At 40.5% G+C, this 239,359-nt stretch overlaps 2 protein-coding genes across 3 annotated transcripts; both read right to left on the reverse strand.

Annotated features, from left to right (window-relative positions):
• Window positions 1–16,518: 16,518 nt before the first annotated feature.
• Window positions 16,519–50,569, reverse strand: NOSTRIN (nitric oxide synthase trafficking). Its single transcript, XM_075178666.1, has 16 exons — window positions 50,467–50,569; window positions 49,186–49,271; window positions 44,059–44,142; window positions 38,092–38,154; window positions 35,712–35,793; window positions 34,085–34,147; window positions 32,254–32,358; window positions 30,174–30,299; window positions 28,475–28,573; window positions 26,629–26,754; window positions 25,716–25,824; window positions 24,014–24,102; window positions 22,025–22,150; window positions 20,109–20,346; window positions 19,774–19,857; window positions 16,519–18,331 (listed from the first exon to the last, which is right to left on the reverse strand). Exons 1-16 carry the CDS (start codon window positions 50,515–50,517, stop codon window positions 18,213–18,215), a joined length of 1,650 nt encoding a protein of 549 aa, XP_075034767.1. The 5' UTR covers window positions 50,518–50,569; the 3' UTR covers window positions 16,519–18,212.
• Window positions 50,570–67,663: 17,094 nt separating this feature from the next.
• On the reverse strand, window positions 67,664–238,716 carry CERS6 (ceramide synthase 6). Of its 2 annotated transcripts, XM_075180709.1 has the most exons (11): window positions 238,345–238,716; window positions 176,353–176,458; window positions 174,216–174,346; window positions 147,669–147,726; window positions 117,858–117,908; window positions 107,884–107,976; window positions 94,348–94,476; window positions 90,831–90,937; window positions 76,166–76,322; window positions 71,325–71,348; window positions 67,664–68,851 (listed from the first exon to the last, which is right to left on the reverse strand). In XM_075180709.1, exons 1-11 carry the CDS (start codon window positions 238,512–238,514, stop codon window positions 68,696–68,698), a joined length of 1,182 nt encoding a protein of 393 aa, XP_075036810.1. In that variant the 5' UTR covers window positions 238,515–238,716; the 3' UTR covers window positions 67,664–68,695. The 2 variants fall into 2 exon arrangements, with proteins under 2 accessions (XP_075036810.1, XP_075036811.1); XM_075180710.1 differs by lacking the exon at window positions 71,325–71,348.
• Between the last annotated feature and the right edge of the window lie 643 nt (window positions 238,717–239,359).

Consider the following 239,359-nt stretch of genomic DNA (forward strand, 5'->3'; position numbering starts at 1 on the left):
TCAACCTAGGTACTCACAATTTCTCTGACCTGGGTCCACCCAACTACACCTCCCGAGGTCCACAGGAGGTTTCCTGCACAAATCAAAGGGCATTGAGTCACCTAAGAGTATTTATTGCTGTGCCAAAGCCATTTTCACATTACAAAATTAGGCCCACTCACAGAATCAAAATATATCCCATCAATTGCACTACCAAGATCTAATTTCTAATTTTAAACTTGCCCCTTGGTTTAATGTAGGCATCCTTCATTAAACCAGTATCCTCCCCAGAATCCTTCAATTATTTTACCCACAGGCTACAGGTCTATAATATCCTGGTTCTAATTTTGTTCCCTTTTTAGAGATTGGTACTAGATAGATAGATAGATAGATAGATAGATAGATAGATAGATAGATAGATAGCATAATGTTGGCACTGTATAATAACAATAAATAAATGTTAATGAATAATAATAAATAGAGGGAGGGAGCGAACTAATATATGCTGTTTAATATATATGCAAAATATTTATAGCAACTTGTGATATGTTTTTATTGACCAATATATTTCCCTTTTTTCTGTAGCTAAAACTTTAATTTTTAATTAGCCCATATTAATGCCTAATAAATAAGTGGTGAATTAGTATTTTTCAGAAACAGGAGACAAAAAATTTGAGGAACCCAAACTGGAGAAGGTTCAGTCTTTCAGCAGAGGCAGTTATCAGTCAAGCTTGCGGTATGCTTATCACAACCATAATTAATTTTGTAAAGTTCACACACTGCTTGAATAATAGACACTGGTACATGAAACATAACTTAATTATATGCACAAATACTGTAATTATTGTGTTTATGAGTTGATGAATGACTCTTTGCTTTTGCGTTAGTTTATTAATATATACTTAGTCTCTTGTTGCTTACCATGTATTTGAAGACTGACACTTAATACCTTGCCAATAATTTCTAGGAAAAAGAAGGATTGTGTTAGATTTCTATATGTAGAAAGGTCATATAAGATAGGTACAATTATACAGTATGGAATCTTATACAATATAATCCATATATACGTCAGGCAGGTCGTAACAACCATTATTATGTTAGCAGACCTTTACTAAAATCACAAAAACTCATGAAAACTAAATCTTTTAAAAGTTTCCTTACCAATCTTCGCTGTTTGCTTTAAACAGATTTCAGAAATAATTGTTCCCTTTCTGAAATATTCCTCCACAAATTTAGTTCCTATTTGACAAATAAAACAGTATAATGTGATTATACTACAAAACAATTGTTTCCTTCAGCACATTTTAAAAAATAGACATACATTAAATACTGAAATTAAAATATAGAATAAAATGAACTGTAATGTGTTTTTTTTTCTATAACTATTTTGATAACAAACATATAATCATTATTTATTTTAAATGTAGAAATATAGTTATTATACATAGAGAACTGTTACAGTATTTTGGCTCTAAAAGTATCTATTAATTATGTTAATAATGTTAAGTAAATATATGTTTCCAAAACATATCAATGGGAATATTGAGAACATAGCAATGAGAAACCGTATGAGCTTGTACTGTACAGAATGTCTTATTATAAAATCTCATAGTTATAACAGGGCACATAGGGGGGAATTCAGTTCCCCCCGAATTAGCGCAGCGCATGTGACTATTATCATTATTACGGTAAATTGAACCTGACTTTCTGCTCACAGCTCAGGGAGCTGCAAGCAGAAAACTGGCGTTGAATCTACCGTAAAAACAGTATTTAAGCGCTCTATTACCGTAATAGCAGTAATAGTGTGCAAGCCTTACTTTTTACAGTAACGTGGCAAATTGAATTCACCCCATATTGATCAAGAGTTGAATTATTCCATAATATTTACAGGAACATGTATTATTATTGTTATTATTATTATTATTATTATTATTGTTTATTATTACAATCTAAAGTTTCTCAGTTTAAGGAGATGGACAAATCTATAATGGTGAGACACATCAATTTAACCATTTGTTATGTAAAAAGGTAATCCAGTTAGCAACGATCGAAGCTAAGAAACAAAAAATTTAATCCCAAAGTTTTTTTCCCAAATACATAAACAGCAAACAAAATAAAACTGATAACATTGGGCTAATAATCCCTTCAATTAATTTACCCACAGGTCACAAGTCTATAATTTCCTGATTCTGATTTTGTTCCCTTTTTATTTTCAATAATAATTTTCAATTTACAAAGTATGAAAGAAAACAAAACAGTAAAATGAAGGGAAAAGGAGGAGGAGAGGAGTAAGGGTAAGGGAGAGGAATTGGAAATACACACATAACACACTGGAATTTATATTGTACATTTCAAAGACCCAATCACCATAAACACGTTCATAGCTCACTTGCTTATGTTAAGGAGTTTTTGAGGAGAGTGCAGTAAGGCGTTTGCAGTATCTTGAGGGATAGGGTACTTAGTTATATAATCATTCCATGTGAACCAGATCATATGGAGAGAGGATGCAGAGGAAGAATATGGGACACTTAATGTTTCCATATCACAGCTTAGCTGAGGTTTGGAGATTACCTTAGTGACAGGGGGGAGGGTAGGAGTTCTCCACGCTTGGTCAATCACCGCCCTGGTTGCTATAAATATGTGACCAACTACATATCGGTCTCCATAGGACAACTGTGAGGGGAAGAGCTGTAGAAGTGCCACTTCTGGAGTAAAAGGGATAGGCGTCTTAATAACCTGGGATACCATAGCATACACTGCGGACAACAGTCTATTGGCAACAGGGCATCTCCATAAAGTGTGCATAATGTCTCTTATTTCTCCACAATTCCGCCAACAAGTGTTAGACTGTGCCGGCCACATCTTGTGGAGCTTATCAGGGGTCAAGTAAAGTCTATAAAGTAGTTTGTAGTACATCTCAGAGTGATTCAGACATTTTGACATTCGATATGCTTTTTGGAAGACTAAATCCCATTGATCCTCGCCTAGAACTAGGCCTAGATCTCTCACCCAAGCACGTTGGGAGGAGAGCTTCACCTGCTCACTTTCAGAATTGAGAAATGTGTACCAAAAAGATATAGCAGCCCCGTTGGCCCCTTTTGTTAGTCTAGCATAAAGATGTGGAGGTGGCTGTTGTAGGGTAAGGTGTTGAGATTGTAAAGAAGTCAGCCAGTGGCGGTATTTGTAAAAGTCCTGATTTACTATATGGAACTGATCCTGTAGCTGCGAGAAAGATAAAATAGTTTGGTCTAAAAATAAGGCTTTAATAGTGGTAACACCTTTAGCAAACAATATGTTAAGATTATGGTCTGGGATGAGTTCGCTAGGGCGAGTATAGAGAGGTTAGATGTAGGAAGAGTCATGATTCCTGCGGACTTCAATGTCTTATCCGACACTTGCAGCGCATCTTTCGTAAGCCTAGGGAGTTCGGAAGGTGGTGAGCACCAGAGTTTAGGAATCCACAGGAGATCCGCCAGCGGGAAGGCCTGAACTAAATCTCTCTCTAAGTCTACCCATGGTTTATGGAAGGCTGGGGAAGACCAATCCTGGAGCTGTGCCAGAATGGACGCTTCCTGGTATATGACTATGTCAGGGAGGGCTAAACCACCCAGCTTTTAGGAACGAGTCATAACTGTATGAGATAGCTTTGGGGGCTTGCCCCTCCACACATAGGAGGTAAGGATGTGGCGTAGCTTATCTATATAAAATTTGGGTAGAATGAAAGTAAGTGTGCGAAACAGGTACATCATTTTGGCTAACATAGATATTTTGAATGCAGCAATTCTGCCCAGCCAGGAGACCTCATGGCACTGCCACGACCTCACCAAATTGGCCAACTGTGACAATAGTGGAACATAATTTGCTTCAATCAGGGAATCTATTTGAGGCGTAATCAATATTCCTAGATATGGTATCGATGAGGTTTGCAAAGAGTATGGGAAGGACACCTTCAAACGAATCAAGAGAGGTCTCGACACATTAATAGGTAGAGCATCAGTTTTTGATGTGTTCAATTTATAATATGAGGCATTACCATAATTGAGTAGCAAGTCATGTAGAATCGGTAACGAGGTCTCCGGGCTGGTAATAAATAACAAAATATCATCAGCGAATAGGCATAGCTTATGTGAGGTTGAAGCCGGGGTAATACCAGGGAGGCGGGGATGTTGACTGATATTTTCAGCTAGGGGTTCTATAGCTAACAAAATTATGAAGCGCGAAAGAGGGCACCCCTGTCTAGTACCGTTTGTAATTAGGAATTTGTCTGAGGTGAAACCGTTACTCTATTGAGTTTAAAATTTTGTGACTGAGTCTGAACCAGACAAGGACCTCTTGCATGTATCCCCAATGGAGCCTGTTGAAGGCTTTTTCTGCATCCAAGGAGAGATTTAACAACTCGTCAAAGGTTTTGTCAACTTATTCCAGGATGTTAATTGTTCTGTGTGTGTTATCAGATGCCTGACGCCCCATAACAATACCCACTTAATCTGAGTGTATTAGTGTTGGGATTAGGGGGCTAAAACGATTTGAAATTAATTTGGCATAGATCTTTATATCTGAATTAAGTAGGGCAACTGGTCTATAATTTTGACACAGGGTCGGGTCCTTGCCCGGTTAGTAGGGTATCGTCACTATTCGAGACTCAAGTATATCCGCTGGGAAGTATCCCTGTCTGGTGCATTCATTATACAGTTGTTCTAGATAAGGGCTAAGTTCAGTCTGGAACGTAGAATATACGTTCATCAGGTCCAGGGGCTTTATCCTTGGGTAGTGATTTAATTACTGACATAATCTCCAATTGAGTCCAAAGAGCATTAAGGGCCTCTTTTAAGTCAGAGTCTAAAGATGGGAGCTTGAGTTCACTTAAAATACTTTCAATCAGAGTCTGAGTTGGCTGGGGAGTGCTGGTGCAATCAGACAGGTTGTATAGTCTGGAGCAATAAGCCGCAGAGGCATCCGCAATGGCTTTGGGGTTGGATATTCGAGCATCTGCATCCTCTACCAAATGTTTAATACAGTTTTGTGCCCTTTGTCCTCTTAGTTTCCTAGCAAGCATTCTACCTGCCCTATTGCCTGAGACATAATATTTTTGACGTAGTCTGCTCTTTGATTGTTGAGTACGAGTAAGGAAAAGTTTTTGAAGTTCAGACTTAATAGGAGCAATACGTGTCTTAAGGTCACCTGAGGGGTGCACCTTGTTTATGGACTCAAGAGAAGAGAGCTCCATCTCTAAGTTCGTTTGATGATATAGGGATGTGCGTTTGAGTCTCACACCCATCTGAATAGCTGTACCCCGTACAACCGCTTTGAGTTTACACCAGAAGTTGAAGACAGAGGTGTCTCTCAGGGAATTAGTTACAAAATATCTAGGTAAAGTCTCTCTAAATGCTTCTTTGGCTTATAAAAGTGTAAGTAAGTGAGGGGCCATGTGCCAAGATCCAGGGGGAATCAAGGAACTAGAGAATCGCCAAGTCCATACCACTGGGGCATGGTCGGACCACGATATCAAGAGGATTTTAATTGATTTCATATTTTGGAGTGCCCATTTATCCTTAAGAATTAAATTCATACGAGAGTAGGAGCTATGGACTGATGAGTAATAAGTGTAGTCCCGCTCCGATGGAGCTTGAATCCTCCAAACATTGTAAAGCCCAAACTCCGCCAACAGCCTAAAGAAGGCAGCAGTGGCACCCACCATAGTATCAAAAGGGGTGGAAGCAGTGGATCTGTCCAGCTTGGGGTGAGTAACTATATTGAAGACTCCCATAAGAATGAGAGTGCCTCTTTTGTATTTGTCAATTTCACGGAATGCTCTGAGAAAGGTAACTTGTCGTGAATTAGGAGCTTATAGAGAGACTATAGTAACCAAGTGACCATCTAGACATCCTATCACTATCAAATAACGACCGTTTTTATGCTCGAGTGGAAGAGTGGAAAGTAAAGTTGGCTTTGATACTGAACAGTAGAGCCAATCCATTCTTTTTAAAGGGGGCATTGGCTATGTAGCATAAGGGGAATTTGTTATCTCGGAAGACAGGCGGAGCCTTGGCCAGAAAGTGAGTTTCTTGGACAAAAATATGAGAGAACCAACCAGCGCTTGGTGGGGGAGTTCAACCCCCGTACATTTAATGACAGATATTTAACCATTCACGTATGTTTTGGGTAGTAGAAACCATAGCAGAGACAATTATAGAAGTATAAAGCATAAGTGTACTTTCCCAGGGGGGAGGGGAGGGTAGCATGAGGGATGGTGTGAGGAGAAGGGAAGGTATAGAGGTAGAAATAACCAACAGAAATAACCTCAGTCCTGGGGTTAAAGTAGTTGCCGGGAGGGAAGTTTACCTGCAAAATCAGTACTTGTGGGGACATGGCCCTAACCATAGAAGTTCCCACCCATACCAGTAACTAAACAGTATAACCAACATTCATGAATTCAACAATATAACATTTGCATAAAGTAATAACGGTATCAGTCCTGAGAGTAACTGGAATCCGTTTGACAAAAGTTAAACGCGAGATACAGTTCTGCTTACCAATGGGTGATTTTTGCTACAGGACCATAACATACAAAGGGATTTTATGATCAATTTTAGCTGTACATTCGTTCACATATACGATAAGTTATTTCTGATAAAAGTCATTGGTGGTCAGTGGTCAGCAACAGGCAGCCAATCACTAGGCTGTCTGTTGCTGTATGGGCACCCACAATACTGTGCAGCAGACAGGAAGCAGGAAGTATTCACTTCCTGGCTGCTGATCTGAGGAGAGGAGCGACGCTGGCCAGCACAACTACAGGTAAGTGACGGGGCTGTCAGGAAGGGAGGGTGGGATCTGCCATAGAAAGCTATAGGGAGGGAATCTGCCATAAAAATCTATAGGGAGGGAGAGGGGGGGATCTGCCATTCACATCTATAGGGAGGGAGAGGGGGGGTTCTGCCACACAAATCTATAGGGAGGGAGAGGGGGTGGTATCTGCCATACAAATCTATAGGGAGGGAGAGGAGGTGGGATCTGCCATACAAATCTGCAGGGAGGGAGAGGGGGGGATCTCCCATACAAATCTATAGGGAGGAAGAGGGGGGGGGGGGGAATCTGCCATACAAATCTATAAGGAAGGAGAGGGAGGGGGGTTCTGCCATACAAATCTATAGGGAGGAGGAAGGGGCTGCTATACAAATCTATAGGGAGGGAGATGGGAGGATCTGACAGACAAATCTATGGAGAGGGAGGGGGAGGGGTAATCTGCCATAAAAATCTATAGGCAGGGAGAGGGGGGGATCTGCCATACAAATCTATAGGGAGGGAGAGGGGGGTCTGCCATACAAATCTATAGGGAAGGAGAGGGGGGTGCTGACATAAAAATCTATAGGGAGGGGCAGGGGGGGCTGCCATACAAACCTATAGGGAGGGAGAGGGGAGGGCTGCCATACAAATCTATAGGGAGGAAGAAGGGGGCTGCTATACAAATCTATAGGGTGGGAGAGGGGGGCTGCAATACAAATCTATAGGGAGGGAGAGAGGTTGATATGTGTGAAGGAGGACAGAGGAGGGGTGCTGATATATGTGGCTAGGGGGGTTTTGAATTTGACTAAGGAGAGGAATATCTGCAGGGTAGAGGTAAGGAAAATGGCTGCAGAGGTGGGAGGTGAGGAAAATAGCTGCATGGGGGAGGTAAGGAAAATGGCTGTGGGGGGGATGGATGCAGGGTGGGAGGTGTCAAAGTCGTATAATTGGATGAAAGAAATTATATTGATTAATATTGTTTTACCGTGCGATTGCGATCAGTACGCACGCATACACTCGCACTTTCACATTCATTTATTTATATATTTCATATTTATAATGCTTCCATTCCACAGTCGTTTATGAGCAGATGTTATTTGGTTTATAGTTATATATTATAAGGTTATATGTACACTTTAGTGATATTTTAAGTTCAGGTCACGGGAAGTATGTCATGTTTAGTATCATTCTAATCCCCAATTTATTCGCAGACACCGGTGCAATCGCTAAACAGAACGCACATTGCGTATGGTAGTTATAGATTGTAGGGAATAAATTATTAGAATGATATTGTCTGTGTAGTGTAAATAGACTGGTTTAAACTGGTTTCTGGGCGGGAAAATCGGACTGCATCCCCTGGAGAGCTGACCCCACCTTTGGATAGTTTCGTTTGAACTGGCCTATGACCTGCATTACACTGGACCCTACTGAAGTCTGGACCTATAGAAGCAAGCCACATCACCTATATTGTTTTCTCTGTATCACTGAGTGTATATATACAGCTCCCTGGGACCAGCTAAGTCAGTCATCACTGACCACAGTTTTCTGGACTGAAGGACTGTCTAGCTGGATCAAGCAGAGAGCGCAGCGAATGTATGTATTTGGTATCAGCTGTATTGTACTTGTTTATTGAACTGCTAAAATTTTGCTAAATAAATTGCTTGTGCTTTGGAACCACATATATTGCTTAGACGATGCTTATTGAAAAATGATAAAATTACTTTAATAAAGGTAAGGAAAATGGCTGCAGGGGGGTTAAGGAAAATGGTTGCGGGGGGGGGGGGTAAGGAAAATGGCTGTAGGAGGGGGTAAGGAAAATGGCGGCAAGGGGAGCAATGGCTGCAGTGGGGGTAGTGAAAATGGCTGCAGGGGGTATTTAAAAAATAGAGCAGCTTTGGGGGGCATAATCTCATGATTGTGTGGCGGTTACATGGATGCTCTCTGTGGTCTCAGCAATCACTAGAGGCCTGATTCACTAAGGATCTTAAACGAAGAGGATTCTTATTTCAGTCTCCTGGACAAAACCATGTTACATTGCAAGGGGTGAAAATGAGTTAAATACTGACTGTTTTTTCATGTAGCTAACTGAATCCTCTGCAAGTAAACCCAGGCATCTGTGTGACTACATTGTACATGTACCTTCCATTCTTACAATGTATGGATAGAGTAGACATTGTTATGTATGTTTTTCCTAACTTATTCCACTTCTCACAAAGGTTTATTCACTAACATGGGTCAATGTTGTATACCCGAATTTGTAAGCAGGCCACATAGGCTCAGACTTAAGGCATCCTGTACAGCACTTTGCAAAGGAGTTTTTTATTTTTATCAATAAACTGGTGTGAATGCTCATTCTACCACCCACCCATAACTGCTATGTCAGTTGAGCAATACTTACCATAGAATGCAACCACCCTTACCAGTGCACATCCACCCTATGGTACATGCTGCTGAGCATCCTGATAGCCATAAGATCACTGGTCAGTTTTGTGCCAATAGTACGTATGGGGGGAAGTTGGGAGCAGCACAAAACAAGGGGTCTAGGGGAGAAAAATTGATATAAAGGTTAATATGAACGCTAAACCAAAGTAACCAATCACGCATTTACTTTCATTGTCAAAATTACTTTAGACAAAAAGGCTAATTGATGATTGGTTTCTATGGTTAAGGTGCATATTTGCACCTTTGAGAAGTTTTAGTAAAAACCATTATAGAATGTCACAATAATATGTTTAAGCTGTATATAAATGTGTGGATGATGTATGGTCTGTGGAGTTTGGATAATCTCCCTCTGCAATAGATTATATAAACTCCAGGCCATGATTCCTGGAGGATCATGGGAATTCAGCTACCAGCAGATTTTCTTCCGAATTTGCTGTCTCCAAATAATTTATCCATGTTCTTTAAAATGTAAATTGATTGACTGTCACTTTCTATTTATTATTATTATATTTTCCCATTGTTACTAATAATCAAGCTTCCACTGTATGTTCTATCTGCTGACATTTCTTCCTTGTCTTACAGATCTTCTCCCTACCAGATGAACAAGAGCAAAGAGATCAAATTGACGTCATCTGTGTTATTTTTGTTCTTATTAGAGCCGTAACACAATTCTTGCAGGTAGTTATCTTTAAAATTTTGGATGCAAAGCAGTTATTAACCGTTGTCTGAGCTCTTACTGCATTCTTTTTCCAGGGATACACGTTTGCAAAGTCTGGAGAGCTGCTGACAAGGAGGTTGCGTAAGATCGGATTTCAAGCCATGATGGGTCAGGAAGTCGGATGGTTTGATGATCCTAGAAACAGCCCAGGAGCACTAACAACACGGCTTGCAACGGATGCATCACAAGTGCAAGGGTAGGATGTCTAGAATTTAACAATGATACAGAGTACGCCCACAATTATGAGTTAAGTGAAATGTCTCCACAAAGCTGCAACAATAAGTAAGAGAGAAGCTTGCAGAGAGCAGGAGTAGAAGGACATGTTGTAAATTGTGAGAAGGTTGACCATAAACAGAGGAGAAACATAATACAAAAGTAATCCGTAAATTGAATCTCTATGTGGTTCATCGATATGTACTGCATCCTACAGATTCCTTTTAATGGATTAGAACACCCCCCCCCCTCCCCGCCAAGTAAAAAAATACCACGTAAGAGTGTAATAACATAATTATGAACACACGTGTATGACATCATCCATGAACCACATCTTCTGCTCCAAGAACAATGCTAATGTTTTGCAGTTTTTGCATTTCTTATCTGTTTACACTTGGCCACGAGCAATAAGATTTGGTCCTATCAACAAATGGCTGGAACTTTGCTCAATGTAGCAACACACATAGAGGGACAGACTAAACTGATCCAGCCATTAAAATGCACAGATCCTATTGTACCTGGTCTGCAGATAATCACACACAGTTAATGATGGTGGGAACTAGCCCACTGGATTTTTACATAAACACTAATAAAATCTAGATATAAAATGCAGGCAGAACTCTATTTTATTGGTAATATTCTTACACACTTTATACAGATTTGCACTCTGAACAGTCCAGCTGGTCTTGTTTGCGTGCAATAGTTTTTATATAAGCTCAAATGTGGGCCAGATAACTGCACAGTAAAGATGTTACTCCCAGTCTGTCAAATTAATAGTGATAAATGTCACCCATCCTTCTGTAAAAACAGTCTTTCCAAGTCCTCTGTTCATAGAACAGAATCTTTGTGACATTTGTGTGAATAATTTGCCTTTGTGCATTTAGCATTTACATAAACAGTAAATGAATACTCAATTTCCTTTGGAAACGACTAGAGTGGCTTTTAAGCAATCAGAAAATCTATTTCATAATCAGCAAGAAGTGTCACATTTCCAGGAAACTGAAGCGGTCAACTGAAGTGATGTATTGTCAATGTGTAGATGCACAATTGATCCCAAACATTAAAGGGCTACGACCCGTAAAATATAACTTAACCTGATATTAAAAGAAATCTTGCAACATTCATAAATACATTTGTAAAAAAATTTATAACGTTTCAGGAGTTTAACCCTTTATGACCTACACAATCACTACAAATGTCAGCTCAGAATACCTTAATCATATTCGTATCAAAAGTGGATTTTATAGCTAAAGGCTGACTTTGAAGCCTCAGCCAGTTTTATTTAGTAAGAAAACAAAAATAAAACTACAAAATAAACACCTTACCGTCCAGCTCTAACTAAATACTTGTCATTTCTGACTAAACTAAAACAAAACAAAAAGAGATTTCAGCACAGTTCACCTACAGACAGATAACGGGCTTTCTCTCACAGAGACTCTTTAGCCCCTGTTCCCAGGCAATAAGAGACTGACTGAGCTGCCTTACAGTCTTTCACCTGCACCACACAGTTGCAACTCCTGATGATCCGCAGAATCACTGGTAACTTGGAAGACCCGTTTAATGGGCCTAATAGATGGAGCCCTCCCTCACTCTCCATCCATATCCCCAGGATCCTTTTCTGGTTTTTCAACATATTACAGATAAATCCTAAGCCAGTTCTACAGATCCCACACTTGTATATATTCCCAGGGAGGGAGCTGCTATAGATTGTGATGGGGTTAGCTTTAAAAGTTACAACAGAAGCTCTCTGGGAACCCTACGCCCCTCGGGTGAGATGAAACTACCCCGCTGCTTTTTATATTAGCAGGTGGGAGATGGGACAGCATCTTATGCTCCTCAGATTGGGAGTGTGGTGCTGGGTGGTGACATTATAGCCCTGTGCCACATTTCGAGGGTATGTGGGCATGATAAATCATTCCTCCATTCCTAACAACAATTTATGTGCTCTAGATTTCCAGTGAGGCTCTAGGGAACATCATTTTATTGCATAACTTTTTGAGTATCAGAATCAAAGATAACTGATAACTTTTGAGAATGCTCAATAAACACTTAGCATAAGCCTATGTATACAAGGCCTTAGAATGTATGGGTTTGGCACCTAGGATCCGTTTTGTCCTTTGGTGCAGTGCTGACATTTATTAAATCTTCTTCTGGCCTTCTATGTCTTATGGGAACACATACTCTACATATACCAAATAGATTTAGGGAAAGAATTATTCATGGGGCAACAGAAAAAAAATGCTCCTAGTTTTAATATTTCTTTCTACGCTAAAAAAATAAGGCAGTAAGAATTCACAAAAAATTATTATTTATATGTAAAGGTAGATTCTAATCCATGATTATATTTTTACCAGTCTGTGTTTCTGAAGAGTAGAGCAGTGGGTATCATTTCCCTGGCCCACCTAAGCTTGAAATAGCTGGGCTTGCTTATGGTAAAATTCACAACTGTGTCAGAACCATCTAATGGGATAGCAAACCCATTTAATATGATGTCATTTTTTTCTTAAAGAAGGATCAGTGTGCATGCAGCAGCCTCCGCGCATGCTAGGAAGAGCAGATCGGGGGCCTATGAAGGGTGGACCCGTATTGTAGGGGCTCCTGCAGTGGCTGTAGTTCCGCTGCTTTATTGAACATGCCAAGATCCCCAGGAATGCACAGAAGAGCAGAGTGTGGGTCTCAAAGAGTGGTCCAGCAACATCCGGCCCTCCCCCAAATTTTGCTATTGAGCCTAATGCTGCCGTGTTCCGCTATTCGTTAGGACACATGTGTTAACACAAAGTTTCCATACCAGGTAATATTATGGAAATTGAATATATCAACTAATATAAATACACATCCAAAGTGATTATATCTTGCAATTTACTCTAGAGTGATATCTGCCATTGTGACAAGTGGAACGGCTCTGGGAAGGGCATCATCATATAATCCAGATTATGCCAAAGCTAAAATATCTGCTGCACGCTTCTTTAAACTGGAGGATCATGTTCCAAAGATTTGTGTGTATAAAGAAGAAGAGAAATGGGTAAATTACATATTTACACTTTTGTATGGAATAACAAAAACAATGGGAAAACTGATGACAAATGCAAAACCGGTCACTTCATAAAAGGTGCTGTAACCTATAGCAACCAATCAGCTCGTAATTTAAAGAACAAGTAAAGCCACTATTTCACATGTGAAAAGCTGTGTATTACTGAGCTGAAAAATATACATAAAATAGAGTGTTTATACTTAACTAAGTGTCATGTCAAGTTAAGAGGGAGGTGATTCTGTAACAGACACATAGGGATTGACAGCTTGGCAGACTTGTTTTGCTGAAATGCACTGTGTTGATTAATTTATTCATACAGAGGGGTGAGGCCAATGATGTCACAGTAGCTTAAGTAAGTGCATCCTCAGCTTTTGGACTTGTATGAGAAACCTCAAGGATACTTCCTTGATGTTGTGGGAGGAGCAGTAGCCGTCTATAATAGAGTAATTAGATATTTCTTTACTTATTAATAGAGCTAAAGTGGAAAATCAGGTCAACACTGAACAATGTTTTTACCTAGCTCACATCTAAACATTTCAATTTTGAGGTCTAAAGGCCCTTTAAACACTCACAAAATGATAACCTTTATTTTTACCATATCCCCAGAATGACTTTAAAGGAGGGATTGACTTTATTGACTGCAAGTTCACATATCCCACTTGTCCTGATATCCAAGTGTTGAACGGTCTTAACGTTGCGGTGAAGCCAGGACAGACACTTGCATTTGTGGGGAGCAGTGGATGTGGCAAGAGTACCAGTGTTCAGCTTCTCGAGAGGTTTTATGACCCAGACCAGGGCAAGGTGGTACGTGGTCTCTCTTTAACTCAGATCTTAGGCCTTACGAATGTTAAAATTTATGGACCTCAAAATTTCATGTCAGGCTGATTGTCCTTTATTCTTATTTTATGTTGCTTGACTGATCTTTTATGTTGCTGGACTAATCATAGTCAGATCACACAACATTTTCAAACATGCCATAAACACCCACCTAAGTTGCATTATGTGTAATAAAAAGTCAATGAGAAATTACATGAAGGGGGTATCCGCAGCACAGTGGCCTAGTGGTTAGCACTTCTGCCTCACAGCACTGGGGTCATGAGTTCGATTTCCGACCATGGCCTTATCTGTGTGGAGCTTGTATGTTCTCCCTGTGTTTGCGTGGGTTTCCTCCGGGTGCTCCGGTTTCCTCCCACAATCCAAAAACATACTGCTAGGTTAATTGGCTGCTATCAAAAATTGACCCTAGTCTCTGTCTGTCTGTCTCCCTGTTTGTCTATCTCCCTCTTTGTCTGTCTGTGTGTGTGTCTATATTAGGGAATTTAGACTGTAAGCTCCAACGGGGCAGGGACTGATGTGAATGAGTTCTCTGTACAGCTCTGCGGAATTAGTGGCGCTATATAAATAAATGATGATGATGATGAATATATTTTGGCTGGGGTAAGGGTGGGTTACTGTGAGAGCAGCTCGAGAATAGAGGTATCCAAGCTCTTAAATAAATATGTCATAATATATATATATATATATATATATATATATATATATATATATACAGTGCTTTTTTGTCATAGAACTAACCGGAACTGATTTTCGGCACCTTTTTTCAACGGATTTTTCAAGTTTTAAAAGTAACTTTTGAACATTTGATGTTTGGTCCACGTGGAGTTGAATCGCCCTGTCGAGCGTAGCAGGTTGGCTGCAAAATCATTAAAATGGTGCATGTGACCTGTTTGTGCATCGAGTCCAATGCATGCGTACTTCATCCGCGCTGGTTGTGATGGCACTGCTCGGCTTGTGGCGCTGCTCAATTTGTGATTGGTCATGTGGTCACACGCTGAGAGCCTACCGCGGGTGGCGATTGTTATGTTTCGTTACACAACTGACGTGTGTGGCTGTGTGTACAGTGATTGACTATGTGATGTGGGTTCCGGAAAACAAAGCATTGTATCTATCCATCTATCTTATCTATCCATACATATATATTCCTGTAACTACTATATGTTTACCTGGTGGGTTCCAATGCTTATATTCGGTTAGTTGTGATGTCTTGATTAGGAAAAGTTGCCTTCATAAAAGAACACACCACCCCTTAATGACAATTATTACATAATACATAATAAACTCACCAGATTCCTCGGTGCTGTATAAAGGAGTCAGCCTGTGTCCTTCATATGATCACTGAACCGGACCTCCCAACTTCCCCCATTTCAGCGAGACAGTCCCGATTTTACGGCTGTGTCCATCTGTCCTGCCCGGGGACATGTTTGTCCAGCAGGTGGGATTGTTGGGGGAAGGGAGGTATGAAATGAGCGGCCTAGCACAGCCATCTGGGGGTGTGGCCAAGTCCCCATTTTGTTGTGTCCACACCCCCTGACCCGCTGGTGGGGACAGACATCTTTGGAGGTATGCTAAACTCACATGTTAGCAACATGGCAGTCCAGGAAAGGAAAAGATGGAGGAGATATTGACTTCCATGCGATGGAGACAGCTCCAATGTGGCAATAGCATCAGTTTGCAACCACAGAAAATGATAGGGTGAGGGGGCAATAATTGTGGTCAGTAATCCAGCTGGGTACTTTTAGAGATGAGCTAAGCTGTGGCAAAATTAAGCACAAACTGAATGTTGCAGCAGAGAGTTTTATCTCACACAGGTGTGAAGTTCCAGCTGTACAATCTTCGAGTTCCCCTTTTGTTTCACCTGTCTGAGGATTGGCCGCATAGCAGTGTGTTTATAAATTCACAGTCTATAAATAAAGCTGGGACTCAATTCATTCTGCTGTGTGGTGTGGATGAGGTAGAAAATGGTAATGGCAGAACAAAACACTTTGGGGTATATTTACTAAACTGCAGGTTTAAAAAAGGGAAGATGTTGCCTATAGCAACCAATCAGATTCTAGCTGTCATTTTGTAGAATGTACTAAATAAAAGATAACTAGAATCGGATTGGTTGCTATAGGCAACATCTCCACTTTTTCAAACTCTGAGTTTAGTATATCTAGCCCTTAATGACAAATATGAGACTATGCACACCCAAATGCAGAATGAGGTGAATAGTCCATGAAGCAGTTTTGAACATGTCACTCATCTCTAGTGACCTTGTCAGTGGGAAAGGAGGACAGCTAATAATGAATTAAGAAGCATAAACAGCATGAAAACATTGCGGCAGAAACACTAAACTCTTTGATTACCGTTATTATTAATCATCTCACTGATGTTTTTTATTGGTTGCAATAGCTTTTTGGCCTGTGGGGGGCACTGTAACTAGTTGCTGATGAAGAAGTTTAGCTAAAAGTTGTCCACAGAAATACAAAAGATAAGTAGCAACATGTCAATTACGATAATAAAAAAAAAGTAGTTTTTAATTAAATAACTGTTCAATTTTATTTACCCTTACATAGCAAGATGCTTCCATATAAACGAACATTTTACAATATTGTAGATTTGTATGTAAACATTTCCCACCATTATTTTGTAGAAAATTAGAACGATCTTAGGAAGTGAGACGTAGTGTATATTTCTAAGGTACAAGAAATGCTCTTTCTTAAATTGACCAGCAGCCTGTACACTTACAGGGCCTGATTCATCAAGGAACGCAAAACAAACATATAGGGCCTGATTCGTTAAGAAACTTAGGCAAGAATTTGAGTAAGTTTTCTTACTTAACTTTTCTGGACAAAAACCATGTTGCAATGCAAGGGGTGTCAATTAGTTTTTTATTTTGCACATAAGTTAAATACTGGCTGTTTTTTATGTAGCACATAGATATCTACTTTAAATTTCAGTGTACAAATAAGCTATCAAGTATTTGTGTGCTACATGAAAAAATAGCCAGTATTTAACTTATGTGCAAAATAATAAACTAATTGACACCCCTTGCATTGTAACATGGTTTTGTCCAGAAAAGTTAAGTAAGAAAGCTTACTGAATTTCTTGCCTAAGTTCCTTAATGAATCAGGCCTATAGTGCTTTTTTTTAAAAAAACAAAAACATATATAGACTTGGGGTATACGCACAACCATATTCAACAAGGAGCGGATCTGAAGATGCATCTGGTGATGAATACGGGTCTAAGTACACTCTGGATACATCCGATACATATGTGGAAAGTCACAAATGAACGTACAGAAAAACCTGTTCAATTAATGTCACCGTTTAATAATACTGGGCCTGATTCATTAAGGATCTTAACTTGAGAAACTTCTTATTTCAGTCTTCTGGACAAAACCATATTGCAATGCAAGGGGTGCAAATTAGTGTTCTGTTTTGCACATAAGTTAAATACTGACTGTTTTTTCATGTAGCACACAAATACTTGATAGCTTATTTGTACACTGCAATTAAAAGTTGATATTTGTGTGTTACATGAAAAAACAGTCAGTATTTAACTTATGTGCAAAACAGAAATTTAATTTGCACCCCTTGCATTGTAACATGGTTTTGTCCAGGAGACTGAAATAAGAAGTTTCTCAAGTTAAGATCCTTAATGAATCAGGGCCATAGTCATTAATGACAAAACATTAAAAAATAAAAAAGTGTTTTTTTCAGTTTTTCCCCCCATAAAAAACATTTATTAGGATGTTATTAATGTCTACTGTACATAAAATAATCTTTACAGTTGCTCCTGATTGCCAACACATGTTCTAGCTGTATACACAGCCGTCATCACTACTAATCGGCACTTACAGCAGACTTGAAAACCATGTACCTTAGAGATGCCCAAAGCTTGAATCAGATGCTGCTTTGTGCGCTCGAAGTTGGCATGTCCTTACTGTATACTGACTATGTGCATAAGTCCATTCCCCTACCTGTTCCTCCCCTGAAATTGCAGGCTGAAGGAAATGTCCTTTCTGCTCGTAGATGAAGTGGACATTGCTGCATTCTCTGAGGTATGGTTCGTTTCTGGGCATACGCAGAGTGTTTTTACGGGAAATACGGCCCATATTGGCATTTACGTTCCTTAATGATTCAGGCCTACAATGTTTTTAAGGGAATTTTATGCAAACACTTTATCGAGGAGATAAATGCAGTACTATACTCTACATTTCCATCCTATGCATTGGAAAATTCATCCTCAGTGACATATGTAGCGGGGAAATAACCCTTTCTTCTATTAAGGGTCCCGTACCACCACTCGTCATCACTTTTTTGGTGAATGACAACTTGATCCCCTATGGAAACAAATTGTTATTATATTACATAAATTCACAGACAGCTACCAGAACAAAGGAATACTGACATATTGGGTGGACATTAATGAAATCCATTCCACTGGTAAATGTGAAGAGAAGGGGGTGTCACTCATAGTGACCAATCAGAGATTTGCATTTATTTTCCACCTTGTACTAGAAAAATAAAAGCTAGAATCTGATTGGGACATCACAATTTCTATAAAGTTACCTGTGGAAAACTAACTAACTACTATCAATAGTATTTCATACTGTGTACATGATGTCCATGCCTGGTCATGTCTTAGATTAATATTTGCAGTTAACTGTTCCAGAGTTGCTAATCAGTTTTACCTTGTATGTATGAACATCAGAGTCAAGCAATAAGTACTTTCGTCCACAGTTAGCTTTAGTATATTATGTCTTTCACTCAGATTACCATACCATAATCTTATTAGCAATTGATAGTCATTAAACATCAGCAAATTGAGCAGTGTTTAGCCCTTTTGTTCTCTCAAAGTCACTAGAGGCTCTTTCTCTGCCCACATTACACAAATATTGGCCCAATCTGCCCGCCCAGCATTTCTATGCACGACTCTAAGCATGATGGGATATTAATTGTAAATAACTCAGGAGTCGCCACTGTACACAATCACTTTTTTTCAAAATAGCCACCATTTACTCAAGTGTTACCTATATTTTGGCCGTTACCCGTAGTTGCCCGTGTAAGCATGAAGTAAGCTCAATGCCAGTTTTGACAGCATTCTCGCCAGCTACGCACAGTAAAGGCAGCCATTTTATGGGCTGAACCAAAATTCAGCCTATCAATTTGCTAAGAACTAGGCATTGCCTCAGGATTCAGTTATGTTACTAGTTTTCAGTAAATTGAAAGGCTACATCCTCATGAATATTGGTTCAGCTCACAGAATGGCTGCCTCCATGTTGTGTAGGTAATTTGTATACAATCAGCTTCACATATAACCAGCAGAATGTCTAACAACTAACAGAGAAAATCTAAATCACAATTGAGGCCATTTACAAATGTACCAATTTTGACATCATTGATCCCACTTGTACACACTTGGCGTCTTTGTAAGTAAAAGCATCAGAATATATGAACAGACAAAAATATTTCGGTACAATGGCGGTCTGGGGTGGTAGCTAGATGTTATTATTGCACTGGGTGCTTCACTACTGGAGCAAATTTGGATAAATGATATGTGAGGTTTAGAAGGTGAAAGAATATGTGATTCACTCCTTTGTGTGCAGCAGTTTTCATATCTAGCCATGTTTATTTTATAAATTACCCCTGTGTCTCTCTGAAGTTATATACACTTGTACTTGAATGACTAAGTCATGTATTATTTTGATCATCCTTTGATCACTATACACTTATGTAAGTTGTCTAATAAGTAGAATGTGACAGTTTAGGTTTTCATACAGACCTTTCATCAAGAACAGTTCATCATCTCTCTGAGGCTCATAAGGGTATAATACTCTGCATGAACCAATAATCTCCTCTTCCATTTCTGTAAAAGGAAACGATAGAAATACATAAGGCATTTTTTTCCCTTTAAAATAGGCCTCCGAGTCGAGTCTTGGCCCCCGGGCTACAAATTGCCAGCCCTCCCCTGGCAACCATGCATACATAATTATAACTTCCATGATATTTTGTTTTATAAATGCTTTATATTTAAGCCAAATGTTGGGTTCACCGTCTTCTGTCCCAAGTCCTGTTTATTACATGTATGCTTTAGATATTATATAAATGTAATCTTACCATTCTGAGAGTTGCCCTCATGATTCTTCATTGAACCACGCTTATTTTTAGAAGACCTTTTTGTTAATCCTCTTGGAGGTTTGTTGGGATAGTCAACGTAGTCATGATCTACATCATGGTCATAAGATGGTTGGTGGCTATACCTGGAGCTTCTGTTAGACACCCTCGTGCTCTGAGCACGCTTCAGTTTGGTGATATTTATAGACCGAGATATCCGTACTGAGCAGAGCTGGCTCCCCTGTGAGTTAGAAATGGAGAAACACTTTAACAGCACATTCTAGTCAATATTGTCTAAGCGAAGGAAAAGTAGAGGTGTTGCCCATGGCAACCAAATCGGATTCTAACTGTCATTTATCTAGCACATTCTATAAAATGATATCTTGAATCTCATTGGTTGCTATGAACAGATGAATGGTCAACAAGCACAGTAACAACACAATAAAACCACCAACAAAAGAAAAATATAATAATTGACAGTAAGAATAAATAGACTGTCTCGTTAGTGCATATTGAAAGACTTATCCCAACTATTGGTGCACAACTTGCAAATTCTGCATACAAGGGAGGGACATCAAACTGCATTTCCTTTGCTTGGTATAGCAAATCATAATTAGAAATAAATATATATTACCTATGAAGGGCCCAGAGTTTATTCTTCTTCTAATCTTTGGCTTTAGGCAGAGAAGCAATTTAAACGGTCATCCACACAAGCCTTTCGTAGATTGTGTGTGTGTTGTGTTTCAAATGGAAAGCGACATGAGTAAATCGCCAGTACAGCAAAGCTAGCTAGTCATGCATTGATATGCACAGAGGTGAAAAACAAACATATTGGACTGATTTCTTACAAATGTGCGTTTGCCATCATCATATTCCTGTATTAGTGTGATTGGGGCCCCACATCACTACAATGTGCTGTTGGGTGTTCCTGCTCCTTTCACTATTTAACTCTCAGTCTGTGGCTTCCCACTTGTTGTCACACCCCTCCAGACGTTATACTGTCTGTCACGTGCACTCTTGTTCTCACTAACACAATCACTCAGGTGATTCCCACAACAAGATCAGCACAATCATTTCATAATCTACAGTGTGATGATGTGTTTAGCTACAACAAGAAGTTATATCCTCTCTTCAAAAGTGGGGACATCCCAGAGGAGCAGGAGTTGAAGACTGAATACAATAAGGTGCTCCTAGTTATAATAGAGCAGACTCATAGGCAAACCAAGGGGGTTTTCCAAGTGCCTGTAAACCCCCCTCCAAGCCTGGGGCACTGTATAATTGAGGTGGCTGGATCCTGCTCGAAAAGAGAGAGTTGCATGCACCTAACAATAGTGCACGCAGCATAGCCCATGTATATTATGGGGATAGGGAGAGTTGGAGAGCAGCCAAGCACTCTCTAAAATTATAGCCACGCCCCCATGCATACTGGTCACGCCCACTGGCGGCGTGGTGTGGAAACCCTCCTCTGCAAATCCTGAGTTTGCCCCTGAGACTGATGGTGGATAGTGCTGCCCCAGATCTGCGCCTATTGTATTTGATGTTGTACATTCTTATAGCCTTCAGGAAATTACTTTATCTTGAAATATTTTCTTATTGTTTGCAGCCTGCCCAACCTGTGGTGGTGGAGGTGTTGGGAAGTGCGGTAGGTGCACATTGAGGCAATTAATTATTTGCACAAACTGTAAATAAAGCTAAAATATATAAAGCTGTTGAAAATATGGTCCCATAATAAAAAGCATAAAATAATCGATAAAGACTTAATGACAACTTCCAGATGGAGTGCACATAGTTTATAATACATGGCTTGGTGTTTGGTGAAAATAAAACAGCCACAGACCAGGAAAAGAAAAAAAAAACATTGAGTGTATTATGTTTAATATGATTATATATTGTATTCTGTAACTTTAGTGTCACTGTACCTTCTCCTTCCACTTTGTTATGCACTCACTGCAGGGGTGAGTTGGTGGAGGCTTCTGCTCCAGTTCGGCCAGTGCCAGGGAGAGCTTGAAGTAATTTGCTTCCAGAAGGTTAATTTTCAAATTTGTCTACAACATAGAAAACATGTAACTGAATATATCACCTGCTTAAGAGCCAATAATATATCATTTACAACAGCCAATCACAGGGCAAAATATACATGCGCATACTTTTCTGCACAGCTATAAGTTTGTGAACAGGCTGAAATTGGATTTAATTCCCTTCCTGTGCTCCTCCTGTGCATTCACTGGGACCCTTCTGTACCCAAAAATCACCATCACTTGTCCCAGGCACCAGCGACATCTGCCTCTGATTCACCATGGTACCTGCCTCTGATTCACCATGGTACCTGCCTCTGATTCACCATGGTACCTGCCTCTGATTCACCATGGTTCCTGTCTCTGATTCACCATGGTACCTGCCTCTGATTCACCGTGGTACCTGCCTCTGATTCACCATGGTACCTGCCTCTGATTCACCATGGTTCCTGCCTCTGATTCACCATGGTACCTGCCTCTGATTCACCGTAGTACCTTCCTCTGATTCACCGTGGTTCCTGTCTCTGATTCACCATGGTTCCTGTCTCTGATTCACCGTGGTACCTGCCTCTGATTCACCGTGGTACCTGCCTCTGATTCGCCGTGGTACCTGCCTCTGATTCACCATGGTTCCTGCCTCTGATTCACCATGGTTCCTGCCTCTGATTCACCATGGTTCCTGCCTCTGATTCACCATGGTACCTGCCTCTGATTCACCATGGTACCTGCCTCTGATTCACCATGGTACCTGCCTCTGATTCACCATGGTACCTGCCTCTGATTCACCATGGTACCTGCCTCTGATTCACCGTGGTACCTGCCTCTGATTCACCGTGGTACCTGCCTCTGATTCACCGTGGTACCTGCCTCTGATTCACCGTGGTACCTGCCTCTGATTCACAGTGGTACCTGCCTCTGATTCACCATGGTACCTGCCTCTGATTCACCATGGTACCTGCCTCTGATTCACCATGGTTCCTGCCTCTGATTCACCATGGTACCTGCCTCTGATTCACCATGGTACCTGCCTCTGATTCACCGTGGTACCTGCCTCTGATTCACCATGGTACCTGCCTCTGATTCACCATGGTTCCTGCCTCTGATTCACCGTGGTACCTGCCTCTGATTCACCATGGTTCCTGCCTCTGATTCACCATGGTTCCTGCCTCTGATTCACAGTGGTACCTGCCTCTGATTCACCATGGTACCTGACTCTGATTAACCATGGTTCCTGCCTCTGATTCACCATGGTTCCTGCCTCTGATTCACCATGGTACCTGTAGATTGGAGCTCTTATCGCACTAGTTTTTCTTGTTGCTAGGACTACAATTCTCTTGAAAATAATGTTCCTTATTTTTCTTTTATAGGAATCCTTACTGACCTCCCTTAATGATATCGGCCTGCGAGTGGCCATCCTCAGGCTGTTACTTCTATTTACAAAATTCACCCTTTAGATCTAATCTATATATTAAACATCCATAAGGCACATTTCTCCTTTAACACAAGTTTCAGCCTCAGATCCCTTAAAAACTGTAAATGTTAAGGAAGGGGGATGAAAGCCATAGTCACAGTCATAGAATTAATTTTTCTTTCTAAAAATTAGAAGACCTGCAAAAAACATTACACAATGTCTAGGAGCAGTCAGAATTGGCAATATTCTGCGTTGTAAACCAACAATCTGCCAATAAGCACCGAAAGGCGAAGCAAAAACTCTGTACACATGAATATTTAGGTTCTGAATGGTTAGTAGGTCACTGGTTAGTAAGAAGAAAGTAAGAAGCACCCTTGGGAAAATAAAAATGTAAAAATAGCGGAGGATAGAGGTAGAGGTAGAGCCGAAGTCCCCATGGAATAAATCTACAGCGTTTGTCATACATTCTGAATAATATGTACCTCGTCTAGAAGACCAACTGTTTCGTCCTCATTTTTCACATCTGAAAATGCTGGATTTTCTTTATAGGCTCTTAACATTTTTTCCAACCCTGAAACAATATATAGCCTTTATTTTTTATGTTCATGTGAACAAAATGCATTTTGTGGTATCCTTGTAAAACTTTTTATTTACTTTTAAGCAAATATATATATATATATATATATATATATATATATATATATATATGTAGATTTGTACTTACTTTTTTGCTTAAAACAAAACTGAAATAAGCAAATGATAGAATCATTGGAAAGGCCGATACCTTTTAGAAATAAAGGTGGTATTTATAAAGCTCTGAAATACTAAGAGCAATTCTTGCCTTTCACAGGCCATGTAGAGAAGAGTGAATAGCCCACGTCCGTCAATAATGCCCTTCTTACTACTGATATAAAGCCTTTATTCAGTGATGTAATTATATTTTTTTTCCAGTCATCTAAATATATTTTCCCCGGAAAACAAATAACTAGACATCAAACCAAACTTACAATATTGCATAATGGTTTCACATCCTTATAAAGTGTGTAATAATGATGTTGTGTACTGATTTTAACATAGTCTCTTGGCAAAAAAAGGGGGTCAATAGCCAATAGACCTTCAGGTTTGTTCTCCATTATAAAGTGCTATGGAACATGCTAGCGCATTAGAAGTGTTAATAGTCATAATAATAGGTGAAATGTTGCCATCTTGCTTCTTATACACAATCGCTCTTCACAGACCCACCAAACAGGATTTCCGCTGCGCCTCGGCAAACTCCCTGTTTCAGTCTTTCTAGCGATATTTTGATTAGTTCCTTTGGTTACTAATAGTCTTGTGAACTTTTGCCTTCCATGTTAAAGGGGGGGTTGTTTGCCTACATATTGCATTATGTTGCGCTAACTGTACACCTGATGAAGGGACAGTGCTCCTGAAATATGTTATAGTAATGACACCGTGCGTGTGGTTGAATAAGCAACCTATGTATAAAAATAATAAAGATAAAGATGTATGGTACTAATCCAAACAACATTATTTGGAAATGATTAATATATCCTGACTGTATTAGCAACTTCCAATAGACATTCTACTGATGTCTCATATAGAAAGAACAATAAAAAATAAAAATAAAAAAGAAGAATAATAAAAAGAACAATAAAAAAGAATGGAGAAGAAAGAAGAAAAAAAGAACAATTCTTTTTACTTAAGCAACCTATGTGCCTCTTTCATCTACCTCTAAATAACATATAAATGAAAAAAAAAAAACCTCTCCAAATATCTTAAAATGTGACAATGGTAGATGTACCATTATGGACCAGATGTAGGCTAGCTGTGGCTTGTACAGAGTTTCCCAATCTCTAGTGAGGACTTTCGTAAGGAAGTGGGTAGCCCTAAAGATCCTGTTGGAGTCACTGGTACTGCACTAGGGGCTAGATTTACTAAGCTGCGGGTTTGAAAAAGTGGGGATGTTGCCTATAGCAACCAATCAGATTCTAGCTGTCACTTTGTAGAAGGTGCTAAATAAATGAAAGTTAGAATCTGATTGGTTGCTATAGGCAACATCCCCACTCTTTCAAACCCGCAGCTTAGTAAATCTAGCCCTAGGACTCATCCTGTCAACACAACACTCCAAAGGAATAAGATATAAGGGATGGAGTCAGCACAGAAGATGGACGGGTTCCAGCTTACCATCCCTGTCCTTCATGGCTTTATCAATATCACTTTGAAGCCTTTCCAGCTTCATGTTGATGGAGGCTGCTCTTCGGTTTTGATCCATAACAGCGGAACTGTCTTCTTCCTACGGCACATAAAGAATGCACACCCACTGTCATCTCTTGTGTTACACCTGGATTATATGCTTCATACCATAATATCTTACATCCTAGGTTCCCAAACTGTGCACTGCGGCTCCCAGGGGTGCCATTGCACTGTCACAGGGGTGCCGTGGACAGGAAGAGGAAAAAACAAACAAAGAAAAAACACTTTCCAATCCGGCGGCGCCCGGGACCCAGGAGAGAGGATGCTGGGTCCCGAGCACTGCCGTATTGGTAAGTATTTTGGGTTTGGCTTTTTTTCTTTCTTCCTGCCCATGGCAGGATGCAGAGGGGGCACAGTGAGGATGCAGAGGGGGCAGAGTGAGGGTGCAGAGTGGGCAGATCGTGGATGCAGAGGGGGCAGAGCGAGGATGCAGAGGGGGCACTAGAGAGTTTGGATGCAGGGGGGCACTGAGTGTGGAGATGATGCAGGGGCACAGAGTGTGTGGGAATGATGCAGGGGCACAGTGTGTGTGGGAATGATGCAGGGGCACAGTGTGTGTGGGAATGATGCAGGGGCACAGAGTGAGTTAGCTGTAAATTATTATTCGACAGAAATATAATTGAAAAAAAAATATAAAAATATTCTTTTCCCTTGGATTTATGTGTATTTTTGCATACAACTTAATAAGTATTTCTGTCCTGACCTAAACACGTATTACATTTTTTTGAGCCAGCTACTTATAAAATGGGACTGCTGTGTAATTATTTTGGAGGGGTGCCTTGAAAAAATTATGGAGACTCTAAGGGTGCCGCGAACTGCAAGAGTTTGGGAACCGCTGTCTTACATAATAGTCCAGGAGCAGGAATTCTGACTTGTTATCCTCAGTAAAGATGGAGGTTTCTTCCATGAATGTCTGGATGTCCTTTTCAACATCAATGCTTCTAATGGCCTGGTCAATCTGGCTCTGACACTACAAAACAGTATAAATAACGTGTTTAGACAGCAACACAATATCATGACTGATATGAAACAAATCCATTTATTTATTATTTCCATTGTTCATTAATTATTTTTGTTACAGCCTTTACATAACATTTACATTGATTTATGTGATGTGCCAGCCTGTAAATAAAGTAGACTTTTTCATTCAACCATATGAGGATGAACTGAGAGATAAAGGGTCAGTGAACTCTATAGAGTCCAATAGGTTAATATAAACAGTTAATATACTGTTGAAGCTTGTTAAACAAGAGATAAAACCAGGGCAGATACCTACTTAGATGCAACCTTGGTTTTTCCAGACTCTTATCTTGCACTTGTTGTTTACCTTTGTTACATGGATCAACCTATGTACGGCCAAAGGGGAATATTTACTAAACTGCGGGTTTGAAAAAGTGGAGATGTTGCCTATAGCAACCAATCAGATTCTAGCTGTCATTTGGTAGAAAGCAATAGACAAATGATAACTGGAATCTGATTGGTTGCTATAGGCAACACCTCCACTTTTTCAAACCCGCAGTTTAGTAAATCTAGCCCAAAGACTTCATCAGGAATAAGCCTCGTCTGCTAACTGAGACGACAACTAATGCAACGCCCTTCTCCTCCCTTACATTAACTAATATAAACAGTTATATTCAAACAGCACACATAATAAAATGCAGATAACAAGGCTCATTTAGGCTGGGTACCCACTATAGCAGTTTTCAGCCAATTATCAGGCCTATCAAACGATAAACGACTGTTCAACCTGATATTGCATTAGTGTGTACGCTTCAACGATGAACGATTAACGTTCCAAAGCACATCGTATCATTTCATTTAATTTTTAAACTGAACTAAAAATCTTGTTTGATGGAACGATGCCGTTCCAATTCTGCAGTGTGCATGCACTCACGACCTGCAGTGTAGGCAGATCTCCATAGAGTTTAGAGAGTCACGATCTTTTGTTGATCGAGATTTTTATTCCGGTTTAAAAATCAAATGAAACGATACAATGTGCTTTAGAATGATAATCGTTCATCATTGGAGCGTACACACTAATGAGATATCGGGCCAAACGGTAATTTATCGTGTGATTGGCCCAATAATCAGCTGAAAACCCTCTATTGTGTACCCAGCCTTAAGGTGCAGCTGTGTACCTAATCTGCATTTAGAAAGGAACACATCGGATGGTGAAAACGTTTGCACCCTGATATGTGCCTTATTTTCAGTGATCATACACATATGTAACGTGACAAAAAAACACAAACGTCAAAAATGATTAAAGGAGATTGAAACCGTCCATGTGAATGTTAAAAGATGTTTTTATATGTTGTTTTCATAAATGATATTTGCATGCATATAGATGTCTAAAGGGACTTTATATTCAGAAGTATAATATATAAAACAGCAAGGAGTCAAGGAATGCCCTTATTAGAACAATGTACTGTTCATTCTTATTACTTGATAAAGCCATTCAGGAATAGCCTTTTTTTATGACAACTTGTCCACTGGGTGGTGCTGTTTTATTACTGGTTGGTGCTGTTTTATCTACTCCTGCAGAAGAAATGAGTTACATCAAACAAATGAGGATACTCAAGGCAAGAGAATAACAAATGTATAATGTTTCTATTATAATTTAAATGCAAATATTATTTTAAGATATATTTTATCATCAATTTAACATATTCTGAGCCACATAATTTACATACCGTGTTTATAGTTTGCCCGTAACTTAAAACATGCTGGTTGTATAGTGTTAGAATGTGAGAAAGTATTTGTATTCTCTCTTTTTCGAGATCTTGAATACTCTGAAATTCAAAATAAAAAGCAAAGTCAAAAGGTGAAACATAAATAAATAATAATAACAAAAGCAATATAAATAAGCAAATAAAATAAAAATGTCTAACAAACAGCAATTACAACAAAGAGAATAATTTCAATGTCAATCAATAGACAATGCCACAAAGTTTAAAGAACAAATAAATTACAGAACAGCACTCACCATGCAATAAAATCACTGATTAAAATCTGAACCATAAAGATATTTAGTAGGGTTTATTCTCAATCTATATTTTGTGCCCCATAATAAACTTATATATATATAAGTATTATAAAGTATTTTATCAATAAGATCCATATAATACAAAGACTGTAAAATAATGCGGGCAGGGCGGTGGCTAAGTGGTTAGCACTTCTGCCTTACAGCGCTGGGGTCATGAATTCAATTCCAGACCATGGCCTTATCTGTGTGAAGCTTGTATGTTCTCCCCGTGTTTGCGTGGGTTTCCTCCGGGTGCTCCGGTTTCCTCCCAAACTCCAAAAAACATACTGGTAGGTTAATTGGCTGCTAACAAATTGACCCTAGTCTGTGTGTGTGTTAGGGAATTTAGATTATAATTCCCAATGGGGCAGGGACTGATATGAGTGAGTTCTCTGTACAGCGCTGCGGAATTAGTGGCGCTATATAAATAAATGATGATGATGAATGTAGACATAGGTCACATAGGCATACAAAATTTCACAAAAATTTAGGGTACCATAAGACAAGTCATATTGGAAAAGCGTAATTCCTGGGCAATTACAAGAATAGCTGGTAGCTGAAGGTGACAAGGGAGATATATGAAGCAAGTTTCCTCCCTGGTGGGAGGAAACGTGAGAGCTTGCAATCCAAAGGGAAGTACATACAATTCGTCCTCTGAGCCCAAAACTTTTTAAAGAAAATTCGTATCGTTTTTTTTTTAAATATAATTTTTTAAATGGTTTGAATCCAACTGCCAAAAGGAGAACAGGGTAATGGGATTTTTAAATACAGTGGAAAGTTGATAAAATGCTTTTCCATGGCAACGTGTTATTTGCAATAATAAATACTGATTCACCCATTGACCTGGTATAAAAGAAACTTTTCAGTTTTTCGTTACTTATGTTAGAATGAGACGTGTTTCTGTTGTATTATGGAAGGTAAAAGCCTTTTTTATCTTTCATGTCAAATCACTCAGGGCACTTGCTGGTTTCCTACATTGTGATTTATTTTGGCGTAGATTTACCAGTGTATAGGTAAATAGAGGTAAACTCTATTATATTTTGCCTTGACTGCCCATGCTTCGCTTCCATGCAACGTTCTTAATAATGCAAACAACTAACTAATGTTGCATATAATGTTACAATCTGTAAGATATCATTGTTCTTGCTAGATTATGGGTTATGAAAGGTTTTCTTTGGAATTGCAATAACAAATTAAAAAACACATACATGATTAAGTAGTGGATTAAAATCTGGGCTTTGACATCATTCCAGTAGGTGACAATTCTATAGATTTACTTTGCTTTGATTTCAGCTTCATCATTCAAGTAACAAAATGTAATGTTTCATAATAAGTAACAATGAATACAACACAAGATCATTACTAGCCTGATAACAGCTCTCCAAAACACTCTCCCATCTCAGCCTAGCCGCTTGTCCAGTGATGTTCTCCTGATAATAGACTTCGTCTGTTTTGGTCAGGACCTCTGTTGACTTTTTCAGCTTATTGAGGAGCTAAATATGAAATGAAAGATGAATGATACATCTCTTCTACAAACATGTAGAGCCAAACCGCAAGAAGAGGTCATTCAGGAATCAGGCCAAGCAATCAGATCGCAAACGTAAAGAGAGCAGGTGCCAGGTCAGCTAGTGACCTCACACACTTGCCAATAAGGCCAACCTGATTGTATGTTCTGAGTTAACAACTCTGATAACACCTTCATTGATGTTAATATAGTAACTCTGCCAGTAAATCTAATTCAATTGTTTAGCCAGCTGTTGTCTGCTGTGTAGTATATTTGTAGGAAACATTTTTGTAGGTATTTAGGGTGACTTATGAGTGTGAAAACTATGCTTAGGCCATGCAGATGCTCTCTGGTGGGAGGAGCTATGCAGATATGGACATTCCTTGATACTGCATCCTAATACAAAGACTTTATGCTGCAGAATGAGATATTCTAATGAGCTTCATAGGGTGGAGACTCTCTATGTAAGAGGCTGCTCTTGGCTAAGCGGGCAGCTAGAAGACCTGTTTACCTTTAAAAAAACAAACTAAATTTTACATCACAAAGAGATGCCATCCAGGTGCACCTTGTAGACCGCTTATGTGCGTTCAAATACAAATTTAATTAAAAAATTAAATACGCATGTGACGCATAAAATAAAGACAGACTCGCTGTCACTGTCATGATTTATTTAAGACATAAAGTCTCCAGTGAGAATTATTTTAGAAAAAAAAACACTGAACAGCTAACAACTAATAAATGGGGGGGGAGGTCAAAAAATGACTGTCAGCAGAACTTTGATGTGGTGTTTTTATTTTTTCCACATGCTTCTTTTTTTTTAAAAAAAAGGAGCATATGGAAACAAGATAAACAATCTCTTTGCTGCATCCTTTTTTCTTCTAAAAAATGTACCTACTTTAGTTAGTATCTCACAATGGAGACCACTATGACTTCCGTATGTTGGGTCATGGCCAACGGTCCCAGCATGGCTGTCCCCAGTTGACTTATTGTGTATATATTACACACTTGGGGCCTGATTCATTAAGGATCTTAACTTGAGAAACTTCTTATTTCTGTCTCCTGGACAAAACCATTTTACAATGCAAGGGGTGCAAATTAGTATTCTGTTTTGCACATAAGTTAAATACTGCCTGTTTTTTCATGTAGCACACAAATATCAACTTTACATTTCAGTGTACAAATAAGCTATCAAGTATTTGTGTGCTACATGTAAAAAACATCCAGTATTTAACTTATGTGCCAAACAGAATACTAATTTGCACCCCTTGCATTGTAACATGGTTTTGTCCAGGAGACTTAAATAAGAAGTTTCTCAAATTAAGATCCTTAATGAATCAGGCCCTTGGTCATTAATTGACATGTCACCTTGTATTACCCTCCAAAAAATTATGATGGCGGATGATGATTGGCTTGCAATTCTTGCATTTTAAGCTTTCCTGGCACTACAGTACTTCATAAGGTTGTGGGTGATGGAGAACTGCCAGCCAAGGCACTGTCTGATATTGAAATATTGGCAATATTGGTTTCACTTACTGTATGATAAAATACTCTGTACCTAACAGTACAATAATTTGGGGGGAGAGGGGCAGGTGTGCTTCTCAGATGTGGTGGTGGGGCAGGTCTGTTGAATGGTAGCTGCATTCAGTTGCATGACCGTTTTATCTTCATCATCACTGCTTGACACAACCTTACAAGAACTTCCTGAAAACTGGTTGTCTCATGTAATTTAATTTTTGTTCAAGACAAAGGGCCGTTCCACTATACACGTGACTGTATATTGCATAGTATACAACTATAACATTCAAACCCTGAATCCCAATTATGGCTTCCAATAAAGTAAATAGATGATAATATGAATGGTCATTCCATCCATTAGTTGACAGTATACCTTAGAAGTAATGTAATGACTGAATTAATTCCATACAACCGAGTTATAGATTTACCTTCTGCTTCTCCTTCTCTGTTACAGTTTCTTTAGTGTTTTCATCTTCCACGTGATGGAAAAGTGTTTCATGCTTTTTAGTATGGTCCACTAATTTCTTCTTGATCTTTAAGACATGGAAAAATGTTTTAATTACCAATCTACAATTAATAACAAACTACAGCGCTCTCTAGAGATGAGCGAAAAACTCTTCTGCAAAATAGTCGCCTCATTCCGTAATTGATCGTAAAATCTCACCCTTCTCACCAACAGAATTTGGCATTAAGTGTCCCCAGTCCTACTCCAACCGCATCACACAGTAAAATGAGTTGGTGGTCATCATCATCCCACCTTTAATATAGACTATAAATACAGAAACTGTGGACGTAATACCATAGATTTTATTGCCGGAACTCTAGACCTTTGTAAGTCGGCCTGTTCCACCTCGAAACTCGATTTGGAAGAAATTTCACCTCGATTCATCTCTAGTGCTCCCTGTGTAGACCATCCATTCTATAAGACCACTCTTGATTACCACCTCTTGTCCTTATCAAGGGGCTCATTGGGTTCCCTATTCTATATTAGGCTGGGTACACACTAGAGAAATATGCTAAATCATTAACGATTTTACCAACGACTGACAAAAAAAAGCCCCGATCAGCATGCTGTACACACTATACACGTTTTACAGGATTTACCTTCTGATCTGTGCTCTTCATTTGTCATAACCATCAGCTGAAAAGATGGTGACCCTGCACGCTCCATAGAGATCTATGGACACTGGCGATCGTGTGTGTGCATACACACTGCAGGATTGGAACGATAGTGGTTCATCATTGAAACGTACACACTAATGCGATATCGGGCCGAACGATTGTTTATTGTGTAAGCAGCTAAAAAACCTGTAGTGTGTACCCAGCCTTAGACTGGATTGAGCTCAGCTTTCTTGTGCTACAAATTCACAGCTCTATCATCTTACTACATGGGAAGTGGTACAAGGGGTTATCCAAAAGCGGATTTCCCCTTTAAAGGAATAAAAATGCCTTAAAATGTATCAACTCTATTATAAGTGTTAAACTTTTGGTACAAAGAAGGAGCCATGTATATGCAGATAAGTATGTTTTGTATTACCAAATATATTGTCGATGTTGGATTACAATAAGGACATTAAGGGTCGTTACCTGGACTGTAAGGGGCCTCCCCTCTAAGCTAAGGGATGAATGTATGACCTTAATATGCCTGTTTGTAGCGAGGGACTTGTTGTTTATTAAGTGAAGTTGTTGTTGTTTTTTGCTGTGTTTTACAAAATACATAGAGTATGAGGGTTGGTGTGTATATTAGGTGGTTATGTTGTGTTCCAAAGGAAATGTAAACTAGAAAGTGGACCGGAGTGGATATGAATGAATTGTCAATGTTTCAGTGGGAGGTCAATAACTAAAAGAAGATAGAACCCTAGTTTTATCCCTGCCCGGGGCCAATGGTCATTTTAGTGCATCATTGGCTAGTGTAAAATAAATACATATATAAAACCTATGCTAAATCGTATAAATAAATAAACTTGTTCATACACTCAGAACGTATCACTTAATTAGCCCATTTAAAAAAAAATCAAATTACACAGATATCCCTCTAGGAGAAGGCCATGATCAATGGCTGCAACCTATATAAATTGGGACCGATGTGATCATGTTGTTACGTCCCATCAACTAAACTATCAGATCTGTCCAACTTAGCCGCCCATTATTTGTCAAATTAGAGATAGATGAGGTTGTTCAGTCCTCATGAAGAAGGGTCGGATACGTCAATGTGTGGGTATCTTTATCTCCCCTCCTCTCCCATATAAAGACCAATACCTTTACTTGTTGTTTCCAATTGTGTAACACGTCACCAGCCATCTTCTCCACTTCATTATCTAGCTTGTAGGTGAGAAAGAATTCATTTATTATTGTGTCCATATGTTTATTTTATTTTACACAATGCCAAATTATGCTGTGACCACATTCTGCAATCTACCCGATGCCGACATATTATATATATATATATATATATATATATATATATATATATATATAAATGCTTAGTGGCGTGTGTTTGTCTGTGTGTGTGTGGAAAAAATAAAACCAAGCTGCAGCGCCACCTGCTGGGCGGAGTTATACACTGATCTACTAAATTCTTAGTGTGTGTGGAAAAAAAATTCAGAAAGGGCTGAAATTTGGTATACTAAGATGTTTTTAATTTGTTAATTTAATTTGTTAATTGTTTAAAGGGTTTATAAAGATTTAAAAAATATATATATATATATATTTCTTGAAGGAGAAGTGACAGTTGGGAGTGGTTGGTGGTTGCCGGGGGTGACAGTGGGGAGTGGTTGCCGGGGGTGACAGAGTGAGAGGAGTGTGATACTCAGGACCGCTGAGAGAGATCCCTGTGTCTGGATAGACATCTGGATAGATGTAGCGATAAAGATGAAGGATGAGGTGATGGAGAAGAATGATGAGGTGGTGACATGTGGACAAAACCACGTTAAAAAAGGGCGCTTACGTCGGGAAGTAACGCTCTTCCCCTGAGGAGGCCTGGGCTATGGCCCAAATGCATGACAAGAACCCTTTTAACACCTTAAGTAGCTTGATTTGACTAGAATGCATGAGTATCATGCACGGGTTAACTTGTATATATATATATATATATATATATATATATATTTATATATATATATATATATATATGTATATATATATATATATATAGTACATATTTGTTATATTCTTGTGGACAGGTGAGACAAACCTGTATCTACCTCTAGCTGGATAAAGGGTACAGGTTATATAAATTAATTCCTAAATCTAGTAATGTGTGAAAGCAGCATTTTCCTGCTCCTGAAACAATTTGCAAAGGCAAAACCATGTTGCATTGGAGGGGGATGTAAATTTAAAATGTGAGTACAGATTTATAGTTGGGATAGGGCATGTCCTAGATCAACTATAAATTTCAGTGTACAAATAAGCTATCGAGTATTTTTGTGCTACATGAAAAAAATACAGTATTTAACCTATGTACAAAATAATAAACTAATTTGCACCCCTTGCATTGCAACATGGCTTTGTCCAGAAAACTTGAGTAAGAAAACTTACTAAATTTTTTGCTTAACTTTCCTTAATGAATCAGGCCCCTAATCATTAAAAGCTATGGAAACAGTTGTCACAAAGAAATAAGTTTGTAAGAACAAAATCTTGTGATATCCTGATGTCTGCTGCGTGACTCAGCGTCGTACTGCAACAGACTATGAATTAGAAGTAATTTGTGACTGTGAATCTATCATAGAATAAATGCCAAACAATAAAAATGTCTCTAGGCACATTTACCATGTCACACAGGAACAAGGCTTAGCACTTTCAATTAGAAATGACATCCCTATTGCTATCAGCAAGATCTGTAAACTAATTCACAAATCAGGACTATAAATATAGGACAATTGCTTACTTTTTTCCTCCTCTTGTCATGCTCTTCCAAGACTTGATTTGTTGGCTTTATGGCTTCTTCAAGGATTGCTGTGCCAAGTTTTCTAAAATAGAACACATATACTAATATAATGTATCTAAGTCTTGTGGTATTAAAACATTATACAAACGGTCAACAGCTTGTACAGGGGACATGATTTAAGAGTCCGGTGAATTAATGAATGGATGTGAGTGAAGTTACCTGCAAGGATTTGTTACATATCAAAATGATACTGTTTTATTATGTGTCTTCCTGAATAGTAGTTGTGGCCCGAGTCCCCCTCACTTCCCACCTGAACAAGATGACTGCTGCAGCATCTAATGGGTTAATACCTGGTGTTGCTGTGCCGAATGGGTTAAACCTCAGCACTGAAGGATTAAAGATGTATTAAAGGTTATATTTATCAATTTAAACGTAAATATTTAATGTATGGGCGCTGTAGTAGCCGTCTCGCAGAGCCAGAAAGGACTGAGTATAAATGGATTTATTTTTACATTCGTGTATTGTTTTCTGATGCAATAGCCATTTGTTGGAGGAAACCTGTTTTTGTAACATTTCTAAAGAAAATTTCCCATTCTAATTAGACCTTTGATATGTGAGTGTCAAACACATCCTAGAGCCTGAAAGCACATGGGGAGGGGTAATTAGATTTGTTATCTCTCTATGACAGGTTGCAAGTAAAATAGAAAATCACAGATTAATGTAAATTTTATGAAAGTTTAAATTGCGTTAGCAAACCTGATCTAAAGGAAGAGGTCAGGTGTACCAGCCCTGGTGCCCAGCAACGAGAGTTACCCAGAAAGAATTGTCTCTAGGTACCAGCAAAAGAGCCTAGTGGTGGCAGCAGGCCCCTCCTACTGCGTTTAGAGGGGAGCAATTTGTGATAAAAAAAAAGGGGACGGAGGCAAAACAAGCCCAGCCAGTCCCCAGCAACACAACAGGGTGGTATAGGAGGTCTATCCAGTCACACTAGTGTACATAGGACGCGGGTGTAATTGGGCTTTAAATCATACATAAACGGCAGAGATGGTCACCAACTGTCTGCCAGCCTTGGGTTCCTAGTCACATGAACAAGGTGATACCAAATCACAACCATCACAGTAAAAGATTTTTACCGTGACAAAAGTTTACTTTTCACCCCCTTTCTCTACCATCACACCAATTTTAGCTGCCAGGAGAGAGGAGCGTATTAATTGTAACAGTGTCACATGAAAAAAAAATATATATATATTTTAATAAGATTATCCTGTCCCCAAAGTGGCCCCTTGTATCCCTATTGACAACACATAACACCACATATGTACACATTAATAACCACCACAATATAGAGGGGGATATATGTTTGATAGAAACAATACCGCATATATAATGCCGCACGCTATCACCACTGTATCCCCATTAGGTGACTTTTCTTTTACGTTGTTAGGTTAACTGTTTTTAGTTTCGGTGTTAGACTGGTAAGAAAAATAATATAATATAAGAAAAAAAACATGTATAGCCATGTCCTGAATAAAAAGTGCAACAAAAACCACTTATGTCATGTGATTCTTGTTTAGTTTAACCTGAGAAAGAGAAGGTATTGCATTAGGGTTCTTAACTTACAAGGTTCCGGTGTGCAGTGACCCATATCATACAATCAGGCATGTGTTTCATTCAATCAATACCACCTAACTGTTCTGATTCAGCGGGACACTCATGACTTGTAGGCCTTGAAAGGGGTGGAACTTATGTGGTAGTGGGCAGAGCTTCACCAGAAAGTGGGTGTGGTTGGCGGTTGTGCATGAATTGGGGGCATGGTTTGCACAGGCTGGGGGATAGGCTTATGTTGTCCCAATTTTGGCAGGATAAATGTTTTGAGGTGTGTATGAATCTGAATCAAGGACACATTAGACAATGGTGTTAGGAGTTTTCGCACATTTGTCTTTCTGTACTTTGTTAGTTAATTTCTGACATAATCTAGAGCAGTTATTATATTTCCTATTTACCATAAAGACACATTTCAATTATTATTTTTTTTGTTTAAAAATAATAATAAAATGTTTTTTTATGTTTATTTTAACTATTCTAACAGTTGTTATGATATTATTACTGTTCTCCTCATTAGTTTTATATTTGTAACCTACAGGTGTCTCATTTCTACAAGTGTACCTGTTATCTACACAGAGAGGAGGCAGCCATTTTGTATTCATTCTAATTCACTTGGAACCAGTAACATGACTGAGGCATAAGGTAAACACACAAATGTTATGTGGACTTCACAAATGGGTCATTTCAGATTTGCGTTGCAGTAAACCAGTAAATTACTTCTATTAGATTTTTTAGAAATGGTACATTGGACAAACTATTCTCCAGTTAAATTTACCTGTGCACTTCTGCTGTCGCCTTCATTTCCTGAGAAGCGCAGGCCCAGGCACTATTAATGCAACTAAATGGGAAATAACAAATATTTAGCATTAATTAGAACTTTGTCTTCAACAGCACTTACAAGCATGAAGTATGACTCATGTAAAATGCTTCACTCCCTATATTTGCACAACACGCATAGCAGCTATAGAAGGCTTTCTCAATAGGCAGTGCTTGGTTCCCTCACTACTTAATGCTCCCACAGGAATTCAGAAATAAAAAAATTTCCAGCGTCTATTAAACTGGCCAGACTGGTGCTCCCGTGTGAGATAGGTGTGGTGTGTGCGTCATTTTTGGTTCTCTGTAAGGGTGTGGCCTCCCTAGAAATAACATGGGTACGGTTGACCTGGGTTGATTAGGGTCATGGACTAATCTCTTCAATTTTGGCAGGTATATTAATGTGGAGAGACGGAGAGTGAGGGAGGCCCAGGATCAGAAAATTCACCAATGCCAAGGGGCATTAAGCCTCCGCACCTTATGTAAAAAAAAAACACTAGAATTGTAGTCTGACACAGCTGTTTGTAGGTGTATGAGAATATAATTGTCACTATGTCAATGAAAATGAAGTTCTAACATGAAGTTCCTGCTGCTGATGTATATGACACAGAATACTTCATGGAATGGTAATTTTACACTATATAAATGTCGTTATTACTCCTTATCTTGCACAGCTTTCTGACTAAGCTACAAGATGGTATTACACAAGTACAGTTCATGGTTCAGTATTCTAGGCTATATAAATAAAACATGATTATACAGTGAATTATTCACTTCAGAGATTACCTGTCAAAATATCTTAGATAGTTTAACTGCAATATACAACCTATCAGTGACAGATATCTCAGTGCACATAGTTTCCTGGGAGCATCTAAGTATGTCACATGTCCCGCTGTCTAAGCAGACTGCTATCTCCATCATGCTTTTTTTGGCATTTAAAGTAATTCTCCTCAATAACAATTTAATTATAAATTCCAGAGAATAAATATGAGCGGTTAGAGATACTTCTAACATGCAGAAAAAGGAATTTTATTGCGCAGTAAGTCAATATTGGAAAATAGGGACATTTTCAGGGACAACTCTTTAAAACCTAGCACTGGAAATTAGTAGATGGTACTAATTTCCTAACAGTGTGCTTTGGCATATTGGGAGTATTTTATTTTAATAACATTTTTAATACTACATTAGTATAATTGGAAAGGGTTCTTGGAGAACTTGAACCCAGTATAATAACTGCTACACCAGCAGTCCCAATTTTTTTTTTCAAATACAGTACCCACAGCCTAGGGGTGTTTGGAAGAGCCCTAGGTCTGCTGAGTGTGGGGGTTGGTATTTTGTCCCGTATATTTTGTCCCGTGAACATTTGCTACATCATTTTACGCTTTGCACTTGCCCTTCTGGGCGAAAACTGCATTTCTACGAGCGTTTCGATCAATGTAATAAAAACATTCCAACACACAAAAGTGATACATATAATAAATAAAGCAAGCAATGTTTTAGCAAAAAAATCAGACACTTAAATAATGAACTAAGTGTATGATCATTAATTGGAGGTAGGCTGGACTTTGAAGTGACATCTCAACTCTTTTCCCCAATGCGCATCTCCAGCTGGGCCCCACAAACTTGAAGAAAGTTGCACAATTTGTTTTTATGAGGAAAGGGCCAAGATGTGGAATGCAGGCATATACCAAGCATGCTCTATGTTTTGTGTGACACTGACAATCAGAGAAGTTTATTGCACATCAGCATAGTTTACAGTTTGTGAATGACTTCTTCTGCCTAAGTCATACTTGCCAACTTTGGCAAGAGGTGATCCGGGAGATCGAGGGGGAAGGTGGGCGTGTTGGGGGTGGGGTCGGCGGGGTCGCGTCATTAGACCCCGCCCCCCTAAACGAGCATGTGTTGTTGTCCAATTACAGCAGGGGGAGGGGCCACAATGTCACGCGATTCGTATCATAAGCCCCCACCACCACTTTAATATAGATGTCTTTAGTAACCGGAAGGTTACCCTGGTCTCCCAGGAGTCCGAGAGGACTCCAAGAAATTCGTGAGCCTCCCGGAAATTCCGGGAGAGTAGGCAACTATGGTCTAAGTTTCCACCCCTTCCCACCATACCCCCTCCTTCCTTTTCACATTCATTTCTGATGGAGGCTTAGTAAAGATGTTGGCATCAGTGTAATAGTATTCTGCAACCATAGTGCAAGCTATATGTGTCAGAGAGCCCATTTGAGCAGTGGTCAGTTGAGCTGGTCAAAGCCTAATAAACGGTAAAGTGTAATTTCATCCATTAATATATAACCTGATTGATTGGTCTGTTTAGTATTTTGGGAAACTTGTGTCAGGTTGTTAACACTCTATGACCCTTATATAATAGCACATTACTAATCTGCAGAGTAGCCTACATGAACTCTGGACTGGTCGCTAAACTTATCAGTAATCTAATCTGTAGCTAATCAGTGACAGCATTGTTTTCTTGTCCTGAAGAGAGGCAAGTTAAGAACCAGTGATATTCACATGACAAGGAGGTATGCTCCTCTTCATAAACAGAGATGGAAATTCATCTCATGTAAAAAGTAACTAAACGGAAGAAGATAAGTGTCACGTTAATGAACTAATAAAACCACTAGCTGGTATTGGTGCAACTGAACAGGGAGGCGCGAGGTCTAACGCATCCCCGGTTTTCACCAGGGACCCCTGCAAGGGAGTTGGGACTTCGCTGCAAAAGGATGCGCAGGTCGCATTTCTCCGAGACAGTCACCAGAGTAGCGACTGAGTAGACAGGAATGGTCAAACGAATCCGGGTCAGCACCAAACAGTAGCGAGGTACACAGGAGAAATCCAAAGAATGGTCAGAATGAGCCAGGAGTCAAATTGCATGGCAACCTCCCAACTAGTCGGACGACAGCGGGACAGCCCCGATTTTAGGGTTCTATCCAGCTGTCCAGTCTAAGGACATGCTTGTTACGTTGGTATTAATGTCGGGGGAAAGCAGGTATCTAATGGACAGCCCGCCCTCTGTGGGCGTGACCACGCCCCCTTTGTGATGTGGTCATGACGAGATTGTTATGTAGCCACACCCCCATTGTTACATGTTCACGCTCCCTGTCCCGCTGACAAACATGTTGGGAGGTATGTTCTACAGTAACACCACACACTGTCTTGTCTTTCTCTGGATTTCTATCTCATTTTCAGAAGCTTCTCCGCCCTCTCTCTGTGGACCAGAACATCTCTCAGGACACACGTTCACTTGAGCATTACCAGTACTGGCTTAGACCCAGTCAAGCAGACAGACTCACTTCGTTGGAGTTTCACTTGGAGCTTTTCTCTAAGGCACAAGTCAAACTTTAAACACTGAGGTCACACAAAAGCTCTCAGGGCGCCACATACTCATGCCTCATATGGCTTTAAAGCCCCAAAGATTAATATATTATATAGCAGCAGGATCAGTGTATAGTATTTTGCCAAGATATATACCACTCCATGGCTCCTCCATTGCCCGCTCGGGGGATCTCAGTGGCAATGTCAGGGAGATACTCTCCTGTAGTCTGGGGCCTGAAGCAATGTTTTTATTGTAATTTTTCTTGGAAATGCTATCCTATACTACTGGGCCCGCAGCTATATTTTACAACGGGTGCACCCTGTATGCGCTGATACTCACAGCTTATATCTTCCGACATTTACCGTGAGCTCATCTCTACTTTAAGTTACAATCTAGAGAGGACCTTGTAGTGGTAATATACAGAACTTTCAGTTAAGCTTCGCACATCCTTATACATGTGAGTCCTGATTCATTAAGGAAAGTAAATCCCGATACGTGACGTATTTTGCATAAAATTGCATTGCGCTTGCTCAGAAATGGACTATACTCCAGTGAACATAAATGCATCCAACTCATCTTCAAATGCAAAGGATACTTCTGACAGCCTATGGGAAGGGGCGTATGCACTTAGTCAATGTACAGTAAGGGAAGGGGCCTATGCACTTAGTCAATGTACAGTAAGGGAAGGGGCGTATGCACTTAGTCAATGTACAGTAAGGGAAGGGGCGTATGCACTTAGTCAATGTACAGTAAGGGAAGGGGCGTATGCACTTAGTCAGTGTACAGTAAGGGAAGGGGCGTATGCACTTAGTCAATGTACAGTAAGGGAAGGGGCGTATGCACTTAGTCAGTGTACAGTAAGGGAGTGCCAAGGTTAAACGCACACACATCCGTCCAATTCAAGCCCTGGGCATCTCTCCGTTATGTCATTTTCAACGGTATCACTTGCACCAGCTACAGGGTAGGTGTAAATGCCGATTGATAGTCATGTATTTACTATCAAGAGCAACTGTAAAAATGAATTTTATGTACAGTAAGCATTAATACATCCTGATAAATTTATTTTCTGTAAAAATGAAAAAAAAAAAAAATTTTTATCTTTTAATGTTAGTTCGTTAATGATTATATAATTGACAGCTATTACTGTATGTAATCATTTTTAAAAAATTCTGTGCATTCTGATGGGACTTTACACAAGTATTGTGTTGTATCTGTCTACACATAGCAAGTGCTGTTTAGGCAGAGTGTACCTAGACCCAAATTTTCACTTTGCGTTCCTTAATGAATGAGGCCTGTGATGTGTACGTTCCAGGAAGGAGAGGGATTGGCAGAGCAATAGGGGGTCTCAGATTGCCTCTAAGGCCTGGTCAAATGTACGTTATTGTCGCTTTTACAATATTCATTATAACTGTTTTTATCCTTTAAATCCTTAGCTTATTTGATGGGGGGGGGGGTTTTTAAATAGAAAATAAGTACAAATTTTTTTATAGCATGCAGATGCCTTTACTCATATCATATACATTACTACTATGTTTATATAAATCATCACGTAGTCAGAACTGATGTAAATCAGTATATAAAGTATTGACATTAATTACTAAAATGCAGAGCTTAGTACTGTGTGCATTTTATTGGGGTTGTTTTCCTTAGCACCAAATATCATTGTAGGAATACCATCATCATCATCATCACCATTTATTTATATAGCGCCACTAATTCTGCAGAGCTGTACAGAGAACTTACTCACACCAGTCCCTGCCCCATAAGAGCTTACAGTCTAAATTCCCTAACACACACACACACACACACACTAGGGTCAATTTGTTAGCAACCAATTAACCTACCAGTATGTTTTTAGAGTGAGGGAGGAAACCCACGCAAACTCCGGGAGAACATACAAACTTCTCACAGATAATTTGCTGGCGCTATATAAATAAATGTTGATGATGATGATGATAAGGCCATGGTCGGGAATTGAACTCATGATCCCAGTACTGTAAGGCAGAAGTGCTAACCACTTAGCCACCGTGCTGCCCATAATAATTATCTTACATCTAATAATTACCTTTACATATAAATCTTTTTGTCTGCCTTTAGTTCCACATTGAAACACAGGATGCTTTGTTAATTCAACTAGGGGATCAAAGGGCTATCCATTATGCAATAAGGATGAGTTTATGGTACTTTGCAGCTATCAGAGGTGAAAACAAGACTATATCTCAGAGTAAGGAGGTTGGTATATACTTTCATAACATTGATTCATTTTGGTTTGGCTTACTAACAATGTTCTTCCCACATTATCTCCATTTATCTAATCATACTGCAATGTAACATCCAATAAGTGTTCCCGTAGCCTAAAGGAATATATAAAACAAGCTTGGGCAACATGTGGTTCTTCAGACAAAAGTTGATAGGGTTATGATGGCATTTGTAGTTCCCCAAAAGCTCAGGATCCACAGGCTGCCAACCCCCAACAGTCCCATTTTTTTTGTAGACGAATTTAGTGATGAAACGCATCATAGAGGCGTCATTCTAAAGTTGATTAATATGTTTTCCAACGTTAGTAAAACTTTACACCTTAACATAGCTTCTTATACATTGATTACTTACTTCTTGCTCATGGCGTCCAGTCCCTTTGCCAGCTTGTTTGAAACTTTGTCAAGTCCTTTGGCATAATTCAGCTCTAGGTCAGCTCTACAATATTAGATGTATATACTATTAAAGGACACAGTATAACCTAACAAAACATCAATTCAAATGATGCATTTGTCCTGATTAAATAAAATGTAAAGTTCAAATTATTTCATTTTACAAATTAATATAAAAAATGGAAGGCAGCTTGAACTTATGGAAACAGTGGCTGAAGTTTACTAAAGTGCTATTCGATGATTTAAAATACACAGCTACCAAAGAGCAGATATATAGTCGTGATCAAAGATTACCACATCATGTGTCACACTGGCAGATTGCCTTCTGCATCTATTGCATGACCTCATTTCAATTAGTGCCCAGCCAGCCATCAGAGAAATTCATAACTAGGTGATAATGGTGCACTGTGTTTCACAATTTTGGCACATGACAACTGACCACACCCTTTTTGTACCTCTGCTAGTAGAACAGGGCTCCTTACAACCACCTATTTTAGCAATAGGGTTGTTTGTGGAAAAGAACAGACCTGCAATGCTTCATTGTCTGCAAGTGCGCCAATGTGTCTGTATTTCAATAAAGCTTTGGGGGATTGATTCTCTCTCTGTAACCCTCTTCCCCCCCTTCCCCTTCCACACCGCTTGACCTGTTGAATATATTGTCCTATTTATGCCCCTCTCAGGGGCAAATGCAGAATTTGTAGAGGGGGGTTTCCACACCACGCCGCCAGTGGGCTTCACCAGCATGCATTGGCGTTGCTATAATGTTAGACAGTGCTTGGCTGCTCTCCAACTTTTCCTATCCCCATAACATACATGGGCCACGCTGCATGGACTACTGTTAGGTGCACGCAGCTCTCCCTTTTCAAGCAGAGCCGTGTGAAGCGGGGGAAGGGTCCAGCCACCTCAATTATACCTTGCTCAAGGCTTGGAGGGGGGTTTCCAGGCACTAGAACCCCCCCTCCCCCCTTCGGTTTGCCTATGCCTTTCCCTTTGTAAATGTGGGAGCTCCTGGGACCAGAAGGAAGAGACATCTGTGGGAAGTTCTTGTTTCCTGTTGTCCATTCTGTTATCTTAACTCTCACTGTGTCCACTCCATGAAGTGTCGTCTCCTGCTTTCATTACACAGTTCTACATGGTTTCGGAAGTCTGGCTAACAGGGCTCAAGGTCTCTGGTACATCAATCTACTGATTTTCTATGGCAAGTGTACTGCATTGCTGTACAAATCATCATGTAAAAATCTACAGACCTACACATTATTAAATCTGGCAGGTGCAGATGCATATTTGTATATGCGGAATGGGAGGACAGGGAAGACTACGGAACACTGGTGGAAATGTTCAGTTTGTCAGTAAAAGATGTCATAATCCATATATTCAACACCACAAATCAAAAACGTAATGAGACAATCTAATCCTATGCATCCAAAATTATTCATAAAATTACTGTCCACAAAATGTAAATTTGATATTAGAACAAATGAGCTCATAAAACACAGGATAATATGCGGGATCCTTTATGATACAGTCCGTGCTCGGCTTCTAAGAGGAAACAGGCTTGTCCTAGGGAACGCCATTACTATTTGCCTGCTTAATGAACAATCAGGGAGGATTGCAAGTGAATGGAGAAAAGATAATTAAGTGTGTGCCATAATATGTATCACACTTTTTGTACCTATCACCCCCTGACAGACAACTGTTCCCAGCCTTCAACAAGCAAATCCACTATGCAAAGTGCAGTAGGTCAGAACACAGGCCTGCACCCAGAGAAAGTCTGCCGAAACAGAATTATCCAGGCTGAGACTGAGTTAGAAACGGAACCTGTTCTCGTGCTATATTGAAAAATTGTGTATCTGATAACATAGAGACGGGAAATATTCACAATCCTGCACGTGAAACACCCCAACAAGACAGTGAAAATCAAAATAGACACTGGGGCCAAATGCAATGTGATGTCAAAACTACAGCTACAAGAGACTGACTTGAACACACTCATAAATCGCCAAAGAGCAATCAACCTCGTTGTTTATAATAGTCAGATAATTAGGATCGTTAGCACTGTGGAACTAAACTTCGCGTGTGCAGAACTGCAGTTTCACACAGTGGACAGTGATGTTAAGCCATTGCTAGGCTTACTTGATAGTTTCAAGCTAGGTCTGATACAAATTGGACCAGAAATACATGTGGAAAATCCAGAAATATTCAAATTCTGATCTGATCCAGGATCTGTTTGAATGTAACACAATAGGAAAATTGCCGGTAGTTTACCGCATGCGATTCAATGCCAACAATCTGTGCACCCAGACGAAAGGTAAAGTAATTGCCGAACTGGACAGAATGACAAAATTTGATGTAATCGCAACTCAGAAGGTGACTCAGCCATAGTAGCTGCAGCAGAAAAGGATGGCATGGCACGAATCTACGTTGATACAAAAGGAATAAAACTTTTTGAAAAATGACGATGCAGGTATTTTAACTTATGGACAAATATGGTCCAGTTATTCTCATTCCTCCAATCCCAAATAATTACTCATGGCAATATGTAAGTGTTTCTTTAAAAAATATGTGCACCCAGCTTGTGAAATGTGCTTCATGTCCATGGCCTCTAGCTATACCACTGTAAAACATGCACAACAAGCAGAGGAATTATTTGTTATTTGTTATATTTGCTATACATGTAAGATAACTTGAGATATGAGCAACATAATCAGTAATCAATCACAAATCACACAGTAAATTCTGTTTTGTGTATATTCTGGTGGAGAAGCATACAGTAGATTCCTTTTTATTCTTAGCCCACAATTTTTAACAAAATAACATTTCACGGAACAATGTTTCACAAACTCTATGGAGCCGTACATCATGATATATTTATAGCACAGTGTTCTATATAAACACCTGCCATACAATTTAGTGGTATTGCTGAGCAGCTGCAGAAAGCAGCATGGAATATTGTATATTTATAGGGTGAGGTGTTTAATGGTTACCTTTAAGCAAATACATATAGGTCTTCATCAGAAGTGACTTGTTGGTCTAGTTACAACAGTCTAGAGCAGGTATAGCCAACCTGTGGCTCTCCAGGTATGGTGAAAATACAAGCTCCAGCCGATAGCTGACAAAGCATGCTGGGACTTGTAGTTTCACAATATCTGGAGAGCCACGGGTTGGCCAGGCCTGGTCTAGAATGTCCTTTGGCCTAATTTCACGATACACTTTTAATGTACACTTTGAAGCTGCACTCCTGGTTAAATGTTAAAGTTTAACCAAGCTGCTCTTTCGTCTTAGTGAATCCCTGATAACATCATACTGACACAGTTTTCCCCCCTGATGTTCCAGCACTGTTGTTGTACAATACTGTAATAAGTCAGTGCTGCCTACAGATTATGTGGGTCTTACATTGCAGACAAATGGAAAACCGTAGGCATGGTGCCTGCACATTATTGGTCCTCCCACTCACACCCATTTTCTGGAGCCTACAGTCAGCTGAGAACACTGCATTACAGTGTTCCCAGGACACTGATTAAAACCAGACCCATTAAAAATATATAAAGCATGTATCATGTGTGCCCTATTTTAAATGGTGGATCTGGAAAAACCATTATTTTACTTCATTAAATATCATTATTTGCAACACTGTACAATACTTATTAATATACCAACAGCAGAATTCTTACCGGGGAAACTTTCTGTGACTTCATAAAACTGTAATAAGTGCCAGGTTTCAGCACAATGATTGTGAATGGTCACCATATTAGTGTCACACCTGTCCTACACCTAGAACTATTATAAATAGTGCCTGAGACATTATAGCACAATGCGCAGGAGATAGGAAGGACACTGGTTCCCTTAAGAATGGTATGTGTGTTTACCTAAACTAAGGCTATATTACTGTGAAGATACCAGGTTTATCTGATTCAATGCTACCCACCGCACGCTGGCTAGCCACTCACGGGTGCCTTCTATGCCAGGAAAGTCTAGCAGGTTTGTATAGACACACAGGCAAATGCAGTTAGAAAGTAAAGCAATACATTTATTGTAATAAAAACAATCACTAGATTATTATGTACACACAGTAAATAAATACCAGGCAGGTTTACCACATCATCTGTCCCTTACCCCACTAGCATAAGGAGTTACAGTCACCTGGCTGTCCAGACTTGATGACCCATGGATCTTTCTCAGCTGTATATGTAGACTCTGGTAGAGAACGACGACTCAAAACCAGATCTTGCACCTTCCATGAATGAAATCCCAGAATGAACACCACCTTCCCCCTGGAGTGGCTCCTTATATCTAGGGTCAAATTTCCACAGTGCTTTCCCCTCCCTCAGCAAACCCTTGGGTCTCTCTCTCTTTAAACATTGATAGATCCTGGATCAGGGGGTTGGAGGGGCAAGTGGAGATGAGCTGTGCTTCCACAGAAGACCCCTGCTGGGACGCTGACAAAATGTCTGGACTAGTCCTATGGGGAACAATGGAAACTAATTGGCTTCCCCCACCTCCAAAGATAGGGTAGCAGTCAGCCCCTTCTAAAATTAACCCCTTACACTACTTTGTGATGTCACAGGGTCCCCAGGTGTTTCATGCTTCCTGTAGAGGAAGGAGGGGGGAGAATAAATGCAGCTCCAGCCCCCTCACCTGTATCCTGGACACCACCTAATCTTTACTCATAACCCACCCGGCTTCACTTTAAGGACAATGAATAACAAGCTCACTGCCACATCATCAATATACAATACACAATATACATATTTACAATGAGCTACAATGTCCCCTTATCCATACGCAGTTAGACACTGCAGTTGTAGTCTGTTGAGCTGGGGAACAAAAGCAAGGGCTATAAAAAGTATTTGCTATAATCCACATTATGTGAGAAACGAGATGGTTAGTGTTATCACACTCGTTTCGTCACAATTACTAATGCTAGAGTTTTGAAAACTAAATGACTGATAACTACTTCAATCCACTTTGCTTATACAGACAAGAATTTTATACATGCATTGCTTTTTAAATTCCCTTTAAAAATAAATGGTAACTCAAATCCACACATATGTGAGCTGGCTATATAAAATAATATAATATTTATACTGACCTTTGATGTAGAACAGACATAAGAGATTTACAAAACTGTGCTCCATTCTTAGAAGTGTTCTTGAGGTCCTGATACACTTTTTCATACTGGCAAAAATAATAATACATATAATATACACATAATATAATATAATACACTAACAGGCGCTAATAATAGTATAATAAAGAATAAAGGTTTTACATTTTTGACATTGAAATTAGCTTAATACAATTTCTGGACTATGAAAGGAATGAAAACCAAGTTTTAATTTTGAAAATATTTTTTTAGCAAAGTCAGTACACAGATGAATAAGGCGTTAAGTTAAAGCGCACTTGTTGCTTAGAGACAATCTTTTCATGGACCGAATCAATGTTCAGGCACTTTGTGACTTCATGATCTCAAAGGTCCAAATGGATTAACAGGCTGCAGTTCCATAGATATGAGTGCGGCTTACAATATGGCCGCCTCCACTGTGTGTGGACTACAGCTGATGGACATTTGTATAAATTGTGCGTTTCAGTCGATTCATTAATCAAAGTGTCCATAGTGCTTCTTTTATAATCTATATATGGAAGTAGCAACCAGCAGAGCGCCACCATATTACGCAACGTTTTACAGTGAATATGTAATCATTAACATAACATAAGCATAAAAACACAAAGTATTAGGACACAGAACACGCTCCGACTTTACTTGACGTAAATATTTCTGTACAATGAAAAAAACTTGAGAGAGATGTAGATAGATATCTGTGCATATATATATATATATATATATATATATACACACACAGCTATATTTATATATGTATGTATTGAGCTTATTGTATAAGAAAAAGGTTGTGCTACAAATCAGGTGAAATATCTGTATAATTTGTTAGAAGGTTTAACTACTTTTTAATAATTAACACCGCATACTTGAAATTAAATAAGGCTATTCCATGCCAAAATATTAACATGAGATTGTTTAAAACTAAACAATGTATAAAAGCCTTCGATGCACTGAAATGTTTTCAATAAATAAATAAATTCCCTTCGATCTTTAAAAAAGTAAAACTAGGACAGAACGCACTGCTGCACATACAGTCATAGTTAAGCAACATCTTTCAATAACTGTTCTCTATAATTCTGTGCACCACATATATGTTGTGTGTAGCGGGTAACCAGTGAGGACAGTGACATGACATTGATTCTTTTTATTCAGAACAGGGCAGAGAAGAAATTATACTATTAAGTTAATTGCAAACCTCTGCCAGATCAATAAAAATCTTTACTCTAACGGGACATCTGATTATTTACTTACTGTAGAACCTGCAAGCGGGTCTCTAGTTTTGAAAAGCTGCATTTGATCCATAGTCCTCAGAATCTTATGGTGTTATAAGGAAGGAGAGGTGCATTCTGGGAGTTATTACATATGCGTCACATGGTTACTGACATTTGATAATATCAGCAAGGAGGCACAATAAAAATATTTTAGAAAACAAATAGTCACTTTATAACTGGCATATAAGGTTCTAGATAGGGATCCTTTATCTCTTGCTATCAGACAGCTGAGCCTAGGTCTGTTGTAGGCAATGTGTGCTTTGTAAAGTAAACGGTAACTTATTATAAACTAATTGTAATGAAGCCAACTCATATATGGACTTTAGTCTTCTTTAAGGTGATAAAGTCAAGTACTATTTTAAAGCAGTATTCCCATCAAATGCTGCGTGTTTCCCCCTAGTGGAGCCCCTGCATTTTCCGGGGTCCTAAGTTCCTACAGTATAGGACCTCACAAACCTTTTGTTAACCATTTTAAAATGGCTGTGGATGAGGGGGGTGTGGGCTGGATGACCAATGAGAAGATGACAGTCTTCGTAACTTTTATTGGGCTGTTCGGTCACCTCCACCTCTATAGATTCACACAGACCCTGGATTTTGTCTGGGACTGTGTAGTGAATGGTGGTACCCTGTCATTTGGGACAGTCAAGCGAACAATGGGGTATAACTGCTGCATAGTGTAGCCCCTGGGGCTCCAGTGAGGGGAGCAGCAGGTAGGGCGACTTCTTTCCCCCTACCTGGTAGAGCTGTTATTATATATTGTGATACTGACACTCGGTAGATATCAGACACAAACAGCTTCTTGCTGAAAAAGCGGTGATTTTATTGTTCATATCACAGATTAACAGCACACTTTCCATCAGGATAACACCCGGCGACCTAACTGACTAGACACAGTCCTTCTGTCTAGACACTGGCCACTATTTGGCATGGGTCAAACTGCACACATGCACAATACAGTGTTTTAATACAGTGTGTCTAAGTGCTGTTTAATCCTGCCTACAGCCTGTTCCTGCAGGCTCCCTGAGCTATTACCGACTCCTCTATAGAGGAGTAGTAACAAACAGGCCTCTTCTTTACATATATATATATATATATATATATATATATATATATATATATATATATATATATAGAGCCACAATGTTAAAACCGCCTGCCAACAATGTGTTGGTCCCCCTTGTGCCGCCAAAACAACTCTGACCCGTCGAGACATGGACTCCGCAAGACCTCTAAAGGTGTCCCGTGTTATCTGGCACCAAGACGTTAACCACAGATCCTTTAAGTCCTGTAAGTTGCGAGGTAGGGCTTCCATGGCTTGGACTTGTTTTTCTAGCACATCCCACAGGTGCTTGATCGAATTGAGATCTGGGGAATTTGGAGGATAAGCCAACACCGTAAACTCTTTGTCATGTTCCTCAACCCATTCCTGCACAATTTTTGCAGTATGGCAGGGCGCATTATCGTGTTGAAAGAGGCCACTGCCATCAGGGTATACTGTTGCCATGAAGGGTGTACTTGATTTGCAACAATGTTTAGGTAGATGGTATTTGTCAAAGTAACATCCACATGAATGTCAGGACCTAAGTTTTCCCAGCAACATTGCCCAGAGCATTATACTGCCTATGCCGGCTTGCCTTTTTCTTATAGTGCATCCTGGTGCCATCTCTTCCCCAGGTAAACTATGCACATGCACCTGGTCGTCCACATAATGTAAAAGAAAATGGGATTTTTCAGAGCAGGTCATCTTCTCCATTGCTCCATGGTTCAGTTCTGGCGCTCACGTGCCCATTGTTGATGCTTTTGGCAGAGGACAGGGCTCAGCATGGGCACTCTGACCAGTCTGCGGCTACTTGGCCCCATACACAGCAAGCTGCAATGCACTGTTCTGACACCTTTTTATCATAGCCAGCAATAACTTTTTAAGCTATTTTTTTTATTATTGCATTCCAAATGGTAAGCCTTGTGATCATTTTTGCGTCTGTACAGACAGCTTACACAGCACAGCATAGAGATCAATTGATCTGTGGATGAAACCTTAGTGCTAGGGCGCAGATAAAATATTCAAATGTGGTTTTAATCTGATGACAGCAAAAAAGTGTATAATATTTTTGTCAGATCATCTATTTTCAAATAATTGAGTGAACATCCTTTTAAGACATCCTGGACGAGAGAGGAGGTGCAACCGTGGAGGGGGTCAGGATGCAGCAAATGTAGTAATTTGGTCCCACTCCTAATGACTAAATGACAGGGGTGGGGCCAAAATGAAGCGATTCATCATGAATCGGGTCGTTGGAGGCCTCCATCCAGCCGATTTCACTAAAAAGTGGCCAAGATGTGTGAGAATGGCCTGCTCTTCTGGGAGTCCAGGAGACCTACCCGGAATTCGGTAGTCTCCCGGACATTCTGGGAGAGTGGGCAAGTATGTTTTAAGATCACAGTGAGAACCGACCTGGCCCCAATCCCAGTTCATGCCCCTATCTACACTGAGTCAGTTCCCAAAATCCCAGGCAGGTTGGAACACTTTGGGGATATGGTGAAGTGGTGCTATAGCTGTGAGCTACTGTCAGCTAATAGCCTGGAGCAGTGGCTCCCAAACTTTTGCAGTTCGCAGCACCCTTAGAGTCTCCATAATTTTTTCAAGGCACCACTCCAAAAATATTACCGAGCAGTCCCGTTTTATAAGTAGTTTGGTCAAAAAAACCTAATAAGTATTTAGGTCCTGTTTTACCCAGTTTGTTTATTAGTTTACTATGTTTGTCCCCAATTGTAAAGTGCTACGGAATATGTTGGCGCTATATAAATAAATGATGATGATGTTGATGATGACAAAAATACTTATTTAGTTGTATGCAAAAATAATACACATTAATCCAAGGGAAAAAAATATTTTTATATATTTTTTTCAATTATATTTCTGTCAAAGAATAATTTACAGCTAATTCACACTGTGCCCCTGCATCCACAAACTATGCCCTCCTTCCAGGGCCGGCGCTCCCATTAGGCAGCCTTAGGAAGCTGCCTAGGGTGCCAGCCTCTGGGGGGCGGCACTAAGGACTACTTTATACATAAATAATGCGGGCCGAGGACAGATCGCCTGCCCGCCCGCCCGCCCTAACGACCGCCCGCCCGACCCCCGCCCGAACACCCGCCCGCAATAATGCGGTGCTGCACTGTAGCAGCACCGCATTTTGAAATTTACCTGGCGCCTAGTTCCCGGCTTCTGGCGCCGGGTAGTGACGTCACGCCACTGCCACTGCGAGTGTAGAGTGTAGAGGAGCAGAAGACAGAGAAAGAAGCAAGCAAGAAGAGAAAGGAAAGAAAATGAAGAAACTAAGGTGAGTACAGGAAAGAGGAGGCTACAGAAAACAGGAGAGGACGGGGGACGGATGCTATACATATGGGGGAGAGAACGGAGGCTACATAAAGGGGGGGGATGGAGGCTACAGTAAGGAGGCAGAATGGTGGCTATACAAGGAGTGGGGGATGGAGGCTACAGCAAGGAGGGAGAATGGAGGCTATACAAGGAGGGGGGGATGGAGGCTACAGCAAGGAGGCAGAATGGTGGCTATACAAGGAGGGGGGATGGAGGCTACAGCAAGGAGGCAGAATGGTGGCTATACAAGGAGTGGGGGATGGAGGCTACAGCAAGAAGGGAGAATGGAGGCTATACAAGGAGGGGGGGATGGAGGCTATACAAGGAGGGGGGGATGGAGGCTACAGCAAGGAGGCAGAATGGTGGCTATACAAGGAGGGGGGATGGAGGCTACAGCAAGGAGGGAGAATGGTGGCTATACAAGGAGGGGGGATAGAGGCTACAGCAAGGATGGAGAATGAAGGCTATACAAGGAGGGAGAATGGAGGCTATACAAGAGGGAGAATGGAGGCTATACAAGGAGGGAGAATGGAGGCTATACAAGGGGGGGAATGGAGGCTATACAAGGGGGGGAATGGAGGCTATACAAGGGGGGGGGAATGGAGGCTATACAAAGGGGGGAAATGGAGGCTATACAAAGGGGGAGAGAGAACGGAGGCTACAGAAAGGGGGCGAGAGGAGAGAACAGAGGCTACAAAAAGGGGGGAAGAATGGAGGCTACAAAAAGAGGGGGATAATGGAGGCTACAAAAAGGGGGGGAGAATGGAGGCTACAAAAAGGGGGGGGGAATGGAGGCTACAAAAAGAGGGGGATAATGGAGGCTACAAAAAGGGGGGGGAAATGGAGGCTACAAAAAGGGGGGGAGAATGGAGGCTACAGAAAGGGGGGGGAATGTAGTATATAGAAAGGGGAGAGAATGGAGGATACAGAAAGGAGGGAATGAATGCTACAGAAAGGGGGAGAATGGATGATACAGTAAATGTGTGTGGGGGAGAATGGATGCTACAGAATATTGGGGAGGGAGAGGAGGCTGGAGAAAATAGGGAATTGGGGGATAACAATTAGAAATGTCCTTGAGTTAGAGACTCTGGGGTCTTGTACTAAAATAGTGTCATGACAAAATGCAGCTATGCATAATGAAGCACAGCTTTAATTCACCTTGCTGGGGCTACTCTAGGATAGTTAAGGAACCATTTATGTGTTTTAGTATTTGCCCTCTATTTGGCTCTCCTCTGTTGCCCTCTATTAGTATAATTAATTTTACATCTGCAGAATACATTAACAAATGCAAATAAAATAGAACGGTCTAGATTATCTGTCATTTAGATTACCTTTCTCTATTTATTTGCATGTGTTAGTATATTTAATATATCATCTACAGAATACATTAATAGACAGCAACAGAGGAGAGCCAAGTAGTGGGCAGGGGGGCATGTGAGTAAAGCTGGTGTTATGTGGCTAGCATATGTGACACAAGCTGATGGGCAAGGGGTGACATATGTGAGAACAGCTAGTGGGCAGATGGGCATGTGTGAGTGAAGTTGGTGGGCAGCGGGGTACATGTCAGTGTGTAACAGGTGAGTGATGTCATGTTTTCTTTTCTTTCATTTGTTTTGTTCTGAAGTCTAGATATCCTGGTGTTGCTCCTGGGCAGCAGTGAAGCCTGGACAACATTCTGCATCAGACATCAGTGCTGCTTCAGACATCTGGACTGCATCCTAGCCAGCCAAGAGGAGGTAAGAGTTATTATTTTTAAGTGTGTTAGGGGCTGGGAAAATAGATTTTTTTTTTTTTGGGGGGGGGGGGGGGGGGGGGTGGCAAGCTTAAGCTTTGCCTAGGGTGCTGGGCAACCTTGCACCGGCCCTGCCTCCTTCATGTCCACACACTCTGTGCCCTCCTTCATCTCCACATAATCTGTGCCCTCCTTCATCCACACACTCTGCACCCTCCTTCATCCACGCACTCTGTGCCCCCTTCATCCACACACTCTGTGCCCTTCTTCATCCACACAATCTGTGACCCTCTTCATTCTCACTCTGTGCCCCTCTTCATTCTCACTCTGTGCCCCTCTTCATCCACACTCTGCCCCCTCCTTCATCCTCACTCTGCCCCCTCCTTCATCCTCACTCTGCTCCCTCCTTCATCCTCACTCTGCCCCCTCCTTCATCCTCACTCTGCCCCCCTCCTTCATCCTCACTCTGCCCCCCTCCTTCATCCTCACTCTGCCTCCTCCTTCATCCTCACTCTGCCCCCTCCTTCATCATCACTCTGCCTCCTCCTTCATCCTCACTCTGCCCCCTCCTTCATCCTCACTCTGCCCCCTCCTTCATCCTCACTCTGCCCCCCTCCTTCATCCTCACTCTGCCCCCTCCTTCATCCTCACTCTGCCCCCTCCTTCATCCTCACTCTGCCTCCTCCTTCATCCTCACTCTGCCCCCTCCTTCATCCTCACTCTGCCTCCTCCTTCATCATCACTCTGCCCCTTCCTTCATCCTCACACTGCCTCCTCTTTCATCCTTACTCTGCCCCCTCCTTAATTTTTTTTGCCCCTCCATTGCTGTTTCCTATCACCTTTCCCTTTCTTTACTTACCATACTTGGCCTTCTTTCGTCTATCTTTTCTTACCAATCCGGCGGTGCCCGGGACCCAGCATCCTCCTCCCTCCTGTCGCTTCTCACTGAATGTTTTGGGTGTGATGACGTCACGCCCAACATTCAGTGAGAAGCGAGGAGGAAGGAGGATGCTGGGTCCCGGGAGCCGCCGGATTGGTAATTTTTTTTTTTTTTAATTTCCTGGTCTCGGCGGCACCCCTGTGACAGCGCCGCGGCACCCCTGGGAGCCGTGGCGCACACTTTGTGAACCGCCTGCCTAGAGCCCTGTTGAATAACATAAATATAAAAAATGTTTCTGAAGATCATTGATTTTCAGAAACACTTCAGAATTAAAATCTGCAAACATGATTCAGCAATTCATTTCTGTTTATAAATGCTGACTAAGATGCTTATTTGTGGTGGAAGATGTAAACAACTTGGGCTATATTTTTCATTGCAATTATTTAAAAATACCAATAGTATCGTGCTTGCAAAGTCATTTTAAAACAATATCTTTAGGTTTCAGGAAAAAACTTAAGAAAAGTAAGTGAAAACTTTATATTCATATTGTTAATCCTTGGAATTCTTCTACGTGGAAGCTGTGAGCAGAATACAATTTCAGATATCAAAGCTGCAGCATCAAAAATGTATAAGTGAACTTCAAGCCAAGATACACCATTGGAGTTGAAAGTTATGACTGCCGGTATTGAAAGTTATTAGATAATATAATTAATTGAGTTCATCTGTCACATTGTTGGGAGAATATCCAGCATCCACTGGAGCTGCCTGCATACTGATATACATTGAATATGGAGCTCTAATTAAATGTCCTTGAAACATAAGCTACAGTTAATGCATTAAAGGATAAACCCATTTCTTTTATTGGAAATATAAATCATCATACATATTAAGAAACAATAACAAATAATACATACCTATTAATTAAAAATAACTAATATATTTGCAAATAAATACTTTGAAATACAACCTTACCTAGTTCAGAGGTCCTGTTAGCTCTGAGAAATCTCCATCCTCCAGAACCTCCATGCTCCAGGCAATTAACATGCTAAGCAGGCAAATTAATTAATGCTACATAAGCTGCCCCCATGCCCTATATCACCACCCTAGACTAGGGTATATACGTCCATAAAGTCCCAATTTTAGCAGGACTGTCCTGATGCTCTGACTGTGAGCGGAGCGTGACCAATCAGAACATTGGAATGGCTTTATGTCAATGTTGATGTGATTGGCCGAGGTTTGGGCAGAATGGGGGTGGGGTGTATTTTATGCTGATTTTGCTTTTTAAGATGTTGGGAAGTATACAGTGATGGAACTATCATTGTTGCAGGGGGTAAAGCATCTCCAAGGCCCAGAGGTGGCATTATTGGGTGGTTTAGGCATTAATAGTGGGTGCAGGCAGTTCAGCCATTGCATCCACCGACTACTATCTCAGAGCATGCACATTAAAGCCCAAAAAGGGCCCTGCGCAGGCTGTGAGGAGCAGAACGGGGGATGTGGGAGGACAAGTCGCATTGCTGTGTCCCCCAACAATTTTTCTATGGGGCCCGGTGATATAGTTTTATAACCCTGGAATATCCAAGTGAGAACCATTACTCTGGAACTGTTGTCCCGTGGGGAAGGGACAGAGTACTGACGGGTGATGGATGCACAACTGACAGGTGCATAGAGAACCTGTTCCAGAAGTAACTGAGACATACCTTCCAACAGTCCCATGTAGTTGGGGCTGCAGTAAAATTGCCTTCAGATCAGGACTGTACCGCCAGAAGTGGGGCAGTTGGCAGGTATGTACTGAGTACAGTTACAATCTGCCTTTCTCCTCATTTTCTTTATGATTAACCCTTTATACTACAGAAAATATATTATTATTGGTTTTATTATAAATACAATTGCTGCAAAGTACAAACCTACCATTCTTGAGAAAGCCACCATCCCGCAGTCTCTGCTTATCCCTATTAGAGATGCTCGGGCTCAGTTTTCCGAAAAACTGAGCCCATCCAAACATCGGAGATTCCAGTACTTTCACCCACCCTCAACTGAAAAAGAGGCCAAACCGAGGCAAATCATTGTTGCGTCGTCGGGTTTTGGATTCTGTAAGTACCGCCCTCCACTGAGATCCGGCGCCATTTCACAGAGAGACACAGAAGGAGTAGCAGGGTTCTTGGCAGTCTCCATTGCAGTTGGGCAGTATCATAATGAAAGGGAAAGAGGAGGGGTTGCAGTGTTCTTAAAAGTCTCCAGTGACATTGTACTGTGCCATAGCTCACACAGAAACAGGAGAGGTGTTCTTGCCAGTGTACAGTGTATGTGCCATTGCTCATTGTCAGTGCTGAAACAGAAATAATAGGGTTGTCAGTGTCCTTAAAAGTCTCCAGTCACATTACTCTGTGCCATCGATATGTATTCACATCCACAGAAGACCAGGAGCACCAAGCAGCTGCTGGCACCAGTCATGATGATAGTAATCCCTCTAAGTCATCTGCTAAAGTCTATGTTAAAGTGCATAGTGGTTTTAAATCAGGGAAACAAAAATGTGGAAAAAAAAGCTTTTACCTTGGCAAGGAAAAAAAATCAGGCCTTCACCTTTTTAAATGAGTGCTAGTTCTGCAACTGTCGTTGAGGCATCTTCTTGACGATGCAAGACCTTGTCATTCTGACTCAAAAAGTGGTGCCCAAAAACTTTTATGTGTAAAAGCAGAGCTGGAAGAAAACAGTAAGGCATTAGAAGAAACTGTATGTTCAGATTCAGAAATGACACAAATTCATGAGAAGAGTCTATCCACGAGTGCTATGTGTAAGCCTGACCTTTCTGATACTGTACTCATAAAGAAGCCTCCTTTCAGCATTTCTGCAGATGTGTGGACGAGCAGCCCAAGTGAAGCCGGTGATACACAAATTGAGGACCTTAACCATCTAGGAACCTCATCCATGTTACGACATTTGAAGAGAGTTCAAGGGAAGCTTTGGGAAAATCTGAAACTTATGCTAAAAAATAACATCAAGCAGTCCAGCATCAGCTAGCTTCCTTCTCTCACCTAGATCTCGACACCTGCAATCTACACCCACAACACCATCCTCATCAATATCCTCACTAGCAATTGGAATTAGTCCTGCATCAAAGTTGCTAAGGCTAGATGACTTCTCCATCTAGTCAAAAAAAAATAACCTGCAAAGAAATATTTGATGTTTTTTGTCTCTTATTATATACTGGATTACAGAAACTTCGTGCTTAGTAAAGAGCACTAACCATCAGTAAGTATAAATCAATGTGCAGCAAATGTCCCACATCTTTTACCTAGCATTGAAATAGTAAAGAATTTAAAAAAACTTAAAGCAATATCTGTGTGAGATCTATCACTTGTATTTTGTATATAAACACATTGGGAACTAGAGCAATAGCACAAAGAATGAAAACAATATGGCACAAAAATATATGGATGCTGACAATTAAGAAAACGGATTGACAATGAGCAGTCTCTGAGCATGAAAAACTTATAATGGTCACACAGAGGCTTCCATTTCTGTGATCGAAAGCAATCATAAAAACATATGCATTGCAGAAACCAACACTATATATAGATGTATTAGTATAATAAAATTAAAGAAAAAATATAATCCAATGTTTACTACTGACAGAATAACACCTTTAAAATAATGTTGTGGCAATTTAGGCGGAAATGCAATGTATATATATATTGTGGCAATGGGAGTGGTTTTCCACAGGCCTCTAATAGTGGAATTAGCTATGGTGCTAACTGTCTGCAGGTAAAAGGCTGCAGACCAAGTTATATACAGGTGTAGCACTGTGCTTAAGTTCAGTAATGTACAGGTCAGAGACATGTGGTAAAGTAAATGTAAAAAAGTGATTTACTTGCATGCTTTAACGTGTTTGTATCCACAGAGCTGATAGGGGTGGCTGTGCTGATTAGGCATTACAGAACACCTGAGGAGCCATCCTTTAAAGACAAGGTGGGAGTGTCGCCTGTCAGTCATCCAAGCCTGAGGGAGGAGACCTGCGTATTTAATCCTGGAGTTGTGCTCTTGTCAGAGGTGACTGACGCTGAACTAGTTGGCCAGTCAGTAGGGAGCTGTACTGTGTCTAGTTAGTGTTTAGGGTCACCAGGAGGTGCAAGTAAAAGGTAGTTGCTTGCAGGTGTCATCCTGACGGAAGTTGTGTAATTTATTGTGATGGAAACAATAAATATATTTGATTTATAAAAGAAGTTTCGTGTTGCTGATGTCTACTGGATATTCTTGCAACAGAAGGTGACAAAAGTGCCAGGAGAAGGGGAGTTTTGTTACTCTATATATATATATATATATATATATATATATATATATATGCACAAATATATTAGTATTGTCCGTTCCATAATGTTAAGAGTCTGTACTCAAAGAGCCATAAAATTCCTCTATATAGCAGTGGTTAATCTCTCTGGGACTTATAGTCCCTCGGGTTAAATAGATATCACCATAAATGAAGCTGACCCTTATTCTCACCACTCCTGTAGAAATGAGGATTCCACATATGTCCCAGTGGAACAGCCAATGAAATAGATTACACCAAAGTTCTTTAAGCCACAAAGATTTCCGATATAGCAACAAAGTGTTGAGATGTAGTAAGTATAATGTAACACACAGAATTCTGTTAGACTAGACAAGTTGTCTTAATGAAAAGCTTTTCCTTCACGTGTTTCTGTGCATTCTGCACTTCCTTCAGAAGAATGAGCAAACCAGTGCGATATATGGATTTAAATGTATATCAACCAATCAGTCCAGGATATCAATTATGCATCAGCTGGATCAATCAGACGTGTGTTAACATTTCATACAAAACTCAAACAGTCTAATAAACTATAAAATTAAAATCATGGTTTCTGTGATATATATAGTTGCATTGCTTTAAAAAAAGATATCTATTCTATCCAAAATACATAATGGGATCTGACTTGCTATGTATCCAAGATAGCGGAAAAAGCGCTTAGTTTTGCGTTAAGGAACAATTAACAATTCTGTAGCAATCATACTACATAAGTTCTTATCAGAAATGCACCAGCCAAAATAAAGTATACATTACCCTCACAGAGCGTATTAGTGTTGCTGATATACTCAAAAAGGTGTTCATGTTTGAAATATAAAACTCTTACACACTTAAATGGCTATAAAACTCTATTCTTATATCAAGAGTGAACAACCAAAAGTCCAGGTGCGACATACCTTGATTGAAAAATGAACTTGTAGACATTTGTATTAATAACCAAAAGCCCCCATATAAATAGTAAACATGATGTATATTCTTAAAAACAGGCAACTATAGATGGGTTGTATCAGTATGTCAAGATAGTGATGGGTGTACAGTATGTATAGTGTCTCAATTAACCCCATACTAATATTCATAATTGTAATATCTAATCCTAAAGGCAAAACAATACAAGCTGAACACACTAATTTATCTAAGTGGCAATGGAGATGCTATTTCCTATTTGACACACTGGATAATCATATATGCATAATAAGGCAAATTTATTGCTCCAAAGTAACAGTCAGTAAAATATGGTTCTAATAATGGTTTATAGGAATGATATATTAGGATGTGACTGGTAAAATCGATTATCCATTTTAAACCATATAATATAATATATCCTCAACCATAAACTAGACTGCCTGGAATAAATTGGTTTATATAGTATAGAGAGATCAAGATCTATACATATTAGAGAGGCCATTCATATGAACTCTTATTGTACATATAGTATTAGCAATTGCTCAGTGAGCTGGAAATTGACTATGTTAACAATGTCAAACATAATCTCTTCAATCTATGTGCTCTGCAAAGTGGGAGAGATATATTCTATGGTTGTATGGAATTAGAAATATTCTATACCTCCAAAGGATACTAGCTCTGAGATTTTACAAGTATAAAAGTCAGAAGAAGGGTAATCATCATCATCATTTATATAGCGCCACTAATTCCGCAGCGCTGTACAGAGAACTCATTCACATCAGTCCCTGTCCCATTGAAGCTTACACTCTAAATCCCCTAACATACACACATAGACCGAGAGAGACTAAGGACAATATAATAGCAGCCAATTAACCTACTAGTATGTTTTTGGAGTGTGGGAAGAAACTGGAACACCCAGAGGAAACTCACACAAACATGGGGAGAACATACAAACTCCACACAGATAAGGCCATGGTCGGGAATCAAACTCATGGCCCCAATGCTGTGAGGCAGAAGTGCTAACCACTAGCCCACCGTGCTGCCCACTATAGGTCTATTTTTAGGACTACTTAGCTTACACATTGCTATAATTGTTGCTGCTCAGTGCATTACGTGTTCTCTTATACAACATAAAAATACAAACTTTAAATCCCAAACCACTAAACAAAGGCATCCTATTCGGTACCTGTGCAATACTAAATATACCATATATATGATACACTGTAAGTGTGGGTACTAATATATTTAATGCACGACTAGAGTTCTAAAAACAAAAAATTTTAGAGCTCATATGAAATATTTTAAATGTTAAACACAATCACAGTGAACCGCGTCACTGTTCTTAGATACACAATGGTAACCCACAAGATGTCCTACTAATAGGTATAGAATATATTCCTCCCACATTGAGGGCAGGAAAGAGATTCAAGAGATTATGTTTAAGAGAATCATATTAGATTCACATTCTATGGAACTTTCATCCGGAGGGTATTAATGAAATGAAAGTGTTGCACTTGGCTTAATGAATAATTAATAACTTATCTTACATTTATTACACACGCTTTGGATTATTACTTTACAATTCTTTCCTATATTCTCTATAGGTAAATTTTGATTTCACTACTTGTTTTTTTCATCACTAGTAGTACATAAATAGGTGGTGGTTATTTTTAGTGTTATTTATAATGTTAATATTAGGTCTATTATCTAAAATACATTTTTATACATATATTCGGTGGTCGAAGAGGAAATTTATCAGTGCTGGTATGGAACTTCCACTTGAAATTAATTATAGAACTGGAAATTAATTTTAGATGAATTTTAACACTATATAGTATCATCTACAACATATTAAATGATGCAGCGCTATTCACCCTGTGCCCCCCAGCTATCCTGTGTCCCTCCACCTCTCCCTCATGTCTGCTTTGTGTACTTATATTTTCCCTCATATCTTCATATTATAATAAAACTTTCCACAATATCTCCCTTACACCTTCCATGTTACCCTTTATCTGTCCCTGATCTGTTTCCTTTCTCTGTTCCTATGTGCCCCTATGTTCATTGCAGGTATCTCCCTCTCTCCTTCCTTACCTGCTCTCCCCTGTGCCTCACATCCTGCTTCTCTCGCTCCTGCCTTACTCCTTTATCTGCTCTATCTATCCCTGCTCTCTGCTCCTATTATTCCCATTCACTAGCCAAGTCACACTGTGGCCCCTGCATCATCACACAGCAGCCTCCATATCACACTGCACCCTCCACCATCACATTGTGCCCCCTCCTTCATCACACTGTGGCCCCTCCTCCATATCACACTGCACCCTCCTCCATATCACACTGCACCCTCCACCATCACATTGTGCCCCCTCCTTCATCACACTGTGGCCCCTCCATATCACACTGCACCCTCCACCATCACACTACAGCCTCCTTTAGAACACTGCACCCTCCACCATCACATTGTGCCCTCTATTTCATTACACTGTCCCCCCTCCTCCATATCACACTGCAATCTCCACCATCACATTGTGCCCACTCCTTCATCACACTGTGGCCCCTCCTCCATATCAGACTGCACCCTCTACCATCACACTACAGCCTCCTTTAGAACACTGCACCCTCCACCATCACATTGTGCCCTCTCCTTCATCACACTGTGGCCCCTCCTCCATATCACACTACACCCTCCTCCATATCACACTGCACCCTCCACCATCACACTACAGCCTCCTTTAGAACACTGCACCCTCCACCATCACATTGTGCCCTCTCCTTCATTACACTGTCCCCCCTCCTCCATATCACACTGCACCCTCCACCATCACATTGTGCCCACTCCATCACACTGTGGCCCCTCCTCCATATCAGACTGCACCCTCTACCATCACACTACAGCCTCCTTTAGAACACTGCACCCTCCACCATCACATTGTGCCCTCTCCTTCATCACACTGTGGCCCCTCCTCTATATCACACTGCACCCTCCACCATCACATTGTGCCCTCTTCTTCATCACACTGTGGCCCCTCCTCCATATCACACTGCACCCTCTACCATTACATAGTGACCCCTCCTTCATGACAATGTGGACCAGGGCCAGTCTGGCCATCTGGCACTTCTGGCATTTGCCAGAAGGGCCGATGGCTGTATGGGCCGGTCCGGTACCCTGTGCAGCGATCATGTGAGTATTTGTATAATCACATGATCGCGGCGCCAGAACCCCCCCTCGCCCTCACTCTCGAATTAATTTTATTTAATATTTGTAACTTTTTTTGAATCTTTTTTTCTTGTTTTTCTGTGCAGCGGGCAGGAGGTTCCAGCGCCACGATCATGTGAGTATACAAATACTCACATGATCTAGGCACCAGCGTCCCTCTTCCCCCTCCTGTTTGCACTGAATGTCGGGCGTGACGTGATGACATCACATCATTTATCATGAAGTTGTGCCCCCTCCTCCATATATATATGTCTACAAGTATATTTAAATGTCTACAAGTATTCACTTTTCAACCTAGATATGTTGCTTTGCTAAAATAAGACTTTCAATTGTGCGCTTTTGTTGAGAACACTAAAATACCATTTAAAAGCTGTTTACTTGAATATGGGTAATATTCTTCAAACATGGGCACCTATTTTGATTAGGTCATTAACAATAATAGACAATAATACACCCTGTGGGAGTAAGGTATGCTTTATTTTTGGCGATTGATTTTTTATAAGTACTGATGTAGTATGATTGCTGATGTATGATCATTTTTGTAATTTGATGTACAGTGTATTTGCAAATCCCTTTTGTCATGAGTAGTGAATAGGCTTCCCATACTAAATAAAAAGACAGTTGTCAGCGGTTATCCTTTACACTGCATATCTGTGTGTATCTAGCAAAATTAAAACATGAGGTATTAGTTCATATTTTGATCAAAACATTTAAGCCTGCATCCCAGCGTCAAGGGCACCTCATTATATGCAGGTCCTACACTGACCTATATGCTTTAAACACCATTAAACTGCAGTTAAAATCAGATGCACTGAACTCCAAGGTATATGAGTTTACATCTAGCAAGGGCTAGCTTGTGAGCCACACCCAAATGTGCCTTAAATAGGCTTGATGGACAGCTGCTATGACAATAAGGCAATATTTTGAAACAAAACCAAAGAAAAAACAAGCCCGCGCTTAGTATATCCCACATTATATAAGGTACCAGCTGCTTGGCAATAAGCCCACACTCGGTATATCCCACATTGTATATGGTACCAGCTGTGTGGCAATATAAATGCCCATATATGTATACAAAACAAAAAGACAGTTGTCAGCGCTTATACTTTACACTGCATATCTGTGTGTATCTAGCAAAATGAAAACATGAGGTATTAGTTCATATTTTTATCAAAACATTTAAGCCTGCATCCAAGCGTCAAGGGCACCCCATTATATGCAGGTCCTACACTGACCTATATGCTTTAAACACCATTAAACTGCAGTTAAAATCAGATGCACTCACCTCCAAGGTATAGGGGTTAAATGTTTTGCTCAAAATATGAGCTAATACAGCACACGTCTGAATGAGCCAGCTTGTGCATAATTGATATCCTACACTGATTTGTTTCTATATATTGAAATCCTTATATTGCACTGGTTTGCTCATCCTTCTGAAGGAAGTGCAGGATGCACAGAAACACATAAATGAAAAGGTTTTCATTAAGACAACTTGTCTAGTCCAACAGAATTCTGTGTGTTACATTATAATTACTACATCTCAACACTTTGTTGCAATATCGGATATCTATGTGGTTTGAAGAACTTTTGGAGGACTTTATTTCAATGCCTGTTACATAGAGACATATGTGGAAACGTCCTTTCTGCAGGAGTGGTAAGAGCAAGGACCAGATTCATTTATGGTTCTATGGGGAGAATTCAATTAACTGTAAGTTTTTTGTTAAGACCACGTTAAGTCATTTTAACGCTGTTTTCTTTTATCACTTTCAAGCGGGTTAACTTTACCGGCGGTTCAATTCCATTTTTAACGCTCAGTTTTTTTCATCAATCGGTCTAGTAGAAGGTCTATTGAAAGTATAGGGTGTGTGAGAGGCAGCCGCGTTAAAAGCTATTCAATTGTTTTTTAACGCGGCACGTTAAACAGGCAAATATACTGTTTTATCTCACACCTCTTTGTGGTGTGATAAAAATAAAAAGACTCTGAAAATTATTTGAAATCATGTAATAATGAGGGAAAAAAAAAGATAAACTATGTTTATCACTAATGCCTAACATGTAAAAGTTGATTTTCTTGTAAAAAAAAATAATGAAATAAAAAAACATAAAAATAAATAAGTAAATAAAAATTAAAATAATAAACTAATTGAATACATTTATGTATGTTTCTGGTACAAATATGTTCGCACTAATGTGTTTTGACATGGTATAGAAGATTCTATAGTAGTACGAGTTTTCGCGCTGCGTTAAAAACGGTCGCTGTAGCGGGTGATTTTTTTTAACACTGCGGGGAAAAAAAAAACTAGCGGTCAATTGAATACCCCCCTATGAAAAGGGAAGTTTCCCTTTACAAGGCAGCGCCGCTTTAAATTTAAGCTGTCATCTTGCCGATTTCCGGCGACTTGTACAACCCGCACTATGATACATTTACCCTCAGATCTCTTAATATCAATAGAACATTGTTTAAATATCACAGCCTTTCTGTTATTGCTCACTATGTGCATCCCTTTATGGCCACAGTCTTCCCCTCTTCTAATGGTTACTTTCAGCAGGATAACACTAAATTAACGTCATCTCAAGCTGGTTCATGACAATAATGGCAGTGTACTCCAATGGCCTCCACAGTCACCAGATCTCAATCCAATACAGCACATTGGAATGTGGCAGACCAGGAGATTCGTAGCATGAATGTGCAGCTGACAAATCTTTGAATTAGTTGAAATTGATTATAATGTAAAAAAAATGAGAGAATTCTCAAAATGATTTTAAGGAGAACATAATGTTTTATTTGTTACTCCTATACATATTGTTTAGGGGAATTGACCAGATAATGCCATTGATACACCCCCTGAGTTTTACATTATTGGTACAATATAATACAATATCTTATTGCTATAAGAAAGAATGAATGACATCGTTCACTTTAAGTACCCATGTGTAGACTACTGGAACAAATGGGACTAAATTTTGCTTTCTCTTGCAAGCAGCATGTGCACTAAATTATATTTAATAACATCAGATTCAAACATTTTTTTTTTTCTTACATTTTTTTCTGAATACTGTCTGTAACATATTAGATATGATTGTTATCAAAAACTAAAATGGTATTTGACTCTGGCTTCATTTTAAAATGAATTGAGAGTTAATGTGTCATGTACACACAGTGGTGGGAGCCATTTTGTGGGCTGAGCCAATATTTTGAAGAATACACCTATCAGTTGATTAGGAATTAGTGACATCACGGTCTCAGTGAAGTCACTAGTTCCTAGTGACTTCACAGGCTGCATTTACATATTACCTCACAACACAAAATGGCTGCCACAACTATGTGCATGTGATTGGTACACATTAAACCCAAGATTGCTGGAGTGTACCATAGATGTGTGTTATCTTATGCTGCGATAAATGATCATGAATACTGCCTGAACCAACAGAAGTACCGGTGAAGAGCTTGATCACTATAATTACAGAGAAATAAAAAAAATTGGACATGATGTAACTTTTCACCCAGGGATTTAAAACAAATATAAAAATAGATAACATTCAAGCTTTTGAAAATACTGATTAATTTGCAGCAATTACTGAAACATAAAGCATGCCCACACACAATGATTGGTTTTTCCTTCATCATTCACAACGATAACTAAAAAAAAAAAATATATATAGTGCACTATTCGGATGGTTACATTGGTTTCTGACGGAGAGATATATGGAGAAACTTCATTCACAAGTTACTAGATTTTTCCAGTAGCAAACAGTTTATTGTTCGATTGTAGGTTTTTTCTCTGAAAGCTAATGTTCATCTGAAGTGGCACCAGTGACATGACCATTAACTCCATTTGAACTGTTGATTCCATTGGTACTGGCGTGGTGTGTTTTTTGTGCACGCGGTACTGAATCTTCCTCATCTGAGCTGGATTCAATATCACTTCTGTCATCCTTTGACACCTGAAAGAAAAAAAAAATACCTCAAAATAATTCAATCTGGTCAAAAGAGGATGTAAAAGCCATTTAGGGCTGCCAAATAATTTCAGTTTCTCTTTCTTAATTTTTTTTTTTTTTCAATCTGCCTTTAAATTGAACCTGCCACTTACAACAGTGGAAGCAGCCATTTTGTGGTAAGGTAATATATTAATGATGATATTAATCTATATATTCAATAGGAAAAATTGACTTTGTTGAAGGATTTTTTTTGTGTGGACTCAGACACAAGTGTTTTTGCCTCAGTGATGCCCTTAGGTCCTAGTGAATTAATAGGCGGCATTCTTGGAACATTAGATCGAGCCACAAAATGGCTGTCCGGTGATGTGTAGGGGACAGGTATATATAACAGCTATGAAGATAAAGCAGCAACGGAAACTGTGAAATCAGGCGATCAATACATAAATGGTCTTAGGGGGATTAGAGGTGCTTGGAATATGGTACAAAAGCTAAGGAAATCAAGTTAAAATTTTGTATTCTAAAAAGCATTAAAATAGGTATTTATACATAAGAATGTCATAATGGGATATTTTTTACAACCTAATATTTAACCATTGTAAAATCACAAAATGCATTTTATAATAAACAGTATTCACCTTCATTCTAACCTTGTACACAGCAGTTTGTAGGCTAAATTAGGGCATAATTCACATGGTACAATTTTTTACAATATACGCATTTGTTCTTTATGTGTTGGTATGGTTCATACGGTACATGTATTCATGCAGCATGTTTGTTGCAGTTCTCACCCATATAAATCCTGTGTTTACCCATTTAAATCCCCATCTAATATATGTATTCTATTATGCTTTTTACATTTGGAAACTCCCTCCGAAATTCTGTGCTTGTAACTGCATCTGATTGGCATAGCATATAACCTCAGTAATTTTCAGTCCATGACACAAAACTCATGGTATAGCCTCTTATGGAACACATGCATGAAGAAAGCAAGAGTGACAATTATCTAGAACACTGAACTGTACATTATCAATTCCCAAGTGTTCAGCGACATCTACAAAACAAGAAAACTAATGGTATCTAAAAACTAAATACATGAGGGACCTCCCTGCTTGTTTCTGTGACTGATTGTGTGGGGCGACCAAGAGAAACCTAAACAAGTTTGTCAGGAATGGTTAACCCAAGAGGTGACTCGAAGTTTTATTGCTTCTGACCGGAGCAACCTATTATGCTCACATATGAAAAGTCTTTTTCTGAATTCCTCTATCTATTAAAGTGCTCCTGTTTCTGTCATACCGTGGAGGTAGCAGGCAGAATAGCAAGAGAGATCACAGGACAACTTAACAGACCCAACAGAGTCCTTAAATTTACATGTGTTAAGGGGTCCACTCATCTTTCTTCTTTAGGACCTGAACACCAACTGTGAAAGCACCAGAAGGATTTCTAATTCAGGGGCACTTTGCAATTACATAATCCAATAGATCTCCAGCATTAGAAAAGCTCCAGGAAGGAAGAGGAGAGGGAAGTGGGACTTCAGCTGGAGAAGGGGCAGGGAGTAACAAAGACATGGTAGAGAGACAAGGGGTGAGGAGTGGAGATAGGAGAGACACAACACAAAAACATTTAGGGGTCTCACATTGGTTCAGGAGCAAATCCAGCTAAAGGGTGCAACTTTGCCCCTGGACCACCACAATACAAGGGGTGCAAATGCACTCTCTTTATAAATAACAATGGCTGTGGGGAGAGCATTGCGGTAGAGGGATCATCCAGTCCCTCACCACAGCTTACCGGCTCTCCTCTCTGGTCACTAACGTTAATTTAATATAGTGACCACAGACAGACAGCAGGATTTTTAACGTAAGTGAAATCATTGCCAGGACAGCCTCCTATTGGATTCGGTGTCCCTGGATGATTTTTTTAATAAATACTTACATCGCAACAATGACAGTTGATAATTAACGGGGCAAACCCCCGTTAATTAATAAAAATGCCCATGGTAACTAATAGATTCAGTATGTTAGTATAATTGTGTTGTATTTCATGGGTTACAATGCTATGAACTACTATATCGACAGGATCTTTGGACCTGATTCATTAAGGAAATAAAAGCAAAAAAAATGAGTAATTTTGAATCTTGGCAAAACCATGGTGCATTGGAGGGGGAGGTATTATGTGATGGTAGATTATATTTGGGGTAGGGCATGTCCTAGATCAACTTTAAATTTCAGCGTACAAATAAGCTATCAAGTATTTGTGTACTATATGAAAAAACAGACAGTATTTAACTTATGTGTAAAATAAAAAACTAATTTGCACCCCTTGCAATGTAACATGGTTTTGTCCAGGAGAAAACTTGCTCATTTTTTTGCCTTTCTTTCCTTAATGAATCAGGTCCTTCATGTTTACAGTAATATAAAGGTGCTCTTAAAACCAGCACGTTGTCAAATGAAGCTGTAGAGTAAATTGACATTCTGTAACTTACATGCAAAGGATCCCATTTTCCAGTCTTCCATGAGAGCAGAAGGAAAAGAGCATAATTGTACAAGCATGAGAAAATAGATTTATATATGGAAATGTGGATTCTCAAGAGTAACATGCAATAATCATCCACAAAGCGACATACGGCAATAAAGCTACGTTATGAGATACTTAATTATGAATCATATGTAAACAACTCCACCAAGCAAATGATCCATCTATTACATGAACTAAACAAGACCCTTAAGATTTATTATAATTGAAAGTATGGCAAAATTGTTTCTTTTTTTTAAACAGAGTTTCAGGAAAGCAGGTGTATAGAAGTGTATTAGTACAGAAATTATAATAAAGATGCATATAAATGCAGTATTATGTAAAGTCACTAAAGGCCATTTAATAACTGCAAACAAATGCGGATATGCACTGGTTTTTCATTTGCGGAACGTAACTATTAATGCGTCAAGCACAAGGTACGGCCCTTGGAACGAACTTGTAGCACGGGAATGCGCCTAGATTTGTGGGTTTGTCTCACCTGATATTTGTACATGGGTGCAAAAGTAGGTACAGTCATGCACCTAATCTACACTCGGGAAGAAATGCCCTTCATCCACCCAACCCCCCATCAGAGAGAAAAATGTGCACCCCTGCCACCACCATCTTGGCCACCAATTACAAAAGGGTGCAACTGCACAAAAGTAGAAGTGCAATGTCACAAAACAGTGATCTGCACAGACACACAGTAATAAATCAAAGACAACAGTAGTGCAAATATATTGCAAAAAATCAAACTGCCCTTACAACAACCTCTCATTACAGACAGTACAATAAAGATGGATGACATTGTATACAGGAAGACCCTTTATAGTCTGATTTAGTGTCGGAAGCAATTTTAACTGGCATAAGTGACTTGCATCGCCCTTACTGTACTGAACATGGACATGAACGCTCCCTCAATCCAGCTCACAGTGTGGCAGATTTTATGCGAAGGTGTGACTGACTATTCTTATACATATAATAGTGTGTTTAAGTATGAAAGCTTTTATATTTTGTTATATTACAGAACAAATACAACACTTTGCACATACATCATCATCTCCAATGCACTTACCCCACGTTCCCTGATCCCACTGCTACCCACACTGCACTGATCCCACTGCTACCCACACACTGCACTGATCCCACTGCTACCCACACACTGCACTGATCCCACTGCCAGTCACACACTGCACTGATCCCACTGCCAGTCACACACTGCACTGATCCCACTGCCAGTCACACACTGCACTGATCCCACTGCCAGTCACACACTGCACTGATCCCACTGCTACCCACACACTGCACTGATCCCACTGCCGGTCACACACTGCACTGATCCCACTGCCAGTCACACACTGCACTGATCCCACTGCCAGTCACACACTGCACTGATCCCACTGCCAGTCACACACTGCACTGATCCACCTGCAACACACAAACTGCACTGATCCTACTGCCAGTCACACACTGCACTGATCCCACTGCTACCCACACACTGCACTGATCCCACTGCTACCCATACACTGCACTGATCCCACTGCCAGTCACACACTGCACTGATCCCACTGCAACCCACACACTGCACTTAACCTACTGCCAGTCACACACTGCACTGATCCCACTGCTACCCACACACTGCACTGATCCCACTGCTACCCATACACTGCACTGATCCCACTGCCAGTCACACACTGCACTGATCCCACTGCAACACACACACTGCACTTAACCTACTGCCAGTCACACACTGCACTGATCCCACTGCTACCCACACACTGCACTGATCCCACTGCTACCCACACACTGCACTGATCCCACTGCCAGTCACTAACTGCACTGATCCCACTGCCAGTCACACACTGCACTGATCCCACTGCTACCCACACACTGCACTGATCCCACTGCCAGTCACACACTGCACTGATCCCACTGCTACCCACACATTGCACTGATCTCACTGCTACCCACACACTGATCCCACTGCCAGTCACACACTGCACTGATCCCACTGCCAGTCACACACTGCACTGATCGCACTGCCAGTCACACACTGCACTGATCCCACTGCTACCCACACACTGCACTGATCCCACTGCTACCCACACACTGCACTGATCTCACTGCTACCCACACACTGCACTGATCCCACTGCTACCCACACACTGCACTGATCCCACTGCCAGTCACACACTGCACTGATCCCACGGCTACCCACACACTGCACTGATCCCACTGCTACCCACATACTGCACTGATCCCACTGCCAGTCACACACTGCACTGATCCACCTGCAACACACACACACTGCACTGATCCTACTGCCAGTCACACACTGCACTGATCCCACTGCTACCCACACACTGCACTGATCCCACTGCTACCCACACACTGCACTGATCCCACTGCCAGTCACACACTGCACTGATCCCACTGCAACCCACACACTGCACTTAACCTACTGCCAGTCACACACTGCACTGATCCCACTGCTACCCACACACTGCACTGATCCCACTGCTACCCATACACTGCACTGATCCCACTGCCAGTCACACACTGCACTGATCCCACTGCAACCCACACACTGCACTTAACCTACTGCCAGTCACACACTGCACTGATCCCACTGCTACCCACACACTGCACTGATCCCACTGCTACCCACACACTGCACTGATCCCACTGCCAGTCACTAACTGCACTGATCCCACTACCAGTCACACACTGCACTGATCCCACTGCTACCCACACACTGCACTGATCCCACTGCCAGTCACACACTGCACTGATCCCACTGCTACCCACACATTGCACTGATCTCACTGCTACCCACACACTGATCCCACTGCCAGTCACACACTGCACTGATCCCACTGCCAGTCACACACTGCACTGATCGCACTGCCAGTCACACACTGCACTGATCCCACTGCTACCCACACACTGCACTGATCCCACTGCTACCCACACACTGCACTGATCCCACTGCTACCCACACACTGCACTGATCCCACTGCTACCCACACACTGCACTGATCCCACTGCCAGTCACACACTGCACTGATCCCACGGCTACCCACACACTGCACTGATCCCACTGCTACCCACATACTGCACTGATCCCACTGCTACCCACACACACTGATCCCACTGCCAGTCACACACTGCACTGATCCCACTGCCAGTCACACACTGCACTGATCCCACTGCCAGTCACACACTGCACTGATCCCACTGCCAGTCACACACTGCACTGATCCCACTGCTACCCACACACTACACTGATCCCACTGCCAGTCACACACTGTATTGATCATACTTACCAACTTTTTGGAGTTGGTGTCTGGGAACCTCCCTGGGTAGGTGGGTGTGCGGGGGGCCCAGAAATCGCGTCATTGCTGCGATTCCCGGAGAATTTTGGCTCTAATTCTGTCCACTTCACTAGTACGTGGGCAGATGCGGGAGATTGCCACACTCTCCCGGGAGTCCGTGAGACACACCCGAAATGCGGGAGACTCCCGGACATTCCAGGAGATTTGGCAGATATGGTATTGATACTATAGCATAGTGTTTCCATGCAGCTTTGTTCCGTGACCATTTGCCAGAGTGCAGTCCATCCATGTTGGCAAGAGTAAAAAAATGTCACTTTTAAGCTCTACCTATTATCATTTTTGAATAACACCCTTAATTATTTACAACTTTTCCTTTTCTGTCATTCCTTTGTCTTATATATATTTTAAATAAGCTATGACAGCATAGGGACATTGGGCCTGAGTCACTAAGGAGAGCAAAGCAAAAAAATGTAATATAAAATGTGGGGGACAGATTTATAGTTGGGGTAGGGCATGTCCTAGATCAACTTTAAATTTCAGTGTAAAAATAAAGTTAACAAGTATTTCTGTGCCACATGACAAAAAAGTCAGTATTTTCTTTATGTACAAAATAATAAACTAATTTGCACCCCTTGCATTGTAACGTGGTTTTGTCAGGATCAAATTCGCTCCTTTTTTTCCATGCTCTCCTTAATGACTCAGGCCCATTTTGTCTGACTCTCTTTCATGTGTCACATTTGCACATTTTAATATTGTATCTACACTGGTGTTTGTGCATATATAAATGATCTTTCCCGTAAAGTGTTTGCGTGGGTTTCCTCCGGGTGCTCCGGTTTCCTCCCACACTCCAAAAACATACTGGTAGGTTAATTGGTTGCTATCAAAATTGACCCTAGTCTCTCTCTGTGTGTCTGGGTGTGTGTGTTAGGGAATTTAGACTGTAAGCTCCAATGGGGCAGGGACTGATGTGAGTGCGTTCTCTGTACAGCGCTGCAGAATCAGTGGCGCTATATAAATTGATGATGATGATAAAAGTGTGCCTGGATGTGCAATAAGTATCAAAATGAGAATAACTGCTGACAACTGACCACAAGTACAAATCAGAACATTCAGCAGGAATAAAAAGGCTCTGCTGTCACATGCAATCTCCACCCCTTGAAAATCATTCTCATCCAGCACACAATCTGATTTCTGCATTTGGGCGTAAACCATGCACATTACTGCAACTACCCAGCATTTAGCAAAACCACACCGATCCGCATAGCTGCTCCCATCTGCAGGAGAAGCATCACCACAATCAGAAATCATTCAGCCAAATAAACAGTATTTTCAGGTCATAAATTGTCTGTGACTCAGCTTAAAAAATATTTTCTAAAATATTGAATATTGCCGAAATACACTCTCCAGCAGCAATGTACTGTATGAATAGATCTCTAAGCAGGTCAAGTATAATGGGAATGGGGAACATAATTCTCACCTTGCCTTTTGAGATGGCTTTGCAGGCGATCTTGATTATTAGATAAGACCAGAATAGATGCAGAGACTGAAGCAGTAACAGCAGGAGATTAAAGACCCACCAGGAGGGATAAGGGCCAACAATTTCCCAGCTTTCAAACAGCGTGGTGTTCAGTATCCTGCAATGCATAGATAGAAGATATTACGAAGTTAAAGTGTTGTCTCCATATGAAACTAGATTTTTTTTAAAAAATAATCAAATAAGGATTTCTTTAAATGACAGTGGTGAAAAGAGAAAATTAATAATTGTAATTGGATTTTCTATCCTCTTGCCAAAATTACGTCATGTTATGGCCACGTGGCCCGCCATTCCAACTCGCTCCCCATCCTTTTAATGTACGCACATAGCTCTGCAGAGCACCATGAAGTGGGACATACCAACCTATTGTCTCTACAGTCAGTACAAAGTCGTCACTGCACAGGGTGGTCCCCCAAAGTATATATGTGTGTGTTTGTGGCCCTATCCCCTGTCATTCATTTCACATACTTGCTTACTTTCCCTGAATGTCCAGGAGGCTCCTGCCTTTCGGAAGTCTCCCCGTACAAGCAGGCTCTCTTCCGGACCTTAGGCGGTGGCGGGGCTTAGCAAAACAAATCACTACAGGGGGCGGGGCTACAGTGGCTCAATGGCGTCACCCATCCACCATCCACTCTGAATTACAGTGCATTGGTGAATAGTTTGCAGTCTTCCCCTCCTCTACTTACCTTGTAGAGCAGGTAGGCAGAGGAAGCAGATGTCAGTCTGTGTGGTCATGTGATCATACCCCCTCATCTGCCACCGGCTCTACAAGGAAGGAAGCATTGGGGTGTATTTAATATGAATCCTGGGCAGTTTTCACTCAGTGCAGGGGCTCTGCAGGGATAATACTGAAATAGTGACATTATGTTACTCATTCAGGACCTGATGCCCGTTTCAGTAGCGGAAATTGCATGTGTTCGCTCTGCACATGCCCACCAGTAAACCCGCAGGTGCCAATGCAGAGTTGCATCCATCCACATGTGCACCTGAAGAGGCATGACAGGGGCAGGACAGGGTGACCTAATGTAGGCTGAGTACAGTACGGGCATGTTTGTGGAATTGGGATCCGATGCAGACCTGAGCACAGAGCAGATGCCCCTTTCACAGCCATATTATTTGCACTACACGCAGGGGCATATACATGCTGATGATGATGATTGTTAGTACTAGCTACCTGCTTCTGATTGGCTGATTCACCTCTGGCGCTGCTGGGTGCTTGTTTCATTCATTGTACATATAATATAAGATGTTATGTGTGTTACGTGTAACGTTATGTGTGATGTTACGTGTGTTCTTGCTATCATTCAAACACAAGAAGAAAGGTAATATCTGCTGTGTTATATGAAGCCTAATAGCAAATGTATTTGTCACTATGAAATTAGACATTTACGCAGTTATATTGCACTTATGACCTAGCTCTGGGTATGTGTAAGTATAGCCTAAGCCACACTCGCTCCTGTTGTTTCAGTTGTGCCCTTTTCAAATTAGAATGTAAGCTCTCCAAAGAGCAGGGTCCTTCATACACTTTGTTTTAATGTCAGTATTTATTTTGTCTGCCGTGTATGTCCCTGTTTTATGTATGTCCCCTGTTCTACGTATGTCCCTGATTTATGTATGTCCCTGTTTTATGTATGTCCCTGTTTCACTACTGTACTGTGCTGCGGGACACTGTGATGCCATACAAATCTACGATAATAATAATAATGTGTATGTGGGCGTAAGTAAGTCTGCAGTAAACCCAGTGCATATGCTGCATATACAGACCTGGAGATGCATCCAGCTAGGTGTATGGACTGAAATTCACTACTTTTGCGTGCACAATTTTTGGACCATAAATTACGCCTAAGTTGCTTTCAAACCTGCATCAGTCCCTCAGTGTTTTAGGAGGTACACTCTAAACCTTAGAGCTCCTGATAGGAAGACACACCTTACAAAGTTAAATAATTATGGGGTAACGGAGAGTAGCTATACAAATTAGTGCTGGGGATTCTGGGGGAGCGACAGACACCAAACTGCTACTCAGATCACACAGCACCTACTAAATGGAGTGAGCTGTCCCAAAGTGGACAACTAATCTCTTTAAACACTATCTCCCTTTGCTTGTCTATCAGACTCCCCACCCAGCTACCGGGTGCAGTTTACCCTAGAAAAAAGATATATATAATAAAGGTATTTGCAACAGCAAAGCAGACATTGTTTTTACAATAGGAGTCTGTACCTTTAAATACCATTAAAAGCAGGTACATATTCAGTAAGATCAGTAAGGGACATTGCAAATAGAGAAAAGCCGTTTTACAATAAACTTTTTTACACACTCAGCATTATGTAAATACCACAGCTTGTAACATTTATTTTTTTATTCATTTACTTTTTGCAGCATGTATTCTACACTGTTAATATTGTTATAGTATTACGAACATTACTACTATATCAGACATTTAACATGGTTGGCCACTAGATGGCAGTTATTCCCAGCACAGAGTGTATTATAAAGAAATAATGTGGGTGACAATCTGCACTTTGAATATTATAACCTGTAGTATTTAGCAGCAACTCTTTAAATACATGTAAATGCAGAGTATAAAAAGTTAAAAAGTAATTACATATTACAATGCATATTATATCAGATTAATTAATTTTTTTGGTCTGTTAAGTTTACCCTCTTTTTTCACTTTACCTCTTAAACTGATTAAATCTGCAGCAAATTCAGTTTTGTTAGTGAAGGTCATTTAAAAATGGATTACAGGAAATATATGTTTTATTCACCAGAAATGACTATCTGACATAATCTATAATTCATGACATAATTAGTAACATAATTCAAAACATAAATCAAATAATAAAAAAAAAAAAAATTGGCATAGATGTTAGAACTTTACCGGTTAAACCCTCGTCTGGATTCTATGCTACACATTCACTTGCCGCACATTGGTGGCCGATTGCACCGATCCAGCTGTGTGACGGAAGTTGAACCAATATTTGAGCCCCTTAGACACACTGACAACACTAGTCCCTAGTGAACTGATATTGCAGCATCTGAGACCACTCCACATATCCTGCAGCAACTCATGATTAAAACCTTAGCATCCAGCTGAATGAGCGCTGTTTGATGTCAGCTAAATTACTTAGAGGCTCTTTACAGTACCATGTTTAGCAACAGTAATAAGCAGAACACAATCTAATATAACCTAAAGAAACATAATGTCAGAGTGATATTTGTTCCAAGAGGATTAAGCTGACCTGAAACATAACACTGGGCATTTGCATTCTGCATCTTAGTTTTTAATTTTTTTAAAGGGACACTAAACCTATAATACAAATTACATTACCTAAGAGATTAATAACATCCACAAAAATATATAAAAAAACATTCACAACTTTATCAAAACTGGAGCTGCGACCACACATCAGACTACCTGTACATATGACCATTAAATGGTCACTTATCATCTGTAGTGATTGATGGCAGAGAACCTACATAGCAAATTTAAGTTATATATATAAAATTCAAATTGTGGAAGGAGGGGGCAGAAACGCTGGTCCATCTGTTTTGTAGGTCTTCATTCCTCTCTTATCAGCATGTACAGGGATAGGTACCTATACAGAAGACGGACGTCTTCTCTTATAAGATTATCCTTGAGTTGATCAATTTTGATCAAATAAAAAACTAGTTAAAAAAAACAAGAAAGAAAGAAAAATAATACTAACCACAACCCCAAACCTAATGCTCGAATTTACTTAACCTTCATTTAAAGCTACCCTGACCTTTAATACTCCACCTAACATTGATCCAAGCCCTTATACTAGCCATAGTGTGGAACCATGGGTGGGATCTCTTACTAGATGAGGGAGTAGTGTTCTAGGTAACATTGTAAAGATATTGAGGTGTTCCTTTAAACACTGGACCCTTTTTAGATAATGGTTACCCGCTGATTGGGGAACCACTATTTTGCATCCGGCTTCCTTTTCTCGTGTTACAATAGAAGTTAACAAAGTACCAGGTTTATTGTCCTTAAACACTTGGCTGCTAAGAAGTCCAGAAAACATACACAATTGACTTTCACGCAAATAAAATCTCTATTGAGGAGCCAGACACGCTTTGCTGCTTGAATTGTAATAGAGGTTAATGCTGTGAATGGTACTTGAGTGCACGTCTGTGTATCTGTGATTCAGAGCTACGCTGCAGCTTTTTTGCATAACCCACATGAAAAGAAACTGACATTTGCATTAAGCAAGTCAATGGCGCACAGCAAAATATTTCAAGAGACCTGCTCTTGACCTTTTATAAACTGATTCAGTGCTGTAGGCAGAAGGCACAATGAGAGGGGAAGTCCAATGTCCTGTCTATAGAAAGGGAATTGCTCACAACAGAATAATAGTCTGCTGATAATAGAGCTAAGAACATCCGACTTTAAACTCATATACTATAATGGTCTCTGATTTTTATTTTTGCTTTGAAATTAATGCTGAGCTTGTCTAGTCATACTGGAGGCATCCATTTTGTGGGCTGAACCTGTGCGCCTCATGTCTCAGTGATGTTACTGCTTCCCACTGCTTTGATAGGCAAGGATATTGCTGCTAGTAAGATTGCACCTAAATCTACCATTTATCGGATCATCAAGAACTTCAAGGAGAGAGGTTCAATAGTTGTGAAGAAGGCTTCAGGGTGTCCAAGAACATCCAGCAAGCGCCGGGACTGTCTCCGAAAGTTGATTCAGCTGCTGGATCGGGCACCACCTGTGCAGAGCTTGCTCAGGAATGGCAGCAGCAAGGTGTGAGTGCATCTGTATGCACAGTGAGGTGAAGACTTTTGGAGGATGGCCTGGTGTCAAGAATGCCAGCAAAGAAGCCACTTCTCTCCAGGAAAAACATCAGGGACAGACTGATATTCTGCAAAAGGTACAGGGATTGGACTGCCGAGGACTGGGGTAAAGTCATTTTCTGATGAATCCCCTTTCAGATTGTTTGGGTCATCTGGAAAAACGCTTGTCCGTAGAAGGAAAGGTGAACACTACCATCATGTGTCATGCCAACAGTAAAGCATCCTGACACCATTCCTGTGTGGGGTTGCTTCTCAGCCAAGGGAGTGGGCTCACTCACAATACTGAGTAAAAACACAGCCATGAATAAAGAATGGCACCAAAACATCTTCCAACAACAACTTCTCCCAACCATCCAAGAACAGTTTGGTGAACAATGCCTTTTCCAGCATGATGGGGTACCTTGCCATAAGGCAAAAGTGATAACTAAGTGGCTCGGGGATCAAAACATTGAAATTTTGAGTCCATGGACAGGAAACTCCCCAGACCTTACTCCCATTGAGAACTTGTGGTCAATCCTTTATTCAAGTCTATCAGTCCTCCTAACTTTCTTGTCCTGCTCTCTCCCCTAGTTAGTACCACCCTTTATGTGTCTCCCCCTCCCTTTAGGATGTAAGCTCTCATGAGCAGGGGCCTCTTTCCTTGTGTGCTCCTTCTACTGTTCCTTCACCCTCTGTACCTCTTGGCCTGCTTCGCTAGCCCTGTTTTATTAATCTTCGGCCTTCTTCTTGCTGATTTCTACCATCCCTTTCACTATCTGTCAGATATAATCTGATTTGCTTTACCCTGTCACCTGTGTTTGTATATATTTGTGTATCATGTTGTGTCTTGGTTCTGTTTTCTGTATATGTAATGTACGGCGCTGCGGACCCTTTGTGGCACCTTATTAGTGAAAGATAATAAAAATAATAATAATCCTCAAGAGGCGGGGGGACAAACAAAAACACACAAATTCTGACAAACTCCAAGCATTGATTAGGCAAGAATGGGCAGCCATCAATCAGTCAGTGGCCCAGAAGTTGACTGACAGCATGCCAGGGCGAATTGCAGAGGTCTTCAAAAAGAAGGGTCTAAACTGCAAATATTGACTCTTTGCATAAACTTAATGAAATTATCAATAAAATCCTTTGACACTTATGAAATACTTGTAAGTTTACTTCTACTTGTGTCATTCTCAAAACTCTTGGCCATGACTGTACAATCCCCATGATCCTTACTGGATTGGATTACTTTTGAATTTCCTTCAATAAATAATAACTTATATTGGCTCAAGAGAAAGAACACATATTAAGAATTGCATGTAACATGCAGTTAGGCAATATTGAAAAATCAGGACATTTCCAGACACAATATTTAAATCCTAAAAATAAGGGACAGTTGGCAAATTTGAGAATGTACAATATAAAGAACCAGAGAGGGCTTGATTTAGAATTACATGTAAGTGCATTTGTCCGGCGTAAAGATTGGTACATTATTTGTGCGCATAACTTGTGTCCATATTTAGAGCTCCATGTATCTTGCATGTATCTTGCACTGATGACCCTGAGCACCTTACTGGACTGTCTTCATCTCCTGCTCAGGTCCTGCCTATAAGTGCTAAATGACCCTTGTGGGGGTCTCAGAGGAAAACCCCTCAAAGTACTATTATTGGGAAGGTAGGGAATACCCCTTTAAATGCATAGTAAATCATAAAATATATACTAAACTTAAGAAGTAATTTTGAAACATGTAAATGCATGAGGAGTGACTTTATATAAATTAACTAAGATTAGGGGGTACTTACTATAAACAAAGACACTTTAGATAAAGTTGTCTAACCTTCCTGAAAGTCCAGAAGATCATTAATTAGGGTGAGTACACCCCCATCCCCCCTTCCCAATTTTTAGGATAGCATGGAATTCTTACCAAACTGCCTGAGGGTGCAAGAGAGGGATGATGAAATAAGGATCATCATAAACCTTGCCATTCTGACTTTGTGATGCAAATGGCGTCATCAAGTCATGGCTGCCACTATGCAAATGGCGTCATCAAGTCATGGCTGCCACTATGCAAATGGCGTCATTAAGTCATGGCCGCCACTATGCAAATGGCGTCATCAAGTCATGGCCGCCACTATGCAAATGGTGTCATCAAGTCATGGCCGCCACTATGCAAATGGCGTCATCAAGTTATGGCCACCACTATGCAAATGGTGTCATCAAGTCATGGCCGCCACTATGCAAATGGCGTCATCAAGTCATGGCCGCCACTATGCAAATGGTGTCATCAAGTCATGGCCGCCACTATGCAAATGGTGTCATCAAGTCAATGCCGCCATTATGCAAATGGCATAATCAAGTCATGGCCACCATTATGCAAATGGCATCATGTTATGGCCACCTCTTGCTTTCATATCCCCTCTTGGGGAGGGAATTCAATTCCCCCCGAAGTACCACAGCGTTAAAGATATTACCATTATTACGGTAATATTAACCCGACTTTCTGCTCCCAGCTCAAAAGCCGGCGTTAAAACTACCGTAATAACGGTAATTACCGGACCTATTACCGTAATAGCAGTAATAATCAGCAGCCTGCGTTATTTTTAACAGTAACGCGGCCAATTTAATTCCCCCCTTGGAGTGAGATACGATAAGTACAGTTTGCAAGTACGAATGAGGGGGCACTTAGTAAACATTTTCCATCGCACAGGTTTATAGAAGAAATGATAAAATAATAGGTATCTTCCTAAATGAAAATAAAACCACAGCAGAGTTACTAAGCAGCAGGGTAACAATTAAAACAGGCCTCAAGTGCATATAGATAAAAGCCTGAACATAAATCTGTGGGCTTGTTTATTCTTTGTTCCACATCTTATAAATTATAGTATTTAATACTGTAGGAATGTTTAATAGCTCCATAGAGCAAGATACATAAAAGCTGAAGATTAATACTGTAAAACACTCAGCGGCCTCTAGAAAGTAAATTAAAAACATTTTTAACAATTATTGTTCATGCAGAGTTTAAATATAGTTCTTAGAAAAGAAACAGAATGGATTTTGCTTATTTATTTTTTAGTGTAACTAATGTAGTTGCTGGTAAACAAATATTGCTGCACTGCACAACATGACCGCCTCCATGGTCAGTAGGTGACGGGTACACTTTCAGTGCACCAGTTATTCACGCAACATCAATTGTTATATAATGTCACAACACAAGGATTCTGGGAGATGCCCGAGTGGTTTGCCCAGTTTGACGCTACCCTCAGAGAGGCGCGGAGCTCAACAGAGACGGAGGTTTTCACCAGGGCCTCCCGCAAGGGAGTATGTGCTTAGCGGCTCCCTAACCGCAGGTCGCGGTCTCAGAAGGTAACGGGCGAAACAACGAGGAGACATTATATTTCCTTACATTTTCTTTTTGCGGTTCATATCAATTGTCATTTCATATTTTAGTAGCTTGCAAGTGCACTCTAACCATATTTGCAATCACACTGAGTTTGTAGTGTTTTTTACCATTATCATTGTTTTCGGCAGTGTCAATTGATGCATGTTAATTGTTTAACACATCTAAGCTGTCTCGTTCCGGCCGGAGCGTATTGTGGACCTATCCATATTAAATTGATATATCTTTCCTTTACAAGCGCCCAGAACCTGACTATTTTTATACGAAACAACGAGGAGAACCTGGTACACCGGAACAAGAAATGATAGAAGGTAGCGGGAGTGTAGTTCATTAGCAGTAGCTGTCACGGAGATCTTGTAGAGCCGGGAAGCCCCTAGATTCAGGAAGGTAGCGGAGCGAGGTTCTGCTGCAGCTGTTGCCGCAGAGGTTCTGTAAAGCTGGGAAGCCCCTAGATTCAGGAAGGTAGGGGATATGTCCAAGTTTCTTTAGGGGGCGTACTACACCTCTTTATGCTTGCCCACCCCTGATTTGCCTCTCCAGACGTAAAGAGACACAAGTCTAAGATACGCACACAGAGGTGGAACTAGCGAGCTCTGGGATCCAGTGCAGGGAAGCGGAGGAGGGAACCGGGACTCTCAGCTGGGTGCAAACTTCAACTTGTGAAGTTTGCACCTACAGTGCAAACTTCACAGGTATAGAAAAGATAATAAAAATTGCCTTGAAAACATCAATTGTTTCATGAAAGAGTTGGGTTGAAATAACTAGCACAAAACATAAAATCTGCTTGTTTGCAAAATAAAGAAATAGGGCATGATTCATTAAGGCACGCAAAACGAACGTCCATATTCAACTAGGAGCGGATGTGAATATACGTCTCTTGATGAATACAGGTCTAGGTGCGCTCTGCTCTAACAAACAATACACTGCAGGATACGTCCAATAAATATGTGGAACACACAGAAAAAAAAATCAAATAATGTAACCTGTTAATAATCTATTAATGACAAATATGAAAACATTGTTTTTCCCCGTAAAAATTGGACAGCGCGGTGGCTTAGTGGTTAGCACTTCTGCTTCACAGCACTGGTCCGATTCCCGACCATGGCCTTATCTGTGTGGAGTTTGTATGTTTTCCCTGTGTTTGTGTGGTTTTCCTCTGGGTGCTCTGGTTCCCTCCCCACACTCCAAAAACATACTGGTAGGTTAATTGGCTGCTAACAAATGGACTCTAGTCTCTCCCTCTGTGTGTGTGTGTGTGTGTGTGTGTGTGTTAGGAGATTTAGACTGTAAGCTCCAATGGGGCAGGGACTGATGTGAATGAGTTCTCTGTGCAGTGCTGCGCAATTGGTGGCGCTATATAAATAAATAGTTGATGACGATGATGAAAATACATTTATTAGGCTGTTATTATTATGACATTCACATCAGTCCCTGTCCCATTGGAGCTTACAGTCTAAATTCCCTAATACGCCCACGGAACTCGTGACACCAGCACTATATATTTATGTAAATGATAGGAAATGTTTAACTAACTGCAAATCTTACTGCATTGTATTGTAATTTCATATGACGAATGCATTTATATTAAGCTAAACATCCCCTTTAAGACATGCAGCAATATTAGTTTATGTAAAGTGATTTTCTAAGACACTGAGATAATTTGTATAATGTCAAACTATCAGTAATGTAATTTGCAATAAAAGTAACATGAGTAATGGAGCAGATTTTAGTGTGTAATGAAGAGGGTAAAGTAACTGAATTGTAATCAACTTGTTCATACGATAATCTCAGGAAGTCTTACCGGGTGAGGATCCTCTGTACACAGACTTCATTCTGTAGTAGTAATATAGAAGCACTGCAGTGTTATAATAAAGGGCCGAGCTCCTTCTGATGAGATATGTTTAGAATAATACAGCACCCAACGTAGTGGGAAAGACTTGGTGTGATGTAGATAGGGGCTGCTCCCTCCTCCCAGCACAGAGCGTACAATCTCTTAGCACGTTGTATGTAAATGTTGGCTGCAGCAACGGACATTCTAGAGCTACTTACTTAAAGATATGTCACATTCTCTCCTGTGTGGAGGGAGCATTAGGGGACACTGTTTCGTAGTGCAGAAGGCACAATATAAAAGTTATTTAGCCAAAAACTAATAGATGCTCAGGGTGTGTTATATATATATATATATATATATATATATATATATACACAAGTTAACCCGTGCATGATACTCATGCATTCTAGTCAAATCAAGCTACTTAAGGTCTTAAAAAGGTTCTTGTCATGCATTTGGACCTAGCCCAGGCCTCCTCAGGGGAAGATCGTTACTTCCCGACGCAAGCGGCCTTTTTAATGTGTGTTCATGGGGTAAAATTACCTCACGAATATGAGTTTGACCCCTCAACTCGTAAATGTAGCCTTTACTACCCCTCCCACGGGGGGAAGGGAGGATGATGGAAGTTAACTGACTTGACTATTCTAATTTTTTTGCCAAATAATGTCAGTATACCAAATTTCAGGTCAATTGGATGAGCCCTTTCTGAGAAAATAGTTTTTTCCACACACACACACACACACTAACGCACGCCTCTACACATGTGTGTTCATGAGGTAAAATTACCTCACGAAAATGAGTTTGAGCCCTACCAAATTTCAGCCCTTTTTGATTTTTTTTTTCCCCACACACACTAAGAATTTAGTAGGTCAGTGTATAACTCTGCCCAGCAGGTGGCGCTGCAACTTGTTTTTTTTTTTTTCACACACACACAGACAGACAGACAGACAGACGCCACTAAGCATTTATATATTAGATATATATATATATATATATATATATATATATATATATATATATACACTGCGGACCTTTGAGCCCTTTTTTCAAATACCTGACAAAGGGCCCAAAGTCCCCAGAAACATGTTCAATTAACATGTTGTTTCTTACATCACGTTATTTATTCAACTGTACTATAGATACAATAACTCATTCACCGACACAGATGTAAAATCTGCATGTTACTAAGATTCTGGAGATTACAGGAGTATACTCCAGCTGTTTTGTCTCTCTATGTTGCCACTGACAATACTTCACCAGTCTTCTAATATCTGGGAGACTGTTGAAATCTGGGTATCACCCTCGAGCCACCCTCCAGGATCGCGCCTACTTTGAATCGCATTATTTTGACCCCACCTCCTATGGAGAAATGCGTTACTGACACGGAACCAAAAGGATGCGATTCACAGCATCACAGCCCAATGTTAATTGACCTCAACTCCAGGATCTTACATAGGGGAACATCAGAAAGTGGACATGTATGCCCTTGACAGTTCTCCCTTTATAATGACCAGAAATTAAAAAAATAAATATTTGCCCATGGTACCAAGAGAGCCCTAGGTGTCGCAAAAAAACAACATAGATTTTGGGTGGCTAGAGTACAAAATAAAGATAAGGTATTTCTAGCAAAAACCAACGCAGTGCAAAGATTATAAAAATGGACCAGTAGAAAACTGCTCACATCACTGGCAGCTACAGAGGGAGGACACAGACACCCCAAGTGCTGAGGGCCACCAGGGCATGAACAAAGTGTGATGAAGCCTGAGGGGAGTACTCCTATTCATTAAATAGTTCATACAAGCCAACTTTGGCAGCATGATCTCCGGAATCGGGCTCCGTCGTGAGGGCGTGGCCATGCAAATTGTGTCGTTAGTCCCGCCCTCTGACAAACGTCATCAATATCGGCCTATCACAAAAAGGGGCGGTGTCATGATGATGCGTTTAGCCCCACCCCCACCCAATTCACCAACGAAGATGGCAGGAAGTGTGAGGTTGCCCAGTTCTCCCGGGGGTCCGGGAGACCTCCCAAAAAGTTGTGAGCCTCCCGGATATTCTGGGAGAATAGGCAACTGTGGCATAGTTCATAAATTACATTGTTCACTTTTTGTGGAGAAAACTTTTAATGTCAAATTGTGGTTTTACTTAAAAAACAATCCTCCTCTGTGCTTTTGGTCAGATAAGTAAATCTCAAGGGTTCAGCATGGATGCATATTCTGAAACGATAATGGACACAGCAAAGCACAGTCAAACTGTATTTCTAAAAAAGCTAATATAATATAATTGCAGTTGTTCAATACCCTAAGCCCTAACTACCAAGGCACACAATCCTAGGGAATAATAGACCCATATTCCCACACTGCATGTATGAATATAGAAAAGTATTCTGCAATATTACTACTTATGACAAATAATAATGCCTGCCCTCCATTAGATAATAGCAATGCACCTAAACTACAGGATTGTGCATGACTCAGGACTGCTAATGACATTTTCAAATGCCAACTGTTTTATTTAAAGAGACTGTGAAAGTCTAAAGTGTTTTGTATATGTCTCGTTCAAGACAGTGAAGTCAGAACCGATCAGAATGTAATTGTGAGAGATACAATGTTAGATTATGCTCTCCTGACACTTAAACAGCACTGACTGACAATGAAGCGAAAATTCAAAGCATCAACCATCATCGTCATATATGCCAGTGAACAGGGAATTTTTAAAGAAAGGAAGGAATCTGGGAGACACAACTTCAACAGTAGAATTTAAACAGTATGCAAATTAACTAGCGGAACTGGAACTGATCATGGAAGTAATATTGAACTTGGTTGACTGGGATGGTGATTTTTTAAAGAGCCACAAAGCTAAAAACAAAACCTTACTGATCTTTTCTCTTCTTACCCTGTAATTCGCATTCTCTAGTCATTTTGTCCAGAACAAATTAGGTGTATGGAAAGTTCAGAGCAAATGCCAGGAGAACGTGGACAGTTATAGGAAGGTAGAGTGCAGATAATTGTGCAAAGGGTGAGTGATTGTCTTCTCTTATCTGTGCTCATCAAACAGTATGCTCACTCCTTGCATTATCATGTCTGTATACCATAATGTGTTCAATAAGCATGGTATATACTGATCAACTCCTTCCATCTTCCTCAGATTAGGTACGGGGGAGTTCTTTCTGGGACATATAGGTCTCATCAGAGTGTTCAGTGATTACAGTGCAGGGTCTAGTTTGTTTAAAGCACACTTTGCAGTAGTCTCAACATTTTTGGTGGCAAAATGGGTGTGGCCTACCATAACTGGCATTGCCTTCCAGGGGTGTGGTTTCAAGGGAGAACAGCTTGACGTTGGTGCACCAAGGCGTGGCCTAAGTGTGGTCTAATTTTTCTTCGATTTTCCATTCTGCCCAAACAAACATGCAATCTAAAAAGGTCACTTTTTCCCTTTAAATTCAGGAGAACACTGGTTATGAACAATATGCATATGTTTTAATCTGTACAAAGCATTTGTGTTACATATGAGACTGCAAGTCAATCATTCAGACAGGCTTCTGAACTTCCCACATCTTTCTCTAGGCAATACAGAGAAGGAATCAAGAGCGATAACCTGCCTTCCTCCCTATCATTTTTCAGTATATCAGTTGTCATAAAAGGTATGGGACAGAAAGCATGTGAGACTGGTTTAGTACATATAAACACTTCTATTAATCCAAGGCTATTATTTAGTGCATTACCATACACTCAGTTCTCTCTATTACTGTACAATAGTCAGCACTCTCGGTTAACCGGGCCAGTCTCTGCGGCTGAGCACACGTAAGAGGCGGCTTGTGCATGTGTAGTGAAGCTGACAGCCACGATTTGGGTTTTCATTTCCACTACGTGAAAATGAATAAATACATAAATATATAGATTTAAAATAGATTGGTATTTTGTTATTTATAAAAAAAAAAATTAAAATGTTGCATTAAAAACATACTTGCCTACCTTTGGCAAGTTGCATCCGGGAGAGGGGCGTTTCTAGAGGGCGGGAGGGGGCGGGGCACGGTGAATCGCGTCATTTTGGCCCCACAATTGCGGGATGTGGGAGATTTGCCAGCTTTCCCGGGAGTTCGTGAGACCAACCGGAATTTCGGGAGTCTCCTGGACATTCCGGGAGAGTTGGCAAGTATGATTAAAAATCCTTTTGCTCCAAGAATAAAACAAAACAGAAACAGGTCACGTCAATGGAGAAAAGAGGACCATAGACATTGGATGCTGTGATGAATGATGTTAAGAGTACAATGGATGAGATTTTACCACTTTCTTTTTTTGCATTTGAAAAACGTTGGTTTTAGGTTAATCTAACAATGCACTTACAAATCTGAGGACGTCACTGGTAATTAGATTATACCGGTTTCATCCTCTGCAATTCCTCTTGCATCAAAATATTTTACAGTTAATAAAAACAGCAACGATATATCAGCAAATCAAAGTAACACACACAAATCAGGAAAATAAATGATAGCATCAGAAAAAGAAGTCATTTAACAAGCTTAGAAAACTATAATTATTTCTCAAAACAAGTCATTTTGTTGAATGTCCTAATTACTTACCATAAAGGGAACAGACCAAGTCTGGCCATCACGAATACCAGCGCAAACACAACAAACAGGAGGTCGCACAGTTTTTGACACTTGGAATAATTTGCCATTTTGGCTGCCTAGGACATAAAAGAACAGAAATTGTAAACTGACTGAAAGCTGAGACATGTTATCAGCCACTGACATATTTATTTCCATCCTGCAAATTGTTTTTGCGGATGAAAATTAAAACAGACATTTCCACCTCAGAGATTTCATTTTTTTTCTTTTGTTCAAAGTCAGGCACAGCATGAGGGAAGATTTCGGAATGTATCGGCAGTGGCTAAATACAATAGCGATGTGGTGCTTGTATTTTCTCTTGCAATTGAGGAAGAGGAGTTATGACAGCCGGTCTGTGTTACATTTTGTTCGTAATAATTGCTCATTTCATAATCACCGTAAACCTACAGGAACTGGGACAGTTTGGAGGTATGCAAAGGGAACGTTTGTCTGGGCCCAAAGTTACTTCATAGGAATGGAGCCTCAAAGGCAGAGATCTTAAAAAAGCCTTTAATTCAACCCCCAGGTATCCTAAACAATATAAAAAGATAGACCCCTTGTCTCGAGTTTCCTCTATGTTAGATAATGGTATGATACTAAGACCTCCTGGGTCAAGTTAAGAAAATCAAAAGTATAAATAAGAAAAAAAAATGCAAGGTTTGTTTAACTTAGGTCAAAGCAACTTATGTTATTTAACCTTTAACCCCTGCTTGCCCAAGATGCCCCAGTTTTTTTTTAGCCAATCCTATCAACGGAATGTTGAAAACAGTACAGAATAAACCAGTGAGAGTGCCGATCCCGTGGAAGCCAGTGACAGAACCGCCTTCTGTGATTATGCTATTGAGGGCAGGGCTGCACGTGATAGGGGCAATGTTATAAGGTGAGGAGGGGAATGGAAACAAGCAAGAAACCACACACTAAAGAGATAAATCAGATTGCCCATCACTTAGTTAGATAATGAAAGGAGCAGGGTCCTCTAAGGCACAGACTGTAATACTGATGTAGGATGAGTGTGATGTCTTCATCATTCTAGTTTGTTTAGTACTGTTGTCTTCTCCTCCTCCTCACTGTTTGTAAAGGTTTATGTAGGCCCACAATTATGACCTTTACCCCAACCCCCTGACGTCAAAGCCCTCCTGGGGGTACATTTACTAAACTGCGGGTTTGAAAAAGTAGAGATGTTGCCTATAGCAACCAATCAGATTCTAGCTGTCATTTATTTAATGCATCCTACAAACTGACAGCTAGAATCTGATTGGTTGCTATAGGCAACATCCCTATTTTTTCAAACCCGCAGTTTAGCAAATATACCCCCTGGAATAAGCTCTTGGGGGTTTTACTATTAAAAGGCAGAACTATAATGCAGCCTAGTCCTACCCTTGTTACATTTGTAAGGATTTCCAAGAAATTTCAGGAGTGATTTACAACCAGAACCAACGCAGTGGAGCAGTACATTATTTTATGCTCTGTTGCACCTTGTCTACAGGACCATTGCTGATTATTAATATTCATCTGTTTAGGTGCTTTTCGGTCTGTGGATGAAATGTGCATGTCCGATGTAAAAACATCAACACATAATGCCTTCTACTAAACATCTCCTTAATTATTTACAACTTTTCATTTTGTTTATGTGTGCATATAAATGCACTTCCGCTAATTAATGCTATTAGAAGTTGCAAACGTTAGCCCATAAAAAAGTATTGACCTTTGTTAGATTGCCTCCATATGAGAGTAGCGTAACTAAAAAAGATCTGTGCTCTATTGCTAAGTTGGAAAAGCCAAAAAAATCCACAATTTCCACATATTTAAAGCTCAAAAGAACATCTTGTCCCACTGAACAAAATGTAATCTTTATATTCACGCACAGAAGTAGGCACTTAGTTGTGGCTATTCCATGTTTAAAATGAAGCAGTCAAATCTCCTGATGTTCTGCAAGCCCTGCCCAGCATATGGAGCTGATAAACTCCATCTTGCCAAGCTAATCTTTGTGCGTGTCTAAAAATAGGCGCAGGTACACCAAAATAGATGCATGACATCACAAAGCAGGAAGAAACTGCTTTTGTACTCCTCTACTGTTTTTTTGTTTTATAAATAAACCCTTGAGTCTCTAATTGAATTAGATAAGGTAATTAGATGGGGGCAGCACAGTGACTTAGTGGTTAACACTTCTGCCTCACAGTACTATGGTCATGAGTTTGATTCCCGACCATGGCCTTATCTATGTGGAGTTTGTATGTTCTCCCCGTGTTTGCGTGGGTTTCCTCTGGTGCTCCGGTTTCCTCCCACATTCCAAAAACATAATAGTAGGTTAATTGACTGCTATCAAAATTAACCCTAGTCTCTCTCTCTCTCTCTCTCTGTCTCTGTGTGTGTCTGTTAGGGAATTTAGACTGTAAGCTCCAATGGGGCAGGGACTGTTGTCAATGAGTTCTCTGTACAGCGCTGCTGAATCAGTGGTGCCATATAAATAAATGGTGATGATGATGATGAGTACCCCCACGTGCTTTTTAATCCAGTCTAATACTGCCCATAATGTATATCTGCAAAAGTATAAAAATGGCTGATTAAATTTAAAAGAATGAACAGGAAGAAATAAAATCAAGGAAGAAATAAAAATAGCTTATGAAGGTACATTTAATGAACTTTAACTGAAGAAGAGACTTCTAGATGCCCATACACAGTGTAATTCTGACAGTCAGACGAGCATATTTTAGCCTAAAAAACACCCCAGAAAGTCTGGATTTTTAAGGTATGAAACTGGTGGGCTTAAACGATTTGGTCTACAGTTGTCAAATACGTATATGGGTGGAACAAGGGTGTAAAGTGGGCGGATGGCCAATTTTGTCATTTGTTTTTGCAGAGGAATGTTGGACGTAGACCAAACAATGACCGATAATAACCAATATTGAGAACAGGATCTTTCAGAAAGTGGAGCTAGACAGTGAGCTCACTCTGGCTGTCTGTGGAGTCAGTGTCCAACTGCACTAACTATGCCCATAGGATTCAGATGTTGTGTTCATGTAGCCAAACTGGAGATGGACTAGCCTGCTGGGCACTGTCTTCAAGCAGGACAGATCTGCCCATGTATGGGCCCTAAAAAGCTTAATTTCCCTGGACTCCTTTAAGTCCAAACGGCTTATTAGATGTGTAGCCATTGAATCTAAATCTGCCACAAAATATAGGTTAAGACCACCTTATAGTTTACTAAAAGATTCTCTCTCAAAAATGGAAAGTGCTGCTGTGTCTCCCAGCTTTCTTTTTGCAATTTAACTTATGCCTATTTACCTAAAAATCTGACTGCGGATTCACCTACATTAACATATTTAGATAAAATTGGTTCCTATACTTCGTTTGGCAGCAAAAACAAAGCAATGTGTGGCACGTTTACATTGGGGGACTTCATGCCACATAGTCATCCTACTTATCAACCTAAAACATGATAACAAAAGGAAATGGAATACACCACTCCCTGGGGAACCAAGAGCCTTACCTCTAGAAGAACATCCGCCATGTCATGAAGGCACATCACCAAGGTACCTACTCGTACCATGTTGTTTACATATGAGAATGTAATGAGAGATATTGTTGCAAGATGATGAAGAAACATGATGCAGAAATCCTACAAGAGAACAAATATTATATTTACATGTACAAAGAGGCAACAGGTAATACAAGCATTCCAACACAGGCATATTGATTACGTTCTGGACAATCAGATAAAATATCCCTGCAGTTCAGGAGCTACTCACCTGTGCTACTATCTAGCTGCCTCTCCAGACAGCCAGATAGAACACTGGAGAGAAATCTGAAAGTACCCAGGCCACACTCAGTGGGTTATCACTACAGCTGATTGGACAAGCCACAGCAGCCGTCCAATCAACAGCATCGACAACAATTCAGGTCGGCCAGTGTTCTTTTGAACCTCTCCAGGTTCTACTCTTTTCCTGTATACCAAGTATCATTTTCATTATCACCGCAACAACCCATATGAAAATACACAAAGATATAGTCATATAGTAACTTTATCTGTGGATGATATGTTCAATTCCTTTAACCAGTCTTTTATATAAATATAAATGAAATACCTTAATGCAAATATATTAGTTATGAAAACATTCTCTCCATTCTACTTGTCCAATTCTAATATGTATCTAGACTGTACATAGCTCACGGACAATGGCTTATTCATGCCTGGAATTCATGGAAAATGCTTTTCCTTTCCAAAATATATTAAAACTGTCAACAAGCAGATAAATCCCAGTTGGATAACCTTATAATGTCAGCCAAAAAAGCTTGCTTGCCACCAACACCATCGAAATACACAGCACCACAAGGCCATATCCTATTTTTAATCATCCGGCCCCAGTGTTTGATGACAGCTCTTTGCAGGTTTTATTATCAAGATAAAGGAAAACAAAAGTAATTTAATTAAATTTCTGTATCTTGAGCAGCAGAGAAGGACACACAAGAGGTACAATACTGTACAGTACTATTCAACCCAGGAAACATAATAAAGGGCTAGATCTCTCTTCTTTGATTAAGTATAAACAAATCTCGGCTAAAAGTTAAGCAAATGACATCAAGAAACACAAACATGAAATAAAATCACTAATTGTAATGCAATGAAAATCCGGGTCAATCACATTTGATTTTTGTCATCACATCACATTTTGATATATACATAAAATATACACACAAATATGCTATATGTAAATCCTGTCCCAAAAGAACCTAAAAACAACGTTGTATACTAAATACATGTTTTGCATGGAAGGGCAAGGTTTTGTGTAAATAATTTCTCTGCATCTTTTGGATAATATTTCATGGCTTGGCTCCAATCTTCCATTAAAGTTCACAGTGTGATAACCGCTAATGACTGACTTAGACTTTACTGCAATCTTGCAGCCCGAACAAGCGTAAACGTACAGCTGGAAAATTGTCTTTCGGTTTGATATTTCAAGTTAGGCCACGTATTTTAAAACATGTGCAACTCAAACTACAACTTAGACGTGGCCAGAGGTCTGCTGTTATCATATGAAATTGTTTGAATTCGAATTTTGAATATACTTATTGCATTTTACGTACCTCTAAACATATTAATTTTATTATTCATCTTTTGTTTTGGTAGATGTATATAATACATTTGGTGCACAATGAGCGTTTAAGTGGATCCAGCTCATATTTTAACTATTAATATACGCAGTAAAGGCCAGCGCTGCTTTTTATATTAATTTTCTTTCCTTTACTTTCTACGTTAGGACCCAAACCACCCGATAACCATTTAATACGGTTCCAAGCCATGTGCTACATTGAGGAACCATGTGTGTTAACAGGTCAATAGGAAAATTAATTTGTATCATTCACAGACTTAGATGTAATCTAATATCACAATGTGTATAACATCACCCTGAGAAAGTCAGAAATCATATTTGACTTTGACCTATGACTCGTCAATCTAAAGCTGGACATGATATTATCCTTAACATTATTATTATTATTATTATAGCTAATTTGTAGGGTGTCATATTGTCAACCAGTGGGGAAAACAGGACATAAAACAGGGAAAATCTAAGGTAGACAAAATAAGTGCCGACGTAAAAACAAAGGGTAGGGAGAGCTCTGCTTACAATCTAGTGGAAGATAATATAATGTATGCCGTTATATAGAACGTTCTCTTATAATGTTAGCTTAAAGCATGGGCCAAAACTGTTGTTACAACAATGGTGGCAAAATAAAGTTAGTGACATATAAAGGATTTAAAGCATAATTCCACCCAAAAATGAAAACTCAGCTTTAGGTAGAGTTATTATTACTTACTGATGAACGAGCATTCACCATAACTGACTGCCCCAGTTAGGAGAGGCTATCCTTGCTCCAGCCGTCAGCATGTTTTCAATGGACATAAAAACAGTACGGCTAGAAAGGTAATGCCACGGCGTAGAGGTGCTCTACTAGCTTCTACCAAGACAAGTTTTCCTCATACAGGCAGCATTTTATCAAGGATAGCCACCCCTGATCAAGGACAGCCTCCCCTGATCAAGGACAGCCACCCCTGATCAAGGACAGCCACTCCTGATCAAGGACAGCCTCCCCTGATCAAGGACAGCCACCCCTGATCAAGGACAGCCTCCCCTGATCAAGGACAGCCACCCCTGATCAAGGACAGCCTCCCCTGATCAAGGATAGCCACCCTTGATCAAGGATAGCCCCCCTCGATCAAGGACAGCCACCCCTGATCAAGCACAGCCACCCCGATCAAGGACAGCCACCCCTGATCAAGGACAGCCTCCCCTGATCAAGGACAGCCTCCCCTGACCAAGGACAGCCTCCCCTGATCAAGGACAGCCACCCCTGATCAAGGACAGCCACTCCTGATCAAGGACAGCCTCCCCTGATCAAGGACAGCCACCCCTGATCAAGGACAGCCTCCCCTGATCAAGGACAGCCACCCCTGATCAAGGACAGCCTCCCCTGATCAAGGATAGCCACCCTTGATCAAGGATAGCCCCCCTCGATCAAGGACAGCCACCCCTGATCAAGCACAGCCACCCCGATCAAGGACAGCCACCCCTGATCAAGGACAGCCTCCCCTGATCAAGGACAGCCTCCCCTGACCAAGGACAGCCTCCCCTGATCAAGGACAGCCACACCGATCAAGGACAGCCTCCCCTCATCAAGGACAGCCACCCCTGATCAAGGACAGCCTCCCCTGATCAAGGACAGTCTCCCCTCATCAAGGACAGCCTGCCCTCATCAAGGACAGCCTCCTCTGACTGCGGCAGCTGTGGTATTATTATTATTATTATTATTATTATTATTTTTTATTTATAAGGCGCCACTAGGTATCAGTAGCGCTGTACAGGGACAGACAGAAATACGGTACAGGGTAAGACAGCACAGTACAGTTAACAAGAAGCACAGTAACTCAGAAGCTCAAGGTACAGCTAGATGAAAGGTGAGGGCCCCCATCGGGTAGCGAGAGGGGAAGAGGGGCAGAAGGACCTCCCAGAAGAGACAAGGAGCTGGAGAGCAGAGTTAAGGTGGTGGAGAACAGGAGGAGAGGAGGCCCTGCTCGAAGGAGCGTACAATCTAAGGGGAGGGTGGACGGACAGATACGCAAGGGAGGGAGGAGGAAAGGGGGAGAGGGGAGGCAGGGACGGAGGGGGGGAGATAAAAACAATGAGGAGGGAGGTAGGAGGGGGACAGAAGGGGGGTGGGTGGGAGACTGGAAGGAGGGCAGTTAAGTGGGGTACTGGAAGGCTTTGAGGAAGAGGTGGGTTTTTAAGGCCCGCTTGAAGCTGGGCAAGTTGGGGGAAGTTCTGATGGAGCGGGGGAGCTGATTCCACTGGAGGGGGGCAGCACGGGAGAAGTCTTGGATGCGAGCATGGGAGGAGGTAACCAGGGGGGAAGAGAGGCGACGGTCATTGGCCGAACGCAGAGGGCGGGATGGAGCGTGAATGGAGATAAGGTTGGAGATGTAGGGAGCATTGGAGTTGGAGAGGGCCTTGAAAGTAAGTGTAAGGAGTTTGAACACGATTATGTAGGCGATGGGGAGCCAGGGAAGGGATTGGTAAAGGGGGGAGACAGAAGAGGAGCGGCGAGAAAGGAAAATGAGCCGAGCGGCTGCATAGAGTACGGAGCGAAGGGGAGCAAGAAGAGAGCGGGGAAGGCCAGTAAGGAGGAGGTTGCAGTAGTCCAAGCGGGAGATAATAAGAGAGTGGACAAGAGCTTTAGTGGTATCTTGGGAGAGGAAGGGCCAAATGCGTGCGATGTTGCGCAGCTGGAAGCGGCAGGATGTAGCGAGAGTTGTACTGAATAGATCACCGGACCCTTGGCAAGTAATATTTTGCACTTACAGAAAAACACTCAAAAGGGAGCGTTTTTAGCCACACTTTAATTTACTTTTTGTGCAAATAATACACCTGGTGGTAAGGGTGGGTAGCATTTTAAATGGTGGTAGTGTAAAAATGGGGCACTGTACATTTATTACACATTTATTAGTGGCATTTGCAGGCTCTTTGTTATAGTATATACTAGTGTTTTGTTCTGTACTTTCTGCTTCAATATTTTATTGTGTTTCACATTACACGTAGGCAGATCTGATTTACACATTACACTCATCTCCCCTATACCTGAAAAAAAGAGACGCTACAAGAACAGTAATGTTCATAGTTAAAAGCTTTTAAAATATATTTACCCAGAACATAACTGTATAAAAAATCTTTCTGATAATAAAGTGCTCCTCTCAGATTCGCTCCCAATGTGTCTGTGATAACCTTTTTATTCTGTACTTCTATACAATGAATACTGTCTCCAAGAACCAAGTTTTTAAGCTATTTTTATTTCTTCCTTGATTTTATTTCTTCCTGTTCATTCTTTTAAATTTAATCAGCAATTTTTATACTTTTGCAGATATACATTATGGGCAGTATTAGACTTGATTAAAAAGCACGTGGGGGTACTCATCATCATCATCAGCAACTATTCATATAGCGCCACTAATTCCGCTGCGCTGTACAGAGAACTCACTCACATCAGTCCCTGCCCCATTGGAGCTTACAATCTAAATTCCCTAACAAGAGTAGTAAAAGTTCATCAATGATGGCCGTAGCGCAGATGGAACCGGAGGCGCAAGCCCAGACTGGAGTGGATGGTCAGTGGCAGGCCGAGGTCAGAGTTCCACAGCAGAGAGGCAAATCGATATCCAGGCAGAGGTCAGGGTCACAGGCGAAACAGCGAAGTCCAGCATACAAGCCAAAAGGTCAGGGTCACAGGCAAAGTCCAAGATACAGACAAAGGTTACAACGGAAGATCAGGCAGACAGGAATCCAACAGCAGGTCAGCAACAGCACAGAACTGGAAACGCTATAAGTGGCAGGGAGGCCCAGTCCTCCCTGCCTTAAATACCCAGAGCAGCCAATGGTAGCAGAGCAGCCCAGCCTAATCTAATCAGCCCAAGGAGGCTAATTTCCCCGCCAGGATGCAGCGGTCTGACAGCGTGGCTTCTGGTCGTTGCCCTAGCAACGGTCGGGTCGGAGGTGACATCCCGGTCTTCAAGGAGACAGCCGGGACTCCAGGGGCAGAGGAGAGCAAGCCGAGGCGGGTATGGACAGCGCTGCGGCACGTAACAATACCCATGCAATATCATACTACCTAAATGTTCTGTTTTGGAGGGTCCATCCTGCTTTTGGGCTAGACCCCCCTGATCTTCTTCCCTTCTATCCCCTTTGTGGGTCCAATTTTTTTGACACACTTAACGTTACTTAATTCTCCATATTTTGTTTATAGTAACTGGATCTGCCAGAGACCACGCACAAGTATTAAGTATATATTTGGACAGTGAACAAAAATGCGTCTGTTTGACTGAAGTTTAACTAAGATTGGAACTGTTGTAACGTGTGTCGTAGCCAGTTACGATGGCTCACAACTAGACGGATGACCAGAATCTCTCCTTTTTCCCTTTCATCCATCACTGGAAAACTAACCATGCTTCTTGTCTCCATAGATCATTTTATAAATGGCTATAAATCTATGTCTTTAATCTGATTCCTCTGCCAAAGAGAGAAACTGCATTTCATTTTTAATTAGAAATGAACAGATTAAGATTTACTAGGAAAGAACAGATCGATATTTCAGGATTCAGACAAATATCCAAGCCTTTAACAAATATTTTTGCTGAATACGCAACTAAATTGAACAGGGAGATTCTAAATAATTAAATGGTACATGTAATTTTAGCTACAAGAAGTGACAACTCTCTGATAAAATTACATGATTTAGCCAAATCCTAGTGAGTCAGCTGAACATGAATGTAGCCAAGAATCTTTATTTTCCATTATCCCCCTTTATTAAAAATATGTTTTTAAAGGAACATTATTCACAATAGATGTGGCCTGTGTATTCATCATAGTTCATTTTTTACCTGTTACTTTTGTACTGAGTTTTATACTATAACCAAGAAAAAAAATAATTAAAACCAAGTTGGTTACATTAATGTTGTCTCATATTATTTATGATTACGGTCATTGATTTGCAAGGTGCCACAGTGCTCTGCAGTGCCGGACAGCAGGGAAAACAGGACATACATAAATCATGGACCAGATAAATCATGGACCATATAAATAAATGGTAATAATAATAATAATAATGGACATACAAAGGTAAATGCAGACAGTAAAACAAAGGGTAAGGGAGGGTTCTGCTCATGAGAGTTTACATTCTAAGTGGAATAGAGCTTAGTTTAGACAAGAGGCGCCAATGTGGCTCAGAGTGGAGATTGGGACAGTTGTGAGGGTACCGCAATGTGATTAGTATAAGTGGGAGTAGGGTAAGTTCTAATAAAAAGATTGGTTCTCAGAAAGTGTTTAAAGATTTGAAGGCTGGGTGAGAGTCTGATCGGGGGTGGTGGGGAATTTCATAAGTGGGTAGTGTCATGTGAGAAGTCTTGTAGATCAATACACAGTACAGATACCATCAAAGTGACAGAGACAAAAAGAATTCTAGTGACCCTTATACAAAAACAAAGTGAATACTAGTAACCACTACACCGACTGTTCTGGAGGTCACTATACAAGATTGACCCTCTCAAACTTTTGGTGGAGATATATTTGTGGAGATATCTAAGAGGCACGGGTGCTTGGTTTGTCTAAGTTGAGTGTAGTTTTACATTTAACCAGTCACAACACATTTGCCCAGTATTCAATAATAAAAAAACAACATTCTAACTGTCCAATATACAATACATAGTGACATACAACCCTAGTGGCCTATACAGAGATCCTCCTAGTGACTGATATATAATGCAGAGACTATTCTAGTGACCAATATACAAGACAAAACAGTGGTCAATAGGGAAATGTACAAGTGGTGGTATATAAAATGTAAGTGAATGGAATTTGACAGTCTTACAATGAAGGCAGTAGGGGAAGTGGAGTTCTGGCATACCACCGTATACTAGCCCATTCGACCACTGATCCAAACTGAATTCAAATGACCACAATAGAAAACACAGTGCATATTAGTGACCATTGTACAATGCCCGTCCTGTTGTTTAGGACACTATACAAAGTTGACCTTTAACTTACAGAGGACAGAAAAACATATTTTGTGAGCATTATTACATTTCCTTGCAAGTGCTTTTCTTTACCCAATTTTGCAGAGTGTTATTATTTTCTAAAAATAGTAATAAAACTTAGAAAATGAATTCCATTTCAGACACTAGAATAGCCAAATAAACAGATATGCTTTGCTAAGCACTGAATAAACAGAGGGTTCCACAGATTAAGAACTGATTATTCTATTTTTGTGTGTTCCTATCTACAGTCTGTGCTTTATTTAAACAATGTGGACCAAAGTCATTTTTCATTTTCAAGTTCTTAAATAACAAATCGTATGGCAAAGTAATGCACACTCTAAAAACAATCAATTCACCCCAATAGTTCTTATGGGAATAAACAACATATTGATTCTCAACTAACCAAACACTGGAATGATGCCATTGATTCCTCTCTGATAGGTTCGCTTAAATTAAACAATCAAGAAATCCTGGCACCCTTACTTTTCCTTCCTGAAAGCTCATAGATGACCATGTAATGATACAACATTTACTAGATCCTTTCTGAATATGCAAGGAATGAATAATACAAGAGGATGACAATGGATAACAGTGCAAAACAAAATTAGAAGCATGGTTTTAATGCAAGTGGCCTTAGTGCTGAGCTAATATTGTGTCTATTTAATTCTCTAGGGACTAGTAATTTTACTAAGGCTTTTTGCACATGTATTTATGTATGTATTGCTTAAGCAGAAAATAAAACTATAGCTAAAATAAAAATGACTCAGCACCAGTAAAGGGAAAAAAGTAGTTGTTTAGTTTTATCGGTAGTAGTATTAGTAATATTTTCTATTTATTTCTCAGTAAAAATTCACTTAAACGATTTTCTGCATGGAGAGCCATTACCATTTCCTGCATATTGGTATTCAATAACTAAAGTGTCAGCCAACAGAAGAGTGCCCCCTGGTGGACACCATATCATGGTACAGTAATTGCATGCTTTTACCAATTGAAAGAAAATACATGACAGAAGCTTATAAACAATGTATAATAATAATAATAATAATAATAATAATAATAATAATAATAATAATAATAACAACAATCTACATAATATTTTCAAAGAAGACAGTACATATTAGTGACCACTGTACAGTGCCAACCCTGTTCTGTAGGTCACCATACACTTCATCACCATCATCATCATTTATTTATATAGCGCCAACATATTCCGTGGCGCTTTACAATTGGGGACAAACATAATAAACTAATAAACAAACTGGGTAAAACAGACAAAGAGGTGAGAAGGCCCTGCTCGCAAGCTTACAGTCTATGGATTGTGAAGTAGAGTATCAAAGACCAAAAAACTTAAAATCCCTACTCTTACCAACAAACCATATACAAAAGTGCTCCCAAAAGGATAACCCCCCACAATTTATTTTATTATCAAAAAATTTAGACAGTAATAAATATATATATATATATATATATATATATATATACACCGTATTTCCCCATGTATAAGACCCTTTTTCCCAAAAATTTTGGGTCCAAAACCTGGGTGCGTCTTATACAGGGGTAGCGTTACAGGGGCAGCGGGAGGGGGGGGGGGGCGATCCAGGAGGAGGGAGACAGGCAGCATGTCAGCGGGGATGCAGCAGGCAGAGTGTCAGCGGGGATCCAGCAGGCGGAGACAGGCAGCGTGTCAGCGGGGATGCAGTAGCCAGCAGGCAGAGTGTCAGCGGGGATCCAGCAGGCGGAGACAGGCAGCGTGTCAGCGGGGATGCAGTAGCCAGCAGGCAGAGTGTCAGCGGGGATCCAGCAGGCGGGGACAGGCAGCGTGTCAGCGGGGATGCAGCAGGCAGAGTGTCAGCGGGGATCCAGCAGGCGGGGACAGGCAGCGTGTCAGCGGGGATGCAGTAGCCAGCAGGCAGAGTGTCAGCGGGGATCCAGCAGGCGGGGACAGGCAGCGTGTCAGCGGGGATGCAGTAGCCAGCAGGCAGAGTGTCAGCGGGGATCCAGCAGGCGGGGACAGGCAGCGTGTCAGCGGGGATGCAGCAGGCAGAGTGTCAGCGGGGATCCAGCAGGCGGGGACAGGCAGCGTGTCAGCGGGGATGCAGTAGCCAGCAGGCAGAGTGTCAGCGGGGATCCAGCAGGCGGAGACAGGCAGCGTGTCAGCGGGGATGCAGTAGCCAGCAGGCAGAGTGTCAGCGGGGATCCAGCAGACGAGGACAGGCAGCGTGTCAGCGGGGATGCAGTAGCCAGCAGGCAGAGTGTCAGCGGGGATCCAGCAGGCGGAGACAGGCAGCGTGTCAGCGGGGATGCAGTAGCCAGCAGGCAGAGTGTCAGCGGGGATCCAGCAGGCGGAGACAGGCAGAGTGTCAGCGGGGATGCAGTAGCCAGCAGGCAGAGTGTCAGCGGGGATCCAGCAGGCGGAGACAGGCAGCGTGTCAGCGGGGATGCAGTAGCCAGCAGGCAGAGTGTCAGCGGGGATCCAGCAGGCGGAGACAGGCAGCGTGTCAGCGGGGATGCAGTAGCCAGCAGGCAGAGTGTCAGCGGGGATCCAGCAGGCGGAGACAGGCAGCGTGTCAGCGGGGATGCAGTAGCCAGCAGGCAGAGTGTCAGCGGGGATCCAGCAGGCGGAGACAGGCAGCGTGTCAGCGGGGATGCAGTAGCCAGCAGGCAGAGTGTCGGCGGGGATCCAGCAGGCGAGGACAGGCAGAGATTGTCAGCGAGGATCCAGGAGGAGGGGGACAGAGGCACAGTGGCAGCGATTGCAGGGAGAGTGTGCTGCCCGGCTGCTCTGATCACTATCAGAGCAGCCGGCCATTACACTCTCCCTGCCTTTTTTGACAGCTGCCGTAATATTTTTTTTCAAAATTTCGGGGCCAAAAGTAAGGTGCGTCTTATACATGGGAGCGCCTTATACATGGGGAAATACGGTATATATGCATATAAGGTTTGTTTTTTTCTTTGTTGGCAAATATCTTCCACAGCTCTCAAGGAAAAGCTGACAAATTTTACATAGTTATTTAGTATCGAAAAAGTAAGCTAGTAGACCACATGGCGACAATTTGACAATGTGACAGAGCGACCAATATTTTTTTGTTGCAAACAATTATTTGACTTCAGGAAGGAAACCTGGCGACAACACGACATAACGACAACACGACAATTGCAAATTGGTCTGGGATGCCTAATGTTGTGGTTGGTGTCCCGGTCGGACCTCCCGTTGGTCCACGCTGGGCAGAGCTTTGACACAGGGACCCTGTTCTGGGCCTTCCACTGGATGGATTTGGATGACATCTAAGCTGCTATTTATTTTTAAAATGTTGACCATTACATCCAACTCATTGATAACTTAATAACTTGAAGATTTAAAGCCAGGCAACGGGTACTTCAGCTAACAAACATAATACACTATGAGGAAACTGACAGGTGTAGGAACGTGTAATGGAGTGTAGCAGTCTTGTAGGAAGGATCAGCCCTACAAACTCATGTTATAATATTTACTTCATTCGTTAAAGTTTCTACACACAGTGGAGTCATTGTCTGGGCTGGACCGATATCCATGATAATGCAGCCTTTCAATTCACAAAGCTTCATGAATATTCGACCGTGCTGTCACTAATTCCTAGTATAGAGATAGGCTGAAGCCTTGCAAAAAGTGCTTTATCCCAGAAAAACAGCAGCCGTAACTGTGTCATGAGACAGGCGTACGCTGTCTTTACTTTGGCCATGAATCAGCTTAGCGTAATTGGCTGAGTAGAGTGACCCTTGGGAGGTAGTAACGCAGGGTAGGGTAGAACATTTAAATTAAAAATGTACTTGAGGGCTCAGGAGAATGTTTCTCTCTGTACAAAGCATATTTGTTTTTGTTCTCTCTGGAAGAAATAACTTCAGTCCATCTTATTAGGAGGTTGAACAACTAACACACCAGGGAAAACTAGAGCATCACTTGGGGTAGCTCTAGTATTTCTGAATAATGTTAATTGTATTTTTGTGTTACACAGCCAGTTAGATTGTAGTGCTGGAGTTCAATAGCCCTGAATCACAAGGTGATATAGCATGAAGGAGCAGCAGGGGGGATTCAGGGAGTAGATAGTGGTGGGAATGATTGTCAATGTAACCATGGGGTCAGGTCAACAAAAAGGTGGAAGACACAAGTGAGAATAATAAGTAGAAACGGAGCTGAGGTCAGAATCATTGACACAAAACCGAGCATTATATACAGCTAAGGTCAAGTCTGAAACATGAGCAAGGGCTCAGCAATAGAGGAAGACAAACACAGCTCTGCCCCAAAGCGGGATTGAGAACCATAAGGTCACTGACAGAGTGATGTTTAATGAGCCAGGCAGACTATGCAATTCGCTATAGGTGATAACCGATTACAACCTCAGCTCCATGCAAGACAAATATGGAGAATAGTAGACAACTCTACTCAGTGAGCCCTTTAAGACTGTAATGCCATTGACCTTACCTTGATGGAATGTCGGTGTTTGGCTAACGGTGGACAGACAAATATAATGATTTTCTTCCAAATCTACACATATTAGGCAAATAAATGAAATAATGAAAATGTTAAGGCATATATTAGTGAAAACTATTTTATATCCTGCAATTTGCCCACACGGGTGCCAATTACACCTATATTTTCACAAATGCGCATCTTTTTATGGTGAAGCTAATTTTGCATGTTCTCCTGGGAGGACCAGCGTACATGGGGACATTCCTTTCTGAGGAAGGGTATGAATGTGCCTAATTATGCACCCACGTACAAATACACGAGATTTCGTTTTGTGGGAAGAGTTTATTTGAAGGAGATGGAACAAACCCACTTGCTACTTGGGGCACTTAAATAATCGGTACGCTGTGACATAAGAATGCGAGCAGGGCTTTCTTACCTCTCTGTATGTATTACCCAGTATTGTTTTATTACTGTTTGTTCCCAATTGCAAAGCACTACGGTATCTGCTGGCGCTATATAAATAAATGTTGTTGATGATGATGATGAAGCAACAAAAGTTGTCACTGGTTGCATTGGCTGCTTCTCTTCCAGTGAACTGTAACAGCAATCAGTGTTTATTATAATCTAATTAGCTGTTGAACGTCTACAGAGGTGAAGGAACCATTTCTATCAACGTCAATTATGTTTGATGTACACAGTGGTACTCAAGAGCAGCAATCGAGTTTTGTTGAGAAACGTTTCCCAAAGAACCCAGGATGCTGCTTTTTCTGAAGGTTCTGTGCAACCCAACTGTACACACTTACTCAGCTTTCAAGATTGTATGGAAGGTCTATCCCATCTCATCAGCTACTCACATTCACTAATAAAAAGTCTACAGAAGGCCAAACCCACCGAAAGCCAGAGAGAAAACCAACCCAAGAGAGAAAACCAACCCACCCAATATACTCTATGGTACATAGCACCCCACCCAATATCCTCTATGGTACATAGCACCCCACCCAATATCCTCTATGGTACATAGCACCCCACCCAATATACTCTATGGTACATAGCACAACCCTCTAGCAGGTCACCTGCATGGACAAACACAGGCTCTTCTGGGGAGACAACATGTAAAAAACAATCCATATAGGAATAATTAAATTTGAAAGAAAAAGTGTCATATAATTAAAAATAAGTATAGTAATGAAAAACATACAGTTGTAGACAGAGGGTGTTTGCATTAGACACTACCAAAAATATTCATATTTCAGCATTGTATGTTGTACAGTAGTGACAAAATCCAAAATTCAGTACATTTATAAACACGGCTGTCTACTGTAATGCAGGAATAAATGAAGATATATAAAGCAGATTACTGTGACAATAAGCAATAGCATAAGGTTGTACTAGAAAGCAGATATATGATTTTTCTCCATTCCACAGAAGTACTATTGCCGCCTCTTACTCACAGCTACCTTTCAATACGTAACAACGTGTGAATATGAAGCAAGATTAAATTTTACCTTTCGTTTGATGTCTGTGAATTGAGAAAACATCAAGGACCAGTAGAAAGACAACTCGACAATGTAGTAGTAATGCAGATCAGCTGTCAGTTGCTGCAATACAAATATAAATATAATTAAGAACTATTTATCCCATCCGGACAAAATTATTAAATAAAGAAAATATCAAATTAAAGGTCTGATTTAGAGTTGGATGCAAGTACATTTGCGCAATGGAATTATGCATCTCACACAAAGTTAGTTGCACTGTGCGTGTTCACACTTGTCACCGGATATGTGCGCTACATTTAAGGTTGCACGTATCGTAAGATACATCTTCATCAAAAGACAGATGTGACACACCTAGGGCTAGATCTACTAAGGTGCGGGTTTGAAAAAGTGGGGATGTTGCCTATAGCAACCAATTAGATTCTAGCTATCATTTTGTAGAAGGTACTAAATAAATGAAAGCTAGAATCTGATTGGTTGCTATAGGCAACATCCCCACTTTTTCAAACCCGCAGCTTAGTAAATCTAGCCCCTAGTGTGCAGACACACATTTGCGTATAAACTAAAGAGCATCTTTCACAGACAACATAAATCACTCCTTGTATAAAAACACACAAACCCTGAGAAACATTTTAATAGCTGTTTCGGATGACATCTGTCCACTGTTTTTGCTCATGTGAATATAAATTTGATATATAAAAAAAACCTCCCTTTGATTCAGTGATGATAAATATTCTCTTTGCTTGAAAAAAACTCCTGCACAGTTTTTTGGCAGGTGAGCCACAGTATTTTTAAAGGATTCATCTAGAAACAATAACAGTTTAACAGAACGCCACCCTGCTCCCAACGAATAAACCCACCGTATATAGCACACAGAATTCACCTAGAACTGGAGCACATGAAGAAGCTGATAGGAAGACTATGAGCATTGGCCCAGTTAAATTTGAACCTTTCAACGGCTGTGGCCCCCGCAGTTATAATAGCTAGGAGAGGAGAACGGTCTATTAAAATATTAATGGCTTGCTGGTGTTTTTTAGGGCCAATCCACAGAGGACTTTCTTTTTTTACTGTCTTTTGTATATGAAAAAAATATCATATTAATATATAGTGGTTTGTTTGTTTTTTTGCAATGTCCAGGAGTCAGACAGTTAAACAGATGTGATTACCCAAGCTGGGGCACAGTTGAAGTTGTTTGTGAAGCACAAAACGGAGAAAGCACAAAGCAAAATCTGTTTTGGTTGTCCGCACTCTTCGATGAGTCCAAGCGTGTCTAGATTCTAGATTGCCATTAAAGCGTAGAGGTTCATGGAGCAAACCGGTGTTTGTGGAGGAGCTGAAGTTTGCACCAGTTAATGGCAAATGTTGGGCCAATGGAGGCAAAAATGAGATTTCAATTTGTGGAGGGAGATTATTGTAAAGATATAATAAGGGGGTCGCATTTTTGGGGCATGCCTTGCTGTGCCGCTGGGTGCATAGCCAATTACATACCACAAGACTTAAATGTTTCACCATCTTTAAGCTCGCAAAGATCTGTCCGATCCTCTTAATGGAATGCAGTTATTTTGTCCAATGTATAGTAGAGCTTGAAACACAAACATGCCACATGTAATAAGGACAACCTAGATATTTTAAAAACTTACATGATTAATTGATGCCACAAATGAGTTTTTATCAGAAAAACTGGAAAGTTTAATTGAATGGAAGAGGTGGTTCTAAAACTGGAATCTTGATGTATCATTTACACTTTTGCAGAGTGTCTACTTAGACTTTTCAACCTCTCCACATCCAGTTTGGGAATGCATATCCCCAACCGTGGAAAGTACTTGTTCTTTACTGTACAGACCACACCTAGGTGCACCATCATCATATCATTATATTTATAATGTCCCACACAATCCGCAGCACCAAACAATCATCAAAATATAAACAAAACAATACACAAATAAGTAAGGGCCGAGAGAAACAAAGAATCAGTAAAAATAAAAACAAGAAGCGACAATAGAGAAAGCAACTACACTAGAAGACACAACTAGAGCAAGTGAAGGGCCAGTCTTGCAAGAGTTAACATCCAAGAGGAGCAGGAAAGTAAATGGAGACAATAGGGGTGGAAGAGGTGGGTAGAGCGAGATGAAGGAGTTGTTTTGGATGAGGGGGGGTAAAAATGGAGACAAGAGGAGCGGACTGAATACAGTAAAAGGGGCCAGTGGAACATGAGGAGAGAATTGTCTTGGTGTGGTGCTAATATCCCTCTGCTATGGAGCCATCCCATCTATCCAGGGCTTGTCATATTGGCACTGTGGCTTGTACATCTCTCTAATGTCTCATACTCTTGAGCATGAATTTCATTCGTGGCACTAGCGTTTTTAACAGTTCTGAAAATGCAAACCGTTGTTTCCAATGTCTATACACCCACTTGCAATGTAATCGCATTTTGGACCGTTGTGGAAAGTTAATCTTTTACAAACGCTGTCTGCTCCATTCATTGTGTTTAATGGAAGTTAAATGCATTGAGGTCAACAGAATGCCAATAAAACAACAGCACTAAGCTTCCATTTTTAAATGACAGAGGTACCCGACTTTAGTCAGAGCCCTAACCTGTATACTTAACAAGGAGGGCTGTGCCTTATCAGACAATCTCAAGCAGATGTCTTAAGCTGGGTACACACTACACAATTTTCCACCAACTTTTTATGCCGATCGATTTTACATGCGATCGATGGTCTGATCGCTCGGTCCATGGACTGCATACACACTAGCCTTGTTTTAGAAGATAAAGGAAAGAGCGGACGTCCCTTTAGCGACTTTTTACAGCCATGTTGTCGTGAGCAATGATTGCAATTTCGTACACATCGGTCGGAAGTTTATACACACTACACAACGGAAACGAGATTGGAACGAAAATATTTAACGATACGACCAACCAAATGAGGCGACAATCGTCCATTTGGGCAGACTTTCGTCCATCGTGTCACTACACACACTGACCCGACTTTTGAACGAGCGGTCGTACGTCGGCTGGTTGAGCCGATTATTGGACGAAAGCCGTGTAGTGTGTACCCATCTTTAGGAAGCAGGATTTGAAGGGCAGCAATATTTAAGGATTAGTTTAGAAATGTAAATTTTGTTGATTCAAAAGTTTACATTTGTAGTTTCTCCCCTGGTGGTGCATGAAAAAAGTATAAAATTGGCACATAATGGGTTTTATAGAGGTTATTGCACTAACAATGTTGATTTAGGTAAGCGGTTAGAAGGGCACAATTGCCGCCTCAGGCAGCAGAGTCTAAACCCTAGTGTACAATGGCTGATTGGGTATTTATTTCATATTTGTATACACTGTTTGCTATACGCACAGGGATAATACATTAGCTTTGCACTGTCTTCTTTCAATCAACATTAAAATTCAGAATTTTGCCCGCGTGTTACCTCTAAACAAAAAACCTATTGTTACCGTCTGTATTATGAATAAAGCTGTCCTTCTAAATAAGCCTTTTAATTGACAACGGGATTTCTTTTATTCATTTTTTATTATTTCACAAATATAAACGAGGTCAAGTGTCACATTTATCATCCAGACAGTTTAAGTCATGAGAATATAAACAGTTGGAGGGGAAGTCATGGCTTCCTGCTATGATTTCATTTTTCTTTATACAAGAGATAAATATCTCTGCTAAGACAACAGTGACTGTAACTCAACAGGGACGAGACCCCCAGTGTGAGATTCATTAGCCAATGCAATGTCCACCCAATTCAATGGAATATTGTTAGATTTACCAGCAATGGGATCTTTTCACTAGGCAACCTAGATAACAGCACATATCAGGATAGGGAAATTCATATTTATTTATGTTTAACATCAAATCAATGAGAAGATAACAGGAAAATCTATGTGCTATATTGTACATGATACATGAAAAAAGTCATGGTTATATTATTGGCCTGACATCAAAATGTATAACGGAAGCACAGGGACTCCCTATAGTGGAACAAAAGCTAAAATAAAAAAGCTTATAATGGAACGTTATGGCATTTAGCCCCTTAATGAATGTAGGTGGTTTGTGTCTTAATGATGAACCTAATCTTTACATTCTTTATCTATCTATCTATCTACCTGAAATGGCAAGACCAGCCCTGAACAACAATATGGTACTTTAACTTTTAAAAGGTTAACTATACAGCTCGAAACAGGGGCGGAACACACCGAGCCAAGCAATAGCTCGCCACCCTTTTGGACCCCAGCCATTCCCCAAAAGAACAGAGGAGGGGCCTCTTCTGGTCATACGTAGGTGAATCACAGTGAAGCCTCGATTGGATCCTCATCTCTGGACCCCTAAGTGACCACACCACCTGCAGCGGCGGTAATAGAGGTTCTAACAGTGACTGGGGCCGATTCAATCAATAAATTTCCGGGTAGTGCTGTACCAGAACATTGCGGATTTTCCTACTCTCCTCGATGGAGTTCGAGGAAAAATCTGTGAAGTTGCACTGCTGCGAATGAACCATTCTGGAAGATCTCTGCGGGACATCGTTTTAAACTGAATTGACCCCATTGTGCTTCTGTCATTGGGCATTTCTTACATCATGATCAGCAGGTGAGAAGTAACTTGGCTCACCAAACCATTTCTTATCCATACTTAAATACATTTATCGGACCTGTCACACAAAACACTTATCTGGAGACCTTCATCTAGCCCTTTATATGGTGATTAATTTATGGATGAATAATTGATGGAGCTGGCTTTTAAAATGTCCAAAACCATTTAAACTTTATGTTCTTCACTTAAATGGACATGGCATAAATCTGATGACAATAATGGCATTTACTGAAGGATAAATGTGGTCTGTATAAAATAAGGTCCCATAAACAGGCAATATAATATTTAAGTGTAAATCTGAATGCACACACAATAAGCCATAACTGCATGTTAGATTCTATATTGTACATTTATGTACATGACATGTCGAGGTTTGGGGGAAAGTTAATATTCTTATTTCCGGTGCTAAGATTTTCCATAGCGCAATACAGTACCTTTATGTAGGTAAAGCAGTTTCTTATGTAACCGGAATAAAAGGGTTAGCCTTGGTGACCAAGTAGTAGTGTCACTTTTATAAATATGGAACTGTGGCTCCACCTGAATCTTGATAAACTTGGGATTAGTACTAGAGTTTGAGCACTTTGGGGTCAATTCAGGTATTTTCCCTACCAGTCACTTAGATAAGCCACTATTGCAAATTAACCAGTGGGTGGGACAGTGGCCTCAATAACGAGAATAATGTTATCTTGGCTCAGCCACCCACAGCAACACGTCGAGTGAGGGAGGCCAAGGTTATGCAGTATGGCGTTCTATTGCCACTTGGCTTCCCCACTGAGATCTCCGAAAGGAGAGATTACAAGAGCTGGTAAGTATGCCTATTTTACATGGAACTTTCTATATCTGACTCCTATGAACTTATCATCACAGGGAAAATACTATTCCATACCTCATAAAGAAGATATAGAAGAATGTAAGTATGGGGGAGATGGAGGGCTCGTTATGCAATGTACATAGAGTGAATGGGCTATTTAAGGGTAAGGGCTAGTCATTTAACATTGGGTGGGAGTTATTCATTATTAGTGCAGCGATGTGGGGCAGTTTATTTGATGAGGGTTGCTTCATTTAATAAGGGGATCATTGTAGTACCCATTAAAGTGGGATGTTGGGTCTATTTATTTAATGTTGGGGTGGTTATTTATTTTATAAATAGCTGTTTGGGGGAGAGTAATGGATTTATTTATTAAATGTGAATACTATTAATTTAATGATAGTGTTGGTTGCAGGTAGAGAGGTCTGTTTATTAAACATGGCTGCAGTTGCCGTAACATTGGGGTTTGGAGAGAGAGACTTAAAGAGCTCACTCACTTGTTCCATTCAGGAACACAACATTCCAGGATCCAGCAACTGAGCTTCAGACACCAGTAGCTGCAGTAGTGAAATCTGGACTGTCGTCTAATTCCAGACAATGTTTCACCAAGTAACAGATTTTATGTGTGATGGATGAGGAGCAAAGGATTGAATTGATAAATTCACCACAACAAGTTGTAAAAACTGAGAGAGGGACATTGAAATAATGTGGAAAATTTTGTCATTTTCAGCTACTTGAATTGATTATTATATATATATATATATATATATATATATTTATATTTTTTCCCCACAGACTGTAGAAGTGCACAATCCAAACAGCTACAATAACTAACAACAGCATCAATATAATTATAAGGGCTGGATTCAATTAGTAATGGTAATAATGCACACTTGTACCGTAGTAACGGTAATAGTGCACGAGCCGCAATGTTCTAAAGAACAACGTAACTAATTCAATTTACCCCTCAAAATATTAAAATATTAAAATATTTACACAAAAATAATCTTCACATTAGGTGCTGTAGGAACATTAACATAAAACAAACCACAACCCACATAACATATTGTAAGTATTTGTGCAAAAATGTGATTTTTTAAAATGTCCTTCTAGTTATCCTGAGAGAAGCAATTCATGGAGCAGGAATGTGAAGATTAAATAAGGTTTATAATAAGATCTGCTCATCTTTCTATACGCTGAGTAATATTTAATATCTTTACTGCAATGATTCCCTGTATCGACCTGTCAATCAAAATCCATGGGCCCCTTTATATGAGTTCTCCATCTTACTTCAACTGGATTATTATTATTAGCTGATTTTTCAGGACTGTTTCAAATCAGGATTGAAACTTGTTGACATTGAAAATGTGAGGTTACAATCAGTCACCATTTCTATGTTTCCAGATCTTACATTTTTTTCAGACCTTTACATTATTTTACCCTGACCCCGAATGTAACAATTTCATTTTCACAGTTTTATGCATTTTACAACCCAATATTCCAGATACATTGTACACACACACACATATATATATATATATATATATATATATATATTTATTTGTACTGCGTGTGCCTTATCTGTGAGGAGTTTGTATGTTCTCCCCATGTATTTAGACTGTAAGCTCCAATGGGGCAGGGACTGATGTGAGTGAGTTCTCTGTACAGCGCTGCAGAATTAGTGGCGCTATATAAATAGCTGATGATGATGATAATCATGATGAATCTCCAGTCTACAAATAGACCTAGGGCAACAAGGATCAATTCATTCTGCTGTGTGGTGTCAGGACTGGAAGCACTTAATGCGAAATGTACAAAATTTCACAGCCAAATGCAGAATGAGTTCAACAATATTATGCGGCCTGCAGACGGTAGTTTGTGATGGTTCCACTGTAGATCAGGTCTGTGCTTACCTCCTACAATCATCTTCCCATAAATAAAACAGTTAGAAATTTGTGAAGTCAATGAGAAATTTCATGATGGTACCAAGGAGTGTCATCACAGCAAGGGCAGGGTTGTTATGAGGATCTATTGAATATCATCTCAGTTTAGCAGCTGGACCTAGTGGTTTAGCAGCTGGACCTAGTGAGTTAACCTGTCATTGCTGCCAACTATCATTGCTCGTGCCATCTCTGTCCCTCCTTTGGTAATCTGCACTGCTTCCTTGTGACAGCTGCTGCCGCCAAACATGGGGAACAAGTGTCCAGCAGACATGCTGTTGACTTACAATAGCCACATGCTCTTTCCACAGCAGCAGCTACAATTGTAATTCGCTACCTTATGCGCCAAATGTTCCCCACTTCTCTTAAGCTGTAAGATCATTTGGGCAGGGCCAAATTTACCTTCTGTTTCATGTCATTGTATGTAATTTGTTTGAGTCATGATCCCCTCACTGTACAGCGATGCACAATATGTCTGCGTTTTATAAATAAAAGATAATAAAAATAATGTTCTCCGGAACAATTTTCAAAATTTTGTTCATCTAATTTTGCTTCATATAGCTGTGTAAATTAGTAAAATAAAAGTCACAAAATTCAATGTGCATGACTTCCTTGCAGAAATGTCAGCGTGTTTTAAATGTACAATATACTATATTATATCATAATAGCTATAGACATGAAGCTGCCAATTCTGAATATGTCCAGACCTCAGTTTACGATGGAAACATTTTTATAAAAGGTATTTTTCTCTGGTAAAGATCATGTTAACAACTTAACTATTTGTACAATATATTAATTGTTGCAAAAGTTACTGTAGCTAAACAAGCTCCACGTTAGGAGACACAGGATAGATTTTGTGAAGATGAAACAGCTGGGCACAAACGCAAAAAAATTGGCCTCTGCAGAGATCAGCGGTTTTCAAATATCTTTTTAACATTCGGTAACAGATGTGATGCTCCAGGGTTTTAAAAAAATCCTTCATGTTGTCTGTTCATATTCTTTTCAAATATTGAGCCAACGCTGGTTTTGCAATGTGATTTTTAAAAGCATACTGGGTTATATTGCTGTTCAAACACAGGCTCCGCTGAGTGATATTGCCACTGATAACACTGCGTATTATATCCGCAGAAATCTTAATAGAAAAAAAATGAGGAAACTAAAAAAGAGACTAAGAAACATCATTTTATTTATTGGTCAACATATATTTTCTCTCATATCCTACGTCCCTCATGCTTAAACGAGAGTCAAAAATGTACTAGGTCTTAGGAGATCACGAAGAGCTCGTAACTCATCTCTACAAAGCAGCCTCCCATTTCAAGTGATGCCTAGGATATATCTCCTGACCTGCAATAAAACACTTCCTTGAAACATTAGAAATGTAGAGAGTGGAAGAGAGGGAGAACATGATGAAAAAAATGAAAACTGTGGGGCTCAGGTATAAAAAAGATCCCGATTGCAGCAATAAAGTTGGCTTTTGTATAGCTAAAGCAGTTATCGCAGCACTTTAAGTAAAATGTGTTAACTTGATGTGGCATATGGGAGCATGTGTAACCCATAGTGGTGGTTCGTGTATGTGAAGTAGAACTAAAAGCCTTGATTTGGGCTTTTGGTTCCACTAGAATAAAATTAGATTAAAAATAGATAACATTTATTTAAAACAAAATATGATTCTTACCTATCTTTGTCTGTTTTACCCAGTTTGTTTATTAGTTTACTATGTTTGTCCCCAATTGTAAAGCGCTACGGAATATGTTGGCACTATATAAATAAATAAATGATGATGATGATACTTGTTAAATTGGCTTCCCCATGCAAATGCCAGCTAGCAAATCGTATCACCGGCAATATTATGGACGTCAATAACCGTGCTAGCACTCGCACTAACCCTTTGATGTACAGGGTGAAACAAAATGAAGTCCTAAACTCTAATTTTTTCCAGCAATAATGCTTTTCGTCCTTTGAAATATAAGCCTCTGTATTATTTACATGCTTGGTAGGTTACATCACCATCATCATCTATTTATATAGCGCCACTAATTCCGCATCACTGTACAGAGAACTCACTCACATCAGTCCCTGCCCCATTAGAGCTTACAGTCTAAATTCCCTAATATACACACACACACACAGACAGAACGACAGAGAGTAAGGTCAATTTAATAGCAGCCAATTGACCTACTAGTATGTTTTTGGAGTGTGGGAGGAAACCCGGATCACCGGGAGGAAACACATACAAACTTCACACAGATGGTCGGGAATCAAACTCATGACCTTAGTGCCGTGAGGCAGAAGTGCTAACCACTAAGCCACCGCGTTGCCCATAAAGACTAATTAAACATAAAATGCTTTAACAATGCCCAACAGATATTTCAGCTAAAATTGTATAATTTTTCTCCTTAAGCAATCATTTTCAGCTCAAGAGATAAAGTTTCACTCTGTGCATTTTCAAATGGGCCGGCAAATCTTTACATTTGCTTTTCTGGGGTGCTTTTCAAAGACCGGGAACTGGCCTTGCACCTTGAAGTGCACTTAGTGGACAAAGAGGCACACTTGCACACATAATCAATGCCGGTTGCCATATTTTGCGGTTTGTAAACGAGAGTTACTAATCATATACTATACATATAGCCCCAGTGTGCTGATTACCTGATAAGGATAATTGTACCAACACTGTCTTGTGTTCCAGAGCCATGGAGTCTAGAAAATAGAGAAAAAAAAATAAACAGAGTTACTAAATGCCATTAATCTGAAATGCATATATATTTATTACACAACACACATGTGTAGAAATTTTCAGGCAAGAATTAATGGTGCTAACGGTTTGATTTTTTTTTAAGAAAAAAGAGAAAGATAATCAAAGCTGACCATTGCAGTACAACTTCGTTCACAAGAAAGAATTACTCCATGGTTGATCACTGTTACAGAAATTTGTAAAAACCATGCAGGCAAATCACCAACTAAAAATCATGCCCAGTAGTATCACTACTGAACACTAGCTGGCGATGTGGAGTTCAGTGATTTTTATAATAACTCTCTAGGTTTTAGATGAGTTTATATGTGTTTATAGCTCATGCTGAGTGTCATTTTTAGTCCCCCCTATAGAACCCAAGTTCCCCTGCACGGTCTTTATGTCAGATGTAGAGATCTCAATGGATAAACTGCTCGAATGCCTAAATTACTAACCTACTGTATAATAGCAACTGTTCTATATATTATTTGTTTTATTACTCTAAGGTGTTTGTACAGTAGCTGTGAGCCTGCCAACATGACTATGAATGCAACAGAGACGGCTTTGTTTTATAACAATCCATAAACACCAGCTCCATCACAAACATAAAATCTAGTATTACGAGTGTACTATGTTAACATTAAGTCTGGCTTCTTCCTGTGATTCACTGTGTCTGTTTGTGTCAAGTGAGATGAAATAGGTAACCGTATAAGTATATATGAGAGCAAAATAGAACATACTCATAGAACATAATCGTAACATTCTAAACCCTGCACTTTTTGGGTGTTTTCCTTTAGACTTCGCTCTATACTAATCTGTTGTACTTTGTATTGTGTGCAGTATACTTTTATAGTGAACGTATCCCAGTATTTGTATGGTGATTGGCTATGATAATATTGTTCAGAGCGTGAGAAAGTAACTCTGATTGGTTAGTAGCAGCTAGACTCCATGTAGCATCCAGCTGGACACAATGTAGTTCATTGATAAAATAAATAGCGTCTTGAGTAGGCCACAGCATCATGATACGCTTATGCTCTGTAAACGTATGTTCATGCGGATGCATTTACCCATTTATTTCGAATCGCACGTATCATCTAACTCTAAATGAGCGTCACAATGTGTATTGGTTAGCGTAGTATTGATGTAATATATCTGTGTACTGATATATGGGGTCCTGGTCTCCTCTCTCCAGTCTTGTATTTACCACGTAGGCTTAACTACAAGTTGCTTTGTGTAGATTTTCTATTAATTTTCTTTTGCTACTTGGTGTTTACCAACGACACATTGTTCACTGTAAAACTAATGGTGGATGGGTTGTTGGATAGAGAGACATGGTTATACGTGATGCAAAATTAGCAATGTATGGCATATTCAATCACAATGCCTATGGCAGCTTACAGAGAACCTTCCACCTCCGAACAGACTATAGCAACAACAAAATCATCCCAAAATCATCATTTGTTTCCATTGTTATTATCCTAATTACAGTTATTATTTGCACCACTTTTACCTTATTCATATATGCACTATTATTTTAACTTATTCTCAGTTATATTTACTTTTTTAGCATTCTGATCTCATCCATACCTGTATCATTTTTACTTTTATTGACCTGCTATAAAACTATATTTTCCTCATGAACATTTCTACTACATACAAATTAACAAAACTGATCTCAACAAAATTATGGGCCTGATTCATTAAGGATCTTAAATGAAGAGGATTCTTATTTCAGTCTCCTGGACAAAACCATGTTACAATGCAAGGGGTGCAAATGAGTGTTCTGTTTTGCACTAGGGATGTGCACCGGCGACTTTTGAGGTCTCGTGTTTTGTGTTTTGGATCCGGATTTTCGTTATTTTTGAGGTTCGGATTTGTCTCGCAAAACACTTGACGAAAGGTCTCGGTTCGGATTTAAGGTATTGGATTCGGATTTTTTTTGAAAAAAACATAAAAAGTTTAAAAATCAAGTTTTTGGGCTTATTTTCACTCCTAGGCTATTATTAACCTCAATAACATTCAATAACAAGCATTTCCACTAATTTACAGTGTATTCTGAACACCTCACAATATAGTTATTAGTCCAAAACGTTGCAACAAGGTATCTTTCTGGACTGCGTAGAGGAGTGGGTCACCACAATATATATTAAAAACCCTGAACTTTTATGATTCGCACCAATAAATGTACCTGGACTGCGTAGAGGAGTGGGTCACCACAATATATATTAAAAACCCTGAACTTTTATGATTCGCACCAATAAATGTACCTGGACTGCGTAGAGGAGTGGGTCACCACAATATATATTAAAAACCCTGAACTTTTATGATTCGCACCAATAATTGTACCTGGACTGCGTAGAGGAGTGGGTCACCACAATATCTTAAAAACCCTGAACTTTTATGATTCGCACCAATAATTGTACCTGGACTGCGTAGAGGAGTGGGTCACCACAATATCTTAAAAACCCTGAACTTTTATGATTCGCACCAATAATTGTACCTGGACTGCGTAGAGGAGTGGGTCACCACAATATCTTAAAAACCCTGAACTTTTATGATTCGCACCAATAATTGTACCTGGACTGCGTAGAGGAGTGGGTCACCACAATATCTTAAAAACCCTGAACTTTTATGATTCGCACCAATAATTGTACCTGGACTGCGTAGAGGAGTGGGTCACCACAATATATTAAAAACCCTGAACTTTTATGATTCGCACCAATAATTGTACCTGGACTGCGTAGAGGAGTGGGTCACCACAATATCTTAAAAACCCAGAACTTTTATGATTCGCACCAATAATTGTACCTGGACTGCGTAGAGGAGTGGGTCACCACAATATATTAAAAACCCTGAACTTTTATGATTCGCACCAATAATTGTACCTGGACTGCGTAGAGGAGTGGGCACTGGGCACCACAATAAAATATATAAAAAACCTTCAACAGATCTGCATTACACTACACATACGGCTGCTCCTCCATCCTCTCCATCATATACATGTTGGAGTTTTAGCGTGTGACAACCTCTTGTTTTTGATAATGTCAGTGCATTTTGAATATTTTTCAATTTGCCCCACACCACTGAATGTACTTTATCTATGATACGCAATACGCATCTATCTATCTTGACTGCGTAGTGTGGTGGCCCCGGTACACAATTTGGTACCGAGGCCACAATATAATTAAAAAACCCTCCACGTGTCTGAATTCCACCAAACAAGTATCTGGACTGCATAGTAGGGTGGCCCCGGTACCCAATTTGATACCGGGGCCACAATACCTCCTCCAAACATGGTACAGACAATTCGTCATTGAGATCCCAGACAGACAGGGTCAAAGTGTTATTGTTTGACTTTGTAAACCCAAAAAACTGTCCCTGTTGCACATAGTCGTGCAATGAAGACTGACTTTTTCATTTAAAGGCACGATCTTTCAAGTGTAGTGTTTGTAAGTCTAAGTCATATTATACTTTTGGTAAAATTGGTTTATTTTGTTCCTCTTTATGGTAATTAATTAGTAATAGAATTAAAGTATGAAATAGAATTAAAGTATGAAATAGAATTAAAGTATGAAATAGAATTAAAGTATGAAATAGAATTAAAGTATGAAATAGAATTAAAGTATGAAATAGAGTGGTATAGAGTTGTAGTGTGGTATAGATAGAGTGGTCCACACAATATAATAATAATAAAACCCTCCACGTGTCTGAATTCCACCAAACAAGAATCTGGACTGCATAGTGGGGTGGCCCCGGTACCCAATTTGATACCGGGGCCACAATACCTCCTCCAAACATGGTACAGACAATTCGTCATTGAGATCCCAGACAGACAGGGTCAAAGTGTTATTGTTTGACTTTGTAAACCCAAAAAACTGTCCCTGTTGCACATAGTCGTGCAATGAAGACTGACTTTTTCATTTAAAGGCACGATCTTTCAAGTGTAGTGTTTGTAAGTCTAAGTCATATTATACTTTTGGTAAAATTGGTTTATTTTGTTCCTCTTTATGGTAATTAGTAATAGAATTAAAGTATGAAATAGAATTAAAGTATGAAATAGAATTAAAGTATGAAATAGAATTAAAGTATGAAATAGAATTAAAGTATGAAATAGAGTGGTATAGAGTTGTAGTGTGATATAGATAGAGTGGTCCACACAATATAATAATAAAACCCTCAACTGGTCTGAATTCCACCAAACAAGTATCTGGACTGCGTAGTGTGGTGGCCCCGGTACACAATTTGGTACCGAGGCCACAATGTAATTAAAAAATTGGGCATCAACTGTCACCGTTGTTTAATATCTGATACACCTAAATATGGACTGCACAGTGGAGTGGCCCCGGTAGTAAATTTGGTGCCGGGGCCACAATACCTCCTCCAACTTCCAAGTGTAGTGTTTATAAAGACAGACAGCGTCGAAGTGTTATTAGTTGACTTTCTTAACCCTAAAATTGTCCCTGTTGCAAATATTCGTGCAATGGACAGTTACTTTTTTATTGAAAGACTCAAGCTTTCAAGTGTAGTGTTTATAAAATATAAACAACAATACAGTAGTTTTAGAGCACGTCAATACCTCTTGTTTTAAATTATGACACGGCATTTTACTTTTGGTTTAATTTCTTGTATTTTTTTAAATTTGGTTTTACTTTTTGAACATGGCAAACGACTGTTGATTGGTCATATAATGCCAAAAAAAAAGGTCCAAGATGGAATTGTCCTTGGGCCCTCACACCCACCCTTATGTTGTTGAAATAGGACATGCACACTTTAACAAACCAATCATTTCAGCGACAGGGCCTACCAAACAACTTTGGCTGAAATGATTGGTTTGTTTGGGCCCCCACACCAAAAAAGCTATTCATCTCTCCCTGTACAGACTAAACAGGCTCTACTGAGGCAAGATGTCGTCCTCATCCTCAACCTCTGATTCCTCTCCCCCTACAGTGTGTACTTCCTCCTCATCACACATTATCAATTCGTCCCCGCTGGACTCCACAACCACAGGTCCCTCTGTAGTATCTGGAGGGCAGTGCTGTACTTCATTGAGGAATTGATTATTCATTTTTATAAACATCATTTTTTCAACGTTGTGAGGAAGCAACCTCCTTCGCCGCTCACTGACCAGGTTCCCCGCTGCACTAAAAACTCTTTCCGAGTACACACTGGAGGGGGGACAACTCAGGTAAAATAGAGCCAGTTTGTACAGGGGCTTCCAAACTGCCTTTTTTTCCTGCCAGTAACAATATGGACTGTCTGACATGTCTACTTGGATGGTGTCAGCAAAGTAATCATCCCCAATTTTTTCTATTGTGACAGCATCCAATGCAGCGAGAGTAGACATGTCTGCAATGGTTGGCAGGTCCTTCAGTCCGGACCAGATGTTATCAGCATCCCCGCCAGTGCCTCTTTTGGGAAAACTGAGCTTTTTCCTCGCAGCCATAGATGTGGAAGAAAATGAGGGTGGAGCTGTTGGCATGTCACGGTCCTCTTCAGAGGACAATCTCCTGACCAGCAGGTCTTTGCACCGCTGTAGACTTGTGTCCGCCGGAAACAGAGACACAACATACGCTTTAAACCGAGGATCGAGCACGGTGGCCAGAATGTATTCCTCTGACTTTAAAAGAGTGACCACCCTCGGATCCTGGCAAAGCGTACGAAGGGCTACATCCACAAGAGCTACATGCTTGGTGTAATCGCAATGGCTTACCAGCTCCTCCCTCACTTTCTCCAGCTGCTTCTGCAACAGCCTGATCAGGGGAATGACCTGACTCAAGCTGGCAGTGTCGGAACTGACTTCTCGTGTGGCAAGTTCAAATGGCTGCAGAACCTTGCACAACACGGAAATCAGTCTCCACTGCGCTTGACTGAGGCGCATCCCCACTCCTTTGCCTATGTCGTAGGTGGCTGTGTAGGCCTGAATGGCCTTTTGCTGCTCCTCCATCCTCTGCAGCATATAGAGGGTGGAGTTCCAGCGCGTCACAACCTCTTGTTTGAGGTGATGGCAGGGCAGGTTCATGCTTTTTTGATGTGCCTCTAGTCTGCGGTAGGCACTGGCTGAATGCCGAAAGTGTCCAGCAATTTTGCGCGCCACCGCAAGCATCTCCTGCACACCCCTGTCACTCTTGAGGTAATGCTGCACCACCAAATTAATGGTGTGGGCAAAACATGGGACGTGCTGGAAATTGCCCATATTTAATGCCCGCACAATGTTACTGGCATTGTCTGACACCACAAATCCCCATGAGAGTCTAAGTGGGGTAAGCCACTGGGAGATAATTTCCCTCATTTTCTCTAATATGTTGTCAGCGTTGTGCCTCTTATTAAAGCCTGTAATGCACAATGTTGCCTGCCTTTGCATGAGCAGCCATTTTGTAGATGCTGCTACTGATGCAGCTGTTGCTGTTGCTGCGGAAGGGGATGCATCTACCCAGTGGGCTGTCACAGTCATATAGTCCTTCGTTTGCCCAGAACCACTTGTCCACATGTCCGTGGTTAAGTGGACAGTGGGTACAACCGCATTTTTAAGAGCACTGAGGACACTTGATCGTACTTCTCTGTACATTTTTGGTATCGCCTGCCTAGTGAAGTGGAATCTCGAGGGGATTTGGTACCGGGGACACAATACCTCCATCAACCCTCTAAATCCCACTCCACTGATGGCGGACACCGGGCGCACGTCTAACACCAACATTGCAGTTACAGCCGCAGTTATACGCTTTGCAATAGGGTGACTACTATCGTATTTTGTGGTCATGGCAAACGACTGTTGGACGGTCAATTGTTTTGTGAAAGACTTAGCGGTCTTACGACTTCCCCTCTGGGAAGATGACCGACTAACAGCAGCAACAGCAGCAGTGGCAGTAGTAGGCGTACCGCTGCAGGATTCCTCGGATGAATCCCGTATTGAGGAGGACTCAGTCTGGCTGCTGACTTGGGCTGCAGGACTGAATCTGATGGAGATTGTGGAGGAAGTTGACGAGGAGGGTGTTGCTGGTGTGTATCCAACTGGACCACGGGATTTAGGTGTCCCTGTACCGATGAGGGTCCTAGCCCCAGTTCCTGAACTAACCACTGAACTATGAAGGTTATTCAGGTGACGTATAAGGGAGGATGTTCCTAGGTGGGCAAGATCCTTACCCCTGCTTATTTGAGCTTTACATAAGCTACATATGGCCATACATTGGTTGTCTGGATTTGGATAAAAATAACTCCAGACCGAAGAGGTGCATTTTTTGGTCTTCTGACCAGGCATGACGATGGGCTTTTTCATCCCATGGACATCAGCTGTTTCCCCCCCTGGTGCCTCATTTACAATAACCACATCACCATCCTCATCATCAAGTTCCTCCACAGCGCCAGCTACATCATCAATAGCCTCCTCCCGAGCCACCTCTTCCCGTAGTGATGGGAAGGTCAGGCTTGACAACCACCAACACCCTTGGACTCGCCTTGGGGATTTGTGATAATTTCTCTTTAGAAGGCAGAGTTGTTTGCGGTTTTGTTGCTGACAGCATAACTCTCTTCAATTTTTTGTAGGGGGGGGGGAGGAGGAGGAGGGCTAAGATCCGTGGGTGAAGCTGAACCACTAGTCATGAACACGGGCCAGGGCCTAAGCCGTTCCTTGCCACTCCGTGTCGTAAATGGCATATTGGCAACTTTACGTTTCTCCTCAGATGATTTAAAGTTTCTCTTTTTGCTACATTTACTTAACTTGGGCTTTTTGGATTTTACATGCCCGGTACTACGAGATTGGGCATCGGGCTTGGAAGACGACGTTGATGGCATTTCATCGTCTATGTCATGACTAGTGGCAGCAGCTTCAGCATTAGGAGGAAGTGGGTCTTGATCTTTCCCTACTTTATCCTCCAAATTTTTGGTCTCCATTATATGTAGCACAAGATACTGCAGAATGTGTGAACTTGGTAATATTGCAGTACCAATGGACTTATACTGCTGTATTGTTTTTGCAAATTTGGTTATAATTATTATATATTTTTTTTTTTTTTAACATTTTTTATTTTTTTTTACTTTTTTTTAATTTTTAAAAAACTTGGGAATAGTGGGGAAAAAACTATGCCCTTAGAAGCACAGAGCACAGGACACAGCACCACTGGACTGAACAGGACACGGCACAGGACCCAGCAGCACTACGGAACTCAGCAGGACAGAGCACAGGACACAGCACCACTGGACTGATACTGCAGAATGTGTGAACTTGGTAATATTGCAGTACCAATGGACTTATACTGCTGGATTGGTTTTGCAAATTTGGTTATAATTATTATATATTTTTTTTTTTTTTAAATTTTTTATTTTTTTTTACTTTTTTTTTATTTTTTAAAAACTTGGGAATAATGGGGAAATAACTATGCCCTTAGAAGCACAGAGCACAGGACACAGCACCACTGGACTGAACAGGACACGGCACAGGACCCAGCAGCACTACGGAACTCAGCAGGACAGAGCACAGGACACAGCACCACTGGACTGATACTGCAGAATGTGTGAACTTGGTAATATTGCAGTACCAATGGACTTATACTGCTGGATTGGTTTTGCAAATTTGGTTATAATTATTATATTTATTTATTTATTTTTTACTTTTTTATTTTTTTTTACTTTTTTTTATTTTTTAAAAACTTGGGAATAATGGGGAAATAACTATGCCCTTAGAAGCACAGAGCACAGGACACAGCACCACTGGACTGAACAGGACACGGCACAGGACCCAGCAGCACTACGGAACTCAGCAGGACAGAGCACAGGACACAGCACCACTGGACTGATACTGCAGAATGTGTGAACTTGGTAATATTGCAGTACCAATGGACTTATACTGCTGGATTGGTTTTGCACATTTGGTTATAATTATATATTTTTTTTTTAATTTCTAATTTTTTTTTTTTTTTTACTTTTTTTTTATTTTTTAAAAACTTGGGAATAATGGGGAAATAACTATGCCCTTAGAAGCACAGAGCACAGGACACAGCACCACTGGACTGAACAGGACACAGCACAGGACCCAGCAGCACCACTGACCTCAGAAGGACAGAGCACAGCACACAGCACCACTGGACTGATACTGCAGAACACAGCACAGCACAGCACAGCACAGCACAGCACAGAACTAAACAGCACAGAACTAAACAGCACAGAACTAAACAGCACAGAACTAAACAGCACAGAACTAAACAGCACAGAACTAAACAGCACAGAGGACCACCTAACACACCCTCCCTCTACCCTGATCAATGCCCGAGTGAAGATGGCGGCGACTAGCGGGGAATTTATAGGATCCGAGTATCGCGAGATCCGACAACGGGATTATGAGTCAGAGCCTCAGTTTCACTTTTGAATTTGGCGCCAATACCCGGATCTGTCTCGGATCCGACTCGGATCCGCAACGTTCGGGTGGGCTCGGATTTCATAAATCCGAGTGCGCTCATCCCTATTTTGCACATAAGTTAAATACTGACTGTTTTTTCATGTAGCACACAAATACTTGATAGCTTGTTTGTACACTGAAATTTAAAGTTGATATGTGTGTGCTATATGAAAAAACAGTCAGTATTTAACTTATGTGCAAAACAGAACACTCATTTGCACCCCTTGCATTGTAACATGGTTTTGTCCAGGAGACTGAAATAAGAATCCTCTTCATTTAAGATCCTTAATGAATCAGGCCCTATATTACTATATGCATCGGAATGTCCATTTACAGTGATATTGTAGAAGCATAATGAGTGTGCTAACTCTCTGTCTCATCCAGAAGCTTGTACAACAAGTCCCCATAACTTGTTCTTCACAACTACAAAAACATGGTTTTGATCACTATCCCCTGTAATGCTTCACATTTATCTCAATGTGCTACTGGTTTATCACATACAATCTGCTTTACTATCATATAGGAAGTGGTCAACATAGAGCCTTGTGACAGCTGTTTCATCAATCTCCTAGTAAGCTGCACTTATTACTGAAATATGCCAGAAATATGCATGCAGGGAATAAGTGCATTGGCACATTTAAAATTTACTGTTCACTATTTTACCCATAAAATAGTCTTTTCATAAGGAATAAATCCATGCAGCTTTACTGGAGAGCAAATTAGATTTAGTAATAGAGTCATTTAGAGCAGGTGTCTAAATAATTATAAGGTAATGTAATTTTCCTTATCATCAGCTGAAAGGTCTATTGGAAGGTTAAGTGTAAACACGTACTGAATAAAATAATGGAGGAACCTCTGTAAATTCTAGTTTGCTGGATAATTGCACAGGAAATATAGCTGACATAGAAGACACAGGTTAAAACATTCAAGAACCCATCATATGATTACTTAATATTAAAAGAACATATCTAACAATTAAATAACACAATATACCCAACTATTCCTACTCTACATTGCTTATTATTTAATTTTGCCGACTAACCGATGTTAATGAGCTATTCATGAAACATAACAACTATTGTTCAGAGTACAAATTAAGTTAGTGTTGTTATGGAATTATTTTTACCTTTTATACCTGAAAAAAAGTGCTCTCTATTATAATAAACACCCAAATACAAGTAAGGGGGGGGGGGGGGGAGTGAAAAGTAAATCCTTCTAAGGAACTAATTGTAGGAATAAACTTAAGGAAACAGCCAATCTGGAAGTGTAACAAGATTCTGCCACGACCGACTCAATCAAATCGAGGTGGTGGCAGTCCTGTGGTCAGAAACAGACCATTGATAAAAGGGGTAGATGGAGTCTTAACAACCCCACTTGGGGCAGATCACCCGTTATTAAAAATACAACCAAGATGATCCATATATGATCTTCAACTCTTACAACCAAGACTGGCCTATCCTTACAAGTGTGTTATCTTGCGTCACCTTACATTATATATATATATATATATATATATATATATATATATATATATATATATACATATATATTCATTCATGTCTGGTACTTTTCATTTCTTCCTATGGTTATTATCCTCGTTATGTTTACTGTTTACACCACTTTTACTGTATTCCTACATGCACTATTATTTTAATTTATTCCCAATTTTATTTTGTTCCAGCATTTTGATCTCATTCCTCTCTATTATTTTTTTTGCTCTTCTATAAAAATATATTTGCCTTATGAACTTATTTCTATCTACAAATTAATAAAATTGATTTAAAGTAAAATATATTACTATATGCAATGTCCATTTAAACAACATTTATAATCTATCACGGAGGTGGCCAAACTCAGTCCTCAAGAGGTACCAACAGTTCAGGTTTTCAGGATCTCTTTAATCATGCACAGGTGAGTTCATTTATTTAGCTAGGTCAGTAATTATACCTCCTGTTTCTACAGAGAGAAATACTGAAAACATGACCTGTTGGTAACTTTTGAGGACTGGGTTGAGCACCTCTGCACCATCAAATCTTTAATGTTTTAAATAGTTATGTATAATATTTTAATTATTTTTATGTGCTTATCACTTACTATTTGTTATGTGTGTATAGCACCAATAGTATATTGCAGAGAAAGAGTAAGAAAATTACTTATACTCCTTAAGTACTTTAGACTACAGTGTTACTATGTTTTTCGGGTTTACACCCCATATCTGAACGCTTGGCCTCTGTCTCTCTTCTATTGACTCACCCACATGTCTAAAACTTTCATAGTTTAATGCTTATTGCACAGCACTGAAATTTTATTTTTACCTGCTGCCTTGTATAATAATTAACCACATTTAATTACTTACAAATACCACATATAAACAATTCCACTTTCATATTGACTAACAAATTTATATTGCAATTCTATCACCACCCCGCTACCATAATTTACCCCTCTGTATAGAGCCGGAACTATCATAACTGCAGGAGGTGCCCGCTGCGGACAGAGGGGGGGTCACTGTACATCACAAATGTTCTATATTTATTAAGAATGGTGACCACAGTGTTATTGCAACAAGACAACACTGTATGTCAAAGTCTTGGCTTCATTCCGAAATACAATCTGTAGCAGAACTAGGAAATTGCAGTGCATCAACAATTTCACTGAATTTATGTAAGTCTGCAGAGGACAAGTAGATGACATCTGTAGCCATGTGTGCCTCTATCGTTAGACCCAGGCTCTGCCTGACAGAAAAAGGGTCCCCTCTGATCACAAGCAAACTACATGCAGTGTGCTGAATGCGAAGGTGCAAAGCACTCCCATGTTCAGCAACTAGGGAATGCTGGGAAGTGGGCAATTTTGCACAAGGAGCCCCTGGAAGATGGGAAAGGGGTCCCAGATACCCCCATACTGCTGTGAGCCTTCTTTGTTTGTAACTGTATCTGCAGGACTCTTTGCAAAAAAAACAACTACTCTGCGGACAACTCCATGTCTCGCTTTTTCCTCCTGCCTCTTTGGAAGCACCTTGGCTGGGACAAGTGGGACAACTCTTACCCTTACAACTGGGACACTCCCTGGTTTTACATGGATGAGCCCACATTTGTGAGGAAGCACCATCTGGAGAGAGCTAAACCAAACTTGTGGAAACCAAAGATTATCCACAAGCTGATTATAACTAAGAACACGCTAGAGTCTACTCCAGGGCTCCCTGCTGCAACAACAACGTTTGTCTGAGAAAAGGTGGTTTCCAAAGGAATCACTAACAAACGCAAAGAACTGGCATCGGTCTATACAGGAGGGTTTGTCCCTCAGGACTTTCATGCACTCCCGGATCCTGTGCAGATATAGACATTGTGCTTGGTTCCTCGTCAAGAAGGAAACATCTGAAAACTTCTTTTGGGACTGTGCCTCTGCATAGGCATTGCTGGATGCCCTGGAACATGAGCTCAGCGTGGCCAAGGATTGACTATCATACGAGTCAGTACTTTATGAACTATTTCCTGGCAACCACACTAATGGGGCAATAGCACCTTATGAACTGTGGTAAGGATGCTTTATGGCTTGCCAGGAATTGTCTCATACTGAAAAGGAGAAAATGACTATCAAGGACTGTCGTAGGCTGATTCAAAGCCTAGTAAAGATTATTCCACCATGGACAGTCCTGAGAAAGAAGAGGACTGAAAACCTCCCCTTATCCCTATGTGTGTCTGTTTTTCAGTAACGCCTTGAGCCTGTGACTCCCCTCTCCTCCCCTTCCCCTATCACACTGCTTGAACTTTGTTGAATGTATTGACCAATTTATTTACGCACCTTCCTCATATGTGTCTGTCTATGAATAAAGCTTCTGGCCTGTGATTACCTTCCCTTACCCTTTTCACTTACCTCCCCCGCACATCCATGGCTTTTCGAAAGTGATGACTTGAATAGTATAGTACTTGCTGTATAGTGTAGGATGTCATATCGTATGCCATATGTCTTGTATTGTCCTATAAAGTATGACCGATTCTTGTCACCTGGTGTACTGTGTTCCGGCTGCGATGCAAAAACCGCTGGGTATCCTGGTGAATTATTGATGACGTCATCAGGAATCCCCTGTGCTGTGGAACCTCCGACAGAAGTGTAGTGGAGATCCAAATCTGATATCCCTAATATATCCAGTGTTAGTCCCGATATCATCAGATCCAATAGTACTATTGTGCATGGCAGATCTGTCATTGTCTAACCTCACTGTATGTGACTTACACAAAGTGTAAAAAATAAAAAGAACATTTAAAAAAAAACAAAAAAACATAATTTACTTTAGAAGTAACAAAAATAAATAAATAGTAACTACAACTGTCGGTAACAGCGATACACCTAACTCTCCATGATGTTTTTAACCTGTGACTTGACATCAATTTTATTATATTGTAGGACCACCACTGTGGAGATGTAACCTGTCCTGAAAGCATCATTGATTGTCACGGGCACTAGGAGTCTTTACCCAGGGATCACCAGGTGGTAAGCTTACCAGAGCAATGTAGATGGTAATAGTGTACTCTGGTAGCAGGGTGATCACGGAACAGGCAATAGTAGATGATGAGATGCTCAGGAAAGTCTATGACTAGCAGCACTGGTAATATGGAGGTAATAATACACGAGGAACTGTATGGACAAGGGCAAGTGGAGGTAGTCAGTGGTCTGCGTTAGCAAGTTGTACCACTGCTATAGTGAGGAGGAATGTCCAACAGAAACGAGGAGGTGATGAGAGTCAGCGGTCTGCGGATAGCAAGTGGTACCGCTGTCTGAGTGAAGGAATGGAATCCAAGTGGAGGTATCCGGGAAGTCAGTGGTCTGCGGTAGCAAGTTGTACCACTGCTATGTGAGAGGAATGGAACAGGTGATACCGGAACAGGAATCAGTGGTCTGCCTTCAGCAAGTTGTACCACTGAAAATATATGTGAGGAGGTGTACGGGGAGAGACTGCAACACAGGATGTACACGGGCACATTAAACACGATCCACAGTAATATGCACAATATATATAAATGACTGAACAGGTCTGCAAATGTAGGAAGTCTCTGAAGTAATCCAGCACAAGGTAACACAGTCAATGATGGCAAAAGACTCAGCGGATTGCAGACTCCAGAGGAGAACCAACACAGTCCAGCAAGATATGCAATACACCAGCACAGTCAATGAGAAGTATGCATACCGTGGTTCAGAAGGCAGTCAGATAGGAGTGCAGTGATACCTGGGCGGCAGGAGGCCGACAGGATGAGAAGTCCCTGGATGTAAGAGGCAGGAGTCTAGTAGGTGCAGCGCACAGGTAAGTAGACCAACAGGGACACGAATCCACAGGAATCAGTAAAACATGGAACTGGACTCATGGAGGCCCCAGGAGAATGGAGATGATCTAGCAGAGGAGTAGCTGATGAGATACGAATCCAATGCTGACAGGAGGGTAGAGACCAGGGGAAACAGGAAGGCGTGGAGAGCGGATCAGCAGTCGATGGACGATAGGACTGGCAGCGGCAGCAGGACTCTGCGGACCCACGGGAGAGATGAGATGAGGCTGACGTGCACAGGAGCAGCGGATAGGAATCAGCTAGCAGTCACGATGATGAACACAGGCGAGTTGCCAGCTGGAGGCTGTAGTGCACGGAGGCAGCGGATAGGAATCAGCTCACGGTCACGATGATGAACACAGGCGAGTTGCCAGCTGGAGGCTGTAGTGCACGGAGGCAGCGGCTAGGAATCAGCTCACAGACTTGATGATGAACAGGTGAGTGGATAAGGAGAGAAGGCTGTAGTGCACGGAGGCAGCGGATAGGAATCAGCAAACAGTCACTATGGAATATAATAGCGTTGAAGTGGTATAGGAGACTGTAGTGCACGGAGGCAGCGGATAGGAATCAGCAAACAGTCACAATGGAATATAATAGCGTTGAAGTGGTATAGAAGACTGTAGTGCACGGAGGCAGCGGATAGGAATCAGCAAACAGTCACAATGGAATATAATAGCGTTGAAGTGGTATAGAAGACTGTAGTGCACGGAGGCAGCGGATAGGAATCAGCTCACAGTCACGATGATACAGTTGATGGTAGAAGTGGTATGGGAACCACAGTAGTAGAAGTGGTTTGGAAACCACAGAGGTAGAAGTGGTTTGGAAACCACAGGAATCAGCAGCGCTGAATACACGAGGAAACACAGGAACACCTTCAGAGGCTCATGGGGAATGAGACTCCAAGATCAGGCAACGTGGTGTTGACCACAGGTGCTTAATATAGGGAGTGTTGCCTGATCTGCCAATTGAGTTAAAGGGACATACACTGAAGTATAGGAAAGGGCTGCGCATGTGCAGACCCTCAGAATGGAGGACGGCCACGGTTCCTAAATGTCCGGGAAGAGGCACTCACGGTCCGGTGAGTGACATTGATATTGCATTGGGGGACAAATACAAGGTTTCGAAAATATTAAAATAGTCTCTTCAGAGGGACCTGGCACATAAGTTCTTTGCCTACTTGCTCTGTAACAATGTAGCCTATAAGCTACACTAACCCTTATTATGGTTGTGTTTGGGGTATTTAGACTTACATGCAGAGTCTGTGTGCTGCATTTCTCCAAGCTCAAAGAAAACAAGCCCTGTCTGGCTGGATGGGTTAGTTAGAGCTACCTTCACCCTTAACAGTTGCAAGAAAAAAAATGTGAGGATTGCTTAGTGTGAAGATACCGGGTTTATCTGGCCCAGTGCTACCCAGTACCTTCTAGGATTCGCATGGTCACTCAGGCAAAATGCAGTTATAAAAATACAACATTATATTTATTGTTATACAAACAACACTAGAATATTATATACACGCAGTAAATAAATGCCAGGCAGATTTACCACATCATCCGTCCCTTACCCCAATAACTTAAGGAGATATAGTCACCTGCTGTCCAGACTTCATGACCCATGGATCCCTCTCAGCTGCATATATAGACTCGAGTTAGAAAACAACAATTCAAAACTCCATCTTGCACCTTCCTGAATGAAATCCAAGCATGACCACCCCTCCCCCCTGGAGTTGTTCCTTATATATCACGGGTCTAATTTCCACAGTCTTTCCCCTCCCTGGGCAAACCCCTGCGTCTATTCTACTTAACCATTGGTCAGTGCTGGACTAGGGCGGGGGGGGGGGGGGGGTTGGACAGGGGAGTGAAGATGAGCTGTCCTTTCAGAGAACCTCCCCTGTTAGATGGCCTGTCTGGACTAGCCTGGTGAGAACAATGGACACTAATTAGTTTTCCTACTCAGGCACATGGCAACCTGATCCCTACCCATAATCCCCCTGGCTTCACTTTAAAGACAATGAATAGCAACCTTACTTCAAGTTATCAATGTACAATAAACAATATACATATGTACACTGAACTACAATGTCCCCTTAGCCACATGTTATTGGACAATGCAGTTATAGTCTGGTGAGGTGGGGAAACAAAAGAAGGCTATAAAAAGTATTTGCTATAATTCACATATCACACTCGTTTTGTCACACTTGCCTTAGAGGGTGAGAACAGTAACTCACACCCAACACTCAAACTCAGCAGTCAAGTGAGGAGTTGCGATCTGGGAGACTAACTCATACCAGGGTTCACTCAATCAAATAAACACATTTTAAAATCAATCAGTTTTTTTTATTGATTTATGCTTATTCCATCATAGAAGAGGTTAACGTGACCCTGGAACTCTGATTTAAATAAAGTCTACAGTTCGCAGAGAGTTATTCAGTCTGATAAAAGGTTTCTCGCATCTCCCTAAAGTTGCACTCAGCTTTGACGATCTGCCTTCTAACAATGACATAAAATGAGTGTAATCTTTACAGAATGTATTTGATGCGGTTCCCTTAGTAACCAGCTAATGAACCTTTTTAAAATGCTTCTAATCTGCAGCCCTTCAACTGAATTTACTAATGCGTTCGGCACACCTGACATAATTAACACGAGAAAAGCAGTTTATAATTACGGATAAAGGCGGTTAAATATTTTAATTGAAATTAAATAGTTGAAATAAATCCAGAGATGTAATAGATTGAAGCATTGATTGAAGTGATTTTAGATGAAATATACATTATTAATAACAAATATTTGTTATTTATTTTGGTAATTAATAAATAGCTTCTTTGCAAGTTGCACTCTCGAAAGGTAATAAAAGATTTAGAAGAGACTCATCATCGGGGTTGTGTGTGGCAGGTTGGAATCATAGACAAGGTGTACAGATGAGACAGCAATGTACAATAAGAGGGCTGTTTCTGCTATAATGTAAAAGGGTAAAGTGTACGCATGGCCTACACACAGAGGTAACAGTCATTTATGGCTTGAACTGATTTTCATGAGAATGCAGCCTGATGACTTCCAACAGCCCCCAAAATGAGGTATCATACTTGACTACTCTTCCAGAATATGAGGGAGACTTCCCGAATTTCGGGGAGCTCCCCCAGGACCCCCAGGGAAAGTCATACTTCAAGATCCCGCTTGATCTTTTTTTGAAGATCCCGCTTGATCTTTTTTTGAAGCCAAATGCTGTGAATCACATGACCGTAGCCCCACCCCAGTTGTGCAATGTTTTATACCCCTCAGCATTCCCTTTTACCAAGGTGATAACGGGGGTATCCCCCTGTGATTTGGGGGAGTGGCCTTCACGTTTGGCAGGTCTGCGCATGGCCTGACCAGCTTGGGACATGGCCACATAGAAGTAATAGGATTTTTTTTTGCTTTGCTTTTTTTTTTTAGAAATGTTCAGTATAATAAACGGGCATGTTATTCAGCAGAGTGCCCTAATTTTAGCATATTTACATTTTCTAGAACAAATGGGAGCTGTGATATTGTTTACTTGGCCAATGTAAAATTAAATCTGATATATAAAGGTTCATTTATAAAATCCAAAAGTGCAAAACCGCAGCCAAAATGCACTTTTGTGAAGTCAAATGCTAACTTTTGTCTGATTTATTGGCTTGTGCATGGATTTGTGGGCCCATATGGAGTTGTCTGCAGTAGTGCACTGACCAGTGGGAGGTGTTGGGCAGATAAGTAGGCATACTATAACTATATTACAACAATACTATAACTATATACATATAAACATAAATAACACTTTTAGACCCTTATAGACGACCACAGGAACAGTGCTTCTAGTGAAGAAATCATAAAACAGCAGAATAATAACTCACATTTTATATGCAATAACTTTTAAAAAAAAGTTACAAATTATTTTGTCTAATTAGAGATTCTGTAAATCATTAACACAGTAAAATAAAACAAATGTCTGATTGGCTGCCATGTCTGCATTTTGTATATTACTAAACAAGCCCCAATGTCTCTGGAAACAGCACAATCGTGAACAAAGTGGTGAACATTGTATATATTTCATACAGATGTGTGTTTGACACTGCAATCTTCTGCATCAGTTTGACAGGAGTCTCAGATCATGGGGTAAATGTATCAATCTGCGGGTTCTTCAACACCCGCGTGTTCAGCCTCTTCCGCGATTAAATTTCAAGCGGCGCTGCAATGTAAAGGGTTAACTTCCCTTTACAATGCAGCGCCGCTTGAAATTTAATCGCGGAAGAGGCTGAACACGCGGGTGTTGAAGAACCCGCAGATTGATACATTTACCCCCATGTGTTGTACAGTTGGAGGTCCCTGTTCCTTACACTATCTAACGCTCAGCCTGTGACTTCCTGTTCACCTCCGTTCCCCTCCTCACTTCATGACACTGCCCCTATCACATACAGCTCTGTCCTCACTAATCACACAAGTGAACAGGTCACTGACTCCCACAAGATCAGCAATAATATCCTGAGATAATCTGTTCGGCTGTGAGCATTCAGATTATTTGATTGGCTTTTGTTCGGTCTCTGGCCACTTCGAAACTGGTATCACAAGGACGGACAGGAAATAATTAAAAACACAAAAGGTGCTCTGATTACAATCCAATTCACCTTACTAACGGGAGTCCATAATTCTTAACAAATATTGGGAGAATTTTTACAAAAAAAAAAACTGGTCTTTTCTTTAAAGTAGTTTAGAAAATGAAATCAAACTTCTGATCTGCACGATAACCAATTTTTTATAAATGTTCCCCACTGTACGCTGATTGATGATGAGCAGATACATAATGATAAGCCTTAGGGGGTACATTTGGATCCACTTAGCCAGTAAGGATAAGTAATTCATCCCACCATGTTTATATACACCACCTGTTCCTTCAGGAACTGTTTGAAGATTTCCTCATAAGTACATCTATTATTCTTTCAACACATAAGAGAACTATAAATGTCTTCAGCATTTAAGTCTATTACCAATATATCATGCTGGGTAGAATTGCAATGTAATTTAATTTGCTGTAGCATCAGTATGTCTTTTTGTTTGGTTTTGAAATTGTATTATAACAGAGAAAAATCCATGTCTGCGTACTGTCTCCAAAACGATTTACAAAAGTGTGTTTTCTACAACACGCTAATGGCTTATAGCTGTAAAAAAATCTCCACTTTAATTCAATCAGAAGATAACCTGATATTGTGAAACCTCTGGTTGTTTATAAGAATAACGCGCATTAGAGAGCGAATTTCATAAAAACATGAGATTTCTCCAAAGCCTATGTCCAGCTTTGTGGACTTTCTTTGGAAGGCTTATGTGTGCAGAATAAATGCAATGAGCCTCCTTTATAGTCAGACACAAGTTTTGTATTTTGCATAAAAGTAGTTTCATAGTGCACTTGTTTCAAAAATGCAGATGTGTACATCCATATTATGTTCTTAGCGCATAGCTGACTTGCACCTCCTTACCCCTGGAGTAGCACAATGGGGAGGTAAGGGGCGTGCAGGCATAGGACGTGTACAGTAAAGGTGTGTAGGAGGCTTACCATCAGCATAGACCTTTGCAGTGTTAAAACAAAATATTTAACAAAATATTTAAATAAATAAATAAAAATTAAAATAGAGGAAGCCTCTGGTTGGTAACCAGGCGCGGGCTGGCAAATCTCAGCCCGGGGGGCGCACAAGCGGCCGCATCACATGACACGCGATGCGGCCGAGTCATTGATGACACGGGCGCATCGCGTGTCATGTGATGCAGCCGCCTGGGCGCTGACGCGGCCGCATCGCATGCATGCCGGTAATGTTAAGTAGATCTTGCATCCGGTACCCTCCTGCCCCCTGGGCCCAGCCTGCCCCTGTTGGTAACAGCATGGGATCCCCTGCAACCCACACCTGGCTATGACAGGTTGACTGGTCACACTATAACATCAGAACCTGTATCTTTGGGTCCCTTCCCCCTCACAGTGGGACAGCATGGGGCTGAATTTCCTTATTGAAACTGGGCATGAAGAAAAAAAAAAACCTCCCCACTAGAAAAAGAAACAAGTTGCCTTAGCTGGTGGGTGATAGTAGCACTACTGTTTCCAGCGAGCCCTGGCAGCCATAAACTGATTGGGTTTGCTGGTGCTTGTAGAACTACGAGTGCTGGCATGCCCACGACTACCAGGACATACTTTAAGTGCCAGCATGACCTGGCATCCAGTGCCAAATAGGACCTGTAGTGCCACATAGAAAAATATTGTAAAAAAACACAAATACCATAGAAAGAATCCTTTAAAATAAACACTCCCCTAATCCTTTGTTTACTGATATATTACACCCCTAATTCAAAAGGGATTCTCTTCTTTCTTCTTCCTTTTAATACAAAGAGATTAAAAACAATATTAAGGCTATTGAACTGGTCCTTGTGAAGCCCTGCCATGAATTACACGTCAAGAGTCCTATCCGCAACTAACCAATGCAGAGTGGCCTAGCTCTGATTGGTCACAGCACAAGAAAGCCCCTTTGATTGGGTAGTTGCAGCTAGACCCCATGTGAGGTTTCAATGAATTTCATTATAGCAATGAGGTTCACAGGTTAGTTGTTTTCCTGCAGACAGATTTATTTTGAGTTGCACGTATCTTAAGTTTAAGGCAACTCGTAATAAGCAGAATATGCAGATTTTTTTTCGGGAGGCATGTTAGGTAAGTTGCTCATGCTTGTATAGATTCAACAGGATTTGTTTCTATTTATACATGTTAAAATATTTTTTTTACGTTAACAACAGCGCTTTTTTCTCAGTTTGCAAGCATCCGTTACGTCAGTGTGCTGAAGACGAAAAGCTCTCATCGCTCAACTATGGGGCAAGAGAGGATGGCCTGGCCATATTCAATATTAACTGTGACGGGGCACGAAAGTTGGATTTTTCTAAACTGATTGCTGCATTCGTAGAAATCTCCAATAATCCAGTACATCAATATAAGTAGAAAGTATTTTATTTGTACATTTTAATTAAGCTTTATAATGAATTTAAAATACATTTTAAATGCATATTTGTTTGTTTTTCTTTCATTTTAAGAAAGAGGGGGTGGAGGGGTTCTTAATTTGGGTTCCCTGGGCCTCTATGAACCTCTGAAAGGGTCAGCCTACAGGCAATGTCTTGTCTTATCCTAATATAGCTTGTATATTGTGCACACCGGTGGTAGTCACTTAAATGACTACATAAACCCAGACACCAATTAGGCCTACATGACAACACTCATGGAGGGATTACCGATACTCTTTTCCCCCAATAGCTTGGAAAAGAGACTTGCTGCTATTACGGTGCTTATTTAAAGAGACGACAGCTGTACCAGCAGTACAACGGTTTGTAAAAAAAAAAAAAACATTGTACCGCCGATACAGCTTCCTTAAATAAGCACCATAATAGCAGGAATGACAGTGTCGCCCTCTTTACTGATGTCATTTCGGCCGCATTTCTCTCAAGTCTCTTTTCCAAGCTGTAGGGGGGAAAGAGTATCGGTAAGCCCTCCATCAGTGTTTAAGAGTATTGGTAAGCCCTCCATCGGTGTTTAAGAGTATCGATAAGCCCTCCATCGGTGTTTAAGAGTATCGGTAAGCCCTCCATCGGTGTTTAAAAGTATCGGTAAGCCCTCCATCAGTGTTTAAGAGCATCGATAAGCCCTCCAACGGTGTTTAAGAGTATCGATAAGACCTCCATCGGTGTTTAAGAGTATCGGTAAGCCCTCCATCGGTGTTTAAAAGTATTGGTAAGCCCTCCATCAGTGTTTAAGAGCATCGATAAGCCCTCCATCGGTGTTTAAGAGCATCGATAAGCCCTCCATCAGTGCTTAAGAGAATCGATAAGCCCTCCATCGGTGTTTAAGAGCATCGATAAGCCCTCGATCAGTGTTTAAGAGTATCGGTAAGCCCTCCATTGGTGCTGTCATGTAGGAATAATTGGTGTCAGGGTTTGGCTACTCAGAATTTAGTACCCAACCCGTGCACACAGTTCTCTTACTTATGTATATGCTGACACATAATGATTTATATATTGTTCATTTCAGAGCGCTGGACAATATTTTCTTTTATTAACACACATTTGTCTGCCACTCTTTCTTGGAAAACAAACTAAAATGGTACAGAGAGTGAAATTTTAATACAATAGAAGTGACCCATAGCCCCATAAGTAGTTATTCCCTGTAGGCAAGTCTGTGTTAGTAAACACGGTGATATATATCACCTGTAAGCTATTTCTTTAGTAGTGAGCCTTTTATAAAGAAGCTCTCACCCCAGACAAATTACATGTTTAATTTAACCTGTATTAGGAATTCTCAGTTAACTGTTGTCTTAGATCACACCGACGTTAATATTTATAAAGTTCTGGTTTGCAGAGAAAAAAAAAAACCTTAGCTTTGAACAGATGGTGCTTTACATAATTTTAAGATAGCATAGAACACTGTGGGAAGTCTTCAATAACTATGCAGACCAACCTCGTTTCATAATGACTATCCAGATTTTGGCAGTAGGTCTCAATCATTAATAAAACTCCCGCAGGAGATCATTCAAACACTGAATGTTTTAGTGGCACCCTGACTGCATCCAACTATTTGCTTAACTCCCATGAGAGGAGACAAAAAATAAATTTGGGAAAATGCTACTATTAATGTCTATTTTCACCTCTTTTGAGGTTATTGGAAAATGAGATTAGAGTCATTAAACAACAGGTAGGAAGGGATGTAAGATAAGAGATGTTAAAGAAAAGCTGTTAACCTTCCATTTATAAATGAACACATTAGAACATTCAGTATATAAATAATTCTGTGTTTATATACTGAATGTAGCTCCATGTCTGAACTGCATGCTTTTAGAATTGCACTTTGCTGTATTTAAATAAGGTGACTCTTCTTATATCAAAGCAAGAAAGTCCCCTGGAAGACTGTTTTTTATTGTACTCTAAGAGCTTGAAATCAAATAGAGAGTCAAGCTGATCATATATATAGTCGATATAACAAGTCTACACACCCACATCCTTATTTCATTTGCAAGCCTGAAATAAAGATAAATCATATCAAACCTTTTCCACCTTTAATGCGATCTTGCATTTAATGTGACCTTGCAACCAACAGAATTCAAAGTGAAAAACAAATTGTCCATTTTTTAGGAAAAAAATGAAAATTACAAACCTATATCCTGGTTGCATATATGTGCACACTGCTAAACTAATACTTTGCTTTTATTATAATAGTGAGTCTTTTTGAACAAGGCTCTATCATCTTCACACAACTGGACTTTGCAATTCAATCCCACTCTTCCCTGCAAAAAGTTCAAGGTCCACCAAAGTGCAGAGACAAACAGTCTTCTCTAGGTCAATCCACAGGTTGTCGATGGGATTGAGGTCTGGGCTCTGATTGGGCCATTTCAAGACTGATCTTCCTTTTATCTTGCCATTCCTTGGTGCTTTGGATCATTATGAGCTGTGTTGTCTTTGCACCAAACATAGCTTTTAGAATTAAGGCCAAATAGTTCGACCTGGGTCTAATCAGACCATAAAACATTTTTCCCCACATGGTTTGGGGTTATTGAATGTGTTCTTGCAATATTCAGACAGCATTGGTTGTTTTTTTGTTGTTGTGAGAAATGGCTTCTGTCTTTCTACCCCACTCCATAGCCCACAGATGTGCAGAATACAGGAGATTGTTGTCACATGCAGGGAGAGCCCTGTCCCTGACAGAAGTTCCTGCAGTTCCTCTCATGTTGCCGTGGGCCTCTTGGGAGCCTCCTTGATGAGTTCTCACCTGGTCCTGTTATCAACTCTGGAGGGACGTCCTGATCTTAGCAATGTCCCTGCTCTGCCACATTTTCTCCACTTATTAATGATTTTCTTCACAGTGTTCTACAGTACATGTAATGTCTTTCAAATTCTTTAGGTCCCCTCTCCTGATTGGTACCTTTCAACAATGAGATCCGGTAGATGTTTTGAAAGCTCCTTGCGGAACATGGCTATCCCAGAAGGATGCAAACAAGGAAACTGCAAGGAAATCCTACAGGAATAGACCTTTATTTGGGGTAAATCACCTTGTCACAAAAAAAACTGTCAAACTGCATACATATGACATATATAAAAACATAAATTGTGGAGTACATACATATCCTGCCCTACCATAGGCTACAAGCCACAGTATCAAGAATGAAATGGTATAATGAGAGGGCTGTATATCCATCATCATCATCTATTTATTTATATAGTGCCACTAATTCCAGAGCGTTGTACAGAGAACTCACTCACATCAGTCCCTGCACCTTTGGAGCTTACAATCTAAACCCCTTAACATACACACACGCAGACCAAGAGAGACTATGGTCAATTTAATAGCAGCCAATTAACCTACCAGTATGTTTTTATATTACCACCTCTTAGTTAGCAGTGGTGCACACCTTGCTGTACCACAATTCGGAAATGGGACTTGACATTTTGCAAATCCCAAATCTATAAAATCCAACAAGCAATTGATGCTTAACACTTGCGTACTTCAAATAGATCAAAAAAAGCAGTATTGAGCTCATGAACAGTTACAATGACAGCTCAACAGTCCATCTTTGGCACATTTTTTTTTCTTTAAATTAAATTTAAGTAAAATTGCTGATTGAACATAAATTACGGTAAAACTTAATGGCTTTGAATGTTTCCAAAACATCTATAATATATATTAATTTATACAGGCAGTCAGCCAGTCTCATGGTTTAATGTTTAAAATAACCTTAGATAACTTTTTTTAAATTCTGCCTTCTTTACTAAGGAAATCACTGGACATTAACATGTATTCCCATCAGCATTAGGAAATAGAGCTCTCTTATTTAGAGAACAAACCCTAAAAAAATGCACAATTGTCTCTGTAATAAGCTCAGGATTTATGATCTACTACTACTAATTCCTACTACCAATTCTTTTATTATAATATTCTGAAATCATCATAAGGTATGTGAAATATAGCTGAAGAAATGTGACTAATATATTGGCTTTGTAAATTCCTTAAAGGGGGTGCCCATATTGGGAGGATTGGGCTACAGTGGTACCTACCCCTTTTCCCCTAGCAGCTCCAGTAATACAAACACGGTATTCCCCATGTATGCTGCCTGGTATAAATCCCTTGCCCCCTTTTCCCACGTCCCCCACACTTCTGCCTTTCCTGCTTCACCCCTTGGAATATTATAATGAGAAGGATAATGATGGATTAACACTGGGAATGATAATGAGCTATGGGAAGAATAACATTGTGAAGGATAATGGATCTATAGGAAATAATAGAACTGAGCTCACACGCACATGTTACATATACTAAGTGATTAGGGTCAAACGAATCAGCTGTGAACGTAACTAATATATTGAAAGTTAAGAATACTGAAACGATTGTTGGGCATTACTTTCTAATGGTATTTTTAAACTACTTTTTGAATTAAATGTTTTCTTTTGTTCCTAGTACTGGCCTGTTTCTTTGAACACTGAACGACTATCCTTATATTTTATGGACCCTGCACAGATATTTTTATTTTCTATAGAGCGCATCCTTAATCTGGATTCTGTATTTATTCTCCAGACATCAGCTTGGAACCACACGGACATATCCCTGGAGTGTATTACGGGTGAAACGCGTAGGTTTAAAGCAAATTGCTGTTGATTATCAATCCCATGCAGCAATTTACATCAATCCTGAAAGTCAATGTAAATGAGCAAGAGCTGTGGCCACAGCATAAACTTAGATAGACCACGTACACACAGAGAAGAACAGAACACAGACCGAAGGAAGGGAAACCGGGGAGAATCACCATCATGGGTAAGATCAACCTTACCTGTTTCACTTGGATGGAACCAATGTTTTAACACCCAACTTTCACTGAATTACCAATTATGATAATAGCCTTCAACTAACTCAATACATAACTTTTGAGAAGGTTGCACTAATGCAACTATATAAAGCAATATAAGGCACTGATATTAAAATTTAGTTCATCTCAGCTGTTGTGTATTGGAAGTTGAGATGAGATTCATTTAACCTCCAAATATATTGTGTTCTTATTATTAGGGTTTTAAATGTCATCATTGCCGCAGAGTGGTCAGACCAGGTGGGAGTGGAAATACTGAGGTGATAGTAGGCAATATTGTTGCGTCCACAAAGAAGAAATCAAGTCTGGAAAAGGTGTTATGAGGGTGAGAACACAAATTGTAATCTTTAACTTTTGGGTTTTTCTGTCTTCAGGCATCTAGGGCCAGGAACAGTAGTGACTATGGAGCTGTTAGATTAGCAAAAGTCCAGGAAGCAACAGCATCTGTGGTTGGAAGGAGGTACACGATCTAAATTCTGCACAGTCCAGAACTACAATTCCTGACGTATCTTCACAACTGATCGTTAGATTTGCCAGTAAGACCTGTAATGTTGAGTAAGCGGCCAATGAATCCTTAAAAATGTCTACTCCAGTTCTTTGAGCTCTGCCTGATGCAAAATGAGTGCAGATATGGTTGAAAAAACCTTGGTTCCAGCCAAGCTCTGAAGTGGGTCTCTGAAGAAAGACAAAATCACACTGTAAGATGATTATGTGTTGAGGGGAAGTCGGCATTTGCATGGTGAATTGAGGACCTTCATCATTGAGCTTTGTTGCATCTGGGTACCAGTGAGTATCTTCTATTGATTGCTAGACATAGATTCATTGAAACTATAATTTATGTCAGTCTTCTTGCTATTTCATATTTACCCTTCACATTTTTGAAAATGTCAGATAGGCTATAGCAGGGGTTGGCATTGTGGCACGAACACCACTTTTATCTGCACCACTTTTATCTGGCAAGCTCCACGGCACACTATGATTTGGGGGCACAACTATGTGGCACACTATGATTTGGGGGCACAACTATGTGGCACACTATGAATTGCAGGTGCAACTTTGTGGCATACTATGAATTGGGGGCACAACAATGTGGCATGATAGGAATTGGGGGCACAACTATGTAGCATGATATGAATTGGTGGCACAACGTTTATTTGTTACTATTAATTATTACTATTGTATTACAATCATAAAACAAGACATAACTAAATGCCATGGCGAGACTTGAGCACACAGCAACAAGACACAAGGTAGTTATACTGCATCAGCAAGGCCTCTCCCAGACTAAGATTTCAAAGCAGAATGGGGTTTCAAGATGTGCTGTTCAAGTTCTTTTGAAGAAGCACAAAGAAACAGGTACCGTTGAGGACCGTAGACGCAGTGATCGGCCAAGGAAACAGTGCATCTGCTGAAAGGCACATCATGCCTGCTTCCCTTTGAAATTGGAAATGTCTAGCAGTGCCATCAGCTCAGAACTGGAATAAAACAGTGGGACCTAGGTACACTCATCTACTGTTTGGAGAAGTCTGGCCAGAAGTGGTCTTCATGGAAGAGTTTGGCCAAAAAACCATGCCTTCGACGTGAAAACAAGGCCAAGCGACTCAACTATGCACGAGTACATAGGAACTGGGGTGCAGAAAAATAGCACAGGTGCTCTAGACTGATCAAAATTTGAAATATTTGGCTGTAACAAAAGCCAGTTTGTTTGCCAAAGGGCTGGATAGCAGTACAAAAATGAGTGTCTGCAGGCTACAGTGAAGCATGGCGGAGGTTTCTTGCAAGTTTGAACCTGCATTTCAGCAAATGGAGCTGGGGATTTGGTCAGGATTAATGGTGTCCTCAATGCTGAGAAAAAAAGGCAGGTACTTATCCATCATGCAATACCATCAGGGAGGTGTCTGATTGGCTCCAAATTTATTGGAGACCCCAAACATACAACCAATGTCACTAAGAACTATCTTCATCGTTAAGAAGAATAAGGAGTCCTGAAAGTGATATGGCCCCCACAGAGCCCTAATCTCAACATTATCGAGTCTGTCTGGGATTATATGAAGAGACAGAAGGATTTGAGCAAGCCTACATCCACAGAAGATCTGTGGTTAGTTCTCCAAGATGTTTGGAACAACCTCCCTGCCGAGTTCCTTCAAAATCTGTGTGCAAGTGTACCTATAAAAATTGATGCTGTTTTGAAGGCAAAGATTGGTCACAACAAATAATGCTTTGATTTAGATTTCTCTTCTGTCCATAAACTTTACATTTTGCTAATTGATAAAAATAAACTATTAACACTTCTATTTTTGAAAGCATTCTTACTTTGCAGCATTTTTTCCACGCCTGCTTAAAACTGCTGAACAGTATTGTACACATACATACATACATACATCCATATACACACACACACAGCTGGTACACCTGGCCTTGACTACATTTTAGCCGCTACACTGATAGAAGAATGTTGCCAACCTCTGGCCTATAGGATAATACAATTTTAATATGGGCATACTAGAAATGAGTGTTAAAAAGTGATATGCTTAATTTATACTTTGAATACAGATCTCCAGCTTTAACAGAAAACTTAATTCTGAGCAACCACACAACAACCGGCTAATCGGTATCTCGCCTACAGCCATTCTCCACAGAGACCTAGCAGAAGGTATAACAGAGCTAATTAATTCCAGGGCACAAAAATAAGCAACTGAACACTTCTGTAATGGATTCCCTGAGAGTAGGACTCATGTATTTCACATTATGGTGAATATTAATTTTTTTCTTTCTTTAAAATATATATAGCTCAATGAAACAGAGTCTGCCTAAACAGCAGTGAGTTGCCTTAATGTATACCTGTTTGATAAATAAGATCAGAATCTCCTGAACTAGGAAGGTATGTTTGCATATTTCCAATGTTTTCAACATCTAAGAAGATAAATAGTTGCTAGGCAACTTTTTTTTTGCCTAGACAAAGACCAATAAAACACATAAACAGCCTATTACAATCCCAGTTATCAGGCTTCATAACTGCTTTATGGCAAGATTAGAAATACACAATGGGGTCATTCAGTAAGCACAACAATGAGTATTTTCTTCAAAAACAAATTTCCAAATATATCTGCACTTATCAATAAACATAAGTAAAAATATATGTACCTACCTTTTTTAGGTATCGGATCCCATATGTAAATATATAAAGGTTAAATGTAAATTTCCACCTGTAGAAAGCACAGTAAAAAAATTGGTAAATAGCACAATTAAAACAAATATCACTCTTGTTATCACAGGTCAGGCTTACCTAAAAACCAACAAAAGGATTTAGCAATTCTCATGTAATAACATTCATCAACATCAATTATCTGATTGTCCTATGGAACCATATTTAGGTTTAATGAATTAATGTCCACTTTACATAACATGGATGCAAAGTCAGAAGTTATACCTAACAAAGAGCACAGATGTACACCATTGTACCCAGCTTGTGTACTGTATTGTAGATTATTAGAGTATTGGAAGTCACAGAGGACTTCCATGACCATACTGTATATACCACAAACTCCAAGGTGACTTCTTCTTGACTGTTGGCTTGCCACTTCTTTTGGTTGAGGGTTGCAAATGCTATGTGCCAAAATATATTAATTGAAGACATAATAAGAAATATACCTGAGAAACATAGAATTTGACGGCAGATAAGAACCGCTTGGCCCATCTAGTCTGCCCTTTTAACCTATGGTAACCTCAGCCCCAATTTGATCCTTTAGTCTTTGTAAGGATATCATTATGTCTATTCCAAGCATGTTTAAATGTCTCTACTGTGTTAGCCTCTACCACCTTTGATGGGAGGCTGTTCCACTTATCCACTACTCTTTCTGTGAAGTAGTTTTTCCTCTGAACCTACTTCCCTCCAGTGTCAGTACATGTCCTCGTGTTCTAATACTTCTCTTCCTTTGAAGAATGTTTCCCTCATGTACCTTGTTAAACCCTTGATATATTTGAATGTTTCTACCATGTCCCCCCTTTCCCTTCTCTGCTCCAAGCTATACATATTAAGATCTTTTAGTCTTTCCAGGTAAGTTTTGTGCTGTAGACCATGCACCATTTTAGTTGCCCTTCTTTATACATTCTCTAATGTATTTATATCCTTCTGGAGATATGGCCTCCAGAACTGTACTCAGTATTCTAGATGAGGCCGTACCAATGACCAAGGGAGGGCTGGCAAATTTTAGCCCAGGGGTGAGACTTGACTCAGCAGCCTATTAGGAAGATTTTAAAGGAAGAAAATTGCAGGTGGCCCAATGACCCAGCCCAAGCTAGCCCACTATAGGACAGGTCCTGTCCTATAGTGGGACAGAGGGACAGATGTCCCCCTGCCCTTCAGCCCAGACTGCCCCTGTCAATGACCTATACAGTGGCATTATTACTGTCACGGGCACTAGGAGTCTTTACCCAGGGATCACCAGGTGATAGGTTTACCAGAGCAGTATAGGTGGTAATATGGTACTCTGGTAGCAGGGTGATCACGGAACAGGAAATAGCAGATGATGAGATGCTCAGGAAAGTCTATGACTAGCAGCACTGGCAATATGGAGGTAGTAATACACGAGGAACTGTATGGACAAAGGACACGTGAAGGTAGTCAGTGGTCTGCGGTAGCAAGTTGTACCACTGCTATAGTGAGGAGGAATGTCCAACAGAAACGAGGAGGTGATGAGAGTCAGCGGTCTGCGGATAGCAAGTTGTACCGCTGTCTGAGTGAAGGAATGGAATCCAAGTGGAGGTATCCGGGAAGTCAGTGGTCTGCGTTGGCAAGTTGTACCACTGCTATGTGAGAGGATACTGGAACAGGTGAAACTGTAAACAGGGGTCAGTGGTCTGCCACTAGCAAGTTGTACCACTGAATATATATGTGAGGAGGTGCACGGGGAGAGACTGCAACACAATATATACACGGGCACCTTGACTTTGATCCACAGTAATATGCACAATATAAATGTATAAATGACTGAACAACAATGCCAATATAGAAAGTCTCTTGAAGTAATCCAGCATGAGATAACACAGTCAATGATGGCAATAGACTCAGCGGATAGTACACTCCAGAGGAGAACCAACACAGTCAATGATGGCAATAGACTCAGCGGATAGTACACTCCAGAGGAGAACCAACACAGTCCAGCAAGGTATGTAATACACAGCACAGTCAATGGGAAGTATGCATACCGTGGTTCAGGAGAAGGCAGTCAGACAAGAGTGCAGAGATACCTGAACGGCAGGAGGCCGGCAGGATGCAAAGTCCCTGGATGGGTGAAGCGGTGGTCTAGCAGGTGCAGCGCACAGGTAGGTAGACCAGCAGGGAACACAGGAAGGCGTGGAGAGCGGATCAGCAGTAGATGGATGAGCAGCGCTGAGAAGTAACAGCAGCGGTTCTCTGCGGGAACACGGAGGTAGCCAATAGCAACCAGCAGGTGCAGTAACGATGGGACACCGGAGCAGAGTTGAACTGGAACAGTTGATCACGGAGAGTAGCGGGTAGCAATAGTGGCAGCAGACTCAAGGAAACACGGGAGAGTTGACAAGGACTGAAGACTGAAGCGCACAGAGGCAGCGGATAGGAATCAGCCAAACAGTCACGATGATGAAACACAGACGAGTTGCAGGTTGAAGACTGTAGTGCACGGAGGCAACGGATAGGAATCAGCCAAACAGTCACGATGATGAAACACAGACGAGTTGCAGGTTGAAACTGTAGTGCACGGAGGCAACGGATAGGAATCAGCCAAACAGTCACGATGATGAAACACAGACGAGTTGCAGGTTGAAGCCTGTAGTGCACTGAGGCAGCGGATAGGAATCAGCCGGCAGTCACAATCATGAACAGGGGAGTGGATGTGAATGAAAGACTGTAGTGCACGGAGGCAGCGGATAGGCATCAGCTAACAGTCCCAATGATACATGGTAGAGTTGAAGTGGTTAGAAGACTGTAGTGCACGGAGGCAGCGGATAGGAATCAGCTCACAGTCACGATGATACACAGAAGGGTAGCTGTGGTATGGGAACCACAGTAGTAGAAGTGGTTTGGAAACCACAGAGGTAGAAGTGGTTTGGAAACCACAGGAATCAGCAGCGCTGAATAAACGAGGAAACACAGGAACACCTTCAGAGACTCATGGGGAATGAGACTCCAAGATCAGGCAACGTGGTGTTGACCACAGGTGCTTAATATAGGGAGGTTGCCTGATCTGCCAATTAAGTTAAAGGAACATACACTGAAGGTTTAGAAAGGGCTGCGCATGCGCAGTCCCTCAGGATGGAGGACGGCCACGGTTCCTAAATGTCCGGGAAGAAGCACTCACAGTCCGGTGAGTGACAATTACTTCTTTTTCTCTGCTGCTGATTTCTCTCACTATGCAACCAGGCATCTGACTTGCCTTTCTCAAGCATCTACTGTATGATTGACTACAATGATTTAGAAAGAAGGCAGACAAATAAGCTTACTGGTCTTCTTAACAGTATCCTGCTTATTCTGCTCTTATATTTGGAGTCCATACTAAACAAGTAATAAATCTAGACCTCACATCCTTGACACGGCAGTGTCTTCTTTGACAATGGACATTTTAGAAGGCTTCATTTCCAAAAGTTCAAAACTTCAAAAGAGGTAGACAATGTAAAGTTTTACCATATTTTACTATATTTCTTTTGGCATGCTAATATAGATATCTTTTAGTTACCATGTTATCCTAGTGGGTGCTACAATGTACTGGAATCAATCTAAATAGTTGAAACAGGACTTTCTGGTCTTCGCTAGTGTATGGAATATTTAGTTGTGCTTTTACAAAGAACAGAAGCTCCTTTTGTGCATAAAAATACTCAAACCCAGTCCTCAAGAGCTACCAACATGTCATGTTTTCAGAATTTCTGTCTGTAGAAACAGGTGAGATAATTACTGACCCGGAAAAATAGACTGACTCACCTGTGTATGATTAAAGAAATACTGAAAACATGAACTGCTGGTAGCTCTTAAGACTGAGCTTGAGCACCTCTGCCCTATGTATCGGTCGTTTGTATGCACTGAATCAGCAGCCATACAGCTTGTGTCACATGACTCATTTGAATGAATGCAGTTCCTGATAGAATTCATCTTAATAGTCATTGAAAGCAAAACATCTGAGCACAGGAACAGACAGCTTGTTTAGTAATAGGCTGGTTTCAGATTATGCCAACAAAGTATTTTTTTTTATTGACTAATCTGACCCCACTTTAATAACTCAGTCCTATTCCTACATTCCTGGTGCCTTTGGAAATTAAATTAGTTACAGCGCTTTTAGTGACTGTGCTTTTTATTGGATATCTTCATATGTGCATCAGTGACCTTCAAGGATATTCTCCATAAGTCACCTGCAATAGTATTCATTTTTCATTACACTTTTATTACATTTGCGTTATTATTTTTACATGGATTGAATACAGCCAGTTTTATTTATACACATATATAGTGATGTCAACAGTGAAATAGTTGATATTACCTGTTCAATTACATGACGTTCGTCTAGCAAGAAAAACATAGACCAAACTGTGCTGGATGTCAAATATTGTGGTCTACAATTTAGGAACAGTGGTAATTCCACAAATGGGAACACGTTACTAGCCAGGGTAATATTGTGAAATACGGCGATTGCATTGATTTTTTTCTTATTGTACCCTTACACACCTAGATTTATTACATGTAATACCAGGAGCCATAATAGCTATAAGAGTCATTTACCAGTCTTGTTTTCATTTCCACGGCTCACAAACTAAATGTATTTTTAAGTAAGTTCATCAAGCCAGTCTCATTAAACGAGGGAAATATGATTAACTTCACAAGTGTACATGTAGAGGAAGTGTTTGTATTTAATAGGCCATTCTGCTGTTACTCGCTGTAATTATAACACAATGTCATTGTCTTATTATTTTATTGAAATTTGGAATTGGCTATCAAGCAAGTTCTACAGTGATGTATTTAATCTAATATTGTGATACAAGCTTTCTCAGTGCTTTTTTGTTCTCCTGACCTTTCCTGATAAAAAAAATAATTAAAAGCTTAATTGGCTGTGGTTTGCCTTTGCAATCAATATAGTGACAACAATAATTCAAAGGTATTATAGAAAGTATAGAAAGAACTGTATTGCAGGTTTATTCCATTGTTCACAAGCTGCAGTTTCTGAACAAAGCATGTCATTTATGTTAAGCTAACTACAAGTAACAATTACTTTACCGGGAATTCACGAAAAACTCAGAGAGGATCACTGCCACTTGAGTGGTGCAAAACGACAGAGCACAAAATGCATTTTTGTCTGTTGGAACATTGGACTTAAGTGAAAAGATGCCGTCTTAGACGAAATGACATTTGTTCTGGTTTCCCAAGTCCTTACTGCTTTATTGTCAGAATTTCTTATAGCTTGTAGCACTTGTTTAAAATGCCTGCTGGTAAATTTATTACTGATAGGTGTCTCTCTCTTTTATTAAATATATTGGGGAGGTGGGGATTCAATTGCCGGCAATTTTCGGTAGAAATCTCTGCTAATTTTTCCTCGCACCTCTATTGCAAACAATACAAATGAAGGTTACAGTCTCACAGAGCAAACAGATATTCAACCAGAAATAGAAGTCAGTCTGTAACTAAAATCACGAAAATTAATATAAACGAAAGCTAGCGATGCAAATTTTACCAAGAATATGGGGAGAGGGGATAAGGTGAGGGAGAGGCCACGAGGGTCTAGGGCGAGAGTTTACAGGAAAGTTGATTAGCGCTGTAGAGACACAGAGACCTAACTTAAAGATGACGTAGAGGTTGGTTTTGTGAAAGGAGACCTATGGGGCAAGACAGACTACATAACAGCCACCTCAGTACCCCAGTACATACTAAGCACGTGTTGACAAAGGACATTTGGGGCCAGGCACCTGCACATAGTGGAAGCAGCCATTTTGTGGGCTGAGCCAATATTTCTGAAAAGGGACTCAGTCAATTCACTAGGAACATCACTGATGTAAAAATACTATGGCGTGTCACGAGCCTCGGCGGTACGCCGCATCCTGGCGTGATCTAGCAGCCGGGCGCGTGCATTGGTTACTATGCACTGATATTTTTCAATGAGCTTATCTTTGTGGCATAAAGATGAGCTCAATGAAAAACAGCAGTGCATAGTAATCAATGCTAGATCACGCCGCCGCGGCTCGTGACATGGGGGAGTTTCAATTCAGCGCAACGTGTCTCTGGAACAGTCCACAGATATACGTCCACGTCATGTTGAAGATGAAATCTCCCCTCATGTTTCCTTGGGTCCCCTAGGGGTGCACAGAAAAATGAGTGTAGATTGCTTACCATGATGGGCGATATTAGGTGGCACCTCACTCCTAATTGAATCTTGCCCTATGTCAATGGTTCCTAATTAACTAATAAGCCAAGTTCTCTTAAATAACAGGTTTAGCAAAGTCAATGGCAGATAACACTGTGTATGATCAAGCTAGTGAATGTGAAAGGCTCCCCCTCGTTACAATGCCCCCACATAAGAGAAAAAAGTTCCACTGTGCTCTTTCCATAATATATATATATATGTTTTTTGATTGATATAAACATTCGATGTTAAACTAAGTGCAGCACGAGACATCTTCCTATTATATAGAACAGGGGAGATCACATTAGAGGTTAATATGAACCAGTAAAACATATTATATATTTAATACTAATCTCCAAGTGCACTTGATGGTAATCTCCCTGCTTATTCATAGATGGGTACTATTATCCACAGCACAAATATACTTTTTATCTTCCAGTTTATAAAGTTCTAATTTCCTATAAACTTAAGTAGAGTGGAAATAAGCTATAAACAGATTTACATTATGGGCCTGATTCATCATGAAATGCAAAGCAAACGTAATGGGCCTGACTCATTAAGGAAAGGAAAGCAGAAATAAGAGTAAATATTCTCCTGCAAAAACCATGTTACAAATAAGTTTATTATTTTGAACGTTAGGAAAATACTGGCTGCTTTTTCATGTATCACACAAATACTTGATAGCTTTATTTGTACACATAAATTTACAGTTGATCTAGGACAGGCCCTACCCCAACTACAAATCTGTCCCCACATTTTAAATTGATCTCCCCTCCAATGCAACATGGGCCAAGGTGCAAAGTCACTCTTTTTTGTGCTTTCCTTTCCTTAATAAATCAGGCCCAATGTGTATTTTTTTAAATGCACGTACATTGGGCATATGCACCCCCATATTCAATAAGGGACAGATGTAAAGATAGGTGTGGTGATTAATACGAGTCTATGTACGCTCTGCAGGATACATCCAATACACATGTATGTAATATCAAGTCCTAAAAGAACGGAAAAAAATCTATTCACTCAAATAAATGTCATCTGTTAATAATATAGTCATTAATGACAAAACATTAAAAAATAAAAAAGTGGGTTATTATTCCCAAAAAAATGTATTTCCATAAAATACATTTATTAGGATGTTATTAATATCTACTGTACAAAGAATATATTTTTATGATTGCAAACACATGTTCTAGCATGAATACTCAAACATCATCACTAGTAATCAGCACTTAGACTAGACCTGTAGCTAGAGCAAATAGTACAGCTGAAAATTACGTACCTTAGAGAAGCCCAAAGCTTGAATCTGACGCTGCTACGTGCATCTGAGCTTGGCACGCCCTTACTGTACATTAACCACGTACATACACCCAGTTCCCTTCATCGTTCCAACCTTGAACTCATCGGTTGTGATCAGGGTACTTTTGTGCTTGAAGATGAATTGGACGTTTCTCTGGCGTATGATCCGGTTCTGGGAATGTTCAGAGTAGTTGTTCACAGAATACACAATGTACCGCCATTTACGCTCTTAATGGATCAGACCCTATGTATCTACCAATAGGGGGTGCAGAGACTATGAGGGCGGGAGGTGAGGGTGTCCTAGCAGTGCCAGGTTGCTACCGCTACTGAGGCTCCCACTCCCCTGACGACCCCGCTCTACTTTCTGACAGAGGCTGCATTCCGAATTTTGTTATGTAGCCAGTGATGTATCGTTCCACCCAATATATAGGTCAGCTCTATATGTAAAAAAATAATTAGCTCTCTACAAAATCTGCTACACTGTATTTCCAAACAGAGAAGACAAAACATTGTTGGTTGAACTCACCCTTAACTTTTTTTTGGGAGGGGGGGTCAGCAGTGAGCTAATTTGCTAGGCAGTGAAAGTGACAGCACAAAACTCTCTCTCCAGACTATTAACTAGTGCAAATTGCACTACACAGATAAAAGCTAATTACTGATTGGAATAGCCATCAATTAATTAATATTTCAAAGCTATGTTACAATGTGACATCTCTAATAGATTAATCAATGGAAAGAGGCTACTATTTTATGTAAGTCTGTTTTCTAAGACACACATAGTTAATCAATTTTGACGGGCTGGTAGTGCATATCTTTGAATCTCTTTTCTGTGTCATGCTGGCTTGTCTGCAATCCTATAAAACACACAAGCATTAAACTCAGACATCTAACGTGCATAAACAAAGCCTAGTAACCATTCTCCGACATGGGACTCTAAAAACATAATGAAAGCGAATGCACCTGGACACAAATGCTTTTCTGACAAGCCGTTTGCTTTGTGTTGCCTCAATTTTGATATCAGTTGCAGTGTTCAAAATCATTAATACTTGGTAAAACATTCTAGGCCTGATTCATCATCAGACGCAAGTCTGGTTGTGTGCCATATGTTGTGTGAATATGTTCTGTGCATGCTCAGAAAGGGATTTTAAGGCAGTTAATGCAATTGCATCCAATTCATGTTCAAACTCAAAAGACACTTCCGACTTGACTAAGAATTGAAGGGTGGAGTAGGGTCGGATGCCCGTAAGCAATATATAGTATGAGCAAGCCAAGGTTGAGCGCGTGCACATATGTCAGATTCAAGCGCTGGGCGTCTCTATATGTAGTCGGGATCCCCACCATCAGGGATACCCCAAGAAGTACGCACCCGAATGGGCTGGTGCGTGGTAGCTACCACAAAAGAACATTGACTGAAAAAAGGGGGGAAAGAGCCCCCAAAAACTAATAGGAATTCTCTACCCTTACAGCGTGTCAGTACCCTGGTAGAGGATGCGTGGTAGAATCCACATGGAGCATATGATATAGTGCAGAGGGAAGCAACCCCTGTGAATAGAATTTCCACAAGTAAACCCTGAATGAGGGAAATGTTTTACGGCCCCAATATTAAGATCTCCTTGAAAAGTACCCCCATACTGAGAGGAGGGGGTCACTGTAATTAGACAGTGTGGCTACCAAAATAAAGTGTCTGGATACTGGCATGGTGTTGTGAGAAGCAGATTGGAATAACTCCCCTGAGGGGGAAGTCCTGGGGAATCCCTGGTTATAGAAGATAGTATATGTTGGGGGCATGTGAGAAACCCTTTTGCATGGAGATGTGATATGAAGGGAGAGGCTGTGGTATGGGAGCGAAGGACTGCATACGGTCATCAGATCAGGCTACCCAGCGGGGTTTTTGCATATATGCATAAAATATTAAGCAACTATATATTTAACTAGGTTGTCTTGTCCCCATGCCTAGACTGATCCTTTTTGTTTAAATTGTCTGTCTGAATTTAAAGTGTGAAGTGTAAATTGAGATTTTAAGTGCATAATGTTGACATAAAACCACAATTCAATGACAGCTAAGATAAGGCTTTGTAAGAACCATTTAGGGCTTCCAGTTCCTGTGAAAATTCAACAGAATTACAATCTATCACAGTAGAACTGAAATCCCAATAGGAGACATGAGCAGAAACCTCCAGAGTGGTAAGTAGATAAGCATCACCACCCACACCCCTAAAAAAATTAACTCTTTGCTATGGAGCCTGGTGATTGCTAATTACCTAATCAGGTCCTTGGCTAGAAGGATGCATTTTTGCAAAAAATATCCAGTGTGCAATACTGATGGTGGCAGAATTTTCCATTTGGTAAGAGGGTACAGCAGTAGCATTTAAACTCCATATCACAAAGTGGTAAAACTATGATGAAGATACTTACATCTGTAAGTCATTTCATCACACTCTAATGGAACTGCAAATTAAATTATGTAGCATTAATATATTGTAGCCTGAGGGTGAAAAAATGCCAGTAACGTGTGTAGAAACATTTAGTAGTAATATAACAATTATTGAGAAGAAAAATGATAGACTAGAATTATCACTCTAACAAATTACTGTTTAATAGCTCAGAAAAAATACTTGAATTTGAACAATAGACAAATAAGGTTACAATGATGGTTAGATACTGAAACTAGCACTGCTCTGAATGGATAATTAATTAGCAAGATAAAACAGAGAAAGGATTAAATGAGAATAACTTATTCAATCCAATCAAGCAAATGTTGTTCTGTTTTTGTAACATATTCATAGCAATATATTTTTATTTTTATAGGCACTAAATATGAGATAAATGGAAAAGAAGAAAATAAACAGTTTTGTATAATTCTTGCCTTACCCACAAAATATACTGCATTCTGCATCCTTTATTTTATATAGCGCCACCAATTCTGCAGCACTGTACAGAAAATATTTGTCATTCACATCAGTCCTTGCCCCATAGGAGCTTATAGTCTAAATTCCCAACACACAAGCACACACAGACGTATATAGAGATAACAAATATGTCTACGTTATTGGAAATTTGGGTTACAAACATGGGACAAGAATTTTTTTGTTTGTTTGTTTTTATTTGTTAAACTTTTTACTTTTTTTTACTTTTTACCATGGCAGGAATAAGGGAATGGAGGCCCCCGGGCTACTGGAGACCCCCGTGAGGATCCCCCACCCCACGAACGCTTACGTCCGACTTTTCTTCTTTGTTCTTCCTTCACTCACCCCCTGTTGTAGTCCTTCCGCGCGTGCAGTAGTCTCCATACTGAGGACTACAGCAGGGGGCGAGGAAAGCGCTCGGGGGGGGGGGGGCTCCATCCCCTTAATCCGGCGCTCGGGGGGTTGGTGACAGGCTCAACAGTTTCAAGGGCCCCCCAGATATCCGAGGCCCATGGGCTGTAGCCCAGTTAGCCCTAGGGTTAATCCGGCCCTGCTTTTTACACTAAACCATGTTAATTATCTGGCCTAGAAAACCAGCATAATGCAACTATGGCAGGTTTTTTGTAATCCATTTCCGTGTATATACATTGCTTTAAAAATATCATAGTATAGTATAATAGTATAGTATTTTAAAAGGTTATAGTTTAAGACTATTACCGTTATTACGTTAATAGTACGTTGGATTTCAGCTCGCGGCTCCCTGAGCCGCGAGCTCAAATCCTGCGAGGAAACTACCGTAATAACGGTATTTACACGCACTATTACCGGTAATAGTGCACGCGCCGCAAGTTTTTTGCCGTTTTCACCAAAAATTGAATATGCCCCATAGAGACATAAATATCATTTTTGTACAGTCATGAAAAGTCTCTTATGCAAATAAGCCTCTTAGTTTAGGATGTTTTCATTTGCAAATGAACCGTCTTGTCCCAATTAGCAGAGCTTTGGGGGTCCCGTGCTTAGGACCACTTACTGGTGCCTGTAACCGATGCAAGGAATAGAAGCAGGGACGAATGATAAAATAAATGGTGCTTAGTGGAAGTCTGTCAGTGCAGCTGACAGGACAATCTGCTCCAGACGTCCAATCAGTTGAATAGGATTTGCTTTCAAACTTTCCCACTTCTGGACTGGCAGGGTTTAACCACAGACGTTCTATAAGTTGTAAGCAAAATAATGTTTTCCCTGGAATTCCCTTTTAAGCAACATTTTCTTTGATGGACTGGAACTATGACTATTAGTTTACTAATAACCTCAGCTCAGATAGCACCAGATTTGTGGCAAAACTGTTGTGACATTGAGATGAGACGCACCAGTATATACAGTACAAATATTACTGAAGGGGGAAATTTAAAAAGTTTAACAACAACAAAAACTGGACTCCCGGAAGAGCAGGGCAACCTCCCGGTTCTCGCCCCGCAATAGATAAGTGGTGGGGGGCGGGGCTTAATGACACAAACATTGCGTCATCTTAGCCAAATGGCACCAAAATGATGCGATTCGTCAAGCCCCGCCCCTGTACGCCCACCTCCCCTGGGATCTCCCTGAAACCAACGAGGAAAAGTATGAACAAAACAAAATATTTATTTTCAGTGCAGTTGTAATCAGTAGCCAGGGCACGTTACATGCAGCGAAAAATTACCTATTTCTAGGCTGAACATTTCCTGTAAGCGTTTTATTTCAGATAATGCTCATTCTTGGAACAGACATTTGACACACTATTTAGCTGTGCACTGCATGCTCCATTGAAAGTCAAGGGGATTTATCCAGCCCTGATGTAAAATCCCTTATTTTTAATTTCTCAGATCTCTGCTGGCTTTCAGATAAGAACATGAACTGAAGCGGCTGCTCCAGATCTGCACTTAAGATGCACAATTGTTGTACTTCAATAACTGCCCTTTATCCATTCACATGTAATCTACTTAACGCAATCTATATACAACTGTCATTTGTGTATATAAATATATATAAATATTAACTTTTCAAACCTAATGAAATAAATTATGTTGCATTGTGCTCACATTAATTGTCCAAATATGTATTGGAGCATAGGAATAATAATAGATTTAAATGGATTGAAAGCAAATACCATTCACTGAATGATGGATTACTGTTTTTTCCCTTAAAAATAAAAATAAAGTTTGTTTTAAAAAAAAAGTGTAAGTAAGCAGGAAAAGGGCACTAAGATATGTAAATATAAATTCAGATCACTATATATTAAATGAAATGAAAAAAAAGTACAAATGTCACAATGATGCATTCATGAGGTTAAATTTCAAAAATGGGCTCCATAATTTTTTAGGATAAGTTGGCATCAACTTCTTTAATAAACTGATATCTTCTTCTTCTTCGATTTTTGTGATGTTCTATTCAGCAGATCTGAATTAGTAATCATATTTTAATATTTTTCTAGTGCAAGTACTCATTTTCTAATTGCTCATTATGTTTTCATGAAGTCATTTTAGTGAAGCAATTTAATAAAATACTGAATTCAAAACATTATTATTTATTAACAGTTATTTATATAGCGCCTACATATTTTGCAGCATTTTACAGAGACTATTTATCCATTCACATCAGTGCCTGCCCCAGTTGCAATCTACAACCCCTAACACATAGACACCCAAACATACTAGTATGGGTAAGGCGTGTGGGAGGAAACCCAAGAAAACATGGGGGGGGGGGAGGGGGTACAGATAAAATCCACACAGCCAGGACCCTTGTTGGAATGAAACTCATGATCACAGTACTGTCAGGCAGCAATGCTAACAACTGTGCTACTGTGGCTACATTTGCGTTTTTTGACAAGAGGACTGACAATGCTTACTTATTTGCATCAGTGCATCTAATTGTTCACCAAGAGCATTTCAAGATACTCTTCCTAATTGTACAGGTTTATATGAAAGGTACACAAATTTTCTGCTTATATATCAGTTGCATTTGTTCTATGTATAATTATGGCGGTGGTTAGCGCCAGTTTATATATTATTCAAATCTTTTTCCTCAGTACTAGTGAGCAACTTTATATTCCTTTTGAAACCGTCATGCTTCTCAGTAGCAATTTCTTATTATGTATTTATTATCCACAATGTTCAAGACTTGGGATTTTCTAGATATGTATTTTTTGCATTCTGGAGCATCCCAAGTTACAGACTTTCCCCTAGATACTTCAGGTTCTGGGGCAACCTACGGGTACAGACTTTATTTCTGTACTGAAGGCATCGTCATTGAAATTACAGCGTCCTGATTGTCAGCTAACAGTGCCTTTGCTTACATGTGATGTGTGAATTACTGTATAACAAATACAGTTTATGTACAGCCTTGATAAATATAATTGTGGCTCCTGCGCAGGGCCGCCGAGAGGGGGGGGGGGCGGGTACTAATTACCCGGGCCCGGCATGTCAGGGGGCCCGGCCCGGGCCCTTGCGCTGCTGATTTTTTTTAATTTTTAAATTTTTTTTTTCAAAACGTTTTTTTTCCTTTCCTTTTTTTTTTTTTTTTTGGCGGGGGGGGGTGCTCGGTCGTTGGTGGGGGGAGCAGGCTAGTTTAAAAAAAAAAAAAAACATACTCACCTGATCGCGGAGCCGGCATCCCTCCTCTCTGCTGCTCTGTGCTCTATTCAGACTGTCTGAATGCTGGGTGTGATGTCATCATGTCATGCCCAGCATTCAGTCAGTCTGAAGCAATGGAGCACAGAGCAGCAGAGAAGACCAAGAGAGGAGAAAAGGTAAGTGAAGGGAGGAAAACGAGGGGGGCACAGAGGGGTTAAAAAACGGGGGGGGGGGGGGGGGGGGGCAGCATGACAGAGGGGTTAAAAAATGAGGGGGCACAAAGGGGTTAAAAAACGGGGGGGCAGCATGACAGAGGGGTTAAAAAATAAGGGGGGGCACAGAGGGGTTAAAAAACGGGGAAGCAGCATGTCAGAGGAGTTAAAAACGGGGAAGCAGCATGTCAGAGGGGTTAAAAAATTAGGGGGAGCACAGAGGGGTTAAAAAACGGGAAAGCAGCATGTCAAAGGGGTTAAAAACGGGGAAGCAGCATGTCAGAGGGGTTAAAAAATGAGGGGGAGCACAGAGGGGTTAAAAAATGGGAAAGCAGCATGTCAGAGGGGTTAAAAAATGAGTGGGGGCACAGAGGGGTTAAAAAATGGGAAAGCAGCATGTCAGAGGGGTTAAAAATTGAGGGGGGAGCACAGAGGGGTTAAAAAACGGGAAAGCAGCATGTCAGAGGGGGTGAAAAAATGAGAGGGGCACAGATGGGTTAAAAAATGGGAAAGCAGCATGTCAGAGGGGTTAAAAATTGAGGGGGGAGCACAGAGGGGTTAAAAAATGGGAAAGCAGCATGACAGAGGGGGTGAAAAAATGAGAGGGGCACAGATGGGTTAAAAAACGGGGCAGTATGGCACAGTGGGGTTAATAAACAGGGGTCAGCATGGCACAGTGGGGTTAAAAAATGGTGGGCAGCATGACACAGTGGGGTTACAAAGGGGGGGGGGAGGCATGGCACAGTGGGATTGAAAAAGGGGGGGAGCAGCATAGTATAGTCTGATGAAGGGGAGCCAGATGAAGGGGGCAAAAACAGCATGGAGGGCACAGTGTGATCATAAGGCATGGCGATGATGAAGGGGCACATTATTGTAATATTGGAGCTGGAGGAAGGCCTAATTATTAATCGTGGGTGCTATTGATTTAACGCTGGGGCTGGCTGTAATTTTCTAAATGTAGCCATTTTTTTTCAAAATAGGTCCTTCAACATTTCTGGATCCGGACAAGCCACAACTAAAGAAAGCAGCAGCCACAGGTGGAGAAAGTGAGAAGAACAGGTAGGAGAGAGCAGCACAGTGTGTGAAATGTTGTGATTCTAGTAGGGACAATACCAATTTTTGGTGAATGTTGTGTCCAATGTAAGGTGTAGGCCAAGACTGAACTGTTTGTGTACACACTGCATTGTTTGTATACTACCCTGTGGTGGTAGATGTCCTGAAAGTCAGGAGTGCTTAAACATATGTGACGCTCCGGCGAATTGAGAGCCTAGTGGTTTTTATGTTAGCCACGCCCCAATGGCACGTTTGCCACGCCCCCAAATGCATGACCGCACCTCCCAAAATTTTTGCACTGCCGTTTGGCTAGCCACGCCCCTGAATATATGACCATATACCTAATCTTTTTTGCGCCGCCGTAAGGCGGCGCAAAAAAATTTTGGGGCTTACTTCACTATGAGGGGGGCCCCATGAATTTGTTGTACCCGGGCCCTGAATTCTTCTTGGCAGCCCTGCTCCTGCGTATGTGCCCAAATCTGACTGATGCTGCTGTTCAGCACCTGTACAGAATGGTCAGATCTCATGGGGTCGAAAAATAGTGAAGTTGGATGAGCGAACACACAGTATGAGCGCTAATTGTCCATCTGCATTTTCCACCAGTGCCAGCTCCGATCTGAATAACCAGATCAGAGGTGGATCAGGAACAGCGTTAGTTTTTTGCCCATGCATGTTGCGATTTGCAGATAGTTAGGTCTACAATGCCCTAACTGTACCTTAAGAACATACAATACGACAGAATATGAGGCGATAAGGAAATCTAGGGTAACAGACAATAAACTGCAGGCTTGTCTTAAAGATTTAAATGTGCACAAGTGCTCCATAAAGAAATACTAAGGGCGGTAAAGATGCAAGAAAACCAAGAAAGGAAACACTGGTCTCCAAAATAAGCATCTGGATGCTTGCAGAAGGCTACTGGAAAAATGTCATACAACTATAGGACAAGTAATTTGGCCATCCATTCATGTAAAACCCCTTCTTTGACAAGTCTTGAACATCAGTATGAGCACTCTAAGATTCTCCTATCTTTGGTCCATGTAAGACTTAGCTAAGTGGGTTCTAGAAGCAATACATCTAAAAAACATTTCCAGAATTCGCACATATCTCACACAAGACACTGCAAAAACCTTAATTCATGCACTTATCATCTCCTGCATTGACTATTGCAATTCCCTCCTTACTGGTCTTCCCCAAAACAGACTCAAACCCCTACAATCTATTTTGCATGCAGCGGCAAAATTGATTTTCCTTGCAAACTGTTATTCCTCTGCTGAACTCACTCTGTATGTCTCTACACTGGTTGCCTGTTTTCTACCGAATCCAATATAAAATACTTTTACTAACCTACAAGGCCATCAACAAAGCTGCACCAACATACATCTCCTCTTTTGTCTCAAGATATCTCCCAACTCGGCAACTCCGTTCTGCACAACTTCACGTATCAAACTCCCATTGTCCCATAGATTGTAAGCTTGCGAGCAGGGCCTTCTCACCTCTTTGTCTGTTTTACCCAGTTTGTTTATTAGTTTACTGTGTTTGTCCCCAATTGTAAAGTGCTATGGAATATGTTGGCGCTATATAAATAAATGATGATGATGATGATGAATATCAATTAAACTATGGTGCTTTAAGTGGAGGGATCTCGACCTTTGTACCATCCACTGTGGATAGTGTTCTTTATAAGAATGTAGGGATTTTTTTCTCCTTCAGAGGTTATAGTGTTCTGTACAGAATTCTTGCAGACAACAGAGAGGAATGTATTCGCTGCTAAAGAAGTGCTAAAGAATCCTAATCACTGGAGGAACATGACAGAAACATTACTGCATGCCTACAAATGTTTCGTCAATTACTGCTTTTAATGATTGCACTCTGCAATAATGTTATGGATATTTAAACCAAATTGGTGGAAACTTTAAAGGCTCTAGTTAGCAAAACTCCTACTAGATCTCAGCTGGCAGTAGAGCCTAATAAATAAGGAACATTACATCAATGGTGTGTCATGTTATTTAATTAACAATGTACTCCATCACACAAAATATGCTATAAAACAGGACATGCCATCTGCTTTTAATAATATGGTCATAGCTGATGCTTAAAACCAATTACTAATTTCACATTAAAACAGGCTGAATGCTTCTGTGCATTGGCAGCAGTGTGCAAAACCTTTAGCATTTAATTTAATTAAACAAGGCCTGGCTCAAATTCAGACATAAGAAATTATTTTTTACTTAATGTATATGATGTACTTAAAATAAACTGATGACCTGTACGGCTAAATGTAAAATCGTAGAGTTGGAGCATGCTGTAGCGTGTAGTGCCCTTAGACCAGAAATACTACATAATGTTGGGCCCCATACTCAGTGATTGTTTTAGAATGTTCGGCACTAGTTCAGTGATTGTTTTAGAATGTTCGCCACTAGTTACAGCTCTCACCCCCATAATATAATAAATTAAACACAATGCCCCTGTAGTATTATAAATCAATAATAATGCCGCTGTACTATAATTTACAATTAAATGGTGGTCCCTAATAAACATTTACATAAAATCTTCTTCCTTTAAGGCAACTTTGCTATTGGTTTGGAAGTACTTATCTTGCTTTGAAAAACACAGTCTTGTGTTTGCTTTCCATTTCACAAGATTCAATAGGTTGTTTTGAGAGCATAGCTTGCAGCTACAACTTTTTCTCTACTGATAATATCCTTCCTATCCTTCACAATCAAGATGTAACCAATGATGTAACCACCAAGATTACTTGACTCTGGCTAATCAGGACCTTATAAACACAAGGACCAATTTTAAGGCAACCGGATATATTATTGTCATCATCACTTGTGGCAGGCAAAGCAACAGCAGTAGTAATGTTATCATCGTCACCCCAAGTACCGCTGTACTAGGACGTTTGCAGAAGAACTCTAGACTAAAAAACAGGGGAGGATTATAACCTTTGGGATAACAACTGTTAACAAGATTACAGACTTACTGATCCATTACCATCATTCACAATATTTTTATATTTATCCAAAGGAAGGTAAAATATAACTACCCCTTCTTGCTCTGCCTTTCCCTCAATACCATAATTATATTCAGAATGAGAACCTTGATTAAGTCTTCAGAATTGGGTAAATGTACAATTTCATCTGTCAATGGTGATAACTGTTTTTGAATCATTGACAAGGGTGGTTTTGTCTACACTAGCAATACCAGTAAATAAACATCATCATCATTTATTTATATAGTGCCAACATATTCCTTAGCGCTTTATAACATTGTTTGCTTTTTTGACCAAATGCTGCTGCTGTAGGTGCTTCTGAGTTTATGTCAACAGAAACACTACATGAGGGTATTAAATCCTTCAGATTATTGTTATCACTGTTTTTAGTCAATGTCTTCTCAGCTATGTTTTGGGTCAGCATTATTATCACACTCTTTCTGTGTTGACATATTTCATTAATATCATTATTATTAATAATAGAATAAGAAAAATAATATATAGGAAGAGGGTACTGAAACAGTGAACAATGACTGTTCAATATCACACAATTTATAATGATTATGCCCACTGATGCTGCCCATGATGTTGCCCACTGACCCACATAAGGGTGGGTGAATCATTGACCCAGAATGTTAATTGCACACATGTACAGCTTTACATTCCATTATTTAGCCCAAAACCTAAAATTACAAATCTGTGCTGTAATTTGTCCATCCAAGTGTGTGTGCTCACAAATCCAGCTGCTCAGAGATCAGACCAGATTCAAAGCATTTCCTATTTGCATTCTCTAAATTAATGGGTATGGTCTGTTTAATGTAAGCTAAATGCATGTGTCTTTCAATGCCTAATTAAAACATATGACACAAGCTTTAGTAACCCACTATCCTCACTGTGGGCCTGATTCATTACGGCATGCATACTGAGCACAATGTGCATTTGCTTTAATATGCACATAAATCGGGTATACTTATGCCCGAACAACAAATAGCGGATGGGAAGATACGTGTGGTGATGAACACAGGTGTAGGTCTGTTCTGCTGTGCTAGACAAGACACTGCAGAATATGTCCAACACATATCTGGATTATAAAATCATAAAAGAACAAACAGAAAAAAAAACCCTATTCAACTAATACCACCTGTTGATAATATAGTCATTAATGATATAACGTTAAAAAAAATATAAAAAAAAGTGTTGGTTTTTTTTGCCATAAAATGCATTTATTAGCGTTGTGAATGTCTTCTGTACATAAAATAATTTTTTTACAGTAGCTCCTGATTACAAATACATGTAATATTGGATACTGCACTGTCATCACTAGTAATCAGGACTTAGACTAGACCTGTAGCTGGAGCAAGAGATATGGCTAAAAAAACAAGTAACTGAGAGATGGCCAGAGCTTGAATTGGATGCTACTGCGTGCACTCGAGATTGCCCGCAATCAATGTACAGTAAGGGCATGCCCAATGCCCCTTCCCCGCCCTGTTCTCTCCCTGAAATCACAGGCTGTACTAAGTGTCCTTTGCACTCGAAGATTAATTAAACGCACTGCACTTTGTGGCATACGGTCTTGTTCTGGGCATGCTCAGGGTGATTTTGCAAAGTGTATGCACAAAATCACCGTTTACGTCCCTTGATGAATCAGGACTTGCCTCATCATAAGCACAAATTTTCCACTTTTGACCACCACCTCTACAAGTGCTGTCTGATGACCGTGACTCAAAAACTCCAGGACATGGAGAGCAGAGTACAAGCAGAAGTATGTAGGACAGGAGTGACAGTAATCACTGTACTCCCTTTTTCTTCTTTTTCTCATTTTAAGAAAGTTATTTTAATTCTCTAGTAACATTATTTTGTGCGTCTATTAACCTAAAGTAGGGAACCTATAGCACGCCAACTGTTGTGGTAATACTGGCACACTGGAACATGAAGATCCAAAACAGTTGGACAGCCACAACTTGTCTAAACACATCTCAGTAAACATGAGAGCGTCCAATATACCACAGCACCATTACCTAATAAAATGTGTCACTTAAAATTACATATTCACCCTTCAAAAACATTTTAGTAACTGATTAAAAGGGAAATCTAAATATGTTAGATGCAGCATAAATAACTTCAGATGAAATGGACCATTACAAAATATATGTTCTCTCACAGGAAAGAATTTTAGTTATTTGTAGAGTATATTCAGTATATTTAAGTTAATTCTATAAATATGACAATTATGTTGCTGCTGTAATCTACAGGGAGAGCTGTCATTAGGAATGGAGGCCCATGCTACAACCATATAAACAAATCCCTAGCGCTCAGTAAAGTGACTACAATAGTCAGCTCTGGAGGTTACTACAGTGGTCAGTTATGAAGGATAGGACACAAAGGAAAGCCCAATCAAAACAGAGTTTATTCTGCTGTTAAATGTATAATGCATAGTCCATTCTGGTGGCTTGTTTACAAAGCAAGCCACAATCTAGAGGCTAGTATATTATTATTATAATTATTATTATTAATCTATATGTAAAGGGCGCCACAAGATTTCCACAGCGCTGTACAGAAGACAGACAGTGGACCATACAGGGTAGAACAGTACAGAAACAAAAAATAAAATATACCAGGACTTCACAAAGTTCCAAACATAGCTTGCACAGTGAAGTTGGAGCAGAAGAATAGGTAGGAAGAGACAGGAAGGAAGAGGGCCCTGCTCATAAGAGCTTACATCCTAAAAGGAGGGCAAAAAGACAGCAGGCACAATGGTGAGTCAGAGTGGATAAAGCTCAAGAGGAGCGAGCAACGGACCAGAGCGAAGAGGAGAACAAGTATGGAGAGATGGTTAGGTGGATGGCTGGTAGGCTTTGAGGAATACATGAGTTTAAGTGCCCGTTTGAAGGTGCACAAATTAGGGGACAATCAGATGGAGCGTGGGAGTTCATTCCAGTTGAGGGGGGCAGCCCTGGGAGAAATCTTGGATTCTGGATTGGGATGAGATGATCAGAGTGGAAGAGATGCTACAGTCATTGGTCGATCACAGGATGGAGTGTGAATGGAGAGGAAGTTGGAGATCTATGGGAGAGTGGAGTGGGAAAGGGCCTTGTAGGTAAGGGTGAGAAGTTTGAAAAGGATTCTGTAGGGGAGGGGAGCCAGAGTAAGGTAAAACAGAGGGGAGGAGTGACGGGAGAGGAAGATGAGTCTTGCAGCCACGTTTAATATAAACCTGAGGGGAGAAAGTAGTAGGAGAGGGGTAGGCTGGTGAGAAGAAGGTTACAGTAATCAAGCTGAGAAATGATGAGAGCATGGATAATAGATTCAATGGCATCGTGAGATTGGAGGGGTTGGATGCAAGCTATGTTATGGAGTTGGAAGCGACAGAATTGGGCAAGAGATCGAATATGGGGGGGCAAAAGAGAGGGAGGAGTCAAAGGTAATGCCCAGGCAGTGGAGTTCGGGAACAGATGAGATGGTGGTGTTGTTAACAGTGATAGAAAGATCACTATGGGATGAAGATCTAGAAGGAGGGAAGAAAATGAGCTCAGTTTTGACGTTAAGACATCCAAGAGGTGGCGGAAAGGCAGTCAAAAACACGAGGGAGGAAGGGGGGTTCAGGAGAAGCGAAAGTAGAGTTGAATGTTATCGGCATAAAGGTGATATTGGAGACCGAAAGAGGTGATGAGATCACCCAGGGAAGTAGTGTACAGCAAAAGGTAGAGGTACAAAAACAGAGCCATGAGGAACTCCTACAAGGAGGAGGGTGAAGGTGGGGGGGGGGTGAACCAGAAATGGATACAGAGAAGGAGCAGTTGGGGAGGTATGAGGTGAACCAGGTGAGGACAGAGCCAGAGGCCAAAAGAAAGAATGGTCTGCAATAGGAGTGCGTGGTCATCGGTGTCAAAGGCCGCAGAGAGCTCCAGCAGGATGAGCAGGGAGGTATAAAAAGGGTACCCTTTCAGTCTGGTAAAACAGAGATCAATCTGGTTTCTATTATATTGCCAATCTGAAGACAAGTATATGGAGCAGAGCAATTTGGTGGCTAGTGTCAACAGCAGAATTCAAATCTAGTGATTATTATATAATGTAATTCAACATTTAAATCTGTGGCTAGTTAGCTTGTGTATAAAGCAGAATTCTAATTGTGTGGCTTCAAAATAAAGCAGACCTCCGATCTGGAGGAGAGTGTTTAAAGGCAATCTGCAATCTGGTGGCTAGTGTACAAAGCAAACAATTTCAGCGCACAGTAATTCACAAGACCTAATGCCGTCCTCTGAAAAAAAAATCCTTTTCCTTTGTAGAAATGGATGTGCAGCCCTCTGCACGACAAATAATGACACTAAAATTTTGCTTCTGCTCTAAATGACCTTCAATGTGTGCCTCAAGATAAGAGACATGATGAGACAGGAAACATTAAACTACACTGCAGTAGGTGCCAATCTTCTAGGGTGCTGCAGGACAGCATGGGGTCCATGAGGGGGGCATGCAGTGCTTACAATGAAAATTTATATCTAAACAAGTTCTGGACATTATCCATCATATATTGTATACACAAGAGAGAATATGGTGTTGACATTGTTAATAGTACATGCCAAAGTCGAAAGTTCCATATAAAATGTTATTAAACACTTAAATAAAATACAAATAAAACCAATTCAACTCAATTCAATATAAAAAGCTATTGTTTAGCCTTTTAGAAATCAAATCGGAATCTTCTTTCCTTCCAAGGTCCACAATATGACATCAATTAACTAATGTGTATCACGTGACTTAGACACTGAAGAATACCTGCTGGTGTTGGCACTGCTCTGGAGGGTGGTGCAGAGTCTAACGCGCCTCCGGTCCTCACCGGGGACCCCCGCAAGGGAGTATGAGTATATCTGCATAAGGACATATGCGTATGCATTTTTAGTGCATACAGGGCTCTATCCAGTTACCAATGTTAAAATAATAAAAGGCCAAATTAACATATTTGTCTCTGTTTTATTGATTTTGCATTGCTCTGTATGCATGCAGACTGTGTTACTACAAGAGCCTTGCGAAGCACCTAGGTAGATCTCACTTTATGATGTCTTGCCCAATGTGTAATTGCTCTCTATGGGGAATTATATTTGCAGTAACCCAGAGAAGTTCTGAAACACTTGATGGTCCACAAATACAACATCACCTTCTATCTATAATTAGTCTGGAAGTCACACAAACGACAAGAGCACAAAATAATGTTATCTTGTGCACATGCTGTTTCAATTTCAAGGGCATCCTGCAAGTTGAGATACAAGCCACAGACTAAACAATGGAAACCCATGGGTAAATGAGGGACATCAAGCGTATTGAAAGCAGGGGCTACCAATGATGCATTAATTAGCATTAATCAAGCAATTAACATCCCAGCGTGTACAGGATCATGTAGAAAATGATGAAATGCCCTTCTTGTCTATAATTATAGCTAGCACAGCTGCAATAGGAGACCTCACTGACATTGAAAGAGGGGTGATTGTTAGTGTACGCTTGGCAGGAGCTTCACCGATGCCACCATGGAACTAAGAGGGGGAAAAATAACATCCGTAAAGGCCAAAAGTGGAAGTAAGAGCATACTACAGGATCGCGATACCACTCACCCCACCTGGGAAAACATATTTGCATGTTCAGTGGTGCTAAGAGTACAGGCAATGGACTGTCAAGCAGTGAAGGAAGATGATATGGTTAGATAAATCAACGTTCCAAATCTTCTTGACAAATAGAAGAATCTATAGTTCCTACAGAACTCTACAGTCCTGAGCACTCGTATCCAACAGTGAAGTGTTTTGGTGGTTACATGTTGTGGGGTGCGTGATCCTCACATAATATGGTCATTCCTTTAGAAGCCAAGGTCAATGTTAATTGCTACTGAATGTTCATTTTCGCCTCATGTTGAAGTTTTTTTTTTTTATTGACAGGAGGGATGTCTTTCAGGAGACAACACCCCTGTCCCCAAAGTATGTGAGGTCCCCTAATGGTTTGATGAGAACTGGCGATACCCATATCTGATGGCCTCCTTAGTCATCTTAACCAACTCAAGCGTTTACGGAACATTCTGGAATAACATCGGAGACTGTGTTTTCTACCACCGTCAACCAGGCATCATTTGAGTGATTTTTTTGTGTAGAAGAAACTTGTTGAGCAATTCCAGACATTGGTAGTAGACTCAATGCCACGGGTCATACAGTCTGTACTCAAGGAAACCTTTTAATTGATGCTAAAAACTTTATTATATTGTGTCATTATAAGCTAATGACTGCTTGCAGAATAAAATATTTTTGGGGGGATGGATAGCGTTTATTACACTACGTCATAAATTGATCTTGTTCTAAGCTAATACAACACTTACATCTACAATCAGGGTGCAGGTGCTGTGAAGATGAACCAAAAGTGAAGAGCACAAAATAATGTTGCTCATATTTTAGGGAAGTTCGCAAACTGAGATTTTTGTAACACAGTCTCAGGAAATTCACACTAATTATCCATTAATAACCTTTTGCATGGCAGCATACTCTGTTTGTCGTTTTGTAACATTCAGTTTCTGTAATTCTAAGCAGTATGCATAGTTTAATTAAAGCTAAAAACTTTAATATGTTCTGTCAATATACTCTAATGAATCCACGTGACTGCTGAATAGATGTTTAGCAAAATTAACCCTCTGATGGCTAATGGTGTATAAGTCTACATTTTGTTTGCCTGATCACATTACACTAAGTTAGATAGGTGATAAATGTTTTGTGGTGTGCCAGTGGGCACCTCACATTAATCCTTGGCAGTCACAATACAACATACAGAGTTTGAGCTGTTTGGGTGAGATTAAACTCATTTCTCTAGCCTGGCAGAAGGTGTGTGAGTGGTGAGATTGATGACCACCTATAGTACATCTCCACTCATCATCCTTCACATCAACAGCACTAAAACACAATAACACTATATTTTGACTAACTGCAATAAAAGAAACAGAAGCTGCAGGGGCAAACGCAGGATTTTTAAGGGGGGTCCCCCCCAAAAAAAAAAAATATAGGGAGAGAGCTGCTGCGCATGCGGCCGCGTGTTGCTAGTGTCCAGCTTTTGCAAAGTCGGTTTTTACAGTGGGAAGGAATTCAAGCTGCCGCAAACACCCCTTGTCATTAATTTGGTAAGTCGCAATTTGTACATGACCGATGTCGTTGTCATTGGTATATTTTCGTCGCTCTCTACTGTGTCGGGTTTGTCTGAGCTGGGAAAATAACTACCACCGATATTTATATCTCATGAAGCAAGTAAATTATGCTTAATGCAACAAACTGCAAATGACCCTCTTTGGTAATCTGAAATATTGAGAAGTAAGAATATATTACCTTTCTTTGCAAAAAAATATATATTGAAGAAGACCTAATAAGAGATAGGACATTCCTTCCAAAATGAAGCAGAAACACCAGATCACGCCACACTATCCCGCCGCCTCCATAACAATACTATGTAATTAGTAAGTGCAGAGTTCTCAGAGGTCAGACAGGTGAGACAGGCACTTTAACATGACGCTTGTCTAAAAGTTCCGTATTCCTTAGATAAAAACACCCGTTACCTGAAGCTTTTTCAGGTCATAAAGTCCACCTCATGTTGCACATCCTTGTCTGAACCTAATTCCACTGTGGGTTCATCAATAATTTGAATTATGAGAAAATAAGCCTTGTGATAGGTCAAAATTTTAGATGGAAAAAATAGGGAAAATGGGAACCCATCAAACTGCTCTTCATCTATACTTTGTGTATCCAATATAGTTACTTCCCATTGCACCTTATTTCTTACCAGTCTCATTCACACAATTCCTGCAAATCTGTTTCTTTATCTCACATTATTTCAATATCCACCACCTTTGCTATTTCTATCTCCAATTCTAAAACTTGAAGGATAAAGGAAATTTTCACCCAAATATAAAAATGTACTTTTGGGTGGAGTTCACTGAGATAAGATAAAATACAAAGTTTTACTTCGCCTCGGTCTAGTGTTACCCTGATCATGCAGGACGAACAAGGTTCTAGTGGTCCAGAGCTGCAGGCTTGCTAAGGCGAACACAGGGATGATCAGTTTGGCATCATGAACACCACAGCCTGTTTGAATCTGAAAGCAAGTAGAACTTTGTATTATCTCTTATCTTGGTATGTTCAACCCCAAATATTTTTTCTTGTTTCGGGTGAAATTTTTCAAAAGAACAAAGTTCAGTAAACTTGTATGTGTACATTATGCACTTGCTAATAAACAGCAAGAGAGAACTGTTACGTACATGCTTTCACAGAAACGATTTAGAATACTCGGCTTTTCTTGATTCCTTCTCTGCCGAAACCAACGCTGAATACTACGCACATCCCAGTCCAGCTGCTTTGAAAGTCCCTCCAGTCTCTTTTCATCAGGGTGCTGTAAAAGTACATAAAAGAAGTTTAATATTACATTTTACGGAATAACAAATCTAGTTTTATGAGGTTGAGAATTTATAATAGCAAAATGCTGTACATATGCACTTACACTTTTCTCACATTTATATATTAAGCTGTTTAAGAACCTTTCTTTGGCTGTGAAATTAGCTTTCAGCAGGTTCATATATTAGTTTTTAGCAGTTCATACAGCATTTAAACCATATTGTATTTCATGTCATTTCCTATTAGTTTGCATCGTATTATATAGACTTGTATTGTGTTACATACAGTTACATTAACTGCATAGAGTAACCATGGCAGGAAATATGTAATTGAAAGGAAAAATATTAACAAATTGTATGCAATAAAAATAAACTGCAAGAACAATAACTTGGCTCGTTAATAAAAGTATAGTTAAAAATGCATCCTTCACCTACACACAGTGCAGAGTACAATATTCATAAGAATGCAGTTAGAAAACATGCGAGGAACCAGTGACATCTGTAAAGCAGGGCCATCTTAACAACATTATGGGCCCCCGGGCAAAGCAGTGCACTGGGGCCCCTACATATATATATATATATATATATATATATAAGATAGATAGATAGATAGATGTATACAGATATAGATATATAGAGATAGAGATAGATAGATGTACTTGCTCAGTGACCCTTGAAGATTTTTTTTTTGCAGGTTTTTTCTTTTGCAGGATTATTTATTCTAATTAAGAGCCCTGCCTTTGGGGCCCCCTTGCCCGTGGGGCCCCCGGGCACCTGCCCATCATGCCCAATGGAAAAGATGGCCCTGCTGTAAAGCAGTCATCAATAAATATGCAGCCTATCCATTCAATAACAATCTGTAGGCAGTAAACACTTGAACAGATTGTCGATTGCACTTGAAATTGACATTAAACCAGCAGAAAGCAGGGAGCATCACCTGAATTGAGAAAGTCCCAGGTTTGGACCTTGCGGTTTTGTTAGTGCAGGGGTGGGCAAACCTGTCCTCAAGGGCCATATCCAGTTCATGTTTTTAGGATTTCTTTAATCATGTACAGCTGAGTTAATCTATTTGGCTGGGTCAGTAATTATCCCACCTGTTTCTACAGACAGAAATCCTAAAAACATTAACTGGATATGGCCCTTGAGGACAGGTTTGCCCACCCCTGTGTTAGTGGGTTTGTGGAGGAAATACATTTTTGGTAGACACCTCCTTTATAACATATTTTTGCCTAAAATATTTTTAAACTTGACCTGTCACCATGAATTAACACTTTGATATGGTAAGGTTGTGATGCACTGAAATAACAAATTGTCAGAAACCTTACATAGTAGTTTGTGCTTTTTGGAGGACCCTGCTATTTCTACATTACATACTCTCCATCTGTGGTTTTCTATTTTCCTGCATTTTCCTTCTCACATCATGTAACTGGCCCTGTCACAGGCAGTTTGTCCTCTATTCACACAATCACATGAGTGGACAAGTCTCTGCCTCCCAAAATATTAGCACACACATCTACTTACACAATCTGTGCTCCTGTGAATATTCAGATGATCTGATCGGCTGAAGATTGTTGAAGATTTGACCTGAGAATACCTAAAACTATGCCTCTTTAATTTGCTGGCAGCCCTGCCCCTTACCACCAGTACTATTCTTTGCAGATAAGAAGCTGAAAGACAGATTCATCAGGGATTGTTCCATAGAGTGTAAGCTTGCGAGCAGGGTTCTCTCACCTCTCTGTCTGTATGTATTACCCAGTATTGTTTTATTAATGTTTGTTCCCAATTGTAAAGCGCTATGGAATTTGCTGGCGCTATATAAATAAATAAATGATGATGATGATGATGATTCTAATGTAAAAAAAAAGATGCCCTGTGCTTTGCCAGGTAACAAAGACACCAATGCGATTTATGAGATTGTACATCCAATTTAGGATGGTCTGTACAATCACTTGTAACGTAAATTAATAAGTAGAAAGAAATGCAGTATTTCACTGCAGTATTATACCTTTGTGATTGCAGTAAAGACTTTTTCCAGAATAGCATTGTGCTGGGCCTTCTGTGGTCCACTGGCTTGTATTTTCAGAGCTAAAGCACATGGTTTAGCTATAAACCTAAAACAAATAAAAAAAAACAACATTTTATAGCAAGAACAACACTGGTATAACTTAGAGATGACATGTTCGGATGGATATTCTGTTCTTTAAAGTTTGACTCCATAATAGGATGTGACTTTGAGGAATGGAATTATATTGGAGAACTCTTTATCCCTAGAGATTCTGCAGCAGCTGAATTCTTTCAGTAAGACAAGTTCTGTTCTGCTATAGTTGAGGTTCCAGCATAAAATTACAAGGTCATTTTCTACAACACAATGGTAAAAAAAGTGATTTCTGTAGAGAGGTGCCAGGTTTTTACCCATGATCCTTCTGAAGATGACGATTGATTATTCATGTGTAATTGATTGTGTGGAAATCTCAAGTGAGCCAAACACTCTCACTTTCAAAGTGTATCCTGTAGAGTTAACATCAAATGCTCAACTTATTGTACAGATCTAAATAATATATAAATGAAGCCTAACAACAATAAGTTGGATGTATTTTTAACATCGGGTGATCAGAATCTATTTTAGGACTATATAAGTTTGCAGGCCGTGCAAAGAGGACATGTCACTTTTGAGGATATACTGTTTTTATATAGTGTTTAGTGCACTATTTAAGTGTAAAAAAAAGGTGGTAGAAACAGTAAAAACAGTGTTAAAGAGCAATATCTGTGACAACGCTCAAGAAAAGTCATATATCTACGTACTCCCAAATGCCCCAATTTCGTTGCAAAAATTCTGATTTGAGGGGACTACCCAATGGTAGGCACATTTGTCAAAACTCGCAGGGATTTGGGAGGTATGTCCCCGTTGGTGCCTCATGCACCAGGTGTAGGTGCCTTCAGGTGCCTGTTGCAGAGCTAGGGTGTTTTTAGGAGAGGGGATGTGGGTTGGTGATGGCCTACCTCTTCAGAAGAGCTGGGCATGCTCCTGGGTACGTAGACATGCCCACTGCGCACAGACACTCGCCCTTGTGCGACACTATTACGCTCCCATTTCGGAGGAGGTGTTGCCATGTCCAAACTTTGGCATTTCAAATATCGGGCGGTATGCAGTTGCGCACAGGGTGCATTGTTTTTCTGTGCTGTCTCCCGGGTGGAGGGAGCACATCAAAACAATTATATAGTGCAAGAAACGTATTTAGTCAAAAGTGACAGATACTTTAAGATCATACTTGCCAACTCTCCCGGAATGTCCGGGAGACTCCCGAAAATTGGGTAGGTCTCCCGGACTTCCGAGAGAGCAGGCAAGTATCCTGCATACTGCTATTTGATGGCCAAAATGATGCGATTCGCAGTGAATCGCGTCATTTTGGCCCGTCCCCTGCGGCAAAATGACGTTTTTGTTGCCGGGGTGGGGCCAAAATGACGAGATTGACCGCGCCCCGCCCCCTCCCGCCTTCCAACCACGGACCCCTGCCCGGGATCTCCCGGAGTTCAATGTTAAAAGGTTGGTAAGCATGTTTAAGATGTCATACAACAGAGATAAGGCACCATGTGGCTCTCTAGCCGCTCAGTTCTTGCAGCTTCTTATTGGTCAGCACAGACACCACCCCCAGAGGCTGAAATGTGCAGCATCAGCGTTCGCCAGAGTACCCCCCGCAAAAACTGGGGGGGAAGCTATTTTTTGCGGCTTACAGGTCATTATCATGTAACCAGGAAAGCAGCTTTAGGGCTTTATACCCACTGATGCCTTATGTGCTTGTAATTTTAGTTAGTAAAACCGCTACTAAAAGGCATGTCAAACATAAACGCGTTTTATATGCGCTTTTACTAGCGTTTTACAGATCACTCCAGGCTTCACAATGCATTAAACGGAATAAGTACCGTTAGTAAATAATAACAATATTTCCATTGTTAGACCCATTTACATGTGTTTTAAAAGCGTTCGAAACGCAGATAAAATGCATTTTAAAAACACCAGTGTGAGGCCTTTATATGAGCTGTCAGTCAGGTTATTTAAAACCTGATCCTTGAGAAATACCATACTTGCCAACTCTCCCTGAATGTCAGGGAAACTCCCTGAAATAGGGGTGATCTCCCTCTGGCATTCTCCCTGATGCTGAGCCAGTACAAGACGTGGTTGGCTTCGCTATCTGTGGCATGATGACACAGTTCAGAAATTGTGTCCTATGACCATGTATTGATGCCTATGGAGGTGGCCATTTTCATGGAGACCAAGATTTAATCAAAGACTGACAGGTAAGACAACATGACTTCAGTAATGGAGACAGAAATGTAAAAGACACTTTAGTCTCTAGAGATTCATTAGCTGCTTTTCTTTAACACATTGTTAAAGAGAGAGCAGGGCAACCTCCCGGTTCTCGCCCCTGCAAAGTGTCTCTCCAGGGCGGGGCTTAATGATGCAAATATTGTGCCATCATAGCCCCGCCCCCTGCTGTAATTGGCCAATATTGTGACAATTGTTTAGAGGGCGCAGCCAAAATGATGCAATTCATCAAGCCCCGCCCCGCACACCCACCTCCTCCGGGATCTCCCTGAAGCCAACAAGGAAAAGTTGGCAAGTATGAGAAATACACATTGGACAGCAATAGTAACATTAGATGAAATGGGTGTCACAGTTTGTTCATGTTTGCAGTAAGCAGCATGTATGTGACGTAATTCCAATTTAGCTAAGCCACATGAGGATAGACACATTATTAAGAGGTTGCAGAAAAGGAAACATATTTTGGAATTTGGAGTATGTAAAGGAGTCGCATGACACAAATGGCAACAGCACTATCACGTTTGCGGCAGGAATTTAAAGGGGATTGCAAAGTGTCAATTGTTAGATGCACGTAATTAATTGGATAATACTATGGGAATCCTATTTATATTGTAAAGAAATAGGTTAGGAATCTGGAGCATAAGGTTTTTCGTTGAACTAAAATGCTTATCAATCAATAATCATAGCACAGAATTACACATGATTTAATTAGGTTTATTTTCTGGCATGGATGTCCGTCTCTGGGTAAGTCAATAATTCTCTCTGTGTATTAAACTTAGTAGTTATGGTAATAATAATATGCCAGCATTTCAGAGATAACACATTCCCAAATGTCTGTCAATAATTTGAAATAAAAATTATTTACACCATTTATTATATCTTTCCATAACCCAAGTTCTTATTTATTATTTTATGCTGACAGTTGGCCAATGCATCTCCGAAATGCATTTAGCTAATCATTTAGGGTTTTGTACAGTACTGTATAACAATAAAGTATAAATGCATAGTCAACATTAAGGAATGAAATTAAGGCAGTGAGAATAAGTAACAGACTTAAAAAAAACTTTAAAATAATTAAGTTAAATATGTTTTCATTAAAGCAGTGCAGGCTCAAGGCACAATCGACAAGTGCAGCTGCATGGGGAGCGTATGATGAAGAAGGGGAAAAGATTGATGAAGGGTGGGGGCAGTGTGATGAAGGGGTGGCAGTGTGATGAAGGGTGGGGGCAGTGTGATGAAAGGTGGGAGGAGTGGAATGAAGGGTAGGGGCAGTGTGATGAAGGGGGGCAATGTGATTAAGGGCGGGGGCAGTGTGATGAAGGGAGGGGGCAGTATGATGAAGGGGGGAAAGTGATGAAGGGGAAGGGGGGTGCAGTCTGATGAAGGGGGGCAGAGTGATGAATGGTGGGGGCAGTATGATGAAGGGTGGGGGCAGTGTGACGAAGGGGGGGCAGTGTGACGAAGGGGGGGGGCAATGTGATGAAGGGGGGGGCAGTGTGATAAAGCATGGAAACAAAGATTAAATAAATGTTGCATTCATTTGGAGACAGCAGTGTGATTGGAATTTAGACTGTAAGCTCCAATGGGGCAGGGACTGATATGAGTGTGTTCACTGTACAGCGCTGCAGAATTAATGGTGCTATATAAATAATTGATATATATATATATATATATATATATATATATATATATATATATATATATATGTGTGTGTGTGATAAATGATATCATACTATTTCAAGAACATGCTTGAGGCCCTGGTATTTCTGTTTATGTTTTGTGAATTTTTTTTAGTTAATTTTGTTCCCCTGTTAATAACAAAAGTATAATTTCTAAACTTAGTTGGTGGGTCAGAGCGCACCACAATTTCTAACACAAAGTGCCAGCCCTGCATTAAAGGATGACTTAGCTCCCAACTGGTGCACCCTGCAGTTCACAGGAGTTTTCAGTTGAAGGAACAAGAGGTTGACTGTGGTCTAGTGCTGCACACCCAAAGCGGGAGTTTGGCACAACCACCCATGACGCGCCTATGCCCCAAATATGCGTGATCACGTTCAATTCTTGCTCATGGTGACATACACACAATGTCCTGCTTTCTGGCTGGATAATGTTGAGCGGTATGCTAGGACCAAAATGTATACTTTTGGATATGAACTGTGAAATAAAAAACATTATTCTCCGGTTACCTAACATTCAGGTGCAACTTTTATATTAAATGTATTAGCTACCACATATATCAGTGTCACTTTCAATCCTAGAAGACATATACCCACCCTACCACAATGTACACTAACTCCAGCACCACCAAACCTGGCTATATCCAAACAAAACAATCCAGACGTCATCCTCTCACTGCAACAAAGACCATATATATGCCTCAGGTTCACAATAAAATAGAACGTGCCTTTGGAATTAAAGAACTTCCTATAGAAACTAAATGAATGTTATATGTTAATGGCAGTTATTTTAGATCTCAATCTTTAGATCATGACTATATGCTATTTACATCACATGACAAGTAAGCACGCAACCTCTTGTTAATCTATGTTGTGGAATATCTTCTCTACAAAAAGTATGATTGCATCTTAACTGGATATTGGCAGAGATGAGTGTATTACAGTACTTCTAAATTTACATTAATCTTTCTTGTATGTATACAAAAATATATTATCGCATTATATGGATGTTTAAATCAGTAGATTCAATCTTTTATTATGTTTTCTTTTACTTCTGGTTCCGTTTTGACCCCGCGTGGTGGCTCTCCATACCACCTCATATGCGACTCATCATACCAGTTCCGCTGAAACGATGTGTGCTACATTCATTCTGTGCCACGTGGGCCTGCCACATCGAAGAAGTATGAATGGGGTCAACCCAGGAAATTCCCGGGTCCGAGGTGCAGTATGAATGGTGTTTCTGAGCTGGGACGCTCCGAGACCCTGCAAAAACCCGGCTTCAAAAACCCGGGATATTGCAGGGGCGGCAGTATGAAAGTGGTATTAATGAGAGCTAGAATCTGATTGGTTGCTATAGGCAACGTCTCCACTTTTTCAAACCCGCAGTTTAGTAAATATACCCCTTAGTCTTGTTCTATATTTTAAATTCAGGCTACAATTCTGCTTCTCTTTTGGGCTAGCCAACACTTTAATATGTGTATACCTCGTGGGTCTAAGTAACATGGAAATCTGGGGCCTGATTCATTAAGGATCTTAAATTAAGAAGTTTCTTATTTAAGTCTCCTGGACAAAACTATGTTACAATGCAAGGGGTGCAAATTAGCATTCTGTTTTGCACATAAGTTAAATACTGACTGTTTTTCCACACAAATACTTGATAGCTTATTTGTACACTGTAATTTAAAGTTGATATTTGTGTGCTACATGAAAAAACAGTCAGTATTTAACTTATGTGCAGAACAGAATGCTAATTTGCACCCCTTGCATTGTAAGATGGTTTTGTCCAGGAGACTGAAATAAGAAGTTTCTCAAGTTAAGATCCTTAATGAATCAGGCCCCTGGTCTTTAAGCCTTGCCACCGCTTACATCCCAGAAAGTTATTGTTTCTTACATGTCACGCAACAGAGCTGTTACTGTGTACATCTATTATGGTTTTCCATGGCGATGAGATCCCAACCGGTGTCCAGTTCTGTCATCTGTTCTAGAATGTTGGCCATACATGGTTTGCTATGGTGTAAATGCATTAGTGTTCCCATATTGTGAGGCATAACCTCTAAAACTAAGAGGTACATAGCAACAGTTATCTATAATGTTGAGTAAGTGATGTATTCACTTAAGGTCACCTCCAGGAATGTTTGAGGTATTAACTCCCCTATCAAATGGAAAAAAAACATCGCCACAATCACTAACAATGGGCATTCTTAAATATCCTTCCTACAAGCATCACATCTTACACCTTTGCAAATTGAATGGCAGAGGTTAGATTCATGATCCATATAAGTCCAAATCCAGAGGTGTGGCTATATTATTGAAAAAGGGTCTTTGACATGGTATATTAAGTGAAGTAGATAAAGATAGTAGATATATGACTGTTGATATACTTTTGAAAAAAACTTGGTCACTGTAATATTTAGGCTACAATTACATATAGCAAGAAATTCTTCTTCAACTTAATGACCAAATTGTATCTCAATACAGGTAAAAATGTCATTGATGGAGGAGACTGTTGTTGCTTAATGGAGATGAATAATAAAAAAAAAATACAAATAGAGCTCAACTACATTTTTAAAGCAACTCCACATTATAGATTTTTTGAGGACAAGGCACCAAAATTATTTGTATCATACATGCTTCTTTACTTCACATAATGCTACGTCCAGAGTGGATTTCTTCCTGTTATCAGTCAAGATAAATGATGCCGGTATTGATCCAGTTACATTATTTTAATTTGGTTTGTATTATATATGACTCATTGACTCTATATCTAAATCCTGCTACATACATCTAAAGAACATTTCCAGAATTCGCACATATCTCACGCAAGACACTACAAAAACCTTAATTCATGCACTTATCTCCCGCATTGACTATTGCAATTCCCTCCTTACTGGTCTTCCCAAAAACAGACTCAAACCCCTACAATCTATTTTGCACGCTGCGGCAAGACTGATATTTGTATGTCTCTACACTGGCTGCCTGTTTTGTACCGAATTCAATATAAAATACTCTTACTAACCTACAAGGCCATCAACAAAGCTGCACCAACATACATCTCCTCTCTTGTCTCAAAATATCTCCCAACTCGGCAACTCCGTTCTACACAAGATCTGCGTCTCTCATCCACCCTCATTACATCCTCCCATTCCCGGTTACAGGACTTTTTTCGGGCTGCACCCACTCTATGGAATTCTCTCCCTCGCACAGTAAGTCTCTCCTCTGGTCTACAAACTTTCAAGTGTTCTCTGAAAACCTACCTCTTCAGACAAGCTTATAATATTTCTCAGCCACCCTCTTAACCTCGCTACCTTTAGCCTGTTACACAATTTCACACAAGACAACTACCCCCTGACCAACATTGTTGTGTGACGGGATCATTTAGCTTATGAGTCCCTTTTACCTTTGCAGTCTGGCTGGGCTAAAATGCAAAATGTAGACTTAACCTCATGTGTCAATCTCCCATTGTCCCATAGATTGTAAGCTTGTGAGCAGGGCCTTCTCACCTCTTTGTCTGTTTTACCCAGTTTATTTATTAGTTTATTATGTTTGTCCCCAATTGTAAAGCGCTACGGAATATGTTGGCGCTATATAAATAAATGATGATGATGATGATGATGACTCAGTTCTAAGGGCAATTATAGACAGTGGAAGTTTTGCTCAATCTTGGCCTGTTCGACTCAATATGTTAGATCATAAACAATATTGTAATAATCAACAACATGTAGATTTTCCAGTGATGTTCCGGAATTTAGCTAAAACAATCATGAATGTTGAGATAATCTCCCTTTTGTGTAAATATATACTGTAACTCTACAGGTTGAGCTTACAAAGGCATTCGGAGGTTTGAAACCACATTTTAGTTCACTTGTGCGTAGAAATGATGCCAGATTTAATGCCATAGCTGCCTAAAGATGTAGTAAAGTCTCTATCATTTCTATAGACATGGGAATAAACATTGGAGATTCTAGTCTAACCGAGGGAGACAGATCCAAAAACAATATTATTGCTCCCAAGAATGGCAGTGACTAGCTATTTGCAAGGGAGAAAACATAGCAGATCATATATTTATGTACTACAATAGCATATTGGAATGTAATAATTTTCTCCCATCATTTCAATTCCACTTATGTAAAAGTCCTTGCCAAATACAGGGCTCCAAACTTACCACCTACACATAGCCTAATCTCCCTTTGAATGTAGAGCATAAACTACCACCCAAGTGATGGCAAAAAGTTTTTTCTCAAGTGTCATTTAAAAACTTGCGGGGCACTCGTCATTGTTGACCACTGTCCCCTTTATTGTTTACCCTTTCACTCGAATCTACAGCTATAGCTTAAATTTATTGAGGCATTGAAGTAGGTAAACAAAGTAATTGTGAACTATTTGGCACTGATATGCTGTTATTTGTTACCTAAAAACTCTACCCGGGCTATTTTGACAACGTCAGTTCCTTTACGAGGTATGGGATAAATTTTGGCAAATTTTGACTATTACATAATTCATTAAAAAGTTTGGTGAGTGCAGAGTATCATTATATTTTTTGTTTATATAATGTGGGCAAATGCTTCTTGCACCCTGAGTTTATACATGGTGAGTGCAGAGGATCAATGTCATATACATATATGATGGGGTGAAAATTTAGAAGTGGCGTTATACCGAAAAATGTAATGGGAATGTAAGTGAATGGAATTTGATTGTTTAACAATGAAAGCAGTATGACATACCACTGTGTACACCCCCACTTGTGTGTGTGTAAATGATCTGATTTATAAACATACCTGCTTCTTCACATTCAGCGCTATTAAAAATCATTGTAGAATGGTTTAATGGCACTGAATGCAGCTTGAATATCATCATCATTTATTTATATAGCGCCACAGATTCCGCAGCGCTGTACAGAGAACTCATTCACATCAGTCCTTGCCCCATTGGAGCTTACAGTCTAAATTCCCTAACATACACACACAGACAGACAGACACAGACTAGGGTCAATTTTGATAGCAGCCAATTAACCTATTATGTTTCTGGAGTGTGGGAGGAAACCCACGCAAACACAGGGAGAACATACAAACTCCACACAGATAAGACCATGGTCGGGAATTGAACTCATGACCCAGCGCTGTGAGGCAGAAGTGCTAACCACTTAGCCACCGTGCTGCCCACTTTTCACCTTGCACTCCGACATCTTTCAAAAAGAATTCTCCCCCACCCCAATCCAATTTATATATTTAAAGGACCCTTACTACACTTGGCAACATATATATAGGTTTAAAAAAGATAATTAACTTACCCAAGTTTCTTCTTTCGAGGGCCAAGCAGACTACACAGAGCTACACAACCCCTCTTTTTCTAGTTGATACTTGAAATCCATGGAAAGTATAAGAAATATATTTGACCCCAGAGGCCAAACCATTTATTATTTTGATCAACCAAAGGAGAAATACTGAACTCTCAGTTTTGGATGTATTTGCAAGCGAGACATTACACCACTTCTGTAGTATTTATAAACCAGACATCTTTATTCTAGACATGATACAACAAATCATACACATCTCTAAAAGCTGCAGAGAAGATTAAGTGATAAATGAATATAAGGATTTAGTTCAAATACAGAAAAGTGATGGGTTACGTCAGTATAGGCATGACATAAAGATCTGTGGGATATAGGGTTATACAGCACTCTGAGCCACTTTCAGTCCTCTGTATTGCATCACTTCATGTAAACCAACTTAAAAAATGACTAATATGGCTCATATATCACAAGCCCAGAGAAAACGTTTTGTGACAGAAGAGACGGATCTACGTCTGAATTGTAAATTCTCACAAGTTGATTTTATACATTGTGTGTATGGTCATTCTGCAAGGTAAGAAAATTCTGGGATAAGGCTTTAAACTTCATTAATTATGTCTTCAAACCTAACTTACTGACAGATTCCACTGTATTTGAACTATGTGACTTCAGTAAATAGAAGGAATATCTTTCCGATCCACAATTTTTCCCCTACATTTTCACTGTAACAAAAATTGTATACTCCGAAACTGGATTTACTCTAAACCTATTATCTTAGAGAACTAAAATCTGAGATATTGTGTTCAATAAAAGTTATTCAGTTAGATAAGAAGATCACCAGGATTGATATTGAAAAGGTGAATGACCATTGAAGATATTTGGAAACATTAATTGGGTCCTGCTCAGGGGCGTCATATACTGTCAGTGGCCACTTTATTAAGTAAACCTGTACGTCGGCTCGTTAAGGCAAATATCTAATTGCCAGCAGCTCAATGCATAAAAGCATGCAGACATGGTCAAGTGGTTCAGACCAAACGCCAGAATAGGGAAGAAATGTGAACTAAGTGACTTTGACTGTGGAATGAGTGTTAGTGCCAGATGGGTGGTTGGAATATCTCAGAAACTGCTGATCTCCTGGTATTTTCACGCACAACAGTATCTAGAGTTTACAGGGAATCTGGCACAAAACAAAGAACATCCAGTTCAGTGGCTTGTTAAATAGAGATGTCAGAGGAGAACGGTCAGACTGGTTCAAGGTTGGCAACAGTAACACAAATCCCCTGGCTATATATTGACTATGTTCATACGCCCTTTCTCTCCCCCGTTACACCCATGAGTTCATAGTCATAAGACTCTTCTGCGCTCAAAGATGAATTGGATGTTGCTGCTTTTACTGGCGTATAGACCAGTTCTGGGCACCTGCAAAGTGATTTTACACAAAACACCGTGGCTAAGTGGTTAGCACTTCTGCCCCACAGCACTTGAGTCGTGAGTTCAATTCCTGACTATGGCCTTATCTGTGTGGAGTTTGTATGTTCTCCCTGTGTTTGCGTGGGTTTTCTTCCGGGTGCTCCGGTTTCCTCCTACACTCCAAAAACATACTAGTAGGTTAATTGGCTGCTATCAAAATTGACCCTAGTCTCTCTCTCTGTCTGTCTCTGTCTGTGTGTGTGTGTTAGGGAATTTAGATTGTAAGCTCCAATGGGCAGGGCCATCTTTCCTATTGGGCACAACGGGCAGGTGCCCGGGGGCCCTGCAGCCCAGGGGGGCCCGTCAGAGGCAGCGCAAGAAAAAAAAAAAAACCTGAAAAAAAAAAAAAGCGCAACGGAGGAGGAGAGCAGGAAGGGAGCCGGATCGCCAGCTGACCGCAAGGTAAGTATTTTCATAATTTTTTTTTTCTTGCGCTGCCTCTAACGGCCCCCCCTGGGCTGCAGGGCCCATATATATATATATTAGGGATGTGCACCGGCGACTTTTGAGGTCTCGTGTTTTGTGTTTTGGATCCGGATTTTCGTTATTTTTGAGGTTCGGATTTGTCTCGCAAAACACTTGACGAAAGGTCTCGGTTCGGATTTAAGGTATTGGATTCGGATTTTTTTTGAAAAAAACATAAAAAGTTTAAAAATCAAGTTTTTGGGCTTATTTTCACTCCTAGGCTATTATTAACCTCAATAACATTCAATAACAAGCATTTCCACTAATTTACAGTGTATTGTGAACACCTCACAATATAGATATTAGTCCAAAACGTTGCAACAAGGTATCTTTCTGGACTGCGTAGAGGAGTGGGTCACCACAATATATATTAAAAACCCTGAACTTTTATGAATCGCACCAATAAATGTACCTGGACTGCGTAGAGGAGTGGGTCACCACAATATATATTAAAAACCCTGAACTTTTATGATTCGCACCAATAATTGTACCTGGACTGCGTAGAGGAGTGGGTCACCACAATATCTTAAAAACCCTGAACTTTTATGATTCGCACCAATAAATGTACCTGGACTGCGTAGAGGAGTGGGTCACCACAATATCTTAAAAACCCTGAACTTTTATGATTCGCACCAATAATTGTACCTGGACTGCGTAGAGGAGTGGGTCACCACAATATCTTAAAAACCCTGAACTTTTATGATTCGCACCAATAATTGTACCTGGACTGCGTAGAGGAGTGGGTCACCACAATATCTTAAAAACCCTGAACTTTTATGATTCGCACCAATAATTGTACCTGGACTGCGTAGAGGAGTGGGTCACCACAATATCTTAAAAACCCTGAACTTTTATGATTCGCACCAATAATTGTACCTGGACTGCGTAGAGGAGTGGGTCACCACAATATCTTAAAAACCCTGAACTTTTATGATTCGCACCAATAATTGTACCTGGACTGCGTAGAGGAGTGGGTCACCACAATATCTTAAAAACCCTGAACTTTTATGATTCGCACCAATAATTGTACCTGGACTGCGTAGAGGAGTGGGTCACCACAAGATATCTTAAAAACCCTGAACTTTTATGATTCGCACCAATAATTGTACCTGGACTGCGTAGAGGAGTGGGTCACCACAATATATTAAAAACCCTGAACTTTTATGATTCGCACCAATAATTGTACCTGGACTGCGTAGAGGAGTGGGTCACCACAATATATTAAAAACCCTGAACTTTTATGATTCGCACCAATAATTGTACCTGGACTGCGTAGAGGAGTGGGTCACCACAATATCTTAAAAACCCTGAACTTTTATGATTCGCACCAATAATTGTACCTGGACTGCGTAGAGGAGTGGGTCACCACAATATATTAAAAACCCTGAACTTTTATGATTCGCACCAATAATTGTACCTGGACTGCGTAGAGGAGTGGGTCACCACAATATCTTAAAAACCCTGAACTTTTATGATTCGCACCAATAATTGTACCTGGACTGCGTAGAGGAGTGGGTCACCACAATATCTTAAAAACCCTGAACTTTTATGATTCGCACCAATAATTGTACCTGGACTGCGTAGAGGAGTGGGTCACCACAATATCTTAAAAACCCTGAACTTTTATGATTCGCACCAATAATTGTACCTGGACTGCGTAGAGGAGTGGGTCACCACAATATCTTAAAAACCCTGAACTTTTATGATTCGCACCAATAATTGTACCTGGACTGCGTAGAGGAGTGGGTCACCACAATATCTTAAAAACCCTGAACTTTTATGATTCGCACCAATAATTGTACCTGGACTGCGTAGAGGAGTGGGTCACCACAATATATTAAAAACCCTGAACTTTTATGATTCGCACCAATAATTGTACCTGGACTGCGTAGAGGAGTGGGTCACCACAATATATTAAAAACCCTGAACTTTTATGATTCGCACCAATAATTGTACCTGGACTGCGTAGAGGAGTGGGTCACCACAATATCTTAAAAACCCTGAACTTTTATGATTCGCACCAATAATTGTACCTGGACTGCGTAGAGGAGTGGGTCACCACAATATATTAAAAACCCTGAACTTTTATGATTCGCACCAATAATTGTACCTGGACTGCGTAGAGGAGTGGGTCACCACAATATCTTAAAAACCCTGAACTTTTATGATTCGCACCAATAATTGTACCTGGACTGCGTAGAGGAGTGGGTCACCACAATATCTTAAAAACCCTGAACTTTTATGATTCGCACCAATAATTGTACCTGGACTGCGTAGAGGAGTGGGTCACCACAATATCTTAAAAACCCTGAACTTTTATGATTCGCACCAATAATTGTACCTGGACTGCGTAGAGGAGTGGGTCACCACAATATCTTAAAAACCCTGAACTTTTATGATTCGCACCAATAAATGTACCTGGACTGCGTAGAGGAGTGGGTCACCACAAGATATATTAAAAACCCTGAACTTTTATGATTCGCACCAATAAATGTACCTGGACTGCGTAGAGGAGTGGGTCACCACAATATCTATTAAAAACCCTGAACTTTTATGAATCGCACCAATAAATGTACCTGGACTGCGTATAGGAGTGGGTCACCACAAGATATCTTAAAAACCCTGAACTTTTATGAATCGCACCAATAAATGTACCTGGACTGCGTAGAGGAGTGGGTCACCACAATATATATTAAAAACCCTGAACTTTTATGATTCGCACCAATAAATGTATCTGGACTGCGTAGAGGAGTGGGCACTGGGCACCACAATAAAATATATAAAAAACCTTCAACAGATCTGCATTACACTACACATACGGCTGCTCCTCCATCCTCTCCATCATATACATGTTGGAGTTTTAGCGTGTGACAACCTCTTGTTTTTGATAATGTCAGTGCATTTGGAATATTTTTCAATTTGCCCCACACCACTGAATGTACTTTATCTATGATACGCAATACGCATCTATCTATCTTGACTGCGTAGTGTGGTGGCCCCGGTACACAATTTGGTACCGAGGCCACAATATAATTAAAAAACCCTCCACGTGTCGGAATTCCACCAAACAAGTATCTGGACTGCATAGTGGGGTGGCCCCGGTACCCAATTTGATACCGGGGCCACAATACCTCCTCCAAACATGCTACAGACAATTCGTCATTGAGAGACCCCAGACAGACAGGGTCGAAGTGTTATTGTTTGACTTTGTAAACCCAAAAAAATGTCCCTGTTGCACATAGTCGTGCAATGAAGACTGACTTTTTCATTTAAAGGCACGATCTTTAAAGTGTAGTGTTTGTAAGTCTAAGTCATATTATACTTTTGGTAAAATTGTTTTTTTTTGTTCCTCTTTATGGTAATTAATTAGTAATAGAATTAAAGTAGGAAATAGAATTAAATAGAATTAAAGTAGGAAATAGAGTGGTATAGAGTTGTAGTGTGGTATAGATAGAGTGGTCCACACAATATAATAATAAAACCCTCAACTGGTCTGAATTCCACCAAACAAGTATCTTGACTGCGTAGTGTGGTGGCCCCGGTACACAATTTGGTACCGAGGCCACAATATAATTAAAAAACCCTCCACGTGTCGGAATTCCACCAAACAAGTATCTGGACTGCATAGTGGGGTGGCCCCGGTACCCAATTTGATACCGGGGCCACAATACCTCCTCCAAACATGCTACAGACAATTCGTCATTGAGAGACCCCAGACAGACAGGGTCGAAGTGTTATTGTTTGACTTTGTAAACCCAAAAAAATGTCCCTGTTGCACTTGCACATAGTCGTGCAATGAAGACTGACTTTTTCATTTAAAGGCACGATCTTTAAAGTGTCAGAAAGAGAGAGAAGACACAGGAGAGGAGAGTTGTAGCTGGGGACCTAGGGTGGAAGCTCCCAGGCTCCCCCAGCATTGCCTGGAAGTCTGAGCGTGGTGACTGAGCCAGGGCAAGGAATGTGTGCCCTGGATGAGGGGGAGAACTCCATGCCACTATAGTGAACCCAAGAGAGAGGGGGACACTGCACATGGAAGAGGCCCTGGAGTGAGGGCTGCTACAAGAGGCATGGTAGCTGTAGTGTCAGATCCTGAGGCTGAGAGTACACAGAGTGACGTGTCAGAGCACAGGAGACATTATCCCCGCAGAGGAGGGATGAGCTGCAGTTGAGAGGTATGTTGTTGAAATAGGACATGCACACTTTAACAAACCAATCATTTCAGCGACAGGGCCTACCAAACAACTTTGACTGAAATGATTGGTTTGTTTGGGCCCCCACACCAAAAAAGCTATTCATCTCTCCCTGTACAGACTAAACAGGCTCTACTGAGGCAAGATGTCGTCCTCATCCTCAACCTCTGATTCCTCTCCCCCTACAGTGTCTACTTCCTCCTCATCACACATTATCGATTCGTCCCCGCTGGACTCCACAACCACAGGTCCCTCTGTAGTATCTGGAGGGCAGTGCTGTACTTCATTGAGGAATTGATTATTCATTTTTATAAACATCATTTTTTCAACGTTGTGAGGAAGCAACCTCCTTCGCCGCTCACTGACCAGGTTCCCCGCTGCACTAAAAACTCTTTCCGAGTACACACTGGAGGGGGGACAACTCAGGTAAAATAGAGCCAGTTTGTACAGGGGCTTCCAAACTGCCTTTTTTTCCTGCCAGTAACAATATGGACTGTCTGACATGTCTACTTGGATGGTGTCAGCAAAGTAATCATCCACAATTTTTTCTATTGTCACAGCATCCAATGCAGCGAGAGTAGACATGTCTGCAATGGTTGGCAGGTCCTTCAGTCCGGACCAGATGTTATCAGCATCCCCGCCAGTGCCTCTTTTGGGAAAACTGAGCTTTTTCCTCGCAGCCATAGATGTGGAAGAAAATGAGGGTGGAGCTGTTGGCATGTCACGGTCCTCTTCAGAGGACAATCTCCTGACCAGCAGGTCTTTGCACCGCTGTAGACTTGTGTCCGCCGGAAACAGAGACACAACATACGCTTTAAACCGAGGATCGAGCACGGTGGCCAGAATGTATTCCTCTGACTTTAAAAGAGTGACCACCCTCGGATCCTGGCAAAGCGTACGAAGGGCTACATCCACAAGAGCTACATGCTTGCTGTAATCGCAATGGCTTACCAGCTCCTCCCTCACTTTCTCCAGCTGCTTCTGCAACAGCCTGATCAGGGGAATGACCTGACTCAAGCTGGCAGTGTCGGAACTGACTTCTCGTGTGGCAAGTTCAAATGGCTGCAGAACCTTGCACAACACGGAAATCAGTCTCCACTGCGCTTGACTCAGGCGCATCCCCACTCCTTTGCCTATGTCGTAGGTGGCTGTGTAGGCCTGAATGGCCTTTTGCTGCTCCTCCATCCTCTGCAGCATATAGAGGGTGGAGTTCCAGCGCGTCACAACCTCTTGTTTGAGGTGATGGCAGGGCAGGTTCAAGCTTTTTTGATGTGCCTCTAGTCTGCGGTAGGCACTGGCTGAATGCCGAAAGTGTCCAGCAATTTTGCGGGCCACCGCAAGCATCTCCTGCACACCCCTGTCACTCTTGAGGTAATGCTGCACCACCAAATTAATGGTGTGGGCAAAACATGGGACGTGCTGGAAATTGCCCATATTTAATGCCCGCACAATGTTACTGGCATTGTCTGACACCACAAATCCCCATGAGAGTCTAAGTGGGGTAAGCCACTGGGAGATAATTTCCCTCATTTTCTCTAATATGTTGTCAGCGTTGTGCCTCTTATTAAAGCCTGTAATGCACAATGTTGCCTGCCTTTGCATGAGCAGCCATTTTGTAGATGCTGCTACTGATGCAGCTGTTGCTGTTGCTGCGGAAGGGGATGCATCTACCCAGTGGGCTGTCACAGTCATATAGTCCTTCGTTTGCCCAGAACCACTTGTCCACATGTCCGTGGTTAAGTGGACAGTGGGTACAACCGCATTTTTAAGAGCACTGAGGACACTTGATCGTACTTCTCTGTACATTTTTGGTATCGCCTGCCTAGTGAAGTGGAATCTCGAGGGGATTTGGTACCGGGGACACAATACCTCCATCAACCCTCTAAATCCCACTACACTGATGGCGGACACCGGGCGCACGTCTAACACCAACATTGCAGTTACAGCCGCAGTTATACGCTTTGCAATAGGGTGACTACTATCGTATTTGGTGGTCATGGCAAACGACTGTTGGACGGTCAATTGTTTGGTGAAAGACTTAGCGGTCTTACGACTTCCCCTCTGGGAAGATGACCGACTAACAGCAGCAACAGCAGCAGTGGCAGTAGTAGGCGTACCGCTGCAGGATTCCTCGGATGAATCCCGTATTGAGGAGGACTCAGTCTGGCTGCTGACTTGGGCTGCAGGACTGAATCTGATGGAGATTGTGGAGGAAGTTGACGAGGAGGGTGTTGCTGGTGTGTATCCAACTGGACCACGGGATTTAGGTGTCCCTGTACCGATGAGGGTCCTAGCCCCAGTTCCTGAACTAACCACTGAACTATGAAGGTTATTCAGGTGACGTATAAGGGAGGATGTTCCTAGGTGGGCAAGATCCTTACCCCTGCTTATTTGAGCTTTACATAAGCTACATATTGCCATACATTGGTTGTCTGGATTTGGATAAAAATAACTCCAGACCGAAGAGGTGCATTTTTTGGTCTTCTGACCAGGCATGACGATGGGCTTTTTCATCCCATGGACATCAGCTGTTTCCCCCCTGGTGCCTCATTTACAATAACCACATCACCATCCTCATCATCAAGTTCCTCCACAGCGCCAGCTACATCATCAATAGCCTCCTCCCGAGCCACCTCTTCCCGTACAGTGATGGGAAGGTCAGGCTTGACAACCACCAACACCCTTGGACTCGCCTTGGGGATTTGTGATAATTTCTCTTTAGAAGGCAGAGTTGTTTGCTGTTTTGTTGCTGACAGCATAACTCTCTTCAATTTTTTGTAGGGGGGGGGAGGAGGAGGAGGGCTAAGATCCGTGGGTGAAGCTGAACCACTAGTCATGAACACGGGCCAGGGCCTAAGCCGTTCCTTGCCACTCCGTGTCGTAAATGGCATATTGGCAACTTTACGTTTCTCCTCAGATGATTTTAAGTTTCTCTTTTTGCTACTTTTTCTTAACTTGGGCTTTTTGGATTTTACATGCCCGGTACTACGAGATTGGGCATCGGGCTTGGAAGACGACGTTGATGGCATTTCATCGTCTATGTCATGACTAGTGGCAGCAGCTTCAGCATTAGGAGGAAGTGGGTCTTGATCTTTCCCTACTTTATCCTCCAAATTTTTGGTCTCCATTATATGTAGCACAAGATACTGCAGAATGTGTGAACTTGGTAATATTGCAGTACCAATGGACTTATACTGCTGGATTGGTTTTGCAAATTTGGTTATAATTATTATTTTTTATTTTTTTTTTTAAATTTTTATTTTTTTTTACTTTTTTCTTATTTTTAAAAAACTTGGGAATAGTGGGGAAATAACTATGCCCTTAGAAGCACAGAGCACAGGACACAGCACCACTGGACTGAACAGGACACGGCACAGGACCCAGCAGCACTACGGAACTCAGCAGGACAGAGCACAGGACACAGCACCACTGGACTGATACTGCAGAATGTGTGAACTTGGTAATATTGCAGTACCAATGGACTTATAATGCTGGATTGGTTTTGCAAATTTGGTTATAATTATTATATATTTTTTTTTTTTTTAAATTTTTTATTTTTTTTTACTTTTTTTTTATTTTTTAAAAACTTGGGAATAATGGGGAAATAACTATGCCCTTAGAAGCACAGAGCACAGGACACAGCACCACTGGACTGATACTGCAGAATGTGTAAACTTTGTAATATTGCAGTACCACTGGACTTTTACTGCTGAATGTGTGAACTTGGTAATATTGCAGTACCAATGGGCTTATACTGCAGGATTGGTTGTGAAAATTTTGTGGTAATTAAAAAATATTAAAGTAGTTTTTGGTATTTTTTAAAAAAACTTTTTTTTATTTTTTTAAACACAGGGGAATATTGGGGAAATAACTATGCCCTTAGAAGCACAGAGCACAGGACACAGCACCACTGGACTGAACAGGACACAGCACAGGACCCAGCAGCACCACTGACCTCAGAAGGACAGAGCACAGCACACACCACCACTGGACTGATACTGCAGAACACAGCACAGCACAGCACAGCACAGCACAGCACTAAACAGCACAGCACAGCACAGCACAGCACTAAACAGCACAGAACTAAACAGCACAGAACTAAACAGCACAGAACTAAACAGCACAGAACTAAACAGCACAGAACTAAACAGCACAGAGGACCACCTAACACACCCTCCCTCTACCCTGATCAATGCCCGAGTGAAGATGGCGGCGACTAGCGGGGAATTTATAGGATCCGAGTATCGCGAGATCCGACAACGGGATTATGAGTCAGAGCCTCAGTTTCACTTTTGAATTTGGCGCCAATACCCGGATCTGTCTCGGATCCGACTCGGATCCGCAACGTTCGGGTGGGCTCGGATTTCAGAAATCCGAGTGCGCTCATCCCTAATATATATATAATCACTTTTTTTTTTTATATATATATATAGGGGCCCCGGTGCACGGCTTTGCCCGGGGGCCCAAAATGTTGTTAAGAGGGCCCTGCCAATGGGGCAGGGACTGATGTATGTGAGTTCTCTGTATAGCGTGCAGAATCAGTGGCGCTATATAAATAAATGGTGATGATAATGATGATGAATACGGCACATATCAGCATTTACTGTCCTTAATGAATCAGGCTTACAATGTTTATTAATAAAAAAAAACTAACAATCTACATTAACTGTACTGCACAGAAAGGTATACATATTTAAATCACTAAACACTGCACATAAGTACAGCAATAAAAAGAGAGTTTCAAGTGTGCTTTATATCTCTGATTATAGACACAATTAAAATCCAGACTGAAATTTAAAAAAGTTAATATATCCAATTAGCAACATGAATGTCCCATAGCTGTACATGTACATGTAATCCCTTCTCAATTAGAGCAATCTCATAAAAAAAAATTCCAATTAGGAACAATATAGGCCCATAAAGTATAATGAGTATTTTCGAAAAGCTGCAAATAAATCTAAACATCTAACGATTGATTTACTAAAACCTTCTAAAAAAGAAAAGTGGAGATGTTGCCCGTTACAATCAATCAGATTCTAGCCATCACTTGCTAGGATGCAGGTGAAAAATAACAGCTAAAATTTAAATGATTGCTATGGAGAACACCTCCACTCATCCACTTAAGAAGGTTCTGTAAATCTAACCCCAAGGGGTAAATGTATTGATCAGCATCTACTTAAAGGTTTTGCCTTTAATAAAATCACTGTTTTAAAAAAAAATTATGGCAAGCCGAAAGCATTTACCCCTAGTGTAGTTATAGAGGTCACTAGATATCTAATGATGTTAATCCTCTTCAAATATATAGCCACATAAAACCAAATAAGAGTGTCCTAGATTATGTAGATAAGTAATAGCAAACACTATGGAACTCTCATCATCAAGCTTTTCAGATTCACAAATCCTCATCTGATGTAAAACTTCAGTAAAAGCTACAAGTTAAGCATGTCTCTTTTATGTAAAATGTAATTATAAAGGAAATTATGCAGGTTTATAAAGTAAAATATAATTAATAACGATCAGTGGGTAGTACACAAACGTTCCACTCTAAATATCACGAGGACCCCATTATATGAATTGAGCACCGCAGGTAACAAATCCATGTGGCATATCTAACATCTGCACATTACTTAAGGACAGTGGAAAATAGTATACGTGTGCTGTCATTCATAGTGACCGATCAAATCATTGCTTTTGTATTGCAAAGTAGATAATCAAAGCAAAAGCTGTATTGCTTGCACTGAACAGAACATATTGAGCTAATTTTTGATAAAGTAACAATGTATATTTTTTCCTCAGTTTTCCAGGCTGCAAGAAAATGGAATAATAGATGTACTGAATAGCTATCCATAGAAAGATACTAACTTATTAGATTAGTACTTCTCGTTTTCAAACTGTCCTTGTTTTGGTCTGATCTATTGACCTGTATGCATTCTGCATTCGTAACATCTATATCACAAGACGGCATAAACATTTGTATTAGAGTAATCTACACCATAAAATAAAAATAGTGTCACTTTAAATATTGTTTGACATGCGCTATTCAATGTTCTATACTCATCCGCTCTGCAAGAGCATATGACAGTGGTGTAATCACACTTAAACAAATGGTGAAACAGAGCAGCTACAGGGAACAACTGGGGACATTTACCAAAACTAGTGCAAAGGACACTGTGGTCAGATATTTGATTTCATTTTCTAAACTACACTACAAAAACAACAGCAGAATGGCTGCATTTGGGCATCTCCAAGGTTTACTGTGCACTACGGGGTAGATTTACCTAAACTTATATATTGTATAACTTCAGTGATCGAGATGGAGATGTTCCGGCAAAACTTCCCTTCAGCAGAAAGAAGAAACCAGGAGGTCTTTATTCACAGCACCATTCTCGGCTTGTCTCAGTACACAGGCAGGTACTGTAATAATACTGTCATTGTTCTGCATACTGCATCTTATTCTTAGTCTCTGTTCTATTCATCAAACCTTTTAAAAAGGAAAAGTAAAAGCGTTGCCCATTGCAAACAATCAAATTCTAGTTATGTTTCTAGAGAGAATGACTAGATAAATGGTATCTAGAATTTGATTGGTTGCTATGGGTAACACTTCTTTTCCTTTTTAGAAGTTTTAGCAAATTTATATAGTGAATTTCTTTTCTTGCTCATTCACATTCTCTTTCTCTGTACTTTGCACAAAGTGCAAAGATTTCTTTTCCCACACATTCATTAGAACATACTGGAGACTCATCATCATCATCATTTATTTATATAGCGCCACTGATTCCGCAGCGCTGTACAGAGAACTCACTCACATCAGTCCCTGCTCCATTGGGGCTTGCAGTTTAAATTCCTGAACACACACACACAGACTAGGGTCAATTTGTTAGCAGCCAATTAACCTACCAGTATGTTTTTTTTGGAATATGGTAGGAAACCGGAGAACCCGGAGGAAACTCATGCAAACACGGGGAGAACATACAAACTCCTCACAGATAAGGCAATGGTCGGGAATTGAACTCATGACCTCAGTGCTGTGAGCAGAAGTGCTAACCACTTAGCCCCCGTGCTGCCCTAAATGTCAGGTAGTTCCCTGGGAGAACAGGCCTTTCTCCTGGATCCCTCACACATCCTAGTGAAGTGGGATGGTCGGGGGCCTCAATTAGGTGATTCGCAGCGAATCTTGTCATCTTGACCCCGCACCGTGATGACAAGATTTTGGTCCCACCACCCGCATCAAAATGGCCCCGTGGGCCATTTCGATGCGGGTGGTAGGACCAAAATGTTGCCTTTTTGGTGCCACGATCCCCTTCCCTGTACCTCCCACTTGACCTTCCCTCCAGATCTCCCAGAGGGGATAGTTTTGAAGTCAGAAAGTAGGCATTAGAATGTGAAGGAGCAGTAGAGTCTGCCTTAGATGACAAACTTATGTCACCTCCCAACTCTAACTTCTTGTATGCTTTTTGTGCAGAGCCATCGTTACCCTCTGTTTCATGTCATTGTATGTAATAAGTTTGTGCCACGCCCCTTTCCATATACTGCGCTGTGTAATATGTCAGAGCTTTTTTTTTTTTTAAAAAGGATAATAATAACAATTGAGCTTATTTTAATAAAACATTCAAAATGAGAACGGACAATTAAATGTCAATAACGTATAACATATCTGGCAATTTTGTTAAATTATAACATCCGTTAATTAGATATGTATATTTAGCATGCAACAGACAATGTAGTTTTCTTCCTGAAAATATCAAAAAGTTCTTCCCAAAGATATCAAAATACTTCAAACACCCACACTCCTTTTATGTCACCTGCAGGCGTTACTCGTTATATATTTTGCTCTTTTGTGCTTCGTCTGCTTGGCATAACTTTGTCCTCATTCAATTAAATGTATTTTTTTTTATTAAATAATCCCGTTTGTTCCCAATAACAGCTCCACCATGTCTCAGGTATAAGAACAGTGAGGTCCTAGTTAGCGGTAAAATATATTTTCAGCTTGGATATGTGAACGGCGACCAGAGGATGAGATCTGTGACATTTCAGACGCTGCATGTAGCAAAACTTCTGTCAGGAATACTTAGAACATACTTGCCAACTTTTCCTCATTGGCTTCAGGGAGATCCCGGAGAGGTGGGCGTGCGGGTGCGGGGCTTGACGAATCGCATCACTTTGGCCCCACCGCGCTAAGATGAAGCAATATTTGCATCATTAAGCCCCAAACCCCCACCACTTATCTATTGCGGGGGCGAGAACCGGGAGGTTGCCCTGCTCTTCCGGGAGGTCTCCCAGAAATGCGGAAGTCTCTCGGACATTCCAGGAGAGTAGGCAACTATGCGTTAAAGAAAAGCAGCTAATGAATCTCTAGAGACTGACGTATCTTTTACATTTCTGTCTCCATTACTGAAGTCATGTTGTCTTACCTGTCAGTCTTTGATTAAATCTTGGTCTCCATGAAAATGGCCACCTCCATAGGCATCAACACATGGACATAGGACACAATTTCTGAACTGTATCATCATGCCACAGATGGCGAAGCCAACCACGTCTTGTACTGGCTCAGCCTCAGGGAGAATGCCAGACTCTTCAGGGAGTGAGGGAGATCACCCCTATTTCAGGGAGTCTCCCTGACATTCAGGGAGAGTTGGCAAGTATGAGTAAAACTTCTGTCAGGAATACTTAGAATAGTTTAAAAAATGTATACATCTTAAATGCTGAAGGAAGGATTAAAACAGAATTCGGTTAGTTTATGAACTGAAGCAGAAAGAACTACATTACATCTATGCCTCACACAAAGATAATTGTGCGCCCACCTTCACCAATGCCATTTCTATTCTAGTACACTGATCCTGCAAATGACAAACTTATTTATCAAAACCTTAATGTATGTATAAATGTTTGTCAAAAAAAGCTAAAACCCCTTCTTCTGTGCAGCTGCTCAACTTCAGATTCCAACCTTTAATTAAGTCAGATTAAAGCTACAGTCTGTTCCAGGCTCTGTCTTTCAGTTCTCTCTTGGGAAACAAAACAGCGGGAATAATTCTTAGTTCCTGTCCTACCAATGCTCTATCTTGTACAATTACTATAGTACATAATAATTTGTCGCTGTAATTTGCTTCACCTACAGGATGACTGAAAGCTACTTTAGCACATATGGTTTTTTAATAATCAGTAGGACTTATTAGCTAAATACTATTGTACAGACATATTTTTAAGCAAATTAAAATCAAGCAAATAAAACATACGCACATTAAAACAATTACAAGTGAACGGTCAACTAAATGTGAATGTGCAAATTTCGAGCACAGTAATTAAGTTGACTTTTAAATCTTACTCTGATAGTTCTACTAGAGCGGTGATGGCAATCCTCTATCCCTCATGGGCGGACCCCCAAAATCCAAAAGGGCCGCTTATTGCCCTCAATTTTAAGAATAAATAAGTCCCAAAACAACTTCGGTACCCCCACATCACTCATACCAAAATGCACCCACATGCATTACTGTTCCAAAATTAGCACTTCTGCCTTACAGCACTGGGGTCATGCGTTCAATTCCCGACCATGGCCTTATCTGTGAGGAGTTTGTATGTTCTCCCTGTGTTTGCGTGGATTTCCTCCGGGTGCTACGGTTTCCTCCCACACTCCAAAAACATACTGGTAGGTTAATTGGCTGGTAACAAATTGACCCTAGTCTGTGTGTTTGTGTATCTTAGGGAATTTAGACCACAAGCCCCAATGGTCCAGGGACCGATGTGAGTGAGTTCTCTGTACAGCGCTGCAGAATTACTGGCGCTATATAAATAAATGGTGAGGATGATATATACACATATTACTCTGTCTGTGGGAGAACATGTGGCCCGTTATTTGGATGAGATGTTATCTTCTATCAGTACTTTATAAATAATGGTTGTCATAAAGCAGATATGATGATGGTTTGATTTTATGAGGTGTTACCAGCAACAATTTGACAGAATTATGTTCAGGGATAATGTAATTCATACTATACTATTTATTATTTGTCAGCTGAAATGAGGTAGTTTTATTGCTCATTATTTTGATAGTCTTTGGTGTACCTTATTTGCATTGTAATAGGATTCGGATTATGCAGCCCCAGTTGGATTGGTTTTAACCATGATGATTGTAATTTTGTAATACAATATTTATGTTTTATATATAATATAGTGTTTTGTGTAAGTATCCATGTTTCATATTTACCATTACATACATTAAATATGCCTGTGTGAGCAAGTTGTCTTTTAGTCATTTATTTCAACCTTTTTAGTGTAAAATACAACTTGCCTTGTAAAATTGAGTTACTAATAATATTCACTAATGTATGTGTAAATGTTTCAGTTGCTTAGCAACAGTTAAATTATTTAAGGAAAAACTGATTGCGGGGAAAGTAATTTTTCCTACGCACAGCAGACTTCCTGCCTGTTCCCATTGAAAGACACTGTAGGTAGGAATTTCATAATCGTTTACTCTTAGATAGCTTTTAACAGAAAATAATAGCTTGCACTCAATTCATACCTGTCTACTTTTCATACTGTCCTGATGACACTATTTGCATCATTAAGTGGATTGGACAATATTTAGGATGATGCTAATTGTGTCATCACACCCCAGCACCCAGTGTTCCCTGAGGTGGGAGTGGCTTGATAAAGCATACTTGCCAACTTTTCCTCGTTGGCTTCAGGGAGATCCCGGGGGAGGTGGGCGTGCAGGGGCGGGTCTTGACAAATCGCTTCATTTTGGCCCCACCCCTAAACAATTGGCACAATTTTGGCCAATTACAGCAGGGGGCGGGACTAAGATGACGCAATATTTAGTTAATTAAGCCCCCCCCCCGCCACTTATCTATTGCGGGGCGAGAACCAGGAGGTTGCCCTGCTCTCCCGGGAGCCCGGAAGGTCTCCCAGAAATGCAGGAGTCTCCCAGACATTCCGGGAGAGTAGGCAACTATGCGTTAAAGAAAATCAGCTAATGAATCTCTAGAGACTGACGTGTCTTTTACATTTCTGTCTCCATTACTGAAGTCATGTTGTCTTACCTATCAGTCTTTGATTAAATCTTGGTCTCCATGAAAATGGCCACCTCCATAGGCATCAATACATTGACATGGGACACAATTTCTGAACTGTGTCATCATGCCACAGATGGTGAAGCCAACCACGTCTTGTACTGGCTCAGCATCAGGGAGAATGCCAGACTCTTCAGGGAGTGAGGGAGATCACCCCTATTTCAGGGAGTCTCCCTGACATTCAGGGATAATTGGCAATATGTGATAAAGTAATCTGCGCCATCACAGCACATCACCGACCTATACCCGTGCTTCTGGGTGACTGGGAGGTCTCCCCTTAATTCAAGTGGTCTCCGTAATTATCACTTTAAGCTATGGAAACTATTTATATTTGTATATTTTAGCAGCAGCCGTTTCATATAATGCAAATTGTATTAAAGGTTATGTGTTCATTTAATTTTTGTAAGGCATAGTAATAAATGAAATTTGATACAAATGAAGAAACATTTTGGAACAATGAATATTGTATTATGTTTACAGAATACAAATTGTTTATATTTGTTGCTAATTTTAAGTTTACAGCTGCATGAGAGCAGTAATTGTCTTCCGTTTATCATTTTACAGCAGAAGTCTAACCAGAAACTATTCAGAACGTATTGTTCTTGTGTTAAGTATTGTATAAAGATACATGTTGTTATCTTGTTTTTTTAAACCTAACAAACTATTTAAAAAACCTTTAAAGGAGAAATCCTGCATAGTTTTCTTTTATTTAAATAGCAAGTTAAGTATATTTTACATCTTAATCATTTTTGTAAGCTGTCCTTCTACAAAACATTATCTCCTTTTCAAAATCTTTCTGGAGGTTACAAATAATGACTGCCAGTTACACAGGCTCAAAGCTCTCAGCATGTCATGTTAAGTCAGAATTGGGGGGGGGGGGGTGACAGTACACAGAGCATACAGTACTCAGATGGGTGTTCCAAGCCTCTCTGCTCATTACATCATGTGCCATGTGACTGTGGTTACCATGGTAGTCCATGACACTGTACAGAATTATGAATCATTAATAGCAACCTGGAAAAAAAACAAGGACAAATGAAAATTATAAGATTCTTTTTAGAGCCTGCCACAGTGATTTATGGTTGTTTTTTTTTAAAAAAAAACATGCCTAATGTTTTCATGGGATTGCTACTTTAAAAATAAGTTACATCTTTAGCATGGCAAGTAGAGGTGAGGTATAAAATGGCATCTGTTATGCCACTCTGTGGGAGGTATTCAATTGTCCACGTTACTGCTGAAAGTAACACGGCCTCCGCTCTATTACTGTTAATACGGTAATTTTAACACAGATATCCGCTCGCGGCTCAGGGAGCCGAGAGCAAAAATCAGCGTCAAAAATTATCATACTAACAGTAACAGAGCGCACTATTAAGTAGTAATGGTAGTAGTGCGCAGGCCGCGTTACTTTTAAGCAGTAATGCGACCAACTGAATTCCCTGTGTATCTCATTACATCTGGGAGATTGGGGAATAAAATTGAGACATGTGGTCAAATGCTGAAGATTCCTAAACAATTTGGGAGACTTCATAAGTGTGCATTTGCCAGGTGCACTACCCTTGAGCCGCCATGCAAAGCAGAGAACACGTTCAAGTTTGACTTATAAAAGGCCTATTTTTGCTCTTAGCCTGAAGGACCATTGCAAGCAGATAATTACGCATACAAAATACCCTGATCCACCTATCTTCCACAGCAAATATCTGTCCATAGCCACCTGGCTCAGCACAGCAGTGCACAACCACACAAAACCAAGCACAAACTGAAAATACAATATTCACACAACGTCAATACAGAGAGATGAGATTATGCATTAATTGAATGGCACTTTCCGATTGTAAACGACCCACACACAAATCCACATATTAGAATAATAAATCTGAATAAGATTATTCGGCAATCATAGTTTAGTCTTTTCTGTATTTTTCACCAAACATTAACAAAAGTTTCACATTCTGCATTTCTCAGTGGTGTTTATCATTTGCAGAGCTCAATTATATTTCCTACAGTTGCCTGATATCACTCATTATGATATTTCAAAAGAAAATTTGAGCCATGAATCAACCCTGTCTTTCTGTAAGAATTGAGCAGGCCATTTTTAGAAAAATAACCACATTCATTATCTGCACACAGAACATCCTATCATAACCAAGTAAATATAACTGACAGCCCAAACAATGGTGCAGATGTTTATTAAGATGCATTATAATAATCTGCAGAATCCTACACAATTGGTACAGAAGATTATTTTTTGGGAATGAGCAAAGAAATGTAGAATAAAAAATAGGTGGGGATGTGCAAGTCTCACACATCCCTTAGATTTCCAATATGCATTTTCATTTTCTTCCAAATGCAAAACATAGTTGAGAAATAAGGTTGTATCGATGCTGTATAAGTATAGTTGCTCACTTTTTCTGTTTACTTGCACCCCCTTCCAACATTCATGGAAGCTCCTATACCGGCCACCGTACTAGGAAATGGGTGGGATGTGGAAGAATGGCCTTCTCTCTAAGGGCTAGATTTACTAAACTGCGGTTTTGAAAAAGACATTGCCTATAGCAACCAATCAGATTCTAGCTGTCATTATGTAGAATGTACTAAATAAATGCTAGAATCCAATTGGTTGCTATGGGCAACACCTCCAATTTTTTGAACCCGCAGATTAGTAAATATACCTCTAAGACCGAGAGACCTACCCGAATGGTATATAAACCTCCTCTTTGTCAACAGTCTCAATTTTGGACAGTCCCAAGTTATGGTAGTCAAAAGGGGCATAGCCTGCTGGAAAGGGGTGTGGTTTCTCCCTTAATGATCCAAAAGAATGAATAATCAAAGCAATACGATTAGCACTTCACATGACTTCTTTAACATGCTGAAAACCATTAATTTAAATAATATCAAAGATCAATTTTATAACTTTTACCTTAATTATACAGAATCTTCCTTAAAAGAACCTTTAGGTTATTTTACTTTTACCTTTGCATTAGGCATGCGCGGCAGCTCTCTCGCTTTTTTTTTTTTTGGGGTGGAGGGGAAATCCCCCCTTAAAAATCCTCTGTGCGCCCCTGTCTTGTGGGGTGTTTCTGCAATGGTTAGTACCTACCAAAAGTCAACCGGTGAACCAGCAACAAGATCATGGGCACCCAAGGCTCACTGGTGCGCCTGGGGAGTGAGGACTAGCCAGTCTGGTCCAATCCCACAGAAGAGATACCGTAGCACAAATTGTTGAAAAAGTTAATGCTGGCTATGATAGAAAGTTGTCAGAACACACAGTGCATTGCAGCTTGCTGCATAGGGGGCTGCAGAGTCGCAGATCAGTCAGGGCGCCCAAGCTGACCACTGTCCACCACTGAAAGCGCCTATAATGGACACCTGAGCACTAGAACTGGATCATGAAGCAATGGAAGAAGGTGGCCTGGTCTGATGAATCACTCTTTCTTTAACATCATGTGGACAGTCGGTGCATGTGAGTTGTTTACGTGGGGAAGAGATGGCACCAGGATGCACTATGGAAGAAGGCAAGCTGACAGAGGCAGCGTGAGACTATGGGCAATGTTCTGCTTGGAAAACTTGGGTCCTGGCAATTATGTGGATGTTACTTTGACACGTGCAACCTACCTAAACATTGTTACAGACCAAGTACACCCCTTCATGGCAACGGTATTCCTTGATGGCAGTGGCCTCTTTCAGCAAGATAAAGCGTCCAGCCACACTACAAAAATTGTTGAGAAACATGACAAAGAGTTCAAGGTGTTGACTTGATCTTCAAATTCCCCAGATTTCAATCCAATCAAGCATCTGTGGGATTTGCTGCAAAAAAAAGTCTGAGCCATAGAGTTCCCACCTCGCAACTTACAGGACTTAAAGAATCTGCTGCTAACGTCTTGGTGTCAGATACCACAGGATACCTTCAGAGGTCTTGTGGAGTCCATGTCTCGATGGTTCAGAGCTGTTTTGGCAGCACTAGGGGGACCTACACATTATTAGGCACATGTTTTTAATGTTGTGGCTGATCTGTGTATATATACAGCAGCAAAAGTTTTAGGCAGGTGTGGAAAAAATAAAAGTATTAATAGTTTATTTTTATCATTAAACAAAATGCAAAGTGAATGAACAGAAGAGAAGTCTAAATCAAATCAATATTTGGTGTGACCACCCTTTGCCTTCAAAACAGCATCAATGCATCAATTCTTCTAGGTACACTTGCACACAGTTTTTGAAGAAACTTGGCAGGGAAGTTGTTCCAAACATCTTGGAGAACTAACCACAGATCTTCTGTGGATGTAGTCATGCTCAAATCCTTCTGTCTTTTCATGTAATCCCAGACAGACTCGATGATGTTGAGATCAGGGCTCTGTGGGGGCCATATCATCACTTCCAGGGCTCTTTGTTCTTCTTTATGATGAAGATAGTTCTTAATGACATTGGTTGTGTGTTTGGGATCCTTGTCCTGCTGCAGAATAAATTTGGAGCCAATCAGATGCTTCCCTGATGGTATTGCATGATGGATAAATACCTGCCTATATTTCTCAGCATTAATCCTGACCAAATCCCCAACTCCATTTGCTGAAATGCAGCCCCAAACTTGCAAGGAACCTCCACCATGCTTCACTGTAGCCTGCAGACACTCATTATAGTACCGATCTCCAGTGCACGTCCATTGTTTGTGTTTACCTTCTGTAGTCTGTTTTCACAGGACTTCTGACAGCTTTTGACACTGTTGGTTGTATTAAGCGCCGATTCAAACTTTATTTAATTTGTACCCGGAAGACTGGACACTGTATGCTTGTCAAGGGAGAATAATTACCATTTTCGTGCCTCTGTCCATCTCATATTTATCAATTATCCCGAATTTCCAAGAACAGGTCCAGGGTTTAATGATCTGTTTCTGAAAATGTTTGCTCCTTGAAATTTCTCTATTATTCAATAAAGTGCCCAGCACAAGTCCTCTTATTCTGTACATTGAATGCAATTCTTACTCTCTGTGCTTATTCTCGGTTCCTTATTTAATATAAAATAATGTATTGCAGCCAAGTTCAGTAAACATGTTGGAGATTTTAGTGCTCCCTAGACCGCATGTACTAAGCTGGGATAGCAAAGTGTTTCTGGAATTTAAAATAAATTGTTGGCACTGCAAAAAAAGAAATCCACATTGGGTGGATAAAACCACCCATTCGTACACACACAGTAAATCATAAGTACTGAGGACCGTACAATCTTACACAATACCAAATATTATTTATATGCTCCCGTCTTTGTGCTTTTTAGTATTTCCCGACGTATGCAAATCTTGCTTAATTCTTTCAATCTTGATTCAGATGGTTCACACTATTAAAATGCATGGGTTATTTTTTACATACTGACTATGATGTTTGGAAGAAAAGAAAAATTGAAGGTTCATGCTGAAATTTGGCACAGTAAAATAATTCAGAGGATCTTGGCACCGTATGCCGGAAAAAAAATGTTACTTGCAGCTCCTCTCACATTATTATCTAAATCAGAGTTGACATATTTGTAATAGAATGCAGCCCACCTGCATATCCATATAAAGGATGTGTAATTCAGAACCAAATGTGGGATAGCACTATCTAAATGATCCTTATTTGACTGTACCATTGGAAACCCTAGTTTATCCATTGCAGCAGTTTTATGTACTACATTTTATAGTATAGGGCAAACAGAATAATGGAATTTTATTATCAAAATCATTAACACGGTCCCTTAAAAATATATAGTCCTGGGGCGAGATTTACTAAGCTGCGGGTTTGAAAAAGTGGAGATGTTGCCTATAGCAACCAACCAGATTCTAGCTGTCATTTTGCAGAATGTACTAAATAAATGATAACTAGAATCTGATTGGTTGCGATAGGCAACATCTCCGCTTTTTCAAACCCGCAGTTTAGTAAATCTAGCCCCTGGTGTGTATCTTTGTATTATAATGCAAATGGCAATACAGTGCAGGAATACTAAAGTCACTTCTGTTACGGTGATAGAAAATCGAATGGGTATATAGCTCCCAAGGGACACCCCTAAACAATTTCTAGGAGTATGTGTAGCTCTACAGATCTCTACAGCAATGACCTAGGGCTATAAATATCATTTTAGAACTTGAAGGGTAAACTCTGAAACACATTTATGTCCGTGGAGAGAGGTCTCATCTAGTTCTTGTACTGATCCCCCTACTTAACGTTCATATAGAAAATGTATTCAACAACCAAATATACAAACCTGAACGTTCCGTCAAAATGTTCCTCTTTACAATGATTGTTATAGATAGTGAAGAAAATAGTAAAATATTTAATAATAACAGAATAATAATAGAACTATATACATCCTCAGATTTTTAAGAATTCTAGCACTACCATAATATCCTCTTCTCTCATCCTCTCCACCTTATTATTATTACCCTGTATCTATGTAACTCCGCTATATTCTGAAGTTCTGAACAATCCAAGAGCTTTATGTGTGATTTCCTTACCAAAATACACACACACTCAACAGGGTCAATTTTAATCAGAAACCAATTAACCTATCAGTATGTCACTGGGAAGAAACTGGAGCAATCAGAGGAAACCTGCATGAACACAGGAAAAACATCCAAACTCCTCGCCAATAGCTCCCTGTTTGGCATCGAGCTCAGTGTTGGCTTTATGGATTTGTTTAAACAATTGGATTTTTTTTCCGAGATTGTTCTGTATTTTTTTGTAAGCACTTCGTAAGCAATGAAAGCGCACTTAAATGCTGGTAAACCGTGTCATTGTTTTAAATTGTTGCTTTCTACTCAGTTGTTTATATAGGTGATTTAAAAAAGGTTGTGGTTGGTTCATTTTTTTTACATATTGCATTGTTTTTTTTAAAGTTTTCACATGACAAAACTTTTGCTTTGTTCATGCTTACAAAAAAAAAGGCCTGAAAAATATCAAAACCAGCAATAAAAAGCATCTATGTTTTTCACCTCTGTTTGCAACGATGATGCCTCTTTATTTAAAAATGACTGTAAAACACAGCACAGATATATTAATATAAAACACACATAAAGGCATGAAAACAGAAATACTAAAAATGCACAAACTCTGAAGGATACAAAATAGATTGAAGATGAAGGGAGCTGTACATTTTGCAATGCTTTTTTTATTATACTGCAATCCTGCAATTGCGTTTGACATGTGAAGGTAATGAACGCAATCGGGGAGGACACTCGAGTGACCCCCACCGCAACTAAATGAAGCATGCAGCATCTAAACTATGGGGCCACAAATCTTCCTTTTGACCGTAAATGCTAGTGGCTATAGGGTCATTGGAACCAGTGACCTAAACAGACATCTTTCTAAGTTCCCTGACAACTGACTAAGCACTTTTCCAATTGCAATCTGGCTGTACAAGGATGCAAAAGAAAAGATAGTCCCGCACTCTGAAAAAAACCCAATATATAAATCACTATCTAGCAGTTATATATATATATATATACATATATATATATATATATATATATATATATATATATATATATATATATATATATATATATTGGGAAAAGCTCACCTCTCAATGGGCACGCCCTGTAGTTGAGGGGAAGGGTCTGACTCCCAAAAAACAAATGAGAAATCCAAAAAAACTAAGGTGTCCTTTAAATTAATGAAATGTGTACAGGTGAATAAAATAATCTGAGAGTGCAGCCAGGAGTATGTATGTGAAAACAAAAGAAAATATTGTCGTGCGCTCCAGGTTTTCTTATCCAGCATCAGTGCCTGACCTCATAAATGCTGTACAGAATGAATGGGCACAAATTCCCACAGAAACACTCCAACATCTTGTGGAAAGCCTTCCAAGAAGATTGGAAACTGTTATCGCTGCAAAAGGGGGATCAACTCCATATTAAAGTATATGTATCTGAATACAATGCCATCACAGTCCATGTTGGTTTAATAGTCAAGCGTCCAAATACGTTTGTCTACACTACCATCTAGGAATATATTTTCCTAAGGTGCTCCATTCCCCCAGTTAGGTAGTGTAAAGCTTGTTACTCCTAAAAATGTTTCCCCAGGGCCAGCAGGTCACATAAGGTACAACCAGACAGACTAGTGTCAGCTAGCGCTGCTAATTCTGCACATTACTCTCAACTATGCAACAATGTGGTTTTGTTGGCAATCTGATTACAATTGTTAAATTAAAAAACAAACAGTTGCACTACATGAAAATCTTCTGTTGCTCTCCCCTGGGAACCACTATTTTTACAGCCAGTTAGTTATATCCTAGAAACAGACCCCCAATGATCAGGACTGATTCTGCTTCCAGAAAATATGCCGTATTCTTAAAGCAGTTTGCAAATGAAAGGTTTATCTATTGCAGAAAAGGTTTTATTTTTAGCTGACATCTTATGGAAAGCAAATGCTATTTTCTGACCCCCAACTTGCTAAAACAGATTCTAAGTGACAGCATACATCACAATGTCCTTCATCAAGATAAAGGCAGATGAATCATTAAACCTCATGATCTAACATTTCTATGAACTGCTTCCAGTGAACCTAGAAAAAGGAAATAAAGAAGGTGATAATCGCATGTCGCAGGAAGTACTTACTACGCCGAGCAGGACTTGGTGAAGAGTATATTATACACTGACTCAACTAAACAGTAAAATATCTAATACATACATTATCAAGAAGTAATAAACTGTATGGAGAAGCAGGAAATATCCAGCATATGCATATAATATAACTACAATAGAGCTCACTTAAGCTGGGTACACACTACACGGTTTTCGTCCAATAATCGGCTCAATCAGCCGACATACGACCGCTCGTTCAAAAGTCGGGTCAGTGTGTGCAGTGACACAATGGTCGAAAGTCTGCCCAAGGGGTAGACTTTCTAGGGGTAGGGCTACGAAGGGGTTTTATTATTAGGGAATATTCATTGCATTGCACTTTAGCAGTTAAATGTTTTTCTTAATTTAATGTATATTACTAAACTTCTATTTTATAGAAATGAATGAAGAGACAGTGTTGACTTCTCTTTTTATGCAGCTTTGGGTGTTAACTTTAGCGAAAGCTCTGCCCCTTTATACTAATGTCTTTGGTATCTCGTTACATTTCCCGCAAATGTCGCTGCAGTGTGTACGAAATTAAAATCATTGCTCACGTCAACATGGCTGTAAAAAGTCGCTAAAGGGACGTCCGCTCTTCCCTTTGTCGTCCTAAACAAGGCTAGTGTGTATGCAGTCCATGGGCCGAGCGATCGGAACATCGATCGCATGTAAAATCGCTCGGCATAAAAAGTTGGTCGAAATTTCTGTAGTGTGTACCCAGCTTTAGGGATCTAAGTGAGCTATATTGTAGGGATCACTAGGTACATCTACACATGATTGAGCCAGCTTGCCAGATCACCCATGTGCATTGGAATTAGAAGACATTCTAAAAATTGTTTGGTGTCCAACTCTAAATGAGACTCAATATGTTTAGAGGAACATTAAATGAATGTTGACAGGCCTCAAAATTATAACAACACCAAGGGCTAGATTTACTAAGCTGCGGGTTTGAAAAAGTGGGGATGTTGCCTATAGAAACCAATCAGATTCTAGCTTTCATTTATTTAGTACATTCTACAAAATGACAGCTAGAATCTGATTGGTTGCTATAGGCAACATTCCCACTTTTTCAAACCCGCAGCTTAGTAAATCTATCCCCAAGACTTAAAGTAGCAATCCCACAAATATTTTTTTTTCTTCTTTAAATAGCAAGTTAAGTACCTGTAAACATGCATCTGATGGTCATTTTTTCAGCCAACCCCTACAAATCAGGATCCCCTTTTCAAAATGTCTGCCAGACACAGACACAGTTAGTCTGCTCACAGACACAGGCTCCCAGCATGATGTGTGAAGAGAGAGGTGGGAAAATGAGACTGTGTTTCTCTCTACTCACTACATCATGTGTCACGTGACTGTGGTTACCAAGGTAGTGCAAAAATCATAAATCATTAATAGCAGGCCAAAGAAAACAGAACAAGGGAAAATGGTAAATATGAAACAATAATATTCTTATACCCTTCAACAGTGATTTATGTTTAAAAAAAAGTCAGATTATTTTCATGAATTTGCTGCTTTATTTAAAAAGAAATCTCAGACAGCTTTCAGTGCTATTAGGTTTCCCAGTATCCCATAGCCAATTACAGTGGCATCACATTAATATACAGTACACTGCATAAATATAATTCATACATAACGGCCTGGTGAAGTATAAATGCTGCAATGCAGATTGGGCACATTTAGATATTATTAAGAATGAACTTTGAAAGACTTAAATAGGTTGAAAGAATAACAATACAGTGTAAAAAAGTGTTCAGCAGTTTCCTATTTTTAATGTCACTACAATATTCTATGTAAAAGTGCCATCTGGACTAACTTCTCTCTATTTTACATCATGAACAGTTGTAAAAAAAAAAAGGATGCCAATTCGGGACAGCTGCAGCCCTTTTTGATAATGAATAATACAGAAAAATAGATACATAATTCAGGCAATGAAATGTGTATTGCCGGGCTAAAATCAAGTATAATTTAATTTAGTAGGGCGGTTCATGTATTGAGTACATATGATGCTAGGCACTCAGGGGCAATCTCCAGTCCCTACCTAGTGGAGATCATTTATAAATTGACCCTGCAGTGCTGCAAATGCTGCTATAAGGTCACAACATTTTGCATGGTTTAGTGGAGAAAAATGTCGCAGAGTGAATTTTTCCTGGGATAATGGGCAGAACTGGGCACATGGGTGCATCTCTCAACACTGTGGCTTAGTAATGAACCATACCCTATTCACCCATGGTTTCCTACCATCATCATCATTTATTTATAGAGCGCCACTAATTCCGCAGCGCTGCACAGAGAACACACTCACATCAGTCCCTTCCCTTGTTACATATCATTCCCCCCGACCCACCCCGTTACACATTAAGGGGTATATTTACTAAACTGCGGGTTTGAAAAAGTGGAGATGTTGCCTATAGCAACCAATCAGATTCTAGCTGTCATTTTGTAGAATGTACTAAACAAATGACAGCTAGAATCTGAATGGTTGCTATAGGCAACATCTCAGCTTTTTCAAACCCCCACTTTAGTAAATCTACCCTCCACGTGTCACACATAATCTGCCTTCCCTCTTTCTTTCTTTGTCACACTGATTGAATCCCTCCCCCTCCACCACCTCTTACCTGGCTATGGTGTGTAGTGGATGATCCAATCCTTTTCTCACCACCAAATCAAGGCACTAGCTGTTTTGGGAGAGCAGAGGCAATCAAAGCCGACGTGGGCAGTCTAATATAGGACTGGGACTCCTAAATGCACTGCCATGCTATGCTATGGTCATGCTGTGTCATGCTACCATGCTGCTACCATCATCATCATTTATTTATATAGCGCCACCAATTCCGCAGCGCTGTACAGAAAGGCCAGTTTTAAAAACAAATTAATACATTGTTGCAATATCAAAAATACTCTTTCAACTAATATGAATAAAATACCATGATATTCTCTACTAACACAGAATTCTATTTCTATACAGCATGTTGTTATATATGTGATCGGCCTGTGTATTTGTGAACCTGTCACCTACCCATCTCCAATAGTAATTTAAATGTAAAACAACTCCATGAAGAGTGTGAAACACAGTAGGCGTGAGATTAAGTTTGAAGTGGGAATGTAAAAAGTGAACAAGGCTACTGCAAACAACAGACTATAAAATAAATAGGGAAGGCAACATTTTGCTCTCCAGCTGTTGTGGAACTACAAGTTCCAGCAGGCTAAATCCAGCATGCCTTGCTAAGGAGCCACATGTTTCCTACACCTAGTGCCTAAATTAGGTAGCAGAATCCTATTTGTTATTTAGGAAGAACAGGCTGTGGACATGTCATTATTAGTTATTAAGAGAACAAACTTGTAAACGAGAAAAAAGCAAATGTATTCCAGCACATATTGAAACAAAATACAACGTGAGGGATATATAAGACAACGTGAGGGATATATAAGACAATGTGAGGGATATATAAGACAATGTGAGGGATATATAAAAAGCTGATGAGAAAGTGGTTACATACAGAAAACGGGTCATAATTCATTTCTATATATAAAACAAAAATCTCACAAGCACCAGATTTAATTAACAGTAGAGTAAAGGCAAAAAGAACATGTGAGAATACTATGACTACCACCACTATCCACTTTACAAATCCGCTCTTAAAACAAAGCCTTCTTTTGATATCGATATATCCATCTCGGAAATTAAAAATAAAAATTTGCATAAGATACACTTTCTATATATCTTATGCAAATTATCTGTGTCAAAGATTAGTTAAGTAAATGATCTAACTGGCAACAGCCTAATTGCTGAACTTTATACTTATGAATTTGAGATATAATTTAACTCACTTGTCTAATCCTAACCCATAGTATATCCACGGCCTTGACTGGGATCTCCAAATCCTCTCTGCCCAGAGTTGGTGCATGTGTCATGGCGCCCCTCTGGCAGTCTACAACGCATGCTCATACCTCAGCACATGTTCCAATGCCTGCTCTGTTATCCACAGAGTGGGGACTCGGAACTTAAATATATGTCACCTGCACTGGAAAAAACAAATCACAGCCCAGGAGGGTTGGCCGTGGATCCAGGTAAGCGCAGCACCCACCTGCTGCACATAGCGGACTTGCCATGTTCTACCGGCCCAGAGTATTACACTCGGGAAGGGAGACAGGGCCAGAATGACATGAATCATAGCTTAATGTCCTCCCTTCACTCATTACTTGACTTATACAAGAGATCTCCTGTAGGGGAGAAGAGTAAATGTGAATGTAGATCAGCTAGGAAATAAATGTATGTAATGATCCACACGCTGTAATGTATGGAGTCTAATGAGACCATGGATTGTATATTGATCTGGGATGTTATACAACTAAATTTAAAAAAATGTATATGTGTGCGGATAGTTACATCAACCCCCAAGTTCAAGCGGTGGGAAATAACCATGTTATATGTAGGACTGATCTGCCGTCAGAGCTCATTTGCGTCGGGAGTTGTTAGGAGCTTGTATTACGTCCCATATGAGGGTTTTTTATTTTGTACAGCCAAGGATCCTTGGATTTATTACAGATGAAGACCCTGGATTCAGGTGAGCAATAAAAAGGGTGAAGGAGGTTAGTGTAGGGGTGTTTTCCTTGGTGCACTACAGTTTACAATAGGTTCTCCAAGTGACAACATGCCCTGGCAGCCATGGGTATGCTGGTCCTTGTAGTGCACCAGGGATAAAATAGATTTTTTACAATTAAACAATTATTTTACCCCACACTCACCACCCCAGGGCTGTGCGAATAGCCCTAGTGTTATCAGCATGGGGCTGATTAAACCTAAGGGGAGGGTTATGATTTTTATTTACAATCCTGGTCTCACTAGGTAATCCAGCTCTGTGCTGAGCAGTCTGGTTGTCATTACGGCAGGGGGACCCCACTCTGTGGTTTTCCCTGCTATAGCGCCACCAGTCCAGGCTGGTGAAGCCTACTGCTGGTAATTGTAAAATCAGGTGGACCCCACACTGTCCCCCCAATTCTGCTACTACCAGCCTAGGCTAGCAGGTACTCTTTTTTTTTTGTTTCACATGTAATGGTGTTTTATTATTTTTAAATCTGTTTATTTATGTTCACATTATACATGGTGACATATTAACTATATAGACATTATGAACCTCTAGACATTATGACTGTTGACCGTAAAACTGTGTTGACATTATGATTGTCGACATTTTGGTGTCGACATTTTGACTGTCAGCTTTTCAACTACATCCCGATGAAGTATAGTCACATTTCAATATACTGGTATTAACACATCTCACACAGACATGTTATGAACTAGTAAAGCTGAATCCTTTTATTTACCATAGCTGGCTCTATTTTTCTGTAAACCACTGGTCTAAGGATGGCATCTATGTAACGCCCCTTTGGCATTTTTGTTGACACTTCCCAGTTAATGAATGTGGGGCCCCAACACTAGGACCCAGAGGAGACACACCAGCAAAAGTTGCTTAGAAATATGTGACTGGTATGAGCTGAGGAGAAGTGTGTGGGAATCGGTGGTAGTCCGCATATTGATGCTGACTACCCCAACAAGACTCACCCTGATGTGACTATTCTGAAGGAGCTGGTTCCCGACCCTGCCCGATGACGACTCCTCTTCACCCTGACAGCAGCACCCATGTACAATGTATAATCCTTTCTAAAATACATTGTACATGGGTGCATACTAACCTCACCCCCTTAACAACAGCGACAATGCCGTCGGCATGCTCAATGACGTCATCAGCTGCAGCCGCCTTCTTGCTTCATCGTCATTGGCTGCTGTCAGGGTGAAGAGGAGTCGTCATCGGGGAGGGTCGGGAACCAGCTCCTTCGGAATAGTCACGTTGGGGTGAGTCATCGATATGCCGTACTATACCCGTGGGAATCCCCCAGCAAATTTGAGAGCGGGTCCACGGCCTGCTGCCATGTGGGGCCAAAGTACAGAGAGAATATGAGTAACATGGGATAGATTTAAAGAAGAAATTAGTCAGAGCGTGGCTGCATATACAGAGGGGAAGGATTCCCCAAGTTCATGGAGCCACAAGATGGGGAAGAAAGCCCCATAAAATTAAAGAGAGAGATCCAGATAAAGAAGGATAGTCGCTGCCAAAGCAGTGTGGAGCCAATTAATAGTGGAAGCATTGATGATCTGCCATACAGAGTCTCCATGTCTAGAGAGGAGAGCATGTAAGAGACCCTATATAAAGGCTGGCTGCAGTATTTAATGTGACCCAGAGGAGCAGGAGGACACCAGAGAGGGTGTTATAGACCAAGGGGTGAGTGAAGAGGCTGCAAGAGGACACTAGTGAGAGTCTCAGATCTACCAAACACAGCTGAGAGTGCAGCGGACAGAAAGTGTGAGAATCCCAGGAGGGGCAGCGAGAGCACAGCGAGAATGAGCTACAGCCCAAGGGATACAGACCCGGCAGAGGAAGGGTAACTGTGCTGGAGTGAGAAAGGAGATGTATACATTTATTTTAGTGTTATCTGCAACTTGAGTATCGTGCTGAAGTGAAGAGCAGTATAAAGTGTGTAGAAAGAAAGAGTTTACTTTTACTGAGATGGTCTGGAGCTGAAATCACTCAGACATCTGCACCCGAAGTTACCACACCATGCACCCAGGCAGGGTTTACATATAGCCCAGAGTGGTTTTATTCACACTTTATTCAAATATGTCACTAGTTCCAACTGAACTAATACACAGAATTCCTATGGACAAGGGAGCAACTAGATATTTGTGTAGGTCCTATAAGAACATTTTGTAAAGTCCCCACAAGTGAGTGACTGAGCAGCAGTGATCTCACTTCAGTTCTTCCTCTAACTCCTCCTTTTACTTGGGCGGAGCCATTGGTGGCTCCTCCTTCAGACTAAAGGCCTGTGCTTTTTCTATACCTTCATATACGTTCAACTATGGAAATGTATATAAAATATTTACTTACTGTGTTTTGCCGATCTATGCATAAAGACTAAAACATAGGCAAGCTGATCTGCCAGTCTCTGTACTATTTTATCCAGGATTCAATTTATCAATACAGCTAATCAATACAAAAAGCTTTTATATAATGTGCTCCAGCTTTGTTAATTTCCTAGAGCACATTGCCTGTCAATACTATCTAAATGACTGTTATCATTCTACAACCATACTTTCGTTTTAAAACCAACCGTATGACTTTAAAGTTAGTTATACGTATTACTGCAAATAAGATGAAATATTGTTTTCTCTTGGGTAATCAATCATGCGCTGGAAGAAAATTTCATATACTAAAATTATAAAACGGATTTTGTTTCTATATGAACATAAGCAGAGCCACCAAGAGAGATTTCGGACTCAGTACCTCAAATTCTTTGAGCCCCTTCCATAGCCACAGGAGGGGGCAGGCCACGCCCAGTTGGTGGCTCCTCCCACTACCCAGGCATGCCAGAATCACCCTTTTGTACCTGCTCCCCTGTACCTACTTGTCCTGTCGGCGACCCTGAACAAAAGGGGGCTCTGAAACCCACCCTTTAAATACTACATCTCAAAAATAAAATACTGTTTCATCATCATCATCATCATTTATTTATATAGCGCCACTAATTCCACAGTGCTGTACAGAGAACTCATTCACATCAGTCCCTGCCCCATTGGGGCTTACAGTCTAAATTCTCTAATATATACACACACACACAGACACAGCAGGGCCATCTTTTCCATTGGGCATGATGGGCAGCTGCCCGGGGGCCCCACGGGCAAGGGGGCCCCATAGGCACAGCTCTTAATGAGAATAAATAATCCTGCAAAAGAAAAAACCTGCAAAAAAAACCTACAAGGGTCACTGAGCAAGTACATCTATCTGTCTCTATCTCTATATATCTATATCTATATCTGTATACATCTATATATCTATATCTATATCTTGGGGGCCCCGGTGCACTGCTTTGCCCGGGGGCCCATAATGTTGTTAAGATGGCCCTGAGACACAGACAGACAGAAAGGGAGACACTAGGGTCAATTTTGATAGCAGCCAATTAACCTACCAGTATGTTTTTGGAGTATGTTTGAGAACTCTATTCTACTTACTGCAAAAGTAAGTTATTACCCACCCATTGACCCATAGACCACTTTTCTTTTGGTTCAATTTTAATGAAAAGTAACCTTTTGTAGTGGAGACATGTAATGTAAAATAATGTCATATATTCCCAGATTGTCTGTGAGAACTCCGGATCATTGGAAGAACTCCTGGGGCTAGATTTACTAAGCTGCGGGTTTGAAAGAGTGAAGATGTTGCCTATAGCAACCAATCAGATTCTAGCTTTCATTTATTTAGTACCTTCTACAAAATGACAGCTAGATTCTGATTGGTTGCTATAGGCAACATCCCCACTTTTTCAAACCCGCAGCTTAGTAAATCTAGCCCTTGGAGTCTCTGTACAGCAGGCTAAGATCCCAGGAAAGGGCTCACCTTCACCTGCAAAGTAGACAGGACATAGAGACACTGCATCATCTAGCCCCGCCCACCTCAGTGACCACCAATGTCACCATATCCCTTGCCTCGTCCACTTCAATATAAAAATGGCATCATCAAGTCATGCCTACCTCTTCATTTTATACCTGAACTTTATATGTCTTGGAAGGCAAATATGAAAGGTGGGCAAGTATGGGATAGTGCACACTGTACTAGAAAAATGTAAAGATATTATTCACAGGGGAGTCCTCTAACCTTTAAAAAGCACAAGAATCAGTTCAAGTGTTGAACAGGTCACAGAATTCTAAGATGACTTCTAATATCCTTATATATCAAAATAAGGGGCATAACATTCCTTATATTACACGAGTAGTAGCTTTTGCGGCAAATTGATTTGCACTAAATTTTGTGAATATTTGATCTGAGGAGGCGATTGAAATAGCCACGAGGTTACATTGTAGTCTCCCGCGTTGTGTTTCCCCCGTGGTGTATAGGTAATGATCTTCTCTCAATTTTGTTTGTATCTCATACGGGTGTGAGCAAAAATGAGTGCTGTTATTATTACCGTAACTGCCATGAACAACACATGGAAGCACAAGGACGAATATAATCTATATAATATTGAAAAGAAAAGACCCTTAGGGGTATATTTACTAAACTGCGGGTTTGAAAAAGTGGAGATGTTGCCTATAGCAACCATTTAGATCCTAGCTGTCATTTTGTAGAATGCACTAAATAAATGAAAGCTAGAATCTGATTGGTTGCTATAGGCAACATCGCCACTTTTCCAATACACAGTTTAGTAAATGTAATGATGATCCTTTTTAAAGCGAGCCATATTATATATATATATATATATATATATATATATATATATATATATATATATATATATATATTATTCTGAACCTTGGCGTTTATATAGATATATAGAGATAGATATATAGAGATATTGTTTGCATGTCTAGTTTATCTAATACATTATCTGTATTCTCTGATAGTGATGGGGAAAAACCCAACATAAATTCTTCTTCTTTACAGTATCAAAGGATCTCCGTTAACTCAATGCAAATATTATGCTCCTGCACTGCAGAGAGTGCTGATAATGATAAACTATCAAGTTTGTTAGAATAAATTTCAGTTAAATGAACCATAAATTATGAATACAAAATTACTTCTGGCATGTGTATAATATTATGTATTTTAAAAGCCCAAACAAACATTGCAACTAACAGAGCAGCCTCAGTAATTTATTAAAGAACATTTTTTCTATGTTTACTAATATCTGCAACATAAATACAGAGCATTTAATATACAATACTTAATAGTTAAGGTTTCCGTTTCTGGGAAAGTGTCCAACAAATATAAGGGCAACATGTAATATTTCATGATCCTGATTCATTACACAGGGGGACCTAGATAATTACTATCCTTGTCCACTTGTGTCCCACTATAGAACAGACTCATTGTCATACCAAGTCTTATCCATGGGACTAAACAGCCAATGACACAGCAGCTCAGGAATCCATTTGGGTAATCAAGAACTGATTCACAAAGTACATGGAGATCACAAGTTAAACTTCGCTGGACAACACAAACAAATAATGTTTCATTTTTTTTTTAATTAGAGGATACGTTAATCAAGTTAAACAAGTATTTTGCTACATAATACACCACAAGCACATCCCCAACCGTGAGTAAATGGAAAACTGCCTTGGCACTTGACCATATACTGTATGTGATAAGATAAAAATGCATGTGATTTAATCTTTTCTTGCAGTTTTTTTTTTTTTTTTGCAAACTGCCTCTTTAAACATATGTACGGATCCCTGGTCGCAAAACAAGCATTGTGATCTGCGTTCTCTTGGTTTGGAAAAACGCCGCACAGAAAGTCGAATTTAAAATTGCAGTTTGGAAAAACCACATCCAGGTCTGTGTCCATGGTTTCTGCTTACCTCCGTTCCCCTCAACAGCCAGTAGTTCAGGTGTTTTAAAACCCACATACTACACATCACCAGCAGATTTACACTGAACCCTCAAACCGCCTTATTGTAAATAAAGCTGTTTGTAGCACTAAATCACTGAGGATTTATGGCACTGTGCAGTGGATTGTAACCGCTGCTAAAGCTCTGTTTGATATATATATCCCAATGAATAAATGCAATAACGAGACAACTGAGGCAAATCTGTGAAATTTAAAGTAGTACAAATTTACTGCACACACTATTTCAAGAAAACATCCAGTTCATTGCGTTGTTCATCGTTAATTTACTCAAAGAGAACGATATATACAGTACTACAATTACAATAACCAAAATAAATTGATTCTAAACACATCAAAATGAAAACGCTAGAAAATGGTAAAATCCATGAATTCCTGCATAGGAAAGTACAAAAACAAGTCACACTCCATTCAATGTAATCATTTCCATGTTCACTATTCAGAAGGCGCCACTCTGATCTCTCACAAAGTGTCCCATATCTTATTATACAGATAACATTAAACAGCAATGTCAAAATGTCTTCTGTGCTTAGGAACCTCTGTAAAGATGACTTTCACTTCAGACAGAATACACTTAAAATGAGATAACTAAGGGGTATATTTACTAAACTGCGGGTTTGAATAAGTGGAGATGTTGCCTATGGCAACCAATCAGATTCTAGCTGTCATTTTGTAGAATGTACTAAATAAATGATAACTAGAATCTCATTGGTTGCTAGTCATCATCATCTCTCTCACCACTGCCCCTTTTTAGACAACCTTGCATGTAGTAGTTCTGTTTTTATTAATAATTTGTTACACCTACTGTCTGGAGTTGAAAAGTTTAGTGTCGCATTAAACATAATGATGATGATGAATAACTAATTTGCAGTTACATCACTGTCCCCAATAAACGTAAAAGCTACAGCATGACATTCATGTATTGCCATATTTACAAAGATGGACAAACTTCCTATCAACCTACTTAACATTCTCCTGAGCTCAGTCGGTCATATCGCAGTGTGGATGACTTGGGAGATATCCCTTAAGGTGAGACCAATGTTGTAGGTCATAGACATACAAGAGAATATAGAGTTCAGGCCCTGTTGCCCTTTTTCGGTGCTGGGTAAAAGGGTAATCCTTTTGGCCAGCAGAACATTTTTAGGCAACATTCTTATCGGCTACCTACTCTTCTTGCCCGAGTTGGAGTAAAGATACAAGGACTTGCATTTTAATTACACAATTGCACTCAAAAGGCAAGAGCAAGTATTAAAAGCAGGGAATTAGGTTTAAGTCCGGATTAAACAAAATAAGAAAAGGTAAAGTTCCCCTAAACCAGTGGTATAGCAACTACTCTTTCACAACTACCAAAATAGGCTCGGCACAGGAGTGACAAAATGCCTTAGCAGCGAAGGGGTTAGGAAACGGTTGCAGCTCCAATGTAAAGTTGACAATTGTATTTTAACTTCCAGGTCAGTCCCTGAATATAAATATTTGTCCCTGGAAGTTTCTATCACTGACATTGAAGGTTTTTTTAATCTGATTGTACAGTGATAAAAAATATGTTTGTGCTATATAAATAAAGAATACTATGTATTATATTATGTTAATAAAATACTGACAAGGACATAAATATTAAAGAGGTTTTGAACACAAAGGAACAAACCAACCTTGAGATATTATTATCAATATAATCTCCTTTCTCAAGCTCAAATATGGTTGGCCACAACCCAGTTCTAGTTGGAGATATGTCACAATGATCCTCCACTTTAAACTGTTGTCACATCCTGTAATTCAGGTTACAATATTGTATGCTACGTGGATTTAAATGCACCAGCTACATTCTGTATATGTGTTTCATAGTTCAAACAACAGCTATAGTACATCAATCTGATCTAGCCAGAATAATAACATATCTTCTCCAACTCCCTTATGAATATTAATGGCACTCGTTAAGCTTATGTACAGCCGAAACAAGCCGGCGTTCTGTGACTGCATATTAATCAATGGCCAAACCTGTTTAACATCCAACAACCGCCATAGGCTGCCTGTCATTAGCAAAACTTCCATCTAATTCATTCTTTTTCTACCATGCTTAGCAATAGCGGAAAGCTAGCTTTACTAGTCAGACATCAAGCTGTCATTAGTGCCTACATTTCACCTATAAACATTTCACCTTTAGACATACCCCCTAGTCCAGTTATGGCTAACCTGTGACACTCCAGGTGTTGTGAAACTACAAGCCCCAGCATGCTTTGCCAGAAGATAACTAGCTGATAGCTGGTAGAGCATACCGGGACTTGTAGTTTCACAACACCTGGAGTGTCACAGGTTAGCCATCACTGCCCTAGTCCATCAAATTTAGGCAAACATTAAGCTGTTAGCTACTGCCGTATTTTTTTGCAATGCACAACCATCATTCACTCATTCAGTGCTATAGCTCTTAAAGTAAGACACGATCTCCACTACCACAATACAGGGGTGGACTTAATTATGAAGAGATTAGCAGCTAGTTAGGTAAATGTTAGAGCCTCTATGTCAATTTCAGTAGCAATGGGAAGTCAGGCACCCTGCCTTAGAAGTCTAATTGGCCCAAAGAGAAATCATTCATTTAGTGGTACGGAGAGGATGCTACACAAGCGCGCTTGTCACTCAAGAGGTTTTTACAACACCAACAGCAGCATTTTGGGCAAGTGTCTAAAGCACTCAATAAAAACACTATTCAGTTGAAATCCATTATACTTTAGGAGCCCCTGTCGCACAGAGGATTTTATGGGCTTGACTGCTAAGGACGAGCAGACCCATTCACATAGGAGTATTTTAACCCCATGATGCAGCCAAAAACTGCAAAGTGATGTAGCCCCTTGACTGCAGTGTGGAAAAAGAAATCCCACTGCTCACTGCCCACAATGATTGGTGAGTTTTCTTGTAGAGCTGTAGCCACAGGCAAACCGAGGAGGGATTTACTAGTGCCTGGAAACTCCCCTCCAAGCCTGTGTCACTGTATAATTGAGGTGGGCTGGACCCTGCTCCCGCTTCACACGGCTCTGCTTGTAAAGGGAGAGCTGTGTGCACCTAACAGTAGTGCATGCAGCATTGCCCATGTATATTATAAATATAGGAAGAGTTGGAGAGCAGCCAAGCACTGTCTAATATTATAGCCACGCCCCCATGCATGCTGGTCACGCCCACTGGTGGCGTGGTGTGGTGTGGAAACCCCCCTCTACAAATCCTGCGTTTGCCCCTGGTAGCAGTAGACCCACTACAGCGTCACAAGGACACATGCGCAAGCATGTTGTGATGTCACAACGTGAACACGCCCCCTAGACAACAGAATCTGATAATGACAGGCATTCTATTACGAACTAAAAAAAAAATAATTGCAGAGCTTGCGGCTTCCTATTGACCTGTGTATTCACAGCCACCAGGCTGCACAGCACCTCCCTTGCAAGCTTGTTAGATTTGCTTAAAGGTTTGTTTTAAATAAAAAGTTAAAACATGTTCTCTGAAATCATGCAGGTCACTAGTGATTAATGACAACACTCACTGGACACTGGAGGGGTAAAACAAATGATTGATGATCTAGGAAGACTAGAGGAATGGTCAAGAGAGTGGTTTATTGCCAAAAAATGCAAAATCACTCACTTGGGTCTCAAAAACCAAAAGCTAAATATAGTATTAATAGCACTATATCGGAAACTACTGAAGAGGAAATGGATCTAGGAGTCACTATTTCAGGGCAGGTAAGCAATAAATACATTCGAGACTGTACAAAGAAGGGCAACTAAAATAGTGCATGGCCTACAGCACAAAACTTACCCAGAAAGACTAAAAGATCTAAATATGTATAGTTTAGAGCAGAGAAGGGAAAGGGGGGACATGATAGACACTTTCAGATATATCAGGGGTTTAACAAGGTACAGGAGGGAAACATTCTTCAAAGGAGGAGAAATATTAGAACACGAGGACATGTACTGACACTGGGGGGAAGTAGGTTCAGAGGAAAAACTACTTCAGAGAAAGGGTAGTGGATAAGTGGAACAGCCTCCCATCAGAGGTGGTGGAGGCTAATACAGTAGAGCAATTTATACCGCTTTCATACTGCCGCCCCGGCAATATCCCGGGTATATGATCCCGAGATATTGTCGGGGGAAAGAGGATCCCACGGAGAGAAATTCCCGGGTAGACCCTGTTCATACCGAACACATGTCTCCATGGCAACATCACAAGAGCAGCTCTGATTGGCTCCTCTTGTGATGTGTTTGTTTGATTTTTTTTTTTTCAATTTTATAATTGTGTTTGGTAAGACCCAGGTTGAAAAACCAGGGTCTCACCATTCAAAGTGCAGGCGACCCGGGTCGGACCCGGGAATTACCCCACCAAAAGTCCAGGGTCATCAGAAATTAGACCTGACACCATTCATACTGCACCTCGATTCGAGTCGTCTGGCTTGCCCCAACAAAAACCAGAGTTTTTGGCGCAGTATGAATGGGGTATTAATTCATGCTTGGGATAGAAATAAGGGTATCCTTACAAAGAATAAAGGATCAAATAGGGTTTGAAGTTACCATAGGTTAAAAATTGGGCAAACTAGATGGGCCAAGCGATTCTTATCTGCCATCAAATTCTATGAACACACACTTAAGGGGTAATTTAATTAGCCACAACCACGGTTGCATTCTACATAATTGTAGGCGGGCGTGAAAAATACTATTCAATTATTAAAACCTGTGAAGTACTCGAGCGTGCATTTGGAGATACTTTCTCTCAACATAGTTCGCACCTCGGAAGGCAGTGAAAATTTTTATATATCAACGACTTTAATTAGAAAACATCTCAGAACATACAAGGAGCATGCGAAAAGCACTCGTTATCCTTTACTTTATACTTTAATATATATAGGAGCAACAAAACAGAGAGATAATAGCTTTTGTTCAATGGTGACAAATGTAGCCCTTAATTTATTAATTTTTTAATTTTTCACATAGCGAGATTGAGTGGTAATAGATTATACCAAATATCCTGGGTGCTAACGATTGCACTCACAATGTCACGGTGCATGAAAGAATCTTTTTGAAACCGCAAAAATTTCCATGTACAGGTTGTCTGTGATGCCAAACAGAAGATAGTCAACACTGTGGACAGCTTCCCTGGATCATTTCATGTTCCCTATAGCCTGCAGCAATCAGCGTTCTTTTACCATTTTGAATAAGGAAATTTAACACACATTTGGTTTTTCTTTTGTCTTGTAGTAAAAAAGTACATATCACAATCTTGTTTTACCTTTTTTTTTTTAAAAGAAAGAAATATAATTTGTAATTTCTTTTGTTTATGTAGGAGGTGCAGGACATGGAAGTCATCATTGGTTACTAAAACCACTTGCAGCCAAACAAAGTTACCAAGCAGCGCACTACCAGGGGACTTATAAAATGCACTTTTGGGGACCTTAAAAGCCGTTTTGGATGTCCAGGGCCCCCGACCCTTTGCACCTACCATGCAGCGGGCCCCATTATTTACATTGGTGCGCACTGCATCTGCAGCACCAATGGTAGTCTGTTCCAGAGCCCCAGCCACAGGGATAGACGGGTAGCAGCACGTACACCAATGTGATGACACTTCTTCTGCTTTGTCTTGTGATCTCCAGCTGTCTTTCATTCTCTCAGTTCTCACCTCGCTCATACCTTTAACCCTTTTGTTGCCACACCATGTCCAGGGGCGCACGGAGGATTGTCGGGTCCCCCCCCCCCCCCAAAAAAAAGAAAAACCCAACCCGCACGAGAGCTACTGCGCCTTTTAGAAAGCGCTGTCTTATACAGCAGCCGCGGCGCTGTCAAAGAAGCGTCCGCGGCGGTGCTGTATACACTACAGCACCGCCGCGGACGCTTCTTTGACAGCGCCGCGGCTGCTGTATAAGACAGTGCCGCTATAGTGGCCATTTAGTTAGTGCAGGGGGGGTTTCTGGAGACTCAGAAACCCCCTTGCGTGCGCCACTGATGTCCTGTACACTAATACTTCTTTCTCTCTATTGTCCTTTCACCTGGACCACAGCTAAGAAGACAAGAGACATAAACAGTGATTTTGTGCTTAGAATCTGTGCTCTGCGTATGCTCAGTACAGGACCATACACCACAGAACGCAGCAGCGCTCAAATCATCTTCGAGCCCAAATGACACTTAGTAAAGCCTATGATGTCAGGGAGGCATTGTGTGGGGAAGGGGCACTTGCTTGTAACCAATGTACAGTAAGGGCGAGCCCATCTCAAGCACACACAGCAGTCCGGCTAAAGCTCTGGGCATCTATTAGGTACTTCTATGTTAGCCGTATCACTTGCTCCAGCTACAGGTCTAGTCTAACAGCCGTTGACTAGTGGTGACAACTGTGTATGTATGCTAGGACTTGTGTTTGCAATCAGGAGCAACTGTAAAAATGTATTTTAAGTACATTACACATTAATTAAATTGAAATAAATGCATTTCATTGAAAAATATAAAATAAAAAAACAATACTTTTTTTTTTCTTTTTACGATTATGGGGGGAATTCAATTGGCCGCGTTACGGGTGAAAGTAACGCGGCCTGTGCATTAATACCGTTATTGCGGTAAAAATGCGCTTTAGTACTGTTATTACGGTAGTTTCAATGCCGGCTTCCCTGAGCTGCGAGCAAACAGTGAGAGCACTGTTATAGTGGGAGCACTGTACAACCAGAAATAAACCACATGACTTTCATTAAATAGTTTTTTCTTACACACCTTCTGGATACTTTTAATAAACACAATTATAAAGAAGCAAAACCGGTTCCTCTCACTGGCCTTGGATCTAACACAGCTCTTCTGGGTTCTCAGCATATAATACAGATGTATGCACAGTAGTTCTGCATCATATACCAGATGAACAAAAGTAAACAACCTGCCTGATTATACAAATCTATAATGTAAAACGTACAGAAAGACACCAAAAACATAACCCAATGTATCAAGTTAAAGCTGCAAGAAGGCGCATACAAAGAAAAAATGTATTAAATGAATCTGAATGTGGAAGGCTCATTTAAAAACCTGCTGGCGACCGAAAGAAGTAGCATCCGCTCCCCTGGGACATGGCAGGAGTTAGTCTATTTCCATACAGCTAAGTACGCCAATTTTATCATAACCATCAGTCAGCTCACAGAGCAGCTACCTGAGTATTACATGAAATGCAAAGCTGAGGCATGCAAAGCAGCAGAAAGATGAATGATTACAGTTGTCCGCGTGTCCCCTGGAGAGCAGCTTTGTGTATGTGAAACTGGTTTTATACGGCAAAAGCCATCAATGGATATTTCCCGTATATAAGAGACCGCTGATTGCAAATGAATGCCCCAGCAGGCTGATCACAGAGACAGGGCGGTGAATGGAGGGAAGGGGTCTTTAGTAATTAAGGCTATTATGTGAGTAACTGGTTTTCAATCAATATTATTAGATATTTATTGCATATAAGCAGAGGGCAGTGCATATCAGCTGATCCAGGTTGTAGTCAACAATGGATTCAACCAATTAGCAATCTAGAATTGCATTAAAACGCAACGTGATAATGACTGATAATGTTTTGTATAGATCTCCATAAATGTAACAAATAACAAATAATAACAAATAACTCTGACAGAGGGATGTTTGATGAATAGACAATGGCCTCCTTTAGGGTTTTTTATTATTGGCAGATAATCTTCTTTGTGTGAAAACTAGTGTTAGAGCTTCTACGACTATATTAAGGGGCTACCGCCTGCTATTACCCCCACCAGCAAAGAGTTTTCTTATGGCAACGCATCATCATCAGCTATTTATATAGCACCACTAATTCCGCAGCGCTGTACAGAGAACTCATTCACATCAGTCCCTGCCCCATTGGGGCTTACAGTCTAAAATCCCTAACATACACACACAGACTGAGAGAGACTAAGGACAATTTGATAGCAGCCAATTAACCTACTAGTATGTTTTTGGAGCATGAGGAAGCCTATTTTATAAGGATCATGGCCAGACATGTACTGCCGCAATACTCATATCACTATCACAGGATGGCGACAGCGAGTGAAACTAGAGGGAAATAGTATTCCTCAGCCTGCGCCTCCCACGGCTCCAGCCTCTGGGAGAACAAAAACATGCTTTATTTTTTTTTTTATAGTAATATTATTTTTTTATTTACTACTTGTTAATTGAAATTCGGAACTGGAAGCCAAACTCCAGGTCACGCATGCACAGAGGGGACCAGACTGGCCGACTTCACAATACAGCTAAAGGTTGCACCAGGACAAATGTTGTCATGCAATTTGTAAAATGCTATTTTCCTGCATGTAAGGAAAATGCCGTCTGCTTTTGCATGTAGCACACAGATACTGGGCAGCTTTATTTTTACACTGTGATTTAGAGTTGAGCTAGGATACGCCCCACCACAATTCTAAATCTGATATGATCCTGCCCATAATTGCCTACTTTTTAAATCTGTACTCCAGGAGATTGGAGTAGAGAGCATGTGACAGAGGGTAGGAAGGAGCGTGACGATGTAATTACGTCACTATAGCCCCGTCCCTACAATAAAATACAGAAATTGAAGGTATTGAATAACGGGTTGGGTGGGGGCTTAATAACGCGATTAAGCCCCGCCCCCAGCTATTCAATGCCCGTGATTTTCGACATTTTACAAGGTCAAGGAGGTTTGCCTATTCTTCAGGGAGGACTCCCAAAATTCAGGAGCCTCACGGAAATTCCGGGAAAGTAGGCAAGTATGATCTGGCCAAAATGTAGAATTGCATGTAATGATGTAAATTACTCTAAATTAGGACACATTAGTTATTTATACACAAATAATCATGCACAAATAGCAGTATTGGTAGAATTTGGGGATATCTATGAAAACTAGAGCAGAGGTAAACCGCGGTGTAGCAACTTAATATACTTCGGGGGCCACATAGCCCTCTAAGCTTCCAAAGGGCCGAACACTACCCTAAATCTGAGTAATAGATTCACAAAATACATTTAATCATAGAAAGAGACACCTAACATATCAGCAGGCATATTAAACAAGTGTTACAAGCTTTAACAATCAAATCTGACAGTAATGCAGGAAAGAGATGAAGGCTCAGAGGGCCACATCACTGCCATAGCAATATTCAGATTCTAAGGGAGAGATTCAACCCGGCAGCTTGTGTATAGGCTCCCACACTGGCCTCTCAAAGCGGTAAGATCACCCTTACCGCTGCCAGCACTATCACTGGGGAGGTGGGTGAAATTTAAATAGAAATTATCTCCCGCAATTTACTATCACTGCGCAAAGTAGAAATAGAAGATCTTCCATATCGCTGGGCTTCCATAAATAGAACCCATAATCACATCACAATTTTTCTCTTTACTTTGGCAACCTGAAAGTTGTTTTCAAGTCAGCCGCGTGGAACACAGTGATTGGCTTTTTATTGCAAGGGGTGGTCCAACCCTTACCCAACTAAATGCAGCCATATAGCGCTTGCATCTCAGAACAGTTGTTATTGTCTAACGTGGATGAAACAAACATGGGACCTTTTATTTATTAAGCAGCAGCACATTTAATTTAAGGAAATTGAAAACAAAAAAAAGTTATTTATTAGCACTATTCGTAACAGGTGGCTCCAAAAACCACCCTGTATTGGCTGCAGTGTGTCAGCAGCACGTGTCATCATCATCGGCTATTTATATAGCGCCACTAATTCCGCTGCGCTGTACAGAGAACTCATTCACATCAGTCCCTGCCCCATAGGAGCTTACAGTCTAAATGTCTTAAGATACGCACACTAGGGTCAATAGCAGCCAATTAACCTATTAATATTGGAGGAAACAGGAGCACCCAGAGGAAACCCACACAAACATGAAGAGAACATACAAACTCCACACAGATAAGGCCATGGATGGGAATAGAACTCATGACCCCAGTGTTGTGAGGCAGAAGTGCTAACCATTAAGCCAACGTGTTGCCCCTATTTCTCTTCCACGTGTCACAAACGCACAGAGGAAGGACGCCACCCAAGTAAGGGGGGGGGGGGGGGGAGTGAGGCATTACCAAAAACTTATTTACAATTAGGGAAGGAAAATGTGATTTTCATCCAACAGCAACTAATTAACAATTGAACACAGGAGAATCTGCACAGATCATTATTATTCATCTTAATATACTGCCAACATATTACACAGCACTTTACAGGGGATGTGTAATCATTCACATTAGTACCTGCCCCAGTCGAGCTTATATTCTCAACAGTCTCTACCATACAAACACTAACATTATGTTTTATTGGACTGTGGGAGGAAACCCATTCAACCTATGTGTAGAATACAGCTTTTTGCTGTTTCGGAAAAGTGGGTTGATGCCAAAGCAAGAACCACAAAAGTATTTATTGGTGGTGTTTAGAGAGAAAAAACTACACACATTTGCTTTTAGTTAACGTTAATGCAATTTCAATTAAAAAAAATAAATGTTTTGCCCATATTGGCTAGATTTTGTTTCCTGTGTGCGGGGGTATAAGCAAACTAATGGTATCATTTGTGTGGGTACTGCATGAACATGTTGGAATGTAACCAGCCCAAAATGTGCCTAAATAGGGTCAGCAGAGAGGTGAGAAAGGACTGTCTTATATTAACCTTACCCATATAATAACAACCACTCGGTAGGGTATTAAGAGTAGGATGCGACTGGGGTTGCTTGCCACTCGTAATACCCTACCAAGCTGCAGCACACTCCCACTCCTACACTTCTTACACGGACTTTGCGTCCGACTCTAAATGAGGTTCAAAGTGGTTACTGTTTTAGTGTAGTGCATGGGAATGTTAGGATTAAAACCATTAAAGAGAACCTCTTGTCTTATGAGAAAATTGTCTTACAGGTAGATCTGTACAGTTTTCATGCTAATATACAACAACAGATGTTCTGTGTAGATACAAATCTTTTCAATGCACAGACCTAACTCAAACATAAAGTACATAAAGAAAAGGTTTACAAATATCTGAAGCTGAAATTACTCTTTAAAGCTGTAAACTATGATACTTTGAACATTAATTAGATTTGGTTTTTCATATTTCAAAATGTAAAAGCAAATTTCATGTTCAGATTGCTGCCAAGCAGATGCCCTCTTAACACATAGAAACCAATGAGGTCCCAACTTGACATGATCACTCTATATGTACTATTAAATAATATTAAATATAATATACACCGATCAGCCACAACATTATAACCACTGACAGGTCAAGTGAATAAGATTATCTGGTTACAATGGCACCTTTCAAGGGGTGGATATTAGACAGCAAGTGAACAGTTAGTTCTTGAAGCTGATGTGTTGGAAGCAGGAATGGACAAGCATAAGGATCTGAGCGCTGTTGACGTGGGCCAAATTGTGATGGCCAGACAACTGGGTCAGAGCATCTCCAAAGCGGAAGGTCTTGTGGGGTGTTCCCAGTAGGCAGTGGTAGGGTAATACCTACCACAAGTCGTCCAAGGGAGGACAATTTGTGAACTGGCGACAGGGTCATGGACGTCCAAGGCTCATTGATGCATGTGAGGAGCGAAGGCTAGCCCGTCTGGGCCAATCCCACAGAAGAGATACTGTAGCACAAATTGCTGAAAAAGTTAATGCTGGCTATGATAGAAAGGTGTCAGAACGCACAGTGCATCACAGACTGGTCAGAGTGCCCATGCTCACCCCTGTCCACTGCCGAAAGCAGCTACAATCGAAGAAGGTGGCCTGGTCAGTTGAATCATGTTTTTTATTACATCATGTGGATGGCTGGGTGTGTGTGAGTCATTTACCAGGGGAAGAGATGGCACCAGGATGCACTATGGGAAGAAGGCAAGCCGGCGGAGGCAGTGTGATGCTGGGAAACCTTGGGTCCTGGCATTCCTGTGGATGTTACTTTGATATGTACCACCTACTTTATGGCAACACCACTTTATGGCAACGGTATTCCTTGATGGCAGTGGCCTCTATCAGCAGGATAATGTGCCCCACCAGACAAAATTCCCCAGATCTCAATCCAATCGAGCATCTGTGGGATGTGCTGGAAAACAAGCCCGAGCCATGGAGGCCCCACCTCACAACTTTCATGACATAAATGATCTGTTGCTAACGACTTAGTGCCAGATACTACTCGACACCTTCAGAGGTCTTGTGGAGTCCATTCCTCAACACAATATTAGGTAGGTGGTTTTAATGTTGTAGCTGATCATTGTGTATATAGATAGATAGATAGACAGACAGATAGATAGATAGAATTATATTTCAAACAGAAAGTCGACATATTTCAATTTCTAACTTGTAAAATAAGAGCAGACAAGGGAACTATCATGTGACAATATTAACAAAATAATAATATACTCAGACCAATTTTATTCCAGGGACTAGTGCTTATAAATTGGAAAAGACCCTAGAAGTCAAAGACGGATGGTAATTCTGGGTTTGGAATATATGAGACCACCCAAATGTAGGGACATATATCAAATGAAAGACCTGACTCATCAATGTCTCCCATGTTAGCTGTGATGACATAAAAAAAAGTCATCAGGGATAAACCAGAAAGTTATTTAAACACAGTTCTGTCCGTGTAACCACTATCAAATGAGGCAGTACAATTATGCTTAAAGGGGTAGGTTCTGAGCATGCCATGTTTGAGAACATCCTTATGGCTATTTTTATTATTAATTATTATTATTATTATTATTATTATTATTATTAATAATAATCTTTATTTATATAGCACCAACATATTAAGCACTAGTTTACAGAGAATGTTTTTTTTTAAATCAGTCACATCATCATCAACACTTACTTAATAGAAAACAACTTTAGAAAAACAAACTGTGGGCTCTAAAATAAATAAAACAATAAAAATGTCATTTCAGATTGTTGCCACAGAAACTGCAGAAACATAACAACCTATTTATCAAAATTAAACTATGATGGATCCACTAACCTACAGGAACACAGGACACATAACATAAGACAGTGACAGCTAGCATCAAATGGAAGAGCTGATTTCATTTCTCACAAAACTGTAGCAAATACTAAGAAATTTTAGGAACAGCAACAAACCTCCCGCACTCCCAGTCTCACAATAGCATCATTCCACGAGATTAGGTAAAAGCCGGAACTTCCGGAATGCCGGAATGAGCCAGCTTCCTGCAGAGCCACCTGCCTCTAGACAGTCACCCACTAGGGTTAAGAGCGCTGAATATGAAAATTACACATCAATATTACAGGTTATTAAAATGTTTCTTGTTTTACATTTTTCATACTCCAAACAATCCTTACAATCCTTACTTAGGGGATATTTATTCATACTTACCAACTTTTGCAGCCAGCTGTCCAAGAGGGGGCTCCATCTTGGGGGCGTGGCCACGTGAATCGTCCAGCTAGGCCATGCCCCCTGTCAATCTTTGCCCATTTCAGCTTATCTGTGGGTGGGGGCGGGCCAGGATGACTCGTTTAGCCCCGCCCCCACCCGCTTCACAAACAAGGTGAGCTGGACCCGGGATGTTGTCCTGCTCTCCCGGGAGAACTCCCAAAAATTTGGAAGTCTTACAGACATTCCGGAAGAGTAGGCAACTATGTATTTATTTTGGTAAAATATATGTATGCATGTAATATATTACACTTCTAAAAAATCACGTGCTCTGTTTATGTAATGTGAAAGAGAATATGATAACTTATAGGAGGATATAATATAAGCAGATGTGGTGCACTTCACAAAACCGTGTATTTCCACACTCTGCTAAAGTTATAGGATTGCTGACACAGCGAGAAGGGAGGAGTTGCAGCCTAACAAACTGCAGGTCACAGAGGGGGCAGATCAGTCAGCCTGCAGGGAGCCTGAGCCCTGACTGAAACCAGAGGCAAGTGTGCAAGGGTACAATGTGTAAGTAATATTTAATACATACTTGCCTACTTACAGCAGGCGACGTCCAGGAGAGGGGCGTGACTAATGGGCGGGAGTAAAATGACGTTTTGTCGCAGGTGGCGGGGCCAAAATGATGCGATTCTCGGGGAATCGCGTCATTTTAACTAGGGAATTCCGGGATGCGGGAGAAATACCAGCTCTCGCGGGAGCCCGGGAGACTGACCCGAATTTCGAGAGTCTCCCAGACTTTCTGGGAGAGTTGGCAAGTATGATTTAATATCAAAATGCATACTAGTAGGTTAATTGGCTGCTATCTCTCTCTCTCTCTCTGTGTATGTTAGAGAATTTAGACTGTAAGCTCCAATGGGGCAGGGACTGACGTGAATGAGTTCTCTGTACAGCGCTGCGGAATCAGTGGCGCCATATAAATAAATGATGATGATGATCTATTAATATATACATACATATGTAACTGCAGAAAGCAACATGTCATGAATTAATAATTTATTGTGTAAAACAAAATCAATGTTTCCTCGTTTTTCAAGCCAACACAGATGTATTCTAAATGTACAAATATTCAATAATATAACACCATCTTTTTGAGTAATCCATGATTAATATAATTAAGATATCAAAATAACATCATAAAAGGAAATATAAATTCATGTAATCCACAAATCTAAAAACACCCACACATAGCAAACAAATGTATAGTACAAATATTTGTGTAAATGTGCATAGAAAAGGAAGATGTTATATCATGCTGGTAGAAATGAAATAAAAGTGATCCCCTTCTCACACTGCCTCCCCGACCCCTGGTTTCAGTATGAATGGGTCCAGGTCTAATTCCCAGGTCAGCTGACCCGGGAATTAGACCCGGGACTTTTGGTGGGGATATTCCTGGGTCTGTCCCAGGTCGCCTCCAGTCTGAATGACGAGAACCGTGTTTTTCAACCCGGCTCTCACCGAATGGAATGGGTCTGCAAGTAACTTACCCATCCATTCCGGGTGCCGAAATGGGTCACAAGTACCTTACCCATCCATTACCGGTGCTTGAATGGGTCTGCTAGTACCTTACCCATCCATTCCAGGTGCCGGAAAGGGTCTGCAAGTACCTTACCCATCCATTCTGGGTGCCGGAATGGGTCAAAAGGTACCTTACCCATCCATTCCGCATGCTGGAATGGGTCTGCGAGTACCTTACCCATCCATTCCGGGTGCCAGAATTGGACTCTAAGAACCTAAGTCATCCATTCCAGTCACTGGAATGGGGCTCTGACCTACTTAGCGTTTCATGGGTCTGCCAGTACCATAGCTATAACATTCCAGCACACGGAATGGATAGCTATGGTACTTGCAGACCAATTTCGGCACACAAAATGGATAGCTATGGTACTCACAGACCCATTCTAGCACGCGGAATGGATGGGTAAGGTGCTCACAGACACATTCCGGCAACCGGAATGGATGGGTTACGTACTTGCAGACCCATTCCAGCACTCAGTGCTCCATTCCAACATAGATTGAGGCAGGCAGAACGGATAACTAGAATATATAGCTACGATATACAGAAATACATATACACATAATAAATATATATATATACATATATATATATATATATATATATATATATATATGGGATAACTTTTACACATATTACATTGAACATATCTGTGTAGCAGACAAGAATGTTCCACATAGGAAGAGAAAATACTGCAAGCTTCACTCAAGACACCAGCAGAGGGCGCTTCAGGGAGCTACATCATTCCGGCAGTTCCGGTTTTCACCCATACCCTCGTTCCACACAAGGATATCCAGCCAATAAATCATGACAGATATGAGAAAAAACAATTCGCTGGTTTTATAATAACGTTGCATGTAAAGGAAGCATTTCATTTTAAACTTGTTACTGTCAAATGGCAGTGATAAGACAAATCCTTAGTACAAGACTTTATTCCCATTACAGATCATCATCAAAGGAGACATGGAGTTGACCTCTGTTATACTCAGTATTGCTGAGGACTTCCAAGCAAATTCGCCTCCTACTGACAGTAATAGCACAATCTGTTGAAAGCTGAGATAGATTATCCAACCCCACAGTGCGATCTGCGTTATGTTACAATGAGGATCAGCCAGAATGGACACAACCAAAGATCATGTCCCAAATATAACATTTCCTCCAATATCAACCCTGCAACATCACCTTGTCACACACACAGTCAAATAACCTTAAATTAGATTGAAAGTTTTTTTTGCTTTGTTATTTAGCTTTTTTTTAAGAAGCAACAACTGCATTTGTATAGCAGTTTGTGTCATTTTGCAATACATATACCTGTACAACTGCTGAAGAAACTCTTGTTAAGCAACACCTACTACTCACTGTGAGGTTCTGCAGCAGCTGAGTTCTTTCCATAAAACTTCCTCATTGCAGTACAGAGTGGGTTTGCTAGTTGTGCCAATACACTACTATAGCAGGGTTAGGGGTAAGAGATGACTACTTGGGCCAGCCCCGAGCCCCTCCAATGCCCCTCCAATACCCCCCCCCCCCCCCACCACCCAATAAACAAACAAAATGTTCCAGTCTCCCAGGGATCAGGTAGAGCACACTGAGAATTGCAATGCTTACCTTTCAAAGAACAGACGTATCATAAAGATGCAGAAAGCCAGGGGTATGGCCAAGTACAGATCCTCAGCTTGGGGGAAAGTAGCTTCCTCTGTGTTCTTCAAATCCGCCCAGGTTACATTGTGAGGCAACCAAAATCTCTCATTCCAAAACCAAACTAGGATACCTGCCATCTTGACTACTTGCCCCTTTCTATGGTGATATGTTCCTCTGGGTCTACCTGACGCTGGATGATGCTATAAAGAAGGATGCTGCTGCTTGGTGGATGTGTAGGTGACTGTGGGAAGGACCGGGTACTAATCAGTATTAGCACAGCCTCTAGTCCTCCTTTCTCTCTTCCTTCTCATCATTAGGAAGGAGGCGGACTCTGCACACTCACACAGGAGCATCTGCAGCTGCAAACCCCTCTCTTCCCTTGTAAGCATGCCTTCCATTGGACAGTGTACACAGCACTGTTCAGTGTAATGGGAACCTGTCCTTTATTGGGCAATGTTTCATGTATTTCTCCTCTACAATTTGGTGAACGCAGGACATTGTGCTTACAGCTGCAGCTTCATGCACAATGTATCCTGCAAGCAGAGAAGTAATGTCAATGGTTAATTCGGGAGTTTATAGCAGAATCCTTAGCAACAGCTGAAAAAAAGTCTATGTATGTTTACAGTAATTCATTTAACCATAAAACACATTGCTGGTGCGCAGAGAAGGTGTGTTATACATAAAAATGGGCAAACTATTGTAGCACACCTTCCCTGTCAAACTATTTCAACACATGGAGTAATGATGGTCATAATAATGTAAATTTATTTTTCATTACCTAAACCATATTTTTCATTTTTCCTTTGTAGTTGGCTTTTGTAGCGCTATATATATATATATATATAGATAGATAGATAGATAGATAGATAGATAGATAAGATAGATAGATAGATGTGTATATATATATATATATATATATATATATATATATATATATATATATATATATATATATATATGTCCAGATTTAGTCACTTTTTTC

Source organism: Mixophyes fleayi, chromosome 7 (assembly GCF_038048845.1).
Source record: "Mixophyes fleayi isolate aMixFle1 chromosome 7, aMixFle1.hap1, whole genome shotgun sequence".
Taxonomy (NCBI): domain Eukaryota; kingdom Metazoa; phylum Chordata; class Amphibia; order Anura; family Limnodynastidae; genus Mixophyes; species Mixophyes fleayi.

Excerpts from the sequence above, each read along its gene's own strand:
- CERS6 (XM_075180709.1), bottom strand. The coding sequence starts at position 238,514 with ATGGCAGGTATCCTAGTTTGGTTTTGGAATGAGAGATTTTGGTTGCCT. Across the intron at positions 107,977-117,857 it reads GGTACAATTATCCTTATCAG|CAACTGACAGCTGATCTGCA; the intron begins GTAATCAGCACA and ends TTTGTATTGCAG. Across the intron at positions 94,477-107,883 it reads TCACAGACATCAAACGAAAG|GATTTCTGCATCATGTTTCT; the intron begins GTAAAATTTAAT and ends GTTCTCTTGTAG.
- NOSTRIN (XM_075178666.1), bottom strand. The coding sequence starts at position 50,517 with ATGGATCAAATGCAGCTTTTCAAAACTAGAGACCCGCTTGCAGGTTCT. Across the intron at positions 35,794-38,091 it reads GCGACAGCAGAAGTGCACAG|AAAACTTGGCACAGCAATCC; the intron begins GTAAATTTAACT and ends GTTCTATTTTAG. Across the intron at positions 19,858-20,108 it reads TGAGGGCAACTCTCAGAATG|AAATGGAAGAGGAGATTATT; the intron begins GTAAGATTACAT and ends TTCCTTTTACAG.